Source organism: Coccinella septempunctata, chromosome 2 (genome assembly GCF_907165205.1).
Source record: "Coccinella septempunctata chromosome 2, icCocSept1.1, whole genome shotgun sequence".
NCBI lineage: Eukaryota > Metazoa > Arthropoda > Insecta > Coleoptera > Coccinellidae > Coccinella > Coccinella septempunctata.
Window position 1 is genome coordinate 23,038,426 of NC_058190.1, and position 288,358 is coordinate 23,326,783.

At 34.7% G+C, this 288,358-nt stretch overlaps 4 protein-coding genes and 1 long non-coding RNA gene across 12 annotated transcripts; 3 read left to right on the top strand and 2 right to left on the bottom strand.

The window, feature by feature from the left end:
* Positions 1 to 18,742: 18,742 nt before the first annotated feature.
* Positions 18,743 to 21,098, bottom strand: LOC123308221. Its single transcript, XR_006537068.1, has 2 exons — positions 19,635 to 21,098; positions 18,743 to 19,171 (listed from the first exon to the last, which is right to left on the bottom strand). It is a non-coding gene; the product is annotated as an uncharacterized LOC123308221 (long non-coding RNA).
* Positions 21,099 to 44,777: 23,679 nt separating this feature from the next.
* LOC123307918 (coiled-coil domain-containing protein 66) lies at positions 44,778 to 95,886 on the top strand. 7 transcript variants are annotated; one of them, XM_044890406.1, is made up of 11 exons: positions 44,778 to 44,982; positions 50,725 to 50,910; positions 60,422 to 60,538; positions 64,319 to 64,489; positions 67,681 to 67,791; positions 76,450 to 76,666; positions 79,506 to 79,594; positions 79,762 to 79,950; positions 81,824 to 82,026; positions 86,208 to 86,661; positions 95,594 to 95,886. In XM_044890406.1, exons 1-11 carry the CDS (start codon positions 44,881 to 44,883, stop codon positions 95,771 to 95,773), a joined length of 2,019 nt encoding a protein of 672 aa, XP_044746341.1. In that variant the 5' UTR covers positions 44,778 to 44,880; the 3' UTR covers positions 95,774 to 95,886. The 7 variants fall into 7 exon arrangements, with proteins under 7 accessions (XP_044746341.1, XP_044746342.1, XP_044746343.1 ...); XM_044890407.1 differs by having other exon boundaries at positions 67,684 to 67,791; XM_044890412.1 differs by lacking the exon at positions 44,778 to 44,982 and adding an exon at positions 45,089 to 45,251.
* A 4,783-nt stretch (positions 95,887 to 100,669) lies between these two features.
* LOC123308217 (insulin gene enhancer protein ISL-1) lies at positions 100,670 to 186,140 on the bottom strand. Of its 2 annotated transcripts, none has more exons than XM_044890791.1 (6): positions 185,792 to 186,140; positions 136,397 to 136,589; positions 128,625 to 128,938; positions 114,902 to 115,227; positions 106,760 to 106,960; positions 100,670 to 101,572 (listed from the first exon to the last, which is right to left on the bottom strand). In XM_044890791.1, the coding sequence occupies exons 1-6, from the start codon at positions 185,922 to 185,924 to the stop codon at positions 101,399 to 101,401; spliced, it is 1,341 nt and encodes a 446-aa protein (XP_044746726.1). In that variant the 5' UTR covers positions 185,925 to 186,140; the 3' UTR covers positions 100,670 to 101,398. The 2 variants fall into 2 exon arrangements, with proteins under 2 accessions (XP_044746726.1, XP_044746725.1); XM_044890790.1 differs by having other exon boundaries at positions 106,760 to 106,972; positions 185,792 to 186,138.
* A 1,401-nt stretch (positions 186,141 to 187,541) lies between these two features.
* LOC123307059 lies at positions 187,542 to 189,449 on the top strand. Its single transcript, XM_044889262.1, has one exon. It carries the CDS (start codon positions 187,542 to 187,544, stop codon positions 189,447 to 189,449), a length of 1,908 nt encoding a protein of 635 aa, XP_044745197.1.
* A 64,286-nt stretch (positions 189,450 to 253,735) lies between these two features.
* Positions 253,736 to 256,261, top strand: LOC123307060. The gene has a single exon (XM_044889263.1). The coding sequence runs from the start codon at positions 253,736 to 253,738 to the stop codon at positions 256,259 to 256,261; it is 2,526 nt and encodes an 841-aa protein (XP_044745198.1).
* The last annotated feature ends 32,097 nt before the right edge of the window (positions 256,262 to 288,358 follow it).

Genomic DNA, 288,358 nt, shown 5'->3' on the forward strand with positions numbered 1-288,358 from the left:
TTGTTAGGTAAAAATCTTTTTGCTGTAGCCATCCCAAAAATGCAACTTTCGGTATTATTTTTTCAGTAACTTGAAAGTAACAATTCACACAAACAGTACCGAATGTTTCTATTTTTGGGACGATTTCCACTTTCAGTTCTATTTTGCATATGCATATCGATAGATTTGACAATACCATATTGTTTTGTATTTTATTATGATAGCGCTTGCATTGTAACTTAGGTGTGTATTTCTTCACTCTTCAATTCAAGAAAGTGGAAATCAGGTAACAAGATCCGATAGTGATTTTATGGGACTGTCAGGATTTTGCGCGGCGTGTCCCACAAAATATAACTTTCGGAAATTGTTAGGTAAAAATCTTTTTGCTGTAGCCATCCCAAAAATGCAACTTTCGGTATTATTTTTTCAGTAACTTGAAAGTAACAATTCACACAAACAGTACCGAATGTTTCTATTTTTGGGACGATTTCCACATTCAGTTCGATTTTGCATATGCATATCGATGGATTTGACAATACCATATTGTTTTGTATTTTATTATGATAGCGCTTGCATTGTAACTTAGGTGTGTATTTCTTCACTCTTCAATTCAAGAAAGTGGAAATCAGGTAACAAGATCCGATAGTGATTTTATGGGACTCGCAGGATTTTGCGCGGCTTGTCCCACAAAATATCACTTTCGGAACTTGTTACGTAAAAATCTTTTTATTGTAGCCATCCCAAAAATGAAACTTTCGGTATTATTGATTCATTAACTTGAAAGTAACAATTCACACAAACAGTACCGAATGTTTCTATTTTTGGGACGATTTCCACTTTCAGTTCTATTTTGCATATGCATATCGATAGATTTGACAATACCATATTGTTTTGTATTTTATTATGATAGCGCTTGCATTGTAACTTAGGTGTGTATTTCTTCACTCTTCAATTCAAGAAAGTGGAAATCAGGTAACAAGATCCGATAGTGATTTTATGGGACTGTCAGGATTTTGCGCGGCGTGTCCCACAAAATATAACTTTCGGAAATTGTTAGGTAAAAATCTTTTTGCTGTAGCCATCCCAAAAATGCAACTTTCGGTATTATTTTTTCAGTAACTTGAAAGTAACAATTCACACAAACAGTACCGAATGTTTCTATTTTTGGGACGATTTCCACATTCAGTTCGATTTTGCATATGCATATCGATGGATTTGACAATACCATATTGTTTTGTATTTTATTATGATAGCGCTTGCATTGTAACTTAGGTGTGTATTTCTTCACTCTTCAATTCAAGAAAGTGGAAATCAGGTAACAATATCCGATAGTGATTTTATGGGACTCGCAGGATTTTGCGTGGCGTGTCCCACAAAATATCACTTTCGGAACTTGTTACGTAAGAATCTTTTTGCTGTAGCCATCCCAAAAATGCAACTTTCGGTATTTTTTTTTCAGTTACTTGAAAGTACCAATTCACACAAACAGTACCGAATGTTTCTATTTTCGGGACGATTTCCACTGTCAGTTCGATTTTGCATATGCATATCGATGGATTTGACAATACCATATTGTTTTGTATTTTATTATGATAGCGCTTGCATTGTTACTTAAGTGTGTATTTCTTCACTCTTCAATTCAAGAAAGTGGAAATCAGGTAACAAGATCCGATAGTGATTTTATGGGACTCGCAGGATTTTGCGCGGCTTGTGCCACAAAATATCACTTTCGGAACTTGTTACGTAAAAATCTTTTTATTGTAGCCATCCTAAAAATGAAACTTTCGGTATTATTGATTCATTAACTTGAAAGTAACAATTCACACAAACAGTACCGAATGTTTCTATTTTTGGGACGATTTCCACTTTCAGTTCTATTTTGCATATGCATATCGATAGATTTGACAATACCATATTGTTTTGTATTTTATTATGATAGCGCTTGCATTGTAACTTAGGTGTGTATTTCTTCACTCTTCAATTCAAGAAAGTGGAAATCAGGTAACAAGATCCGATAGTGATTCTATGGGACTGTCAGGATTTTGCGCGGCGTGTCCCACAAAATATAACTTTCGGAAATTGTTAGGTAAAAATCTTTTTGCTGTAGCCATCCCAAAAATGAAACTTTCGGTATAATTGATTCATTAACTTCAAAGTAACAATTCACACAAACAGTACCGAATGTTTCTATTTTGTGGACGATTTCCACTTTCAGTTCGATTTTGCATATGCATGTCGATGGATTTGACAATACCATATTGTTTTGTATTTTATTATGATAGCGCTTGCATTGTAACTTAGGTGTGTATTTCTTCACTCTTCAATTCAAGAAAGTGGAAATCAGGTAACAAGATCCGATAGAGATTTTATGGGACTGTCAGGATTTTGCGCGGCGTGTCCCACAAAATATAACTTTCGGAAATTGTTAGGTAAAAATCTTTTTGCTGTAGCCATCCCAAAAATGAAACTTTCGGTATAATTGATTCATTAACTTCAAAGTAACAATTCACACAAACAGTACCGAATGTTTCTATTTTGTGGACGATTTCCACTTTCAGTTCGATTTTGCATATGCATGTCGATGGATTTGACAATACCATATTGTTTTGTATTTTATTATGATAGCGCTTGCATTGTAACTTAGGTGTGTATTTCTTCACTCTTAAATTCAAGAAAGTGGAAATCAGGTAACAAGATCCGATAGTGATTTTATGGGACTGTCAGGATTTTGCCCGGGTGTCCCACAAAATATAACTTTCGGAAATTGTTAGGTAAAAATCTTTTTGCTGTAGCCATCCCAAAAATGCAACTTTCGGTATTATTTTTTCAGTAACTTGAAAGTAACAATTCACACAAACAGTACCGAATGTTTCTATTTTGTGGACGATTTCCACTTTCAGTTCGATTTTGCATATGCATATCGATGGATTTGACAATACCATATTGTTTTGTATTTTATTATGATAGCGCTTGCATTGTAACTTAGGTGTGTATTTCTTCACTCTTCAATTCAAGAAAGTGGAAATCAGGTAACAATATTCGATAGTGATTTTATGGGACTCGCAGGATTTTGCGTGGCGTGTCCCACAAAATATCACTTTCGGAACTTGTTACGTAAAAATCTTTTTATTGTAGCCATCCCAAAAATGAAACTTTCGGTATTATTGATTCATTAACTTGAAAGTAACAATTCACACAAACAGTACCGAATGTTTCTATTTTTGGGACGATTTCCACTTTCAGTTCTATTTTGCATATGCATATCGATAGATTTGACAATATCATATTGTTTTGTATTTTATTATGATAGCGCTTGCATTGTAACTTAGGTGTGTATTTCTTCACTCTTCAATTCAAGAAAGTGGAAATCAGGTAACAAGATCCGATAGTGATTTTATGGGAATGTCAGGATTTTGCGCGGCGTGTCCCACAAAATATAACTTTCGGAAATTGTTAGGTAAAAATCTTTTTGCTGTAGCCATCCCAAAAATGAAACTTTCGGTATAATTGATTCATTAACTTCAAAGTAACAATTCACACAAACAGTACCGAATGTTTCTATTTTGTGGACGATTTCCACTTTCAGTTCGATTTTGCATATGCATGTCGATGGATTTGACAATACCATATTGTTTTGTATTTTATTATAATAGCGCTTGCATTGTAACTTAGGTGTGTATTTCTTAACTCTTCAATTCAAGAAAGTGGAAATCAGGTAACAAGATCCGATAGTGATTTTATGGGACTCGCAGGATTTTGCGCGGCGTGTCCCACGAAATATCACTTTCGGAACTTGTTACGTAAGAATCTTTTTGCTGTAGCCATCCCAAAAATGCAACTTTCGGTATTATTTTTTCAGTTACTTGAAAGTAACAATTCACACAAACAGTACCGAATGTTTCTATTTTGTGGACGATTTCCACTTTCAGTTCGATTTTGCATATGCATGTCGATGGATTTGACAATACCATATTGTTTTGTATTTTATTATAATAGCGCTTGCATTGTAACTTAGGTGTGTAATTCTTCACACTTCAATTCAAGAAAGTGGAAATCAGGTAACAAGATCCGATAGTGATTTTATAGGACTCGCAGGATTTGTCGTGGCGTGTACCACAAAATATCACTTTCGGAACTTGTTACGTAAAAATCTTTTTGCTGTAGCCATCCCAAAAATGAAACTTTCGGCATTATTTTTTCAGTAACTTGAAAGTAACAATTCACACAAACAGTACCGAATGTTTCTATTTTTGGGACGATTTCCACTTTCAGTTCGATTTTGCATATGCATATCGATGGATTTGACAATACCATATTGTTTTGTATTTTATTATGATAGCGCTTGCATTGTAACTTAGGTGTGTATTTCTTCACTCTTCAATTCAAGAAAGTGGAAATCAGGTACCAATATCCGATAGTGATTTTATGGGACTCGCAGGATTTTGCGTGGCGTGTCCCTCAAAATATCACTTTCGGAACTTGTTACGTAAGAATCTTTTTGCTGTAGCCATCCCAAAAATGCAACTTTCGGTATTATTTTTTCAGTTACTTGAAAGTAACAATTCACACAAACAGTACCGAATGTTTCTATTTTCGGGACGATTTCCACTGTCAGTTCGATTTTGCATATGCATATCGATGGATTTGACAATACCATATTGTTTTGTATTTTATTATGATAGCGCTTGCATTGTTACTTAAGTGTGTATTTCTTCACTCTTCAATTCAAGAAAGTGGAAATCAGGTAACAAGATCCGATAGTGATTTTATGGGACTCGCAGGATTTTGCGCGGCTTGTCCCACAAAATATCACTTTCGGAACTTGTTACGTAAAAATCTTTTAATTGTAGCCATCCCAAAAATGAAACTTTCGGTATTATTGATTCATTAACTTGAAAGTAACAATTCACACAAACAGTACCGAATGTTTCTATTTTTGGGACGATTTCCACTTTCAGTTCTATTTTGCATATGCATATCGATAGATTTGACAATACCATATTGTTTTGTATTTTATTATGATAGCGCTTGCATTGTAACTTAGGTGTGTATTTCTTCACTCTTCAATTCAAGAAAGTGGAAATCAGGTAACAAGATCCGATAGTGATTTTATGGGACTCGCAGGATTTTGCGTGGCGTGTCCCACAAAATATCACTTTCGGAACTTGTTACGTAAGAATCTTTCTGCTGTAGCCATCCCAAAAATGCAACTTTCGGTATTATTTTTTCAGTTACTTGAAAGTAACAATTCACACAAACAGTACCGAATTTTTCTATTTTCGGGACGATTTCCAATGTCAGTTCGATTTTGCATATGCATATCGATGGATTTGACAATACCATATTGTTTTGTATTTTATTATGATAGCGCTTGCTTTGTTACTTAAGTGTGTATTTCTTCACTCTTCAATTCAAGAAAGTGGAAATAAGGTAACAAGATCCGATAGTGATTTTATGGGACTCGCAGGATTTTGCGCGGCTTGTCCCACAAAATATCACTTTCGGAACTTGTTACGTAAAAATCTTTTTATTGTAGCCATCCCAAAAATGAAACTTTCGGTATTATTGATTCATTAACTTGAAAGTAACAATTCACACAAACAGTACCGAATGTTTCTATTTTTGGGACGATTTCCACTTTCAGTTCTATTTTACATATGCATATCGATAGATTTGACAATACCATATTGTTTTGTATTTTATTATGATAGCGCTTGCATTGTAACTTAGGTATGTATTTCTTCACTCTTCAATTCAAGAAAGTGGAAATCAGGTAACAAGATCCGATAGTGATTTTATGGGACTGTCAGGATTTTGCGCGGCGTGTCCCACAAAATATAACTTTCGGAAATTGTTAGGTAAAAATCTTTTTGCTGTAGCCATCCCAAAAATGAAACTTTCGGTATAATTGATTGATTAACTTCAAAGTAACAATTCACACAAACAGTACCGAATGTTTCTATTTTGTGGACGATTTCCACTTTCAGTTCGATTTTGCATATGCATGTCGATGGATTTGACAATACCATATTGTTTGGTATTTTATTATGATAGCGCTTGCATTGTAACTTAGGTGTGTATTTCTTCACTCTTCAATTCAAGAAAGTGGAAATCAGGTAACAAGATCCGATAGTGATTTTATGGGACTGTCAGGATTTTGCGCGGCGTGTCCCACAAAATATAACTTTCGGAAATTGTTAGGTAAAAATCTTTTTGCTGTAGCCATCCCAAAAATGCAACTTTCGGTATTTTTTTTTCAGTTACTTGAAAGTACCAATTCACACAAACAGTACCGAATGTTTCTATTTTCGGGACGATTTCCACTGTCAGTTCGATTTTGCATATGCATATCGATGGATTTGACAATACCATATTGTTTTGTATTTTATTATGATAGCGCTTGCATTGTTACTTAAGTGTGTATTTCTTCACTCTTCAATTCAAGAAAGTGGAAATCAGGTAACAAGATCCGATAGTGATTTTATGTGACTCGCAGGATTTTGCGCGGCTTGTCCCACAAAATATCACTTTCGGAACTTGTTACGTAAAAATCTTTTTATTGTAGCCATCCTAAAAATGAAACTTTCGGTATTATTGGTTCATTAACTTGAAAGTAACAATTCACACAAACAGTACCGAATGTTTCTATTTTGTGGACGATTTCCACTTTCAGTTCGATTTTGCATATGCATGTCGATGGATTTGACAATACCATATTGTTTTGTATTTTATTATGATAGCGCTTGCATTGTAACTTAGGTGTGTATTTCTTCACTCTTCAATTCAAGAAAGTGGAAATCAGGTAACAATATTCGATAGTGATTTTATGGGACTCGCAGGATTTTGCGTGGCGTGTCCCACAAAATATCACTTTCGGAACTTGTTACGTAAAAATCTTTTTATTGTAGCCATCCCAAAAATGAAACTTTCGGTATTATTGATTCATTAACTTGAAAGTAACAATTCACACAAACAGTACCGAATGTTTCTATTTTTGGGACGATTTCCACTTTCAGTTCTATTTTGCATATGCATATCGATAGATTTGACAATATCATATTGTTTTGTATTTTATTATGATAGCGCTTGCATTGTAACTTAGGTGTGTATTTCTTCACTCTTCAATTCAAGAAAGTGGAAATCAGGTAACAAGATCCGATAGTGATTTTATGGGACTGTCAGGATTTTGCGCGGCGTGTCCCACAAAATATAACTTTCGGAAATTGTTAGGTACAAATCTTTTTGCTGTAGCCATCCCAAAAATGCAACTTTCGGTATTATTTTTTCAGTAACTTGAAAGTAACAATTCACACAAACAGTACCGAATGTTTCTATTTTGTGGACGATTTCCACTTTCAGTTCGATTTTGCATATGCATATCGATGGATTTGACAATACCATATTGTTTTGTATTTTATTATGATAGCGCTTGCATTGTAACTTAGGTGTGTATTTCTTCACTCTTCAATTCAAGAAAGTGGAAATCAGGTAACAATATTCGATAGTGATTTTATGGGACTCGCAGGATTTTGCGTGGCGTGTCCCACAAAATATCACTTTCGGAACTTGTTACGTAAAAATCTTTTTATTGTAGCCATCCCAAAAATGAAACTTTCGGTATTATTGATTCATTAACTTGAAAGTAACAATTCACACAAACAGTACCGAATGTTTCTATTTTTGGGACGATTTCCACTTTCAGTTCTATTTTGCATATGCATATCGATAGATTTGACAATACCATATTGTTTTGTATTTTATTATGATAGCGCTTGCATTGTAACTTAGGTGTGTATTTCTTCACTCTTCAATTCAAGAAAGTGGAAATCAGGTAACAAGATCCGATAGTGATTTTATGGGACTGTCAGGATTTTGCGCGGCGTGTCCCACAAAATATAACTTTCGGAAATTGTTAGGTAAAAATCTTTTTGCTGTAGCCATCCCAAAAATGCAACTTTCGGTATTATTTTTTCAGTAACTTGAAAGTAACAATTCACACAAACAGTACCGGATGTTTCTATTTTTGGGACGATTTCCACATTCAGTTCGATTTTGCATATGCATATCGATGGATTTGACAATACCATATTGTTTTGTATTTTATTATGATAGCGCTTGCATTGTTACTTAAGTGTGTATTTCTTCACTCTTCAATTCAAGAAAGTGGAAATCAGGTAACAAGATCCGATAGTGATTTTATGGGACTCGCAGGATTTTGCGCGGCTTGTCCCACAAAATATCACTTTCGGAACTTGTTACGTAAAAATCTTTTTATTGTAGCCATCCCAAAAATGAAACTTTCGGTATTATTGATTCATTAACTTGAAAGTAACAATTCACACAAACAGTACCGAATGTTTCTATTTTTGGGACGATTTCCACATTCAGTTCGATTTTGCATATGCATATCGATGGATTTGACAATACCATATTGTTTTGTATTTTATTATGATAGCGCTTGCATTGTTACTTAAGTGTGTATTTCTTCACTCTTCAATTCAAGAAAGTGGAAATCAGGTAACAAGATCCGATAGTGATTTTATGGGACTCACAGGATTTTGCGCGGCTTGTCCCACAAAATATCACTTTCGGAACTTGTTACGTAAAAATCTTTTTATTGTAGCCATCCCAAAAATGAAACTTTCGGTATTATTGATTCATTAACTTGAAAGTAACAATTCACACAAACAGTACCGAATGTTTATATTTTTGGGACGATTTCCACTTTCAGTTCTATTTTGCATATGCATATCGATGGATTTGACAATACCATATTGTTTTGTGTATTTTATTGTGATAGCGCTTGCATTGTAACTTAGGTGTGTAATTCTTCACAATTCAATTCAAGAAAGTGGAAATCAGGTAACAATATCCGATAGTGATTTTATGGGACTCACAGGATTTTGCGTGGCGTGTCCCACAAAATATCACTTTCGGAACTTGTTACGTAAGAATCTTTTTATTGTAGCCATCCCAAAAATGAAACTTTCGGTATTATTGATTCATTAACTTGAAAGTAACAATTCACACAAACAGTACCGAATGTTTCTATTTTTGGGACGATTTCCACATTCAGTTCGATTTTGCATATGCATATCGATGGATTTGACAATACCATATTGTTTTGTATTTTATTATGATAGCGCTTGCATTGTTACTTAAGTGTGTATTTCTTCACTCTTCAATTCAAGAAAGTGGAAATCAGGTAACAAGATCCGATAGTGATTTTATGGGACTCGCATGATTTTGCGCGGCGTGTCCCACAAAATATCACTTTCGGAACTTGTTACGTAAGAATCTTTTTGCTGTAGCCATCCCAAAAATGCAACTTTCGGTATTATTTTTTCAGTTACTTGAAAGTAACAATTCACACAAACAGTACCGAATTTTTCTATTTTCGGGACGATTTCCAATGTCAGTTCGATTTTGCATATGCATATCGATGGATTTGACAATACCATATTGTTTTGTATTTTATTATGATAGCGCTTGCTTTGTTACTTAAGTGTGTATTTCTTCACTCTTCAATTCAAGAAAGTGGAAATAAGGTAACAAGATCCGATAGTGATTTTATGGGACTCGCAGGATTTTGCGCGGCTTGTCCCACAAAATATCACTTTCGGAACTTGTTACGTAAAAATCTTTTTATTGTAGCCATCCCAAAAATGAAACTTTCGGTATTATTGATTCATTAACTTGAAAGTAACAATTCACACAAACAGTACCGAATGTTTCTATTTTTGGGACGATTTCCACTTTCAGTTCGATTTTGCATATGCATATCGATGGATTTGACAATACCATATTGTTTTGTATTTTATTATGATAGCGCTTGCATTGTAACTTAGGTGTGTATTTCTTCACTCTTCAATTCAAGAAAGTGGAAATCAGGTAACAAGATCCGATAGTGATTTTATGGGACTGTCAGGATTTTGCGCGGCGTGTCCCACAAAATATAACTTTCGGAAATTGTTAGGTAAAAATCTTTTTGCTGTAGCCATCCCAAAAATGAAACTTTCGGTATAATTGATTGATTAACTTCAAAGTAACAATTCACACAAACAGTACCGAATGTTTCTATTTTGTGGACGATTTCCACTTTCAGTTCGATTTTGCATATGCATGTCGATGGATTTGACAATACCATATTGTTTGGTATTTTATTATGATAGCGCTTGCATTGTAACTTAGGTGTGTATTTCTTCACTCTTCAATTCAAGAAAGTGGAAATCAGGTAACAAGATCCGATAGTGATTTTATGGGACTGTCAGGATTTTGCGCGGCGTGTCCCACAAAATATAACCTTCGGAAATTGTTAGGTATAAATCTTTTTCTGTAGCCATCCCAAAAATGCAACTTTCGGTATTATTTTTTCAGTAACTTGAAAGTAACAATTCACACAAACAGTACCGAATGTTTCTATTTTGTGGACGATTTCCACTTTCAGTTCGATTTTGCATATGCATATCGATGGATTTGACAATACCATATTGTTTTGTATTTTATTATGATAGCGCTTGCATTGTAACTTAGGTGTGTATTTCTTCACTCTTCAATTCAAGAAAGTGGAAATCAGGTAACAAGATCCGATAGTGATTTTATGGGACTGTCAGGATTTTGCGCGGCGTGTCCCACAAAATATAACTTTCGGAAATTGTTAGGTAAAAATCTTTTTGCTGTAGCCATCCCAAAAATGAAACTTTCGGTATAATTGATTCATTAACTTCAAAGTAACAATTCACACAAACAGTACCGAATGTTTCTATTTTGTGGACGATTTCCACTTTCAGTTCGATTTTGCATATGCATGTCGATGGATTTGACAATACCATATTGTTTTGTGTATTTTATTGTGATAGCGCTTGCATTGTAACTTAGGTGTGTAATTCTTCACACTTCAATTCAAGAAAGTCTAAATCAGGTAACAAGATCCGATAGTGATTTTATAGGACTCGCAGGATTTGTCGCGGCGTGTACCACAAAATATCACTTTCGGAACTTGTTACATAAAAATCTTTTTGCTGTAGCCATCCCAAAAATGAAACTTTCGGCATTATTTTTTCAGTAACTTGAAAGTAACAATTCACACAAACAGTACCGAATGTTTCTATTTTTGGGACGATTTCCACTTTCAGTTCGATTTTGCATATGCATATCGATGGATTTGACAATACCATATTGTTTTGTATTTTATTATGATAGCGCTTGCATTGTTACTTAAGTGTGTATTTCTTCACTCTTCAATTCAAGACAGTGGAAATTAGGTAACAAGATCCGATAGTGATTTTATGGGACTCGCAGGATTTTGCGCGGCTTGTCCCACAAAATATCACATTCGGAACTTGTTACGTAAAAATCTTTTTATTGTAGCCATCCCGAAAATGAAACTTTCGGTATTATTGATTCATTAACTTGAAAGTAACAATTCACACAAACAGTACCGAATGTTTCTATTTTTGGGACGATTTCCACTTTCAGTTCTATTTTGCATATGCATATCGATAGATTTGACAATACCATATTGTTTTGTATTTTATTATGATAGCGCTTGCATTGTAACTTAGGTGTGTATTTCTTCACTCTTCAATTCAAGAAAGTGGAAATCAGGTAACAAGATCCGATAGTGATTTTATGGGACTGTCAGGATTTTTGCGCGGCGTGTCCCACAAAATATAACTTTCGGAAATTGTTAGGTAAAAATCTTTTTGCTGTAGCCATCCCGAAAATGAAACTTTCGGTATTATTGATTCATTAACTTGAAAGTAACAATTCACACAAACAGTACCGAATGTTTCTATTTTGTGGACGATTTCCACTTTCAGTTCGATTTTGCATATGCATGTCGATGGATTTGACAATACCATATTGTTTGGTATTTTATTATGATAGCGCTTGCATTGTAACTTAGGTGTGTATTTCTTCACTCTTCAATTCAAGAAAGTGGAAATCAGGTAACAAGATCCGATAGTGATTTTATGGGACTGTCAGGATTTTGCGCGGCGTGTCCCACAAAATATAACTTTCGGAAATTGTTAGGTAAAAATCTTTTTCTGTAGCCATCCCAAAAATGCAACTTTCGGTATTATTTTTTCAGTAACTTGAAAGTAACAATTCACACAAACAGTACCGAATGTTTCTATTTTGTGGACGATTTCCACTTTCAGTTCGATTTTGCATATGCATATCGATGGATTTGACAATACCATATTGTTTTGTATTTTATTATGATAGCGCTTGCATTGTAACTTAGGTGTGTATTTCTTCACTCTTCAATTCAAGAAAGTGGAAATCAGGTAACAATATTCGATAGTGATTTTATGGGACTCGCAGGATTTTGCGTGGCGTGTCCCACAAAATATCACTTTCGGAACTTGTTACGTAAGAATCTTTTTGCTGTAGCCATCCCAAAAATGCAACTTTCGGTATTATTTTTTCAGTAACTTCAAAGTAACAATTCACACAAACAGTACCGAATGTTTCTATTTTCGGGACGATTTCCACTGTCAGTTCGATTTTGCATATGCATATCGATGGATTTGACAATACCATATTGTTTTGTATTTTATTATGATAGCGCTTGCATTGTTACTTAAGTGTGTATTTCTTCACTCTTCAATTCAAGAAAGTGGAAATCAGAAAACAAGATCCGATAGTGATTTTATGGGACTCGCAGGATTTTGCGCGGCTTGTCCCACAAAATATCACTTTCGGAACTTGTTACGTAAAAATCTTTTTATTGTAGCCATCCCAAAAATGAAACTTTCGGTATTATTGATTCATTAACTTGAAAGTAACAATTCACACAAACAGTACCGAATGTTTCTATTTTTGGGACGATTTCCACTTTCAGTTCTATTTTGCATATGCATATCGATAGATTTGACAATACCATATTGTTTTGTATTTTATTATGATAGCGCTTGCATTGTAACTTAGGTGTGTATTTCTTCACTCTTCAATTCAAGAAAGTGGAAATCAGGTAACAAGATCCGATAGTGATTTTATGGGACTGTCAGGATTTTGCGCGGCGTGTCCCACAAAATATAACTTTCGGAAATTGTTAGGTAAAAATCTTTTTGCTGTAGCCATCCCAAAAATGAAACTTTCGGTATAATTGATTCATTAACTTCAAAGTAACAATTCACACAAACAGTACCGAATGTTTCTATTTTGTGGACGATTTCCACTTTCAGTTCGATTTTGCATATGCATGTCGATGGATTTGACAATACCATATTGTTTTGTGTATTTTATTGTGATAGCGCTTGCATTGTAACTTAGGTTTGTAATTCTTCACACTTCAATTCAAGAAAGTCTAAATCAGGTAACAAGATCCGATAGTGATTTTATAGGACTCGCAGGATTTGTCGCGGCGTGTACCACAAAATATCACTTTCGGAACTTGTTACGTAAGAATCTTTTTGCTGAAGCCATCCCAAAAATGCAACTTTCGGTATTATTTTTTCAGTAACTTGAAAGTAACAATTCACACAAACAGTACCGAATGTTTCTATTTTTGGGACGATTTCCACTTTCAGTTCGATTTTGCATATGCATATCGATGGATTTGACAATACCATATTGTTTTGTATTTTATTATGATAGCGCTTGCATTGTAACTTAGGTGTGTATTTCTTCACTCTTCAATTCAAGAAAGTGGAAATCCGGTAACAATATCCGATAGTGATTTTATGGGACTCGCAGGATTTTGCGTGGCGTGTCCCACAAAATATCACTTTCGGAACTTGTTACGTAAGAATCTTTCTGCTGTAGCCATCCCAAAAATGCAACTTTCGGTATTATTTTTTCAGTAACTTCAAAGTAACAATTCACACAAACAGTACCGAATGTTTCTATTTTCGGGACGATTTCCACTGTCAGTTCGATTTTGCATATGCATATCGATGGATTTGACAATACCATATTGTTTTGTATTTTATTATGATAGCGCTTGCATTGTTACTTAAGTGTGTATTTCTTCACTCTTCAATTCAAGAAAGTGGAAATCAGGTAACAAGATCCGATAGTGATTTTATGGGACTCGCAGGATTTTGCGCGGCTTGTCCCACAAAATATCACTTTCGGAACTTGTTACGTAAAAATCTTTTTATTGTAGCCATCCCAAAAATGAAACTTTCGGTATTATTGATTCATTAACTTGAAAGTAACAATTCACACAAACAGTACCGAATGTTTCTATTTTTGGGACGATTTCCACTTTCAGTTCTATTTTGCATATGCATATCGATAGATTTGACAATACCATATTGTTTTGTATTTTATTATGATAGCGCTTGCATTGTAACTTAGGTGTGTATTTCTTCACTCTTCAATTCAAGAAAGTGGAAATCAGGTAACAAGATCCGATAGTGATTTTATGGGACTGTCAGGATTTTGCGCGGCGTGTCCCACAAAATATAACTTCCGGAAATTGTTAGGTAAAAATCTTTTTCTGTAGCCATCCCAAAAATGCAACTTTCGGTATTATTTTTTCAGTAACTTGAAAGTAACAATTCACACAAACAGTACCGAATGTTTCTATTTTGTGGACGATTTCCACTTTCAGTTCGATTTTGCATATGCATATCGATGGATTTGACAATACCATATTGTTTTGTATTTTATTATGATAGCGCTTGCATTGTAACTTAGGTGTGTATTTCTTCACTCTTCAATTCAAGAAAGTGGAAATCAGGTAACAATATCCGATAGTGATTTTATAGGACTCACAGGATTTTGCGTGGCGTGTCCCACAAAATATCACTTTCGGAACTTGTTACGTAAGAATCTTTTTGCTGTAGCCATCCCAAAAATGCAACTTTCGGTATTATTTTTTCAGTAACTTCAAAGTAACAATTCACACAAACAGTACCGAATGTTTCTATTTCCGGGACGATTTCCACTGTCAGTTCGATTTTGCATATGCATATCGATGGATTTGACAATACCATATTGTTTTGTATTTTATTATGATAGCGCTTGCATTGTTACTTAAGTGTGTATTTCTTCACTCTTCAATTCAAGAAAGTGGAAATCAGAAAACAAGATCCGATAGTGATTTTATGGGACTCGCAGGATTTTGCGCGGCTTGTCCCACAAAATATCACTTTCGGAACTTGTTACGTAAAAATCTTTTTATTGTAGCCATCCCAAAAATGAAACTTTCGGTATTATTGATTCATTAACTTTAAAGTAACAATTCACACAAACAGTACCGAATGTTTCTATTTTTGGGACGATTTCCACTTTCAGTTCTATTTTGCATATGCATATCGATAGATTTGACAATACCATATTGTTTTGTATTTTATTATGATAGCGCTTGCATTGTAACTTAGGTGTGTATTTCTTCACTCTTCAATTCAAGAAAGTGGAAATCAGGTAACAAGATCCGATAGTGATTTTATGGGACTGTCAGGATTTTGCGCGGCGTGTCCCACAAAATATAATGTAACCAGTCCGGCCCTTGCGGTCGGACCTTTCGAGAACCAGAGCGGTCGAGAAATTCCAGAAAGGTTCGCGAAGGTACCTGAATGTTTCCGGCGCCTATATAAGCCCAGCGGAGGAGCAGGTAGGCAAGTACAAGTACAGTTATAGTTCAAAGTGCAAGCGACTAGTGGAAATAAATACGAGTGGAAATAAATAGTTGTGTCATAGTTAGTTTGTGAGTTATAAATGTATTAAGTGTAAATAAATAATTCTAATAAGTTGGACGTTTTAATTTAGCGAAGAAAACGTTACATTGGTGTCAAGTGTGCGGTTCAACATCGCTCGAATTAAATAAATAATTTTGGATATTTGGAGTTCATGCCAGTGACCACAAGACTGCAGAACGCGATGGAGACTCAAGCGGTAATGGACTTTTTGAGAAAATTAAATGAGAAAATGGACGAGAATTCTTGTAAGTTGGAAGAAAATTCTCGAAAATTGAATGAGAAAATGGACGAGAACTCTTATAAGTTAAATGAGAAAATGGACGAGAACTCTTGTAAGTTGAACGAACAAATGGTCCAAATGGAAGAAAATTCTCGAAAATTGAATGAGAAAATGGACCAGATTAAGGAAAATTGTAATGATGTGGTGAGTCAACTTACAGATAAATTGGATAAGAAACTGGAAACCATAAATGAAAAATTTGAAAAAGTAGACGAGAAGTTTGATATAGTGAACGAAAAATTTGACGAAGTTTATGAAAGAGTTGATGAAAAGTTTGACGAAGTTTATGAAAGAGTTGATGAAAAGTTTGACAAAGTTCATGAAAGAGTTGACGAAAAGTTTGACAAAGTTTATGACGACTTTAATGGAAAATTGGAAGAAATGGCAGGATTAATTGAACATCATGCCAAATTGATAGATTCCTTGAAAAGAATGCCAAACAGAACAGATATTCTGGCTTCAACACCCTACAGCTCCGCAAAAGCGGAAAATGACGGCGAAGGTAGTAGAATGAAGATCAAGCCCCCAACTTTTGATGGAAAAATACCCTGGTCGACATATCAAAAACAGTTTGAAGCTGCTGCCCTGGTGAACAATTGGAACGACAACGAAAAAGCCACGGCATTAATTATCGCTCTACGAGGAGAGGCACTCAACATTCTGCAGACGATCCCGGAGAGTCAACAAGCCTGTTACGAAGTTCTTACATCGAAACTTCAGATGAGATATGGTGATGCTCATTTACAACAAGTATACCATGCACAAATAAAGAACCGAGTGCAGAAAACAGGGGAAAATCTCCAGGAGTTTGAAGCTGATGTGGCAAGATTAGTCAGGCTGGCTTATCCATCTGCTCCAGATAGCTTCCTGGAACAGCTATCAATCCAGACATTCGTGGATGGGATAAAGGATAGCGAAATACAACAAGCCCTGAGACTAGCACGCCCTAGAACCATTGATGATGCCTTAGCCCAGGCTTTAGAAATTGAGGCAGCAAAGCAAGCGTCACATAGAGGACACCTTCGTGTAAGACAAGTCCAAGACACAGACCGATCTATTCAGGACATTGTCAGAGAAGAAATCCGCAGAATATCACAAGTTAGGAAAAAGGATGCTGTGTGCTGGAACTGCAACAAAAGTGGGCATTTTAAGCGAAACTGTCCAGAATTGGAAAAAGAGTCTCAGCAGGGAAACTAAAAGGGGTCGGTGATAAGGGGCATAAATCGACCCAAGCCCAAAATGCCCCCGAAGTGATAATCCGAGGAATAATGTCTAAGGATTTATCAAGCATAGTTATCCCAGGAAAGATAAATGATAGAAGTGTAAAAATACTGGTAGACACTGGCTCGACTAAAACCATTGTGCGTCCAGAAATTGCTGAAGGATTCAAGATTCGCCCAGTTAGGATCAAACTTCGAACTGCATCTGGACAGGAAATACCGACTTATGGATCGATCGTCTCCACTATTGAATTGGGAAACACAACAGTTAGTCACGAAGTTCTGGTAGCTGGAACCACGGAAGAAGTTATTCTGGGATTGGACCTTGTTAAGAAGCTTGGATGCCAATTGGATATGAAGAGTGATGTACTTCGGCTAGGAAGTGAAGAGATTCCATTCAATGATGTGGACGACAAGATATATCGGATTCGACTGACCGAGGACATCACGTTGCCGGGCCGAACTGAAGGCATAGTGACTGGTAGATGTGAGGATGTAACAAGGAGTGGCTGCGTGAGAGTAATTGAGCCCTCTGACGATACAACCTTAGCTAAAGGACTATTACTTGGGAAGACCTTGGTAAGGGTAAGAGACAGCATTCCCATCCGATTGCTCAATGTGAACATGTTTCCAGTCACCCTGAAGAAGGGTACCTTGATTGGACGTGGTGTACCTGTGTACCATATTTCGGGTGGAATAAGTACTGCAGATGTCTCAAAATCGCAAAGGAATTCTGAAGAACTGGTGTCCCTCCTCACTTCAAAATGTCAAGGGCTCGACCGATATCAACTACTCGAAGTGAGGAAATTGGTTCAAACGTTCTCCGACGTTTTTGCTACGGATGGAAAAGCAGGGAAAACCGATGTTGTGCAGCATAAGATCAATACTGGTGATGCACAACCTATCCGACAGCATCCTAGACGTCTTCCTCTGGCAAAAAGAGAAGAAGCTGAAAGGATTATTGAAGACATGGCGAGAGAAGGTGTAATCGAACCGTCCGATAGCCCCTGGACATCGCCCGTTGTATTAGTGAAAAAGAAGGATGGAACCACTAGATTCTGCGTAGACTACAGGCAGCTCAATCAGGCCACGAAAAAGGACAGCTACCCCTTACCGAGAATTGACGATACCCTGGACACACTCTCGGGATCACGTTGGTTTTCCACCTTGGATCTGAAGAGTGGATATTGGCAGGTTGGCTTGGATCCAAAGGATAAAGAAAAAACTGCCTTCAGTATTGGAACAGGTCTGTGGCAGTTTAAAGTCATGCCTTTCGGTCTATGTAATGCTCCTGCCACATTTGAACGTCTGATGGAGACAATATTGAGAGGGCTCTCCTGGAAAACTTGTCTGGTGTATCTTGATGATGTGATAGTAGTGGGAAAATCGTTCCAAGATCACCTACACAACCTATCCGAGGTTTTCCAGCGACTTCGTGATGCCAACCTTGTAACCAATTAAGTGTTTTTCCTCTCTTCAGAGATCTGTTAGTTACTAGCTTCAGTCGGAGAGGTGGTCGGGGTTAATAGGTTGTAGCTAGCCCGGAACCTATTTTCAAAATAGAAAGCAATTTCGAAGGCTTTGGTTCCCACACAAAAACAAATTTATCCACTTTCAGAGATTTATTAATAAGATAGACTAAATTGCTCAAATTAGAATAAAAAGTTAAGAGTGAAATATTGAAAAATAGCTGCTTACAATTGGATTTAAACAATGAAAATTATTATGAATAGCTTCGAAGCGCAATGTCTCAAAAGCAAAATGAAATAGAGCATACGAAATTATATAAATTGGATATCGAATGAAATAACAAAATATATAACAGAATACTTCCATTAGCAATTAAAATCCAGGTGAAGTGCTCCTATGCAGGAAGAACCATCTGATTTGGTACGATACTGTACACAGCACCATATAAGGATTTCCAGGTTCTGATCACCACAGTTTTCAGGTGTGATTGATTCTTCGAAGTTGGATGTTGGTCAACGAAGTTCAACTTGGAAATATAAATCGAAAATCTGGGCTTCACCCAAAAACTGTAAAATTAATTTCTTTCAGAGACCGTTCAGTAGAACATATTATTGTCCTTGCCGTCCATGTTTCGCATAAAAAGTTGTGTACTCAAGTATAAAAAATTACATATGTGAATCGACAGCCATTTTTCAAAAATAAAATAATAATAATCTAGCAAATAAAATTGGAACTGATTTTAACCGTTACATTGAATTATGAATATGGAATGAAAAATTTTTAATGAGTGAATTGAATTGAAGGGAACACTTTAGTGAAGATTTATTTTATATGGCGTGAGATTTTGAATATGAAAATGATCTGAATAATGAAATCTATAAAAAAAATTAATTTTGAAGCGAATGAAAATGAACCTGAACGGCAAGGATGAATCGAATTTCGTTTGAAAAAAAAAATCTTTGTTGGGCAGAGGAGATTGTAAAAACAAAAAAAAATATACATATATTTTAAAATATAAAGGCATCTTACCTCAATTTTTAATTGAGTTTCACTAAACCAATAGAAACTATGAAATACTAACTAAATCTCAAAATTTAATACCAAAAAATATCTATATCAAGAACTCAACTCTGATGACTTATTTCATTCACCAGACAAAGCAGAAAAGAAAGAATAAAATCTTCGAATAACCGATTAATATCTTATCAGATTGAAAACATGCGCCCATCTGCAAATCTGAATTCTTCGATACACGTACAAATGCAGTGGCGGTACAACAAATATGTAATGAATAAATTTGAATTTCAAAAAGAAAAAATTGTAACGATCGTATCGTTACACATCTCCTCTACCCACCAAAAAAAAAAAAAAAAAAATCAGTGCATAAAACCCTGAAAGTGGAAAAAATTTTAATTTTTAAATATTGAAATAGAAATTAATGGAATGCTAGATGGTCAGCAAACCTATTGGACAGTGCGCTACAGGAAGTTTGTGTCTGTATCCTCTTCAGTCCAAATAAAAAAAAAAAAAAATATTACTAATGGGCATTACAATATATAAAAGATATTTGTCCCCACACCAGATTTCTGAACAAAATATACAATTACAACAACGAATCACAAATAATTCAAGGATATTTCATGATGGATACCTCTCAATGATATGAGTAGCTAAAAAGAGAACAGTTCTACGGTTCTTCTTTAATTTGGTTTGAAAAAGTTCTAAAATTAACCACTCAGTGAACAGTTCAAGGTTGGCAGTATATAGCTTCAAGAAACTATACACAACCAACCTGACTCTCCTCCCTACCTCCCTTTTCATTATAATTTATAACCCACGACAAAATAGGACATCAGATCAGAACGACATTAAAAGGTAGAAAGAACAACAAAAAAAAAAAACTAAAGTTGGGCGCCAGTGAGATACTATCTCACACTCAAAATACTACATAAGGTAAAATTATTGGAGCTAATCTATTCGAATCAATTACAAAACGAGAAAATCTGAAAATATTGTGAATTTAAACAAAAGCAGCTGAAAAATCTATCCAAAAATACACTGAATAGTAATCAATCGCTTCTGACAAATTTCGGACAGACAGAATATTTATGCAAGTTATAAACTCACTTACATACTCAATGCATAATCTCTACGCCAAAATAACCGAAAATCTGGGAATTCAATATTTAACTGAGAGCCCCAGCTAAATCTGTCCGTCCAAGTTTATCAATTGAGAAAATTCAAAAATAAAAAAAATAAAACACTAAGCTGAAAATCCAATAAATGACCTCAACACACAAAAAATATGAACTAATTAAAAAAAATGAAAATTATATTAGGTACTAATAATTGTCGTTCTGATCATCAGTGCCACTATCACTAATATCTAACTTCAAATGGCTAACATGAAAATTACCCAAGTCATTTCCATTGAGATCCCTCAAATTGTATACCAAGGGTGAAAGAACTCTATGAACAACACAAGGAATATACTTAGGTGTTAATTTAGAGGAAAAATCATTAGCTGCATTGGATAACATAAAATTCTTCTTCCAAACCCTGTCTCCCACTCGGAATCTGACATCCCTACGTCTTAAATTATATCGACCCTTATTTAATTCATGCGAATGCAACAACCGCTTTCTGACATCCTCGAGTAGTTCAGGGACTTTAAGCTGAACTTCGGGGTCTAATACATTCCTAGAAATTTCTATGAAATTATTATCTCTTTCCGAAATCTTTCCATAGAATGAACCATCAGTTGGGACGTTCCTCATAAAACATAAATATGAAGGGGATAACTTAGTGACCTCATGTTTAGCCAGGCGAATAGCTTGTGCTATTTGATGGATATTTTCGTCCCAGAGTTTGTGATCATCCCGTATATAAGATCTTATAGCAGTTACAATAGTCTTATTAACTCTTTCAGTTGGGTTCGCCTGTGGAAAATATCGAGCATTGAACCAAATTTTCTGTACTTTATATTTATTCATCAAATTTTTGAATTCACTAGAAATAAACTGAGGTCCGTTATCGGCAACGAAAATTTGAGGTACTCCGAATATCAAAAATACATTATATTCTAGGAATTTCACGATAGACTTACTAGTTGCTTTCGCTAAGGGATGTATGAAGACAAATTTAGTGAACCAGTCAGTTACTACTAAAAGATATCTATTGCCGCTTTTCGATCTAGGATAAGGTCCTAATAAATCAGCCGATATTAATTGAAATGGAAAACGTATGTCCCTATTTTTGCCCATAAGTCCTGCCTGAGGAAGATTACTACTTTTACAAGAAGCACAGACTTTACAGTTCAAAATATAGTTTCTCACGTGTTTCCTCATTCTTGGCCAATAATATAGTTGTGATATACGTGACAATGTTTTATAAATACCCAAATGAGCAGCAAGAGGATCATCATGATACATATTCATGACTTCTTTCCTATGAGGACTTGGAATGACAATTTTCCACTCTGGAGAATCGTCACAAAGTCTAGATTGAGGAAGTATATGTTTGTATAAAACTTCACCTTCTACTTTGAAATCAGGATACTTTTGAGGATTTTTCTGGACTTCACACAGCATCCGTCGATACCAAGTGTCAGTTTTCATATCCTTCAGATCCAGCACAGCAATCTCGTCTTTATGGCTTTCCGGAATTCTGGATAGAGAATCTGCCACCTTATTGAGAGAGCCGCTTCTATGGACGATATCAAACTTATGTTGTGACAACTTTGTTATCCATCTGGCTAAACGTGGAGATGGATCCTTCATCGAATTCAACCACTTTAAGGATGAATGATCAGTGATAACAGTAAATTCAGTACCTTCAATGTAAGGTCTGAATTTGTCGATAGAGAAAACTATACCCAATAGTTCCTTCTCTGTAGTGGTATAATTTCTTTGGCATTTGTTAAGGGACTTACTACAGTAAGCTATAGGATGCTCAAAGCCATTTTCTTCCTGGAATAAAACTCCTCCTACTCCATAATTACTAGCATCAGCAGCAACGAAGAAACGTTTTGAGAAGTCAGGACTGGCAAGTATTGGAGCAGTAGTCAACATTTTCTTAATGTTTGTGAATGCTTCATCGGCCTCCGTTGTCCAAACAATAGGTTGCCCCTTCTTTCTTCCTTTGAGAATATCGGTGATAGGAGCGCAGATTGTTGAGCTATTCTCCAAAAATCTCCTGTAATACCCAATTAAACCAATTAATCGTCTGACTTGAGTAGTATTTGTAGGAGTGGGATATTCTAATACTGCTTGAACTTTATCGGGGTCTGTTCTCAGCCCATCCTTATCCACAACAAAACCAAGGAAATTCAATGAAGACCGACAAAATTTACATTTATCGAAATTAACAGTCAAGTTAGCGTTACTAAGCTTTGAGTACAGTTCTTTCAACACACGAATATGAGTTTCGAAATCTGGGGTTACTACAATAATATCATCAATATAATAAAATACATAAGGTTCCAATGAAGGACCTATAACTCTATCCATTAACCTACACATAGCTTGGGCGCTATTATTCAAACCGAAACATACAACTTTAAAGCAGAAGAGACCTCTACCAGGAATAGCAAAAGTTGTTTTCAATTGAGATTCTTCGTCTAAAGGAATTTGGAAGAAGGCTTGTTTCAAATCTAATGAGGAAAGATATTGTGCATCTCGAACTTTGCTGATAATAGAATCTATTAAGGGCATAGGATAACTATCCGGCAACGTGATAGAATTTAACTTACGACCGTCGAAGCACACCCTATATGAACCGTCCTTCTTTTTGACTAACCACAAAGGACTTAACCACGGAGAACATTCAGTTACCGGTCTGATTATGTCCAATTTCAACATCTCGTCTACCTCATTATTCAAAATCTTCAACATAGCTGGAGACAAAGGATATTGCCTCTGCTTTATTGGTTTCGAACCCTGGGTGTCTATGTGATGGGTGTATAAATGAGTTTTACCAATTTTATCTTTAGGGCTGATATTCTCGAACAAATTGACAACACTATCGAGTTGAGCTTTTTGCTCTTTAGTCAGAGATTCAGTGCCATGTATAGCACGAATCGCAGAAATATTCAACATTTCTGAATTGAATGAATTATCCCTAAAATCTATGGACAGTTCAAAACATCGGATAAAGTCCATCCCCAAAATTAATTTGTGCGTAATAGAAGGAACAACCAAAAGTTTTATCGTTTTCGATGTACCCTCTAAACAAATAGGAACATGAATAAAACCTAGTGTGTTCTGCTCTTGTCCATCTGCTGTCGAGACCTGAACAGATATATCATAATTCAAGGACAAATTATATTTCTTCAACAGAAAGAGAGCCGAATTACCCAGGATTGAAACGTTGCTCCCACTGTCCAACAAAGCTGTTACCGAATCATTGAATACTTTAACCGATATGTAAGGACGATTATCACCAAATTTATTAGCCAAAACTGGACTCATCTCAACAGGATGACATTTTGAAGACTTCAAGTCCGAAAGAGGTGGTTTTGTGGGTATAACTTTGTTACCATAAAAATTTTCAACTGTGATGAGCCATTCACGCCACCCTCTCCTTTCAGACTCGAAATCTATATGAATTACTTGGTCCCGTTCTGAACTTTGTTGGCAGGCTTTGCTTTTTCTCCCGAAGGTCCTGCAACGTCTGCCTGATTGCAGTACCTGCTCGCGTTTTTTGAACAGTTAGGGCAGTTACGTTTGGTAAAATCAACTTTTCCGCATAAATAGCAAAACTTCCTCATTTCTTTTTGACAATCCGAAAAAACATGCCCTGACATATTACAATTCCAGCATTTTACATTAGAAGAAATTGCGGAGACAATAGTCCTTCTAGGACCTGAAGGAAGATTGAGTGACAGAACATCTTCAACCTTTTTACAAAGGGAAGTTAAATCCGTAATAGTCTCAACATCCTGAAAAACTAAAGCTTTCACATAATCGGGTAATAAATTATTTTTTATGATTCCAACAATCTCCTTTTCAGAAGGTGGAGAATTTAATCTATTGAATTGACATTCCATATCTGTGATGAACATAGTTACTGATTCTCTAATTGATTGCTTTCTTGACTTGATCTCGGCTAACTTAATTTCATCATGACTACTATGAAGAAAAGTCGACTTTAGTTTAGAAACTAGATCAGACCAATCACTAAATCTATTCTTCAGAAAGTTATTATGCCACCACGTCCAAGCATCACCTTCAAAAAGATCGGCAGCTGAATCAAAAAGATCGGCATTATCACAACCCCTTGAGGATTTTAACGAGTCAATCAATTCTAAAAAAGATAATAAATCTTCTTTTCCAGAAAATTTCTTTATACCCCATTTATAAACTGGGACCTTTTTAGTAGGCACCGAGAAACCTGCTGCACTATGATGAGTTGGAGTTGATGATTGTAATGGATTGTTATTTTGTGATGAATGAGATGGCGATTGAACAATTGGATCTCTATTAACATGCCTATCAGAAAGATCCGCTTCCAAAATTAATACTCTTTTCAAAAGTTCTTGTTTAACATTGTTTTCAGATTCTGATTGTGCGAACAACCTCGAAATTCGCCCTGTCGCGTGAGTTATTCTAGACTCCAACTTTTTATCATCATCAGAAGATTTATCACTAAGATGTTGCAGCAAAGCTTCAATGTCATTTAAAGTGTCACCAATTTCTTTAACATTCTCATCAAACTTATATGTGTCTGATATCTCAACAAAACTCCTGTCGGAATTTTCCTGAGATAAAAGACCTCTTAAAACTTTCCGTTTTTCCTGAACAGTAGTGGGGGGAACAATACCTCTTATTGATATTTCATAGGTTAGTTCGAAACTTCTCAAATGATTTGGATTTAATTTAACCATAATGAAGACTAAAGTGAAGAATGTTGTGGAGACAAATACCAGCTGAGATAATCGCTTGTCGTGCTATCTTTTGCAATGTGAAAAAGATACCTATGGATATGTGATTGTGTGAGGAGCCTTCAAAATTGCAGAAATTTTAACAAAGGATGCAAAATACGAAAAATTTGCCCCACGTTGGGCGCCAAAAATTGTGTAACCAATTAAGTGTTTTTCCTCTCTTCAGAGATCTGTTAGTTACTAGCTTCAGTCGGAGAGGTGGTCGGGGTTAATAGGTTGTAGCTAGCCCGGAACCTATTTTCAAAATAGAAAGCAATTTCGAAGGCTTTGGTTCCCACACAAAAACAAATTTATCCACTTTCAGAGATTTATTAATAAGATAGACTAAATTGCTCAAATTAGAATAAAAAGTTAAGAGTGAAATATTGAAAAATAGCTGCTTACAATTGGATTTAAACAATGAAAATTATTATGAATAGCTTCGAAGCGCAATGTCTCAAATGCAAAATGAAATAGAGCATACGAAATTATATAAATTGGATATCGAATGAAATAACAAAATATATAACAGAATACTTCCATTAGCAATTAAAATCCAGGTGAAGTGCTCCTATGCAGGAAGAACCATCTGATTTGGTACGATACTGTACACAGCACCATATAAGGATTTCCAGGTTCTGATCACCACAGTTTTCAGGTGTGATTGATTCTTCGAAGTTGGATGTTGGTCAACGAAGTTCAACTTGGAAATATAAATCGAAAATCTGGGCTTCACCCAAAAACTGTAAAATTAATTTCTTTCAGAGACCGTTCAGTAGAACATATTATTGTCCTTGCCGTCCATGTTTCGCATAAAAAGTTGTGTACTCAAGTATAAAAAATTACATATGTGAATCGACAGCCATTTTTCAAAAATAAAATAATAATAATCTAGCAAATAAAATTGGAACTGATTTTAACCGTTACATTGAATTATGAATATGGAATGAAAAATTTTTAATGAGTGAATTGAATTGAAGGGAACACTTTAGTGAAGATTTATTTTATATGGCGTGAGATTTTGAATATGAAAATGATCTGAATAATGAAATCTATAAAAAAATTAATTTTGAAGCGAATGAAAATGAACCTGAACGGCAAGGATGAATCGAATTTCGTTTGAAAAAAAAAATCTTTGTTGGGCAGAGGAGATTGTAAAAACAAAAAAAAATATACATATATTTTAAAATATAAAGGCATCTTACCTCAATTTTTAATTGAGTTTCACTAAACCAATAGAAACTATGAAATACTAACTAAATCTCAAAATTTAATACCAAAAAATATCTATATCAAGAACTCAACTCTGATGACTTATTTCATTCACCAGACAAAGCAGAAAAGAAAGAATAAAATCTTCGAATAACCGATTAATATCTTATCAGATTGAAAACATGCGCCCATCTGCAAATCTGAATTCTTCGATACACGTACAAATGCAGTGGCGGTACAACAAATATGTAATGAATAAATTTGAATTTCAAAAAGAAAAAATTGTAACGATCGTATCGTTACAACCTAAAGCTAAGTCCTAAAAAGTGTAATCTGTTTCGAACAGAAGTGAAATATTTAGGACACGTAGTTTCACGAGGAGGTGTGAAAGTTGATCCGGATAAGATTAAGGCAGTGCAGGAATGGCCTATACCGAAAGACAAGAGTGAGTTGCGGAGTTTCTTAGGCCTTTGCACTTATTATAGAAGATTTGTATCTGGTTTTGCCAACGTTGCCAAGCCGCTGACGAAATTGACGGAAGATGGACAGGAGTACATATGGTCCGATGATTGCGCTGAAGCTTTCGAACGATTGAAAAAGGCTCTGGTCACGGCTCCAGTTCTGAGTTACGCAAGGGCTGAAGGTAAATTTGTGCTCGACACCGACGCCAGTAATACAGCCATTGGCGGCGTTCTATCGCAAGTCCAGGATGGACAGGAAAGAGTCATCGGGTACTTCAGCAAGGTGTTGTCCAAACCAGAACGGAATTATTGCGTGACCAGGAGAGAACTTTTAGCAGTCGTCAAGTCCGTAGAACATTTCTACAAATATTTGTACGGAAGGAAATTCTTACTAAGATCGGACCATGCTGCTTTGAAATGGCTCCTGAGTTTCAAGAACCCGGAAGGACAAGTGGCTAGATGGATTGAGAGGCTGCAAGAGTATGACTTTGACACTGAACACAGAGCGGGAACTAGCCATCGCAATGCAGACGCGTTATCAAGAAGACCTTGTCCCGAGAATTGCAGCCATTGTTCGCGTCTGGAAGAAAAGATCGATTTAAGGCGGACCACCGTAATCGAAGACGACTGGCTACCTGAAGAAATTCAAAGAGCACAAGAAGAAGATAACGACTTGAAAGTAATCCTGAGTTGGAAGAAGAGCGGTAGACGACCTACTTGGGAAGAAGTATCCAGACTGAGCCAGAATGTAAAGTCGTATTGGGCACAATGGGAAACGTTGAAGATTGATGGAGGTCTTCTGAAACGTTGTTGGGAAAATGAAGATGGAACTGAGCAGAGACTTCAGTTGATTGTGCCGAAGAGCCGTGTGACAGACATTCTGACCAGACTACATAACGGAACTTCAGGTGGACATTTCGGGATAACCAAGACATTGGAAAAAGTCAGGCAGCGATTTTATTGGCCAAATTGTAAGAGGGACGTTAAAGATTGGTGTAGAAGATGCAAGGTTTGCGCTGCTGCTAACGGACCTTATGGTAGAGGAAAAGCACCAATGAAGCAATATAACGTCGGATCTCCCATGGAACGAGTAGCTATCGACATCGCTGGCCCCTTTCCCGAAACAGACCATGGAAATAAGTACATTTTGGTAGCGATGGACTATTTCACGAAATGGGTGGAGGCCTACGGTATTCCTAATCAAGAAGCAAGTACGGTAGCTGATAAATTGGTCAGAGAATTCTTCTGCAGATTTGGAATACCTCTGGAGCTGCATTGTGATCAAGGCCGAAATTTTGAATCGAAGTTATTCCAAGAAGTATGCAGCAAATTGGGAATTCACAAAACAAGGACTACACCTCTTCATCCACAATCAGACGGCATGGTCGAACGAATGAATCGGACCATGGGAAAACATCTAGCCAAAGTAGTTTCTGATCACCAGCGGGATTGGGATGAATATTTACATCTATTCACCATGGCATATAGATCTTCGGTTCAAGAATCTACCAAGGAAACTCCATCCAGTATAATGTTCGGCCGAGAAATAAGGCTGCCTTGCGACTTAGAGTTTGGATGTAAGCCTGGAGAAGACGTAGCTGGGGAGGACTACGTTAGTAAATTAAGGACCAAGCTGGATTACATTCATAACAAGGTACGCAATCAAATGCAGCAAGCAAGTGACCGAATGAAAATGCGCTACGACATCAAGGCTATTGAAGGTGGATTCACCACTGGAGATCTGGTGTGGCTACATAATCCACAAAGGAGGAAAGGTTTTTCACCAAAGCTGCAGAGACAGTGGGAGGGACCGTATGAAATAATCAAGAGGATAAATGATGTAGTTTACCGGATACGGAAGCTCCCCAGAGGAAAACCAAAGGTTGTCCATTTCAACCGATTAGCCCCGTACGCGCAGGACAAAGAAGAAGTACGTCTTGTGGAAGCCCCGATGCAAGGTAGCAGCGATTACCAGAAGTTTATGGATTGTTATGGTGAGACACGCGTTGCACGGTTTGGCGTTACACAGGAAGTACATCAAGATCTCTTTACCGTGTCTGATGAATACTCTCTCGCTCATTGCGTAGCGGAGGACCTTCGTATGAGCAAAGGAATAGCCAGAGTATTCAGAAATAAATTTGGACGTCAGGAGCAACTATTGCGACAGCAGCCAAGAATCGGAAAAGTTTTGAAATTGAAGGCTGAAGGTCGGTTCATTTATTACCTAATCAACAAGCGACATTCCTATCAGAAGCCAACCTATCAGAATCTATGGACGGCACTGCATAGCTTGAAAGAAGACCTTCAACGCTTTGGGGTTAGGAAATTAGCTGTTCCCAAGCTCGGTTGTGGATTGGACCAGCTAAATTGGCGAGTTGTGCGAAGCATGCTGGAGGTGGTATTTCAGGGGACTGGTATACGGATCCTGGTGTGCAGTTTCAACCCAAAGCAAGCCAGGGAGCCTGGAAAAACTGTGGAGTGCTACTTCCATCAGAATGGCTACTGTAGCAATGGTGATGAGTGCAGGTTTCGCCACGGTCCTCGGAGGAATTCACTAAATCTGTTCTGGGACAGAACAGGCTTAAGGAGGGGACAGTGTAACCAGTCCGGCCCTTGCGGTCGGACCTTTCGAGAACCAGAGCGGTCGAGAAATTCCAGAAAGGTTCGCGAAGGTACCTGAATGTTTCCGGCGCCTATATAAGCCCAGCGGAGGAGCAGGTAGGCAAGTACAAGTACAGTTATAGTTCAAAGTGCAAGCGACTAGTGGAAATAAATACGAGTGGAAATAAATAGTTGTGTCATAGTTAGTTTGTGAGTTATAAATGTATTAAGTGTAAATAAATAATTCTAATAAGTTGGACGTTTTAATTTAGCGAAGAAAACGTTACAATAACTTTCGGAAATTGTTAGGTAAAAATCTTTTTGCTGTAGCCATCCCAAAAATGAAACTTTCGGTATAATTGATTCATTAACTTCAAAGTAACAATTCACACAAACAGTACCGAATGTTTCTATTTTGTGGACGATTTCCACTTTCAGTTCGATTTTGCATATGCATGTCGATGGATTTGACAATACCATATTGTTTTGTGTATTTTATTGTGATAGCGCTTGCATTGTAACTTAGGTGTGTAATTCTTCACACTTCAATTCAAGAAAGTCTAAATCAGGTAACAAGATCCGATAGTGATTTTATAGGACTCGCAGGATTTGTCGCGGCGTGTACCACAAAATATCACTTTCGGAACTTGTTACGTAAGAATCTTTTTGCTGTAGCCATCCCAAAAATGCAACTTTCGGTATTATTTTTTCAGTACCTTTAAAGTAACAATTCACACAAACAGTACCGAATGTTTCTATTTTCGGGACGATTTCCACTGTCAGTTCGATTTTGCATATGCATATCGATGGATTTGACAATACCATATTGTTTTGTATTTTATTATGATAGCGCTTGCATTGTTACTTAAGTGTGTATTTCTTCACTCTTCAATTCAAGAAAGTGGAAATCAGGTAACAAGATCCGATAGTGATTTTATGGGACTCGCAGGATTTTGCGCGGATTGTCCCACAAAATATCACTTTCGGAACTTGTTACGTAAAAATCTTTTTATTGTAGCCATCCCAAAAATGAAACTTTCGGTATTATTGATTCATTAACTTTAAAGTAACAATTCACACAAACAGTACCGAATGTTTCTATTTTTGGGACGATTTCCACTGTCAGTTCGATTTTGCATATGCATATCGATGGATTTGACAATACCATATTGTTTTGTATTTTATTATGATAGCGCTTGCATTGTTACTTAAGTATGTATTTCTTCACTCTTCAATTCAAGAAAGTGGAAATCAGGTAACAAGATCCGATAGTGATTTTATGGGACTCGCAGGATTTTGCGCGGATTGTCCCACAAAATATCACTTTCGGAACTTGTTACGTAAAAATCTTTTTATTGTAGCCATCCCAAAAATGAAACTTTCGGTATTATTGATTCATTAACTTTAAAGTAACAATTCACACAAACAGTACCGAATGTTTCTATTTTTGGGACGATTTCCACTGTCAGTTCGATTTTGCATATGCATATCGATGGATTTGACAATACCATATTGTTTTGTATTTTATTATGATAGCGCTTGCATTGTTACTTAAGTGTGTATTTCTTCACTCTTCAATTCAAGAAAGTGGAAATCAGAAAACAAGATCCGATAGTGATTTTATGGGACTCGCAGGATTTTGCGTGGCGTGTCCCACAAAATATCACTTTCGGAACTTGTTACGTAAGAATCTTTTTGCTGTAGCCATCCCAAAAATGCAACTTTCGGTATTATTTTTTCAGTTACTTGAAAGTAACAATTCACACAAACAGTACCGAATGTTTCTATTTTTGGGACGATTTCCACTTTCAGTTCTATTTTGCATATGCATATCGATGGATTTGACAATACCATATTGTTTTGTATTTTATTATGTTAGCGCTTGCATTGTTACTTAAGTATGTATTTCTTCACTCTTCAATTCAAGAAAGTGGAAATCAGGTAACAAGATCCGATAGTGATTTTATGGGACTCGCAGGATTTTGCGCGGATTGTCCCACAAAATATCACTTTCGGAACTTGTTACGTAAAAATCTTTTTATTGTAGCCATCCCAAAAATGAAACTTTCGGTATTATTGATTCATTAACTTTAAAGTAACAATTCACACAAACAGTACCGAATGTTTCTATTTTTGGGACGATTTCCACTGTCAGTTCGAATTTGCATATGCATATCGATGGATTTGACAATACCATATTGTTTTGTATTTTATTATGATAGCGCTTGCATTGTTACTGAAGTGTGTATTTCTTCACTCTTCAATTCAAGAAAGTGGAAATCAGGTAACAAGATCCGATAGTGATTTTATGGGACTCGCAGGATTTTGCGCGGATTGTCCCACAAAATATCACTTTCGGAACTTGTTACGTAAAAATCTTTTTATTGTAGCCATCCCAAAAATGAAACTTTCGGTATTATTGATTCATTAACTTTAAAGTAACAATTCACACAAACAGTACCGAATGTTTCTATTTTTGGGACGATTTAAACTTTCAGTTCTATTTTGCATATGCATATCGATAGATTTGACAATACCATATTGTTTTGTATTTTATTATGATAGCGCTTGCATTGTAACTTAGGTGTGTATTTCTTCACTCTTCAATTCAAGAAAGTGGAAATCAGGTAACAAGATCCGATAGTGATTTTATGGGACTGTCAGGATTTTGCGCGGCGTGTCCCACAAAATATAACTTTCGGAAATTGTTAGGTAAAAATCTTTTTGCTGTAGCCATCCCAAAAATGAAACTTTCGGTATAATTGATTCATTAACTTCAAAGTAACAATTCACACAAACAGTACCGAATGTTTCTATTTTGTGGACGATTTCCACTTTCAGTTCGATTTTGCATATGCATGTCGATGGATTTGACAATACCATATTGTTTTGTGTATTTTATTGTGATAGCGCTTGCATTGTAACTTAGGTGTGTAATTCTTCACACTTCAATTCAAGAAAGTCTAAATCAGGTAACAAGATCCGATAGTGATTTTATAGGACTCGCAGGATTTGTCGCGGCGTGTACCACAAAATATCACTTTCGGAACTTGTTACATAAAAATCTTTTTGCTGTAGCCATCCCAAAAATGAAACTTTCGGCATTATTTTTTCAGTAACTTGAAAGTAACAATTCACACAAACAGTACCGAATGTTTCTATTTTTGGGACGATTTCCACTTTCAGTTCGATTTTGCATATGCATATCGATGGATTTGACAATACCATATTGTTTTGTATTTTATTATGATAGCGCTTGCATTGTAACTTAGGTGTGTATTTCTTCACTCTTCAATTCAAGAAAGTGGAAATCCGGTAACAATATCCGATAGTGATTTTATGGGACTCGCAGGATTTTGCGTGGCGTGTCCCACAAAATATCACTTTCGGAACTTGTTACGTAAGAATCTTTTTGCTGTAGCCATCCCAAAAATGCAACTTTCGGTATTATTTTTTCAGTTACTTGAAAGTAACAATTCACACAAACAGTACCGAATGTTTCTATTTTTGGGACGATTTCCACTTTCAGTTCTATTTTGCATATGCATATCGATAGATTTGACAATACCATATTGTTTTGTATTTTATTATGATAGCGCTTGCATTGTAACTTAGGTGTGTATTTCTTCACTCTTCAATTCAAGAAAGTGGAAATCAGGTAACAATATCCGATAGTGATTTTATAGGACTCACAGGATTTTGCGTGGCGTGTCCCACAAAATATCACTTTCGGAACTTGTTACGTAAGAATCTTTTTGCTGTAGCCATCCCAAAAATGCAACTTTCGGTATTATTTTTTCAGTAACTTCAAAGTAACAATTCACACAAACAGTACCGAATGTTTCTATTTTCGGGACGATTTCCACTGTCAGTTCGATTTTGCATATGCATATCGATGGATTTGACAATACCATATTGTTTTGTATTTTATTATGATAGCGCTTGCATTGTTACTTAAGTGTGTATTTCTTCACTCTTCAATTCAAGAAAGTGGAAATCAGGTAACAAGATCCGATAGTGATTTTATGGGACTCGCAGGATTTTGCGCGGCTTGTCCCACAAAATATCACTTTCGGAACTTGTTACGTAAAAATCTTTTTATTGTAGCCATCCCAAAAATGAAACTTTCGGTATTATTGATTCATTAACTTGAAAGTAACAATTCACACAAACAGTACCGAATGTTTCTATTTTTGGGACGATTTCCACTTTCAGTTCTATTTTGCATATGCATATCGATAGATTTGACAATACTATATTGTTTTGTATTTTATTATGATAGCGCTTGCATTGTAACTTAGGTGTGTATTTCTTCACTCTTCAATTCAAGAAAGTGGAAATCAGGTAACAAGATCCGATAGTGATTTTATGGGACTGTCAGGATTTTGCGCGGCGTGTCCCACAAAATATAACTGTCGGAAATTGTTAGGTAAAAATCTTTTTGCTGTAGCCATCCCAAAAATGCAACTTTCGGTATTATTTTTTCAGTAACTTGAAAGTAACAATTCACACAAACAGTACCGAATGTTTCTATTTTTGGGATGATTTCCACATTCAGTTCGATTTTGCATATGCATATCGATGGATTTGACAATACCATATTGTTTGGTATTTTATTATGATAGCGCTTGCATTTTTTGTGGTTAATCACATCGATATAAAGATCTTACATTCCAAATTTGGTTATGCTCCGGAGAATAGTTTCCGTGTTATCGAATTTCGAAATATAAGGGATGACGAATCACCCCCTGGATCCTTATGCGATTCGCTGATTTTTTTTGTGGGTAATCACATCGATATAAAGATTGTAAATGCCAAATATGGTTATGTTCCGGCAAATAGTTTCCGTGTTATCGAATTTCGAAATATATGGGATGACGAATCACCCCCTGGATCCCTATGCGAGTCGCTGATTTTTTTTGTGGTTAATCACATCGATATAACGATCCTACATACCAAATATGGTTATGCTCCGGCGAATAGTTTCCGTGTTATAAAATTTTGAAATTTAGGGGATGACGAATCACCCCCTGGATCCCTATGCGAGTCGCTGATTTTTTGTGTGGTTAATCACATCGATATAAGGATCATACATTCCAAATATGATTATGCTCCGGCGAATAGTTTCCGTGTTATAAAATTTTGGCTGTACGCCACTGGTCGCCGCGTTCGGGTGTTTCCGTCGAACGTCTGCTGGAAACGGTCTGCTAGGTTCACACCGGTTTATGTTTCTACATTGATTCCGGATGTTCGATAAGGGAAGAACAAAATTACACATTTCTGGATTTTAAGAACGCCAATTACAATGATTTATTAGATTACTTTTCGACAATAAACTGGAACGAAATTATTTTTGAAAGGGATGTTCAAAAGTCCATTTCAAACTTTCACTATGTTGTTGATTCAGCAGTTGAATTATATGTTCCTAAAAAAATATCAAAAAAATATAAATTCCCAAATTGGTTTTCACCTCGTCTAAAAGGTCTAATTTATTCGAAAAAAGCGGCACATAGATCATATAAGATATCTAATAGCTTAGAAGCATATACACAGTTTGCTGTAGTGTAGAATTGAGTCGGAGAATTGCTATCGTGAATATATAAATTCTGTCGAAAACTCTATATAAATTAACCCAAAGTATTTTTGGAAATTTGTGAATGATTCCAAGTTGAAAAAGAGTCTTCCCTCAACTATGTATTTCCAAGATGAAATTTCAGAAAATCCACAAGAAATAGCCGAATTTTTTGGTTCCTATTTTTCCAAAGTTTATAAAGCGAGCAAGCCAAAACACGTGAATACACCGCAGGATAATCTAGTCGATATAGGAAATGTATATTTTACGCCAGATGAAGTACTTAAAGAGTTGTTGACTTTGAATGACTCTAATGACTCGGGTGCTGATAATATTGGGACGATATTTTTGAAGCGCTGCGGTGATATATTAGCTGAACCTTTATGCCTTATATTCAATAGCTCGATTAATTGCGGAAGTTATCCAAAGATCTGGAAAGATAACCTTGTTATTCCTGTACACAAGTCTGGAGATGAAAAAGATGTAAAAAATTATAGACCAGTATTGAAATATTCTCACATCCCTAAAATTTTCGATAAGCTTGTCAACATCAAGATTTCACCCTGTCTTTCACGTGTTTTTCTATCAGAACAACACGGATTCATTAGCAAGAGATCGGTAACAACTAATCTCGTTTCGTACATAGACATCATTTCAAATGCAATGAAAGAAAAATTTCAGGTTGATAGCATTTACACCGACATTCAAAAAGCTTTTGACACGGTTCCACATTCGTTACTTGTTGAAAAACTTGAAGGGATCGGTGTCGGCCCTCCGTTATTGGACTGGTTGTCTGATCGTCTGCGTGATGGTACCTTAAGGGTTAAGCTTAGAGATAGTATTATCTCCGAGCAGTTTCTCGTCCTTTCTGGGGTTGGTCAGGGTTCACCCCTTTCTACGCTACTCTTCCTATGTTTCATAAATGATATAGGAAAATATATTAGAGGAAGTCTATTTCTACTCTTCGCTGACGATCTTAAATTGTTTAGGGTCATACGGAGTATTCAAGATTGTCTTTCACTACAAGAAGATCTTATTAATGTTGAAAGGTGGTGTGTTGACAATGAAATGCAATTCAATATCGGTAAATGTAGTGTAATGAGATTTTACAGAATTAACTCACCTATCCAGTACGATTATAGGCTAAACAATGTCAAACTGAGCTGAAGCCTAATTGTTAAAGATCTAGGAATACACCTCGACCACCAACTGAATTTGATTCAGCATATTTTCATCATAACTCAGAAAGCTATGAGGATGCTTGGATTTATTAAAAGAAAACTCAAAGATTTTAATAATATCTCTGCTTTAAAAAGTGTTTATTTTGCGAATGTCCGAAGTATATTGGAATATTCAACTGTAGTTTGGTCTCCTTATTATGAAGTACACAAAAATAATATTGAGCGCGTGCAACGAAAATTTTTAAGATGGGTTGCTTACAAAATGAGTATTGAGTATTCCCGAGGCCTCATCAATAAACTATGACCACCTACACAAGTCTTTATCAATGAAACCACCATCTATAAGAAGGAATAATTTTGATGTGATGTTTGTTTATAAACTAATCAATAATTACATTGATTGTGAATACTTAGTATCTAAGATAAAACTTAATGCGAAAAATGTATTCCTTAGACATAGAGATCTCTTATACATCGAATATAACCCCACTAATTATGCCATGAATAATCCGATTGCACGAGCGATAAAAGGGGCAAATGCATCTGAGATTGATCTATTTCAGTTATCTATTTTAGTCTCAAAAGATATTTTGAAGCTATTTGAACTTGTCAACTGTTCTTGTTGTTTTTCCTGTGATATTTTTTTTTGTAGATTTCAACATTTTTGTTTGTTTTCTTGTTAGTTTTTGGAATATTGTATATCTTAATGAAAAATTGGCTTTGCTGTTTGTAATTAATAATAATAATGATAATAATTCGTAAATTGGCATGTCCGTTAAAATAAATAAATAAATAAATAAATTCAACTTTAGAAGAGATTTTTTTCTTCATTTTATTAAATTGCAAGATATGTTTCAATTTTAGATATTTCATTTTATAATTGCAGCACATGCTGCTATCCATACCTGGTTTAGTTTATCGGAGGATAGATTATAGACTAGAGTAAGCCTAGCGATCTACCTTGTCGGCAGATCCATCTTTTACCACCAAATCGATTTAAAAAAATCATAATCGAAAAAACATTTATCAATCAAATCAACCTTATTTATACACCGTAATGATGTTACCTGGGCGTACAGTTTCAAGAACGACTATTCCACCACGGTCAATACCGTATGTCTGATATCAATGCTGCAATTTCCCTTATTTAGAATGAATGCCGAAGCGAATAATAAGCTAGGTAAATGCAAGGAGGGATGGAGTGACTTCTCACCAAGGGTTATAGATTAGGGTATATAATACATAATTTCATAAAACTTCTTTTTTTTTATTCAGAATAGTTAACGGATTTCTACTCCCGGGGAGTTCAAAATAGACGGTCCGAGAAATTGATGGATAGAGTAAATAGAGGGATGAATAAATAAAATAATTTTTTTTCATACTGAAATCTCTAGAGTCCCAGCTCCAACGATTAAAATGAACCACCACTATTCTATGAACGATTTTCGAATATGTAAAACGGCTGGCCAAAAAAATTGATAGGGAAATGTATCGGATGTACTCAGAAAAATTTATTTTTCTTTCTGGCAGCCCCAGAGCTCTAACTTTCAAGGATCAAAACGAAGTGGTATTCTGTCTACAATCATTTTTCTTTTGAAAATTTAAAATGACCAAGAAAATTTATTTTTCCATGTACTCATTCAATAAATTTTTTTGGATGGCAGTTTTAAATTTTAGAAAAAAAATAGGAACATGCGTTCCATCGGGAACAGAATATCGGTTCATTTTGATCGTTGGAGGTGGGGTTAGAGGGCTGTCAGAATGAAAAAAAATGAATGAAAAAATTTCTGAGTACGTTCTGATACATTCCTTTATCCAACAATTTTTTTGGCCGGCCATTTTGAACTTGAAAAATGAGGAATATGCGCTTCATACTAAACTGAATAGTTCATTTTGATCCTCGGAGCTCTAGTATAGAGAGAAAATAAATTTTATTAGGATATTTTAGTCATTCCTCTATGTACCTATTTTAGCCATCAATTTCCTTGGCCGGCTATTTTGAACTGACTTATCTTCTGGAGAAGGAATACTTAAACATTCTGAATAAAAAAAACACAATATAGGTTCATTTTTATCGTTGGAGATGGGGTTCTAGGGCTGTCATAATGTAACAAAATCCAACAAAAATGGAAAATTTCACGAATCAAAAATTCATCGTGAAAGGAAGTAAAAAGTAGGTGAGTGGCTCCGTCTAATATTAATGTATCCATCTATGTGGCCCCCGAGAACAATATAAATCATGAATATGGCACAATCTTACTAATAGGTTGAAGACCCTTGGTTTAGAAGAATACAAACCTCTGTGTAGAGCCTTTTCATTTACCGTTGTAAAAGAAGTTTCAAACGCGTCTGCACAATGGAAACAAATTTGCATCAATTCCGGTCGAGCATTCAACAAAACTCAAAAATGGTGAAATCAGTTTTTGAAAAAATTTATTACTCGGAGCATCAATGGCCGATGTGGATGTGAAAATGGTTAAATTATTACTTGGTCAACAAAGTGGATAAACGAAATACCCACAGAGAAAGGGTCTCTGCCTTTCTTGCATCTTTGTTTTATGCAAATCACACTATCTTCACAATCATCTGGATAAATTTCCGGATAATTTAGGAAATTATAGTGAGTAACAGGGAAAGCGGTTTCACCAGGATCTAAAAGAGATTGAAGAAAAGTATCAGCGTCGATGGTATTGTCACATGATGGCAGATTACTGCTGGTCTTTCTAAAGAGATTGTCCACAGAAAAATTATAAAAGAAAATCTCATAAAAGGTGTTTTATTTTATGGAAATGTAACATATGTTTTTAACATTTTTCTCTCTATTCACTTTGATGTATCCTAATTTTTCAAAATACAACTGACATTATTGATATCAATTATTTTGTTTCTTGTTTTTCAATTTTTGTGATGTAAAATAAATATAAAGATTTAAAAAACGAGAGCAAATCTCACAAAATCATTGAAAGTTTCTTGGGTTGTAAGCATAAATACAGGGTGATTCCGAAGGAGATCGTCGGATTTTAGGAGAAGTTTACACTACTCAAGGAAGTTTATAACAAGGTGTGGTTTGCGGCTAGGGGGCTTGATTGGGAGTCTACAGGGTGATTTGTCCGACGATTTGTTCAACGTCAACATTTTGAACCGCAGGCATCATAGACCTAATAATACATACATATGGAGGATATGCAATAATGCAATATTATAACCAATCCGCTTAACAGGGTTGAAGGTCAGGTTGTTGGAATAAAAACCACTTCTCAGACCATTGCCGACATGTTTCGATTTTATTCTAAAATCTTCTTCAGGGCTCTAAAATGATTACAAGATTTTTCAATTAATAACACTTATAAATAAAATGTGTTGGAACATACAATGGGACAATACATCAGTACAATAAATGAATAAAAATCACATTAATGTCTGCATATTACAATGCATAGACAAATTCCAAACTGAAAATGCGAAAATTGAGAGAAACATTGAATATAATTTAGCTCAGTATACAGGTACCCGATTTAACATTAAAAAAGGGGGGAACAGTTACTTACAGTCTTTTTGTGGTTTTATAGTCAAAATCATGAAAGATATGAAACACATAACACTCTTAGACAACATCAAACGAGAATTTAACCAAAAATTGGACAAATCGGAAACAGACTGCTGTGATCACACATATGTTATAAGTAAAATTGAATTGTGTTTTGATCTACCGAGATGACATTGACGTTCAATATTAATAATTCGTTCAAGTTATTTTTCTTTTCATTTTGTTGATGAGATAGTAATAGGCTGTATTCAAACTATCAATATCTGTTCTCCTGTTAATGGATTTTTCATCCTGCTTTATAGAGATCATTTCATGTAGTAACCTTTTTTTTAAAATTTTTTGGTGTCCTAATATTTTTATTGAGTCGATGTTAAAATCAAAAGAATGGAGTGTATCTGATACATGTTCTGCTAAGGCGGTGTTGTTGTCTTTTTTCTTTTTTAGAGGGTTGAGTATGTTGAGGGAATCTCTTTCATGCTCGGAGATTCTGTCTTTAAGATACCGACCTGTTTGTCCTACATATGTAGACTGACAATCCTTGCAACAAATCTTGTAGATCACATTACTCAATAATTCTTTTGGAGTTGTACTTTTTATTTTTGTGAAAAGCTTTCTGTTGGTGTTTTCAGATCGAAAAGCTACGTCGACACCAAGCGATAAAATATTTCTTCTTATCTGCTCAGATAAACCTTCTACGTAAGTCAGGGCGTAAAATTTTTTGTTTTCAATCATATTGTCTTCTTGAATTTGTTCTCGACTTTCTCTGTAAATAATTTTTTCTATGATTTTGGTGGGATAATCATTTTTCTGTAAAATAGCTTTTATTTGGTTTAAGTTGTCTCGGTGAAATTCAGGAGAGGACAGTTTCAGAGCTCTATTTTTCAAATTATTGATAATATTAATTTTTTGTGTGATGGTGTGCTTTGAATTAAAATTTAAAACTCTGCCTGAAAAAGTCGGTTTTCGATACAAATTATATTTTATTTCATTGCCATGTCTTATCAGCAAAACGTCGAGAAAAGGTAAGGTGTTTTCCTGTGATTCGACTTCAATGGTGAATTTCAATCGTGGATGTACGCTGTTAAACACTGTGATGGTCTCTTCCACTTTATCGTCCGGTATCGACGTGCAGATATCATCTACGTATCTCTTAAAAATAGGTATGCAGAAAGAAAGTCGGCCTAGAGCAATCTTCTGAACCTCTACCATCACGATGTCAGAAAAATTTAACCTACCATATACAAACAGTAATTTTCCTTTGAAGGAATTAATTATAGATGTTGAATATATCTTGTCTAAATCTGAAGATGAAGAAAACACAAATTTAGTTCGAAATTCCCTTATAAATCTAATAACAAATTTTATTAACTCAAGATCTTATAATATGGGAAGCTACGACAGGTCAATTATTAAGTGGTACAACGAAACAAAACATTTTCTTAGAACTAATGAAAGCATAATCATCACAAAAGCTGACAAAAGCAAAACAACGGTAGCTATGTTGAAGGATGATTTTATTTCTAAAGCTTTGAATATTTTAGATGATACCACAACATATTGTGAATTAGCCGAAGATCCTACCAAAAAGGTTCAAACAAAACTTAATAAGATATTATACTCGTTACACAAATCGGGAAAGATAGATAAGAACACTTATGATTTCTTGAGATGTAATAATGGTTTATGTCCCAAAGCTTACTTTCTTCCAAAAATACACAAGGAAGGTCATCCTTTGAGACCAATTGTTGCCTATATTGGAAGTCCCCTCTACAATTCAACTAAATACTTATCAAATCTGTTGTCCTATGCCTTCGACAAAGATGAAAGATATGTGAGAAACTCTTTCGAATTCATAGATAGTATAAAGGATATAGTCCTCCCAGATAACTATGTCCTTGTTTCTCTGGATGTAACATCTCTTTACACAAATATACCTATTGATCTTGCCATTGAGTTGATAGAGAGTAAATGGAGTCAAATCGAGCCACATACAACCCTAACAATTCAAGACTTCTTACAGCTTTTCAATTTCTGCGTTGAGAACAGTTTTTTCGTCTTTAACGGCAAATACTATAAACAGATTTTTGGACTAGGGATGGGAAATTGTCTTGCTCCTGTAGTGGCTGACATCGTGATGGTAGAGGTTCAGAAGATTGCTCTAGGCCGACTTTCTTTCTGCATACCTATTTTTAAGAGATACGTAGATGATATCTGCACGTCGATACCGGACGATAAAGTGGAAGAGACCATCACAGTGTTTAACAGCGTACATCCACGATTGAAATTCACCATTGAAGTCGAATCACAGGAAAACACCTTACCTTTTCTCGACGTTTTGCTGATAAGACATGGCAATGAAATAAAATATAATTGGTATCGAAAACCGACTTTTTCAGGCAGAGTTTTAAATTTTAATTCAAAGCACACCATCACACAAAAAATTAATATTATCAATAATTTGAAAAATAGAGCTCTGAAACTGTCCTCTCCTGAATTTCACCGAGACAACTTAAACCAAATAAAAGCTATTTTACAGAAAAATGATTATCCCACCAAAATCATAGAAAAAATTATTTACAGAGAAAGTCGAGAACAAATTCAAGAAGACAATATGATTGAAAACAAAAAATTTTACGCCCTGACTTACGTTGAAGGTTTATCTGAGCAGATAAGAAGAAATATTTTATCGCTTGGTGTCGACGTAGCTTTTCGATCTGAAAACACCAACAGAAAGCTTTTCACAAAAATAAAAAGTACAACTCCAAAAGAATTATTGAGTAATGTGATCTACAAGATTTGTTGCAAGGATTGTCAGTCTACATATGTAGGACAAACAGGTCGGTATCTTAAAGACAGAATCTCCGAGCATGAAAGAGATTCCCTCAACATACTCAACCCTCTAAAAAAGAAAAAAGACAACAACACCGCCTTAGCAGAACATGTATCAGATACACTCCATTCTTTTGATTTTAACATCGACTCAATAAAAATATTAGGACACCAAAAAATTTTAAAAAAAAGGTTACTACATGAAATGATCTCTATAAAGCAGGATGAAAAATCCATTAACAGGAGAACAGATATTGATAGTTTGAATACAGCCTATTACTATCTCATCAACAAAATGAAAAGAAAAATAACTTGAACGAATTATTAATATTGAACGTCAATGTCATCTCGGTAGATCAAAACACAATTCAATTTTACTTATAACATATGTGTGATCACAGCAGTCTGTTTCCGATTTGTCCAATTTTTGGTTAAATTCTCGTTTGATGTTGTCTAAGAGTGTTATGTGTTTCATATCTTTCATGATTTTGACTATAAAACCACAAAAAGACTGTAAGTAACTGTTCCCCCCTTTTTTAATGTTAAATCGGGTACCTGTATACTGAGCTAAATTATATTCAATGTTTCTCTCAATTTTCGTATTTTCAGTTTGGAATTTGTCTATGCATTGTAATATGCAGACATTAATGTGATTTTTATTCATTTATTGTATACTGATGTATTGTCCCATTGTATGTTCCAACACATTTTATTTATAAGTGTTATTAATTGAAAAATCTTGTAATCATTTTAGAGCCCTGAAGAAGATTTTAGAATAAAATCGAAACATGTCGGCAATGGTCTGAGAAGTGGTTTTTATTCCAACAACCTGACCTTCAACCCTGTTAAGCGGTAAGGTCTCTCAAATCAAACCCATGCAATATTATATCGGAAGTACTCCGGTCATTTCGGTATCGCCACACGCCACTTCATCCCCTTTTAATAGGTTTTGAACTCCTTTGCTATAGGTATCTGCTTACTGCACTATAGAGCCTTCTAGTAGGCTAGGTCTGAGGTCATACTGCAATTCAGAGAACATAAAGCATTATTCAAAATTGATATCATTATTTTCTGAATTCGTTCGAAAACCCAAATCTTGAATAACACCGCACAAAATTCAAAATATCATCAGTCTGTTCAAACACTTGAAATCGGTCAATGTCCATGGGTCTGTGTTTATTCCCCATACCAATCTTAATGCTGCAACAAAGTATCAGTGAATAGTGAATAACATAATTTTCGATTGTCCACAACCGCCTGAGATGTTAATTCTTGAATGAACCGAATGAAGAGTATTATCAAAGAGGTTCCTCTTTGGTTTTATATTCAGAATCAGAAAAACAAACGGAAAGGTACATTCCTTCTGGCTCAACTACGTATTACATACATAAAACGAGCACAATGGACCATTTTAGACATTTCAGGGTAATTAATTATGAATAGTAAAACTCCAATATGTATATTCAAAGCAGAAACACAATTTCCAAAGACTCAGTTCTCACAAATAACGAAATAACTCTTGATGAATGTACGAACCCAAAGCAAAACAGCGTACCTAACCTACTTGTCGGTTTTATAAATGTCGCCACCAGGTGTCTTGAAGTTGAACTTGAATCGCCAGATTCATTTTTGCCTCGAGGATCTATATTGTAAATATCAAAAACTACGCTCAACCTATCATATTCTATCCAAGTCATTTTGTTTCTATCATTGAAAAACGCTCACTCATTGTGGGCTCATTGCATTTTGATTCTTTTCTATGAATATTTCATTTCAGTGGATTACTTGAATAAACGTCAGTTAACGGCGTGTGAAGATTCAAAAATTGTTTATACTATACAATACCAGAGTTTGTCTCTGTTTATACTTAATTATTATGCGTCCACTACTCTCCTGAAAGATCTGGACGTTCATTTTATATTTGTATTGTAAATAGTGTTGGAATTGATATAGATGTCAAACAAGGATTTGATTGAATTACTACATAAACAAAAGGCCTTACTTTATGAAGATAAGAAGAAATTAGGACTGGAGTTAATTGACATGAAGGAAAAAGTAAGTATTGTCTCATTTAAGCTTTTGGTTTCTATACCTCATTGTACAAGGGACTCATCTTTTGCGGACCATAATCAAGTGACACTTCAAGTACTCCTTAATCAGCACAAAATTGGCCTATTGTCTTTCAGCTTGGATGCTCACTTTGAATCTTTGAAGAGGCTAATTGGTTCCTACTTCATCTTGTCAAAAGCGTATTTCATTATCTTCTCAGTTTATCGTGAGTTTTCCGGTTGGGCAGTTGTGCATCTGTTCTGAACAAACTCTTGGTGAGAAATTTTCATTTCCTTTGAGATGATTTTTGATTGATCATCAAAAAGTGTTCCCTTCGTGATGATAAAGAATTAGTTGGCAGAATTGAAGATTTCTAGTAACACTTTGTTAAACTGTGTTAAATTCTACATCTAGAGGATATAAAATCTTGTCTACTTAGTACTAATGGCATCTTTCTTTAAAGTACCCCCATACACTATTGACTATGTCCAATTCAATTGAGAAAATTTGCTCTACAGGAATTTTTCTCATCATTCTCTTCTTAGGTTCTTCGAGTATCATTCCTGTAACAATATTATTGTTTCGAATTACGGCTTCCCCATATATCCGGATAAAAATATTTTGTTCATAGTGTTGATATTATTGAAGATGTTCTAACTACACAATATGTTCCTAGGTCATTCAAAAGTTCTTGTCCTTAAAATAGTGCATTTCATAGTGTTATATTTTTAGTATTGTGCAAAAGAGTGAATGTATATCATCAAATATTCAGTAAAACTGCTGTTCAGGGATATTACCAAAAAAAGGATGCATTCGCAATAAGCCAGTTGTTCAAAACAGTTTATTAATGATAAGACTTCTCCCTGAACAGTACAGAAACAATCTGAGAAGAGTTTATCAATATATATAAATACACCTCTACATGATTCTCTGAAACCTGGATGTAACATGATTCTTAGAGCTTTTTTTTTAATAATGAAGATATCGCTCATAAATGAAGAACTCCCCCAGAAAACTATTCCATAAGAGAGTATAGAATGAAAATTTGCAGAATACAGAGAAAATGAAAATCAAAATTACATCTAAGCATGAACAAGGTATAGCATGCAATATTAAGTCTTCCTTTAAGCTTTTCTGTGTGAGGGCACCATTCTAGATGTTTGTCGAGGATTATTCCGAGGAATTTAACGCTGTCCTCCACCTTAATATGATCATCGGAGACAACAATGGTTCTTAGAAAAGTCAACTTGGATCTCTCACTATGAAAGTACATGCACTGTGTTTTATTCACATTTAGAACCAGATTGTGATCAGATAACCAATTCCCAACAATGCTCAGTATATTTTCTGCCTCATCAGTAGATATTGCAATATTTGCTGACCTGATCAAATAATTTATATCATCCGCAAACGCCTGTAAGGATATCATTGAGGTACCAAACATAGAAATGTTGTACCTGCATGAACTCGTAGAACCATCTGTGATGCCTTATTGAGTTTTATGTGCTAGAGGTATGAAGTTCACATAAATCAGAAATAGAATCATCTATTATTAGTGATAAGACGTCTCCCAGAACAGTAGAGAAATAATATGAGAAGATCATATCAATATTTTATGTTCCGTTGAGTAAAAAAATAATATGTTGGAATTATATTGAATCCGAGATTGAATCACTGCTTCTGGAGTATTCTCCAAATTACACCTATATGCATAATACTTTTACTACTTCATATTTTCATGACTATGGAATTCAATCCATCAAGTTTTACTTTTTACTATGAGCACAATGGCTTGTGAATGTGAGAAAAATATATCTACATTTTTTGAAACAAGGATTGAATTCCATTTCCATTAGGTCTTTTATGTAATTGTAATCATAATTGTGTCACATTCAATATAAGTATTGAAGTATGTATGTTGGTATATCATGAAATTAATTCTCTCTATAACTTACCTTTCATGATCCTAATACTGCTTTCAAAATTGTTTTTGTACTGTTAAATGTTGTAAAGAGTATTCTTGTAGAAAAGGAAAGATAGCCAACACACCCAAGTACCTACTCAGAAAAAGATTTCAGAGTTGTCTAAGGTGTTAGCACCAACAAGTTATTAAAACCGAGTTTATTATTCATTTAATTACTTACAGTAAACCATTCAAGTATGATGGAGTCCAGAAATACACTATTATACAACTATTAGCCAAGCTCAAAACAAGAAAATAGAGTTCACAGTTCGTTGTAGCCGATGTATCAAAAATAATACAGTGAATGAGTAAATGAAAAAAGGCTAAAAATTTCAAAGAAATACAATCAGTATAATTAGGTATGTTGATTTAAGAGAAGAGAACAAGCGAATGCAAAAAGATAATTAAAATCCGTTGGCTTGATTCTATATGAGACAGTAGTTAATCACAAAATGTACTGTAACCAGTTCGGTTCAAAAAAGCAGAATAGTTTAATCCAAAAATACGTTCGATCTGGAGCACTTTCGGAGGTTTCCAATGATCTTTATTGTCAAAAATCAAGTATCATTACACTACAATCGGAACCCAATTAACGTGTTTCAGCCTCGGTTTCAGCGTCTTAATTCTGAGTTATTGGTTGGGAAACTATTCTAATTTTTTTTTTAAGAGACTTTCTTTTTATTCCCACTAAATTAAAAAATACAAAGATTGTTATGGGTTTCCATTTACCGTGTGCTTCCCAACGAGTCCACACATGATAGACAAGGTGTTCCAGAAGTCGACGTCAAGCAGGTAACAGGTTAAGTCACCAGAAAAATATTTGAAAAAATCTAAGCCATGTACTTTTCAAATTATATTGAATTTTTTCTTGTTTGAGAAAATGCACAACTTGTGATGATTTCAACTCCTGTTGATACAAATCTTCACTTTTTTCAATTTATTTTCCTTATGTTATCCTGAGAAGTGCTTCTGTAACCTGTAACTTTCAATTCTAAGGCATCTGCTCTAGCTCGGAAGATGTCACTTTTTTAATTTTTTTTGGGACACCCTATACGTTTCCATTTGAAAAACAATAGGGTTGAAGAAAAACAATCAATTTTATTGCCAGAAAAAGGAGGCTAATTAAAAAATCACTTGACGGTTTCTAGAGTTTTCATTTCACGTTATTGTTTAAAGAAATATTAATTTTATGCCAAACTTATGCCTAACGCTGTGTTTTGGTCTAACAAGCTCCTTCCCTTTAATGAATATTTTCACCAGATAAAGAGATAAAGGAAGAGAAAATTCAGATCAAGACAATTAAAAGGTGAACAAAAGCTGAACAAACGATATCACCGATTTGGGTAAAGACAACGTTAGATTTATGTAATTTAGTTTAAAGTTTTGTTTTACTCGTTTATTTTGATACTTCGGGCATACAGCTTTATATAAACTTCTTAGGTAAGAGTGTAAAACAGTGGTATCGAGATCTTTAGGTATCGTTGAAGATTCAATTTGAATAAAAATCCCAATTCACCAATCAACAGTTCAATAAACCTAATACCCCAATTACTCACAGACATCATAACAAACCTAAGCAAAATTTGATTTCTTACAAATTAATTTGATTTTTGTATTTTTCTGACAAAGCTTTGTGAAAGAATCTAGACTTGCATAGCTTGAATAATAGGATTCAGAAGTTCAATTTTTTGATGACCTAATATCTCAGTTCAATCTACGTTGAAGTCGAATACACTGTCCATATCACCTGTAAAAGATTCAAGCCATAACACTTGGAGACTTCCCAGCAAGATTGGAATTCTGTTATTGGTTAACAGAGCAGTTGACTGCTGACTTCTCGAACAATATGGTGTGATGAATTTTCATAATATCCACGTTTAGGCAGACGAAAACCCGCATGCAAATGCAGAGTTGAACCATCAAGACAAATTCTCCATAAATGTCTGTGTTCGATCCGTCCTTAAGTGCTATTTATTATAAGACATGGAGTGGCCGAGAATGGACCTGTACACTGGCCAGCTCGGTCTCCGGATTTGAATCCCCTAGATTTTTTATGGGTACATTCGAAGGAATACGTGAATTGGAGCAGCAATGGGAACAATTCAAAAATATCTTTTTGCTAGGGTACCAACCTTGATGCGAAAAAGTATTGAGGTTAATGGTGGGCATTTTGAACATTTACTGCGCATTTATTCTATATTGTTCTGAACAATATAAATAAAATCAAACAATTTGTTCATGTTTTAATGGTTGCATTGTATTTTTTATTTTGCCCTTTCCTCAGTTGAACTCGTCGATAAGAATTATGTTCGAATACAATGGTTTCTTTTTTTTTTGGATTATTTATTTTAGATTAAATATTTTTTTTAAATACTATGGTACTATATTATGGCTTTCTTGTGGAGAATGGACGACATCAAAATTTCCTGTGCTAATTATTCTAAATCCATTAGCATAATCAAGTACTGTGTCAATACTGAAGTGTTCATTTTTCAAATTAATATTCCAAATTTGCTGTTGCAGGTCTTTTCTAAAAATAAAGTCCTCATATGCCACCACCTTTTTGGGTCTACCCATAGGAAGAACCTCTTCGTCATCCTCTTTATTCACAATCTTTCTGATTATCATTATTATTATATCAGATGCCTTCTGATATATTATATTATAGATTTTAGAATATCAGGATTACTAATTGAATGAGCGGCCCCCAATTCTAAATAACACTTCCTGATACTATGTCTTCTCTCTTTTTCAATCAATTTTGGCATTTTTGAATTATTAACATTATTTGTGTTCTGTGGTATTAATTTATATTAGTTTTGGCAACGTAGTTTTGACATCAACGATATTTCATGAGTGCCAACCTTACTCCGTTCTAGTTACAAAAACTCAAGAAAATTATTTTATATCCAATCGAGTGCTTTTATAAAAGTGAATGGAATGTACAAATAGCATCTATCGTACGTTTTGATATTCGTTTTGACAGAAGTTAGACCGGACAGGCCGATGCGCTTCTATCTGCAAATTTTTCGCATAATAAGAAAATATGGTTCAATTAACGGAAGAAGTTGGAGTTGAGTTGACCAACTCATTATTTATTTGTTTCTTGGATTCATAAAATCTACCATTGAGAAATGGACATTCAACTAATACTTGCTATTTATTAATTGATAATTGTTATTTGCTATTTTGAGGCAAGTTTTTTATCTCCGGACGATTCAGTTCTCAGCCCAATTTCGACAAAACTATCGCTTTACTGGATTTTGGGGATTTGTACGAGGCTCTAGCCGTGGGGTGCATTTTGAGACCGAAGTTGATATCGATAGTTCTGCATATTTTGACCTCTAGAAGCACCTCCTGAAATGCATTAACGTCAAATCTGGACACCCACTATATGGATAATAAAACTTGTAAAATTCAACAAATATGGTTCATCCGTAACCGCTGCAATGTATGTCGTTGAAATTCATCCTCCCCTTTGACAATACACTATGTATCTATGTATCTCTCTGAATACTCTTGAAACGATCGCTTTGCACTACAGCGTATTTTCGCGACATCGTGAACCTCTGAGTCCTCCCCTGTTTTCTAACTGTCTCATATTGATTTTTCCACTAAGGAGACCGAATGACAGGGTGAACAGTTTTCTGTCATCCATAAGCGATCCTTTCTTGTTCAGATTTTACATAATACAAACGTGCTTCCGCCTTGTGAATCGTAAGTTCACATAGAAATGAGAAAAACGTTGATTATTTTAACGTTTTTTATCACTCGCTTTGTTTCAGTATGATCATGCTGAAGATGATGAGGTCGAGGGGCCAGTTCCAGGGATCGAAATCATCTCAAACGATAAATATTTGAATGATTCCAGCGGAACAGATCAAGTAGAAGGACGGGGCAAGGAAAATTACGATAGTGAAAACTTTCAGGAGGAAAATCATCGGCAGATTGAGGAAAAGGAGAAAAAATCGGTGAGTGTAATTTACTTTTTGCAAGAAAATTGCTAGGGTTTTGGTTTGGTCGAAATCGTTGTTGCTGCACGTATATAGCTGCGTAAAGTGAACTGATAATTGAGATGATGATCTTTATTATACTAATAAATAGTTGATGTTATCATAACTATCGTTCGATGACCCATAAAAAGTATGTTAAATAAATATCAAAACTTGGGTTTGTGGAGCATATGTTTTCAAACTGTGACGTAAATCTGAATTATATTTTGGATGTAACAGTACTATTCTATGCTGAAAAAGTCTGACTTGATGATAGTGGCCAAAAAGTTCTGCAGTTGTGTACTATTATCTAATTTTTTCTATTGAAAAAGTGTGACGAAAATGTTATTCGATGTTACGGTATTATAATCACCTAAATTTGTGTTTTAGTTTTGTTGCATTTTATTGAGATGAAAATATGAACACAGGATATTTCTTTAGATTACCGCAGAGTTTGCTAAATAAAACGACAGCATTTTCAATCTACTTCAACTTGATGGAAGATAGTCAGATAGTGATAAATTATTCAATAAGAAACGGTAGTTAGATCAATCTTCCAAAAAGAAACCCATACACAGAGTGATTCACCGTGATTACAATTTGTTTTTGAAAATTTACATGTTGGGGTTTTCGGCAATAAACTTTCTCCTCATATATTTTCATACTTCTGCATCTTCGGGTTAAACCGGAAATAGCCTACCATTTTCCTATTTCAAATGGCACACCCAGTATATCCTTTTTATCTTTGCGTCTTTAGATAACTAATTTGATGGTAATTTCAACAGTGTACCATACCTTGGGTTTTATACCAATGGGTACTGGGATTCTTATGAAAAAAAAAAATATGAAAACGGGAGGTCACACAAATCTTTACCATTTTCAAATTTCCATTATGTAGTATTACGAAACTGTTTGCTGTTTGGACTTAAAATGTACAAGGTGTGTATGACGAGACAATCAAATTGGACAAACCGAATTCGCATCAAAACTCAAAATTTTCGAATTACACCCTCTACATTTTAGCTCCAGACAGCAGAGTTGTAATATTAGATAATAGAAAAATTGAAAATGGTAAAGATATTCTTGAAAAAACCACCCCAGCAAAAATATTAAAAGAAGTGCATTTTCACTATTTTTTTCATAAGAATCCCAATAACTCATAACCTGCCTTTTCTAATTATAAAGTATTAGGATATTTTCAGTATAACTGAAAGCGCACCGAGGTGGATCGCACTGTATAATTTTTCAATCCATTTTTCTCAGTCGATTCCCTGATTTAATCAATATAATTTTTTAAACAAATCTGCTTGACTATGTTCTGACATTAAGTGCAATGCAGTTTCGTTTCGAATTTTTTGTGATTATTTTACAAGGCTGAAAATAGACCCAATAAAGTGTTTCAAATTACTTCTAGGATTTTCAGAAGCAGTTAACCCCTCTGACCTTTGTATTTCATTGGACTAAATCGTATTCGCGACCGAGCAGGAATCGTTCGTAAATGAAATTTTCAAAAGCTGTATTCATTTCTACAATCGAATAAGTACCACAAATCTTTGCAGTGACTTGTGATGAAATTACTTTTCAAAACTGATTCATTTCTCATCGAACATCGTGTAAGCATATATGTATCAAAAGCACTTAAATTGTTGATGTAGGTACCTATTGGGAATTCGAAACATGCGATACGCCCCCTAGTGTCAATTTTTGTAAATAAAAAGTTCATACACTTTTGTTTGTTTACATCGAGGAACGGAGAATGAATAAACTGACCTGGATATAATATAACCTCAAAATGAAAGGATTTACATAAATAACTAATGTGTTTTTCCCCCAGAGAGGACTTTGCACCTAGTAAATTGATATTCACACAAACTTCAATTAGAAAGTAATTTCTAATGAAAATATATGTACAAGTCAAAGACTCGCCCTGTCGTAAATACAATCATTCCTCATTTTTTATCATATTTCTGTCTCAATTTTTTGTAATGAGTTGCAACAATGAAGCAACCATAAATATAATGAAAAAAAATAAGGAAAAATTTCTCAATAGAGTCAAAACTTAGTATAAATTTCTCATCATATCAATCGGATTTGAAACCGTGGACATTCGAAGGATTGGTGAAAGATTAAGGCAACACAGATAGAATCAAAGAAAAATGGTTTTCAGTGAGTTCGAGCGTTTGCAAGCAAAAGGTGCTGAACTTTTCTATGGAATGGATTTATTCCCCGTCGACAAAACTATTTCTTCTATACTTATCTTTACGAAGATATCTTACGTAATTGCCCAATCATGCAGTGATATCATCTATCATATAGCGATTAATTTAAATTGTCAAGAAGTTACACACCCACATTCAATAGTTCTGATGTAATAATGATCCATTTCTGTCTGTTCTCAATGTCTTATGTATCTAATGGTACTTTCTGGCCACTCATTTTGTGTGTATATGGTTGGCCAGCTTCGCTTTGTGAATGAGGGAGTTGTATTCGAATAATAGAATTTTTCTTTATCATATTAATTTGAAGAAGAATGCTTCTAATTCCAATCATTCGACTTTTCTTATATTATTATAGATTATCCCTTTGGATGTAGAACAACAAAAGGGAACAAAAGAACTTTATTTTAGGGCCGGTACAGTGCTTGAATATAATCGACTCTTTTTTTCGTAGTATAATATATAAATGAGCATGTAACATCTAAATCGATTTATTTAAAACTTCTATGCCGCTGCTGGCTTTCAACAAAAGGTCCTCTGCTTCATTCAGTCGGCATCATTTGGTTGACTTATGTGATACTGACGAGCTCAAACAAGAGCGAAACGGGTCTATCGCTACTGACCAACGATGTCCGCACGATCTCCATGGTATACTGAAATGGGAAATTCTCCTCAGTTTGGGTTATCACTGCATATGCAGTGATGCGGTGCACTGCACCGCGGAAACTATTCAAAATCATCCTTCAAATATGGGGTTTTAAAATTTAAATCGTTTTGTCCGGAGTTTACGATTTGGCAACAGCGTCTACAAGACGATGAAAAGAACAATGTCCGATCAGCTTGTTTATAAAATAACAGGCGTAAATTGAACTTTACTTTGAATAACTTTCGACTGAGTTCAATGGGGAATTTTCCTAAATTTCAAAATATATGTCATAAAAATCCTTATAACTCAAATATCTCGAAATATATTTTTTTCGAATTTTAACATATTGCATTTTGTCTGTATTCGATAACGAAAATTCTGATTTCAGAAGTGCTCTTGTGAACATTCTACGTCATTTTTACAATCCGGCAACGCCCATTTGTGTCAGTAATGGTCATGAAAGTTTTCTGATCACCATAGATGTAATAAATATCAAGTTTGATGATCACATTATTCACATTTGACAAGAAAAACACACAATGACGCAAAATGTCATCGGTTTTAAGAAGGTAAAGACACAGATTACAGAAACAATTTTTTGTAATCTGTGGATATCTTCTTGATCGGTTCCAGTGTTGTCGAATTAACAAAAATTACTAAACTTTAATAAAGGCATTCTACGTCACAAGCTTTCCATAGTCGAAGTTTCGAAGGGTGTATTTCTGAAATGTCTGAATTTTGAAACGAATCTTTTACGTGTTGAATAACTAGTAGAAAAGGCTTTCCATAAATAATCTCAAATTCGGTTTTGGAGTTTTAGGAAACTTGCCCATTATCGAAAAACGACATCAGACTTTTTTTGTAAAGCCTTGAATTCTCTACGAAATATAGAAAGGATATTGCAATGCAACTTATCGTTCATTAGTTATAAAAATCAGAAGAAAATGCGGACAATCTAAACATTAATATTAAGGGCCCATATTTTCAGGGGGTCTACCTTTTGAGCGTGGTTCCGAGAAAAAATAACACTGATCGACAAAATTATAGCTTTGTTCTCCCACCTAAGGAAAATATATATATTTTGAATCTGCGTAGCCAAGGTATAAACGCACGATAAATAAAAAGTGGAAGTTAGCTCTTGTTGTTTTTTAATAATTATATTCATGATTTTTAACAAAAACAATGCATTATAATATTTGCAATGGTGTAAAAGATTCCGATCGCTTAGATCTTTTGTCTTTTCTGCTGTAGGACAACTCCAGTATTTCTCTAACGATGGACCAACAATAATCAGCAAGCATAGAGGGTTCCCCTTTGCCTTGGTAGCGTTTTTCGAATGACGCGATGTCTTGATGGAATCGCTCTCCATGCTCGTCACTTACGGCTCCCATATTTTGTGGAAAGAAATTAATATATGATTGCAAAATGTGTATTTTTAAGCCCGTTCGCAACAGCCGAGAATTCTCTAGAGAATTTGCTCGAAAATTCATGCGCCGTGAATTATATACCGTTGCATACGCACTTTCGGTAGAATTCTCTGTTCAGTTGCATTCAAAATAATCTCTGCCGTTTTCCTGCGAGAATTTTGTATAGAATTCTCCAGAGAATTCTCGGCTGTTGCAAACGGGCTTTAAGGACATGTTGCATCCCATTTTTTGATGAGCCTGTAACATCGTTTTGACGATATTTACATATTGCGGAGATTTGTGATTGCCAAGAAAATTTTTGGTCACTTCTACAAAGGACAACCAGGCTTCTTTTTCAAAGTCATTCAATGCTGCCAGAAACCGAACTTGTTTCAATAGTTTGTTTATTTTATAAAGTATCGTAGGGTACAGAAGTGCGAACATGGACAATTCACGCATGTCTTTTATTTTGATAACGGGAGCTAAACAAACGTAAGTACTATTATTTTTGTAATAAGGTGAGGAATACCTAACAAAAAATATATAAATCTCTTAGGTGGGACATGTTGTATCCCATTTTTGATGAGCTTGTAACATCGTTTTGACGATATTTACATATTGCGGAAATTTGTGATTGCCAAGAAAATTTTTGGTCACTTCTACAAAGGACAACCAGGCTTCTTTTTTAAAGTCATTCAATGCTGCCAGAAACTGAACTTGTTACAATAGTTTGTTTATTTTATGAAGTATCGTAGGGTACAGAAGTGCGAACATGGACAATTCACGCATGTCTTTTATTTTGATAACGGGAGCTAAACAAACTTAAGTACTATTATTTTTGTAATAAGGTGAGGAATACCTAACAAAAAAAATATAAATCTCTTAGGTGGGAGAACCCTTGTTGAATAGTGTAATTACTCTGTTTTTTGGTTGTACGAGTTTAGAAACCAGGTGTTTCTAGCATTAACGATTTATCATAAAGAGCTATATGGGAAACAATTCATTCGCTATCACTCTACAGTGATTATCATTCAGCTTGTTTCTAGTTTTGTAGATACGTAAGGAACTGCATTGATAACCTGAGAAAACTCGAATTAGATTTTCATATACAGTGAGTGAATGACAGAATTTAAGGGAAAATTCCTTGTCAAAAAATAGTGTGGGGGATATAAATTTTTAGCAGCCTCTGCTTGGATACAGCGCCCTAAAGGTAGCACCTGAAAAGCAATTTTTAATTTTTTTACAAGAATCCAAAAAACTGATAGAAATGAAACAGAACAGAAATTCTATTGGTGAGTTTATGCAGAGTTGCTGGGAACTTATACCTAAGAAAGGGACCAATCGCATGGGCTGATGCCAAACACGTGAACGCTATCTGACAATTAGATTGGGCGCCTTCTTAGGTATTAGTTCTCAGTACTCTGCATAAACTCACCATAAGGGGTGAAAAGCAGCAAAAAAAATTGGAGGAGCTATATTTACAAGGGGTAGGACAAGCTACCACTAAAATTTCGCAAGAAACTTTTTTCTCTATTCTCATTAACCATTGAAAAACAAATTTTTGATTCCTTGATTCATTTTGAACAAATAAGGTCTCTTGTAATTTATAGCTATAGTAACGGTTTTTAAGAAAAAAATTATCAACAGGCATATTTCGTCAGCGTTCTCACTCGATGTTTCAAAATATTGACGAGTCTGCAGGAAATTTCTTTCAGAAAATGTTTGTGCTTTATTTGTCTGCCATAGAATGTCCATTCTATGGCAGGAAAATAAAGCTTACGTGACATTGATGAGAAGTACAGAACAAATTCCTGCGTTTTCATCAGTCGGCAAAAATATTTTGAAAATTTAAATTGCATTCCCAAAATTTAAGGCGAGAGCAATCCCATATCCTGATAACATGATATTTGGAAATCAAGAAAAACAACTTTCAAGCATTCAATTCTCACAAAATAACCTAAGTGTCGATTTTCAAAATTTCGCCACCGGCTGCCTTGGAATAAGTTTTTATTTATTTATGAGGTTTTTCAGAATTCCTTATTTATTTTATCTAACAAACGGAATTTCTTGTATGAATGAGAAACTCCTAACAGGGCAGAAATGTTTCGATAGCAACTGAAGTCGTACGCTGAAAACCCCCACATTAATAGAAATTTGACTTTATTTCCGAAATCATGAGGTTTTCATTTGTGTATTTTCTCTGAAAATATCAGATGAAAAGTAGTGTCCTATTTGAAATAACGAAGTTTGTTGTAATTTTTCGTATAGGCGGCAATATACCAACATTGGAAATATTTTAGTCCGATAGATCAGAAATGTAAACCGTATAGTACCCAAATTTTCAGAACAATCCTATTATCCGTTCTCCAGAAACGTTTGATGGGCCACCCACCCAGGAAGACCCTGCATAGTATTTATAGTTTGGTAAGAGCGAGGGTAAGAGGGTTACATTTCACTGCAACCCTAAGGTGGCAGGTGATCTTGAAAAAATTGAAATAGGAAAGAGGCTATGAATAATCATGTTAGCATAAAAAACATGAAAATAAAGAATTCTTTGTCGAAATATTACCATGCCTTGGCCGAGAAAAGCATGCTACCGTTACAGCTCTAACGGGCACTGTATCATAGGGGTCCCCATATAAAACAGACTTTTGAATCATATCTACTCCGTAAATATAAACTAGAATGTAATCGTAGAGTGAAACACTTCATTTCGACAGTATTTATTACCTATTCAATATTCACGAAATAACAGGTGATTCTCAATTGGTCATTTGCATTTTTTCGGGAGTGGGTATATTCCACCGTTTGTTAATCACAGCTATAAAAAGTGAGTGAGCAAGAACCAGCCAGAAGCCAGGTTGTATTCTTCATTGCACTCTTTATCGCTTAAATCATGCTTAAATCATGATCTTCTTTTGCAGAAGTTGGATGCATATGGTGTTCGTGGGCCAGCATTAGAGTGGTTTAGATCGTACATGAATAATAGAAAACGTATCGTGGAAGTATGCAAGGATGGGAGTAAGGGTCATTCAAAAGTTTCTATTATAGATATGGGTATACCTCAGGGGAGCGTGGCAGGACCGTTTCTTTTTTTGATATACATAAACGATTTAAATGAAATAGTAGATGATGAATTATTCGTTATTATTTTTGTTGATGATACCAAATTATTGATAAAAGCCAGAGATCTCGAAGGTTTGCTATCGAGGTTGGATAGAGCACTTTGTAAAGTTAAAGACTGGTTCTCAAAGAATAACTTCAAACTAAATGAACACAAAACGAAATCTATTTTCTTCAAAACAACGAAATCTAATTTTGATGTACCTAATGAAGTTGTAGTTGGTGACCAAGTCTTATCCTGTTGCACGGAGGCCAAGATTTTAGGCTGCATTCTGGAAGGTTCATTATCATTTGAAGAACATATAATAAAATTGATTAATAGGCTGAGCTCGGTGCTCTACTCTTTTAGGGTATTAAAAGACAAATTCGATAAAAGCACCATGAAAATAGTTTATCATGCCAATTTTGAGTCCCTGGTAAGATATGGTATTTTATTCTATGGGGGAAGTGAACAATTACAAAGAGTTTTCATTTGTCAAAAGCGCGCCTTGAGAATTATTTTAGGAATGGATTATAGACAAAGTTGCAAAGGTAAATTTAAAAGTTTTGGAATTCTCACTGTTTTTGCAATATACATACAGGAAATATTATTGTTCTTTTTCAAAAATAGGGATATTTTCGATAATTTCAAACAAAAGAATATTTATCCAACAAGATCATTGGATTATACGTATCCCATACATAGGCTCACAATATCCGAAAAAGGTCCTTTATACAGATGTATAAAATTTTACAATAAACTCCCCAGTTCTATGAAGACAATTGAAGATCTGAGACATTTCAAAAAAGCAATTCACAGAATGTTACTCGATTTGGAACCTTATGATATTAATAGTTATATTAATTTCTAACTTTGGATGAGTTTGTTTTTTTCTGCTGACACTATTTTGTTTAAACACTCAATTGTGAGTTTTTCCTCAAAATAAAGATTGTTTATTATTATTATTATTATTATTATTATTATCGCTATAAGTATCAATAGGTTAGGCGAACAGCGAGGTTACATTTTCTTGAACACTCTTTATCGTTATAATCTTAGAGTATCAACAGGTTTTTTTTTCTAATTCTAATATGTGCCAGGAAACAGAACCTTTCACGAAATGTGACAAAATACGGAAAATCATTAACCCATATGGTCCCACACATTTTTTTCTCTTTATTTCGATAAATTTCACTATATACTGATGGAATGAGATGAGTAAGACACATTAGACTCATTTTCGAAGGAAAAATCAAGTAGTGATTTCGGAAAAAAATATGAACTCAAACGAGTACACTGGGCACTCGTGAGGTCTCAGGCAATACAAATGATATTATGTGAAATTTCATTTTATTCCACATGTATGGTATATTATATAATATGGTTTATTAGTTAAACATTGTGAAACTTTATGAAACAGTCGCGCTCAATACAAAGGATAACATTGCATTGATCGAAGAAAGCATTGCCGACATCGTAATTGTTTTTCGTTTTTTGCTGAAAACAAGAGAAGTTTTACTGAACTTGAATGTGATATATAATACAAAAAAGTGGACACGAACTATCACTGACAATTGAAAAAAATTTTGGCTGTACAAAATATGTTTCATGAGTTCGAGATTCAGCTACCCCTGTTTGAAAACCTTCTAGACTCGCTCATTATACATCATAGAACACTACGGTATTGATGCAGTTTTGATGCAAACTGGTAGATGCCATCAGAGGGACATTTTACCTGTAGGTGATCAACTGTACCCAAATGAGTACAATGGGACCATATGGGTTAAACACAAAACGTAATCAATAAAAAAACTTTTTTCGGAGAAAGGATCAATTTTTGCAGTGCGAGATGCCCTAATATAAAATATTTCAGCTTATTTCGTAAACAATTTCATTCCTTTCAATCCACTATAATCATGGGGAGAAAGGGTTTTTTACTGGGGTTTTTCCCTAAGCTCTTGTATCATACACCAAATTGTATTGTACTCCGTTCACGCTAGCCTCTGCTAAAACTGTATCTCATACGCATGCTATAATTATTGTTTGCTGTTGAAAATTATAATGCTCTGTATCAAAAGAATATATATGTATACTCTTATTTCAACCCTACTTTTTTCAGGACCCCTATCCAGTGGAAAAACTTAATCTGAGTCATTTCAGTGACAATAATGAAAAAAAGAAGAGAGATTTCGCAGATCAAGTAGCCAGTCTGGAGAGTCCATTGATGAGTAGATCGGTAAGCAAGTAAGTTTACTTACACTGAAAATCGTCGTTACATCAACAATATTCCGGCAATCATCGTAGAGCTAGTCAGTAAGCATTCCGCTTAGTGAAGAGGAGGCCACTTCCCCTTTTTTTTTCTCATATAGATAGTTGAACCTTCGGTCTTGAATTCCCTGGCTTATAAAATTCAATAAACATTGCAAATCCTGAATAATTTGAAATCTATAAACCAATGACTTAACATACGTCCAGTTGCAGGAAAGTCCATTAATGATTGAGATCATTAATCGCTCAATTAATAAACGATTTTTCTGTCGACCACATTTTAAATTGAATGGGAATTCTTGATTGCAAAAATTTTCTATCGATACCTAGTCAAATTTGACACCTTATAAATTTTCTATGTTCATATCGGAATGTTGATATTTATGCGGCCGATCGAACAATTAGAGAAGTCTATAGAGGGCATATTCGAGTTGTGACATTTTGAGTAAATCACATTGATATCGTTCTCATATCATAATTTCTCTGCAACCTCCACAATTCATCTATTCCCAATTCACCCGCTAGGTACTACGAAAATCAATGCGACATACAAATAAAATAATTATTTGGGAAGCTGCTTAATACTTCTATGTTCGATTACCCATGACAATAATGCATTAATAGGAAATTAACCAATAAAAGGGTTCATTAACAGCTAATTTCGTACACGAAATTAGCGTACACGTAAAATTAATTTCGTACACGTAAAACAGTGCTATTATTATGAGGTTGGCGGAAAAATGTATTAATCCGCCATCAAAATGTTAAACCTCATCCATTCAAAAATTACAGTTTTAAATTTTGATGGGGCATCAAATCTTTGGACAAACCTGCAACTGGACAATGGCTCCATAAAAAGTAATTGATGTTGTTAAGTCGCACGAAGGAGCAAATTAACTGGACCACTTATGGTGATGAAGCTGTCACCAAATTGATTTTGTAATAAAGAAGGTGTTTAAGCGCACGATATGGCAAGTTGCGCCACCTTGTTGAAACCAAATGTCGTTGATGTATAGCTGATTAATTTTCGGAAACAAAAGTTGGAGATTAGTTGGAAACGGAAATGAATCGACATTTCTGCGTTTTCTTCAACATTCGCGATACAGCAGCAATATTCTTTTGAAATGCACGTTACTTTGTTAATGATTTTGAATCGAGAAGCCGCTGCAGGAACCAAAACAATGGCCTTCCCCTAGATAGCGTGCTAGCAGACGTGGAAGAGCACCTAACAGAATCCCTATCAAGGCTGAGCGACTACTATAAGTTCAATCAGCTCCGCCCGAACCAAGCGAAGACAGAGTCTAATTCCACCTCAATAACCGATAACCGCGAAGGGAACTGCAAACAGAGTGGTACTCAGTCAGGCTGCAACACTGCCCTAATCCAGCCCATGTAGGGGTTACATTAGACCTCAGTCTGATCTACAAAAAAAAATAAAGATAAAATCAAGGCCAAAGTCAACACCAGAAATGGCATCCTCCGGAAACTGACTAATGTCACGCTCCTCGTCCATTGCGCTCTGCTACTCTGCAGCCTAATATGAGTCCCCCGTAAATGAAAAGATCAACAAACGCCAAAAAACCGGACCCTATCCTTGACCCGTGCAGTATAATATTCTCTTAATAAACGGGATATCTAAAACTAAGATGTCTAAAATACTGGTGTGTGCACTTGTCACTTTTTGCAAACATCAACATTTCAGAAAATCGGGGATATGGGATCAGTTTCGTGGCGGCGCCACCATGTCATTTGCTTCGTTCTATCCTTGTTCTACCAAAGGAAGTCCAATGATCTCCCGTTTTATTTTGTTTTGCGTTGATATATCGAATATCGATCAACGAGTGCAAAATATGAACTGGCCCATTTTGTCAGCTGTTAAGGATTATGTATTTGTGATTTATAGTTTAATTTTCTTTGTAAAAACAAATCTGTCAATATTTCTACACTATCGAATAAGGGTTCGAAGGAGAATTTACTATTTTCCTTCAAGATAATTTCCGTTTGACAAATTGAATTCGTGAGGGGGGTTATTCAATATAATTTTAATAAAACACAGTTGACGGAAAGGGAATATTCACTGTAGCAACTCCTGCAGAATATTTGAAGAACAGACTCGAATACATGGATGTATTTCTGATTCTCAATACATTTTCACAATTCACATTACGTATTTCCAATACAGTTTCTTTGAAATATTGCTGAAGTTGCCATAAAACTAAACAATATCCGTCCCGAATGTTCGTTCATCTGATTCGGTTCTGCCTCAAATTCCAACAACACCGAATTCTTAGCTGTAGTTCTTGATTGTCCATACAGAAAACTGAACGACATGTTGAATAAATGAATGTTCTACACCCCTTTCTCGAAACTAATACATTTTCACAAACCAATAATAGCTTATGAATACAACATATTCGTAAGTCGTAGTAAAGTATTCAAATTATTTTCAAATATCAATTGACAATGCTCTGTCAAATTCTGAACAGCGCTACCTGCAGTGGGTAAAACGAAACTGATCCCATATCCCCACGAAATTAAAAACAAAATCGAATCAGTGAATACACCAGAGTTTTAGAGATCTTATCTAAAACCCACCATCCTTGACATGCACACCCTCCTACATGCTAGCCGGAATTGCACCATCACAAACACGGAATGAAACCCTAGCCATGGCCGAATGAAGCAGGCAATGCAACGACACCAACCATCCAATGCATCAACAATGATCACCAGTGGCCAGAATCAAATCAAGGCGAAATATTATACAGTCTACACAGCCCCTCATAGTCTTTAAAACTGCGACCAAGGAGGAAATAGCACTTAGCAGATAATAATATCCGAACCTGAAACCCAAAAGAAAAATTTCCTACAAGATCGGACCTGGACTGGGGCATCCGAAAAACCCTCAAGAGACTCCGGTGTCAAATGGGGAGATGCAAGAACAACCTCTTGAAGTGGGGATATGCGGAATAGGAAGCATGTGAATGCGGAGAATCCCAGGCAATGAAGCACCTCCTGGTGTGCCAATACCTGCAACTTCCATGCACCTTGCAGGACTCGTGGATATGCAATGAAAATGCTGTGATATGCGCCAGACGCTGAAGTGATATATGAACAGTTATAAGTATTGTTAATAATTTAATAACGTTTAAAAATATTGTAGCTCAAATACGATTACATAGATCGAGAAGAGTGAAAGTAGTGCAAGAACTGCTTGCTCAGTATGAGCAAGAACAGATTTTTTTTTTTTTTCAAAGTAGATTTCCACAATTTGGAAGCGACGTTTTGGCGTTAAACGATTCATGATAAATTGCCAAACCGTACAGAACATAAATGTCAACACAGTTTAGAATTCGAAACTGTTAAACCATAGACAACAACCATCGTAACTTCTCATGCAGTTGAAAAAAACACCCTCTATTACCAACCCGACCGAAAACCATTTTTTAATTTTTTTAAAATTTGCCGATATTTCGAGTAATAATAAGCATAAAAGTTTTAAAAGTACTTGTGATTCAAACTTCCTATCTGTCTTCATTTGGATGTTCGCTAACATAAATAATAAAATTGAAGCGTACTATTAAGCCTGTAGATCAACTATAATCGCCGATTCACCATATCGAACTGAGACAAACAATTGTGATACCGGATCAAAAATTAGCAGTCGGAAGAGATAATACATGAAATTATTATTTTAGAGAAAATAAATATATGTACCAAATATGCTGCTCAATTAAAGATGTTTTAGGATGACAAACACATCGCAATGCTCCGGTACGGAGAGTACAGCCCCAACAATTTGAGAGTGCAGTCCCAGCCATTTCTTGGTATTGGAGAGTATGAGCAACAGCAGAAATTGCTCAGGGAAAGACGGAAAAGTGATTACCTAAACGATACATCATCAAAATTTAAATCGAAGGTAAGGTTCGATTATTGGTGGATTATTGGATTTATTGAAAGTATTTTGAAGCTCTGGAGTTTTGCAAGTGGAGCATTTTTAGGCTCACTGCCACCTGAATGCGATGAGCTCAGCAAAGTGGGGCAAACCTTTATTTCGGTTTTCGAGATCGACTTAGCTAAAACTTAGCTAAGTTCAACTTCGCATTCGGTGGTTGGTCAGCCTTTATATCTGTCTCGTACGCTAGCCTTCGCTAACTATTTTCATGATCAGATCAGTTCATTATAATGATAAAAATTGTTCATGAAGCCTGAACATATCATTGAAAGTTACATTCTATTGAAGTTTCTGTTGCGTTGTTTTTGCTTTCTTAATAATCCTGAAGAAAAATCACGGTTGCTTCAAAATTCAAAATATAGGTTTAATTGATGGTTGATTCAATTGTTTTCGCGCAATTTTCACCGAGCGGATCGAAAATTATGCCAATACTCCTTGTAATGCAAAAAAGTGTTGTATATTTTTTAATATTTATCTTAAGTAAACACAAAATTTGTATGTGAGTTGTTTTTGGTTGATAAGATGTAAACCTCTTCATAGAGGAGAAAGATAGGAAACGCCCTAATATCTCTAGTACTAAAAATCGACTACATTTTGGTAATGTTTGCCACATTTGACAATGAGATGGCACTGTAAACGTACTGTCGATACACTGTCAATACTTTATAATTGAAGGACGCATTATTCGAGTTCTATTCCTTATATTGAATTACAATATCGACATTGTTGTGACCAAAAGCAAACATCAAGAAATGTATGGTTTTATTTTTTGATCAGGATGTAAGTTTTCATCTGAACATTGTTTGGAATCAATTGATATCAATGAAATACGCTGTCGGACGTGATATATTTTTATTTGCAATTCATAAAAAATTTACAAAAATGTAAAATTATGGACAACAAATAGAGCTTTGAAGAGGACATATGGTGATCTGCTATACGTTAGAGGTGTTGTTTTGAATTGATAAACTCAGTAGAATTTGTACAATTTATATCAGAAATTAATATATACCAATATTCAATACACCATCATAGCATTTCAGTTGCATATTATTATTCACAAAATTTTCAGAACCACAATTAAAAAAAAACTTACTGGAGTATACTAGACCAGTATGTTAGCCCATCAGTATAATTTCTTTATGATTCCTTCATGATATGGTTCCTTTATGAAACAACATACAAATTGATTAAAATGAACGAAACACCCACATCAGGTTTCATAAAACTTTGACACTGCCCAATCAACAACTTGACAGTCACTCGATTCGCAAAACGAAAACAATAAAACCTTTGCATTTCTGAATATATTGAAGGAGTAGCAATTGAAAATCATTGAATGGACGCATAAAGGTCATAATTTCCTTTGAATGGGACCTTCATGCCTCCCGCATACAACAATTCATGTGGATGAACAGTTCCCAATTGACTTGCAGTAAACTTTGCCTGAGTTATTGTATTTACGTTCTGAAAATTTTATCCCCTTCGGAGGAATGAATGACTGAGTCACATGTTGCGAGTTTTAATAGTTATATTTCCATTTTCCTTAGTAAAGTAAAAAACTCAATTTCGGAAATTCGAACGAGATTTTGAAGTTCTCACCAAGAAATTGGACAAAAAAATTTCAATAATCAGCAACTAGAAGGAGCTAGATCAACAAAAAACTGTAAGAAAATCCAAGCATTCAAAACCTCTTTGATCAAAATGGCCATATGAAATCTTACAACATTTCTGCAATTGGGCCTCAAATTAATATTTCAACCAGTCTTAGGGTCTAAGTAACACAGTTGAAACACAGGTGGCGCTCACATCACTATATTCGCTCGTTTCCCATCTTTCTACTCTATTATCTTTGATGTGAACTATTGAAAATCATGGCCACACTTGTCCAGCCTTACTTCATTGAAAGAAGAATAGAAAAATTTCCAATTTTTTTTTTCATCATTTGGCTGTGGACTAAGTAGTCCTCATTCTTTGACACCCACAATGGGTAACTTCATTTTATCTCATTCAGGACTCATATCTAAACACTCTATGTAGGCCATACACAGCAAGGTGCACTGAAGAGGTGTACCTGCGCAGGTAGACCAGGGTGTTGAAAGGAATGGGCAGTTATTTGAACCTGCTCAAGATCGAAAATCGATCATCAGCGCGTAAATAGTTTCATCAAAGGTGATAAATTATCGAATGTTCATATGGATCGTTCCCTGAATCAGTTGCTACTACGATTTGTCACAGAGTGGGACCAGCGTTACTTATAAGAAATGCGGAGCTCACTTTAAAATAAGTGGGACAAATCAAATATGGAGCGGTTCTCGTAAAATACAGAAATTATTGCAATGATAGTGATAGTCTAAAGGAGATGAATCAGTTGCTACTACGATTTGTCACAGAGTGGGTGACCTGCGTTACTTATAAGAAATGCGGAGCTCACTTTAAAATAATTGGGACAAATCAAATTTGGAGCGGTCCAGTTGAATGTTAAATGTTTTCTCACTTTCTCATGACATTCCCTATGTTCGGCGTTAAAGTTTTGTAATCTGTATGTATTCCGGTATTCTGTGCAGGTCGCTTGTTGTTTACTTGTATATGTACTGGAAGGTTGTCATCGTAAATCAAGACGTTAAAATGACATCACTATATACAAGTAGAAAAGTGTTAACGATTTTATCGAATATGTATATAGAACTCATCTACATCACTTCATCTAGATACACCCTACCGACTTGCGCAGGTAACATCTCCTTACACCGTAGAGTGTATGGCCAGCTAGGTGCTAGTTCAGATATATGAAGATGCACAGGTTTTAAGGGCGCTGTTGTCGTTTTATGAACTAGAAACAAAGCCATTTTGAATTTAAAACATCATATTGAGCATAGTCGAAATATAAATTTCCAATCGTTGGGTTCAAACTAAACGAAAAGCAGAACATTCTACCATTACACAAATCCTCAAGTTTGTGACGGAAAACCACCAAGATAACATTAGTTTTTTTTAGGATTGATACTGTTATTTTAAGGGTATGAACTTTGTGTGTAGCAAAATGTCATTTAAGAATTACTAAGTTCACCGGTCTCGGTATCAAACATAAATGGAAGTGTAGTATTTTATACATTCGGCTCCAGAAACTTTTACATTATATATCTGTGTTTTAGCAGAAAGGCGAGCTTCTCAAAGATATTCACAGGAATATCTTGCCCGAAAAATTCAGCCCGAAATACTCAAAGAGTGTACAGACAGATATACAGAACATTCAATGCCCCCTAGTAAGTTACGCTTAGTAGCGAAGATACAGGCTTGCATAATTAGGTGTTGACTAAAAATGTTGTGCACGTAAAGGGAACTTTCTGGAACATTAATCCAAGGGAACATGGAATTGGGTATTTAGAGCACATCTTACTGTATAATTTATTTTTTCATTTCACCTGATCGAAAAGCTCATCAGGTTTTATAGAATAACATTAGAACGGTAAAAGCAGTAAAGCATCTAATCCACGAAATGGATTTTGAATGCACCCTAAATGTTTTATTATACCTTGCATGAATTGAATATCTTATTCGCAGTGTCATTAGAGTAACCACCCTAATTCATATAATCGATGTATACCCTTCTTTGTAAATTTGTTGTTTGTGTTTCTAATGAATTGAATTTTGTTCACTTTACAACTTGTGGATGCGAATTAATTTGGTTTGTGGGGATGAATGATCGGCTAGTACATTATCTAGGATGCTGTATTGTCTCATTATGTACATATTGTATCACATGCAACTTTTCGTAAATCGAAAGAGTTCATTCCTTTCATTATATTTCAGATTGTATTAATAATTTGCATTATTTCTGCACAATTAGATTTTCCTTAGGACGAATATTTGCAATACAAATATACCTACTCTTATAAAGAGTATTACATTCAAGAATGGGCAGTATGTAGGCAGTCCATATACAGATCACTGATCCTATGTCGTACGTTTTCCACTCTGGTTTTGAATTCTACAGGATATGTATTCACAGCAAATGCCAATTTTTCATTTGAGTGAAATATTTTTTCATCGGAATATGATACTCCAAAACCAAGTAACAAAATGTCTCATCAAAAATAATTCTTGTCTCAATTTTACAATTCTCGAGATGTTCAAGCGATAATACTTTGGAAACGCGTTTAAGCATCACAATGACGATAATTTTGGTGCACCTTGTCAAGGTTAATTTTTCGCCTCGAGTTCTGAATCACCCTGTATAGGGACTTAGAATAAAGTGGTTTTGACGAGATTAGAAGTAGAACGATAAGTAATCACAGGACAGTATAGGAAACTCGGTAGACACTAGATATTTGGGAGAAAATAGGTCCTTTCGTTTGCATAAAAAGTGTAGCACTTTTCTACAGTTTAGTTTATCTACATCTCCTTTTGACTATGTGTAGATAAACTACACTTCCTCTACACTGGTGTAAATCAAATCGAGTATAGAAAAGTGCTACACTTTTTATGCAAACGAAAGGACCTGTAGAGAGTAGTAAAGTCTAGCCCTTTTTTGAGTAGAAACGGTATACAGGGTGAGTCTTTGACTCGTACAAATATTTTAACAGTATGTAGATTCTTGAGCTCGAAAGAAACACTTTTTTCCTTCACGTTTTTTTCCGAATCGTTCCGGTTTAAAAGATACAGGCTGTTCAAAAACTATTGAAAAATATTATTTTTAGTTCTCACTAACGGTTTCATAGAATGAGATGAATTTCGGAATATAGTATTTCATTTAATTTATGAATCTTTTTCGAACACAAGATATCACTCACATCTTCCCGTTTTCTCATTTTGACCATTACGTACCATAAAAATAACAAAAATTCAAAGAACCTAACTTTTGAAACTAAGTTGAACGTTAAATAATCAATATTTAAACCTTTTGCAAAATAAAATTATTCTCTATATCTTCCGGTATAATGCGCCGTTTTCGAGTAATTTGATGTTGAAAAAATTAAAATAAAAAGTATGTACCTGTGAAATTTGAAAAATTTGTTACTTCGGCTGAATACAACTCTGTTTAAAAGATCCACAGATGTGTAGTGTCTCAAATTTAGATAGGTATTCTGAAGGTAATTTTGTTTTTCCAGGAGTGGCACAGCTCATTATGAAAACTTAAAATGGCTTTATTTTTTATCAGGGCCGAATCGGAAAAAATGGCAGAGGAAGAAAGTGTTTCTTTTGACCTCAAGTATCTACTGTAAAAATATTTGTACGAGGCAAAGACTCACCTTGTATAGGGTTAAACAGCTAGCTTGGCAAAGATGTTGAAAAGTAAATAACAGATGAAGTCAGTTCTTAGGCGTTAGTTCGTTTTCTTTCGATTTGATCGAATCTAGTAGTTTTATGAATTTATGTTTTGTAGTAACAAACGGTTTTGGGTAGGTTAGGAATATGCGCTAATAGATTGCGACGGAAAAAGTGCTAGAAATTCGGTTGAGTAGTGTAGTGAAAAGAAAGTATTCGCCGATTGGTGCGTGTAGAGTCTGGTGTTCGAAAAAGTTCTACACCAAGCATCATCAGATTAAAACGACGGTTACAGAAAAGGTGCAAAATTCCAATTTTGAATTGATTTCTTTCTCTCGTAAAAACCCAAAAGGGTTCAGAGAAAAATGTAAATATAGTCCAGATTCCTGAAATCTCCTTCAAATTAATTGATTATTATAAATTTTTGTGCGCTAAGCTTGGGAATTAGAGTTTAACCGAAGATTTTTGTTGATGGGACATTCTGTTTTTTATACAGGGTGTTCTACAAGCTATATGACAAACTTTGACAGAAGGTTGATGTGCTTCTTTTGACCATTTTTTTTCTATGAACATAGGTCCTATTCGTTTTCTTTGAGCAGTTATAAGCATTTGAAAATTTTTTTTTTCATGTTTTGATTAAATAGGCCGACAGGAAATATCGGTTGATATGGTAATTGACGTTATTTTAATTATTCATTTCACACTTGTTTCACTGAGGATGGTATCAGCAATAACCATAATAAACATGTATGGGCACTGCAGAATCCATATGCCATTAGACAAAGACGATGTCAGCAACGTTTCAGTGGTTTCATGTTATATTCGTTTAAATGCAGATTTTTATGAAAACTTTTTGGAGCACAACCTTTTGGGCTTCATTGATAACTGAGAGCTCAACGTTGTTGGAAATATATGGTATCAGCACGATGGTGCACCACCACATAGAGGGAGACAAGTAGTCATTTGGCTGAATGAAAATTTCCCGAATAAATGTATAGGTCAAGGAGGACCAATGCAATGGCCATCTCGTTCACCTAAACTAAATCCCTTAGATTGGAGTCATATGAAGCAGCTTGTTCGTCATGTTGAAATCTAATCTCATTAACAATTACTTGATAGAATTTAAGATGCAGCAAATCAAATACGAAACGACCCAAATCTAATCCGCCGGGTATCGGCATCTTTAGTTCGTCGATGTGAAGCTTGCATTCAACCGGAAGGTGGACACTTCGAACAATTTTTATAGTCCCAAAATTTCCATTGATTATAATGATTTGAACATAAACACATTATTATTCAAATGCTTGTTTCTCCTAAACAAAAACGAATCGGATATATGTTCATAGGAAAAAAAATATTCAGAATAAGCACAGCTACCATCTGTCAAAGTTTGTCATAGAGCTTGTAGAACACCCCGTATATATAAATCACGGATTTTTTTCAGCTGTCGCCATTTCTTTCCACCTGCCTCTGTCGTAACATGTTTCCTCTTGCAGATCTCTGGCTGACATCGCCTCTATTTTTTTAAATAGATTTAATTGTTAATTTTATTCAGGGGTTTCATTCAAAGTTTTACCCCAGAAAAATATAGAATATTTAAATTCAAGGCCTGTTCTTCGCGCGACCGTCCGAATCCACATTTTCCCCTTTCAGGGGGCTTTCAATTTTTTGTGCTTTATCAAAAAATAACCATCTCTTGTCCAGTAGAAAGCCGCTCTTCCATTGATAGAGATACGGGGTGCATTATTACAAGTTGAAATACCTATTTTACTATTTGAAATATGAATGAGAGACTGAACAGCTCCCTCCCAATAGATTATTATACAAAACGTGAACTTCAAGAGCTCCTTGTTGAATGAAAATGTCAATATATTAAGAACATACGCATTTTGCAAATATTATCTAAGTGTACTCATTTGCGTGCAGAGAGAAGTAGATAAAGATGCACCAAAGCTTGTGTTGAATTGAAAAAATTCTTCATGTAGGTACCAGAATATCAGGGACCAGAAATACGTGGAAACGCAAATTCATTTATTGCGACGCTTCTTGATGATTGCTTAAAAAGTTGCGATTATTCGGATTCAGTCACCGAATGGTATTCACCAAAGCTAATTGTATCTGCATTATCTAACCGTTCATCTTTTTCATTCAATTCACGCTTGTCGATAATTTTCGTTGGGTTATTGTGGTGATGGCCTTAGTTCTCTCATTGTAAATAATATGTGGGATTGTATTGTTGTAGTCGACCTTCTAAAATCTAAATCTACCAGTGTTTGTAGCAACTGATCTAGTTAAATATGTAAGTTATCACATCGTATATCTTTATAATAGGTAAATAGATGTGTATGAGAAATTTGTGCTATGATATTGGTTAATTCGTGATTTTTTTACCCCTTAAATCCCAACACTTTGCAAGGCATCTTTGAAGGCATTGTATATAACCGACATATTACTTCTTCTGAAGATGTCTAGCCGATAACAATTGTACAGGGTCTTTATAAATAATATAAACAACGCATGGCTTTGAATTATTATGTGCTGCTCCTTACATGAAGGGCTGTGACTGTGAATCATAGAATTTCAAAACTGACCTTCACTACGATGGTATAATAATTCATTTATGAATATCCTGTAGTCAAAACGTAAGGGGTAATAAGTAAAAAAATTTATATAGACTATCGAGTAAAAAAAATGAGGGACATTTAGAGTCTAAAAATAGGACGAAAACCTAAAAGTTTGTACGTTCCTGAGAGTTTAAATTTGTTATTTCGTGATGATATTATTTTTTTTGATTCGGAAAATTTCATTTTGACCTTTTCGTTTATGTGACTTGAGTTCATCCTGATTCATTGCCACATTCACCTCAACAGCCTGATATTGGTTCATATATGATGTTTTCGTCCTATTTCTCGACTAGAACGTACCATTAATTTTCTAAGTTAAATAATCTGATAACTTGTATTTCATGAGTATGAAGCCCGAAAAGATTCAATACTCAACACATACTGATCAGTAGAATGACCAGATATAAATTCAAACTGTTTATTAGGCAACGCCCATTCACATTTTCTGAATTTGGTCTATAGAATTATTGATTACAAATTTGCTTACTCCTTCATAGAAACCTTCATGTAGTTCCTCGGTTTTCAGAATAATTGTTCAATTATATTATTTTTTTAGTTTTAAATGAATCATTTAAGCTTTTACGCTGTAATTTTCATAAATAATCAGGAAAGTATGGGTCGCACAACGTCTTTGTTGAATTGTGCTACCGAAGACAATAACAATAAGTTCAGGGCGTATTTTGGGGGAAAGCCAACCATGATGAGATATTTCGAATTGAAACAGTGACTAACCATCAATAGAATTTGAAGCAAGGGAAATATCGTAACGAATTCATCAGGCAAAGGTTCGCATTTTTAATGAATGTCCCTAGACTGCGCCTCGGCTGTTCGAACCAGGTAATCGGTTTCAACATAGTTACATAATATGGAAATCTTGTGTGAATGGCCTAAGCCCTAAATGTTCTTACAGTTCGTGATTTCGAATTAATAGTGACATATTTGTCAGATTCAAACTGGGCTTCATTTTTGGTTATGTCTTCTGAAGCTTTTCGGTGTTATCTCTTACATTACTTTTGTCCATATAATTTAAAATAAATAAATAATAATAAAAATAAGGAAAATGTTAGGAGGTCCAACACAAATTTCAACCAATCCGAGATGGTCTTCACAGCGAGCATAAACATGATGAATTTGTTATGAAATTTCCGTTCACCAGTTGTAGAAAATTCTTGAAATGTTCGGACCGAAGTCCTCTATTGTCTACTGTCTACTAAAAAATATGTATACTGGGTGATTCTCTAAGATGGCCCACCCTTATAACTTTTTTATTATTGGAGATGAGAAATGAAATTTGGTGGTTGTGTATAGTTCAATTTAATATTTACTTGCTTTGCCGTACTTCCGGTTTGACCGGAAATGACCCCAACTTTCTATTCTTAAATGAGATACCTCACTTGACAATATTTGACAAATAAAATCATTTATATTTCAATTTTTATTTTTCGATCTAGAATGCCATGGATCGTGTGAATCGCTTCATTATTGATAAAGTATCATGGGAAAACTATGACTTGACAGTGGTTTCAAGAATTTTTTGAAAATCGAAAATATAAATTTTTCCCGTTAACTTGTTTTTTCTTCAAAGGGAAAGGAGTGGCTGTCGGCTTTTTGTGAAAGAATTTTATTACGAATAATTTGATACCATCCACACACGTTCACTTTATTTTCACTATTCTCATAAATAAAAATGATTTTATTTGTCAAATATTGCGAAGCGAAATTTTAGAGTCAGATAATCGATACGATCTTCAGAATTAGTTATCGCAACATCCCCCATCCTTATTCAATATCAAGGGGCTGTGCTCACCCCCGTTAACGGGTTGAGGTCACGGGGATAAAAAAAGCGGAAAGGTTCCCTTTCGAATCAGAAATTGACGGGTCCGAGCGATTTTCCACATTTTCATTTTAAAGTCGGAAAAACGAGGTGTTAAGTTTTCGTTGGATCATCCTCTATATGTATACATCAAAAAAAGGAAACATGTTAAATAACATCTACAATTTCTAATCTATCTAATCAATCTATACTAGGGGAGTGACATGCCCTCTCAAATTCGTCATTAGAGTAGGGCTCAATTTTCATTATAGTTTTATAGGGGGTGTTCCAAAGAAAATTTGGCCCCCTCAGAAACAAACATTTTAAAAAACAGGGCAACTTCTCTTTGGACGAATTTCCATCATTCGAAAAAACTACCCCTATGGAGGTGACATCAACCCCCAACATTTTTTTAAATAGGGAAGAGGTGTCGAGAGTTCGTTAGTTTGAAATTATACCCAGTTAAAATTTTTAAAATAGGTTTTTTATTCACGAAATAATGTAATAATTGAACTTACCGCCAAAAGGTGATGTTGAACAGACCATTGAACCGCCCAAACTCAAGAACCTAAGAGGATATTGAATTCTTCAAAACTCTTAGATTGACTTTGTCTGTAACATCACCCCTTGACGGAAGTTCAATCATTACATTATTTCATATATTCAGCCCAAAATTGTGATTAATATTCCATAAACGTCTAGTCTCATCGTCTCATCGCGGTGAATCACCCAGTATATAATTGAAGTGTGACGTCATAGAAGAAATTATACCGGTGATGCAATTCAATCTTTCCCATCATTTGTGAAAGAACATGTCGAAAATTGTGTAGAGTTGTGATAAAATGAAATCCGAATATATAATTCGTCTTAAGAACTTGAATTATACGTGAAATCTCAGTGAGGACTGATTAGTTCAATTATTCAAGCGGTTATTTCATTATGGCAAGTGAAGATTGATGAAAATAAACCAGAAACCGAATCGAAATTTTTTTATAATTGATCGTTTAGTAGTTTTCAAGCGATTAATAAAGGGTTTGTGGTAATATGCAAGTTTAAGCATTAAATTAATTCTAGAAATAAGGTGGTAAAGATTTTTAATTGTAACACAAAAACGATGCCTTTCCTCCTCATTGAATATATACAGTTGAGGGTTCTCATTTTGTGGAAAAAGTTCGAAAATGGATTCATAGATGTTTTCGGAATTTAAGAATTCATTTTTCTGTTGAAGTGTTCTATACATTTTCAAGTTCAAATTGGCGCTAATCAGAATCAAAATGGCATTAGTCAAAATCAAATTGGCAACATCAATTTGAAACTGGCATTAATCAGAAGCAAATTGGTTATAATCAATTTCAATTTGGCATTAATCAATTGTAAATTGACAATAAACAAAATCAAGTTGGGAATTCTTGATTTGAATTCTCCATTGGAATAAAATATGTAAATGAAAAAATTTTATTGAATGATATCCACAGTAAATAACGTAATGAATTTAAACCATTCGGGAAAAACAAATTTTCTCAAGAATTCATATCTTGCATATCCAATTCAGAAAGGAATGATATGAGCGATAGATTTTGCTCAATTAACAATCATTACCTTGCCAATATTGTTATAAACGATTTTTTCTAATCTCTGCAAATTCTGAACAGAAACGAAAGATAACCACAATCTCATAATTTTTGAACGAAAAGGACAGAGAAAAAGAGCTGGAGAAGTATATTGATCTGTGTGATCAACTGATTTTCACAGTTGCAATTTTATTTTGTTTATTGTCAATTTAAAATTGATTATTGCCAGTTTGAACTCGATTATTGCTAATTTGCTTCTAATTAATGCCAGTTTGAAATTAATGTTGACAATTCGATTTTGACTAATGCCATTTTGATTCTGATTAGCGCCAATTTGAACTTGAAAAGGTAAAGTGGTTATTATAGCAAGCGATGATTAATGATGATGATGCTGTAAATCCGCAATCGAAGTGACATCCTTGTATAGTTTTCACGCGACTAAAAAAGGTTTTATATTGTAAAATATCTTTTAATTTTATAGTTTTAATGTCCTTACGTAGAATATGTCTGCCTACGCAAATAAATAGCTTTTTCTTCCTCTGCAACAGTTGCTACAAACGCCTAAAGCACTAATCCTTCTAGCATTGAGCAAAGAAATCGTAACCGATTTTGATCACATAAACATTTTCGATTATTTTTTTTCCAAAGATTCAGTACGATCGTCAAAATCGGAATGAGGCGCAAAAAGAACTAAGTCCACAAAGGGTTGTAAACGAGAATTGCTCGCCCAATAATCGAGAATTAACGTCTTACAGAAGAACGGTGGATCAGGACCTGACGACTGACCCTGGTAATGGATCTCTGAATCCAGTTATGGACAAACCCAAGGGGATCTTGACCAACCGGAAAACTGGGAGCCCGAGAGGTATCTATTTTTTTTTCTATTATTATGAGAGTACTAGATATTGACAAATCGCTATGTATACTCTTTGCGTTATGAAAGCTTATCTTTGTCCTTCCGAAGTACTCAAGTTGCCACACTCTACGTCACAATAGCGCGCGTTGAGCTAACTATCATAAGATAAGGTGGAATTAATTTAAATCATTTAATTCTCATCCACTCCGTAAAAGTATCTACAGCACTTCCAGTGACTCATTCATTAGTTGAAGTTATTTCAAATTATCTTCATTATAACTTTACCTTTTGTCAATACTGAGATACTGCTATCGATCCCAGTTATGTCAATTGCTACCTAACACGTTATCCCCTTTCCAACAGGCGCTTAACTGAATTGCTCTTCTTTCTATATCTTGATGCTAGTACTATTGTCAAAAGTTAAAGAACATGAAAATTTATTGACAATAGAAATAGTGATCCAGAAAGAGACAATAGAATAGTCATAAAGTTTCTGGCACAAAACCCTTTAAAGGTCTGAAGCTACTGCACCATCAATCCGTACTTCGCTACTGTCAGGATGCTTATTAGAGCTAACTTCTGAACTTTTCAACCATTTGTATCATCTGCACAGGGATAGGGGAAGGGGAGAATATTTAATGTATCTGCAAAAACACAGAATCTGCAATAAAAAAACTGTGATTCCTCAAATGAAGTCATTATTCTTGATATACAACTCTTTCACTCCAATTTTCAGCTATCTCATCCTGAATATCGATTGAACGAGTTCAGAAATTCTTTTCAACCGTGTAATAGGGGAGCCGAAGAAGGAAATCTGGTATTTACTTGTGTATGTCAGATAAATATAAGGCCACCTAACATACAGGCAGATCTGTGTAGAACTGCGTGCAAAAAGTCACATGGACATTTGATATTTTTTTCTTATTCGAAGATAATAAAAAAAAATATAATGTGACTGTTCACAAGCTGAATCAACAAAAAAAGTCAATAAAACAAAAACCAGGTTTTCCGGGAAATACCCCTTCATGAGCCTCGAATCTATTTTGCATTCATTATGAAATTTGTATAGAATAAAATTCTTCGCAATTTTTTCAAATTGAGTTGGAGCCGCTCAAGTATAAGAGGGTATAAATCGCGAATTTTATCTTTAGTTTGGTCAGTTTTCAGCTGTCATGGCCGTTTGCACCGATTGATTTGAGCCAGACTTACCGTTAAGGCTGAATTATTTCTGTAATATCTACATGAAGCAGCTATCATAGCAATACCATTGCCTCAAATAAGTGGGTGGTGTCAAAAATATGGTGTCAAAATTTACACGCTCGTGTAAAATCTCATTTAACTCCCTTACTATTGCAAATAGTCGAAAACTCTTTCACTTGATTTTTTTTAATAGAACACCTTAATTTATGACTTAGAACACCTTGAGTACTTAAGTGTATTGTACATTGTTTTGTGATAGTGTTGAAGATATTACTGACAAATAGAGAAAAAAAGAGAGAGTTATACCTTATTTCGTTGGTAAAATTTGTGTTCCACTAGATTAGGTTATATAGAAATTATTGCACTCGATGCGCACAAGTTTACCTTTAAAGCCCGTTTGCAACAGCCGAGAATTCTCTGGAGAATTCTCTACAAAATTCTCGCCAGAAAACGGCAGAGATTATTTAGTACGCAACTGAACAGAGAATTCTACCGAAAGTGCGTATGTAACGGTACATAATTCACGGCGCATGAAATCTCGAGTAAATTTTCTAGAGAATTCTCGGCTGTTGCAAACGGGCTTAAGAATTCAAAATATGTCCTCAGTGGGTACTAATTCTGCCAATGGAATTCGCTACTCCTCAATATAATAATGCAGAGCACCTCAACTACTAATATAAGGCGTTTTGTGACGTAACTATAAAGGCGATGCGAAAAACATAAAAACTCTAATTACTGTCAGAATTTACCTTAAAAATAGTTAATATGAATCTCATCAGTTGGGTTTGATAATATGAGAAATTCTAAGGTTTCTTGAATACAACCAAAGAGAACACAATATATATAATTCAACTAAAATGTTTCGTCAGTCAGAAAGTTTTTTCTACTATTCCCAAAGGTTGCAATAGTTTCTGAGTACTTTCATTGGAGATGTTGAAATTAATTTGTTCTGAAAATGGAGTATACTATAATTTTTAAAATTAGAACACAAAAACTGTGATTTTTCTCCTCATTGAACATCAAGTTGAGGGTGGATATTTTTATAATCTGAGAAATGATTCGGAAATGGACATATATATTATATTTGGTAAATCCAGAATTCTAAATATTTTTTTTTGTACATATCACAGGAATATATCAAAGAAAATACTTTTTTACTGTCGATTTGGTGGAGGTCGGAGATATAAAAAAACTTGAAACAGAAATAATGGATAATTTATAAAAATATTTTTTAATCAGTTAAACATTGATTTTCATTCAGATATACAGATTGTGAAAATTCTACTCCGATCGCCACCAGAAAAATAGGGGACTATAATACAATTGCCATGTGCGAGAATGATTTTTTTAAATGTGGCAAATTGTACAATGTTCATACGGACTGCTCTCTGATTCAGTTCTTACTTTGTCATTAGACTGGGTACACTTAAAAATAAGTGGAGCAAATCGAATATGAAGCGGTCCAGTTGAATATTGAATAATTCATCACCTGTCATACAATGATTCTCGCACGATTGCATTTTACAGTTCTCTTCTTTCTCATAGCATTCTCTATGTTCGTCGTCAAATTTGCGTAATCTGTATGTATAAACGTAAGACTTCTCATCCTTATAACCAACTTTTATTGGACTATATATATTTTTTTCAGATCGCTATATGAGCAATTTGAAACACACATACACGCCTAGTTTCATGGATGGATTCAGTTATACCGATCGAACAGAGGATTTGGAAAGGGTACGAACTTTTTTTATCCATTGGTAATTTAACTATGTATTCACTTGTACTCACTTCAAAACCTATAACCATCGTAGCAAGCTTTGAAATTCTAGACGCTGCTAAACTAAAAGAGTATTCGAAGTGAGGAAATAAATCAAAAATGAAACATTATTATATTTCCATAGGAAAGGAAGAAACGAGAAACCTACAATCATGAGCTGAGGTTACAAATTGAGGAAAAACGAAGGTTGCAAGCAATGAAAGATGAACAGGAACGAAGAGAACAAGAATTGGAGAACAGAAGGTTAGAACAGCAGTTACTAAGAATGCAAGAAGAAGCTTTGAATGATGATCATAGGTCCAGAGACGAACCGGTAATTCTCTATTTCAATCTATGGACATTTATATTCTCTCCGAAAATATACCTTTTTATGGATCATAATGAAAAACCTTCTATTTACATAAAATATGTGCTTATATCACTTCCGACTTTTTTTAAATTTTGTCACGGACAATCTTTCTATAATCTTATAAAAATATTCGTAACGTAAAGTTCATCAAAATTAAAATAGGCATCGTTGTATAAATTGTTCACCATAGAACCAGCCTGATGCCTTTGTATTGTGACGTATTACCTCAGATTCTGAATCCACTATTGCTATTTCTTCTCTTCAATTCTATAATCTAGCCGTTAGCGTATAATATTCGTAATTTGTCACTCGACAGGTGTTAACAGTCACCGTATTTCATCAAAATGAAGGCTGGTTCGAAATCATTTTTGTTTTAAATAAGGAAAACGTAGCTAAAATGAATTATTTTGAAATAATCGATCAATTGACCAAAATTCAGCCATGCAACCTCAACTTAACCCAAAATTGAAGGAAGAATTACAAAAATTATGAGAACTGAAATATTTTAAAGTATCTGTCTATCTATTGGCTTTTTTTTACTTTCGCCGGCATGTTTTTGACAGCGTTGCTACCAGAATTACAGATGCCTGCACCTCAAAATTGGAATTTCGATCGCGTATCATAACAAATTTATGCCAAAATAGATGATTTTTGGCATAAATTTGTTATGCAATGACAATATTTAGTGTTAAGTGATGAAAAATGGTACTAAATGTTAAGGAGGGCCTTACCGATTTTGTGTTTGGCTTCAAATGAAGATTTGACTGGTATATCGCTATACGTCTCAATTACTCCCGAGCAATCCGAACATTCATTAATATTTTTCATCGTTTTTCTGGCTAAATATCCTGCCACATACGGTTTCCCCAAATCTTTTTTTACGTCAAAAGTTTTGACTTCCATCACATTATTATTAAATAAATATTCGTGAAAAAATCTATTCTAAGATATCTATTGGTCGTTCGCTAAAAGGAAGAAAGCCGATAGATGGCACTACTTCTAAGGGAGTTGAGCCCCCTAGATTTTTCTGAGAAGACGGTATTCCTCAGAAATCGATCTCAAAATGGACACGCAGTCGCAAATGAAGCTACTTTCAAACTACCGAAAAGATGTAATTTGGTAAATTTGATAGTGGATCCAAAACAAACATATCATCGAAGATACTAAAACCGACACGATCTCAATTGCAAAGGAAAATTATATCCGGATGTCGAATTAGGCTGATTCATTTTTCATTGGCCTCTTCAACATGTCCAAAATCCAAGTCTTGCCGGATGAGGATAGGTTCATACAGTACATTTTTCTCTATCTCTTATAGTTTTCTCAGCGTCGTCGTTAAAAGCCAGAGAGGAACGTCATATCCCAACCAAAATCATTAACAAATTATACATACAAAACTTCATCTCCAATCACTCTATTTGTTAAAAAAAACCACCTCAAAATGATGAGATAGTAGTTCATAAAATCTAAGCATATATAGAGAAGCGAGTTTGTTTTATAAGACTTGTTCATAGAGTGATTCACAACGGTTGTGAATTTTACAGAGCAAGCGCAGATGGATTTTCCGTAGCCTAAAATGGAATTGCGTTTGCTGTGTACAGTTCACAACCGTTGTGAACCTCTCTACGAACAAACCTATTATATGTAGTGATTTTGCCAACTCAACTGACGCCAAATTTTGAAGGTCAAACGAATCTCGTCTATTTGTCTGCCACCTTATCAGCAATGCCGCCTCCGAACAAACATACCCAATCTATTTTATAATATTGTGAAATACATGTTAAACTGGTGGTACAATATTTCACTCGTAACGAAGTTGATTTATTTATTTTTTCAGGTGAGAAGGCACAGCGACGATTACGCTCGAAGAAGAATGGACCTCGGAATGCGTTCCGGTTTCCGAAAGCACACTGATTCCGAAAGCAGTGTCCTTGGAACACGGAACGCTCTGTCGCACTATTCACCCCCCGTTTCACGACGCACCCCCTTTTCCCTAAACGTGCCCCAGAGCTCCAGCTATTCGGATCCTCTCTCCACCAGGTTCGTTTCAACATGTTGGAATCATCCCTTGATTAATTTTAAATTCATGCCATGACCCCAATAGGGAATGTCTCCAAATCTTCGAATATTGGACCTCTGTTTTCATTAGTTTTATGCCATGATTCAGAAGTATTTGAAATTGGACTACTTTCAATATCACAATATGCACTTTTTCACATTACAGTTAGAGTACTTCAAAACTTAGTTCCAACTAATCATTTATTTAATCGAAATCTTGAAAACCTAATTATTAATAGATTTAAAAAAACTGATATCGGTATATCTCTAGATATTCGCACAATCGTTACAATGACTTCAGTGTCTGCCATGCAAGTAAAGAGGACCAGGTGCCAGGTCTAGCATTCTGTTTTCTATGCACATTTGATATTACATAATAATTATTAAGTTTAGTCGATCCATCAAATGAACTGATTGAAAAAAAATCTTAGCGTTGAGGCTCACTTATTTCTCTAATTTCTATAAGAGTTACCATACTACATCAGAAGAGAACACACCCCTAATGCTAGACATAATACATCTTTTCATGAACTTCCCCCCCTTTATCATAAAGCTCATCAAGACAAAACGAAAAATGTACAGAGAATACCAGCAACAGCCTAATTTCAAAAGAAACGTAAGTGAAATTGACAAGAGCATTCACATCATGACCAAACAATACAGACAACATACATGGATGATCGCGTGCAATGAAATAAATAAGACCAAGGTGCGAACATTCTATCAGCAAGTCAACAGACTTTCCAAAGACAAAACATACCATAGTATTCCAACCTTACATGAGGCAAGGAAAATATATGACAACATAAGGAAAAAACAGAAAAATTTGCCAGGCATTTCAACAGCTCATTTCAATATGATAAAAACCTCAAGTTTGACAAACATCTTGAAAAAAGTACTAGCGACTGGTACAACAGATATTTCACTAATCCACAAACATCATCAAGAAATGCAAACATTAAAATTGATGAAGAGGCCTATGACATTTTACCTAAGAGCGAGAAGAGTGCTCCAGGAGCCTTCTGAAAATTCTAGAAAACGAAGTGCATAACGAAATAATCAAAATATATGAACACTGCTTAAACACTGGATTATTCCCTAATATTGAGAAAGTAGGCACTATAATAACCATACCGAAACATAACACGGATCATCAAAAGGTAAAAAACTATAGGCCAATAACACTGCTCCCTGTACTGGGTAAACTGCTGGAGAAGATCATAAAAAGTAGGCTTGAGAAACAACTAGAAAGTATATAATGAACAATCATATTAAAAGCAGAATTAATTGAATTATAATTACATATTACATTTCACGTGAAATACAAAAATAAATGTTATCTTCATATACAATTTGCGTCAGATTAAAATATTCATATTCTTGGGTTTATATTATACATGCTTCTTCACCGCGATGGTTGATAAAATGTTTTCGGAGAAGTAGTTAAAATTTTATGCTGAATTTTTTATGTTGGTGTTCTCGACAATGAACTTTCGCCCTTAAACACCCAGTATATCTTTGCATTGTTAAATAGCCAATTTGTTGGCAATTCCAACAGTGTTGAAAACGCGGAAGGTCACAATTTTTGAATATTTTAGCTGGGGAGGATCCTTTAGACCAAATCGTCTAAGATCAAGAAGACCAACGAATTCATCAAAACACAATATTTCCAAATAAAAACCCATATTTTTTATTCAGAATCTGAGTCTATTTTAAGTAAATCATCAAGGAAGAATTTCGAAATCGGAGAAAAGAGCAATTTCGTACTGCTTGATTAAGGTTTTGCAGAATTTGATGATCACAAAATTCTACACAAGTCGATACTTTACGACTAGTTGTTTTGTTTCAATTCATTTGTATCGGTATTTGTAAAATATCAGGAAAAATTCAGATGCCTTCAAGCAGAATGCAAAATGGTCCCTTAACCTACGTCTATCCTATCTCTTTTCCTTTTTAACGGACGTTATTGATTTTGATCACTTATTATTCATCACATAGTTACAGACAACGCGTGGATCGCTTATTCGTGTTTCGACAAGGCAGAAGTAACCGCGAGGACTTTAGTGCTCGGGAGCTCTTTAGGGATTACTAAGCACTAGGCCTTTCGATTAAGTGCTCGAATTACAAAGCACTAAGCACTGGTTTTGAAAGTACTCGGGAGCACAAAAAGGCCTTAAGTGCTTTCACAAGCACTAAGCACAATGCTTTGATACAGTTCTGACTGCAGCGACATTTATAATGCACCCAGCCCAGCCAATCACAGTACCTCTTATAGTATACTAACAACACAATAGTTATTTCATACTAAAAAACAGAACAAAAAACCTGAAAGGTCTAAAACTCTACACAAACAGTCTAGTTTCCTGATTTCACAAATGGCGACTTCAACCTAACCCAAGCAAATCAAAACTAATAATATTCAATCATAAGATATGACCTGACTCACCAGCAATCCAGATTGAAAACAAAATCATTTCACCATCTCCCTCAATAAAATACTTAGGCATACAAGTATACAACAAGGCCAATATGAAATTGAATTCTAAAATCGCCAAAAAAAAATAACAATAGCAAGAGCTAATCATTTCAGATGCCTTACATGTAATTATATTTTTTACGATGAAAAATCCGTTTTTAAAAACACAAACTTTATTTTGGAAATTTACAACGATGACTAGAGACTACTCTATGTAATTAGACAAGCTAAGTAACTGATTGACTTCTGAATTAATTCTCCTCTTGCATCCTGAATGAATTGATATTTATAACATTGGGTTATCTTAAAAGAGCTAAGGATGAAGGTGCACTATTGAGTAATATTATTATTGTATGGCTATATGTAGATTCAAATAGTTAACAAACAAAAATAAGGGTTAGGATTATGTAATTATATAAGGAGCAAGGAATATGTTTGGAAAATTCCATCAAGATTTACAAAACTCTCTGTAGAACAATTTAAGAATGTGGACATCCCATATATACAAACGTTGCTGACTCAGTTCTGAGAAATGTAGAAGTAATAGAAAGAGCAACACCAAGAATCATAACACAAACAAGACAACCACTTACTTAATAAACTGCACAACTCATCAAATGACCTCTTATATGAAAAAGCTAGCATACAGCCAATCAAGGACGGACTAGTGAATCTGAATAAAAGATTTGCACAAATATTGAAAGAAATAGAGGTTGTGGAAAACTTGTTCCACAAGGACTCCCTGGTAACTACCCGACCCAGAAAATTTTCCAACTCGTGGTGTGATGGGCAGGCTATCTGAGCTGCAGCGAAATAACCACGTAGAAATAGGATGTTATTTTTTTCTTCGGTTTCTTTATTTTTGTATTCATATAATTTACTGAAGGACCTCGGTCGATGGACATGAAAGAAGAAGATCAGTTACCATAGCAATCTTTGAAAGAAGTACTACTCAACGTTAATCCTGCCTTGGTGCCCTACTATTGGTTATTTTAATGGGAAAATTCAATATATCTGATGTATGAAAAAAAAGTTGAACGACGTATCTTGAAATCTAGACCATTTTCAATAATAATGTTTAAATTTTATTGAATGAGGATAACATTCAAGGACTAAACTGAGAAACCTCTTTATACCAGAATTTGTTGAACAGTTTCTAATATTACTGAAATTGATTTTGTTGAAACTCGAACCATAACAATACGGCATTGCGCAGCTACGGAGGAGAATTTTCTGTCTCCAACACGTTTTTGTTTAAGTTCGAAATTGTAATCAATATATTTATAATACAAAAAGAAAAAAGAGTACTGTACAAGTACACAAATTACACAATTTCCAGAATTGTCCTCAAATCATGAAACGAACAAAGCACTGTTACACCAAACACAAATACTATAATGAATAATCAAATATTGGGGCAAACGTAAACAGAAATAGAGTAGATGTACGAACAGTAGATGTAAACATAAACATAGATATGTTGCACACACTTTATCTTCTCCTTCCTCCATCTACGATTGTTACAAAAACTTCAGAAAATTATTTCATGACCAATGGACTGCTTTTATAAACGTAAATGAACTCATTTACGTACTTGATTTCGCGAAATGATGTAAAGATAACAGTAGCCTAAAATTTAAATTTCTGCAGGTGCGAAATCATTGAAATTATGTTTTTTTTTTTTCAGGTACAGTCCCCATTCCCCGCGTTACGAATTCGATTCGCGCTACCGTCGAGACACCCTAAATCGGATGGACTCGCTGAACGTCTATAATAGTTTATACGATAGTTACGACACCGCTAGACATAAGAAAAACGCTTTCGCTCGTTTCGACTCGTTAAGTAGGATAGATTCGTTAGGCTCGCGCGGCGATCCCTTGAACAAGTTCGAATCGCTAAATTTGCAGGACGACCTCGGACGCACGCAACGACGGCACAGCGCCACCCAACAGGACCTTAGCCTTATGAGGACGAGTCCAAAGCTGCAGAGACGGAGCAATTCGAGCAGGTTCGACGATCAGCTGCCTATACCCGTGTTGAAAGCGCACTCGCCAGTCGCGAGGGAACTGAAAAATTCCATCCCGTTCAATTCGGGGAGGAATTCTTCAGAGGCATGTCGGAAACTAGAGGATAAATGGCAGGTAGGTTGGATAGGAAAGCGAGGGAATTTTTATAGTTGATCTCTCCAGATGAACCAGTAGTTATCTGAAAAATACGAGGTCTATTGAATAACGGGGCAAATGCTATAAAACATTCTATTTTTAATTTATGCATTTCTACTCTTTCTCACCCCCATAATATACCCCCTCCTCTACTCCTACATCGCTAAAAGCGAATCTTTCATTGCTTGAAACAGTGCTGGAAGCATTTTATTGTCAGCTCCTTCAGGACGTTTGACGCCTTTTCCTAGACAGCTTCGACCGACTCAAATTATGTTCCTTTTAATGCAGATTTTACCCCAGGAAAGAGTCGTTCGGTGCAAGATCCGGCGAATGAGGAGGATGTTTTAACACTGTGAAATCTCTCGACAGACAATGCGGAATAAGGCGTGTTGTCTTGGTCGCGAACCCATGACTGTTCCTTTTACAATTCAATTCGTTTTTCCTTATTTTTTCACTGATTTTATTGAGAACTTGAAGGTTGATTGATCGTTTCACCTTCAGGAACCGAGTAAAGGTACACAATTCCATTAAAGGAACAGTCGTCAGTGATTTGAATTTTAACTTGCTCATTCGAGCTTTTTTGTTGGCTCTTGGTGAATTTGCGCTGTTCCAGGTCAACCGCAACGGTTGGTTGTGATCAGATGGCGTCAAATTATCCTGTCTGAAACAGTTCTTGAGGGATAATCTCTGTTTATAACTCGAGCGTAAAATCCTATGTGGAATGCTAGTAGCTCGGCGATGGATATCCTCCAATAATAGCAGATTCTCGGTTAGCACCGGGCACCAAAGAGTACGGGCAAACTCCATGATAGGGCGGGCATAAGTCTTATACAGGCCCGTTCACGCTAATTGCTGGCATCTGTTGAAAGTCTTGTATGTCATGAATAGAAATTTCTTCGCCTTGTTCACGATGTGAAGAATGTGGTCAGACCATCTTAGATTCTCAGTTACAATCAAACGGTATTATCGAGATAGAACTAATAACGACGGGGATTACAGGAACCCAAGTGCAAAACAGCACAGTTTTCTTGATTGAGGGGTATTTTGCTACCAACGGCTCAACGCCTCTAGGTCATTGGGTTCACTAGCGGTTGGTTGGGGTTTGTGTACAATTTAGTGTCATGAAGTGTCGACAAATTGAGAACAGTAAGGGCCTTGTCCGACCAAAGCAACGCAACAGCGACGCGACACCGATCCGATATCCCCAGCAGTGGCGGCTCGTGATCTAGTTCACTAGGGGGCTACTTTTAGAATAATAATAAAAATATGAAATTTTAAAACCAATTTTCCGCAAAATTTGATGCAATTTATAAAATTCTTTTTAAAACATACCTGTTCTTATCTACTTGCTCGTTGTGCTTAATAATATTATTCCGGCAAGCTGAATCTAATTGAGCAGCGATAGTAGTCGTAACCAGAAAAGCTAATTCTGTCGAACAATTTACATGCTTGGCAGATAGCTCATGCTTCTTAATTTTTTCATTGAGGTGCTTCAAATCTCTAAATCCTGCCCTTGCCTATACGTTATCACTTGTTATACACTTGTCTTGAGAATCGTCTTGCGTGAGAAGTTTTTGGAGTTTTATCTGCCTGGGTTAAATTTCGGGTATCGGTCTACCCAGCAGTTTAATACGGCTTTTTTCCGTCAGCGAAAGCCTCGTGAAATCAGTTTTTAAATTATTTTGAACACTATTGTCCGCCATGATTTCAAAACGTAAACAAATACGAACACACGCTAGGTTGTCTATACGCTAGCGGGCAGCGGCTGGACTGAAGCGGATAGGGGCGACTTTTATCGTAGCCCTTTTACATTAATAAATTATATAAATAACCGTGGAATGTAATATTTTCATTAAAAATCGTAGCATGAAAGGATTGATTTCTTGTAATTTCTTGTATGGGGGCTGTAGCCCTATAGCCCTCACAGACCAGCCGCCACTGATCCCCAGCGTGTATCTCTCGTGTTCATGCCATGTTTTCTCACCAAAGCTACGCAACAGCGACACCAATTTGAACGCGTTTAAATCCTGTCGCTGTGGCGTCGCTATTGCGTAGCTTTGGTGGGACAACGACCGAGGATGAGCGTGAAGGGAAATCAACCAGCAGAAACAAGTTGTTGTTTTGTATAGAGTCCGTGTAAGCACCAGATGATAACTTGCATGTTCTAAAGGAAATAGGCAATTGAACATCAGGCATATTGGAGTCATCAGCTACAACTAACGCCCGTTTTCAATAATCCTATCTATTGTTTCAGTTACTGAAGATAGAAAATGCATGTGATTTCGTTTCTATGATCTTTCTGTAGATATATTTTAGAATCGTTACCAATGGTTACTAATCGTCAGTTAGTGGAACGATGGATAGATAGGTTTATTGAAAACGACCGTTAGGTCGGTGGTTAGGTCTGGTGGTTGAAAGATACTTATAATCGACTGTCAGTATGAGATTACATATTTTTTAGATTAGAACAGCGACCACGCAGCGAATCATCAAGAGAATGTCTGAACGTCCATCTTGAAAACTCTTGAACTACTCTTAACACACCGGAGAAAACATTAATACATTACTTTCAATTAATTTATCAGTTTGACTTGCTGTTTTCCAAGTTTCATATGAAATTTCACCACAAACTAATCGTTGATCGACTGTAAAGCCAGGCCCAAATAAAAACGCAGGTTAGTGGGGTGACGCAGTGTGAGTTTTTGTAAAACATAGAAAAGAACAAGACCGCTCAAATAAAGCGTGACAGTGACTTGTCAGATAGTACGTGCTGCTCAGGAAAAACCTGCGTCACCTCACCAACCTGCGTTTCTATTTGCGCCTGACCTAAAGTCAAATTTTCCCGTCCAAACGAAAAAACAACTTTCATGCAAGCGATTGCTAAGGATATATCGGTCTGTTTACATGAGTGAGTGAGAAGCACTGCATTTGAAAGAAAATACTTTACGGTAATGGGCAAGTTTCCTTAACTCCAAAATCGAATTTAAGACTATTTATGGAAACTCGGTATCACCACGTAAAAGATTCGCTTCAACTTCCGACTTCCGCTCTAATACATCTCTCTATTTAGTTTAGAGAGATGGTTGGGTTATCGTTTAGCCCCACTGAGGAGCACCATTGCTCAGATACATAACAACCATTGAAATAAAAACCATCAAATTTTAAGATCTGAAATGAGAATCAACAGAAAGACCATTTCATTGAGGAAGAACAGCATGGTTTCTTTCTTATTTGGCCTCATCAAAGCAACACAATTCTCAACTCGTCGAAAACGGATCCAATCGATTAGATTGCAGTAGATTCTACTCCTTTCATATTGATACGGAAATAATGGTCGAAATTAATACAAAACATTATGCAATCAAGAGAGCTGGAAGAGCGTTCGAGTTCAATTAAATAAACTTCAAGTTTATGCACAACGGAGCTAGCGTTAAAAAAAATGCGATAGCTCACAGTGAACTACAACAAATAACCATAGAATCATGCAACTGAAAATATATCGATACATTTTCGCCAAAATATCGTAAGCCTCAAGACTTGCCTTGTGGCAAAACTGTGTCGATATTGCCAGAATAATACTTTTCACTTAAGCCTCAGGTTGACTGTAAAAATTATTTTTTATTTGGCTTCATATGTGAAACAAAATATTATAGAATAGAAAAATAGGAAACGCCCTCATATCGCAAGTACTAAAAACCGACTACATTTTGGCCAGTGAAAACACGTTTGACAATGAGATGGCGCTGAAAACGTTTTGTCAATACAGAAAAACTGCCTAATAACAGTTTTCTGTTTTATAATTGAGGGAATAGAATTCGAATTCTATTCCTTGTATTGAATTTCAATATTGACCTTGTTGAAACCAAAAAACAAACATCCTGAGCGACAAAACAAAAGGATGGTTTTGTTTTGTGCCCAGGATGTTAGTTTCCATCTAAACATTGTTTGGAATCAATTGGTATCAATGAAATACGCTGTTGGATGTGATAAGTTTTTATTTGCAATCTATAAAAATTTTACAAAAATTTGAAATTATGAACAACGAATAGAGCTTTGAATAGGACACAAGAGTATATGGTTATCTGCTTTAGGTGTTTCTTCTGTGCAAAACGTTTCGAATTAATGAGCTTAGTTGAATTTGTACAATTTATATCAGAAATTAACATGAACCAATATTCAATTTACCGTCATACGATACACATTTCCGTTACTTACATATTATTTACAAAATTTTCAGAACCACAATTGAAGAAACCTTACAGAGGTATCATACAAGACCTGTATTCAAGCCCGGCAGTATAATTTCTTCATGCTTTTTTGTAATTTCTTCATGGTATGGTCTCTTTACACAATATACAAATTGATTAATGAATGAACAAAACACTGACAGAAGGTTTCACAAAACTTTGACTTTCCAAACGACGATTTGACAGTCACCCGATTCCCAAATCGAAATCAATAAAACTTTTGCATTTATGAATATATTGAAGACAATTGAGAATCTTTGTATGGATGTATAGAAGTCACAATTTCCCCTAAATGAGCCCTTCTTGCAAGGGATGCTTCCTGCATACAACAATTTACGTGGAAGAACAGTTCTCAATTGAATTGAAGTAAAATATTCATTGCACATGATGTAGTCAGTAGTGTTTGCAGGCCTTTACGTGCTGAAAATTTTATCAACTTCGTATCACTGAAAATAAAAATCAATGAATGACCGAGTCACATGTTACCAGTTTTAATACTTGCACTCCCATTTTCCTTAGTGAAATTCATTCTATTTGATCCACAGTTCTCCACCATACAAAAATTTTCGAACGATATTCTGAGGTTTTCACCAAAAAATTAGACAAAAATTTCAATCATCAGGAACTAGAATGAGCTTGATAAACAAAAGGGGGTACGAGAATCGAAACATTCACAACCTCTTTGATCAAAATGGCCACCCGAAATCCCAGAAAATTTCATATTTTTCTGTAAATGTCCTTCGAATTGATATTTTAACCAGTATTAGGGCCTTAACACGTTGAGCGCCACAGCGGTCCGTAGGGACCGCTGATAGTCTTACTTGTAGGACCACGGCGGTCCGTAGGGACCGCTGTTTTGGAATTTACGACTACTCTTCAGTAGTATTTTTTTTCGAATTTTTATTCGAAAAAAATTGAACAGGTGTTGTTATGGTTATAATAAGGAGATTGGACTCGACAAATTTCACCTGTACCGCATTTGCTGTGCGTTTCTATTTTTCTGGGGACCAGAGCGGTCCCGTGGGCCCGCTCATCAATATTCTTGATATCAGGCGATATTGCACTTTTAGCGAGAATCTGAGCAAAGGGATTATCTATATGATATAAGAGCAAATCAAAATATCGACACAGAAAATTTGGCCCCACAAGAAAATATATCGATATTTGGATGGCGCTCAACGTGTTAAAAACATTTTTGAAACACAGATGACGCTCACATCACTTCAGTCGCTTCGTTTCCTATCTTCCTACTCTATAATCTTTGTGTAAAACCACTACCTTGGCTTATCGGTTGAAGTACCCATTGTTCAGGGTTCAACTATACAGGTGAATGAAATCATTTCAATAGCGAATTGGAATGGTACTTTACGGTGTGTCCACCCATGCTACCGCCAGCCATTGAAGAATTGTGGATCATTTGGATTTTTTTACTTTATTCGGATAATTTGGAAAAATATCGCCTATGGTTCAAAATTAATTCAGACAGATACTACTGGCTGACACAAATATCAACCAGTGCTGCCATCAGAATTGAACTTGCCATGTTCCGTAGCCTCATTCATTTCATCAACTTTATTGTGCAAAATATTCACGAGACTACGGCAACCCGACGAGACCGAGAAAAGTCTCGTCTCGTCGATGAAATATCAAGTCTCCTTTCGAATATCGTCATGAAAAAGAGTAAATTTCGTTCTTGGAATTAGAAAATGAAAAATCACTATGCTCCATCGGCTCCAGGTATAATTAAAAAAAAAACTCTTCAGTTCATATGCAGGGCCAATTTCATCAAACGGTGATTAACTCTGCTTAACTTAAACTCAGATCAAAACTGTTTCGACCATTGACAACTGCTTTATCTATAAAGTGAAATAAAGAGGGTAAAGAAACCACAAAACATAGAGACAATTAATTTTAACTGAAGTTAAGATACATAATCGACATAAATCGGCGAGTGTTTTTCCTCCAAGCCAGTTACGACTAATCTCGGTTTATATCCTCGTTGAAATTGGCCCTTAGTTTTCGAATAATAAACCATGATATTTTTTAGACTAGTTTTCAGATACTTACCCTGGAATATTCTAAAAATGTTCACGCTGTACTATGTATATAGGAGGGAAAAATGAGGGATAAACATCTTTCGATGGGGTTTCCTATCTTCTTCAGGATGCTAAAAAAACAATATGAAATAATATAAGACAAAATACACAAACAACGTTAACTCACCAATACACGTGAAAGTAATCGGTAGATAATGACAATAACAATAAAGTTTGATTAGCAAAGAAATTTCTCAACAGTGGAAAATCTTAAATACACAAAATGTGTGAAAAGAATATTCTAATAGTTTATTTCTCATCCACTAATTCGTGGAAGTTTCTTTCAGACTTTCAATGAACAAGTCATTAGGTAAACAACGTTATCGCACAAAAGTTGAATGTATTTGAATTAGATTCTTTATAACTTTACTATTTGTCTGTGCTACGCTACTGTTAACGAACAGAGTTCTGTTAGTGAGCTTGACACTTTCTGTTGGCTTTGAGCTGAATTGCATCTTGTTTGCTATATCTTCTTGGAATATTCTAGAATCTTTTAATCCTTTACCCACTCAACGCTCAACGTCATCCTTCAGCAGTCCCATCTTCTTCACTAGTACAGGTGTGTGGAGGACGCTGTGGTGTTTTTCAAGTAGGAAAACCAAGGTAGAAGAGATCGGACTGATGACAGATGGCGTTTAGTGGGTCAAGGGCAAAAAGTTTCTACAATATTCTTTTGCGACATTTTGTTTATGAAAGATTATAACGATTTTACTCTGTTCGTAATCAAACTTTAGTGGGGTCTACAACGTTTCAGTGGTCAGTTCAAAAAGAAAAAATGAATATCTTACGTCAGAAACCACCAATTTATATAGGGTTTTCATTATAATTCAATTCAATCAGTTCGTCTTGTCGGAAAGTCAGACATTTTTTATTCGTCAATCGAACATTTTTTTCATTCATGTTATTAATTTTCCGAGGTGCAGTTATCTCTTCTGAATTTCCACATCAAAAAATTTCTCGAAAATTCTAAAATTTTGGCTACAATTCGTATCCTGGTGAAATTGAAAAAAGACGTGCTGCCATCTTTTCGACGAAAGTAAAAACTATTGTAATATTCGTAACTTCTACTTATCGTAGAAATGTTCCGGCAACACCCCACATTCTGGAAGTCTTTCCCCCTTTACTCCTTATACAGATGGCGAGAAAGTCCTGTGGTATAAACTCTTCTTAACTGTTGTTCTCATTTTGAACCTGTTAGTTCCTCGTGTTCCATTCCATTACATTGCTGAATCCAGTTACCGGGAATAAATCTACAAAAAGAAGGGCTGGTTGCGACTGTGTGCCCTCCTGTGACTAAAGAGGCCCAACCGTGACCTGCAGATCCTTCCACACTCAGGGCATGGATAGTCACCAACCAGATCTGGCCGCCGCTGTATCCTTCTCGATTCTCCATTGTAACTGTGTACCAAAGACCTCCACTGTGACCTGTCTAACCCTAGTTGTTCCCAGTTATGATTGGCATTAACTAATTTTAGGGATTGATGTAGTGTATCCTTAAACCGCTTATACTGGCCTCCTGGTTTCCGGGCTCCCTCAGTGAATTCGCCATATAGAGCTATTTTGGGGAGTCTTGTGTCTTGCATCCTCAGAATGTGGCCGCTCCATCTGAGTCGGGCCCTCGTTACTTGAGTCTCAATTGTTGTACAACTCGCCCGTTGCAAGACTTCTGCATTCGAAACTTTGTGGAACCATCTGATGTGCATTATCTGTCTTAGATGGCGTTGTTGCGTTTGTTCAAGCTGTTTAATATGTCGCCTGTAGGGCGTCCAGCTTTCGCTTCCGTAAAGAAGCGTTGGGAGGACCACTGCTTTGTAAACAGCTGTCTTGGTCTTCAGATTGAGGTCGTGATTTTGAAACACTCTGTATTGGTGAGCTAACGTTTTTTTTTGTGTTTTGTGTCTTATATTGTTTGACATTGTTTTTTAGCATCCTGAGGAAGATGGGAAATTCCATCGAAACGTCGATGTAACTCAAAGAGAATTATATGTAATTAGAGGAGCTGTTTATCCCTTATTTTTGAATAAATTTTTGGCAAAATTTTCACAGCTGTCCCACCCGTCAGTTTATTGAACGGAAGGACATTCCTGATTTTTTTGTCGGCTGAATCTTGATAAGATTTATTATATTATTTATAGATTTTATTTGATTTGGATTAAGTTTGTTGAGAGCAAAAAAATGGTTTTGATTCCTTAATAATACAGAGTGCACCGAATCACACAGTGCAGATTGGTGCTACCTGTGTAGTAGGGATAGTGTGCATAGTTTTTCTTGATAGGCTTCCAAAACTTCACTGCCTGTTTCGCCGCACCCTGTATTAATGTTTCTAATGAAATTCGACAGATGCATGCATCAGCGAGTTAGCTAAGTCCTACTTGAAGTAAACTGATGGCACACATGCGCATTAACAAACCGCATGACTGATCCACAGTATCACCGATCAAAATTTGAGCGACAAAATATACATATAGTCAAAGAGAAAATCCATATTATTACAATTTTCACAGCTGATGTTAGTAATTATTTCAATTCTCTACTGCATAATTGAATGTAATATTTTTTATTTTCCAGATCCCCGCAGTACAAAAAAATATAGTTAATCATAGTGGTTCCGTACGCGATGGCCACAACCGAAGTATTTTAACCCAGCTAGGTGCCATAAGGATGCAGTTGCAACAGGAACAGTTGAGGATGGACGAATCCTTACGAAAACGCGGCATTACACAATCAAAGGCTGTTGATTTTAATTAAGAAGTCACATTTTACATCGAGTTAAATAATAGTTATTTTATATATTGTTAGAGTTCATCTTTATATTTATATATATTTAACTATTGAGAATAGATAGAAATGTTGACTATGAATTAATTGCCTTATTTATTCCCTCTGTATGTGATAAATTTGTGAAACAATAATTATGAAATATAATAAACTCATTCCAATTATCATGTAATTCTTTGAAGCAATCGAATGCAAAATAATAATTCGATTTAAGACGATAATCGACAAATTATTTAGAAATTTATGAATTCATGGTCTTTACAATGTACCTACCTATCTGCACTTTAAGTACAATAATCAAATTCAATTAAGATACATAACTTCCCCTGATAAAATAATCAACCAATGTTACGAACTTAAACGAAATAGCTAACCACCATCTCTAACAGCATCAACACGATTCCAGTACACGCGCTACTCCAGCGCCACCTTGCAGGAAACAATATCCAACTGAATTCACTTAATGAACTATCATAATGAAGATGGCAGCATGTATCCAGTTGCTTCAAGCTCTCAGTTTGCCGGAACCGCAAGTCGACATGGAGCTTTGGCAAACGTTGGCGTTGAGTACCATGTGAAATGTGTTTCGAATCAGTTTGATAGTTTTACTAGTTAGATCTATTGTTCCAGTTTAATCACATTTGGTCCTTTCGTTTGCATAGGAAGTTTAGCACTTTTCTACACTCGGTGTAATTGACACTCGATTTTAATATTCGTTTGCTGATTGGATTTACACCAGTGAAGAGAAGTTGTAGTTTATCTACACCTAGTTGAAAGGAGGTGTGAAATGCAAAATTTGATGTTAATATCACGGACGTCACAGTTATCTACTTCAAAATGGATACGATTATTAAATTTAAAATTTGCGATAAGTTCATCACTTTACGAGAGGATGAAAAAGTATCAAATCTTCTGAGAAACGTAACCATAGATTTAAGCTGCATTCACAATCAATTCGCGGGCCGAAGTAAACTTCGGCACTGACGCTTAGCAGATGGCGTTCTCTCATTTATAATAAAATTCAAGACTAGCACGGAACTGGAAATTGGCAAAATTTCTTACAAGCTGCAAACTATCACTAGCACAATTTCGTGCCGGCTGTGGATGATGCTAATGCTTATGTTTTGATCAGTTACATGTTTAATTCATTTGAATATTTTGCCCGAAGTTTACTGTGAATGGTATATTTCGTGCCGAAGTGCACTTCGGCCCGCAAATTGATTATGAATGCAACTTTAATCAAAATTATTAGTCTATTACCTTAACAACCTAACTTCAGTTATTTTTTTGATAGCTTCTCGCAACTACACTGAACATGCATGTTTTGATTCAAAGTGCAATGTAGATTACACTACACCAAGAAACAGACGAAAGGACCTACTGTTGAAAAAACTGTTCGAAGCTTGAAACATACATACACGGAATGGAAAATAAACATTTGTTGTTGTCCAAAGACTGGAGTGAGATAGTGCTTAGTAGCTTAGTGTCACCAATCACCATTGGTACAATTGACTCGTACATTGCTGTCATATCAACTTTCAATGCGAAAAGATAGAAAAGCATATAATTTTATCCATGTAACGCCACTGTCCACTGACTTTAGTGACGTGCTGGATAGAGAAGTATCGAATATGTGGACAACACTCCGTTCTTTGCACTGCAATTCTATGCCATTCTATGTTCCAAGGTTCGAAGCGATTCAAAATGGTGAAGCAAAATAGTACTACTTGTGTCTCACTTGTTCCGAATGAACTGAGCAGCAAATGAAGTTTTACAGTTCAAAAATCGCTAGTTTGACTAGTTATAACTGCGACATCACTTTGGTGATTTGGGATCTTCACCCCGAGTTGAGAAGCTTTATCCGTCGTATATATGACATTCGAGCATGGTTTTTTCAATACCTTCTTGTTGTACAGGTTGTGAACGTAAGGCAGCTTAATATTCCCGTTTTTCTCGAAAAATCTAGTGATACAGGGTATACACGGCAGTGGAAGTCCGCAGGGATGTGAGATCTTATCCTGAAACCTGAACGGGCTCCTTGTCGAGTGTAAAGGCCAGGTATGTCGTTGTGACCTATGCGGATGACCTTGCATGTTCTTCTGATAATATAGAGGTTAGATAATCTGCCTCATTTTAAGATGCCACAGCGACCTATCCGAGTTTGTTCGGAGTTGGGCTCATTCTACCAAAACAATTCGAAACCTTGGTTAAAAATACTAATAATAATCTAATATAAATTAGAACGCAATCTACTGTGGAACTAACACATTTAAGGCTCATCAAAGGAATACGACCAATGTGTTCTATGTTTCTACTCTATGAAAAGTTCTTGATAGCAATGGATGGGTCAACCTCCATTGAGACATGAAGACGGCCTTCGAAGGCCCGCAACCGCGGTCAAATAAATACCTTAGATGCTCTGATCTCTACTTCTACAGCAGCATTGTAGCTAGGTTTATAACAAACCAAGGTCTTGCCAACGATTCGAACTAAGTATAGTTTCTAAGGGGGAGCGTCCACCAAAGTAGCGTAGCACTGACATGGCACATACATGACAAAGGCGATGCATAATTTTCAGATGTGCGATACATCTGAGTGAAATGTCAGTTGCGTGAAATATGTCGTTCTCATTTCAAATCTGAGAATTATGCATTGTCTTTGTCATGTATGTGCCATGCCAGTGCTACGCTACTTTGGTGGGCGCTCCCACTAAAAGTACATAATTGTTCCGGATAGAGGATCAATGTGGTCTACAGTCTATACTAGGGGGCATTTAAAGCCTGTAAACCTGGTTCACCGATGTGAAGTCCATAGGGTCTGGTTCTTGGATTGCACCTCATACCAGTATATGTTAGTCCTCTAGACCATTGGTTTTAATAAGACATCATCAATACACCATATATATAATCACATTCAGAAAACCAATGCGCCATTGCAAAAAGTATCATGTGTAATTTCCATTTTATTCTATACCTTTTCAACTTCGAATTGAGACTAATCACATTCAAATTGGGATTAAACAAATTCAAAATGAGAATAAGCAACTTCCAAATGGTAAACACAATCGAATAGAGGACTTCCCTACATGTTTGCCAACCTAAAAAGAGGTCTAAAAGGTCTACCATCAGGGAATGATTGCTTTCTAACGAAACCTACTTCATTCTTTCCGCAATGATCAAATATATTTATGAAATTCTATCGAGCTTTCTAGAGTTTACTGTTAAAAAGAAAAAAAGATTTTCATAACCTCGATTGCTGATTGGTTGAAATTTATGTTGGTATTACTACTTCTTGTGACAATTGACATGTTTCGTTGGCAAATGTCAAGAAGAAAAAAGTAATCTGTTAGGTTATGGGCAAAGTTTTGGTTATGTGCACAATCTTTGCTTGAACGCATTCTTGTTTTCTTGTATTTTGTAAGCTATACAGCAGACAATATTAATATTATATATATATCAGTAAAAATGACATTTGCCAATGAAATATGTCGATTGTCACAAGAAGTAGTGATACCAACATAAATTTCAACCAATCAGCAATCGAGGTTATGAAAATTTTTTTTTCTTTTTAACAGTAAACTCTAGAAAGCTCGATAGAATTTCATAAATATATTTGATCATTGCGGAAAGAATGAAGTAGGTTTCGTTAGAAAGCAATCATTCCCTGATGGTAGACCTTTTAGACCCTTTTCTAGGTTGACAAACATGTAGGGAAGTCCTCCATTGGGAATGAAAACATTCAAAATGGGACTAAGCAATCTCATATTGGGAAATGTCGAATAATAAAGGTATCGATTAGATAATGGGGAATTCTTCTCAATTTGGATTATCGCAGCATATGCAAGTTTGAACTGAATAATTTCATTTTAATCCTTTTCATTCATGAATTTTTCAAATGCACAGCAGAAACTATCAAAATAATTCTTCAAATATGAGGTTTTAAAATTTAAATCGCTTCGTTTCTAGTTTACGATTTGGCAACATCGCCTACTAGAAAATAAAAAGAACAATGGCTTGTTTATGAAATAACAGCTATTGATGTACAGCCATCATCAGGCGCGTACTCACTAGCGAGCCTCAACAGCCTCGGACATAAAAATCCCATAAAATTTTACGACCTTCCTCGTTCGTCGCAGACCTCATAGACAGCCATCTTTGTCTATCTCATCAAGATAGTGCATTTGTTGTCTTTTATTATCAACGCATATTTCAGTCGATGTTGCCAACTTGAGCAATAGAACGAGACGCTTCAAATTATAAATACCTTACCCATTTTTATTTTTCATTTTTGAGTAGGTACTTAAAATGATTTTTTTTTGGGTAACGGTTGAAATGATCATTTCAAAATGTGACGTTTCAAAATATTTCATAAAAAATACATCATTTTCGTCAGAAGAAGTATTTCCTATTTTGAGTGTTTTGTATCGATTCTCAAATTTATTAATTGAATTGTTCATTAAATAGCGTTAGATCAAGTTTATATACAACTCTGAGTTGTGAAATAATTTTTTTCCTCATTTGGAGTCCAAGTTACTTCTGAACAATTCTCTTGAAATATGAAATAAAACTGAAAATGACTTTTCTCAATATGAAATAGTTTAGTTCCTTTTGAATGTGTGTATTTCCAATTTGATTATGTTTACCATTTTGAAGTTGCTTTTTCTCATTTTAAATTTGTTTAATCTCAATTCGAATGTGATTAGTCTCAATTTAAGGTTGGAAAGGTATATACATATGTATATATTTAGTTAGGGTTGAATAGGGTAGAAAATTGGAGCGATATTTTGAGTTCAATGGCAAGCAAACATTGAGATGTATGGGGGCATTCCTTTTTTGGTAGGTTCGTAGATATTGAGTAACCAAATCATTAATTGTATTGGGTTTATTTACAAATAAGTCATATAGTTATATGCTCATAACATTATATACACGAATAAACTTATTTTATATCAAATACATACATATTTATAGTATAAATACATTAAACATTGCAGCTCCGTAAATTGTAAAAATATCCTATTCGAATGCACGGAACAGATTCTTCAAATTAAATTTGAAACAATATGTATTACATCTAGAACATAACAGGTGATGTCAAAATGTTTCAACAACTTCTGTAATTATATGTTACACTGAGGTCGTACATACAAGTCATTTTTACAAAGGGTACTGTTTCAAAAATTTACTATTCTCTTCTAGTGTCCATCCTTCTCGGAGGTTTCTCTGTATCCAGAACGAATGCACATTATTCTCTCAATGTTAGCGAACTTAATAATTTGGTATGAACTGAAGCAAGATGTTCTTCAGTGGAATCATAATGTATATATCTAACCTTATGATTATTATGGCATCATCATTGCTTTTGTACTGAAACCGGAAGGTCAAAAATAAATTTAAATGATAACTTGTCTAATTGTCAGACGCATTCGACCTGAATCATATAAACTTTTCATTGATCAAATTTCGGAACTGATCTAGATTTTTTGTAGCTTCAATTTTCGAGCTGTGCTTGTAAAAATCTCCTTTGGTGGTACATAATGAAGGACGACAGAGCGAAGAGAGCGTCTGGTCGAAGCTAGCCGGGTAAAGGAGGGCGTTAGGGGCTGGCTGGCAGGCTGTCGTCGCTTTCTAGATAAGTAACGTAGCTGTCTGTGCTGTCTGGATGGGTCATAGCATCTGGTGGAGGAGCGGAGTTTCCTAGTAATCCAGGTGGTGGGCCAGGGGGAGCTCCAGGACCCATGGATGGTGGAGGTAAATCATAGCCGTGCATCTAGAAGAGACGAAAATAATTAAGAATACAATTGATATTTGACAATGATTTTGGTGTAGCACAAAGTCGCTAGAATAACGTATGTGCGCTGATGCATTTTCCATAATGGAAGCGGCTAAACAATAAACATCAAAGGAACAATAGGAACATATAAGCAGTATTCTTCATCACGTCATTGTTAGTATAAGCAAAGATGATAACACCGCCATGACCTTGAATAATAATACAAAAAGAGTTGGATATGCACAGATCTAGATTCAGAATTAACCGAATACACAGCGCAAAAAAATTAACGCACATTTTGGAAATCTCAAATTTATTCTACAACTGAAGGTGTTCTCAATGATAATTATTTCTATCGGAATTATGCATGCATATGTTATCCACTTTCAACGGTTTTCTTCAATACAGATGTTTTTCCCCAGCAAGAATAAAAAAAGATGATATTATCAGATTTTGAATGTATTGGCTCCATTCTAAAATAGGTCGTTCTCGATCAATTCTAGTGATCAATAGTTTTTCTTTCGTTTGACTTCCTACACTCGATCGCTATGCAACGCGAAACACGTAATTTGACCCAAGAGGAATGTGCCCAAGCGGTAGTTTTGCGAGAAGAGGGATGGACATACACAAGAATTGCAGAAAGGTTTGGAGTTTCCCACACTGAGAAAAATCTTGAGGTTACAATGTGAAATTACCCATATATTAGCTGGACAGGTTACAGTTACAGAGTTGGATTATTTTTTTCACAACTAATATCTGGATGTTTCTACAAGGGTGTTGCGAAATTTCATGAAAAATGTAAAACTATCATGTATATTTCCAGTGAATATGAAATTTACAGAAAATATGTGTTAATTCTCTGTGATATCACAAGGGTTGTAATATTCACCTGAAAAATTACAACTGCAATGCAATATTACAATAAATTTGTGAATTTCAACATGAAACGGTAATTTCACAACATTATTGTGATCTAAATTTTTTTCGAATCACAATAATTTTGTGAATTATCACATAAAATGTGATTTCACGACGTTATTTTACAAAGTTATTGTGATTTGAGAATTTGTCTTGTAAATTCGCGAAGAAAAAAATGTTGTGTTGTAGAATTACAATGCAGAACCCTTTTAATTTTAAAATTCCCTCACAAATGTGCTTATACAATGTATTATCAAGGCGGTTGTGAAATTCCCACGAAAAAATATAATTGTACAACACGATATCGCGGCACAATTTCCTTCAAGGATCGAACACTTGTTACTTACATGTCTACAGCAAGAGAAAAATCTTACGCGAAATTGTTGAAATTTATTATGGTCAAAATATTTCTCTCGAATATGGAAACAGAATAAAAAAATAGATCAATCGGTTTCCATTAGAGCGTTCCAAAGATGCCGCTTGAAATTTAATGAACAACTGATGATCTTACGAAGGCCAAAATTGTGCTGTTCTTTTTCCGATCCACAGAGTCTCATCTGAAGCTGACTTTTCAGAAGCTCATCTCGTGGTAGCTCCAGGAGTTTTCGGGTGTAGATCGGTGAAGGAAAGACGAATTTTGTTGTTGTTATAACTATTCTGTGCATATCTAGGAGTGTGTGTACAGGGTTTTTTATTGCTTCCTCCCCTCCTCATTTTGGACTGCTGCCTTATATTGATCTGTGTCCACACACCCCAATGCCTGTACCTCTTTCTAATTTTGATCCATTAGTACAACATAGAGTCCATACAGATGGCTTTTTGTCCAATTTATTCATCGCATTGAGACAGTCCACAATGACGTTTTTTGTAGAAATTTTTTTCTCGACTTGTTATTTATTCATATAAAGAAATGTATTCATATACATTTCTGAAGATATAAGATTCCTCCATTCCTCCTCAACCATAATCGAAAAACAAATTCTGTTTGTGAATTGGTCAGAAAATATTTTGAGTAGATACCTACGGCAGAAAAACTCGCAAGTCTGGGTATTTCTGTAAATTATCTATTTTGAAAATGTTTTAAACACGAGAACTTCGAGAATAAGATGCGAATTCATAGCTTGAACGTAATATTACAATATGATTGCAAATATCAAGTCATTTTCAACCTATGCGGTACGTGACGTCGCTCGGCTGGATCCGAATTCACAGCTTCAATGGAATTTCATAATGCAATTGTAAAATCACAACTTTTATCTGCTTCCAGATTCATTCTGTGGCCAATCAAAACCTTTTCTGCAACTGGCACCTGCTCGTTGCCCAATCCCATATCCTATCGTAGATACTCACTAACTTACCCCATAACCCAATTCATTCTGGAATGATCCACTGTGTCTTCAAGAACTCTGAAGTGCGAAGAGTTATACATGGTTCAGTTTTTTGTTTCCTATGATTTAGTTCTTTCAAGTTCCAAGTATTTCTGCCTTCCAAGTTCCTTGAAGGTTTCAAGTGTGTGACAAAAGAAATATATACCTACTGGTAAGTAGATAGTTCACATTTTTTGAAAGCGATGTTTATTTTTTCGATTTGTGGTTTTCCTTTGGCAGATACTAATGAAAAAAATTGAACACCGCATGCATACAACTCATTATTCTGTATCGAATTATTGCTTATTGGATTCCTACTTATTTAATTTTTTTTTCAGGAATAAACCACCGATACGAATTCTTTATGGAAAAACGATATGTGTTTACAACCTATGTATTCAGGGAGGCCCTCAATTTAATCTAAGGAGATATTCCGAAAGATCCATTTCAACATTCATCCGGATTCTGGAATTAAGTCAAGCACGACAAAAGCAAGTTTTATATAAAACAAATTCATAAATTTATCTATTCCAGAAGATTGTGTCTTTTTTGTTGGAAAAAAACTAGGTATACTTTGTTTTTGAATTTTAATTTTATACTCTTATTATATAAACCGCTAAATAAGCGCATACTTGTATCAATATTTTCAGAATCTGATATTTCATAGTTGAATGCTTCACAATTATGTTGATTTTTTTTATATTTTGAAAATGTTTATCATTTTAGATGATATTTGTGGTTGTCGTTTTTGTTTGATGTAATGTTTCATATTGTTTTTTATATCGAAGATAATATTAATTTCATGTTGTGGTTGTTTTTTAACTGATATAATGTTTCAAATTTTTTGTTTTCCATATTGATGACTATATTTTATGTTGTGGTTGTTGTTTTTTATTTAATTTAATGTATTTTTCCATATTGAAGTGTATATTTTAGACAGTGATTGTGCCAAATTCAGTTGAATTTTTGAAATTCACAATTTAGTTCTGTACAACTACTTTGATCAATAACAAAATAAAGACAATTATCCAGTAATTTTCATGGTTATTTCACGAAGTAATTTTAAAAGGGTGTGGGGTATTTCTACAATGAATTCTGGAATTTTAACAAATACTTGAAATTCACAATTAAATTCTGTGAATCTGCTCTGTTTATTCACAACATTATAGTATTTAACGGTCTATTTGATGCTAAATTTCACGACGTATTTTCGCGAGAACGAGAGGTGATTCCACAATGAATCCTGCAATTTTCCAAAATTTTTTAATTTTACAATATATTTCTGTAATAATTCTTTGCGAATTCACAGAATAAATGTAATTTTACAGTTGATACCATAAAATTCTTTTGTGATTTCACAATGAGTATTCACAGGTTTAGTTTCTAGAAAAATCATTAGAAAAAATTTCATGTGAAATCACAACCAACTTGTGATTTATATTTTCTGTGATTTTACAAGGTTTTCATTTCAGAATATTCCTTGTGAAATTCCAGTGATTATCGTTGGTCACAAATAACCCAAGATTTTCACTGTAATTTCACTATTTCGTTCTCCCAGTGCATACAAGTGTGTCCAGAATGTTGCAGCGATTCAGGGAGACAAGTATGAATGTCCGAAGACCAGGACAGGGTAGACCACCGGTAACAACTGCCATTCAAGAACGTTACTTGAGAGTTTCTTAGTTGAGACAACGGTTTGCAACCGCTCGCCTCCTTCAAATTCAGCTTGAGCAAACTCATGAGGTGCAAATTAGCACTCAGACAATAAGAAATCGCCTCAGAGAATATGATTTAAGGCCTCGTGTCGCGGCAACAGGTCCAGCTCTTACCACAGCCCATCGAAGGGCGCGTTTGGATTTTGCGAGAGAGCATATCCATTGGGAAGAGGCCGATTGAGAAAGAGTTCTCTTCACAGATGAGTCTAGATTCTGCCTCTACCATTGTGATCGACGTTCCATTGTATACAGACGTCCACATGAAAGATATGCTCAGTGCAATTTCCTGAATACTACTGGTTTCGGGGGAGGATCGATTATGGTATGGGGTGGAATATCTTTGACTGCTCGCACAGACCTAGTGGTCGTTGATAATGGGGCTATGAATGCTGATAAGTATATAAGGAACATTCTTGAAGAGCATGTAGTGCCATTTGGTCCATACATTGGTGAAAATTTCATTTTTATGGACGATAATGCCAGACCCCATCGTGCGCGCATCGTTCAGGAGTACCTTGAAGAGGTTGAAGTCTCTCGAATGGAATGGCCAGCAAAAAGTCCAGATCTCAATCCGATTGAGCAGGTTTGGGACAACCTCAATAGAAGGCTGAGAAGTTCAGAAAATCATCCAGCTACTCGTAATGACTTAGGAATCCAACTCGGAGAAATCTGTGAAGGATTAGATTAGAACATTTTAAGATCACTAATTTTGAGTATGAACCGTCGTTGCCGAGCTGTAATTAACGCAAGGGGTGGAAATACCAAGTATTAAATCACTTATCAGCATTTCAGTATTTTGAAAATTGTTCATTTCTCTTCTTTCACATAAGATTCGGTGAAATCCTGAATTTTTCTTCCATTTAATGTGTCTTGTTTCGTTCAAAACCTTCCCGAGAGAACATAAAAAATAAGTTATAAAGTCAATGTAGAGTTAACTTTCATTAAAATTGAGATTTTCAGAATGTACGTTAATTTTTTTGCGCAGTGTAGAACGTGCCGCCATCGAAGAAAAGTAGTTCAAGTAAGTACTTCTGTAGTTGAAGTAAGTAGCATCTGTTGTCAGTTCGATCATTTCTAGAACCAAGCGAAAGTATTACTTCCCCATAAGGGGGGTAGCTTCCGAGGAATCAAGTCATAAAGGTATAGTTCGTTGAATCGAATATCAAGCAATAATTTCGACTTACCTGATTTACGAGCTGCTGAAAGGCTGGTTGGTGGGGTTGGTCTAGGTCGGCATGCATGGCAAAGTCAGAGAGCGCCTTCCATGGAGGTTGATAAGCTTGCACTTCCAAAGGGTGGACACCAAGAGGCGAATCATGACGAACAGGTGACGATGCTACCATTGGAATACCTTGCATCGCCCCATATCCCAATTTGCGGCCATCCTGTGCATAAAACTATTTTATGTTAGACAATGGTATTCAACACTTTGATAGATAATTAAATGTCTTTAAAGATATAGAGTCAAAGGAGATTCGGATCAATAGAAGATCAAGTAGTTGCCTTGGTGACATACATATCAATGAATATATGCGGTATTCAAGAACAGACAGTATGGTTCGTTAAGTTTTTGTGTAATAGATTGGCTTAATAGGATTTAGGTTTGAGCAACGAAACCAAATTTAGTTGCCAACGTTTCGATCATGTTTGTGATCATCTTCAGGGCTCTGGAAGAGCAATATACGATTACGAGATTAATAATAATAATCAATATGAGAAAATGAGAAACAATCACGCACGTATTTGAAACATATAAAAGAAGGAAAACTGCAACCAAACATCACTCGATTTGCAGGACCGTATCACATAAATTCAGTTCAAGATCACGAAATTACCCTGTACAATGAATTTGATGTTTTCTCAGATATATCTGAGTGAACTTAAAGATTCGATTCGTTTAATTAATTCGCCAAATAATATTCCATGGCACTATCCAGGTTGCCGAGAAATGATTTTTTTTTCTTGATAGTGACAATAACTTTTTCTCCCGTGTTGATATTTGACATCCTATTCATCTCATAGTTAATTTTGAATCTTTATGGATTTAATCAATTGAATATGTATACATTATTGAATGTTAATTTCAGTTCTCATTTGTTTTATTAGGGTTTTCTTAAGCGTAACTCAAGGATGGGACTTAAACAGTTATTTATTTTTGAGTCATTACATCAGCAAGAATAAACTAAGTGATGGATAAGAAACATGTAAAATAAAACAAACTCACATTGTCTGTTCGAAATGAAGGAAAACTAGATCAAGTTGTGTTTTTTCTTATGCAACAGTAGTTTAGAATGTCATTCTGCTGAGGGCGATGTATAATTTATTTATGAAATGGTTAAAAAATGGGTATTCTTTGTAAGTCATTTAAAACTACTGTTTTCATAAGAAAAAACACAACTTCATGTTATAGCTCAGCAATTGAACCTGTAAAAAGTACGCCACTGGATTGCTATAGGAAAAGTGTCTGTATAACCCACTTCTTCCAAATTTCTCATTATAACTATTTTGTACCATAAAAATACCAAAAATTCAAAGAACCCAACTCTTGAAACTGAGTTAGACATCTGATGAATATTTGAACGTTTTGTAAAATAAAAATATTCTTCATATTTCGTCGTTTTCGAGTAATTTAATGATATAAAATATTTGTGAAATTGGGTAGGTACTTTGGCTGAATGCAACTCTGTTTAAAAGATCCACAAATCCATCCACTACAAATAGTGTCATAGGTTTAGCTTCTTATTTGGAAGGGAATTTTGTTTCTCCAGGGTTGGCATAGCTCATTATGAAAACATAAAATGGCTAAACTCTTCATCATGGCCGAATCGGAAAAAATGGTAAGTACCTATACTAAAAATTGTTTTTTTTTTTACCTCAAGAATCTACTGTTTGAACCAGTGGCGTAACTATACCATTTGCGGCCCGTGGCAAATTCTCTTGATGGGGCCCTTTGAGTAAAATCGTCACGTTTTACTTAGATTAATTTAAATAAACCACTCAAGCAATCATCCAACACTAATAGCAATTGTATTTTCCATAGTTTATACATTTACATTCATTCACAATCACCAGCCTATATACGTCCCACAGTTGGGCATAGGCCTCCTCTCTTATGGTGAGTTTATGCAGAGGTACTAAGAACTATTACGTAAGAAAGGGACCAATCTAATGGGCAGATGGCAAAAACGTCCACGTCATCTGCCAATTAGGTTGGTAACTTTATTATTAATTAATGATGTCCAATACTCGATAAAATATGTTCACTTTGAACAAACATTCCTCATATTCGCAAAGCTCGTCAAAATTGCGTTTTTCCTTCCTCTGACGAGTTTTAGAGAATTCAGGGGTGATGGACCATGTTTCTGCAACACTAGCTCGTCCAATGATATTGAATTTAAATAATTTCACTAACTTTTGGGAATGTATCTGAAGCACTTCCTGACAAACAACGTTTTCATTTTAGCATAAAATTTGAAGCTATTTTAACTCTTCTTTCTAACTTTACACCTTGTCTATGTTACACCACTGCTAACACTAGCAGAACTGCTATCAGTTCTTTCAATTTAGAATTCACCCCATATCCCAGGTACTAAAATCTGTTCCAGCAAGCAATCATGACACTACATTGACCTTCTCCCCCCCCCCCCCCCAGAAGAAATCCTGGCTACGCCCATGACCATTCCTTTCCAAAGAATTGCTGAATTGCACCTCCTTTGCGTTATCTTCTTGCTTGTTTTGAAGCAAATACACTTACGATTTACATTTTCCAAGATGGTTTACATCATTTGTATCTAAATTCAATATGTAATTTCAAAAGAATTCACAGCTCCACTTTGCATACACTTTTTACGAACACTCAGTAGGTATGTGCTGAGGGCTTAAAATGAAGAAGAATTGAACAGAATTTTAAAAAAATTCAGAGTCTCGGCAAAGGACCATAAATATTATCACCGAAGGAATAAAAACAGGACCGCATTTCGAAAAAATGACCTAAAATATGAATTCGTCCGGTTCCTATTCCATTGTGACAAGTGTGCTATGCAAAGTGAAAATTGAATTCCTTAGAACAAATTATGTAGTTTTTCATGGCAATAACGGAATTTCTGTAGGGGATGTAAGAAATATAGATTTTGGGGCTTGAATGAACAATCACGATATTATGAGTACTGCCCTGAAAATATTGATATTTCATGAAGCGTTTGGAAGAGCTTTCTGAAGTGAACAAACCCATAAAATTTCATCGAAATCAGACATGCATTACAGAGCATTTGCTATTTGCTTTCGCAAATTTAGGTCAATATTCACGAATCACCCGGTATCTCCGAAACTAATAGCCTTAGGATACAAAACAAGTTTTCTGAAAGGCCTGGATGACCTGCATTCAGCATTAGGCTATGGCCAACGACTCATGAAACACCCTGTATATCTAGTATAGGAATACCTAGGTATTCTATAGAGAGCATTCAAATATGTATACCTAAAATTTTGAGATTAATTTTTTTCGTGATATCTCAAACTGAATTTTGAGATTATGAATGTTTGCCCACCTACAAATTGTGAACATAATAATAAATCGACAAGACAAGTATGCGCTTGATTGCGGACTGAAATTGTCGAAGACTTATGCACTTCACGTAGATTGCGCCCGTTCCGCATTCAACAAGCAGTCTGCTCCTAAAAAATTTAGTTACCAAGAATCTCTGACACCAATCACATCTCGTCCAACAAGGTAGTCATTATTTCAGGCTCCAACAATCTCGGTAAATTACCGTTCGCGCCTCCTCCACCGTCCACCATTTTTATCCGCCTCGGTCGGTAAAAAGCGGTGACTACCAGTCACTTCAAGGTCAAAGAACCAGTCCTTGCCGACTAGATCCAGAACCCGCGCGCGGCTCCGCTCCAAGATGATCCGCAGATTAACCGATTGCCAATGGGGGCGCCATATGCGTTATTGTTCGGCACGGCATCACAAGAGGAATCGATTTAGAGGTGGAGGCAACGGCGTCCACGTCCAAGTCATTGGGCTGGCGGCGCGAGGCGGTCGCGATCAGCTGAGCTACGCCTCCTGAGACACGGAGAAACTGTTGGCAAAGGGGGGGACGAAAGAAGGGAGCGCTACAAGGTTCTCGCAGCTCGCTTCGCTTCGCGGATCTCCCTTTTGTGGTTGCGTGGAGGGCAATCGATAATCTCTACCCTCGGATCCCTTAACAATTAAATAATGAATAAGCGACGGTATTCTGCTTGGGATGTTGAAATGTATCAATGGAATGGAACTGTAAAGTGTATTACATGATTTTCGTTAGCTTCCTAACCGCTACACGTGTTTCGCTATCGCCAAAGCCTCTTCAGGTGGCTGAACACATTACCTACTGTTGCTTTTAATGACATAATACAGGAGGAAAAAAAGATTTGCAAGGAACATTTCTTTTCAATAACAGAATTTTGTTTAATATTTAAGTAGTAAAAAATGGATAGAAAACAAAAGAATTGAAAAAATATTTATAGGCAGTGAGCAGAACATGCTCACAAAATAACCTGCCTACTTGGCGACGAATTTTTTTGAACTCACGTTACCATTATGTACTTCAACTGTCTAGCATTCGAAATAAGAAAAATAATCATTTTTTTGGAGCGTAACTTTAAGAAAGGTCCAAGAGCTCCAGTTTTCAACATGAAAGGGCCCGTTCAATTTTAGACTAGCAGGAATATAAAGCCCCTAAAAACTTCTGTATCTACTGTATATAGACAAGAATTCTTGACCACATTCATTATTAGAAGTCTATCCAATCCCACTGACCGCTGATATTTATACTGTTGTTTGTATTTCCAATGTAATCGGACGAAGATGATATATATCGATTGTGAATGCTGATTAATTTGCCTTGAATTTGTGAATTTCAAAATAATTTTCTAGGTTACATTCTTATACCTATACTCCATTCATATTTATTTTAGCAGTCGGTTGGCCATGAAATAATTTTCTCAAGTTTTTGTAACTGGAACTCATGAAATGTCGTTAATGTTTTATAACGCCGTTGCCACAACTAATATCAATTTTTATTACGAAAATGCCGAAAGTGATTGAAAAAAGAGACAGGGTTTCAGGAAGTGCTATTTAGAATTCAGGTCCTCTCATTCAAATAGTCGATATTATAAAATCCGCAATACGTCAGCGAACATATTCAATGTAAGAGAATTTAAATAATGCTTCATCTGAATCTAAACGACTTATATTTCAGCTATTTCCACAATCAGAAAGATTGTGAATGAAGAGGATGACAAAGAATTTCCTTCTATTGGGAGATCCAAAAAAGTGGTGGCATTTGAGAATTTTATGTTTGAGTGAATTAATGCGGAAAGTTTACTACAGGATTTTCGATGAATGTCATCGTAGAATAAGTTCCCGAAAATTGATTTTTCTATTTTTCATTTGACTTGCCCTATTCATTGTAAATGTCTTAAGGTACCAATAAATACCTAGGTAATTATTATTATTATATCAATGTATTCAGATGAACAGACACAAGTACGAGCCAGTTGTCCTGTTAATTGTTAATTCATGTGAAATTTTTGTGAAGTTCATCTTGACTTGAAACTTTCCTTAATTCCTTTAACTTATATTGATGCAAGATGATTTTTGTTGAAGAATTTAACATTCTTGTAATTATCTGTTAATTTCTTCGGGAGATACCTATTCCCAACCACTGCATCATATCCATTTCATCTTCGGGTCAATATTTTTGAAATCTAGAACTGATGTAACGTATTCAAACTCTCCACAGAAGATAACAAACATTAACTCTCCTCAAGCTAGTGCATATTATGATATTACACTGATCTCTTGTATTTTCCATGCACATAACTGGATTTGGTATGCCTTCAATCAGTTTGTATAAACTTCAATTATGTTCGTCACATATTTTCCGAAGAGATTCGACATTGTGATAAAATACGTAATAACAGAAACTTTTACGTAGAACGGGCAACATAGGGTTGATATAACAACCAAAAATGTTTTGACAAGCGTCATAACCTCACATTTTCTTACTATACAGAGTGAAATGTGTCAAATTTCCATGGCCAACCGAGTGCTAAAATAAAAGTGAATGTAGTATACCTACATTTTAGTTCTGCGATTGAAACTACAGCAATTATTAGAGATATTTTGTGACCTGCTGTTTCTGGACTCTCAAGGCTTACTGTCGATAATTCTCGAATGGGCTATACCAAATATGTATTTTCTACTATATTGGTGTAAAATACCTATAATTCAAACAGGAGAAATATCACAGGCATTGGAAGTGAAAAAATTTTAGCATAAGAAGAAGATAAAGGAGACCTTTAGATGTCAAATAGAATTTTTACAGAAGAAATAATTTTGAAATTTCCATGTAGTTAATGTGAATTTGCGTTCCTGTGATTTTTAAAACAGTTAAATTCTGAATGAAAAGACTGACAATTTCAGAGAATATTTCCGAATAAGTATCTTCAATTAATTATTTGATGCGACAAATTGTATAGGATTCGAGACTGGGATAATACACAGCAATTTATTTGAAAAGCAGGGAAACTTTTCGAAAAATTTAAGTTAGCCCACTTCTATACTTGACGAAATCTATCTACGCTGAATACTCGCAACATATGAGAATAAGTATACCTACCTAAAGATAGGCAAACTACATATGTACTCATAAGTAGGTTGAAATCAAAGGCGTTCCTAGACTGATTTTCTGGGAGGGGTAGTAATTGAAAGAACAATTGAAATTTCAAATTAAGACTTCAAAAATAACACCCTGTAGGTATCTCTAGGTAGCATTTGCAGTCCCATATTCTTTTTCTTAAAATTGTACAAGGAATCTCTCCTTTTCATTTCATTATATTATTGTTTTTTCTTAATTTTTTCATATGAAAAATTTTAAAAATCGAATTCGTTATGGGCTCTGGGTGGGTAATTACCCCCTCTACCCCCCCACCCGTAGGACCGCCGTTGGTTGAAATGAATTGGAATTCGCTACATATCTGAAACATTTCCACATTTGGAATAGATGGATACCTGCATGTCAAGATCGCATATTCATGCGATAAAACAGGTGGAATCTTGTTAATTGGACTTCTTAGAAAATAAAGTCGTTCTGATGGGTGCTTCGGAATGTAGTTTCATTTAGATGAATATGCGAATAAAGTACTGCAACGGCATCGAAGATGCTATCTCACGATCTTCTGTTTAATGGTGAAGAAAGATTCACCTTCTCAACAGTTATAAATTTATAACGGATTTAGTGTTTCCCTTTTTTTTCCCTTCAAAAAGTTTTCACTGAGGTATGTACAGACATTTTTGCTTGACAATATATAATAGCATAAGAAGAAATGGTTTCGGGCGATAAAAATCCTCCATGGCTTTTTGTAAGCACTGTTTTAATTCCCTTAGAGAGAGAGAGAGAGAGAGAGAGAGAGGGAGAGAGAGAGAGAGAGAGAGAGAGAGAGAGAGAGAGAGAGAGAGAGATAATAATGTAACTTTCCAATTCACAGATTTTCGAATCTTTTTTCTTCTGCATCTATTTCTGTTTCATCATTATTGAAAATTTCAATTTCCCAATCAAAATCTAGAAAAAATAGGCCGATTCTGTTGTCAGATTTGGAAAAAAAAAACAATGTGTCATCTGTTCTGTTCTAACTGTCGCTATACGGGGTGAGTCTTTGACTTCTACAAATATTCCAACGCAGTAGATTCTTGGGTTCAATAGGAACAACTATATCTACCATTTTTCCCGATTCGGACCTATAATAAAAAGATACAGCCATTTTGAGTTTTCATAATGAACTGAGCCACCCCTGAAAAAATACAATTAGCTTCAGATTATTTAGCTAAATCTGTGACATTACACACCTGTGGATCTTTTAAAAATACGGTCAAAATACCAAATTTTTCGAATTTCAGATATTTTGAATTTTTTTAAATTTTACTCGAAAACGGCGCATTTCACGATCGAAATTCATTTCATTCGATGAAACCGTTTGTGTGAGAAAGTGCCTGTAGAATGTAACATTTGTTTCTTGTTTCTCGATATCACTGATACTTTACGAAATGTAGGCACCAGTACAAAGAGCCGAAAAATGAGTTTTCACTTATAACTTGAAAATAAAAGAAGATAGAGGGATGCGGTTTTGGCCATTAACAATCTTTTGAAAATCGAGGTCGGAAACGTGCCATCCAATTTTCCCTAGCTCTTACGGTTACAGAGCTGCCATTCAATCCCATCGAATTTCGTCCACCCTGTACTCACGAACAACCTGGAAAGAAGAATGCAAACTAAAGAAGCACCAACCTTCTCCTGCTGCATCTGTTGTTTCATCAGCATCGTTTTCTTCTTGTCCTTGCACCTCTTGTTCTGGAACCAGACCCTTATGACCCTCGGGCTCAGTCCCGTCATCTCGACGAGCTGCTCTTTCATGAGCGCGTCTGGACGCGGATTCGCCGAGTAACAGGTACGCAACGTGTGCAACTGTTTCTCGTTGAGCACGGTGCGCACTCGCGTGGGCTTGCCGTCGCTGCCGCCCCCGCTACCCGCTCCGCCGCCGCCGGACTTGCGGGGTGCCCCCCCACCGCCGTTACCGCTGCCTCCTTTGTGGGAACCGCTCTCCGATCCGGAATCTGAAAAAGAGACGGGGTGAGTTAGTCGCTAGGGGTGCTATGTTGTACTCCGTTGCGCATGCTGAAGTGTCAGGGCGTATATTGCTCTGGGATATCGTTGGAAATCCTTTCGTTTTCTCTTTTGCTTCGAATGAAATCGAGATGTCGGGATTGTTTGAATTTCGAAAATAAGGTGATCTTGACGTCCTATATGAACATCAATTTGAAGTCCCAACAGTTAGTTCAGAACTTCATCACTGAATAGTTGAAAAGTTGAATAAATTGAAAAAAAATTGCGAAATATTTTATAATAGTTGGAGAGCCCAAGAGGGAAATTTGGGATTCACTAGAGCGTGTCAGATAAATATAAAGGGAGATACTTTGGACCCTGTAAAGTACCTCTACCAAAAATTTGATCTGTATACAGGAGGAATTGTATAGGACAGCCTGTCAGAATAGTAAAAAAAGTTCATTAGCCGTTTTCTCCTACAGACAGGAGATAACACATTCTTATGCTCATTTTTCCAGACTTATCCAAATCTGAAAACATAACCGACCTATCATTTCTAGATTTTCAGCTATAATTGAGATTTTGACGATTACGAAAAGATCTCATAACTTTTTTTTCTTTGAAGTTAAAGATTTGAAATTTGAACTTTCAGACGTAGAAGCTAGTGACAAGAGATTTTTCACAATTTAAAAATTACAAATTCACTAAAAGTTCGCATTTCAAAAAACGAAAGTTAGCCAAATGATTCGAAGTGAAAAAATATTTTCATATCATCAATGGATTCTACGTGAGAAAGTGCCTGTAAGGTTCAAGTTTCAGATCTGTAACTTCAAAGACAAAAATGTTATGAGAACTTTTCGAAATCGTCAAAATCTAATTTTCTCTAAAAAGAGCTCGAAAATGTGTCATCAGTTTTCTTCTAGCTGCTATAGTTCTCGAGATCCCCTCAGTAAAAAACGAATTTTGTCCACCCTGTACAGAGTGGGCAAATTTCGATGTTTTAGCCCTACACAGCTTTGAAACCAGTGGAGATAGATAAAATCTGATACCCCATTCTCGTTCTCTTTTTCTGAGAAACAAACAAGAGTAGTAGTCATTTTTGGCCACCTTCTTTAGTTTTCGAGTTGTAAGCAAAAATTGGAAAAATGGCGATATCTAAATAAATTTATATTTCCGCTGATACTGAGGATAGAGCTCTGAAATTAAAACATTATATGCAGGCACTTTTTTGAGTAGAATCCAGTGGCGTTCTTGCCTTTTTAGCAAGATTTTTAATTACGAAGCTATGACCCAAAGTTATGTTTCTTTAAATGGGAACACTAGATATCTGTGCAATTTTTTTTAGAGCTCAATTTGTACTGATTTCAAAAATATATAACAGCATATGATTTGTATCAATATAAATAACAGAAAATGGTCAAAAACCTTTTTTCTCAATATTTCTATGGTTTCAACTTTTGATGAGCATAGAAAAATGTATAGCATTGTATGATTACCACAATTTCCTTCTATTAGTCCTTTCATTTCTATGCTTTTTACTCAATTCCTCCAAGATTCAAATTTTGTGAAAATTGGTAGAATGCATAGAAAGAATGACATTGCCAGAAGGAGACTGGTCTTGTTATAAGAAGCTCTATTTTTCTGGGCTTGTCAAAAGTTGAAATCATAAAAATATTGAGAAAAAAAGTTTTTGACCATTTTCTATTATTTATATTGATACAAACCATATGATGTTATATATCCTTTGAAATCATTAATAATCAAGCTGTCAAAAAATAACACAGAAATCTAGTGTTCCCATTTGAAACAACATAACTTTGGGTCATAGCTTCGGAATTAAAAATCCTGCTAAAAGGGCGAGCATGCCACTGGATTCTTCGTAAAAAAGTGCCTTTATAATGTTTTTATTTTGGGATCTCTATCATCAGTATTAGCGGAGATATAAATTTATTTCAATATCGCCAATTTTCGCTTATAACTCGAAAACCAAAGAAGGTGACGAAAAATGACTACTACTCTTGTTAGTTTCTCAGAAAAAGAGAACGAGAGGGTTATCAGGTTTTGTCTATCTCCTGTGGTTCAAGAGCTGTAGTGCTAGAACATCGAAATTTGCCCACCCTGTACACCTGACGATTTTTTCACATCTTTGAGACCCTGCAGACGCTTTCCCCACCGCTGAAAGTGTATACATCATAGAACCTTTTTTTCTTTCTACCATTTAATCTTCAAAATCCACTAGGTCTCAACGACGCGCTCGAGTAAATCCCGATTTAGCTTCGTCGTCTCCCCAAACATAAGATTGATTGTTAGATAATTCACGAGAAATCTAGAGAGCCTCAGAACCCAGAACCGAACTCCTAGTCTCTGCCACATTTTACGGGATACACAAGAATCGATTTTGAACTTTGGTTTTGGCGTTCAATGAAGTCAATTAATCAATTCAAAATGGAAATCTATTTTTTCAAATCATCAATGAATATATTCATTGTACCTACTGCCCAATGAATAAAGTCCGAATATAGCCACTTACGATAACATTCTGATAACAAAGAGAATTCAAAGGCGAAAAAACATCAACGTACGCATCCGCCTTCATAATTCCCTCCCGATATCCGGTTAATCCATCTGAAAGAGACATTGTCTCCATTAGCGCAATGCTTCCTAATCCATGCGTCCCTTGTCCACTGGGGGAGGCGCTAAACATTGGCCAGCGGAAGCTTAGGCTCGCCGCCTTTGTGCATACTGAAGTATGCCTCGACCGGACTTCTGACCCCCTATTTTCACCCTTTCTCCGATACAAATCCGGAGATTTGTCATAAAACACACCCTTTCCAGTTTGCGTTAGATTTAGATAATTACGCGTGTGTTGTTTCAAGGGTCATTCGCTGCCCCGTCCGCCACGACCATTAGGGTAATTAGAATTTTATTTTTTCACTGTCGCGGAATGTTTTCCTAGACTACAGGTTTGTTTCGTTAGTCGGATTAGACGAATGCTTTGTGTATTTTTCATTCATTTTGTACTTTGCAGTCGGAGCGATCCATTTTAATCCACAGGGAGGGATTCATTCATCAGATATGGTTGGAAACTTCTCAAACCTTTTTTTTATTCATATTTTGCCATTCTTCCATGAATAAGTTTAGATGTTAAACTGAGAACTTTTTTGTTTTCAGTTTCCATGCTACATACTCAAATTCAAACGTTAACAGATAGAAATGAGGGATAATTTTCAAAATACTATAGCCACGAAAGAAGAAAACCCAATAAATGAGTACAAGTAGTCAAGTGGAAGTCGATATGACAATTTTCCTATACTTATACTACTTTTCCTCAATAGGTATTTTAACTTGCCAGCGTTCATATCAATATCAATTCTCACTTGTTGTTTACGTGAAATTCCAGATATTCAACAGAGAATTTTTCGTTTCAATAAATTATCGGGTGAAATGTTTTTTTTTCGGCTTGGGGAACGTAAAAAAGAGAAACTACTTTATGTGGTGGCCAACGTTTCGCAAATTTATTTTTGTATCATCAAGGCTCTACTGAGAAAACATGATGAATCAGAAGACTAAAGACGATCACAATCAAAACGTAAAAAATAGATATAAATTATGAATAATTAAAATCATAAAAGGTACAATTAGAAACATAGTCATAAATAAACACATAAAGGGATTTTTTTTTCAATACACAATCACAGTTGCGCTTTCTTTGTTCTAGGATATCACAGATGAAACAGTAGAATAATTAAATTAGGATATCACGGAAACAACATAAAACAATGATCTGACATACGCATCTCTCAATTACAAACGAGAGGAAAGCTAACATGTTTCAAAATAATTCAGGTGACTGTCTTTATTCTTTTTATTCATCATGTTTTCTAGAGCCCTGATGATGTAAAAATAAATTTGCGAAACGTTGGCCCTCGCATAAAGTGGTCTCTTTTCACCTGATTTCGGATATTATCGTCTGCTTCTGCAAAACCCTGCGATGCCAGATGTAGTTGACTTTACGAGTATTACAAGTATTATGTAAATTTCATAATGACCGAGATAAAACATTGTCACCTCCCGCTCTGCGAGTCAAAAATGTTACATTTCAAATAATCATTATTGAACTTCGAATAGAATCCAGTTAAATTTCATAGAGAATCTCTTCAAGAGACGTAAAAATAGTATCGTGATAAACTCCACAAATTTGTGAACTTCAGGCTGCATTTTGTAGATTGGTTTTTCAAGAATAAATTGGACAGATGGTTGATGGTCATTATTTTGTGTTGTAGTGTTCTTTATTTAGGGAGCAAATAAGACTAAAAAATGATGGACAACATTCTGAAAATCTTTCATAGTACAAAATTTTTCATTATTTTCATGTTACATTGCAACATTTGCTGTTGTAACTAACTATTCTACTGTTTTTTGGAAGAAAACTTCAACTTGAATTCATCGGAAAACTGTGCGTATTCTTGTTTTCAATTGTTCTACATGTGTTTTATACACAAACGAATTTAAATGTCTCCAGAGGAAAAAATCTAAAGGTGTCAAGTCTGGGAAGCGTGGTGGCTCTGAAATCGGCCTTCTTCTACCAAGTCATTTCTCTTGGAAATTATCGCCCCCCTAAATTTAAAATTATGTTTCCATCGTTATCTCGTTGATTTTCTATACTTATTGTTATTACTTCTTTAAGAAAAGATAAGATTTAAGTATATATCATTAGTTAAATATTCTTCAATGAATATATTCATAGTCAAATGGTGAATGAGGGTCCTAGGTCTTTCAGAAAATGTGCTCCATTTGTACCCAACGGTTTCGGACATACAGGGAGATTTATAACTTAAGAATGAGTATTCCGAGAGATTTATTCTCCAAATATCCAAATCTATATTTACTGGATCAGTTGAAGAATTTTGTTTTCAGAATAAAAAAAAACGAACGAAATTATATTTCAGGTTCATTTTCGAGAATACAGTCCTGTTTCAATCACACGCCAAGTGTTCAAGTATCCTAAAATATATAAGTATTTGAAAAATGTATTATTGAACTATGAATTCTTTCAGAACTATCGAATCTTGGGCAGAATGACGGGTGATATCTTTCTTCGAAAACAATTCACATAGTGAATATTCAATGTACAAAATGTCCATATTTTCTGAGATCAATACGAACTTCTTTATATAGCAGAGAAAACAAACTCACGAAATAAAACATTTTTTTGATCATACTTACCTGTCATTCTAATATTATTTGATAATTTCTCAAGAACTCATAGTTCAATAATACATTTTTCAAAAATATTCTCTAGACAACGTGAAAACAATACTCCAGGAAAAACTATACTCCAAAAAATATGGATTTTGATATTTGAATGATAAATCTCAATATTCTGAGGACCTGATTATCCTAAAATTGTATCTGCCATCTTGAAGGGTTATTGGAAGTCAACAAGCCCACAAAATTTCATTAAAATCGGACCACTCATTCTCAAGTTATAGATATCGAAAATTAAGGTCAAAATCTATAAATCACCCTGTATCTCGGAAAATAATGGCCTAAAGTACAAAGGAAGCAACTTTCTTGAAAGGCCTAGATGAGCTGCATTCACCACTAGCGTATGGCTGACCCCACGTGAAACAACCTGTATGTCACACCCTAAATGGGCAAGATTCCTAAAACTCCAAAATCGAAGGATTATTTATGGAAACTGTTTTCCATTAGTTATTAAATACACGTACAAGATTCGCTTCAAAATTCAGAAATTTCACCCTTCGAAACTTAGTGAACATTCCAATATGTAAAGGCTTGTGCCGCAGAATGCCTTTACTAAAGTCTAGTAATTTTTTTAATTCGACAACAGTGGAACCGATCAAGAAGCTATAGAATTCTATATCCACAGAGTACAAATAATTGTTTCTGTAATCTGTGTCTATACCTTCAACCGATGACATTCTAAGTCATTGTTTGTTTTTCTTGTCAAATGTGATCAACAAACTTGATGTTTATTAAGTCGATAGTGATCAGAAAACTTTCATGACCATTTTTGACTCGATGGCCGTTGCCGGATTGTGAAAATAACGTAGAATGTTCATAAGAGAGCAATTCTGAAATCAGAATTTTCGTAAGTGAATACAGACAAAATGGAATATGTTAAAATTCGAAAAAAAATATATTTCGATATATTTGAGTTGTATATGAGGAATTTAATGACATATATTTTGAAATCTAGGAAAATCGCCTTTTGCATTATTTGAGTTTTGTAATTTTCTTTCGCAAATGAGAAGGCCCGCTGAATAAGATACTCCTAAAGTGAGCGAAAACGAGAGATATTGTGTTAAAGAGTGTGAAGTAGGAAGTTCAGTAGTAGCTTGCGATCTTGAGATTGAAGCAACATAACGTTATCTCCTAATTACAAGCTGACAACCATCTGAATCCACACAGATCTACCAATAATGGCGGTCCGTTTGAGAAATACTCCTAACTAAATATATTACATATGCCGTTTATAACTGGTAGCATCTTGATGGACTCATGTATATGTGTGGGCTATTATTAATTAACAACTATCTTCTAACTTCCAGCTGAATTGTTAGAACACACGCAGTTCTATATTCCGAGGGGTGGAGGAGGACGGGGGTCCTGCTCCAGCCATCCTCAGGCCCGGATTGCCACCGACAGCCTTTGAAGTCCACATAAGCCTCCTGCAAATATTTACACAGTAAAAATGCCCAGTCTTCGCGGTTGAAGCCAAACAAACCTCGGCAAACATGTACTAAAATGCTGTTTGAATCATTGCCGTTGCTGACCGTTCACGTGGTGATCTTTTTTCGTGAAGAAAGAAGGGAGAGGCAAGGAGAATTGCCTGCGACTAATTTCGATAACACAGAAATTTCTCGATTCTCTAATTCCCGCATTAATGAGGAAGTACGCAAGTATATTCAAAAGTTATTTTTTCAACCATATTCAATCTTGATTGCTCTTCGTTACTCTTGATTATACTAATGGCAGTTTGCACCATAGACATATTAAACACATGGACACGGCATAGAGAGAGAGGGGGTGCGGCCGAAATAAGATAGAGCTAGTATGGGCAAAACATTCGTTTGCACTTTGTATTTATCGAAATTTTCAGAATTTTCTCATCAATTTTAGATCAGCTTTTAATGTCGTATCCTTTTTCTATTATGAAAGTAATAATGGTGTCCTCATAGAGTGCAATTAATAGTACGAAATGAGTTGCGAAAAGACAGATAAAGTGAAATTTCACAGTTATAGTAACTTCGAATGTATTAATCCATTTATTATATCATAGTTGAATTATTCATTTCAAATCAATAAATGTATGTAAATTTTTTTCTCATCTAGATAAAATAATACTCAAGAAGCACTTGAGAGTAGAAGAGAAAATTAGTATGCTGATTGTTATGTCTATTTTTCAACCTTTTGATCAATATTGATCAATGAAATATTTTTTCAGATATTGAACCAACAAGAAATCAGAATATTGTGTTGGCTAAAAATGTGCTCAATTGTTTTTATTCAAATCAATTTATTCACAAACTTTTCATGAACTTATCTGTTGTATTTTCGGAGGAATAGTTGCCGAAAGCAAAAATTGTGCTCTTTAGTTCTAATTGGATCATTAAACGCAATCTAAATGATACTAATATTCGTTCAATTTTTATATTCGATTATAGGTATCTACTTGTTTTTTATCTCTAAAGGGCGCCAATATACAAATAAAGTTCAGAAATTAATACCTAAATTAAAAGAATTATGTTTATAATCAATCATCGAAATATTTCTAAGCAAATTCCATTTCTAATTTTCCCTATATTATATAATAAAAAAAATCGAAATAAATCGTATGCGCTTAGCGCTAAGGCGTTCTAAGGAACGTTTTCTTGCCCATACTAGCTCCATCTCATGTTGGCCGCACTCGTGGCTATTGAAATTCACTGGAAGGGCGCGTCCATGTGTTTTATAGGTCTATGGTTTGCACCGTTTGATTAAACAATAATTAAACCGTACAAACAGCCATTATTGAAGCAGTAGGTATAAAATAAAAGACCTTATTGATTATTCAAAAATAATCACCAAGTTGACTGAATTTTATGGTTGGAATTAACTACACTACTAGTGCACTTAACTCTCCAATCTGTAGAATGCTTGAACACTGCAATGAATTTAAGTGGTAGCGCCCACAAAAGTAGCGTAGTATTAATACTCAGTAGCATTGAGTATTAATACTCATGGTATTAATACTCAATGGTAGCACTGACATGGCACATACATGACAAAGGCGATTCTTAATATTCAGATATCGCACATCTGAGTGAAGTTTCAGTTATTATTTTGCACCACATTTGTCATGCATGTGCCATGTCAGTGTTACGCTACTTTGGTGGGCGCTCTCCCTAAGAATAAGATGGATTTATTCTTTCATAGTTCCAGTTCCTTGAAGAAAATATTGAAAAACCACTTCCTTACAACCCATTAACTTTTTAACTCCTTGTACCTAATTTGAATTGTTTGTTTACCATGCTAATTAAATTCACTGCTGATAGTTTATCATTGAAATTGTTTAGTTTTACTTAGACATAAGAAATATGATTTTAATTTATACTTCTGTTGACCATTTTTCTTTTCTTGTGATCTGTAAACACAATTTTTGTGAGTATTTAATTACCTCTATGTGCTCCATAAATGAAATAAATAGATAAACTACTGCTTATTATTTCTGGTTATTATTAATATCATCTTACTCTTAGTGAATGTTATAAATTCTCCTAAATATCTAACGTATGAACAGTCAACGAGCGCGTCAACCATTGTGAAAAGATCCTTTCTGAAATATCTTATTATTATTAGCTTATTTTCAGTATTCCTTTCAATATGTCAATATTCGCAAGGCATCCCCTGGCATTTTAATATTGCTCTGCAGTGTGTCAATTTGAAAAGGTACCACCTTCAATATCTTGGCCCCATTAAAAATCAGAAAAAATGCAAGAATGGGTTAACTTTGGTTCTTACAGAGACATTTTATACTGTTGGTTCTAATCAATTTGTATCAATCCTGTGAGTCCGATGACAGCAACCCCTAAAATCTCAAATGGGAAGGGGTTTCAGTGACACCCTATTTCACAGATAGTAATTCCGAAAAATATAATAAAGAGTAGAATAGTTGCAACAAAAAAAGCTATGAAGCATTAAAAAAAATTTTTTTCTATAAAATATTTTCAAAATGCCCATTATTTTGTATATAAAAGAATAACTTATTGTCAAATTGGGTCCCTACTTTTCAACTTTCAATTGTTAAACATCTCGAGGCTGCGTTTCGTACACAGCAATCTTTCGTCGTCTCCAGAGGAAAAAAATCTGAAGGTGTAAAGTTTGGGGACCTTGGTGGCCATGATGGAGATGTAGAACAATTGGAAGTAAGAATACGCACAGCAAGCCGAGAAATTGTTGGAGTTTTCCAAAACGTAAGAGGCGAATTTAAAAAATAGATAATATGTTTTTGTCTTCAAAGTGATGGACAACATTTTGAAAATCTTTTATGGTAACAAATATTTTATTATTTTCATGTTTCATTGCATCTCTTACCATCGTAACCTATTTTTTCTTTCAAAAAAGTGTAAGGCATTTTTGAAAAGGCAAATGAATTATCTTTAAAACAAGGTGTTGCACAACCCCCCTTCTCATTTAATATTTTAAGGGTTGCTGTCATCACGCTCAAAGGGTTGATACAAAGTAATTGGAAAGAATCGTATAGAATGTATCCTACGGATGGATGGGGGCCGAAATTTAAAAGTGTTACCTTCTCAAATTGATACTGTATACAGGGTGTTTCTAAACTGATATGCGAAAAACTTTGAAGGATGATTTTTCAGCTAAAACAAAGGCGGGTCTTTCATATAACTTTTTGTTCAAAATCCCTTCCGCTCTAAGTTAATACTCTTTAAAATTGAGGCAAAATAATCGACTATTTTCAATATCAGGTGATTTGTTCATTATTATTTATAGGCTGTGACTAGAGTCCCGACTCGGGATCTGTGTCCAGTCCCGACTGACGAAATCAAATGACTCAATTACCAAACAAGTCTCTTGTCCTTACTCGGGATCCTTGTCCAGTCCCGACATTGTAAAAGGGTTTTGAGGTTAGGTATGTTCGCAAAACTTATATGAATAGTTTCGACAAAATTCGAGGAGAGATTGCTTATAAAAAAATAGTTTGGGCTTTTTTTAAATCAAGATTGAAAATACAAGAGAAAATGCTATCTTGTTGTATTCTCAAATGAGAATGGAAGGAGCAGCAAAGTATTCAATTCTAACTGGTGAGAAAGTTGAGAATTGCTTAGTATAAATTGATCCAGAAGATTTGGAAGCTGCCAAATATATTTGTGAAATGTATGATATTTTATACGAAATAACGAAACAATGCTGCGGCACCTCAATAAAATGTATTTTTATTTGAAGTGTACGAAAATTTAGCCAAAAAGGTAAAGGTAGTGGTTCTATTTAACATGTTCACCTTAGATGTTTCATTTCAAGATTGCTCTTTTTTCTCTTTATAAATGTTGATTAGAATATAAAATATACTTCAACAACATATTTATCTTTAACAACTCATATCTACAATCCCGATTGAAATATGAATCATTGTTTCTATTTGACTGGGTATAAGCTTATGATTTGTACTGAAAATTGAGTTTTTCGCTACTTCTTTCACTGCTTAATAATTTCAAATCACCAGTTCAGTGCATCGTTGAATTCGGGACAGAATATCAGTCCCGAATTTATTGACGTCACTCGGGACTGGACACGAGTCCCGAGTCGGGACTCTAGTCACACCCTTATTTATAACATGTTTTTTTTTTTTATTTATATATCGTAATATTCAGAAAAATTTAAAAATTAAACTTAATGTCATTATGAAATAGCCTGCTTGACTTTTCAACGTTTTGTAGATTGTAATGTTATGTGGAGAGACTAAATATTTTTTTGTGATCAAAGGAACAATTCTATGAAAGACAGTCAAGACACAAACAAGTTTCATATTGAATTCCTCTTCTAAAATGAATTTGTTATATGAAAATGCAGACATATCAAGAAGTTCTGAGACAAGATAATTAAGACTTAAGGCTTGCTTTTTTCACTATCTTGTAATGACATTTCTGGTTGAAAAAGAAAAAAACATAGAAAACGGTCACTCTGCTAGCATTATTCATTTGTTGAACTCCATTTTACTGAATATTCTGTTAGATGTTGAATAAAATTGATTATCCCGATGTAACTTCAAAGGGCTGTAACTTGGAGGGGAAGAGGTTTCGAACAAAAAGTTGTATGAAAGACTTCCTTAATTCTGGGTTAAAAATTACCCATTAAAATTTTTTGCATCAATTTAGGAACAAGCATATAGCAATATCTCATATTCGGTGTATCTGTTGTTGTGACCATGAAGAGAATGACCAGTGAATAATGGCTCATAAATAACGAGTGATTAATGAATATTTGATATACAATCTGTGAATAATGACTTATCAACCACAAGTGATTCATGAATGTCCATGTCTCAAGGAAAGAGATAGATTATGCATCCATTGTGGATAAACGTACATATATTATTTCGTACAGGTACGGGTACGAGCGCATTCGCCATTTAGTACTCGGTGTGACAAATGTCCAACGCTTTTTTAGAGCCCGCCATTGTGAAATAAGTTGTATTCTCTAGATCTACTTATTTTTGAAGGTGAATCTTTCCATTTTAAGTGATAATTTGTATTATTATCTGCAACATCGAAGAGCCAAAATCTCGTGCTTACTGTATCAACTCGTGTATCAACCATATGGGTTTCGTTTATAGTTAGTCTTTGATTGGGAATGATGATTAATAGAATGTCATGAAAAGGTTCATTTCGATAAATTCCACACAGAAAAACATTCGAGACACCAGTGTAAAAAATTAATTGAAATTCAGATCAAAGCCTCTCCAATAAAATTGATTTTGTTTCAGAGATTGGAAGTGAAAACCCTGAAAAGTTTCAGAAGATGATTTTCATTACATAGAAATATTGCCACTACTAGTTAGACGTCCGCACCCAGCGTAAAATGGGATAAAGAAACGGTAAAAATAATGCTCTATCCAGTTTTATGTCAGCTATCTACTCGATTAATTGTAAATGTGGCTTGATCGGTAAACGAAACAGATGGATATTTTCTTCGATTTTACCAGATTATACGATGCCTCGACCAAAAATATTTTCAGGGTTATAATCTTGTAGTTGTGATGCTTATACCCTTTGTTCTTCCTTTCGAAGTCTCACTACTCCCAGCTATGGACCTTGAAATTGAGGTTAGTTATACTATTTTTAAAATTTATTAGTGGATTTCTGCAGTTTGAGATTGCTACAGGCATCTTTCGAAAATTTCAGAAATTCCAAAAAAAAGGACTCCGCCGACAGATCGTATTTAGAGCTCAATACATGAAAAACGCATTTGACTTAAGAGGATGATAAATCTGCCGTCTTGTATAGTTTGCACAAACGATTTCTGAAAGTATGATAATAATTTATTCTGGTGAGTTCTTCCGTAACACAAAATTATATTCGAAAACACCCTTTGTGGGAGATTAATTACATTTCTTTTCCGAAGTGGGTACATATGAATGGCTAATCGTAAAGTACCTACCTATTTATCGTTCGTATACTGCTGTTATTTGTCAAAGTTCAAAGTTGTTAAGTACGCGTCCATTTTTTTCCAGACTTTAACCTTCAAATACTAATAATTATACACGTGAAAATTGATTGCCGCTGACGTGAGCAGGAAATTTTTTAATTTTGACATATTAGGTGACACTTTTAAAACTCATTGAAGTTTTGAAACGTTTTTTTTTTCGCAATCAGTTACGCAAAGTAAAATATTTCGCAACTGATGATGAAACAATAGTTGCGTTTATAGTAACGGAATGCAAAATTGAATGATTTCCGTCACGAAGATTTTGAAGGAATCTCTGAGAGAAGCTTTCATAGAATTTTTTGGTACTTTTAATTTGAATTCATAGCAACATCCTATTCAGAATTAGGAAAAATATTGTATGAAACACGTTGGGAAACACTATTTTTCGTACTTCGCGTTCACTTGCGCAACGAACAATAATGCTTTTCCCAACTGGTTGCACATAAATAACTATTCTGACATCGTCGACAATGCTGCCATTTTACTGAAATGTAAAAATGTTGCTATGGCAACATTTGTTGTATCTGAGGATCATTTTACCATCCCTTTTCGATCTGAAGTTACACAATAGGACCGATTTTATCATTTGTCTTGCGTTCCATTTCCGATTCCTTGACCTCAACATAGTTGCGGTCTCTTTACCCTGACCACTTCAATTTGAAAAAATTCAACTCACCCGACATACATCCCAACTCCGCGGATGCATTACTGTGATTATTGTTGCTCAGACTAGTGTTGTTGTTACTCTCCGTCGGGACGCCGTGCGGTGTTGCCGGCGCTGATCCGCTTTTGCTCTCCAAGACGTCGTGGTCTTCTTTGCAATAGAGGTCGCCACTGTTGCGAAGCGCGAACTCGTCCCCAGGAACCAGAGGTCGGGCGCACGCGCAACATCGAAAACACTCGATGTGGTAAATTTTGTTTTTGGCACGCATCACATAATCGTTTTTGCTGAAAATGTTGCCGCACTTATCGCACTTCGCGCCAAACAATCTGCAACAAAGGAAATTCAATTGGTCATAAAGTTAACAAGATCAAATGTGGAGGATTTGAGTTATTTTTTAGAATGACCCCTTTTAGATTCTTTTTAGGAGATTCAGAAAAACTTTAGTAGAACAGTTTTCTAACTGATCATCGTTCAAAAAAATATAAGTACTTCATTTAACAACCATGTACCATGTCACTTGAGTGAATCAACATTATGATTTTCAACCCACTGAAAAACAAGTACCTACTTTGAATTATTCTGATCATTTTCCGATCGGTTGACTACTGAGGTAACTTTCGAAACGTGAATATACAAATTGCATTATTACGACAATTATGATTCTCTCAAAAGTGACCTGATGCATCTAATCCGATGAACTTGGTACTGAACCATTCTTTATCCAGCCATATATTTATGTTTTGTATATATTGTTTTTGCGATGCCGCAGTCACCTTTCACAATCCCGTATTTGAAATTCAATTAAATTTTGTCGAATTTCTAGGGGTTGTATCTCAGCCATCTTGGATATTTTATATAGAAAATTTTTGGTGAAACGACTTATTTTGATGAGTTCTACCTAAGATGTCTAAAACACTGTTGTGTGCACTTGTCACTTTTTGCAAACATCAACATTTCAGAAAATCGGGGATATGGGATCAGTTTCGTGGCGGCGCCAACATGTCATTTGCTTCGGTCTATCCTTGTTCTACCAAAGGAAGTCCAATGATACTCTCTCCTTATACTTTGTTTTGCGTTGATATCGAACATCTATCAACGAATTCAAAATATGAACTGGCCCATTTTGTCAGCTGTTAAGGAATATTTGTCACTTACAGTTTAATTTTCGTTGCAAAAACAAATCTGTCAATATTTCAAAATCGAATAAGGGTTCGAAGGAGTATTTACTATTCTTCTTCAAGATAATTTCCGTTTCACAAATCGAATTCATGAGGGGGGTAATTCAATATGATTTTAATAAAACAAACTTGATTGGTAAAATGTCCAATATATTCAGTTGACGGAAAGGAAATTTTCACTATATCTACCGATATCTACTCATGAAGAATATTTGAAGAACAGACTGGAATAGATTTATGTATTTCTGTTTCTCAATACATGCCCACAATTCACATTACGTATTTCCAATACAGTTTTTTTGAAATATTGCTGAAGTTGCCATAAAACTTAGCTATATCCGTCCCGAATGTTCGTTCATCTGATTTGGTTTTGCCTCAAATTCCAACAACACCGAATTTTTAGCTGTAGTTCTTGATTGTCCATACAGAAAACTGAACTTACTGAACGACAAGTTGAATAAATGAATGTTCTACACCCCTTTCTCGAAACTAATTCATTTTCACACACACAATAATCGCTTATAAATACAACATATTCGTAAGTCGTAGTGAAGTATTCAAATTATTTTCAAATATCAATTGACAATGCTCTGTCAAATTTTAAACAGCGCTACCTACAGTGAGAAAAACGAAACTGATCCCATATCCCCACGAAATTAAAAACAAAATCGAATCAGTGAATACACCAGAGTTTAAGACATCTTAGTTCTACCTTCTGTCAAAAAAACCTCAACTTTGAAAACACCCGGTATAAACGTTTCTTGAATTTTTGTTTTATCGTGTAACGAATTTTTTTTCAGCTTTGACCTATGGCTTTCGATATTGTCCGCCTAATTTAGACGTAACAAGATACGCACCGAGTGTTAAAAATCCGATGACATGCAGGACCGTGACATTTTTCGTATTCGGTCTGTTTGACGACGGCTCCAAATGTGCCGATATTGGCCACCTGGCCCACCAACGGAGACAGCGACGCGGTCAAACACAACAAGATGCACCTCGGGGAAGACCTGAATAAACAACTAGATGTCACCCTTGCTCCCCGACAAGATGTTAACGTCAATACCGAAACCGAAAAAATTCGATAAGTCAAAGCAAATGTCAAACGACGTATGGCATATCGCATATACCAGGTGATATAGGAAGAAAGGTAATGAAATAGGCTTTCATTGCACTTTTTATACTTTATCGAATACAAGTATAATACTTGTTAGTTGAAGTTGATTATCTATTCATATTATCGTTAATCAATGAACTCTTGATCATAGACCCTAACTTTGTAGGTTGTATGGAGTTATCTCCTAATTTTAGATCACACTAGATTTTCAAATCTATTCTCTACTTTTTACAAATACTGAAACTCTACATGTGTTGAGGTTAAGTAGCTTAGTTGATGTTACAAACACATATCATATGTATGCAACTTATATTACAGAAAAAATGAAGGAGAGAAAGGTGGAAGTCACAGAGTACTAGCATTTGTGTGCTTCTTGACCCTGTGGCCTCGGCAAAATTACAAAAATATAAATCCAAACACTTAAAGATATATAAGATATATCATGGATGAGATAATAAAAAAAGTTCGGCGTCTCAGGGGGTATAAAATGGGCAATAAAAATATTTCGATTCTTTGCTACGCTGATGACGCAGTGCTGATTGCAGAGAACGAGGACGACCTGCAGAGGCTTCTATATCTCTTCAATTCCATAGCAAAATCCCTGAATATGGTTATATCTGTCACAAAAACAAAATGTTTGACTACATCCAAATATCCTCTCAGATGTAAACTCGTCGTCGATGACCAAATCATACAGCAAGAGATGACGTTCAGATACTTGGGAATAGAGCTCTGTAGTTTCGGGGATGTAGAGTCCGAGGTGAGACAACAGGTAAATAAGGCAATGAGAACAGCTGGATGCATGAACGACACCATATGGAGTAACAAACACTTGCAAACCGAGACAAAGGCAAGAATCTACAAAGCTACCATAAGACCAATAATGACGTACACAGCAGAAACACGACCAGACACAACAAAAACTAAGAGGTTGTTGGAAACATGTGAAATGAAAATCCTAAGGAAAATAGCTGGAAAAACGCTATTAGATAGAGAGCGCAGTGACAACATAAGGAAAATGTGCGGGGTGGAAGAGGTGAATGAGTGGATCCTGGGGAGAAAGCACGAGTGGAATGCACACATAGACCGAATGGATCATGAGAGAATGGTCAGAATTGCACGTGATAAATCACCAACTGGAAGGAGAAGTATAGGAAGACCGCGAAAAAGGTGGAGCGATAACCTAACTGCCAACTGAACACCGGGCAAGTTACGAAGAAGGAACAGGCAAAAATGCCTATAATAAAGAAGGAAGAAGAAGAAGAAGACTTAAAGATAGTTTTTGTACTTTTTTCGAAATCGATCATGCGAGATACCTAGGCATAGTTTATTCTTTTTAATGAGGAAATGACGTCATAGTAGGAAGGCCAACTTGGAAAACTGTAAAACCAGCTTACCTACTTCTATAAGAATATTTGACAAGACCATTTCACTCTGTCCATATCATATATGATTCATCAATTTTAATGTTCATCCCTCATATCCATCATAACTTCGACGGAAATTAAAGCAAAATGAATTATGAACAATAGCATAGCACTCTTTCAATCAAATAAATAAAGCCATAGAGGTCGGGAGCCGCTAAAAATGATAGTTGGATAGCCGACGATGCTAAATCGGGATTTAGGTCGTGGAGACCTAGTGGATTTCGAAGTTTAGATGGTAGAAAGAAAAAAAGGTTCTATGATACCTATAAGCACTTTCAGCGGTGGGGAAAGCGCCTGCAGGTTTCCAAAGATGTGGAAAAAAACGTCAAGTGTGCATATTCGAGCGTGTCAGACACTGTATATGCCCTACGTGTCTCTGATGATAAATTCATGTTAATCTGACAGTTTGCGTGGTGGGGCTGGCCGTACGAAAGGGTTGAAAATAGAGAAAAAAAATTTTTTTCGAGCGTGGCAGATTTTTAGAGGATATGTTAATTGGACCCAAAAGAAGCTACTTTTCAAAATCCTTACTTGTACTCGAGCGTGTCAGATTTTCATACAGATAATTGACCTCGGTGTTGCAGACGTGTTGATACATTAATCTGACACTAATCTGGAGTGGGAGTTTCTAAATCTGACAGTTTTAAGATGACGATAACAAGGCATTTTTTGAATATCTCCCTTCCTGTACCTCTGATCATTACTGTATTCATTATGAAAGTTGAATATAATACAATAATTCTATACAAATTTTGTCTAAAGCAATTTTACATACTCTTAACCGTTTTCGATTTAGAAGGCGATAAGGGCGAGGAGTTTAGCCACACATGCGATAGACCAAGGTCAATGTACATTGATCGCCATATATTTCAAAAAACGTTCAAACGTAGAAAAAACTGCTTCGGACAAAATTCTTAGGAAATTTTGTGCTCTACAATTTTTATGATGTATGCGAAAAAAATTTGAGGACCAGGAGAGGAGATAATTCAAAAAAACTGATTTTTGTGACATTTATGACCCATTCATATTGTTTCGGCTTGCTGAAACTGTCAAATTATATTTTTTTCCGTTATTCTTGAATCATAAGACTCAAAATAAGGAAAAAAGGCACCGGGCTCGAGAATGTACACGTGACGTGTTTTTGCAAGTTTGGCGCCCTCCTACACATTTTCGTCACGCTTGAATTGTCAGATTAAGAGAATTAGTATACCTACTTTTCAACATATAAGTAATCACATATATCTTAATCTGACACGCTCGAGTATGTACAATAATCGTTTTTTTACTATTCTGACAGGCTGTCCTGGACAATTCCCTCTATACAGGGTGATTCATAACTATTGGGACATAGGCTAAGGGCAGATTGTTTGGACCAAAATATGGCGATAGGACCAAATATACCTCAATGAAATATTGCTGTGGAAAAAGATAGAGGGCGTTAAAGTTGAATTTTTTTTTCGTTTTTTGCTAATAATTTCAGTGTATATTTTTTCATCCGTTTTTAAGAAAAACACAATTGAACAGTTCAGATCATCGGAAGGGGATTGAAGTAACGATTTATTTATTTAATTCATTTATTTCGACGATAAAGCATAATTAAAAACAATGTAACATAAAAAGAATAAACTTGAATTAAATGTTCTACGTGGCCTTCTCCGACTTCTAGGCCTTTTCTAATTCTTTTAATAAAGGAACTTCGAAGAAAATATTATTTTGTCCCCTTATAAAAAATTCAACTTTAACACCATCTTTTTCCACAGCAATATTTTATTGAGGTATATTTGGTACTATCGCCATATTTTGGTCCAAACAATCTGCTCTTAGCCTATGTCCCAATAGTTATGAATCACCCTGTATATATAGCTTTATTTTTTGGTAGGGGTACTCTACAGGGACCAAGGTATCTCCCATTATATTAATCTGACACGCTCGAGAATATCCCGAATGTCCCTCTTTGGCTCCCCAACTATGATTATCGAAAAGAGCAATTTCAATATGTCAACAATTAAATTTAAAAACAGAGAAATTTGGCAGGTGATTCTATTTTTGACAGACAAACGATCTCATCAAATCACGTACATAAAATAATCAAGATGTCTAAACTATATTTCCTCAAATTCGAATGCGATATCGCCAAATACCGAATCTCATTTCCCACTTGTGATTTTTTTTGAGTTTCCGTGAATTGGTTAAAGAAGCATTTGTTCAAATATTGAACTTGACATGATTCTGGCTTTTGGCGAGTGACAAAACAAGTGACAAAGAAGGCACATTGAGGCACAGCACCTTTCCTGTTCACATATAGTCAAATTCACAAGAATTCATTTCATGGTAGATGAAGCTCCTCATCATTATCAACACAATGTTGATAACGATAGTGATCTCAATTATTTGGTTATACTCATTTGAAAAATTTGGTTTATCAAGAATGGAAGGAAAATAATGAAGAACTGATTTACGGTATTGAAATCGCTTGTGAAATTGTTCCACTTTTACATCAGACATCAAACTAATGGTCACAATTTCGGAAAATTTGTGTGAAAAATTTGGAGCGATATTATCACCTCATTTTCGAAGGTAAGTCTTCTTCTGAGGGGTAAAACTCATTGAAGAGGAAGATTGCAAGATAATGAGAAACGGACATCCTAAGTTGAAATTGAATCTCGTTCTCAGTCAAAAACTGAACAGGTCAACATTTTAATCTATATTTTATATACTGCATAATCTTGAAAGTTGAATTAATAATCAAGCCGTGCATTTTATGCAGTGCTATCCTTCAATGGGAAAAAGAAGAAAATATATTCCGTTACATTCATAATGCGAAAAAATAAAAATGGGTACATAAACTAGTCCCATTCTAAATAACTCTTCTGAAATTTTTCAGTAAAGATATTAACATTATAGAATTTAAGGTGAATAACCTCCCAATCAGAGTTAATGAATTATTTATATTTAACACCGAATAGTTCCTCTACGATTTTTAAATCTATCAGTTTTTAAAACATATAAAAGCCATATCGAACAAATGAAAGTGTCAAATCAAAAAGATCTAAAAAAGTTATTGGAGGGCGGCTTAGGAAAGTACTCATCAATCCAGATTTATCGGCTCATTTGTCAGGAGGAAAGAGCATAATAAATTTTCTAATTGAACAATAAAAAGAACTACATCCTGCTTTCGAAACAGACACATAATGAAATCGTTAAAAAATGAGTCAATCGCACAATAATGTTGTGATAGCTAATTTAGTTCTCATAGTAACGTTGCCAAAAGTAATTCGGAAAATAAATTTAATTGGGTTTTTTCTGTTTGTTTTAGAAGTATAATAAAATAAGTATTTTATGTCTATAATTTTCTTTAATCTTGAAAGATTTATTATATTCTATGAAGTCCTTTTAACACTAATTACTGCGCATTGAGGTATTCTAACAAATTCTTCATTTACCAAATTAAAAACTAGGTGAAATGAATATTTCGGAATACAGGACACTGACAAAAGACCTAATGAAAAATGAGAATAGTTGATAGGACAATTTCGGAAACAAATAAAGGTACCTACAAGGATAATTTTTACCCTTCAGCCGTCAGTTTAAAAAGAAAATTCGTTGCTAATTTTTTTTATCTTGGTTATGATATGTTTACACTTTTACTTTACAATTTGAATGAAGTAATGTGAAAGTTTTATCATTATTTACCTTGTAAATAACGTCAGGGTAAAAATGTCTACATATTAAAAAAACTTTTGTGCTTTCCACAGTGTCTTTTTCAAGTTGGGTTACTAGTTTGAATGTATGAAATTTCGTTAATTGCGTACAAAATTTGAAGCTGGTCAATTCCGAGATGGTAGGCTATGACATATAGGCAGAGGCATGAAATATAAAGGATGCGTTTTTCAAAAGACAAACCTAATTCTGAAAAGGGTGAGAGACATTTGGCAAATATGTATCTCCACTAGAACATTTTCCTACTCCTGTTATAAATGTTTGGTTCAAGTAGCTCTTGGTAGAATAAATGTGCGAAATAACCTATGGCTACTTGGATGGACGTATAAGATTTTTTCTCACCTCACATAGTCCCTTTTACAATATGTTTTTCCATCCCTAACAAAACACGTGCATTTCTCATCTAGAAACTGTTGACATTCCTGACACCTCAGACAGGCTGCGTGCCACTCCAAGTCCGGTGCCACCCTGAGTATATACTGATCGTGAATTTGACCTCCACATCCCATGCAATGGCTGAGTCTTTGTGATTTTTCTGAAAATGAAAAGAATGTGTTAGATTTTCATTGGACAACAAAGATTATGATGGTGTCTACTTGATTGTGACGGTAAAAAAGATTCAGCAATTTTATGTTTCCATTTTAAAATTTTTCGAATTTTTTTTTGCGATAGAGTAGAATACTGTACTTTATCCTCCATTGTGGAGCGATAATTTTAAAATACGTCACCTTATTTTCAGTATTAAGTATCTGTATTCATTTCAACTGATATTTCAATCTTGCTAGACATATAGCAATCTGAACATAGAGATATTGTTATATACAGGGTGAGTCTTCGACTCGAACAAATATATTAACAGAAGTCAAAAGAAACAATTTTTTTTCTTACTATTTTTTCCGAATCGGCTCGGTTTGAAAGATACAGGCTGTTGGAAAACAATGAAGAAAAGTTATTTTTAGTTCTATTTTACAAACGTTTTCATCGAATAAAATGAAGTTTGTAATATAGTTTTTCATTTATTCGATGAATCTTTTTCGAAAGCAAGTTATCACCCACGTATTCCAGTTTTCTCATTATGACCATTAGGTAGCATAAAAATACCAAAAATTCAAAGAACCCAACAGTTCAAATTAAGTTGGACACTATCTAATGAATTTTTGAACTTTTTGTAAAATAAAAGTATTCTTTGATGTTCAAAAATTGAAAAGTATTCACACTGTGAATATAAAATTTTCCTCGTGTGTAATGTAAAATCCTGTATATTATCGATTCATTAGAACCGCCTTCAGAAAATCTACAAAATTTATTCAGAATTTTTTATGTTCCTGTATGTTTACTAGGTTTCCGAAAAACGGATTTTTATTGAGAAACAGCATTTCAAATACTAAATTTAGTAGATCTTCCGCGCTTATTATGAATCGATAATATACAAGGAATAAGGAATATTCTTCAATGTTTTATTCACAATTTTTGGCAAGCTGTTTCTTTCACCCCGTTTATCTCAGGTGTTTTTTGATGTCACTAGAGGGAGTACCTAACTAACAAAAAATATATGAACAACTTCATATTCCCAGATAATATCAGTGACGAATATTGGATGAAAATTGCTGTTACGCTGAGGATTCAGAAAACTGTCGATGATTCCGAAAAAAGTTGACAGACAATCAGTGAATAATGTGTCATTAATCACAATAATTTTATGAATACCATAATGCACAAGGAAACTCATGGATTATGATAACTTTCTGCATCAATGGTCGATGAAAATATAAAAGGGCATAGATACTCCAAAAGAATTTTATATCATGACAATCTTATTTTTGTTGTAAATGACAATGCGAAAGTGATTGAAAAAGAGAGAAGACAGGGTTTCAGGAAGTGATATTTAGAATTCAAGTACGCTTATTCAAATAGTAGGTAACCCTGATTTCCTAATACATATGTACAATTTATCAGACGGTAGCTAACATATTCAATGTAAGTGAATTTATATAATGCTGCATCTGAATCTAAACGACTTATAATTTAGCTGAATGTTTCCACAATCAGAAAGATTGTGAATGAAGAGGATGACGAAGAATTTTCTTCTATTGGGAGACCCAAAACAATGGTGGCATTTGAGAATTTTATTTCAGGGTGAAGGAATGCGAAAAGTTAGTATAGGATTTTCGATTAATGTCATCGTAGAAAAAGTTACTTCTTCTATTTTTCATTTGACTTATCCTATTATACATTGTAAATGTCCTAAGGCATCAATAAATATACAATTATATCATTATTATATCAAAGTATAAAAAATAAACAGCCATAAAAATACGAGCCAGTTGTTCTGTTAATTGTTAATTCATGTGAAATTTTTGTTTGAAGGTGGAAGTTCCCCTTCCTTCGAGAGATACCCATTCCCAACCACTGCATCATATGCATTTCGAAGATGTATCTTCGGTTTGATTGTTTTGAAATCTATAGATTTTAGCCAGGGTAGAAAACCAACATAAATCCTCCTCATGCTACTTCAAAAATTCAATTTTCTTCCATAGCAAGTATAAATAAATTTAAAAACTGATCTCTTGTATTTTCCATGAAAATAACTAGATCCATTATGCCTTCTATCAGTTTGTATAAAAGTCAACTATGTTCGTCACATATTTTCGACTTCATATTTTCCGAAGTGATTCGAACATTGTGATTAAATATACGTAATTACTGAGATTTTTACATATCGCTGATTTGAAACCCAAAAATGTTTTTGCAAGGGTCATAACCCTACATTTTCGTACTATACAGAGTGGATTGTGTCAAATTTCCATGGCCGAGAGCTTAAATAAAAGTGAAGTGAATCATTTACTGATTAATTGATTTTGTTCCAGAAACTGGGAGTGAAAACCCTAAAGAGTATCAGAAGTTGAAGAGTCTTGCCAGATTGAATTTCAATCGATAGCTACGCATTACCTAGTTTGAATTCCGCCTTAATAATCAATAATTATTAATTACGTTCATGAGTTGTGTTTGGTTAATTATACTTACTTGATGGAACTCATTATCAATACAAAGAAAAATGAACACCAAATTCAAATAATAAAGTAATAAGCACCCATAGCATTCAAATTCCGCATGAAGACAAGATCATCTTAAAAGTGCTCTTTTCAGAATTACGGAACCGTGAAGAGCTGAATGGAAGGCGAGATACAATATAATCGGTGTAACTATGGATTTAGAGGGTCCCACTTCTAAAGTGAAAAGTACAGTCAAAACACGTATTAACCGTTTAAATAACAGTCTGGCGTCTGAAGTGTCGGCCAAGAGGCTACAATCAAAGGTATCAGAGAAGGTATCCCACAGTTCGCAGGAGGGTGCTAATAATGCCCTGTCTGGCCGACAGCTACCGGCTTGCGCTACCTGGGCGATTACTGCGGCTCAGTTTTATAAGCCGGGGTGACGATTTTCATGGCCACCCGTTATTGTTTGATTTCAGTTTGTCAGGAAAATTAGGTATAATATCGGAGCACGAAATCAAGGTCGAAGATGTTGAGTTGTTTTGGTAATTTGACATCGTAAACATCAATTACTTGTCATCGAAACTATGACTAGTTCATTACCTTCGCTTTAAGGAAGCGTTGAACAAAATATGTGTTGTTCGAAACGTGTCAATCCGACCAATACATTTAGAGTTATTCAAAAATGGTGAATGGAACTTCAACCTATTGAAATCATAAGATAACCTATATATACAGGGTGAATCTTTGACTCGTACAAATATTTCAACAGTATGTTCTTGAGGTCAAAAGAAACACGTTTTTGCTATACCATTTTTTCCGATTCAGCCCTCATAAGAAGATATACCGGGTAGCCCACCCCAGACGCGGCGCTGATTTTCAGGGAGTAAATGAAGATATTTTGAAAATCTTTTCTTGTGGTGTGTGTAGAATGTCCCAAAGCACAATCTAAAATTATTGTCATATATACAGGGTGTTCGAAAACAATGATATAGACCAAAGTTACACTTTTTTAAATGTAACACCCTATATTTTACCTCAAAAATGGAATGACAAGCTCAAGTTATGATGAGTTTCTTCAGATTACTTCATAGCTCGGAAGCACCCTTTACGAGATAATGGCGAAAAATCTAAAATATGGAGTTTTTTTATATAGCAATTGATGGAGAAACTGGTTAAGCCAGCGATACAGACAGAGTTTTTTCGAGTAGATAAGTTGGCTACTCCTACATATACAAGAAAATTTCAACTGTGGAATATACAGAGTGATCATAATTAATTCTCAAACATCAACTACAAATAATCGTCGAAAACTTTTTAATTTCAAATGGAACACCCGGTATTTCTATATTTCGTTGAACGTAAAAATTAATTTCGAAACTATCTTCATAAATATTTCCTACATCTTAACCTGATAGTTTCAGAGCAATTTTCGATTTTTACTTTAAAACTGGTAAACCATTTTCGTCATTATTTCGTAAATAGTCCTTCTCAGGTATAAAGTGATCCGAAGAAAATCATCATAATTTGAGCTTGCCATTCCATTTTTGAGGTCAAATACACAGTGTTACATTTAAAAAAGTGTAACTTTGGTCTTCATTTTGACCCTGTATATATGACAATAATTTTAAATTGTGCTTTTGAACACCCTACACACACCACAAGAAAATATTTTCAAAATACCTTTATTTACTCCCTCAATTTGAGCGCCGCGTCTGGGTTGGGCCACCCGGTATATTGGCATTTTAAGTTTTCATCATGTGCTGCGCCACCCCTTAAAAAACAAAATTACCTTCACAATAACTAGCAAAATCTGAGACACCACACATCCGTGCATCTTTTAAACAAAGTTGTATTCAGCCAAAGTACCCAATTTTTCAAATTCAACAGATACTTTTTAATTTTTAAATATCAAATTACTCTAAAACGGCGCATTATACGAGGATGTATTGATATCTAGTTAGCCTAGACCAGTTCCATGCATAAAAAAAATATTGCGTTACCATAGCAACGAACAATAACTCATTAAAAGTGTCAGTGTGAAGTTTGAGGTCTAAAAGGAGACCGGAATTACGCAACAAATTAAAATAAAGAAGATGACCACCAATATTGTGAAAATCGAAAAATTGGAGTATCGAGCCATTATCAAGTTCCTGTATTTAAAAGGGTTAAGAGGTAAGCAGATTTACGAAGATATGCTTAATACCCTTGGTGATCAATGTCTTTCGTATGCGACCGTGAAAAATTGGACTGCAAGCTTCAGAAGAGGTGAAAATATCGATGCAGTTCATGACATGATCTTATCAGACCGTCGAATTGGGCTAAAACGGATATCTGAAGCACTGAATATTTCATACGAACGCGTTCATCATATAGTTCACGTCAATTTGGTCATGAGAAAAATTGCTGCAAAATGGATCCCAAATGTTTGAATGTTGACCAAAAGCGTGCAAGGGTAGAAACATCGCGTTCGATCTGTGCTCAATTTGAAAACGATGTAGACTTCTTTAACCGAATTGTTACTATGGATGAGACTTGGGTACATTTCTACGATCCAGAAACAAAGCTTCAATGGATGGAATGACGACACTCTGGTTCTCTAAAACCAAAGAAATTTCGTGTCAAAAAATCTGCTGGAAAAGTTCTTACTTCAGTTTTTTGGTATTGCCATGGAGTAATCATGACTGATTTGTTGGATAAGGGTAGAACAATAACCTGAGATTACTATTCGACATTACTGACCACTCTACGGGAAAAAATTAATGAGAAAAGACGAGGAAAGCTATCCAAAGGTGTTTTGTTTTTGCAGGACAACGCCCCTGCACACAAATCTCATGTTGCCATGCAAAAAATTCGTGATTTAAGGTTTGAATTACTAGAACATCCCCCTTTATTCACCAGATTTGGCTCCATCCGACTATCATCTCTTTTCTCAACTGAAAAGAGTTCAAAAGGTCGTAAATTTTCTTCCAACGAGGAGGTGATAAAAGCTGTGGAGGTGCGGTTTGCAGAGCAAGAAGAAACATTTTTTTTGAAAGGTCTAGAGACGTTGCAGGTTTGCTATAATAAATGTATCCAATTAAAAAGAGGATATGTTGAGTAATACAATATTTTGACATTGAAATTTTGTTTGGTTCTATAGTAGGCTAAGAATTTTTCAATATATCCTCGTATGAGAAAATATCAAGAATACTTTTATTTCACAAAACGTTCAAATATTCATTATATAGCATCCAACTTAATGGCCATAATGAGGAAACTGGAAAACGCAGTTGATATCTTGTCTTCGAAAGAGATTCATCAAATGAATGAAAAACCATATTCCGAAATTCATTTCATTCGAAAATTTTTTAATGGTTTTTCAACAGCCCGTATCTTTTGAACCGAGCCGATTTCGAAAAGATGATAAAGGAAAAAAGTGATTCTTTCAACCTCAAGAATCTGCTGTTAAAATATTTGTACGCGTCAACGACTCAACCTGTATAACAAACCTGTATTTTCTACTCTTTTAGGTCGTTCTTCCTGGAATCAGTCGAAAAGGGGTTGTTGGTAATAATAATAATAAAATGATTTTACATTTCGAATTGTTCCGACCATGAGTTTATTTATTGGCTTACCTCGTATGGAAGAGGTTGAAAATGGTTTTTCTTTGATCGTTTTTCGAGTCCATTGGTGGTCGATACCCCGAGTAAAAATAAGCGGATGACTTGACAGTTATATCGGAAGTCAATTAAGGCTCAGTCCTAATGGAAATTTGTCGGTGGAGTAAAAGCGATTTATTTATAATAGTAAGGTTAGCAACACGTGTTTCTATCACATTCAACACCGCGGCACATCATCATCGTCTCTCGCTAAATGTTTATTTCTATAACGAGCCCGCTGTCAACGCTCTAAATGCATTGCATTACTTCAATGTAAACACAGGGCACAGCGAGCCTGTGAAATTCCATTTAATACACTCCCGCATCCATCAAATGTCCGAGACTTGGCCATAAACAATCTTTATACTGGGCCTGTTGATCGAGATTGATTGTGGATTGAATTATGTTTGGACGGTGATCGAGAGTAAAAATAAGCAGATCGATTCGCGGTTATCATTTATAACCATTATACGGCGGCGCTTCATAAGTTATGATGTGTGTAGACTGTGGACTATATGGTTCAGTTGATGGGTTTCATGACATCATCGGAGTTCATTTTAAGAAAATTACTTTTACCCTTTGTGTTGGTGCCTCTGTGAAGGTGAGATGAGTCGAATTTAAAGCAGTAAGAGGAAGATTGATCGGGAAACTGAAGTACAGGTTGGGCAAAATTCGTTGTCTACTGAAAGGACTAGTCTCGAGGACTATATATAAGAGCTAGAAGAGAACGGATGACACATTTCCGACCTCTTTTTCAGAGAAACAAAGAATGGTGGAAACCGTAGAGATTTTGACGATTTCGAAAAGTTCTCATAACTTTTTTGTCTTTGAAGTTACAGATCTGAAGCTTGAACCTTCTACAGGTACTTTTTTACGTAGAATCCACTGACGAGCTCAAAATATTTTTTCATTTCAAATCATTAGGCGAACTTTCGTTTTTTTAAATGCAAACTTTTATTGAATTTGTCATTTTTGAATAGGAAAAAAATCTTTTGTCAGTAGATTAAGTGCCTAAGAAGGTTTGAGTTTCAGATCTGTAACTTCAAACAGAAAAAAGTTATGAGAACTTTTCGGAATCGTCAAAATCTCAATTTTTGTTTATAACTCGAAATCTAAAAATGATAGGCCGATTCTGTTTTCAGATTCAGAAATTTTGTAAGATTTCAGATTGTCATTTTGATCACAGAGGTTTAGAATGTTTTGATTCTTGTACCACCTTTTCCTTATATAGCTATACTTCTAGTTGCTGATTATTGAATTTTTTGTCTAATTCCTTGGTGAAATCCGCTAAATATCGTTGGAAAATTATTGCATGGTGGATCAAATAAAATGGATTTTCCGGAATTAGGTAAGTTTTAATTTTACCTTCTAAGGAAAATGGAAATGTAAGTATAAAAACTGGTAACATTTGACTCATTGATTTTTATGTGCTCCGAAGTAGATACAATTTTGACTACACCATGTTCAGTGAACATTTTACTGCAAGTTAATTGAGAACTGTTCATACACGTAGATATATTGTTGTATGCAGGGAGCATTTCTTGCATGAAAGACCCATTTATGGGAATTCAAGACTTTTTAAGTCTATGCAAAGATTCTCAATTGCTACTCCTGGAATATATTCAGAAATGCAAAGGTTTTATTGATTTCGACTTGGGAATCGATTGACAGTCAAATTGTTGTTTGGAAAGTCATAGTTCTATGAAACCTGCCTTGAGTGTTTTGTTTATGGAGAGTAGAGATAAGGAGAACGATCGACGTACTAAAAATGTGTCCACGAAAACAGGAAACGTAGGATAGGTGTCGCTGCGATTACAGCGGGTGTCGATAAGGGGTGGGGATTCAAGCGTCAATTTGAAACATTGAACTAGTTCAATGATTTGAAATGAACAGCCTTCATTTTATTTTAGGTTATGTGTCATCGTGGTTTTTCTGATGATTTTTCAAATACCTTTCTTCAAATCTATATTAAATATGAGTTCTCTGAATTATATGCAATAAAATGCAAGTCGAAATCAATGAAATTCAAAAGAAATCACTGAACAAAAAAATTGTACCTACTTTTGTTTATCATTGTTTATTGAAAGCAGCTATGTTAGTTGGTTTACCGTAATCGTCAAAATTATATGAATCCGAAGTAAGGCGTAGTACACATCAAGACAACAAAAGGTAACAGTCTCAGATTTATCACTTAGGTATTGGAGTAGATTCTGTTGCCATACTCAGCTGAGAACCGATATAAACCATATGTTATGTTATGCCAACAAAATTCTTCAAGAATATTCTCTTCTGAACCATGTAGTTTTATTGGTTAGATATTCTTATTCAGAAGAGTCAACTTCTCACGAGGGATGACAATTTCGATTTCGTTTATAATGAATCCATCATCTTTTTGATATCTTCATCGCAAAAGTGCTCTTGACACACAAATTGATTCAGAGTCGATTCTTGAGATAAGGTTTTTTACAATTTTCTCTCAAAAATGCTCTCGGAAATTTTATCTCTTCTCCTTTTCTTTCCGATGCCAAAACACTCTTATACTAGCGCACGCTTCAACATTTCACTATGGTCATATGTTGTTCTCTTATCAAAAATCGAAAATAATAATATTCCTATCATCTGTCACCAGGGAAACAGTTCACTCAGCCAACGAGCCAACTACAATTTGATTCGTGTAAATCAAAATTTCGCACTCTCGTGATGGCCAGCGCGCCTGTTGGCAAAAGCATGAACTACCATATTGGTACATATTTTAGGGGACAAAAAATCTGTGGTCTCAAAGCAGCGATCGTTCTCCTTCTCTCTACTCTCCATAGTTTTGTTCATTCATTAATAAATTTGTATATTGTGTCAGAAACCATGCCGTGAAGAAATCAAGTGAAATGAATGCTCGCAAAATAAGGAAATTATGAGAGTTTCCATGATTACTTCATATTTACCAATTTACCTATACTAGTACTGGCACAGTCTTATTTGTGTAGGTGTTTGAATAGGCTGTGTGTACTAGTATTTAGTACTAGTTGAAAAGGTTTCGGAACATATTCAGTTGAATCCAGGTTTATAAATTTTCCTGAAAGTGATTCATTCCGTAGTAGGAAATTTTTCATCCTTTTAAATCTCCGTAAGGAAAGTGATCTCCAAAATCTCTCATATTAGTAATAATAATGAGGTTTATTCTTTGGAATCTACAAGGATTTCACAATTTCAAAATCTGAATTATAAACCTGTGTCATTTAATAACCTGACAATATTTAGGAGTATAAGGTTCATTATCATATTATCAATGAAAGGACCTGCCAACTAGAACGTTCTAATTTTTGAGTTTTTCATTGGAAGAACAATCAGGGACACGACGTATGTTATATATTTTATATATTCTGAATCAGAAAAAATATGGGACTGGAATATGTAAGAATAACACAGGGTTTATAATTAAAAAATAAAAGTTATCCCTATATCACTTAAGTGCATGGCGGACTGAAAAAAATCTTTGACTACGCCACTGCATTCTACATGAAAAAGTGTCTGTAGAATGTAACATTCGTTTCTCGATATCACTAATACTTTACGAAATATAGGCACCAGTACGAAAAGCCGAAAAATGATTTTTCACTTATAACTTGAAAACAAAAAAATATAGAGGGATGCGGTTTTGGCCATTAACAATCTTTTGAACATCGAAGTCGGAAACGTGCCATCCATTTTTCCGTAGCTCCTACGGTTACAGAGCTGCCATTCAATCCTATCGAATTTTCCCACCCTGTACATTTTTCAATAGGTAGCAGGAGAATAGTTTCGATGTCTGACAACCATGTTGCAAATATATTCAACATGAGTACACAATGAATATTATGGTTGGAATCTTAATTTTATTCTATGGTCCAGTAAGAAGCAAATAAAAAATTAAAACTAAGTTTCATGTTTCACCAAAGAAATGCCGTGAAAAACAACCATTCCCCATACGGCCACGCCGAAAATAAAATCGGTAGATATCATTCTCTTCGTGAGGTTTACCAGAACGCTCACCATTAAAAGTTAGATAGAGTTCAGTGGAGGAAACTAAATAACGGCCATTGATATATCGGATAAAGTCGTTATTTTGGAGTGGACAGCGAGGGAGAGCGGAAAGCGAATGTGGTTAGATCTATTCTCGCGAGCTGGCGCCGCTGTCAGATAACGGAACGCTGTTCAGTGGTGTGCCATTAAATTATTGCGTCTTGAATCGGATCATCAATTATATTTGCGCCAGAGAGCCAGCCAACAAACGTCCGATATTGAAACGAACAGCTCTGACGCTTCCAACTATTCCAACGATTAGATATGCATGTCCGCGTTCTAATTATGTAAGTGTCTGATAAATTGCACACTGCGAAACGTTTCAATTGTCGATGTCGGCGTTTTGAAATAATAGGTATGATGCGGACGGTATAACAATCGAGATAATCGGCAACTAGGATAGAGAACTACGAGTATTGAACAGATACCACGGTGCCCAAAAAAATTAGTTTTTTTTACTGATGAAACCCATCAAAATGAATGAATTCTCCAGATATCGCACGCACAAAACATTCAAAACGGGTGAGGTATCATCCCTCAAAGCCTAATAAGATTCCTTGGATAGTATACCTCTGATTCTTCCCAAGATTTCAGAGAACAACTGATAGACTGCCCCAATTATGAACTCCAACGAGAACAAGCTGGTATGATGAACTCCCTACAACAGGCACTAGGACCAGAAGCTGACAAACTGGAAGCTACAATCAAATTTCTTCAATATACAAATTTGATCGACTCAATCTAGATCTTTTATTCTATATAATAGTTCTCTTTTGTTGAATACTCTATTATATATATATATATATATATTTCACATATATGTAAATGAAATGTAACTGTTCCGTAGTGCTAATGATCTGAGAAATCGAAGCACAATAAACTTTAATTAAAAAAAAAAACCAGCCGGAAACAAATTCTGAAAATAGTCGAGAATCAATCAATATCAAGCGTATTGAGAGTCAAGAACAATTCGTCTCCTATTATTATCAAAGGGTACAAGCATTGTCTTGTTTTAGAAAATGATCATCATGAAATTGAGGCGAATTTTGCATTTTTTCAAATGCAAACTTTTATTGAATTTGTTATTTTTGAATAGGAAAAAAATCTTTTGTCAGTAGATTCTACGTATGAAAGTGCCTAAGAAGGTTGGAGTTTCAGATTTGTAACTTCAAAGACAAAAAAGTTATGAGAACTTTCCGGAATCGTCAAAATCTCAATTTTTGTTTATAACTCTAAATCTAAAAATGATAGGCCGATTCTGATTTCAGATTTGGATTACTTAAGAAAAAGGAGCGAGAGAATGTGTCATCCCATTTCTTCTAGTTGCTATAGTTCTCGAGATTCCCTTAGTAGACAACGAATTTTGCCCAACCTGTACTTCTTCCCCTTGAGTATGGGGAAAATTATTTTCGGAGAAAAGACTTGTGTCTATCACGCCCTCTTATCTCTAGTACCAAAAACCGACTACATTTTGGTCTGTGTTTGCCACATTTGACAATGAGATGGCGCTGAGAACGTACTGTCAATACAGAAACCTGTTTAATTTAAATTGGAATTCTATTACTTGTATTGGATTTGAGACTTTTTTGAGGCCAGAAAACGAACATCCTGAGCGACAAAACAAAGTATGATAGTTTTGATAACAAAGGCAATTTAAATTAAACAGTCATTAAAATTTTTCAACAGGGAATACCGTTCAAACGAAGGAGAGTAAAATAAAATAATGAACACTGCTATCAGGTATTCTCTATATACTTAGAGTTCTCCACTTAGTCCACACTATAGGTACTACAACTTACTTGCTCTATTTTTCGACTGACTACTATCATAGTTAATATTATGTATTTATATATTCTCTTATCTTGTTAATCTGAATGTACTAAATGAGTAAATATTTATTTGTAAATCGGTACCTATTACAACTTCATACATAATATGTACTTATGAATCCTCAGGCTCACAAAAATGGAGGGGAAAGTAATTTAGGGTTGAAAAGAGGGGTTTGAGAAGAAGCGGAGTTTATATTGATAGCCCCAGACTTTTTATTACTGGACTCCTTCATTTTGTCAAATAAACGTTCCGAGGGAAAAATTAACAATGATCAGTATATGCCTCGGTATATGCCTATAAAATTATCCCAATTTAAAATTAGAACGGTTAAATACAACTTTTATTCATAGATCTTCGGGCTGAGACGGTTCTTCTACAAGGCAGCAAACTTTAGATTTCGATTCAGCATCCCAACAAACCTATTTTCCGTTGAAAATTTTCTGCCGAACTCATGTTGCCAAAAAATTAGCATTTGATTAGTCTACAAGTAAAAACTCCTCTCTTCGCAGCATATAAGTTCATTTTTTTTTATCACCCTGAATGTCAAATGAAGGTTTCCTGCATGTTCTTAAACAAATCCTACATCACTCGAAAATATTCCTTTCAATATAAAATAGTTGTTACTGGGTGGAGTTCTACCCACAAGAATCTACTAAATGTTCGAGATTTTCCGAATAATGTATTTCCTTTGGGTGTGCAAGCCCCTCGGATCAGAATCACAGATTTTTGCTTTGGGGAATTGAAAAACTTGGTAAATCGTGAAGAGCCAATGAACAGTGTCGAAGAATTGGGTCAAGGTGTCCTCATTCCACCTTTTAGTCGGGTGGGACTGTGCAGACTTTAAACAAATGATGACAAAACGATTTCATTGCCGAGTTCTTAAAACAACTTCAAATTTTTTTGTAATGGTAGTACCTAGTTGTGTGCATTTCTGTCAAAGGGCAATTCTCAATTCAATCGGCAAGCAAAATGTCAGAAAAAATCACTATACATATTATGACAAAATACAAACATCAGAAACCAAACCGTCATTATTACAAATTGAACCAAAATAAAGGATGAAATAAAAAGCAAAAACGCTCAAAAAGGTATTAATTTCTACTATACCTACTGCGTATTCTATATTTTCAAATTTTCCTTCATATTTGCCAACACACGCTAATTAATTTCATCAACTCGAACTTCGTATCACAACCAACATCGGTTGACGTTTGCTCAACGTGTATTTGATAAACTATTACAAGGATTTTACAAGCTGAACATTCAGCTGCACGAAACGAAAAACACTGACGATTGAGTCAATATTTGCGAGGACATTTCCATTAGGTATAGGAAACAAAGATGAAAGAAACACGTCCTTCAATGTTTCCAAAGAAAATTCTTCCAATATACAGGGGTCAGCATAAGTCAGGCAACCAATTTGCATTAAGATAAATAAATGCAACGTCAAAATATATTTATTAAAAAAGAATACAGAAGGTATTCGAAAAAGGGTTACTGTAAGTGCTCAGATTTTTTTCGACAGCGTTGCCAGACTTATGAGCGTTGCCGGACATATGTCGAAATTTCGAGAGCGTTGCCTGACTTATGCCGACCCCTGTATTATAATATAATATATAAGGCGAGTTTCAAGAAACTTTGATATACAATGCGACACTCATTCGATTTCCAGATTGAAATCCCTGAAACTGTTTCAGTCCAGAGTAGATTGAGAATTATTTAATGAGCGTTTGTACAGGGTGATTATAAATTCCCACTTAACTTTTTTGTGCTACTGTGTAGAAAAAAAAGTTTCTTACAGAATTTTTATGATTTGAATTTCTTTCCTAAATGCAGGGTATTTCAGGAATACTTGGGTAAGTTTCTACCTACTTTTTATTGAGTTTTCGCATTCTCCTGAAAATTCCACCCAGGTAAGACCGTGGATCAATGGAGTGTAGAGGGGAAGAGATTATTAACACCGCTTTTTGAATACAAAATACAAGGTTGTAGACTTTTAGACCTACATAGACATCTCAAAATCAATATTGTGCATGTAGCAAACTGTCTTCTTAACACATTTACAGACCTCTGCAACTTCCGGTTATACCGGAAACGCCCTTCTACATTGTTATATGAAATGACACACCCAGTATATCTTTGCATCGTTAGATATAGCAGATTCAATGAAAATTCAGCAGTATGCCATACCTGGGGTAAAAATTCGAGGGTTTATGAGTTATAGGAATTCTAACGGAAGAAAATTGAAAAATGGTAATTCTTTCTTTTCAATTATTCTGCTTGACCGTATTTTTCACAAAAATTTTTCTTCATTTTCAATTTTGCCATTATGTTCGAGATTACAACACTGTTTGTTATTTGTACCGGAAATATACAGGTTGTTTATGGGAAGATTATCAGATGGATAAATCAAATGGAACAAAACTTAAGATTCGGAAATTATAATCTATGTTTTTATTATTTCAGTCGATTGTAGGACCTGCTGATTAGTCTGTATGTGCCGAAAACCATAGAAGGAATCTAAAATATGACGTTCCGTAATTTTGACAGTTTATGAATTGTTCATGGATTTGCAACAATTCCAACAAACAATTTATTAGGTAGCTACAATTGGGAATTCTCCTCAATTTGGGTTATCACTGCATATGCAAGTTTAAACTGAATAATTATGAGTTTCATTCATGATTTTTTTCGAATGCACCGCGAAAACTATTCAAAATCATTCTTCAAATATGGGGTTCTAAAATTTAAATCGCTTGGTTTCAAGTTTACCATTTGGTAACAGCGCCTACTAGACAATAACAAGAACAATGTCCCATCAGCTCGTTTATAAAATAACAGCTGTTGATTTACAGGAGCGTACTTACTGGCGAGCCTCAACTGAAAGCGGCCATAAAAATCTTACGAAAAATTTTACGACCTTCCTCGTTCGTCGCAGACTTCACAGACAGCCATCTTTGTCTATCTCATCAAGATAATGTATTTGTTGTCCTTTATTATCAAGGTATATTTCAGTCGATGTTGCCAACATTTTTGTTGCTTTGAATTTTAAATACATATTTTCATTTTTATGTGCTTAAAATATTTTTTTTGGGAAACGGTTGAAATGATTATTTCAAAATGTGACGTTTCAGAGATATTTCATAAAAAATACATCATTTTCGTTAGAAGGAGTATTCCCTATTCGCGAAGGAGGTGCAATAAGAGATCGGAAACCCTCGGGTCACTTCGGTATCGCCACACACCACATCACACTAGCGCGGCGGCATTTGGCATAGCTCTCAAATTGGACGCTACTGAGCAATAAATTTAATTAATTTACTTTTCTTCAACTAATTCTACTCGTGAAAGTATTTTCCGCCTACCAATGAAATAGTCATCAGATAAACTTTTTTGCACCAAAGTCGAAGTTATACTTTGAATAATCTTCTTTATGAGATCACCCTTTATCTATGCTACCCAACTGCTACCAACCGAGACCTGTCAGTGGGCTTGAACTTGTCACCTCTTAAATCATCACCCTTCCACTTGGAATCTGAATTGCGTTCGAAAAAGATTCATGAAATAAATGAAAAACTATATTCTGAAATTCAATTCATTTTATAAAACCATTTGTGAGATAGAACTGAAAAAAAATTTTTTTCATGGTTTTTCAACAGCCTGTATATTTCAAACCGAGCCGATTCGGAAAAAATGGTAAAGGAAAAAAGTGTTTCTTTTGACCTCAAGAATCTGCTGCTAAAATATGTGTTCGAGTACCTCTCCGAAACATCAGAAGATCGAATAGATGTTGATAAATTTCTCGAGTTCCTCAGAGATAATTACTGAAAAGTGAACAATTTGAATAGTACACAAAATGTACGGTAGAAATATATAATTTTCTTAGAGGGGCCATTCAGACATGCATACAGTCCTAGGACAAGCCCGCCACTGTGGATAACGCGAAAGCATTTTGAAACTCCGGTTTAACTTTGTTCGGGATCGACAACACAGAACTACGTCCAACCAACACGTTCTGTTCCATCGTTCTGTCTCTTCTGCTATCAGCTTGTCCATCGACATGATTACGAGCAGGGTATGCCCTGCCTTATCTGACATGGCACGCCACCGCAGGACAGTCTCTCCTTCTCTTTCTCCCTCGGCGCATTAGCATATACAATTGCGAATTACGGACATTATACGACAGGTTATCTCCTCCCGGGACCTCACCTCCTGGCTCTCCCTCATGTGCCATGTCGGCTTCTTTATGGCCGATGCACGACGTGTGCAGCTATGTTCCTTCTACGCGCTGCATTTCATATCGAGATTATCGCAGATAAGAGATTGTCAATGTTAGGTACCGATTCTGATTGCGCGAATCCCATTTAGGCATTCAAGGGGAATTATGGAATGTTTCCCCTGGTAGGAAGAGTCCATAAACATGATCACGAAGGAAGTTAATGATATAAAGTTGATTCATTCCGCCGATATGGGGAAATTCATCTGGGTTTGGGAGGTTGAAAAATACTCATCACTTCTGTGTTCTCTCAGACTCTGTACTAGTAGGAATTTCGATTTCCACAAATGCAAAAATAACAGCATCACCTGCAAGCATATACTCCATTCACTTTTACTTTAGCACTCGGTTGAAATATGAAATAATTTTCTCAAGTTTTTGTAACTACAACGGAGTAAGGTTGGCACTCAGAAATTTCGTTAATGTCATAACGCCGTTACCACAACTACTATTACAAAAATGCCGAATGTGATTGAAAAAGAGACAAGACAGGGTTTCGGGAAGTGCTATTCAGAATTTAGGTCCTCTCATTCAAATAGTAGGTAACCCTGATATTCTAATATCTACAATATATCAGACGGTAGGTTTCATCTGAATTTATACGACTTATATTTTAGATGTATGTTCCACAATCAGAAAGATTGTGAATGATGAGGATGACAAAGAATTTCCTTCTTCCTTCTTATTGAGAGAGCCAAGAAAGTGGTGGTATTTGACAATTTTATTTTAGGGTGAACGAATGCAAAAAGTTACTACAGGATTTTCGATTAATGTCATCGTAGAATGAGCTCAAGAATTTTTTCTTCATTTGACTTGTCCTATACATTATAAATGTCCTAAGGCATCAATAAATATATAATTATCATAATTATATCAAAGTATTAAAAATAAACAGCCATAAATACGAGCCAGTTATCCACTTAATTGTTAATTTCTGTTTAAATGTAAAGTTCATCTTTCTCTGAAACTTGCTTTAATTATTTCGACTTCCATTGATGCAAGATGATTTTTTGTTGTAGAATTCAACATTCTTGTAATAATCCGTTAATTCTTTTGAGAGATGTCCATTCCCCACTACTGCATCGGCTGCATTCCATCTTCGGGTTAATTTTTTTGAAATGTACAAAAAATGTAACGTGTTCAACCTTTAGCCAAAGAAGAAAACCAACATTAAATAGCTGCTGCATAATATGTGTCAATAATTCAATTTTCTTCTATAGCAAAAATAAATAAATTTAAAATTAAAAACTGATCTCTCGTATTTTCCATTCAAATAACTAGATTTGGTATGCCTCGGGGTATGCCTTCAATCAGTTCGTATAAACGTCAATTATGTTCGTCACATATTTTCGACTCCGAAGTGATTCGACATTGTGATAAAATACGTATAATTACTGAAACTTTAACGTAGAACGGACAACATAGCACTGATTTAATACCCAAAAATGTTTTGACAAGCGTCATAACCTTACATTTTCGTACTATACAAAGTGGAATGTGTCGAATTCTCATGGCCAACCGAGTGCTAAAATAAAAGTGAATGGAGTATAGGATACTTAATTCTATGTGCATTGGTGGAAATCTGAAATCCCAGAATGTGAACCACGATTCAGAAAATGCGCAAGAGGTTTCGGAACAGGGTGATTCTTTGACTCGTACAAATATTTTAACAGTAGATTCTTGAGGTAAAAAGAAACAATTCTTTTTACCATTTTTTTCTGAATCGTTGATAATTCAAACCTTGATATGAAATAAATATGAATTCGGGACAAAAAGCTACATATTATACAATTTATATCAATAATTCAGGTTTTTGTATTCGATGTTGGATTACTATGAAATAAAAAAAACTCTTTGCGACTCACTAATGCAAAATGGCCATAAAAAAACATTCCGAAAAAAAAATATTTAAAATGCAAAATCAGAATAGATATTTTGCATTTTAAATATAGGTTATTCGAATAATTCACGCCATGTGAATATATAAATAATGGAATAATTATTCGTATATTCTAACTATTGGAATATTTTTATGTGTATAACGATAAATTCGAATATTCGAAAACTGCCCCTGCCCTAGAACAAAGCTAGGTAGGTATGTATACCTACAGATGTGAAGTTGAGTCAGATCGACCAGCTACTATTAGAACAATAACATTGATTAGAAACTTCCTCGCCAGTGCTAAACAAAATGGATCTAAACGTCTTTTTGAATATGCACAAAACAGTCAGAAAATACGACAATTTCTCATCAAATTTTCTCATAAAAAGCTGCATAAATCGAGGTAGACCTAAAGAAGAAGCATCTCTATGGCCGGCTTCACAACACCAAATGTTTACCTAAGCACAGGCATTGGAAAAGTGTTTCACAGTGGTTAGACATTTACAAAATAGTTAACCAGTAATTTATTTGACCATCTGTTGATTTTGTGGTTAAGAACTACAGCTTTCAACCAGAGTTGGTCATATTTATTTATATACAGGGTGTATTTGAAGGTGAGGCCTTTTTTTTCAACAGAAGGTAGAACTGGTCAAAATGAAGCGTTCCACCAAAAATCACCTATACAAATGTTTCAAAGTGACAAAATTGAAAATTATTACTGAAATAGATCCTTATACGACCCTAGAACGTTTGTTGGCTGAATTATCACAAAGCAGTTGAAAAAACTTATCTCCTGATTCGACCATGTGGTTTCGTTTAGGATATTGGCTCGTTCGATATTTGCGTTGTAATGAAAATGGAAACTTAGAATTGCCTAATTTTTCTCATTATTTTTTAGTAAGTTACACGATTTTATGAAATGGCTCATTTCGATACCAAATGACAGAAGGGACTTGAGACACAAGTGAAAAAAATAGAATAATACTTCAAAATCTCACCGATTGAATTCGTCGAAATTATTCACAATAGTCATCACACTCTTCTTCCTCTAACATTCCAACAATCGTTGTGAAAATGGGATGAAATAAGGAAACATCATAGAACTTTTCCAACATAATTAACATAAGCACTTTATTCAAGAAACTGCCTCGATGTTCTATATTTTTTTTCACCCTAATTTGCACAATACAAAAATTATGATTCTCTCAAAAGTGACCTGATGCATCTAATCCGATGAACTTGGTACTGAACCATTCATTGTCCAGCCATTTGTTTTGTTTCGTTTTTGCGATGCCGGAGTCACCTTCCACAGTCCCGTACTTGAAATTCAATGAAATTTTGTCGAACTTCTACGGGTTGTATCTCAGCCATCGTGGATATTTTAGAGAGACAATTTTTGTTAAACCACTTATTTTGATGAGTTTTACCTTCAGTTAAAAAAAGCCTAACCTTTGAAAACACCCTGTATAGTAGATTCTATGACTTAAAAATTTCAACCATTGGTAATTTGAATAAACACCGTTAGGTAACTACATTAGTATTTGGTCACGCACTTGGATTGTCGGAGATCAGCCGATTTTTGAAGCAGAATTCATCTTTCATAGGAAAAGATACAAGTAGAGGTACTTGCCTAAGAACAAGAGCGGCAGTAAGTTCTGCTCTATTTTAAATATTCCCCGTTCTGGGAATAATAAACCGAAAACTAAACTCAAAAATTTCAAAAAACAAGGTGGGAACGTTTTTTTTTTCAGTCAGTTTCATCGAACCGCATCAAAGAGTCAAATAAGAATGTATTACAAGTGGTCCGGAAAAATGTGTCAGTCCGAGGTTTATAGTCGCCTGGTGTCTTGCGGGGTCCAGACTGTGGGCGATAAGTAAGGCGCCAAGCTCGGTGGAATGTTGGATTATGCTTCCCAAGATAATCCAACCAGCCGCTAATATTGGGTTCGGTTTGGACTGTTTAACACATCCACCATACTCAGTGTGAAGAATTTCGGTTTTCGAATGTTGGTTTTCATGGTTTATTTCGATTTTTCTCTGAGTTTCTGAGAAACCCGATCATCGCTGCTTGGCAATCGAAAGAAGAAGAAAATTATTTTTCCGATACATATTCCCGAATATACAGAATGAGCAAAAATGTGTTCGATCGGTAGATGATTCTTATAGAAATTTTGGACTAGGAGAATGATTAATACTTTGGCAGAGTCGATTCTACTCTGCTTGCTAAATTATTTTTGACTTCATAGGGTGTTCCGAAAGTGGCGAAAAACGCCACTGCTTTTTCAAATGAGAAAACCCAATTTTCATATCATATTCAGAATCAACAAGAAAATCCCATTTCGAAATACATAATATATCAGTGTGTTTTTTTTGACATAAACCACTTTATCCTGGTTATAATGGTTTTACTAAGAGATCATATCATAAAAACCGTTCTAGATATATGTATGATTTTTTTCAATGAAATCCCGAAGATTGTCAAAGAGTTTTCAAGTCTTCTGCCGTTCTTCGAATCACTCAATAACTCCATTTTCCCAAATCGCATTCCCAGAACTTTTTTTGTTTGTTGGATACCCATTGTGGGCCTAAAATTAATATTGCTGGATATACTGTTTCATAGAAAAACACACAGATCAATTTTTATTTTTAATTCCGCATCTTTCCATCTATGATGGACGAGGCAACCATAACTTTTTGTGTTAAAAATGGATAGAATTCTTGTTTCTGAGAATTATTTAGTATATATAATAATTCTCATTATGGTTAAATTTATTGTATTCGAATTGTATTTTGTAGTCAATGACATACAATTTAGGAGTAAAAAATATTTAAGGAGTGTTATCGAAAGGGTGGTAAATAATGAAAGATGAATTAGGAAAGAAAAACGTATCTATCAATTAAATGTTTAATTTTTTAATTAATTAATTTTTTGATTAATCTTCATTTCAGATAATCCACCAATTACTACCTTTTTCGATAAAATTTCAAAAGTATCAATTAATCCTACAATCCTACAGTGTGTGTCTTTGACCTTAAATGAATGGAAGGTAATGGAAGTAAAAATTCGTATTCGATAAGTTCATTTCCTCAATAAAAAAACTTCCAGGAACAATTTATCCTCCAGTGACAAAAAGTCTGGCACAAAATGTTATAATGAATTACACTAACTATAGATTGAGGAATAATTGAGAAAAGCATACACTAATCTTGAAATTTGGGATTTGTATAACAAAAAAAAATGGCTTTTGTTTTTAAAATTACTACTGCGTTTTTCACTATTGGGGATTACAAATCAACAGAAAAATTTCACGTCATTGTCTGATCAAAGAAAGGATCGAGGCTCCGAAACGTTATATTTTATGTATCTACCTACCATTTGCTGTTTTCCAATATTTCACAATATATCATTAAAATCCTCATAACTCAAATACATATATCGAAAAATATTTTTGTTTTATTTTAACATATTGCATTTTATTTGTATTCACTCACGAAAATTCTGATTTCAGAAGTGCTGTCTTGAAAACATTCCGCGTTATTTTAAATAACCAGCAACGCCCATGCATCGACTCATTGATGGTCATAAAAGTTACCATAGACTAAATATAAATATTTAGTGGGGTGATCACATTATTTGACAAGAAAAACAAACAATGACGGAAAATGTAATCCGTTTTAAAAATGTATAGCCACAGATTACCAATTTTTTGTAATCTATAAATATAGAATTCTAAATCTTCTTTGATGGCTTCCACTGTTGTCGAATTAACAAAAATTACTAGACTCTAGTAAAGGCATTCTACGTCACAAGCTTTTACCTTTTCGAAAGTTTCGAAGGGTGTATTTTTTTAACTGAATTTTGAGAAGAATCTTTTACGTGAATAAATAATTTTGAATTCGCTTTTGGTGTTTTAGGCAATTGAAAATTATTTAAGTCATAATATTTCGATATTATTTGACACACAATACTTATCATTCAAAATTTTTTCAATAATTTATATCTTTTTCTTTGTTGGCAATTACTGTAGTTGAATTAATTGATTCGCCATAAATGAATCAATTAAATTCGAATAATATGCATAAAGATATTCAACGGAGCTTCTTTTTTATGAGTTGCCAGCGTCCTCTGGCCTATTTCAAGTTAATGATTTGATCTGTTCGGCCAGTTATCATTTATCTATGCATAGTAGTGCATACCCAGATATGAATTAGTGAGTTGTTTCAACCGCAGAAACCGAAAATTCCAGAAAAGGTTACCTATATGCAATTATTTTTTTGTATGATTTTTGAACTCTGGATGCTGGAAATAACAATCAACCTAAAATGACAAACTCTCTACTCTACTCGCAATTCAAATTTCACAACATTATTCACTACTGGGTAAATAAAATAAAAGCAAAGACCGTGTAGAATAGCCGCGCTCGTAAGTACCTACGCAAATCAAAACATCTCTGTCAAGGAGATTACTGAAGCCACAAGCTCCCTCTAATCGCCCCCGATTTTTGTGGCGGCCCCTTTGATACGTCCCGTCTTTCGGTATCTACCATCGAGAACATTTTTATGGCATTTTTCTACCCGTTTAGTTTTATTTAATTAGTGGCCGTAGCAATATATTTTTCGGCCCGAATGATTCAGAGGCGGATTATTCAGGAAATCGGAAAATCTACTTTTGTTCAAACTAGCGACCATATTCTATGAAAGTGACTCATAAGTAATAGAAAAGTTTCATTCTTTTGATGGTTTTTACTTACAATTCCCCAGATAAATTTTCAATGCATTATGATTACGAGGATATATTGAAAAATTCTCAGCCTACTATAGAACCAAACAAAATTTCCATGTCAAAATATTTTATTACTCAACATATACTCCTCTTAATTGGATATATTTATTAGAGCGAACCTGCAACGTCTCTAGACCTTTAAAAAAAAAAGTTTTCTTCTTGCTCTGCAAACCAGACCTCCACAACTCTTATTGCCTCCTCGTTGGAAGAAAATTTACGACGTTTAAATTTTTTTTCAGTTGAGGAAAGAGATGATAGTAGGATGGAGCCAAATCTGGTGAATAAGGGGGGTGTTCTGTAATTCAAGCCCTAAATCAAGAATTTTTTGCATGGCAACATGAAATTTGGCGTTGTCCTGCAAAAACAAAACACTTTTGGATAGCGTTCCGCGTCTTCTCTCTTAAATTTTTTTCCCGTAGAGTGGTCAGTAATGTCGAATAGTAATCTCCGGTTATTGTTCTACCCTTATCCAAAAAATCAATCATGATTACTCCATGGCAATCCCAAAAAACTGAAGCAAGAACTTTTCCAGCAGATTTTTTGACACGAAACTTCTTAGGTCTTGGAGAAGTGTCGTTATTCCATCGATTGTTGCTTTGTTTTTGGATCGTAGAAATGTACCCAAGTCTCATCCATAGTAACAATTCGGTGTAAGAAGTCTACATCGTTTTCAAATCGAGCACAGATCGAACGTGATGCTTCTACCCTTGCACGCTTTTGGTCAACACTCAAACATTTGGGGATCCTTTTTGCAGCAATTTTTCTCATGTCTAAATTGACGTGAACTATATGATGAAAGCGTTCGTATGAAATATTCAGTGCTTCAGATATGAACTGCATCGATATTTTCGGGTACTGATACAGAAACTGACTTTCCGATCGGTCATCATCTTCACTGACCTATTTTGAAGCTTGCAGTCCAATTTATCGCGGTCGTATACAAAGGACATTGATCACCAAGGGTATTAAGCATATCTTCGTAAATCTGCTTACCTCTTAACCCTTTTCAATACAGGTACTTGATGATGGCTCGATAGTCAAATTTTTCGATCTTCACAATTTCGGTGGACCTCTTCTTTCTTTTAAATTATTGCGTAACTCTGGTTTACTTTTTTGACCTCAAACTTCACATTGACACTTCCAATGAGTCATTGTTCGTTGCTATGGTAACGCACTATTTTTTTATGCATGGAACTGGTCTAGGCTAACTAGATATCAATACATCCTCGTATGTTGATCAAAGTCGCAGTTTGGCGTTGTTGTTCTAGAATTTACGAATTTCGCAAATGTTACCAAACAATTGAGTTGGATTCACTGATGAATAATGCGTGCTCTTATTCCATTATTTCACCCCTATTCAAATTTCTTTATGGACAAAATCCGCTAAATGGTTAATGAGTGAGAAGCTAGGTAAAAGAATTTGATATTTGTTCAATATTCAGAGAACACCTATTCAATTCAATAGAAACCCTTGTAACGGATTGTAAAATACTACTTAAGCAGACATCTCCTATGAATCCCTGTAGGACTCAGAAGCAAAATAAGTATGTTTTATGTCTATTTTTTCAAATAAGTCGCATTATAGAAAGGTTGTTCCAATACCCATACATATTTTCGTCGACCTTGTTTGTTTTCAAGATTTTTTTATGCCTGGAGTGACTTGATTCTACTACTTGGTGTTGATCTATGTTAATTAACGCTCATGTCCTTCCTTACATACTTGTTGTTTAACGAAATGTTCATTTAAAAACCATTCGACTCAAAATTTCAATTTGCAGATAATTGGCAAAGTTCAACATCAATTTTCGAACAATCTGAATATTTTCATTTTAATCAATACATAAGTTAACGGCATGCAGACAATTAATGATCGTAATTCACAGACATTAATTCCACTTCTCAATTTTCATTATACCTGAATCATCTTAAATACATTGCTTTTGTATGGTTAAGTAATGAAGGAAATCACTGAAAAAATCTTTGCCTAGAAAAGTTGCTGAGGGGTTTATACCTATCTCATAGGACTCAATGATTCCTATAGTCGTATTTTATCGAAGGTTAAAGTAAGATAAAATTACACATTTTAAAGTGATCTTGACTTTTCAAGAGCTGACCTTTCCGAAAATTATCGATAGTGGTGGTTACATAAATTTACGCTCCCTCACCCATAAAAGTTGAAGTTTCATAAATTATCATGATCAAACTAAATAAAAAACAAACTATTAGGTATTTCAAGGCGGATAAAGAAACTTCTTCTAATTCCAATAGCATTGGACGTATGGTACCTTCAAGAAAAGAGCAAGTTCGTCTCTGGCACGAAAAAGACCAGTCACACCTTTAATGTGTTCTGGGTCACAAACTGACTACATCCCCCAATCATTTCCGATCGAGATTGATGGCAAAGATCCATATCGGAATTGTTATTCTGACACCGCGCGTCCAAAAATAAAACCATACGTGGTGTCCATTCATTAACATATCTACCTGTTTGCGAAGATTTTCGGCTTCGAAAAGGTTGGTAAGCACCATTCCCTGCATCTTTATTTCCTTTCCTTTCGTTCATTCACAATGAACACCTCATTTGGAAAGAATACAGATGACGTCAACAGTTTTACTTTTTTTTTTTCAAGTATTGGGCAAGCTGAGAATTATTCCTCATTTTTATTCCCGCACATACTCGGTAAAGACAACTGCTGCAAGGTGCTTTTTGGTGAAAATCTGTTCATTATGCAATTTTCCTACTGAAAAGGAACTTGAAACAACAAAATTAAATATACTATAGTCTATGTCCGGTCATATAAATTGCAATCAATACTTCTTTCTTATAACTTCTCGTATCTTAAGTAGAGGTTTTTCTTTTTGGAAATTTTCTTAGTAGTGCTATTTTTCCGGAAAATTTTCAAACAGCCGACCACTCAGATTTTGTTTAATGCATCTTCTATTTTTTTGTGAAATACCAGTGGCATACGAAAATATTGAAGAAACATGAGGAAATATTGATGATGAGCCTCAATGTTGTCTACCAACATGAATATGTATGAACAGAGTATCCCAAATAACTTGATTTTGGCCGTTTCTTATACTTCTAGACTAGATTTCATGAAAAGTCCAGTAGTGAAAACCATTTCACGCTATTTTCATTTGTATTGTATATATAACCAAATTTAAATATTTTTTCGAGTTCGAATATGTGCCATAACTTCTGTAAATTTTCTAAAATATCTAAAAATGATGAAAACTTTCCACAGGCACTTTTTCATAGGAATACGACACAATATTCAACGTTTTTATGTCTTGTACTATAAGGGTGTAAAAAATAACTCCTTTATACGGATGGTATCTTTTTTGATCTCATGTTATACAAAAAATATATGTATGTATTTTTAATTTTGAAGTCGAAGAATGTGGGAATATTGTACATTTTCTGAATTTAGAAAAACTTGCTACAGAATGTGTCAAATGCTGTATCAAAAATGGGGATCAAGATTTGCCCATAACTTTCGTTTTTCAAATTAGAACCCTAATTTTTTATGATTGCGTTGGATTCTGCGAATAAAAATAATGAAAGTGTTCTAATATGGCAATGCTGTTAAAATGAATAATTCCTGAGTTATTTAGTAGGTATTTTCTGAATTTATGTCGTACGTAGAGTAAAATTAAGAAAATCTACTCTTCATTTTGTGGAATCGAAAAGTAATTGTAAAAACTGATTATTAGATGTCTCTTGTGAATTATTGGGAGAATTTATCTTGTACGACCATGGATTATTGATATGAAACAGATTTTATTAATTTTAATACACGTAAATACGACATAAATTCAAAAAATCCTAAATATCTCAGGAATTATTCATTTTAGGAGCATTTACATGTTAGACCACTATCATTATTTTTCTTCGCAGAACCCAAAGCAATCATAAAAAATTATGGTTCTAATTTAAAAACCGAAAGTTATGGGCGAATCTTTATCCCCATTTTTGACACAACATTTGGAACACTCTGTAGCAAGTTCTTCGAAATTCAGGAAATGTACAATATTCCCACATTCCTCGACTTCAAAAATGGGAAAACGATTTGTGCCTAAGATATTTAGAATATAAATATCGAACATAATACTGAATAAGCATATCCCCCTTTTTTCAGTTTTTCCTCAATATTTTGAAAACGGAATTTTACTAAATTCCGACTTTGAACTCGGAATTTTGTTAAATTCCGACTTTGAACTCGGAATTTAACTAAATTCCGACTTTGAACTCGGAATTTTGTTAAATTCCGACTTCGAACTCGGAATTTAACTAAATTCCGACTTCAAAGTCGGAATTTAAGGAAAAATATTTTTAAAATAATATGTGGCCCTTCTACGCCTTCGTACAAGACTACATCTAGAAGTTAGAAAAGTATATCATCAACAATTTTTCCGGTGGGTACCCAGTGTATACTATCAACTAATGCTAAACGTAAATGATTGTTGTTGATAGTTTCGTTTAGAAGTTGCATCCGCTAGAAATAAGGCATGCAAGCTGGATAAGCGGCTCTATAGCTGCCTCCTGACCGGAACCCGTAGTGTTAAATAAGGCTAAAAGTTCATTGCATTCAGAAACAAGTTTTTGTATCAATGGATTGATTATACGCCAGAGGCTCATTTCACACGTAGGGGATTTGCATAATGATACAATCATTTTTTCTGGCGTATTCACAGTTTGTCACCTGGATGAGTCAATCGGGCACATCCTTTTTACGTTTGACATCGAAAATTCGAGATCTGGATATTCATCCACTGATGAACACTCATATAGGATGAATAGGAAAAATATTATTCTGATTTCACTAAGATCCTGGGTATCCATGAAATATTTCTGCGAAGCCGATATTGACACTCAAAAATACAGAAAATGTGATAACGAAAAACAAATAAATAAGCACTTATTCGAACACCTCATCTAATCAATCGACAATTGATTCGAAAGTCGAAAGGAGAATGAATATGTACATATAACCAATAAACTCGATTTCAAGAACGGTCCGAGTGAACTTGAGTACAAAGCCACATAGAAGTATGAAGATTTATTGGATTCGCAAGAATTCCTAACATTAACATAAGGATGTTTCGTAAGGTCAGTCGGTTGCATCTAATAATGATAGTTACAACACTGAAACCTCTATTTTACGAATGATAATGATTCTATTATGTTGGAACACGATTCAAACGGATCGCTTAATGACACTAAAATAATAAAATTTAAATGCGAAGCAAATGTTTCTATAAATCAACATGATATTTATGTATTTGCAAATTAGATGGCTTTCTCAATGAACTCTGCTACAGAAACTCAGAAACACGCTGCATCTCTTTCGTCATGAATTTGTCGATAGTTAATTTTGTGGGTTTTAGCTTCTAATGACATTTAAAATTCAATAAACGTGAACGATCCTCATAGAAAATTGATTGTTAATTGAATAAATTATTAGTCATTTTCATTTACAACTTCTGGAGCAAAGGTTTTCATATCCTCGTTTGAAGGGTTCTGAGAAATCATGTCTTGTAGGGTGGCAATCCCTTTGCAATTCTTGAATGCCCAGTCGGGAGAGTGGCTTATTATTTCGAAGGAATCTTCATTTTTTTCCGAGACATACTTGATTTTTTTCCCGTAGGTATAAATGTTGGAGAATTATTATGAAATAGCTCAAGCACTCATGAGAAGTCTACATCTTCTGGCGAACCTTGAACGGACCCTAAAAGTTTTAACTCCCTGGCTCTTTTTTTTCAAATATTCAAGCTAGCTTTACCTTCACCCACCTGAAAATGCTATTGTGATGGCGAAACACGTGTCGTGGTTTAAAAACTCATTTTGTGAAAATCGTCAAATTTGTAGATTTTCAACAGCCTGTATCTTTTCAATCCAGCTTTTATAATTCATCCATGGTCTACCGTAAAAGCCTGAAATCAACAGCCTCATGCACGACTTATATAAAAAATCGATATTTTTCTACATCTCATCATTATAATACAGGGTGATTCATTGGGAAATGCGCATACAGTAAGGGTAGATAGAAGACACCAAGTTGCCTCCGAATAAACTATATTTCTTTATTCCTATAAGGCTACAGAATGATTCAGTAATTTTTCCCTATTTTTTCAATTGTTCGTAACATATGAACTACACATTCTTATAATATTTAGCTTATACCTACATACATTAATTGTCCTTAGTTGAGTCGATGAAAATAATAAAAGAGGGGTTTTTTTTATCAGGTCCGGCCGCAAAAAATCAATTAGTATAGTTCTTGAGTCGAAACAATACCTTATTTCTACCTATATCAATATTTTGAGATTTAATTTATAAATTTGGAAAGAGAGGAAAAAAATCAACAATAGCAAAGTTTATCAATTTTTAACTCGAGTCAAATCTAGCAGTTACGGCAATGAGGTGGCAGATAATTGTAAAAATAATTCATTGCCTTTCCCAAATAGTATTTTTCCAGATTCTTTCCATGAAATCATCAATCCATCTTATTTTCTTAATTACTGGATCCAATTTCATTGAAATACGAGAGGACATGTCAGTTATTGGGACAAATCAAGTCCCAAACACCCCGTATGGGTGTCATAGCATGTGTTCATAGCACAACATAAAAAAATGGACACAATGTCATGATCAATTCACGCATACAAGGTGTTTGAAAGTTATAGTCATGGATTACAAAAATTGTCCGAAATATAGACATACCCTCTCGTTTTTCAATAAGGTTGGGATCTAGAAATTAGGAAAATAAAAATAGTTGATTATTCATCTGTAAAAGTAGAATTTTGGAAAAACAATTTATTTTTTCAAATTTTGCCCCACCTAATTTTCGAAAGATCTACATTTGACTCAAGCATACCTACAAGTGAAAAAATTGTATGCGGAAACACCAAATACATTCAGTCTTATCTTTCTTTCTGATCTCTCCAAATTTGTGAATGAAATTTCAAAATGTGTTGTTTCGACTTGAAACCAACCCATTAAATATTTTAGAGTCGGACCTGGAATGGGACATTTTTTTATTATGTTATAATCGATAGCACTCCTGACAAAGAACATATCAATCAAATATCACAAAAATGTAGAGGATGGTTCAAAAGTTATGAACAAATGAAAAAATGGAAAAAATTATTGAATCAGCCTGTATCTTGGCTACAAACAATGGTAGACCCATAATAGGATAATTAGAAGCACCTCGGAGGATCCACCCTGAATAGATGCGCATTTCCCAATGAACCCTGTATAGAAATGAATTTTACATGAAAACTTAATCTGATGAATTTTCTACACTATCAAAATTGGACATCTCGTTCCCTAGTTATGGAAAGACAAAAAAACAAACAGACTTTCACATTCATAATATGAGCTCTGAGTAAAGTCAATAAAAAGTAAAAACAAGAAAAATAATAATACTCAATTATATTAGTGAATATATATTTAAAGGTGAGGCTTTTATTTCAACATAAGGTAGAACTGATGGTCAAAATGAAGCGTTTCACCAAAAATCACCCATACAAAACTCAAAAAATGACAAAGATGGGATGAAATGGGGAAACATCTAAGCACTTTTTCAACATAACTAACATAAGCAATTTCAAGAAACTGCCTGGATTATCTACATTTTTCTCACCCTTAATTGCACGATACAACAATTATTATTATCTCAAAAGTGGCCTGATGCATCTAATCCGATGGACTTGGTACCGAACCATTCATTGTCCAGCCATATGTTTATATTTTGTTTCGTTTTTGCGATGCCGGAGTCACCTTCCTCAGTCCCGTACTTGAAATTCAATTAAATTTTGTCGAACTTCTAAGGGTTGTATCTCAGACATCTTGGATATTTTATTTAAAAAATTTTTGGTTGAACGACTTATTTTGATTAGTTTTACCTTCTGTTAAAAAATCCTTACCTTTTTAAACACTCTGTATGTAGTATAAATGTCTCGATGGATGTATATTTATTCGAATAAGTTATGAATTGGAAGTAGCTTATATCTTTGAAACATTTTTCGAATTGAAATAGAAAATATTTTTCGTATCTACCAGGGTATAAAATCGATGCTCTCCCAATCTGCCGATCAAAATGAAATAAAGATGCAGAACAGTCAAACCTCTACCTTTCGATTTGCATAGTCTACACTCCGACAGGCATGACCAGCTACCTGCATTTGCTTAATTTACTCCCGACCATCGCTAATTGTGCCTCTTATCTAAACGTCGATCTCGGCATTCCCGCGGCAATAGGCCGGCGCCTTTTACTTCGACCATTCCCATATTTATAACGTGGTTACGAGGCGCAAAGGGTTTAACGATTGAGAAAAAAATAAATTATGTTCCAGAAAAAACAAACATACGGATTTTACGGAGATCTCACATCTCCGGTTCATCATTTTCATTGATAAGACTACTTGATTACGGGAAAAATTGTTTTCGAGATCCATTCTACGATTATTTTTTTCGCAGTGGATCTCCACATTGCAATAAATATGTATTTGAAGGTGAAATGATGATATTTTCAAAATTAAGAAGGAATTATCTGACAGATTTTTCAAATTTTAATTTAGGTCATTCACTTTTATAAAAGCAGTCTGTTGGTCATGTAAATTGAAGACATTCTACAAGGTATAGTAAGAAAGGTTATGACGCTTGTCAAAACATATTTGGGGTTTTAAATAACTTGAAAGAAACTAGCACATTTATGTCGATAACGCATTCATATACCTTATACAGGGCGAGTCTTTGACTCATACAAATATTTTAACAGTAGATTGTACAGGTCGAAAGAAACACTTTTTTCCTACATCATTTTTTCCGATTAGGCCCTGATAAAAAGATATGGGCGTTTTCATAATGAGCTGTGCCACCTCTGAAAAAACAAAATTACCTTGAGAATAACTAGCTAAATCTTTGACACTGCACATCTGTGGAACTTTTAAATAGAGTTGTATTCAGACAAAGTACCAAATTTTTAAATTTCACAGAAGCTGTTTAATTTTTGAACATCGAATTACCCAAAAACGGCGCATTATAAGAGAAAATAGTAAGAATACTTTTATTCAACAAAACGTTCAAATATTCATTAGATAGCGTCCAACTTAGTTCCAAGAGTTGGGTTCTTTGAAGTTTTGGTATTTTTATGGTACGTAATGGTCATATTGAGAAAGATTCATCAAATAAATGAAAAACTACATTCCGAAATTCATTTCATCCGATGAAGCCGTTTGTGATATAGAACTCAAAATAATATTTTTTATGGGTTTTCAAGAGTCTGTATCTTTTAAACCGAGCCAATTCGGAAAAAATGGTAAAGAAAAGAAGTGATTCTTTTACATCAAAAATCTGTTTAAATATTTGTACGAGTCAAAGACTCAACCTGTATACTTCACTTCATGGAGAAACAAGATGTCAACGTTAAAAAAAATTGTTTGAATTTTAGTCTGAGTATAAGGTCGAGTGGCTTCAACACGTTTGGTGAAATTGGCCCTCGTTTTTATCGCCATGTGTTTATACAGTGGGTCAATTTGAAAAAGTAGGTACCACCTTTCATATCTAGACCCCATACAATATCAGAAAAAATACAAAAAGAGGTAAACTTTGTTTCGTTGGATGGCATTTTTTACGGTTGGTCCCAATCAATCTTGTGAGCGTGGTGGCAACAACGCTTAAAAAATTTAATGGGGAGGGGGGTTGATTGATTTCAAAGATAATTCGATTGCATCTTCAAAAATCCTAACCTAACCTAACCTAACCTATTCTGATATTCGACTCTTTATGTTCTGGAAAACTTCAACTTGAATTCTTACTTTTTTTTAACACTCGGGGCTGTGTTTTATACACAATCGACTCTTAATGTTCCCAGAGGAAAAAAACTAAGGGTGTCAAGTCTGGAGAGCGTGGTGGCCATTCAATCGCCTCTCTTGTACCAATCTATTTCTCTTGGAAATGATCTGTGAGGCATTGCCAACTGAATTTAAAATCATATTTTATCAAGTTAATTTTCTAAAGTTAGTGTTATCAACATGCAGGCCGAGATATTAAGGGTGGTACCTTTCCAGATTGCCACACTGTATAAACTGAGAGAAGGGATTCGTAACTCTTCTATTTATTTGCATGAAAAGAATAAAAGATCAGTGTTTAAGTATAGGTATATATTTATAAGCTATTCCAAGATCATTATCACAAGATAGATAAAGATATTTTCAACACATTGAGATATATTTTTTATTAAAACTCTCATTAACACATCAAAATATTCTCCGGTCTCCGATGTACACAAACAACAGTCAACTAAATCACTGGCACAGCTAGATACCAAAGATACCAACAATTCAAATTTATTCCTAGTATAAACAATGAAGTTATCGCCAAATACCATTTATTTTGGTTATTTTTTCGGAAAATTAGCACCATCCAGAAAATGATTAAATTCGAGGTTCGAGTCCTGCTCGGGATGTACTTTTTTCAGAATTTAATAATTGGGTATTTTCCTAAATATCAAAATATATGTCATAAAAATCCTTATAACTCAAATATCTCAAAATATATTTTTTTCGAATTTTAACATATCGCATTTTGTCTGTATTCGCTTACGAAAATTCTGATTTCTGAAGTGCTATCTTATGAACATTCTACGTCATTTTTACAATCCGGCAACGCCCATTTGTGTCAGTAATGGTCGTGAAACTTTTCTGATCACCATAGACGTAATAAATATCAAGTTTGGTGATCACATTTGACAAGAAAAACAAACAATGACACAAAATGTCATCGTTTTTAAGAAGGTATAGACACAGATTACAGAAACAGTTTTTTGTAATCTGTGGATATCTTCTTGATCGGTTCCAGTGTTGTCGAATCAAGAAAAATTACTATACTTTAATAAAGGCATTCTACGTCACAAGCTTTCACATAGTCGAAGTTTCGAGGGGTGTATTTCTGAAATGTCTGAATTTTGAAGCGAATCTTTTACGTGTTGAATAACTAGTGGTAAAGGCTTTCCATAAATAATCTGAAATTCGGTTTTGGAGTTTTAGGAAACTTGCCCATTGTCTGCATGCCGCTTATTTTTCAATTAATTTCTTCTTCTTGGATTTTCAATCCGATGGGGTCAGGGAAGTACGAGGGGAAGTATAACCATTAAGTGGTTCGATACTCGGAGAAGAAGACAAAAACATGAATTAGAAAACTTACTATAGTGACTCCTATTAGTAGTATTTTGAACACATGACAGACCAACACTAACCAATGTTGACAAGAGGTAATATAAGTAATAAATGGTTCAATAAAATTCTTCTGCCGATGTCAAAACACTAAATTGGCAGAGGAAGTCATTAAGCAAAAACCTGCGTTTTGCCAATTTATAGTATATTGTACGTCTACATTTGTTAAGAACCCATCCTTGAGCCATTCAGTTCGTGAGACAGATAAGTTCGGACGTTATGGTCAATGGCGTATCGGTGAGCTTGACTTTCAAGGGTCGAAACTAATTTATTGGTAAAAGTGGTTGCTGTGCCATAAAAAGAGTACCTAACTATACTAAGTGAAATAGAAAACTGATCACCCAGTATCAAGGAATTTATTGTAATTTTTGATATACAGGGTGTTTTCAAAGTTTAGGTTTTTTTGACAGAAATAAGTCGTTTAACCGAAAATTGTTTACATAAAATATCCAAGATGGCTGAGATACAACCCCTAGAAATTCGACAAAATTTCATTGACTTTCAAGTACGGGACTGTGGAAGGTGACTCCGGCATAGCAAAAACGAAACAAAACATAAACATATGGCTGGACAATGAATGGTTCAGTACCAAGTTCGTCAGATTAGATGCATCAGGTCACTTTTGAGAGAGAAATAATTGTTGTATCGTGCAATTACAGAAAATTTAGAAGATCGAGGCAGTTTCTTGAAAGTGCTTATGTTAGTTATGTTGAAAAAGTGCTATGATGTTTCCTCATTTAATCCCATTTTTACGACGATTGTTGGAATGTTCGAACAAGAAGATTGTGATGCCCATTGTGAAAAAATTCGTGAATAATTTAGACGAATTTTATTGGTGAGATTTCCAAGTATTATTCTATTTTTTATACTCGTGTCTCTTCTGTCAGTTGATATCGAAATGAGCCATTTCATAAAATCGTCTAAGTTACTAAAAAATAATGAGAAAAATTTGGCAATCGTGAGTTTCCATCATTACAACGTAAATATCGAATAGAGAAGTTATTTCCATTGCTTTGCGATAATTCGGCTAACAAACAGTTTAGGGTCGTATTAGGATATATTTCAGTAATTATCTTCAATGTTTTTTTTAACTTTGTCATCTTGACCAGTTCTACCTTCTGTTAAAAAAAGGCTCACCTTTAAATACAGCCTGTATATAATTTCTTATAACGTCAGTAATGTCTTTATCAAGATGAAAACTCTCCGTGAAAGTGTTTCATTTACGCTAGTAGGAGCTCGACAGCTCGACTTTCAAATAAATTCCCTTATTCTTCGTATTCTGTTTTCTTATGTTGATTTTCATTAATTTTGATTTCTATATGTCTTTTTTTATTCTTGAAATCGAAATGGCCTTTACGTTGAGTATTCGCCTATAAGGCTACCTACTTCTTATGGAAAATATCAATGATTTAAAAATTAAAGTTTTTCAACGTGGGGAGAACTCTCATCAGCAAGGAAATGGTCTACGCCCATGAGAAAAAAAAGGAATCGATGAACAAGACAACAGTGGACCTCATTGAAGAGAAAAATCGTCCGGGAACACTATCTGGGGGTTAGATTTATGAGTACCTCGTCTGGGTAGTATCTGAGAGGCGCCGGCGTTTACGGCTCCCAGACACCGGCCACTACTAACCTGTCACCGACATTTACATTTTTGGGATTAACTCGGACACTTCGACAACCGAAATACTAGGGACATGACCAGACGCACTTGAACGCAGCGGTCTGACAACCGATATCAATTCTGAAGTTCTTGGGGGACAAACAAATAAACAAAAGAGGTAAATCGTTGATCCGGTCTACGACCGTCCCAGGACACCTGCCACAAAAAAGGCATTTTGAGCGATTTTGGCTTATTATCGATCCGGATCCCTTTATAGCGAACCTTGGGATTGGAGCACACAAAAAAATTTAAAAGTGCGAAGTTTGCGTTTCGCGACATGAAATATGAATATTCGGTTAAAATCGCGTACGTGCAAGCCTTCGCTCATATACAGGCTGTCCCGAAACTAGTGAATCAAACGTCACACCACGATAGAGTAGACCAAATATTATCGAATGACACCAACATTAGTTCAACGAAAATGTACCGTTTCCAAAATAATCAGAATTGTATTAAAATACCTAAAGTTGACGATTTTCGAACTATTTTTCTTCATCACAGGGCCAGTTTGTGAAAAACGATATCGATTTTAAATTATATTGAACAAAGATTATCGTTTTATCTCCTACTTGAAATTATTTTAAGTAGTTAATCGATAACCTAAGTAAATTTAAATTAAAACAAATGTTTTTTCTACATGATTTTCATTACTCAGAACAAACCCCCTCTATAGGGGTGATAATATGGGAAAAAAAAGCTATCCTTAATCACATATTGGCCTTGTGATTGAAAAAATAGTTCGAAAATTGGCAACTTTAGGTTGGGTTTCTTCAGAAACGGTACATTTTCGCTCAACTAATGTTGGTGTCATTCGATAGTATTTGATCTGCTCTATCGTGGTGTGACGTTTGATTCACTAGTTTTGGGACAGCCTGTAGATGAAAAATACATAAAAATAACGTTCTAGATATATGGTACCTTCATCCGTTGAGGTTGAACCCAAATGTTGGGAGTCATTGTTTTAATACTTACATTATTGTTTCATTCTCTAATTATTCGACATAAATTCTATTGAATGTTTCAATCTGATATTGTTTTCAGAAATTTTCAAAACACTAAAAGTATAATTTGGTAAAATTTGTATGTATGAAATTCACTGTTTTCAAATCATCAAGTCAAAAAAAAATCATAGCATCTAGTCATTGAGAATTTGATCTTGAAAAAAATCATCTTTAGATTTTTCCGGTTTTACACAATATTTTTTCTTAAAAAAAAAAGTTTCGTTTCAAAGCGGACAATGAGCACTGGTGAAGTTGAAAACTCGGTTGAGAATTCGAAATTTCACACACCTTCAGTGAGCAAAAAAGCAATCTTCAATATGTATTCGTCACGGACTATATACAGGGTGATTCATAACTATTGGGACATAGGCTAAGGGCAGATTGTTTGGACCAAAATATGGCGATAGGACCAAATATACCTCAATAAAATACTGCTGTGGAAAAGGATAGAGGGCGTTTAAGTTGAATTTCTTATAAGGGGACAGAATAATATTTTCTTCGAAGTTCGAAAGTCCTTTATTAAAAGAATTAGAAAAGGCATAGAAGTCGGAGGAGGCCACGTAGAACATTTAATTTAAATCACAGACATTAATTCCACTACTCAATTTCATTTAAGTTTATTCTTTTTATGCTATAGGTATTGTTTTTAATTATGCTTTATCGTCGAAATAAATAAATAAAATAAATGAATCGTTACTTCAAATCACACTTATACGGGCAAACAGAGAGTTTTTTCTGAGGTTTTTATCTCTGTTTTTTCATGTATCATACGAAGATATGTGTGGTACCCCGTTGACATTTTTCCTCTGCTTACACTGAGATCTGGAACGAGGAACAGGTTTTTAGGATCTGTCTCTTGTTGCCATTTCTTTACACCCGCTTCATTGTTTTTCAGATTGTAAAAGTTTGTAACACTATTTTTCAAAAGAATATATATATATATATATATATACCTTCCGATGCTCTGAAATGTTCAATTGTGTTTTTTCTTAAAAACGGATGAAGAAATATACAGTGAAATTATTAGAAAAAACGAAAAAAAATACAACTTTAACGCCCTCTATCTTTTTCCACAGCAATATTTGATTGAGGTATATTTGGTCCTATCGCCATATTTTGGTCCAAACAATCTGCCCTTAGCCTATGTCCCAATAGTTATGAATCACCCTGTAGAATATAGAAGTATCGAACATAAGAATAAAATTTTTTTACGAAAAAAGCGTTTTTCAAAAAAAAAGGTCTTCATTTAAATTCGATATCATATATATTAATATATCATTATGATATTCATAATAAAATGAAAACAGAGAAAATTTATGACAATATAATAGTATTTCATTCGATGAAATTTTGAATCACTATTCGGAAAATATTCCACGTGTTTTAGTTTTATCCATCTTGACATAAAGTATTTACTCATTTATCAAACCGTAGAAGGCATATTATGAATATACATATTTTCCCATTTTCAATTATTAATTTCCTAAGGTAATTTTGAGAGAAAATCGTTGAAATAAATATAAATCTACCATTACCTATATTTAAGTACATATATAGATACTAATTTGAATTTCAAATTAAGAATTGATTGAGCATTTATTATTGAACATGTCATATATACAGGGTGTTTCCAAAGGTGAGGCTTTTTTTTGACACATATAGAACTCATCAAAAGAGGTCGTTTAACCAAAAATTGTCTATATAAAAAATATCCAAGATGGCTGAGATACAACCCCCAGAAGTTCGAAAAAATTTCATCGAATTTCAAGTACGGGACTGTGGAAGGTGACTCCGGCATCGCAAAAACGAAACAAAACATAACCATATGGCTGGACAATGAATGGTTCAGTACCAAGTTCATCGGATTAAAGAAATCAGGTCACTTTTAAGAGAATTGTTGTATCGTGCAATTACTTGAAAGTGCTTATGTTAGTTATGTTGAAAAAGTGCTATAATGTTTCCCCATTTCATCCCATTTTTACGACGATTATTGGAACGTGTGATGCCCATTGTGAAAAAATTCGTGAATAATTTAGACGAATTTTATTGGTGAGATTTTGAAGTAATATATAATAGTCTTTTCTGTCAGTTAATATCGAAATGAGCCATTTCATAAAATCGTGTATGTTACTAAAAGTAATGAGAACAATTCGGCAATCGTAAGTATCCATTTTCATTACCACGTAAATATCGAACGAGCCAATATCCTAAACGAAACTACATGGTCGAATCAGGAGATAAGTTTTTTTCCACTGCTTTGCGATAATTCAGTTAACAAACGATCTAGGGTCGTATTTGGATCTATTTCATTAATCATTTTAATTTTTTTTTTCAACTTTCTCATTTCGAAAGCTTTGTGATTTTTTGTGAAACGCTTATTTTGAACAGTTCTGCCTTTTGTTGAAAAAAATCCTCACCTTCAAATACACCCTGTATATTCTGCAAGAAAATTCTTGAAATTTTCGGGAAAGTCAGATATTGAAATGAAAAAAAAAACTTTTTCAACAATGTTATTCCATAATAACTTTTCATGCCTATGGCATGTTTTTCCAATATCAGGATACCCCGTGAAAAATAATATACATAATATTTATGTATACATAAAGTACAGATAGTAGATATATCTACTATCTGTTTATTATCTTTGATTTATGCTTGAATTAAAAAAAAAAAGTTTTAGCGATACATGTTTCCAAAAACAAGTTTCAAAGGTTTTCACAAAATTAGATTTTTCATTCTTTACTCTGGCTATTCCCGCAAAATTTATCGTACTCTATACATTTATACAACTACAAGCTAAGGTTTAGATTCAATTTCTTATATATCAGGGAAATATTGAAGATACCTATAACTCCGAAAACATCTAAAGGATTCTGCCTAGCGACAAACTTAATAGGCGCATTCGGATAGGTACTAGCTCTTTTCTTTCGGTTACTGAGTTTTAACGACCGACGGGCCAGAGAGAGTTGAATTTGACCACGAATTATTTTTCAATGAGTAAATCTGGTTTGAGACCTCAAAATTTGGAAATGATGAATATATTTTTGCAAAATCATAACCTAGCAACTGAAGTTCAAAATAGTTTCAGAAGCGTCAAATGATGAGAAATAATCATTTCGATATTTTCGAAAAGATGGGTAAAATGGGTATACTGAATTTTCACTTCAATCTACACAATTGGGTAGTAAGTAAGTATTACAAGAATTCCCTACGGAATTATCAGCATCGGTGTAGGTATCGAAAGAATTATGGCGTTATTTGAGTTATTACTTCGTTTTTTATCATAATTACAGCGCAACATTACGCGGAATAGATAAAAACTGCTATCCAACCATGTTATCCATATAGTCCAATTAACTCAGCGACTAATAGATTTATGAGCATGAAAAACAAGCCGAATCAAAATGTTTTTTGACATCCATTTTCATGTACCATTCGAGTTCATAAATTCATTTTGATATCCGGAAACATTCATTTCAATATCCTTGTTTGAAAGCTCAGAAAATGATTGATCATTCGGCCAAACATAAAAATTGCAAGGATAATTCCATGACATTAAGGTTTATCAATACAAACGAATATATTTCATAGCTATAGGTATAGCAGACCACTTTTGACGAACGCTTTTCATACACGCAATTCACAACCAAAACTCTGAACTGGTTAAAATGAAGCGTTTCACCAAAAATCGAAAAATCGCCTATAGATACAAAACTTTCAAAATGACAAAGTTAAAAAAAATTGAAAATGATTACTGAAATAGATCCTAATACGACCGTTTGTTAGCTGAATTATCGCAAAGCAGTGGTAAGAAATTTATCTCCTGATTCGACCATGTGGTTTCCTTTAGGATATTGGCTCGTTCGATATTTACGTGGTAATGAAAATGAAAACTTAGGATTGACGAATTCTTGTCATTATTTTTCAGTAACTTACAGGATTTTATGAAATGGCTCATTTCGATACTAACTGACAGAAGTGACTTAACGCACAAGTGTAAAAATAGAATAATACTTCAAAATCTCACCAATAAAATTCGTCTGAATTATTCACGAATTTTTTCACAATGTTCATCACAATCCTCTTGTTCGAAAATTGAAACAATCGTCGTAAAAATGGGATGAAATGGGGTAACATCATAGCAAAAAAATTTTCTTACCCTAAATTGCACGATACAACAATTATGATTGTCTCAAAAGTGACCTGAAGCATCTAATCTGATGAACTTGGTACTGAACCATTCATTGTTATATCTTGGATATGTTATATAGAAAATTTTTGGTTAAACGACTTCGTTTGATGAGTTCTACCTCGACTCTCATCAACGTTATATTTCGTGTTTATCCACCACCAACGTCCCTATTAAATTCTCAATAGACAAAGTAAGATCATACAGAACACTCAAATCATTTTTCTTAGGTTTATTTCATCTAATGATTCTGCACGGAAAAAGAAGAAACATTGAGTAGCTGGCTTTGTGACCGGACCGTTTCGCCAGTGGCGTCGGGTGAAACATATTTTACCATAACTTTTGACTGGAACATAGTTCGCACATGAAATTTGTAGAGACTCTCTTTGAGGACTTTTCTAGGCTCATGTCTTGATATCTCATTAATTTATTCCCCAAACTGTGAAAATAACCCTTCAACAAAAACAAACTAACTGGTTTCTTCAAAAAACCATCCAATTAAAAAATCTCTACAGATTAAAATAAGAGACAATATCAATAATAAAAAATAACAGATACCTACAAATTCTTACAAATTCATTGCATTCGTAAGGGTCTGGGGGTGAATATGGATGTTGCCGTTCTTTATGATCAGAAGAACAATTTTCATAGCTTTAGAACGGGGCTAGATTGCTAGAGGGTTAAAATTGCCGCCACCCCCACAATATAATTGTCTCTGAAAACATCGAAAAAAGTCACCTCTACCAATGAAACTTACAGGATGCGTTTATTATGATCATGAAAACAATTCTTACGAATTTCATTGTTTTCGGAAGGGGTTGAAGGGTGAGAATCATTGCCATCCCCATAAATCATATTTTTTGGGGTCCACAGATGAAAAGCACAGAATGAGTTCAATGTACTCCAAGGAAAAATTTGTCATAAATTTCATTGAATTCGGAAGGGATTCGAACCTGGCATTTTTCCAAATGACTTTTCCAAACCGTTCAAGAAGTTGAAAAAATTGCACCCATCCCAGAACCCCGCGGTCGAATAAAAAAAAATGCAAAATAATCGTTCCGTCATCAAATACGTTGACCATTAAAAGAAATGGCAGATTTGCATAAGTTGCCGGTTTTCTGCAAATATTCGAACCTGATTAATATGCTTGAATGCGGTCTTGCCAGAATTTCATTGCTACGTTGACATTTATATGATTATAATTGAGACTAAACGGAGACTGTCGCATAAATTATCGAGTTTATTAGTGAATCCTGGAAAGTTGGCCTCTCGATGCCGATGCTAGGATATTTAGAGATTCATAAATAGATTAACAATGGGATGGGTTGGAGCTGTGAATATAGTTTGGGTCCGCCATTTCAGAAAAAAATTCAGTTTATTGTCACACATTTTTCGTTGATTTATTTATGAGTACCTATAAATTTTTGTTGGCGTCATTATCTGAGTCAGAGTTGTTAGAATATCAGATAACTGATCAAATATAAATTTCCACCTTCCTTTGTCGATAAGCCGAAGGAAATATATCGGAATTTGTGTTTCTGGGAAATTTGCATCTAACACGACTCCAAGAAGTTAACTCGTGATTAATGAACCATTATTCACTTCTATATCAAACTTCATGTTCAGAATCATAGATAGGAGACTCAGGTTGCCTGACGCACCCTTATTACTTGGTTATTTCAAATAATATACCCCATAAAGTACCTATACAGAGTGAGTCTTTGACTCGTACAAATATTTTGACAGTAGATTCTTGAGGTCAAAAGAAACACTTTTTTCTTTACCATTTTTTCCGAATTCGCTCGGTTGAAAAGATAATGCGCCGTTTTCGAGTAATTTGATGTTCAAAAATTGAAAAGTATCTGTGAAGTTTGAAACATCACCGTTTTCGAGAAATCGGACTCAAACATTCCAAAACGATGAAGAATATTTTACGATTTGACTTTTCATTGGTAAATAAAAGGATATTGGAAAATAAACGAAATTTTCATCGAACAAGTGAGTAACTTGAAATTGAAAGCGAAAATACAGCTCAAATGAAAATAGTTGATCAATATAACCAGCATTCTTTTTGATACAAGCTGTCATCCTTTGCTTCATTTTTTGTGAAATTTTCAAAGCTTTCTTCCAACTTCAACAGTCAAAACCCAGTGTCTAGGAAGTGAAAAGAAAAAAAGTCAAGACCTATATGCTTACAGTAAATTTGTTCTTATTTTACAATCTACGCAGAGTTCTACGTTATCAGTTTGTTACACCTACTCTGTGTCTTTTCAGTAAAAAAGTAAGGCTTCGAACTATCGTTAGAACAAGAGTATTAAATAATTCCTATTTTCATACATCAAGGATATAAGTATCAATGATGAGGACTTAATCGTTCATTTGAAAAAAAAATATAAAAATCCATAATCATACCTACTCATTTAGGTATACTTGAATGATTTCTGTATGTTCTTATAATGCCGAAAATAATATCTTAGCGCATATCAAATAAAATATTAATGATGCAAATATCCCTCGCTGGCTGCAAAGGCCATAAATCATGTGAGGAACGTAATCAAAGATCTGTTATTTGTATCCAGAAGAATTATTCATAAGCTCATTTCTATTTATTGTTAGCAGTCGAATAAATGGTGAAAAATATTTCTCATGTAGTTTGTTACCGTCCAATTAGTCTATGCATTCAGGTAACTTGAGTTTAATTGATACTGAATTGTATGTTGAATACTTCTGATGTATGGGATAAGAAGGAAGAAGGTTATTAGTTCGTATTAATATTTTATACATTCACAAAAGGTACTTATATGACTATGTTAATAATAATAATTGTGGAATTAAATATGGTGATATAATGCATACATTTTCATGAAATTTCACACGTAGGTATAGTGTTTTTGCTAAGAGTAAGAAGTAAAAACTCGATTTAAGAATGTTCATAAATTATTCGAATCACTACTTATAACAATTCCAACGCATGCACAAGCTGACAACAGTAATTTTTCTGTTTCATATCTTGTATAGGTACCTACTGAAGTATAATTTGGTGATCGACTAAAACTGAACAGAAAATTGCTATATTTTATAGAAAAAGCGAACATTGTAGAACAAAGGTCTTGTAATTTCTTGATATTCTGTTTCTTATTGGTAAATTATTAATTTCCAACGTTTTTCTCAGATTTCCCTTCATTCAAAAAGGCTCCGCATGGTGCATTAACTCCTGTGATAGTGCATTATTATAAAGGAGTTAATCTTTTATTGGAGATGAATCTTTGACGAGTCGATTTTGTCTTCTATAGTTTTCCTCTTTTGGAAAAAACTGATTTTTCTCCATATCATTTTACAGTTTACCTACTGACAAAAAGTAGGTAGGTACCTATTTATTTATATTTTTATTTTATTTATCATGATGCCATACACTCGGCCGTACATCACATGATAGGTCGTGTGTGTTAATGGAATACATAAAAAAATTTTAAGTATAAAGAACACAAAAATATAATATGTACCTATAGCATGAAGGTAGCTGGGTAGGTAGGTTAATACTTAATTGAAGGAAACCAGTGTGATTGAAATTCACTTCATTATTTATTTTGCAATGAAACTGTTGAAAAAAAATTGGGTGAACGAATGTAAGCAATTCACCAGAAATGCTCGAACCGTGTTACTTGAATTGTAATATGATAGCTGACTATGTAAAAACTCAAGGTTTTCTTCAATCGAAACAATTTGAATAAAAATAACGAACAGAACTTTTCAGAAATGTACCTACTATTCCGAAACTCAAACTGACCTAAGTGAAATGTAACTTTTATGGATTCTTCTATATTAAGATTCTCCATTTAAAGCATTTCCAACAATATAAAATATAAAAGGATGTCTATACATATATGATACTAGTTCAACTATCTGAATTCATAATTCTCTGTATCGCTAAATCTTTCATAATGGTGAATATTGTTAGAATATGCAATAATAATAGAGTCCTATAATTATCAAAAAGAATCCCTTCAACGCATAAACATGCTTCTGTCAAATTTCCAAATGTACCGAAGGTTATTGCTTTCCTTTTGACTAGTCAGTTCTTTTTAGTGTACATGTTAAAACTAAACTAACCCCTTAATACTTAATACAGTTTTCTTTCGAACTAGCCTACAATCTATATATAATTTTAAATTCTCCGAAATTGTAATCTCCGAAGTAGGTGTTTAGTACCTATCATTAGGTAATACAATCTTCTGTCTCGATATGTCTAAAAATTCAATAGTGTTAATAAATATTTAAAATATACATATATAGAGAGATATGTATATAAATATTAACACTAAAAGTATAAGTTGATGTTTGTGAATAAACTGAAATTATTTGTAAATCCTGAAACCACTGGAAACTACTTCATTATATGTTTTTAGATTAACGGTAAGATTTTATGTTCAATAGATAAAATAACTAAGGCTCGATACTTTTATATAACATAAACAATATTATCAGTAGAAACGTATGATTATTAGGTCGATTCGAAAGAATTTATTTTAAAGATTAAGCCGTTTGAACTGTTATTTATTGATGAAATCTCCGAATTCAGATACAAAGTGAACGATTTCATCAAATAAAACATAATATAAGGTAATAAGTACCTTTATTAATAAGTGTTGAAATCGAGTTTGAAATGAAAGGTATGCTGAGTGAGGTATCTATACTGACATCCAAGATCAACCCGAACTGCATCCGTTTTAGAGGACTAAGCTCGTCTTACAAGTGCGTTATCACTGAATTTAGTTTTCAGAGTCAAGAACATTCGAGGAAAAATGAAGGACGATAAGATGGATAAATAAACCGGTGTTAGTCAATATCAGTATGGAATAGAGGATAATCCTAATGTTTATTTTTATATATAGTTTTTGTAAATGTGTAGAAATTTTGGTATATAACGCTTTTTGTTTTCAAATGTATCTGCCTATCATAGTTTTTAATATGTGAATCTACAGATGACCGGGCCAGTTGAAGTATCTTTTAAACCCTTAATTAAAAGTATAACAATGATTGGTCTTTCTATTTTTCTATTGATACTTCGAGTGATAGAGGTTTACTAGCCCAAAGATCGTAATATTAGTTGATTTTTTTACCAATAGATATTATGTGGCTGAATTAATTTCGTTTATTTTTTCGAATGTCATCAGCAGCAGGCAGGCATCAGCATTTTACAGAATATGTAATTGTCTCTTAATTTTTCATAACTCAAAACCAAGAGTATTTTTCTGTGATATAATTTAAGTAAACCTTATAAACGATAAGGTAGGTATAATAACACTGATCGACAAAATTATAGCTTTGTTCTCCCACCTAAGGAAAATATATATATTCTTAATCTACGTAGCCAAGGTATAAACGCACGATAAATAAAAAGTGGAAGTTAGCTCTTGTTGTTTTTTAATAATTATATTCATGATTTTTAACAAAAACAATGCATTATAATATTTGCATTGGTGTAAAAGATTCCGATCGCTTAGATCTTTTGTCTTTTCTGCTATAGGACGACTCCAGTATTTCTCTAACGATGGATCAATAATAATCAGCAAGCATAGAGGGTTCCCCTTTGCCTTGGTAGCGTTTTTCGAATGACGCGATGTCTTGATGGAATCGCTCTCCATGCTCGTCACTTACGGCTCCCATATTTTGTGGAAAGAAATTAATATGTGATTGCAAAAAGTGTATTTTTAAGCCCGTTTGCAACAGCCGACAATTCTCTAGAGAATTTGCTCGAAAATTCATGCGCCGTGAATTCTATACCGTTGCATACGCACTTTCGGTAGAATTCTCTGTTCAGTTGCATACAAAATTATCTCTGCCGTTTTGTTGCGAGAATTTTGTAGAGAATTCTAAAGAGAATTTTGTAGAGAATTCTCCAGAGAATTCTCGGCTGTTGCAAACGGGCTTTAAGGACATGTTGCATCCCATTTTTTGATGAGCCTGTAACATCGTTTTGACGATATTTACATATTGCGGAGATTTGTGATTGCCAAGAAAATTTTTGGTCACTTCTACAAAGGACAACCAGGCTTCTTTTTCAAAGTCTTTCAATGCTGCCAGAAACTGAACTTGTTTCAATAGTTTGTTTCTTTTATAAAGTATCGTAGGATACAGAAGTGCGACATGGACAATTCACGCATGTCTTTTATTTTGATAACGGGAGCTAAACAAACGTAAGTACTATTATTTTTGTAATAAGGTGAGGAATACCTAACAAAAAAATATAAATCTCTTAGGTGGGACATGTTGCATCCCATTTTTTGATGAGCCTGTAACATCGTTTTGACGATATTTACATATTGCGGAGATTTGTAATTTCCAAGAAAATTTTTGGTCACTTCTACAAAGGACAACCAGGCTTCTTTTTCAAAGTCATTCAATGCTGCCAGAAACTGAACTTGTTTCAATAGTTTGTTTATTTTATAAAGTATCGTAGGGGACATGGACAATCCACGCATGTCTTTTATTTTGATAACGGGAGCTAAACAAACGTAACTACTATTATTTTTGTAATAAGGTGAGGGATACCTAACAAAAAAAATATAAATCTCTTAGGTGGGCGAACCCTTGTTGAATAGTGTAATTCATTTAGGTATTATCTCCTGCTCAAAAGTGAAAATAAGTATTATAAGTAATATATGAAGCGGAAATTTTTTAATTTTGTCTTCTATAATGTTCATGAAATAGGTAACCCATGCAAAATAGAGCCCATATGATATGAAAATTCATTGAGAGACAATTCTAAAGAAAAATACATGAGAGTGCGCCTCCGGAGGCATTAAAAAAATAAAAAATATTTCTTTGTTAAGTGATAGTAGATAGATATCGTCATATACAGGGTGACTCTTTGATTCGTACAAATATTTTGGCAGTACATTCTTGATGTCAAAAGAAAGACTTTTTTCCTTATATACCATTTCTTCCGAATCGGCTCGGTTCAGAAGATACAGGCTGTTGAAAAAGCATAAAAAATGATATTTTTAGTTCTATCTCACAAACGGTTTTATCGAATAAAATGAATTTCGGACTATAGTTTTTCATTTATTTGATTAATCTTTCTCGAACACAAGATATCACCCACATCTTCCAGTTTTCTCATTATGACCATTACGTACCATAAAAATACCAAAAATTCAAAGAACCCAATTCTTGAAACTATAAGTTGGACGCTATCCAATGCATACCTATTTCAACGTTTTGTAAAATAAAAGTATTCTTCATATTTTCTCGCATAATGCACAGTTTTCGAGTAATTGAAAAGTACCTAAATCCTATATGTGAAATTGGGTACTTTGGCCGAATGCAACTCTTTTCAAAAGATCCACAGATTTGTAGCTAGTTATTCTGAAGGTAATTTCGTTTTTCCAGCGGTTTAACGGCGTCTAAAGTGTCAAAGACTCACCCTGTTCATACCAAACCCACATAAAAAATTTTTCGATTTTCGACATTTCGATGAGTTTTTCAGTTTCTAATAAAAGAAATTAAAATTAATTTTCAGGTGCCATTTTCACACTCCTACTTAGCATTCTCAAGGAAAACAAAATTTGACACTATTTTTTCAACAAGGTATCATCGCTTAAATTTCCTCGCAACTAAATTCATTTACACGCTGTAGTTTCAATCACTGCAAAACAGTTGAGAACACGCAACGATCAGTTTTTCGAATTTGACTTACATATTGTGATTTCTATTAGGAATTGTTTGCGAAATGGATGATTTTCTGATGTCTTGTTTGGAAGGTAGTCTGCGAGCATTCGTTTAACTTTTTCGCGTCAAACGCCTCAATTTTCGACCACAAATGGTTTCGTTTCGAGAAAAAATTCATCGATATTCATCATCTTTCAACCCTGTACTTGCATCATGATTCGGCACCAAGCAACTCCAGGCTATTTTTGTTAAAATCAATTGGAGGGCTAAGTATTTAAGGCTTGCCCGAAAAAAACCTTTAAAGATTGTGAGCAGTGGTGTAACCTCGGGTATACCCTCAGGTAATCAAAATCGAAAGTATTCTCAGGAGGATTTTCCAAGTTTTAAGACAATTCATTTGATTCCTACAATGTAATGCGAGAGGAATTTGCACTATGCGAAACCGTGACTTTGGGATATTTCGCCAAGGAAAATTGTTACGTAAAAAGGTACATAGGTAGGTACTTACTGCTTTGTGATGCTTCAATAGAGCAAGACTCGTTGATGGGATGTGGGTTCATCACCAGGCTGGGCTGTACCAACCCCCTGTGGCGCATAGGTAACTGGTGCATGGCCAGTCCACCTTGCTCTGACATAACCATACGAACCACTAGTCTTAAACCACACGTTGAACCAAAAACCAGTACTAAAACACAATCCGGGTAACTTGGTACCTAGTGTACTACTGTCCACATAGCCAAACTCTAGTCCATAACGAATCCAGGTAATCCGTTCTCGCACTAGACTTGATGTACCTTACGTCGCTTCGACACTACCGTGACGTTACGTGGCTCCGGAGCGACTGACGTCAACTTGGACTCGGTCGGGTGGAATCGTGTAGCTATAGTTTTTGTTTAGGACGCGATCGGGGCCCCTCCCTAATGTTGAAATCGTTCCCTTGAACGATTGGTGAGAATTCTCGGGAGTGAGGCAGAGGGCCGCACAAAATGGAAGGTGGATAATCAATAATAACTTCGTGTTTCTCTCTCATCCCCACCCGTTCGGTAACTCAAGGCTTTTAGGTGCTAAGATTTGTATTCCTACACTTCAACGCCAAGGAAATTTGTAATTTTTATATTGGAAGATAAAAGTTATAGGAACGGTATTTATGTTATATCATATGTACAATAAGTATATATAATACAAATATGAAAAGAATGTTTGAATTGATAAGGTAACCAATAATCTGAAACGTCAACGTCAACTCTGGTTCAAGATCTTGTTTATTTACAAGGGAAGATTTACCTACTTAGGTATTCATTGAGTATTCGATATTGTAAAATTTCTATGAGTTTTCAATATTTTGTGTTGTGAATTTACATTTTTTATTATGAATCTGATTATGCCGTTTCCCGATCAATATTCGGATATAAAATCTAAAGTCGCCTTTTTTCAAATTCTGGTTTCTTCACTTTTTGTGGGTTCTAATCAACCATTGAAATAGCACTTTTTACGTTCAGAATCCAGAATGAAGTCGTCAAAATATTCACTGATATTTACCTAATATGTATCGATTTATAAGTAGGTATCTATAAAATTATAATGATTTTTATTCGTGAATTAACAGCAATCATTATATATAATATGCACTTTTTTTCATAGTCAAGCTTTAAAAATTCATTTATCTCTTCATCAGGGAACGAGTTCCTATTGTAGGGGAAGGTGGGGTAAGACGGGGTAGCGAGGTAAGATGGGGACCCTACCAAAATAGATAATGCAGTGCCACTAGAAAATTCATTTTAACGCCATCAGACGGTATTCATCAGTATTAGTTAGTGTTAGTAAAATTTAGGCGTAGAAGTGCAGGCACCCACTCGGTAAGTATGTTTTTCGAAATATACGTGGTTTTATCTAATTCTTGGCTTGTGTAAAGTGCGTGACTGTTCATAATATATGTTATACACGGTGCGTGATATATTTTTTTATTAATGTTTGTTTATTTTACCATTCTTAACTCATTAATTCGTCCCGGTTTGCTTTGGTTTATAACCTCAAAAAATACAATACACCTTATAAGTCCAGTTTGGGAAAGATGGGGTACCTACTTCGGGGCAAGACGGGGTTGGGACCCCATCTTACCCGCTCCTTTGCTATTCTTTTTGGATTTAGATTCCATTCAAAATTATAATAATTAGTTGGGATAATTTGATTATTTCTTATAGATTATGGTCCGAAATTATAAAAGAAAAACTAATAGAGGAGAGTGGAGTGAAGCACAAATGAAATTAGCCATTCAAGATGTTTTGGATGGAAAAAAGGGTTACAAATCGGCCAGCAAGGCTTACAATGTTCCTCAAACAACACTCGAGCGTAAAGTTAACCAAGCAAGAAAAAGAGAAAATTGTGTACAGAATGTCAAGGTTCCCTTAGGTCCAACTACAGTGTTTTCCGAAGAAGAAGAACAAATACTTGTTGACTGTTTGAAGGAAATGGAAGGAAGATTATTTGGTTTGTCAACTTCCGATTTCCAGAAGTTAGCCTATGAGTTAGTAGTTTGTAACAACAAACAACACAAATTTAATGAATTCAAGGAAAAAGCTGGTAAGGACTGGCTGCGTGGATTTCTAAACCGCCATCCTGATCTGAGTTTACGAAAGCCTGAAAATACTTCAGCGGCTCGTGCTGCTGGGTTTAATAGAGTGTCTGTTGGAAAATTTTTCGAACTACTAGGAAAAACACTTGACGATAACCGTTTTACTCCAGACAGGATATATAACTGTGACGAGACAGGTGTTTCGGTGGTGCCAAAATCACGGTCCAAAGTGATCGCAGCGACGGGTAAAAAGCAAGTGGGTGCCTTGACATCGGCCGAACGAGGCACAACTATAACGATTGAAATTTGTTTCAACGCTGCAGGGTCATACCTTCCTCCAATGTTCATATATCCCAGAAAACGTATGAAGCCAGAACTTCTCAATGGAGCTCCACCGAACTCATGGGCTGAATGTTCAGATTCTGGGTGGATTACTGCAGAAATTTTCTTGAAATGGTTTCAGAAGTTTGTGATACTCACCAACGCTTCTAAAACCAACCCAGTTATGATGATTTTAGATGGCCACGCTACTCATACCCAAAATTTGCAGTTAATCGATGAAGCACGTAAATGCGGTGTGACGATAATATGCTTTCCACCACACACCACTCACAAACTACAGCCCGCAGATGTTGGTTTTATGCGGCCTTTGAGTATCTTTTATGATCAGGCTCTAACAGCATGGTTAAGATCTAATCCTGGGAAAGTAGTTTCGCAATTTCAAGTGGCTGAACTCTTCGGGCAAGCGTTTATCCGGGAAGCAACAATGCTAACTGCAATTAATGCATTCAAAGCATGTGGGATCTCGCCTTACAATCCAAATATTTTTACCGAAGATGATTTCATTGCTGCAGAGGCTACCGAAATGGAATTGAACGCTGAAAAGGAACCCGAAGCTGACACAACTCCAACACTATCGATAGCAGCAATCTCACAGCGAACACTGACAGTTCTACCAACAATAACTTCGTCACCTCCTGATACTCAAACGCCCACCTACACCACCATAAATTCTTCAGCAAACACTCTACCTCATCCAACTGCTACGACCTCATATGTAGTACAACAAGTCTCGGTAAATGATTCTTTGGATAATGCAGCATTCCATCTGGTTAGCCCCAAACAGTTAATGCCTTATCCACGAATGGCCGAAAAAAAAACGAGGCAAGTTCGGAGAAGAGGAAAAGCAGCTATTATCACTGCTTCTCCATATAAAACAGAATTAGAGGAAAAACAAAACAGTAGGAAACCGAAACCTGATGTGTCAAGCGAAAAGAAAAAGAAAAAATCAAATAAGAGATCTCGAAAAACTAAGAAAGCTGAAGAAGAAGCTCAGACATCAGAAGAAGAAGATACAGCATGTCTATACTGCCACAGCTTGTATTCCGAGTCTACCGAAGGATGGATCACTTGCCAGGTTTGTTCTAATTGGGCGCATTGTGGCTGTGCAGGAGTGGAAGATAACGAAGATGAAGTTGTCCATATCTGCCCATTATGTGAAGATGAGGACTTTTCTGTACCCTATCTCACCCAAGGGGCTACCCCGTCTTGCCCTATAGTTGGGGTAAGACGGGAAGATTTTGTTATTTTTTAAATTAGATATTTAAATGAGAAGAATTATTTTTTTTTGTTTTGAATGATTGTTATTGAAAAAAGAAAGACTGATTATTTTCTTAATAAAAATTCCTACATTGTGCAATTATAAAGAAGGGTTTAATTCAAGAAATGCCTTAAGGTCCCCGTCATACCCCACTTTCCCCTAGATTCGGGTGACTTGAGACGATTGTTGAATTTAACTTGTAATATGTTCAAAACGGTGACCTATTTTATCTGAAAAAGAGATTCGACTATGCTTAATGACTCAGACTATTGATTAGGATATATATCTAGCATGCTTCAGAATTCGGATATAAATTTTGAAAAAAATAAAATATAGATACATACTTATATAAATATACAAGTTAAAATCAATTGATTTCTCAACTCTCAAATGAAATAGGCAACTTGGGACGGTGTATAGTTTTGAAAAATTAGAATTCGTGATTATACAGGGTGATTCATAACTATTGCGACATAGGCTAATGGCAGATTGTTTGGACCAAAATATGTCGATAGGACCAAATATACCTCAAGAAAATATTGTTGTGGAAAAAGATAGAGGACGTTAAACTTGAATTTTTCATAAGGGGGCAGAATAATATTTTCTTCGAAGTTCGAAAGTCCTTTATTGATAGAATTAGAAAAGGCATAGAAGTCGGAGGAGGCCAACATTTAATTTAAGTTTTTTGCCTTTTATGTTTCATTGTTTTCAATTATGCTTCGTCGTCGAAATAAATAAAGAAAATAAAATAAATCGTTACTTCAAATCCCTTTCCGAGGCTCTGAACTGTTCAATTGTGTTTTTCTTAAAAACGGATGATGAAATATACAGTGAAATGATTTCCACAGCAACATTTAATTGAGGTATATTTGGACCTTTCGCCATATTTTGATTCAAGCAATCTGCCCTTAGCCTATGTCCCAATAGTTATGAATCACCCTGTATAGTTGAAATTCGGTAAGGAAATTAAATGATAAACCCCTGTTACAGGGAAAGTAAATATATTGCAACTCAAATGTAAAAAAACCAATGTAGGGTGATAGCTGATAGCGGTAGATACGAATATAAGTAACACTACTTCAGAGCTGAGGGAATTTTGCAAATACGGCGATCAAACAGGTAACTACTTACTTTAATATTATATAAGTATGTGAGGTCGTTAGGAAATTCGGAGTAAGTATCTAAGTAAAATATCGTTTATTGTTCAGGTCGATGAAAAAAAAATTATTCCACATTTCACAAAATCTTCGAGTAAGTAATACTCAAGGATAAAACTTTGATTTCCCGATCAACAATTTGTCAGTCAGTCACTCGTTTTCCAAAATGAAGTCACTGAAACCTTTTCATTTCTGCATTCCTATTGAAGAAGTAATAAGGAGGTATATCAATTGATAATCGTCGAATGGGTTCATGACTTTTAATTATTGCAAACTAATTAACGTCCATCCTTCAATCAATTGAATCAAGCGATGATTCCCCGATCAAGCTTCCTGAAACCGTGGACCAAAAACCAAAGCATTAATTTCGATGAAAGTGGTATCGTAGGGTGTTGGACAAATCAAAAGCTTTTTATAACTCCGTCGACGTTTCGGAACCAATGGTTCCTTTCTCAAGACTGGAAAAAATTATTCTTTATTGAAGAAATGTACCTATAAATACACACAAACGCACAAAACAATCCTACAATCATTACCTCGTTATAATGCGGCAAAAGATCTTAAAAGATGAAAGTAATAACATGGATTAGGACTGAATTATCAGTTTTTCGTAGTCAGGAATAAAAGTCATAATCTTAATCTATACAGCACACGTAAACAAATTCATTAATTGTCAGGTCTCACATACGTTATCTGGTTTTCTCAATCCCTTCATAAAAAATCGAAATATTTCACCAGCGGCAACTCTTTGGTTTAGGCTTAGAAACATTTCACGAACTTTGGATCATTTTCATTTTCCATTGAATCTAAGAGTAAGTTGATAGATACCAACCGTCGCGTCAACACGGTAACATTCTGTATCTACTACTGATCTACCTATTACCTATACCTACAGGGTGTCTCTAAACAAATGCGAAGGACTTAGGGGATTATTCTTCGATGAAAATGAGTAGGGGTTGATTTGTTCGAAATCGACCTCCCTTTCAAGATACAGTCTTTGGAAGGCGATGACGAGTTGACAGTTTTTAATTTTTTGTAAAAAAACACTGAGTCATAAAACTAGGTATACATAATAGAAGCACTATAAGTAGATGCTACTCACACAATTTTTTTAGATTTCACAACATTATTATTAAGAGTTGAAAATAACAACCCCTTATGATTTTCCTTGAAAAATTGTTTTCGTGGGATATATTTTCGAAAAATAAAATTCTCTTGTGGTTTCCCATTCAATTCTGAAGGAAAAAAGTCTCCTGCCAAATTTCTATACAGTCGATTCTTTTCTCGGAATAAATAAAAACTTACAAGCAGTTATGATCACTGTTCATTCCATTTCGTGCTCCTTGGAATGACTACCTACCGCTAAAATACATGAATCAACCCTCTGCCTGACTTTTGTATTCTGCTGGTAAGTTTTTATTTATTCCGAGAAAAGTATCGACTTTATCGAAATTTTGCAGAAGACTTTTTTTCTCCAGAATTGAATGGAAAACCATAAGAAAATTTTTTTCGATAATTTATCGCACGAAAACAAATTTTGAAGGAAAATCATAAGGGGTTGTTATTTTCAACTCTTAATACCTAATAATGTTGTGAAATCTAAAAAAATTGTGTGAGTAGCATCTATGTACTTAGTGCTTCATATAATATATATCTATCTATTTTTATGACGCAGTTTTTTTACAACCCGTAAAAAATTTAAAACTGTCAACTCGTCATCGCCTTCCAAAGGCTGTATCTTGAAATGGAGGTCGATTTCGAAAAAAAATTATAGGAACTATACCCCTGCTTATTTTCATCGAGGAATCATCTCCCTAAGTCCTTCGCATTTGTTTATAGACACCCTGTATAAAGAGTGTCCCGGGATGAATTCGCCAAACGGATACCATGAATTAATGTCATCACGCTGGACTCATATCAAAAGGTTTTAATCGCCTGAATGCCTTCGTATGGGATAAACACGGTGATGTTCATATTATGAGTGAAATTTCCAGTTCAATAACTTTTGAAGTAATGCACCAAATTAAAATAAAAATTTTGTTTTTTCACTTTTTATATACCTACTATCGCTTTTCTTCAATATTTCTGAAATCGAATAAATCAGATCCGTACTGGGAAGATTTTAGACTTTTCCTATTTTCGTGAATATTGGATCACCCTATTCATGGGCATTATAATTTTTTTCGTTTTCGTAACCACAAAGAATTAATTCAAAATAAAAATTCTGAATCTCTGCTTGGCACCGTCATGCAGGGTGATCATTAAACATTCCCTTCAATAAATCTTGAACTTAGGTAAAATTATTTAAAATTTTACAGCTTCGTCACCTTTCACGACTGCCTTCCCTGACATTTTATCAAATTTGAAAAACAGAACCGGACTAGCAAAATTTTAGACTTGTGCGTGAACAATATGATTTTCATGACTTTTCAGTCATAACATACTAGTTTTTGAGAAGAGAGTTCAGATTAGGATATCAAATCATAAAAGAAGTTTTCATAAATGAAACGAATTTATGAGAAAACGTCCTTTCAACATACTGTATACAGGATAATGTATATAATAAAAAACAGCAAATAAATTGGATTGAAAAATTTTCAGTTTAGGAATTGTTCAAAATGGTATCCCTCCATTTCAATACACTTTGAACACGTTGATATAGTTGTTTCACAGCTTTTCCTTTTGTATTCAGTTGTGATTTGATCGAGTAACAATAATTGTTTGTTGTTTACTTTTTATCTGTACTGCATGCATACACCTCATGTTTAAGCATTCCCCATAAAAAATAATCAAACGGTGTCAGATCAGGAGATCCAAGGGACCAAGCCAAATTTCTCACAAAAACCATCATATCCGTATATTCTTCTCGAGAAAATTAAAATCGAAAAAAAATTAACAGAAAAAATCACCAAATGAAGGAGGTTTGATGACAAATTTGATTGTTTAATTGGGTTTTTTCAGTGGATCACAGATCATAGAAATACGATGAATCGCGATTCACTAGCGACGGAATCAACAATTCCTGTAATTTTTGATCTAAAGGCTGTAAAAAATTTTAAAACAATTATTTGTTTTCTAAATTCGAAGAAAATGAAATCAAAAACATTTCGAAAGTTTTGAATACATGAAACATTTAATTTCAATCCTGTTAAAGAAATATTCACATTTCGAAATACGTTTTATTGAAAGCTAATGATTAATATGCAACACAGTCACGATTATAGTACCTAAGAATGGAAACAACTCACATTTGCTGTGAACAACGGACATTCCTTCTTCACAAACGCGAAGGGGAAGGTTTGGGAATAGAAGTGAAGTTAACTCCTCATCATAATACACACCTGAACGATTAAAAGCGTTGCACCAAGTCATCTTCTGTTTGAAGGATACCTGACCTACCTACTTCATGGAATAGGTACCTACCGACAAGTTGTAAAACTATTACTTAAATATGTTTTTGATGGTATTCTGATGGTCTATTGATGTGTTTGGGAGGCGAAAAGAGACCGTATCATTGTTCATGATATCGAGAGAAGATTAGGTAATGATCTGTCAGTCATAGTAATTTAGACGTAATGTTGTATACAAGGGACTTAGACCCTTGGAGGGCCGTCAGAGATTTGCGTGTTCAGCGAAATTCTCTTGTCTGAAATGCTTTAAATATGTATTCTACCTCATTATATTATGAGTAAGATAATGTATACAGATATTGCAACTATTGTGATCTTGTTAGAGTACCGTGAATTTAGATTATGGTCTCGAAGGCAGGAGTTTTTTTAGGGCCCCTCCTAAGTTTTTTGAGCTGAACACATAGTATGTGAGTGTCCAGAACTTGCTGGTCTCGAACCATACATATAGGTAGGTTAGCTCTGAATTCTCACGAAGTATACCAGGCATTGCTCCTATGAGGACGTCATCTGATTTGTCGATACCAATGACACTTGTCTTCTAGAAAGCTGAAACAATCCGCAATGAATCCGATTCCATTGTATCTGATAACTTTAATTCTATTCAGAATAAAAATACTCAAGATGGACCTCATTACTAAAAAAAATTATTTTGCGATAAATGTAAATATCAAAATTAACATAACTGCCCCTAAATCTGAAACGTTGAATACATGAAACTCAACTTTAATTGTGGTACTCAAGCATATATTCATGGCACTTATGGGTTCCAAGGAAGTTGAAATTCAACTTAGGTTAATTGGGTTATGTGAATGTGAATTGTACTTACTTCAAATTCTGTGATTTTCGTGCACAAGCTAAGGAATAACCACGGGTATTTTTTCAATATTTCTGTTACATTATATGGGAGTGAAATTAGCATTCTTTACTGTATTTCACATCAAAACTTATTTTCGATATGAAGTTTCATGAAATGAAATTATAAATCCTTGTTTTGTTTACAAATTGTTTTTTATTTCTGAATTTTTTCCCAAATAAGAAATGGATCACGCCTTCAAAGTAAGGCAGGTAAATAATAAACGAATTAATTCAGATGCATAACATCCGCAGATAATGAAATCAACGAATGTTACGATCTAAATCGAACTAACAAACTACCATCGCTCGAAATGCTATGAATTGCCGGCCTTTCGTTGACGAATGAGTTTTGTTCCTCTGACGAGATCAAATAAGGCCGAAACCATGGTCAGCATCTCTCTTTATCAACGAAATGAAATTTCTGGTAATTCTTCGAGCGAGTTAGTTTGTTAGTTCGATTTAGATCGTATCATTTGTTGATTTAATTATCTGCGGATGTTATGCATCTGAATTAATTTGTTTATTTTTTCCCAAAACCAATAGCTGAAAAAAAAATCATATTTTATAATTATTTCAATAAATTGAGTGAACAACAGTAAAGATGTAAAATGTAGAAGGATGCTGGAAATGATCACCTCCAGTCAAAATACACGAATGAAGTCTACGTGTCATGGATTGCTGTACACGTTCAAAGAAATAAAAACTGAATTTTAGACACCACCTTTTAAGGGTGATAATATTATTTCACTTACCTACTTATAAAGAACCTACAGAATTGTCTAACTGTTATCAGGGGTCTATTAACCTGTTTTCAGGTGCGGGAGCGTATGCCCCTTTAAAAGGGTTGTTAAGAATATTTTCAGGTGATATTCCAATTATTATTTGCTATTAATAGAGAGTATGTTTAATTTGTAAAACTGTCTATTTAGCAAGTGGACGCTGCTTTTGAGTGTTCTGACCTGTTAGCGTTCTTATTCTTAAATAAATAAATAGATAAATGAGGGATGGGTTGAAGAAATTTTGTTATAGGAAAGACCCATCTTAATTTCATACGAGCATTCACATCCTGAATTTTGTCGCATGAATTTAGGAACACATGTACATGGTAATTCATAACTATTAGGACAAACACTAAACTAAGGCTCGCTATAAAGGACTTAATCTTAATATGCCTTGAAAGAAAAGCTTATGCTGTGAGAATATACAGGGCTTTGAAGTTTGAAACTTTCCGTGAATTGAATCAAATTAAAATTTCCCACTGAAACAAAGTAGTCTTTAATTGCGTTTTTCTCATAAACAGTATATAACCTTACTGCTGTTTCCGATGAAAACTTTTCATATAATGTCACCGATATTTTGTATGCAAAAATGATTTTTACATGCTACTTTACTTAATAATGAAAAGACTGGGAAGTTTCGTCAAAAATCACTACCACTTTTTTCATCAACATGTATCATTTATGATTTTATATGGTTGAGTCTTATACAACTAATTTGGATTATATTGAAATGTTACACCACTTATACGAAAACATTTTTTCATGCATACTTTGAAGGTCCTGCTGTTTTATGGTTTGAGCCAGACCTCTGAATTTTGAACTTCAGAGGATTGGCTCACTTCGTTGGTGAAATAGGTATCCCCAAGACTTTTCAATTAACTAGATTTTTCCTTGAAATATATTCGCCAATAGCCTACGAGAGACATCCATATATCATATTGGCTCCTAAACATGCCGGTGGTTATGCATTAATTCAATTCAATCCATAATAATTATAATTATAGTGAATATCATTGCAATATATAGATTTAAATATAGCGCTACCTTTGCATGTCAATATTGGATTGTGTATCAGATATATTATTTTTAGCGGTTTCTGCGGTTTGGAGTGATATTACGCCATTATTAAATAGAATTCAATCTATCTATACATTCTCACATAATATGTATATATGTCGGAGCATATATTGGTTCAAACATGTCATAATACATTTTGTAAGTTATAATGAAATTATTGGAGTATGGATTATTCGGATCGCAGCTGGATATTATTTAATTAATAAGGGCGATGTTCTGTTTGAAAGACCCGAAATATATTTGTGCCTCGTGATTAGTTCATATTATGTAAATGTGGCTATAGGTATATTTATATAGGTACATATAATGATTGAAAGAGTAGCTCATGAGCCCTTTCTCAGAATATCTAGGGGAGGTACAGATAATCAGAGAATTTAGAGTCAGAGACTGGTCCTCTCTAAAGAAGTACAGGGTCGGCAATATTCGTTGTCTACTGAAGGGATCTCGAGAACTATAGTGGCTAGAAGAAAACTGATAATACATTCTCTAGCTCTTTTTTCTTGACTAATCCAAAACTGAAAACAGATCTGGTCTAACGTTAATAGATTTTGAGTTATGAACGACAATTGAGAAATTATCATTTTCAATGAAGCTGAATAACTCGTTTATTTGAACTCGTATTCGAAATCTATTTTTACATTCTATATGTACTATTTTATGAGGAATTCGAATATGATATTATTAAATTTTTTTGATCCAGTCATTTTTGAGATACGACAAGGATTATAGATAGTCGAAAGTTCTTCCATTTCGCTGCACATTTTTAGCTGATTTCATAAATGTATCATATACGTCACTATTCACATGAATATAACATAAGAAAAAAATTCAATACTTTTTCCTGCTTTTCGATTCACTGTTGAATTTTCAGTAGGCAGCCGAAACCATAGCGACCGTTGAAAATGCATTATGGTTCGTGTACTCCACATATTTCTATTTGAATTCAAAATGTGATAGGAATCACCGACAGTCGAATAATTATTTCTTTTACATACTGATATCGAGATTGATATCCTTAAGCAAATAAAAGACTTTGGTCTGAGTATTAAACAAAAAAATTTATTCAATTATCGGTTTTTCTATTTATGAAAGAAACTTAAAGAGTCAGTTATATAAAAAATACGATTAAATAATTATATAAATGATTATAATTTTTACAAAAATTAAGATAACGAAAAATAGGTACATCTATCAACGGAAGTGTTCGAATTGTGATAAGCATGCCAAAGAGAGAGAGAGAGAGATTTATTTGTGATTTTCATAAACATTACATTGTTTTCACACGTCAAACTAACATTACGTTGCCGATGTGAATACTGGTGACTTCTCTCAGGGTGTTTTCCGTTCTGATTTTAATTGTTCATAATTTTGTTTTCTTGTTGCGTGAATTTCATTTTTCAATCCGTGATTCCAATCATAGAAGCTCAGGTTCACAAAAGATAAGGACGATATTTTTCGCTGCTGTGGTGTGCCTGTGGATCTCCGTTGGTGGGGCTGTGTCATGTGATGCCCTCGGTTGTCATATAAATTTTAGACTGTTTGCTTACCCTGTTTAATTAATTGATGTATCCATATAGTTTTTTTTTTCTTTTTTCTACACTTTGTTAATAACTCGAAACAAGTGTCCTTACACTTATCGAGTCATATTGTTTATTCTTTGGTTGTGATATTGCTGTTGTGTATATTTATGCGAATAAACTTATTATTATAAGCAGGAAAAAGTATTAAATTTTTTCTCGTGAAATATTCATGTGAATAGCGACATATGATACATTTTTGAAATCAGCAAAGATGATAAGTTAACTTTCCACTATAGTTTACATTTGAAAAATCAAAATTCCCTGTCGAATCTCGAAAATGACTGGATCAAAAAATTCAATAATATAATTCGAATTCCTCATAAAAAAGTGCCTGTAGAATGTAACAACGGATTTCGAATACGAGTTCGAATAAGCGAGTTATTCTGCTTCATTGAAAATGACAATTTCTCAATTTTCGTTCATAACTCAAAATCTATGAACGTTAAGCTAGATCTGTTTTCAGTTTTTGATTAGTCAAGAAAAAAGAGCTCGAGAATGTGTTATCAGTTTTCTTTTAGCTGCTATAGTTCTCGAGATCTCTTTAGACAACGAATTTTGCCCACCTTCTACATATCATCAGCACATCAGAGAACCTACCTAGTGATGTTATGAAAAGTGAGCATTGAGATCAATTTTAACACGATGCTATATAAAAAGGAAGAATGGGAAAAGGAATGCACTACCCAGAATTTCTGCCTAAAAAACATTCGAGCAGGAGCCTAGTTATAGTTTTGGGTAGGGGTTGCATTTCACTGCGATCTTAAGGTCTATTGTGCTCCCATCAGAGCTGTTCTCGACCTCCAGTATCTGAGAGGGCTTCAAACAGGCTAAGTCCTCATTCCCCCTAGAGCAGGAACCATCCATGATAATCATGATATGGGCAGAAATACATACCTACTTCGAAATCGAAAGATTCTTAGGCATAAATCTGGAAAGAACCAAGGATGTGACATAGTGATCCAATCTGATAGTCCAGCTACTATCAAAGCACTCAACTCCTATTTCATCTATTCAAAGCTTTTATGGGAGAGTGGAAGGAAACTTAATGAAATAGACAAAAACACCACGGTCTTTTTAGTTTGGGTTCCTGATGGTCACTCTGGAATATCAATTTTTGCATTCTGGTGTGAATGATTCAGACGCTCCTAGATATTTGAATAAAGAACGCTACATAGGGGCCAAAAATTTTTTGGCTTCAACCAACTCGGATGTAAAATTTTCGAAGATTACGAATCAATAAAAAATATGGGTATGCATTTGACATTTCAAAGTTGGGCTTCATATCTCGTATAAGGCTCCATCGGACCAAAAATTGATTCTTGGGGCGAAATTACTAAAGACTCCAGTATAAGAATTCCGATTTTCCATCCGTGCTAGACTTTTGAACCAGCCTGTGTCCTGTATATATTTGAGACTATTATGACATTAGCCTTGCGGCTTTCAAACTCCTCTCCAGAGGAACATTCACTTACATATCCCAGATATCTCAGATATTAAAAGGATTAAGCTATGTTGGAGCCCCTTCAATGGTGTTGATAAAACCAACAACATCCTTAGGGGCCTTGGCCGTCACCTCGTGAGTATCCAGGACCGGTTTCCCCATATGAATGGTTCTTTGGCCAACCGGCTTTGGACACTTGCATGTCATGTGTTCAGCTTTTTCTTCTTCTGATCCACAGAGCCTACAGATCTCATCTGCTGAATTTCCCATACAGTACAAATGATATTTCTACCGAAAGTGCCCATTCAGCAGTCCCACCATCACCCGAAGCTCAGCTCGTGACAGCTTCAGCAGCTTTCTGGTGTAGGTCGGTGAAATCATTACGAATTTATTTGGCTGAGTAAGTCCAGGAGTGTTTCTCCAGAAAGTTATTCGGTTGTTCAACTGATGCCATTGTTGGATCTTGGTGTTTTCCAAGCCCACAGAAAGGCTCAGTACCAGCAGGTGACAACCTTGATACTCTTTTTGCAAGTTCATCGGCTTTTTTGTTTCCTTCAACACCACAATGCCCTGGTGCCCATAATAGAGTCACTCTCTTGCCTCTGGCCAGTTGATTTAAAGTATTACGGCACTTCCATGCCAGCAGAGAACCCTGGCAGTGTGATTCCAGGGACCGGACCTTAGCGTGGCCTGGCTGTGAGTGGTGATATATAGATATGCGCCGCTTTGAGGTTCATTATAAGACACTTCTGAGCACATACCAGCCAGTGTCTCGGTCTGTAAAATAGAGGGTTCACTTCCCAGGGCTTTAGAGATCCTCAGTTTAGGTCCATATACGCCAATGCCGGTGCCCCATTTTGATTTTGATCCATCAGTAAACCACGTGGATGACTTTTTGTCCAGACGACTTAAGAAACTTATTGCACTAGGACGGTCAGCTATGACCGTTTCAAAGGGCGTTTCGAAATCGAAGATGATTGATATAACATCCGATGGTTTTGCCAAGAGGTTTGAGTCCAGCTGATTCAATATCCTCATATGTCCAACCCAGTTTTCAGGTAGGTATTTGAGAACAAACACTTCAGAGCATGGATATAATACTCGTAGAGAAGATCTTCTATTCCCTTAACATCACTTGACACTCTTCGAAAAAAGTCGATATTACGGGTATACGAGCTGTATTTTATAATAAGTTATTAAAACTACGTATTTTGGCGATGCAACGGTGACGTCACATATAAAAATGTTCATCAGATCTGAAAAAAAATTGAAGCTGAAATTGAAGCAATTTCTGATAAATCTCGAACTCTTTAGTATCGAAGAATGTATGATAGGTAGGTAATTTTAATTAGATAAGAATGTATATTGCAGTTTTCAGTGAGAAGTTAAGTTTTACATGTGATGTAATTTCTTTTTAGGTTACTTTTGCTGTTGTGAAAGAAATTTTATGTTAAAACGTTTTCTGTACCCCGCCCACTAAACTTTTCCTGTACCAACTGAGGTATATACACCTTGGAAAACGCTGCTGTTAGGTGTAAAGCACATGGCTCTTTTCACACTCAAAAAAGCATTCCCCGCTCCATACTTATGCCCAACTGTTCATTTTTTTTTTCCATTATATATTTATTAGCAATCAAAACACACACTCTATGAGCTAATTGCTGGCAAAAGGCTGTAGTGCCCTATATATCAAGGAGAGGATTCTTTCAGTGTTCTCTTAAGTCTTCTATTGTTTAGTTGTTCCAGAAGTGGTCGAATGAAGGGGTTCATGTGGGATTCCGGTTTGGCATGGTGCTTTTCGATTTGTTCCTTCACCACATCTTTCACTTTCACAAAGGGCATTTTTAAGTCCTCATGTAGAGCAATGACATAGGAAGAAACCGGTGTAGAGTTACGTTGGTAACATACCATGGCGTGAATTTTGGATTCAGCTCGCTGGATTATGTTCGTGCTCGACTTGCCTGGAGGATCCCCATAATTCGATACCATACGTCCATATGGGTTTAATCACTGTCTTATATATGAGAATCAAGTGACAGCTTCGATTATCTTCCTATAAGCCAGTTTATTTCTTGAAATTTGAGCTCAAATTGATTCTTTTTTTGGTTAAATGTTTTTTCCAGTTGAGTCTCTCGTCCAGATGTAGACTCAAGTAGCGAGCAGACGGCATTTGTTGTATCACTTTGTCGTTAATTTTTACTGCAGGATATTTGCCTTTCCTCAATGTGAATGTTACCTGCGCTGATTCTGATTCATTAACCTTTATTTTTCATTTATTTAACCACTTCTGCAGAACGTTTTGGTGATTTTAAAGGACAGGATCTTTGTTGATGGCCATAATAGGTAGCTGTATCGTCGGCAAAAGTGCCTGTACAGTTTCTGCAGTCGTTGTTTTTTATGCAGTATATAGGAGGTAGAGTAGGGGACCTAATACACTTCCTTGGGGGACGCCTGCTCTGATTGTTTAAAGGTTAGAGTATTCATCGTTAACCTTGATTTTGAAAGTGCGGTTGCTAAGGTAAGATTTGAAAAATCTGTGGCACACTGAGAGCTTGTCTTTGATTTTATATAGTAGGCCTTCCTGCCAAACCCTGTCAAATGTCCGGCTTATGTCCAGAAATACATATGAATTTTTTTTATGCAGAACGATGTGATATTTTTCCTTTTAATTTCAATATTCGTGATTTGTTCGTAAACACCTGTTTTTGACATTTCCTTCCTTATGCAGGCAATATCTTTCTCCTTCTTCTTCTTCTTCTACGTGGCATGCCTCTTCCTGGCTGAAGCCATACTCATTGACTCAATAGAGTCTTTAGGCTTGATATCGTTCCATAACAATTTCTAATTTCAAAATTGGATACATCGAGACAACCCACAGTTTATTCGCCGTTATTCAAAATTCACTTGTTTGAAATCAGCGACAAGCTCTATCTGATAATCTGAAATTAGTCAATGGAAGTACCCAACAATAAGGCCCTGACGTATGTATGCATAATATGACCATAGGAGTAACTATCGTTATCTAGACCGACAAGTTGATACGTGGCAACTCTGTAAATCCTACTCGGTAACGTATACATACATGCTTATCTTCAGAGATAAGATATAACATTGTGCGAGTGTGTTGCGTAAACGTTATGATAATGGTCGTAAATTCTGATTCGAAACTGATTAATCCACCTGTGAATATCGGAAGGACTATTTGAACACGGATTAAGTGCGAACGGTGGCAAGAATATTTCACCCTACCTCGCATGTGAAAAATAAATGATATGACAACATGAACAAGCCTATCTCCAAAGAAGAACTTCCAGTGAATGTTAATTACTGAATTCTCACAATAGTGAGAAAGCATTTTTGAAGCTGAACAAGCTTTCATGCGATTTATAAGCACAGACAGGTCAATTAAGGTAAAAGTCAAGAACTCGCTTTCCAACAAATTCACCCCCAGACAAGGACTTCCACAAGGCTCTCCTCTATCACCATTTCTGTACAACCTGTATTGCTCGGATATCTTACCAGAACATCCTACAAACAAAAGCAGTTATATTTTACAGTTTGCAGATGACACCACACTTATTGCTCATGGTAAAAGTACACAAGAAACAATGAATAGATTGGAACAATTGAAGAACACCTTGGTTATATGGTTAAGAAAATGGAGAATAAAACTCAACCCAAAAAAGTCAAAATTTTTGCTCTTTCACCATAAAAGCAACCAAAACTCACCGACTCTAACCTTGGACAACACCACTTTAAAACCAAGCACAAATTGCAGATATCTTGGAATGATAATTGATCACAAATTGAATTTTAAAATGCATATTAAATCAACTAAACAAGCAACTATCAACAGAGCTGACCATTTCAGAAAACTGACATACAAAAATGAAGGTATCAGCACAGGGACAGCCAGCAAAATTTATAAGATGATCTGCAGACCTCTGGTAGAATATGGTCACCAAATCCTGGGACAATGCAATAAAAGTGCGATCAAAATGATTGAAGTGGCTGAACGCACTAGTCTGAGAAAGATCACCAAAATAAGACATCCGAACAATCCACTATATAACCCAGCCAACGAATATCTCTATGAGAAAACGAAAATAGAACCAATAAGCAGCAGAATACATAAACTAAACAAGAAATTCATCAGTCAACAACATAACATTGATACATTAGAACCACTATCACATAGCATATCTCACCTCGAAAGACCCAAAAGAAAATTAGCAGAACAATCTATATTTCAATACCTACTTAGCCTACTTTAATATCCTAGACATTTTATATTGCACAGACTCACATACAATTCACATATCATTATATTGTAAAATATAAATTGTACATGGGCAGGAAGACCTCGGTCGTTTGAATAGCATTCAATAAAGTTATTTTCTCTCTCTCTCTCTCTCTCTCTCTGCGATTTATAAGTAAATCAAAACAATCAACAACAATCAAACATTTTGTGAAATTGGAAAGTTACTGCATCAAACTACTTCTATTGGGTGGACTTAAAAAAATCATATGTTTCAAAAACACTGTATAATTTTTTTAACGGTAGAGTTTTCGAGTACCTACAGCTATTTCTCAACAATTTCTCAACAGTTTTCTGTAGAAACATCTGATACTTTCATTTTATATGATTTTTAGACAGGACAACCCCTACTTTTTTATAGATTAGTTACCCATTGAATTTTCTGTGGAGATATGTGTCATTGAAATTGAAACAATCAATATTTTGAAGGTGATGCTTTTTTCAACAGAAGGTAGAACTGGTCAGAATGAAGCGTTTCACCAAAAATCACCTATACAAAACTTCCAAAATGACAAAGTTGAAGAAAAAATTAAATAGATCTTAATACGACCTAGGCCGTTTGTTAGCTGAATTACCTCAAAGCAGTGGGAAAAAATTTATCTCTGATTCGACCATGTGGTTTCGTTTAGGATATTGGCTCGTTCGGTATTATAAGTGGCAATGAAATTGAAAATTTAGGATTGCTGAATTGTTCTAATTATTTTTTAGTAACTTGCACGATTTTATGTAATGGCTCATTTCGATACCAACTGACAGAAGAGACTTGGGACACAAGTGTAACAAATACTAATACTTCAAAATTTCAATGGTAAAATTCGTCTGAATTATTCACACATTTTTTTCACAATGGGCATCACAATATTCTTGTTCGAACGTTCCAACAATCGTCGTAAAAATGGGATGAAATGGGGAAACATCATTATACTTTTTCAACATAACGCACATAAGAACTTTCAAGAAATTTGTCATAAACCGACTTGTTTTTTGGAATGTGCTAGTGAAATTTGTGAAAATTGTAGGCACAAAATTTGGCAAATTCACTGCTTGCAATATTCGTTTTTTAGAGGCTAATATAAAAGATTTTTCGTTATTGTTATCCTTGATTATAATTTTTGAACTTACTAATAATATTCTGTTATTTTATTGATGCGTTTTCTGTTGTTTCAAGGATATTTGAAGGTCCTTCGAAAATGGACAGAAATTCAACATCGAACAAATTTCCTCCTTATTGTACAATTTTTAAATGAAATATAAAAAAAACATGATTCATTCAAAAGAATGAATCATGTTTTTTTTCTGACAAGTTTGTTTTCTGACAAAAGTCAGAAAACAAACTTCGAATGGATACAGTTATTGACATGAGAATATAAATTTTTTATTTTAATAACTGTATTTGTACATACGGTCTCACAGACCGCACAACGTTGACAGTGCTAAATTTTTTGGATTACGCTGGTTAAGTGAAAAATATATCTTTAAAAATATTGAAAAAAAATATGGAAAATCATCTTGAATACAAAACTAAAGTAAAACCGGTTTTGAAAGTCAGAAACCCAATAAGAATAAGATTAAAATCATCAGAAACTCATTCAAATTGGAAAATTAATAATAACAAATCTTAAAAATAGAACCATGGTAACGTTACTAAAAATTAATTATTATGAAATGAAAGTAGATATTTGATTATTTTTAGCTTTGTTAACAAAAACAGAGTGGGAGTTACATATCAGATTCATATTCTTAGATGAAACTTGAATTTACCGAAACTGTTTCAACCTTTAGAGAACCTCAATTCACAAGCATCTGGACTGGATATTATGCTTCAATAATTAAATTTTCTCTCATAACAAAAATTAAAATATATTGAAAAACTGATATTCACCGCATCTTTTCGAATTCAGTTTGTTTTCAAAGTAAATTCACATAGTGAGAAATCCTTTATTTGAAGGACTATTAGTCCGACACTGCCAAAAATATCGATATGCGGTTTTCACCATTGAGTTAGTTAAAAAATTAAATTTTCCTGCAATGACATCTGTTTCAACCTTTTTGTAGATGCAATCGGAGTCTCCCTTCGAAAGTTGCCTATATCCAGTACGAGTATAGGTATTCACTACTTCGAAAAGGAGACTACTTCACTTTTTCTAACACGGAATACCTCACAACAAATAGTCACATTGCATATTTAATTTTCTTCTTGAAAAATATTATTCTAATCAGTGCGATATGAAAAGTACATATTTGAGTCAAGATTGTTCGTGTAGGCAAACAACAATCGGAAAAAATGCAACTGGTTATATCTCCGATATCGGCTAGAATAAATATTGGCAAAAAACTTGTGTGAAATTAGCGACAAGTTTGCTCGGCCGAAAAATGCAAATAACTCTACACTGGAGGATGTCAAGGTGGAATGCTGGTTTGGGTATCCCAGTGATGTTCGCTCAACAATAATCGGAATTATCCGATTATTGAATTATTATTTTGGCTGCTTCTGGTACTTCCAGACTATATAGGTGAAAACGTTGATAGGAGTCCTGGACTCCTGAATTCGATTTTCGTGAAAAAATCCATTGGTGAAAACGTTTCACGATATCTTCATTTGTGTTGGAGATATAACCAAATTTTGATATTTTGTCGATTTCGAAAATATGCCATAACTTTTAACGAAAATATCTAAAAATGATTAAAACTTTCTACGAGGACTTTTTCACTGGGAATACAGTATATTCATTTTTTCAATCTTTTGTACTAAGAGTGAAAAAAAACAACTTCGTTTTTTTAAATACGCATGCATTCATTTTTGATGTCATATCATAAAAACAAATTTTCCATTCAAAAATATAAAGGATGTCCCGGAAACCGACATCAATCCGGCACATGATGATAGATGATAGCTCAATTCATTTCTGACAAGAATATCAAAATTTGGTTTTAGTAAAAGTGTCTTGGTTTTCGAGATATTGACAGTTTTGTGGAATTCGTCGATATTATCACCTCATTGATTATTTTCAGTACCACGGCTACAAAAGTTAATGTTTTGTTGTTTTTTTTTTAATCGAATATTAAAGATGAATCAGATTATTCAACATGATCAAAGATTATCCCAAGGTTACTATTGTGTGCTCAGAAAAAAAAATTACTCGCACTATTTTTCTCAAAGTTTTTCACCCAAAAATCGTTGATCGTTGATTGATATTTAATAATCATAAAAAGTATAACGTCTGCATAGATAATAGACAAAATTGATTCAGATACATAACATCCATCGACATAAAAATGAACAAATGTTACGATCTAAATCGAACAAGCCAGGCACTATCACTCAAAGTATCAACAGAAAGACTATTCCGTCAAGGAAGAGTAGATGCTGATCATGATTTCTGTATTATTCAGTGACGGCTCGTGCCCACAATATATGGGTCGGCCAGACCCAGGATAAACAGGGGAATATCCTGGAATAAAATTAATATCTATTTTTTCAACCAATAACTGGAAATGAAGACGCGGAATCCCACCATAATCTTTCTAAAATCAAATATTGATATATTTTTTGTCAATTGAGTTTCTAAAGATAAGTTGGATGGGGTTGCGCCTAAGGGGTGGAAGAAGAATATTCAATTTTATTTCCCAAAAATAAGTGCAATCAGCACTCAATTGACATGTTTTTCAGCATCTTGATGTTAAGTTATTGGTTAAGAAAATATTAATTTTCAGCGCCTTCATTTTGAGTGGTTGATTAATATTGAAGAAACAAACATTAATTTTATTCCAGACTTATGCCTCACCCTGTAGATATAGTCTGATTTTCTTTATACAACCGCAGTGTATGAAAGTTTCGTTGTCAATGCGATATATAGGATTGTTTTTGGAGAAAGAATGTACTACACTTTTTTGTTTTTGCCAAGCTTTTGAATTATAGTTTTATTCTTCTTCGGGGTCTTTCTGTAAATACCAATAACAAAATACACGAAACATCACCGTCAATACGAATCAAAATTTTAAGTTCACTGAAACACATCTACAATTTTAATTTTGAGTGATAATGTACTAATTTTTCCTTTCTTTAATTCACCATTCCTCCTTCTACTGTCACATGATCTTGTGAAAGGGTGCAAAGTTTGTTTCGATTTGCTACAACTCCAAATAAAGAAATTTAGAATCCAATCAGATCATCAAAATTTACGAAATGAATCGAAGAAAACTGATAAACACTTGCACCCCTTTCTTTTATTCTACGACACTGACCTAATTCAATTCATATGGGAACAGCGATGCGGATGCGATTCTTATATCCCCACTCCGAGGGTCGGCCGGCCGATCTTACGCGTATTCAAGAAACTTCGAAATCACGGTGCCCTTATAAATTCACTAGGAATTACGAATTTTATGATCAAAAAATCACTAAACTACTCTTATACGGTACGAATACCCTTTTTCAAAAATTAACTATTCATTTAATAATAAAAAAAATCTAACTATAATTAGGGATATATTATATTTTCATTGACTAAACTACTTTTAAACGGTACGAATACGCACTTTTCTAAAATAGCTATTCATTTGATAATATAATATCTTGGAATAGACAATGAGGAAATCTAGAAATATGAAAACTAAACGCCTAAACAGTAGCAAGTAGCAAGGTAGGCCCAACTCGTGTTGGCCGACCGTGTATGTATCTAGCAGCGACGTAATACGATGTATTGTACAGTTCAACTTGGTGATAAGTGCTTGCGATGTAGGTGCTGTATAGTACCATAACTTGAAGCATTTCGCTAGGCTAGAGCGGCTGGCCGACCTAGCGTGTTTAGCGTAAGGAAAGAGAACTTCGAAATAAACTAATTCTGGGCGACTGGGGCGTCATGTTGATCGAAATAAGTTGTAGTACGTATTACTAGGGAATTAATCGAGATTTGAATATCGAAATTGATCATTTGGAATAAGTTTTGAAGAATAAAATAATTATAATTATTTTCCATTTCTCGATTATTTTTGGGTCGGCCCGGCCGACCTTGCATACCCTGAGGAGCCGTCATTGGTATTATTCGTCCTCGTTAAAGCAATACAACTCCAAGCTCGACGAAACTGGAATGGCCACTTTATTCGATGACAGTAGTCGCTAGGGTGCATGAATATAAAATAGCGCCATCTGACAGAAAACGAGTTTCAACCCTGTTCACTTTCCTGAATATAGATACCGCATATTTCGGTCCTCAAGCACTGATAGGGTAGTGTGGAAAGGTTCGAATTCATGGCCCCAGTAAACACAGGACATCCATTGGATATCCATAAGAGGTCCATAATTAGTACACATGGACATGGACATACTTTGAATATCCATTGTCCAAAACGTCCATTCATGGACGTACTAGGGATATAATGAACTTTTCCTAATTATTGAGGTATTTTGTTAGCTAAAATATCTTGCCGAAAATCAATTATACCTCCAATATCGAAGCTTATCTACTTATTAGGTTATTGAACTCAAGAAACTTTCCAAGTTCAATGGCTTCGGTGTATTATTATAAAATATACGTATATCTGCTGATTCTTATGAAAATCATGTTGAATGAACAGAAAATACTCAATTTCGAGAATATTTCGTATTCTTACGTATATTATGCAGTATGTATTGTTGTCTTTATCCATCACCTGGACTTGATATTTCCATATAGTCGAAATATCAGTCTCTTTTTATTGGGTATCAAACCCTTACACTCAATGATCATAAATATCTACCCTGAATAGTTATTAGAAGCTAGTAGATCTGTGGATGGCATTAGTTACGGCCGGCGGATGCAGGAATTTGACAGAATTTCAATTGTCATTCAGTATTGTTGGGAACTGACAAAGTGTAACGTCAAAGATTATAGAGTCTATAATCTTTGAGTAACGTATTAAGTTTTCATTCATTCATCAAGGCGCTTAAGAATTTCTTGTTGAGTGTGTGAACTCTAAAAGAACTGGAAGGGCCTTTTTGGTACCGAAATACGACGAAAAGTGTGTCCCATTGAGAGGGAAGATGTAGGGCAACCCATCTCTTTCTAATGGTTCGGCAACCAATCCAACGATCGCATCAGAAGTATCACTTAAACGCCCCGGGTGTTTTTGTTTACGATGTTATAACCCCATTGACAAAGCGCAGAGAGAGATAGATTGCTCTGCATCTTCCCTTTCAGTCTTCCTCAGTTTGCCTGCATCTAGGATGCCGTTCCAGTTCTTTCACAGTTCAATGGTGGTGCTGCAATCACAAGGTAAAAAGTGGCTTGGAAGAATCAAGGAAAGGAGTAAACACGAGAAGAAAGAAATGAATTCTTAGAATATACTTTTCGTAACGAAGAGTATGATAATTTAGTTTAAGTTTTCAATTTTATATACATGGTTTGCATTATATTTTTTTATATAAATCGATTTTTATTTCATAAATAGGTTCATTCAATGTATTACACCTATCTATATGGAAATTGGACATTCTGTTAAGACCTGAACGAACATTTGATATTTGGTGGACGTTGCCTGGACAGCTGATGGAGATTAACTGAACCTTAGAATTGATGGATTTAAACTGAGCTAGTTATGGACGCAATATCAACTTCAAATGAATCAAAATATAAATCCATTAAACTGATTCATCGTCGATATGAGGTTAATAACTAGCCCAAATTTCATCTGAAAAAGTCCAGTGAATATCCATCAGCTGTCCAGGCAACGTCCATCGAATGTCCATTGTTTGTCCATTTTGGTACAATTTATGTCCAAAATGCGTTCATATTGGACCAAATATGGACATCCATGGGACATCCAAATTGGTGACAACGGATATCTATCATGGGATATCTGATGGACGCACTTTGTCCTAATGAACGTACTTTGTCCTAATGGACGTCCTTTGTCCGTCAAAGGACGTCTAATAGATATCCGTATTGCATGATTTGGATATCCATCGGACGTCCTTGTGTTTATTGGGGCGATGTTGCCCCAGGCATAGGACAACTCCTTGATAAATTTAAGAATCAATATTTATGAACGAAATTAATTCAGACACATAAACTTCCATCGATATAAAAATCAACCAAAATTACGATCTAAATCAAACTACCCAACCACAATCAGTTGTGAAGTATCACCCGAAAGATCGTATTCAATACTGTAAGCTTCACTTAGTGTCCTCCAAGATTCGTAAAGATAAGGGAAATTTGTAGGAATAGGACTATCGAACAACGAATTAAGTTCTACTACATATACTCAGCGACATTTCGCAGATTCTCATCTGCCTCCTCAGGCCTCTATATGCTAGAAGATCTTGAATTATTAATGACAGAAACCAGAAAGAGAAATGCATATCCGAAAAACAATGCATAAAATTACAGGACAACAAGAAAAGTCTCAACTAAATTAAGTTGTTTGATAGTCGTATTTCCACAACTTTCCCTTATCTTTATATTCAATAATATTGACGCCCAGGGTATTCGAAAAATAGGGAATCCAAAATAGATATGATTTTTTTTTCAAAGAGTTCAAATTGAATTCGCAGTGAGTGGAAGGAATCGTATCAAGACGATTTTAAATATTCGTACATTGTGATAGTCGGTTTTACTACGTGAAATAAACTGTATATGCTCCGCTACCAAACAATGAATATTTAATGCTGGACTAGCCGGTCCGTAATATCCTAGTTGTTATTTTCAATTTACGCAAATTGAACACTGGTTCATTCGTGTATATGCTCATTTGCCTTTATAAAATAACGTAAATGTAAACCTCATTAGATATGTATTGGAATAATTATCGTTCATCCAAATCGAGAAACTGTTTGTCCGACAGAATATAGAGATAAATATAGAAATTAATGTCCTTCTAGTTATTTGAAATTGACAGCGTAATCGTAATACGACTCATTAATTTATAATGGTAAGTTATTAACCAAGAACACGATCAAATATATGGATTATTCATTGTAGGGGGTTGGGCATAACATGAGAGAGTAATGGTGAGTTTATGCAGCGTTGCTAAAAAGTTAGACTTCATTCTAATAAGAAGTCCATCTGCCAATTAGATTGATCCTTAGTTCCTGGTAACACTGCATAAACTCACCATTAGTGCTGCCCACCAGAGTCTCGTCTCGTTTTTGGAAGCAATAGTTCTGTATTCTTTCGAAGAATAATAAAGATTGCTGTAATGAAATTTAATGTTTTTCGTACATTGTACGTTTTGATTTTTAATTCGCATGCTTTTAATTTCAATTCAGGATTCCGAGATCGTTCGAAACCGTAAACACTGCGAACCGATTCTATTAATTTTTCAATTCTGAAAAACGATGAATTGGGAGATAACCAAGCTTTTGTTCGCCAGTACAGATAAGCCAGAGTCAAGACGTTTTCATCGACGCGAATTCTACCGATTTTCGGCATCTGAGAGACATTCCGTTTCCACCCCCCACCAGTAGGTATAAAAGGGGATGTCGCACCGCATGTCAATTAATTCAGAATTCAGTCTATGCAGAGTAGTTAAAAATTAGTGATTACGAATCTAGTGGCGATTTATGTTTATTATTATTTCCTTCTATTTTATTGATCCGGTGCTATTAATCGATTTCAATTTCGTGCCGAGCCCGTTTCTAAAAGTCCGCAGATTGCTATCAAGGTATCATAGCCGGGATTCCTTATGCAACGCCTAACTTTTTCCGTAATTCTGCTATCATTATTTTTTTTGTTACCGTCATAGTAGATTGCGAGGGAGTCTACCGCTGCAAGGGCATTTGTTGAGACTGACCCTCTAGACGAGCCGTACGGAGTACAGAGGCAAGACAACACTCCGTATTATAGTCTGGGAACCTCCCTAATATAAGTAAGATTTTCTGCTGGTGTGAAAACACGGGGGGAGAAGAACGCACTCAGGGGTGAACTGCCTCTACTTTTTATCCTAACTAAAAGTGTCCACCTGTACTATTAGTACGAATCTCTGCTAGTTTGGAAATCTTGGGATGTGAACCGCCGTTTGAGTCGTTTTGCTCAAACCCTAACCCTGCTGAGTTTTAAATTCATTGCCTGTTGTGTGTGAACCTTGGTTCTGTCTGGCGAACGAATCCGTAACATCCGTGGCGCGTTTGAGATCGGATTCCCCTTCCTTTCCGTTCAAGTCACTCCGTGGATTCACCAACTGTGCATTGCTATTTGTATGTAATTTAGAGAAAAACCCTCTAAGTATTTTAAAGTAGACTGTTTCTATTCCACCTATTGCACTGTTATTTTCATTTGACTGATTTAGTTTATCTCCCTGTAAATCGGTGGATTTTTTAGAGTTGTGTAATAGTACGTATTGTGTTCCTTATTGCGAAACCACGAATAAGCATTGTTAACTCGGATTTTGACTTTCATCAAGACCCTAGATAACAAGGAACGTTGTCCCCGACTCCAAGCCACCAGGATAGGTTTGCTATTTTCCCTTTAGAGAATAGCTGGCGCTTGAGCGACCGAGTTTCCAAAATGCAATGTTTTTGCATTTGGAAACTCTGGAAACCTTCCGTGTGCAGAAGATTCATCAACAAGCTAACCAAGAATGATATTTGGCCAAAATAAAAACCGGTAATCGACTGTTGTGGTCTCTATTGAAACATTTCACATATGATGTCACGAATGCATTCCAATTTCAAATAATAGGAATATATAAACCTTTCCCTTTCATTAAAGCAGTCAGCTGGCCATGAAATATTTTTGGAGTAAGGTTGGCATGAAATGTCGTTATAGTCATGAAAAATTATTATTAATCAGATGGTATCGAGTATATTATGTAAGTAAGTTTATATTATGTTTCATCTGGATCTCAACAAGTTCTATTTCAGCTACATGTTTTCACAATCAGGAAGATTGTGTCTGAAGAGTATGACAAAGAATTTCCTATTGGAAACTAACAAAGATGGTGGCAGCTGAGGATTTTATTTTCAGAAAAGATTTGCAACAACAAATTTGGAATTTAAAAAAAGAAAACTTCATTATAAACACCTTACTTAGTCAGGCGAAAAATAATTTCGAATATAACGGGGTATAAACATCACTCATGAATACAAAGAGGCGAACGAGTGCAAAATTATATGTGAACAAACGTCAATACAGCCGAAATTGCTTTCTTGTAAAAATTTTTACAGTATAAATCTTTGGATGAGAATATCAGATTTGTATTTCTAGATTAATCTGGAACTTACCAAAACTGTTTCAAATTTAGACCAAGAGGATAACCTTTTCCCAAGCATCCTCCTACAGCAGCGCTTGAGGCCAAACTTGATCTGCCTCGCCTACACCTACATTCGAGGAAATGTAGCCTGTTGGAAGCAATAACGGGAATCTCCTACCCGGGAACTGGGTTGGACATATGAGGATATTGAATCAACTGAATTTAAACCTCTTGGCAAAACCATCGGATGTTATGCCAATCAACTTCGATTTCGAAATTCCCTTTGAAACGGTCATAGCTGACCGTCCTATAGTGCAATGAGTTTCGTAAATCGTTTGGACAAAAAGTCATCCACGTGGTTTATTGATGGATCAAAATCATAAAGAGGCACCTGCATTGGCGTATATGGACCTAAACTGAGTATTTATAAAGTGCGAAGTGAACCCTCTATTTTACAGATCGAGACACAGGCTGTTTATGTATGCGCTCAGGAGTGTCGTAAAATGAACCTCAAAGGGGCGCATAGCTATATCACCACGGACAGCCAGGTCACGCTGAGGTCCCTGGAATCACACTGCCCTATCTTTGCTTGCTGACATGGGAGTGCCGTAATTCCATAAAGCAACTGGCCAGGGACAACAAAGTGACTCTACTATGGGTACCAGGACATTGTGGTGTTGAAGGAAATGAGAAAGTCGATGAACTTGCAAAAAAGGGCATCAAGGTTAACACCTGCTGGACCTGAGCCTTTCTGTGGGCTTGGAAAATGCCAATATCCAACAATGGCATCAGTTTAACAACCGAATAACTCTCTGGAGAAACACTCCTGGACTTACTCAGCCAAAGAAATTCGTAATGATTTCACCGACCTACACCAGAAAGCTGCTAAAGCTGTCAGGAGATGAGCTTCGGGTGATGTTGGGGATTCATCTCCCATAGATATAAAAGTGGTTATTCATTAGAAAATAGGAAAAAAACGAGAAAGATTATTCTGACACTCAATAATAATCAAGAATGGATAATGATAGCGTTATAGATATCGTTAACACTAAGAGCTAGTTTCGATATTCCCGAACAGTTCTGCCAGCATCCCAGAGATGATGACTATTAGCCAGGTCTTTTCGGTTCTATTGTTATTCGAATGCGGCCAGTAACCAGTAATATCGGAACTACCTCTAACACACCTCCAGTGCTGAGAGAATTGGCAATTATGGAGACGTAGCCAAGGTCAGCAAACAGATATTAATAATGATAATGTCTTTATTTCTCAGCTTATGAAACCTCAATCAAGGGGAAGTTCACCAAAATGTGCTCTAGCACTCAACCCTCGTTACCCAAAATTACACTTTCGAATGAGCATATATAAAAAAACATAAAATATAATAATACAGCTGTAAGAGACAAACAACCAAAGAAAATGAACAGTAAACTAGCATCAAGAAAAATAGAATATCAATTCTGACTACAATAAGTTATATCACACACTACTTACTTCTATGATGTTATTTAGAGGTCGCCAAAAATATGTAATATGCACCTTGGACAATGAGAAATCGCCTCAGAGAATATTATTTAAGGCCTCGTGTCGCAGCAAGAGGCCCAGCTCTTACCCCAGCCCATCGAAGGGCGCGTTTGGATTTTGCGAGAGAGCATATCCATTGGGAAGAGGCCGATTGGGAAAGAGTTCTCTTCACAGATGAGTCTAGATTCTGCCTCTACCATTGTGATCGACTTCCCCTTATATACAGACGTCCACATGAAAGATATGCTCAGTGCAATTTCCTGAATACTACTGGTTTCGGGGGAGGATCGATTATGGTATGGGGTGGAATATCTTTGACTGCTCGCACAGACCTAGTGGTCGTTGATAATGGAGCTATGAATGCTGATAAGTATATAAGGAACATTCTTGAAGAGCATGTGGTGCCATTTGCCCCATACATTGGTGGAAATTTCATTTTTATGGACGATTATGCCAGACACCATCGTGCGCGCATCGTTCAGGAGTACCTTGAAGAGGTTGAAGTCTCTCGAATGGAATGGCCAGCAAGAAAACCAGATCTCAATCCGATTGAGCAGGTTTGGGACAACATCAATAGAAGGCTGAGAAGTTCAGAAAATCATCCAGCTACTCTTAATGACTTAGGAATCCAACTCTGAGAAATCTGGGAAGGATTAGATCAGAACATTTTAAGATCACTCATTTTGAGTATGAACCGTCGTTGCCGAGCTGTAATTAAGGCAAGGGGTGGAAATACCAAGTATTAAATGACTTATTAGCATTTCAGTATTTTGAAAATTGTTCATTTCTCTTCTTTCACATAAGATTCGGTGAAATCCTGAATTTTTCTTCCATTTAATGTGTCTTGCTCCGTTCAAAACCTTCCCGAGAGAACATAAAAAATAAGTTATAAAGTCAATGTAGAGTTAACTTTCATTAAAATTGAGATTTTCAGAATGTGCGTTAATTTTTTTGCGCAGTGTATAATATAATTATTATTCTATTCTATTGAACGTTTATTGTCCTTGGTATATCAATAACTATTTCCTTTCCAAAAATACATATCTTTACCATGTTCAATCGATTTTCTGCTGTAGAAATAGTGTATCATGCTTCAGAAATTGGATCGAAGTACGAATTCTTAGTGTGTTATGTGTAATTATTCTGTAGTTACCTTGTGTTATATACTCCGCAATACTGGCACCCGATGCACCCTGTAAATCCGCATAGGGCATAGGCAGTACCTACACATAATATCACAAATCTTGTTTGATGGACCGTTAAACTGTTTATAGTGGCATCTGTAGGGTAGAAGAGGATTATCACCGAACGGCTCAGACCGAACAGTAGAATCTTCCATGGTCTGTCGCATAGAATCAGTGACGCTTAATTATTGTCGGCGGAGCGACCGTGTGATTACGGCATTACGTAAATCCGTAAAGCTACATTCACAATCAATTCACGGGCCGAAGTGCACTTCGGCACGGAAGCTTAGCAGATGGCGTTCTCCGTTACCATTCACAATGAAATTCAAGACAAAATTTCTTGCAAGTTGCAAACTATCACTTCGGCAAGGAATTTCGTGCCGGCTATAGATGATGCTGATGCTTATGCTTTGATCAGTTACATTTTTGATTCATTTGAGTATTTGGTTCCAAGATTATTGCGAATGGTAAATTTCGTGCCGAAGTGCACTTCGGCCCGCGAATTGATTGTGAATGCAGCTTTATAGGCCGCCCGATGCTCTCTTTTTTCTAGGCGACCATCATGTGTACAATGAGTGTCAGGATGCGTGAAGATTCTTGCACACATTCCGTGTTCCGATGGATATTTCAACACCCCGAGACCCGAAAACCGATTTTCACGGTGCATTAACCTTAAGCTGATGGATGATAGGCTACCGTTTCGTGTTCCCTTCACATGTATGCGAACTTCATCGCCGCGAATAAGAGTTTCTTACTGGCAGAGGATATTAAGGGAATACACAGATGATCTTCATCTGCTTGAAAATCGACAGTTGCTCTCAAGAAAGAATTCAGATCTGCAGAAACCCAATAAACTATGAAGGACCGAAGGCCCCTACAAAAGATTGACTGAAAAAAAAACGACCTCAATACATTCACACAAAGAAAATCTTCCGTTCTAAGAAATTGAGAGTGAAGTTTTATTTTTTTGAATGAATATGAAATAATGAGAAATATCAAAGTTCTAGTCCTAAACATGGAAAATTTTCAACGAAATAAAAATTCAGTAATATTCAATGTTTCCTCAGTACATATTGCGTATAAAAAGTAAAGCATTAAATTCATATCTCTGGTAATATTTTGTAGAAAAATGCTCTAACTGGTATATTTCATCCTTCGATGCATAAAATGATCATAATCCACCCGTTTCCTTGATCATCAGGACATTCAAGAATCACTTGTGATTAATGAACCATTATTCACTGATTGTCTATCAAACATTCACCAATAACTTCAAGCCACTGGCATAAGTTTTTCAATCTCTTTTGCTGCAGTGTGTGGTGAGCCAAAATTTTCTACTTTTTGGCGAGGAATTTGGGAATGGTAGATCACCTTACGGGCTTTATTTTCGAAGGTCAGTGGACTGTTAGGTCAACACGTTAGTACATCTTTTCCACTTTTCGCATACAATGCGTTGCTATGGAAATAAAGCCATTTTATGAAATCACCTATTTTCTGTAAATTAATAGCTAAAACTTCGAAATTTCTTCACTGATGTATTTTTCTCCAGTGGTATGAAAAAAGTTTTTTTTTTCAAGCTCTCCTTGATGCACAGGGTGTGAGTATAGGAAAGCCAAAAATTTCGGTTTTTTTGAATTCAAAAACAATTTGGGCCTCATAAAGCTTTTCTTTACACTGGTTGAATTGTTAGAACATTACTAAGAGGACGTTTTCTTCATTTTCTCGATACAATGCGTTGCTATATATGGATATACATTGGCTGTGTCATGAAATTTCGCGAAATTCGAAAAACGATAGCAGAGATCAAGTGTGAACTGTATCAAGAAATTCTCTGTAATAAAAATGATCCAAAGCAGTGACGTTCATACGTGGTACATATATAAAAAAAACCAATTTTATTTAAAAATTTCTACAGTTATGTTCCAGAGGCATTCAAATTGAAATCGTATAGCATCTTTTTTTATTGTAAGATTTCGCCTGAGAGTTTCCGGTTGAAGTTCCTTTAGGAAAAACTCAAACTAAAGGTGGATGTCATTTGATCTAAGAGGAAATCCACTCTATAATAAAGAATGCTATAATCGTATTCTGCTCTTGACTGTACTTGTGCAATAATTATGCTCGATAACGGTGGCTATCTTTAAAGATGTAGCACTAAAAGAAAATTTTACTTAAAATAAATTAAATTTTTTTTTATCATAGGTATGTCCCCTGATTAACGTCAATGCAGACGGGGTATTCGCCGATGTTATCGGTACCTATATAAAAATAACGAATTTTACTATAAAAACGGAATTTCATATAAGAGCGGTATTTCTATAGCAACGAAATGTATCAGAAAAATGACAAAAATGTCATGAGGTAATAACCTAGTCACTCACCCAACATAGACAACAACTTAATTAAGCCACTCAATATTTCTAAATTCTCAGTCAAAAAACTGAAATTGTTCACTTTTGCGTGTTCACACCCCGTACAGAAAGAGAAGCTTGAAAAAAATACACTACGCCAGATGCATTGTAATTTATTTTTTAATGGAATAATTTTTCAAGGAATATGGACAGATTCATTAAATATTTGGTTCTTCTCTTTTTGAACAATACTTCTTCCTGAAAAAAATTCATTTTTTTTGGTTATTTGAGGTTATGTTCAAAATTGATGAATACGCACACTTTTCTCTCGCAATTTTTTTATGAAACGCAAAATTTTGAGGAAAACCAAAAAATATGATCTAAAGCATTTCGAAATTTGTATAAAATTCTACTTGATAATAGCATTTTTAGATTTTTCTCAAAAATCTGGCGTTTCCTGAATAAATTCAGAAAGAAAGCTCTTGAATCGAATGGGTCAAACAATTTTCAAGGAATTCGAATTTGCGGTTAATTTGAAGTGGTTCCCAAACATTGTGACCCTGTGAAAAGTGCGTCTGTCGCCAAAATAGGTAGCACTATGAGATTTCGCACATCATGAAACCCTGTCGAATTCAGTGATTTCCATAGACCGGCTTCTGCGATAAAAAAAATACTATTTTTAGTGGCGAAATTAGGGAGGCAGTAAATATTGTCTCAAGAATCTGTGACCGAATTAATTTCGGGACAACCTATATAGTGTTTAGCAGCAAAGCTAGAACTTTTGCAACTCTTGTCGTTAAAGAAACTATTGTATGGGGCGGGGAAATATTCTTTACTTCAGCGACATAACCATTTAGGTAATAACTTCTCGTCTGCTATGAGGAGATCATTCTCCTTGTTGTCAACGTGCTCTATTAATCTATTCGTTTTGCCATATCCTTGAAAGAATATATCCGAAAAACCATTAATGGGCCATCTTTACTACCAATCATGGGGAAAAGATTCATATTTTATGATTCTTTTATGATATGAAAAATAACATAAAGTTATTTTGAGTCGATATTAAAAGGCATCAGTATCAAATTTTTAGTATTGGGAGTTATTGGTACTTGAACTGTGTCTAACTATACGCACATATACAGGGTGTTTCACCGGTGACGCGGATCTCGAATACGCTTATGCAGTACAATTTTCAGTTTTTTTTTAAGTTAAGGACGATTGTTGCTTAATTTTGAAATACAGGGTGTCTGAGGAAAGTACATAGTTGGAACCAGATATATGCTTTTCTCATGAAAGAAAGACTAGGTTTATTCCACTTCTCATGTGCTTGAAATTCGCCGTTTCTGAGATTTTTCGCTTTTTCGTGAATTTGAGGATCTCGCAAAAAACTCGATAACGTCGAATGGAATTAATTTGGTGGAATGAGATTTTGGCTGTAAATACTTGAAGAAGGACAAAAGACATTGCATCTATCATAATTGAAAATCTACTGGGTGTTCGACATGAGACAAAGCATTGACGACATATTCAAACTATGATTTTGGGCTTATTTCAAATGGCCAACCTCGTATTTTATTTATGTATTCGATAGCAAAATTTTCAAAGGTGATAAATTTTGCTATCGCATGCAAAAACAAAATACGAGGTGAGCCATTTGAACTGAGCCGGAAATTATGCATTTATTTCCGAAACCATGAGGTTTTCGTTTAGGAACCCAATATATCATTATATGAATGTTTTAATTTTCTCTGAAAATGACGGATAAAGAGTGGGGTGTTCCATTTGAAAAACGATCAACTTTTTGCCGTTTTTGCATCGAGTGACAAGAGGAAGGATTTTGGAATAATACCTACTAGAATAAATTTCAATCGGTATTGATATCTAGTTAGCATAGACCAGTTCCATGGAAAAAATATTGCGTTACCATAGCAATGAACAATAACTCATTAAAAGTGTCAGTGTGACGTTTGAGGTCAAAAAAGTGAACCAGAGTTACGCAATAAATTAAAAGAAAGAAGATGCCCACCGAAAGTGTGAAAATCGAAAAATTAGAGTATCGAGCCATCATCAAGTACCTATGTATTAAAAAGAGTTAAGAGGTAAGCAGATTTACGAAGAAATGCTTAATATCCTTGGTAATCAATGTCCTTTGTATGCGACCGTGATAAATTGTACTGCAAGCCTCAAAAGAGGTTAGTTTTCCATTGAAGATGATGACCGATCGGGAAGGCCAGTTTCTGTGTCAGTCCCTGAAAATATCGATGCAGTTCATGACATGATTTTATCAGTCGAATTGGGCTAAAACGGATATCTGAAGCACTGAATACTTCATACGAACGCGTTAATCATATAGTTCACGTCAATTTGGACATGAGAAAAATTGCTGCAAAATGGATCCCCAAATGTTTGAAATTTGACCAAAAATGTGCAAGGGTAGAAGGATCGCGTTCTATCTGTGCTAGATTTGAAAACGATGTAGACTTCTAAAACCGAATTGTTACCATGGATGAGACTTGGGTACATTTCTACGATCCAGAAACAAAGCAACAATCGATGGAATGGCGACACTCTGGTTCTCCAAGATCTAATAAGTTTCGGGTCCAAAAATCTGCTAGAAAAGTTCTTGCTCCAGTTTTTTGGGATTGCCATGGAGTAATCATGATTGATTTTTTGGATAAGGATAGAACAATAACCTGAGATTACTATTCGACATTACTGACCACTCTACGGGGAAAAATAAATGAGAAAAGACGCGGAAAGCTATCCAAAGGTGTTTTGTTTTTGCAGGACAACGCCCCTGCACACAAATCTCATGTTGCAATGCAAAAAATTCGTGATTTAGGGTTTGAATTACTAGAACACCCCCTTTATTCACCAGATTTGGCTCCATCCGACTATAATCTATTTCCCCATCTGAAAAAAGTTCGAAAGGTCGTGAATTTTCTTCCAACGAGGAGGTAATAAAAGCTGTGGAGATGTGGTTTGTAGAGTAAGAAGAAACAATTTTTTTTGAAAGGTCTAGAGACACTGTAACAAATGTATCCAATCAAAAGGAGAAATGTCGAATAATAAAATATTTTGACATAGAAATTTTGTTTGGTTCTATAGTAGGCTAAAAATTTTTCAATATATCCTCGTATGTATATCACAAGCCAGGTTTTTTTCTACACGGAACTCATCCACAGGACCTCAGGACCTATTCTAAATATTCCAGCTTTCAAAAATATGAAATGTCTATTTCATTGGATCCATGTTTTTGGAAAAATTTAGTGGAGAATCGCGTTTAATATCTCCAACTGTGTTGCAACCACGCAAGAATCATTTTCTTTCAATTATTAGTTTCTTGTTTTTTTCTTTTCTCTATATATCTTTTTTATTTTCAAATATTTTCTATTTTCAAATTCAATTCTCTTATAATAGTTTTCAAAAGCTTTTCAATTCTTTAAAGTCAAAATCACCTAATTTTAAGTATCTTTCAATCCTCCCCCGTATATGCCTTCAAATTTCTCCTTCATCGGTGTGAGAGGAATTCATATGTGATCTAAATGATGTTTAAAAACTAATTTCAATACAAATTGTCAACTGCGAGGTACCTGTGTTCCAGTGCAATATATTTTCGATATTCTTCATTTTTCATAATTTTCACATTTCGACAACTTCAAACTGGAAGATTTTCCGGCATTCAAACCAGATATAGTGAAACTCTGGCCCGAGCGTGAGTGGAACGAGTTTTCATCTAATTACGAACATTCATCCAATTCATCCAACACTCAAGGTTAAGTCCGGCAATAAGGTAGGATTTGAAGGTATTTTAACAACAAAATTAAATACAGTCCACTTGATCTCAATCCTCCATTATCAGGAAGAGGGATAGAGAAGTACCAGACAAAAATACTCAGATGGGGATAGAGAAGCGAAAAAAGTTATAATAAATAGGGTGTCCCAAGTTTGTAGTATAGATCAGAAGTGTAAAACCTAGTACCCAAAGTTTCAGAACAGTACTATGATCCGTTCTCCGTAAACGTCTAATAAAATAAGCCACCTACCGTATTTCCGTATACGTATGAGCTTTTTGAATAGAGTGTTGTTTCAAGTTTCAAGGTAACTTCAGAAACCCACGCAAGCGCAAGCTAATGAAATACGGTATGTGAATGAAGTGTTCATAAAAATCCGTAATAATCGGCTTCAAACACTTAGCATTCAAGACTTCAGTTTTTTCAGTGGCAGAATTCAATCTTGAAATCACTTAAACCCCGAATTCTAAGACCCTCACTTTCACTACCAAGGGGCGCGGAAATTCTCCTCTGCCTTATGAAGATTATAGGGGAATGTCCTCAGGTTTCGCCCCTCATTCTTCGCTCACGTTCTGATTTCAACTTATTGATTTTCATGCGATGATAATCTTTTTTTCTTTGGGCGTATAAAGACTTTTTTTTAACTGTTTTCAATAAGATATTGAAGTACCTTCATTCAATGTTGATGATTCTATTATTGTTCAAAGTAATATTAAAGTTATTACCCTACTATTGATCATAAAATAGCATAAGATGGCGCCGATGCTGTAAAGATTCATCTTACATGGGTAATCATGTCGGAATAGAAGAAATTAATTTTCAATGGAAAGTAATCTAGTGAATTGATTTTTCTTCCTCATTCAAAGATACGTAGTGGAAGAAATTGAAAGATAATAACCGAAGTTCCTGACTGTGGAAAGAGGAAAAATGATATTTCAGAAAGTGGATGAGCCAATTTCATCAATACGTATTGGAACAAAATTAAAATCTATGAGATACCGACTAGTCATTCCATAAAATGAAGTCTTATTTTGGAAAAAAAAGAGAAAAGAAAGAAAAGATCTTTCCTAGGATTTTCAAAATTTTTTCAGAAAATCTCTTTATAATGAAGATTTTTGGCACTCTTTCCATTATACCTACATATTTTTCTAGAAATGGACATGCATTGTTTTTGCAACTCATAGTTAGGATAATCATATCCTAATAAAAAAAATCACTACGCCTTAATTGTGAGAGATATTGACTGACAATTGAAATAAACCTGTCTCTCGGATTCAGATAGAACATAAAAAATGAAGATGACAAGTTCCCATAATTTTTTTTTCCTAGCGGCCCTCCCTACGACCTCCTAAATGACGCCACTGGAAATTCATTTTTTTTTGTTATTGTTGTATAACACAAAATAAAACTTTTTTGTTCCTTCAATAACTTTCGTATCACACTTTTTTGAAGACAAAAAACTAGACTTCATGTTATTTTTATTAGAAATCAAAGAATTACTTACTTCTTTCATTATTTTTTTTTTCGAAAACGGTTCATTTTATCGACACTGAACAAGAGTACCCTTTCTTTAGCTTAATGTTCAAGGTATCCAAATTTGTGTTTTTTAGCATCTAATCATACAGGGTGTTAAAAATGTAAGCATTAAAATGTACAACCCAGTCCGCCCCTGGTAAACTGAACAAGCTAATTGAAATTTGAGTGCGGTGATATAAGAGGTCCTTACTACTATTGATCATATCAAATTTTCATCAAATTATATCGAGTAGTTTGAAACTTATTCCACTAAGATGGATTTCCAGTGGCGTCATTTAGGAGGTCGTATCTTCGCTAGGAAAAAAATATGAACATTTTATATGTTCTATCTGAATCCGAGAGATTTCCCACATTTTCCGGGACACCCTGTATAATTTCAAAGTTTGCCTGAATTCCAAGGCATTACTTCTCAGTAATGTGAAAAATTATATAAATATGTGGTAAATTCTCCACCACTCTAAGAATACAAATTTCTTTTCATAATTTGTGGATGACATAGGGGTGGAAATAATGTCATGTTTTGTATATGTCTTTCTTGACACCGTTGACAAGTAATCGATAAATATAAAAATTGCTCTATATAAACTCAAAGATAATCTTAGAACACAGAATATCAGGAAGGAGCTTTTTCGAATAAATGTGACGGGAATTGTGCGACGGAAACGGCCATATTGGTCTTCCAAGTTTTAATTTTAAAAGTGGCAGACTTGGAAGTCAAATGATCCTGTTATCTGTGGCCAAATGAATAAAGTGATGTTCAAACTTAATTTTGGTAATTTGGATTCTTGAAATTTGCTGGAAATAAGGATTTTGGATATTGTAGTGTGAATAATTCATAGGTAGGTGATTTTTTTAAGCTGAATATCAGGTAATTATTATGAGTTCCTGAATTTCATGACATAACAAGGTTATCCCATGACAATAACAATCCATGGGCGTAGGTGATGTTAAGTCATAGACCTTAATACCATTAAGTATCTAGCCAAGCAGTGTTAGGCATTGATTATCAATTTGAACGAGCTTGAAAAAGCTTCTGGCTTTACGTCAGTGCTTTTCTAATTTTTTTGATTAATCAGAATCAACGGATTATTGAAGTTAGTTTTTTGGAAACTTCATTGTCCTACGTCACTGTTGAAACGGAAATATATGTCGGCCATATTTCTCCTCCATTCCGGTCAAATTGAAATGAGCAATATGCTCCTTCCTGTTATTCTATATTCTAAGAAGATAATAATATATTACTCGCATTCTCTGTTCTCTGCAAGAAAAAGAATTTAATATACAAGGTGTACCAAGTTCGAGGGCCTTTTAGACGTTTCTGGAGAACTTGACTTCTTGAAATCTGAAAATTTGGATCATGATATTGTTCGACATTATCAACTGAGCTGAAATCGAGGCTAAAATATTTTTGAAGCCTAAGCACTTTCAGTTATACAGGGAATGAACGTAAATTTTTCCGACAACATGTTTTTTCACTTGTTCTTTCCTGATATGATTTGAACAGAAATATATTCGAAATTGAATACTCTATCATATCAGAAACGACAAAATTGAAAGAAAAATTTCTTGAAAAATTTATTTCCAATCCCTGTATAACTGAAAGTGCTCACGCCTCAAGAATATTTTAGCTCAGTAGATAATGTCGAACAATATCATAATCCCAATTTTCAGATTTCAAATAGGTCCATTTCTCCAGAAACGTCTAATAGGCCCTCGAACTTGGTACACCCTGTATATTCATTTCGAAACTCAACAAATTAGCCATCTATCTAAATATTAACGTTGATTTCAAGAACTTATTCAAGAAGAGGTTCAAGATATGGATGTTATTCCACGAGTCTGTAAAATTCTGGATGGCAGATATACATATGTCTGCATGGTCCAACGAAAACTCTACACTCCTATTTTTTAAAATGAAAATGTGGAAAATCGCTCGGACCCGTCAGTTTCTGATTCGAGGGTAACAACTTTTCCGGCTTTTTCATCCCCGTATAACTTCAACCCCCTAAAGAGGGTGAGCACAACCCTTGATTATAAATAGGTGTAAGAGGTGTTGCTCTAACTTATTTCGAAGATCATATCGAGTACTATCTGACCCTAAAATTTCGCTTCAAAATATCCATCGAAAATGAAATAACATTCAAAATAGTGGAATTTATCTCGAGAACATTATTCGTATCTGACACATTTTAAAGGTTTTTAGAAAATATGTTGTTAATTTTTTGTCCAAAAAAGTATTAATTTTTTCTCCAAAAAAGTATCAAATTTTTGCCCGAAAAGGTATTAGTTTTTTGTCCAAAAAAATAGAAGAACCATTTTTTTGATTTACCTCAGTTTATCGTAGATTTTTAAGAACGCTACAAGTTTGTTGAATTTATAGTAGAATTAAAATGGTCTGAGCGAATAACAACTCAGAACGACAAATATGTGTCCGAGGCTTACGCTATGCCAAATTTGACGATACTGGTTCAGCTTAATCAGATCAGGATCTGTAGGGATGAAATAAATGTTAAACACATCTCTATGACTTGAAACTACATTTTGAGCATTCAATTTAATTTGAGACAGTAAATATTCACAATCAATAAAATTATTGAGAAGCTTGTAAATAAACATGACACAAAATTTTTTTCTTTTTCTCTTCTCGACTTGTTTAATGTTTTCATTGATTTTCCAAATGTCACAGATACTTTTTAACTTTTGAACATCAATTAACTCAAAAAGGTCGCATTATACGAGAAAATAAGAAGAATACTTTTATTGTACAAAACGGTCAAATATCCTTAAGATAGCGTCCAACTTAGTTTCAAGAGTTGGGTTCTTAAAATTTTTGGTATTTTTATGGTACGTAATGGTCATAATGAGAAAACTTGAAGATGTGGGTGATGTCTTGTGTTCGAGAAAGATAAAACCGTTTGTGAGATGGAACTAAAAATAGCATTTTTTTATGGTTTTTCAACAGCCTGTATCTTTTGAACCGAGCCGATTCAGAAAAAATGTTAAAGGAAAAAAGTCTTTCTTTTGACCTCAAGAAACTATTGCTAAAATATTTGTACGAGTCAAAGACTTCATAATTCAATGAATCTTTATATATGCCCATTTTGTAGGCAATCCATTTTAAAAAATCATGCATTACACATTCAATGCAGAATATTCCATATTGCTACTGATAACTGAACTAAAGATGATTCAAATCAAAATTTTCACTTTCCTTATTTACAGCAAGCATGTTTGGCCACGATAATAGTCTTTACGACGTCTGCTACCCTTAATGGCCATATACCTCGCAAATATAAGTATACCTAACCCTTCGTTCTTCCATGAACACATAATCTACGTTAAATCCTACTTAGCGTTGAAAAGAGACTGAATGCTTTCATTATCTAATATACTCTATATATCCCTGCAGTCTCTGTTTTTACAAAAGACATGCAGGAACGTGTTGATTCGGGGTTCTCCCAAGGTTGTCGTTTTATCTTTTTATGTCGGTTAATTACAAAATTGTAATTGAAATATATAGCTGTCCCTCTATCTTGTGGGTAAAGAATGATCAGACTCTGATTTCATCCACAAATTAGATGCACGAGATAATGCTCTTTGGAATAATGCGTCAGGGCTTTAACGACTTTCTCGTATATGGCATTTTTTTTCATGAGGGTCTGATGGAAATGTGTAATTTAAGTGGAAATTCAAGTTCGGATTCATATATGAGTAAAAATGGACGAAGTCGCAAAGGGAAATCATGAGTATTCCAGTACATAATATGCTCGAAAGAGTAAGAAGGAAGGTAGGTAGGTGTATTGTATATTTCTATAGTTTGTATTGTTTTTTGCTGAAAAACCTTAGCTCATTGCATCTCTCTGGTATTGTAGCCTAACAAGATAAGTATGGTCATCAGCTTTTATTTCCTAGCTCTGCAACAAGTTATGTATATGCAGGGCCGCCGCCAGACATTTTGCCGCCCCGGCAAAATAAAATTTCGCCGTCCCCACAAAACTATATTCAGTTTAAGTAGGTACATCATTCTTTATGGAATAACGAACACCATGTTCAAAATATAGATATTCAGAGATAAGTCTTTTTTAGAAATTGATATGCCTCAGTAAATGTTGAGTCTGAAAAAAGATAAGGAAAAAAAAAGAATACAAATGAGTGGGTTATATATCTACTAACTACGCCGGCGCCGATATCATACAGTAAAATTTATACAGTGAAACGTTTGAAAAATACAGATATAGAACTAACCTTCAATATGATTCAATTTGAAATTCTAAACTCCACAGATAATGAGATATATGAAAATCTTCCAAAAGTCTCAATTCGTAAAAACACGATATAGATACTGTTGTAAAGTGTTGATAGGTACTCCTGCTTCTCAAGTATTTCAAATTCCTCCCAGAAATTAACATTTTGAATTCAGATTGGCAAACAGAATATGAAAATTATTTCTGAATTATCTTGGAAGCCATCCCAAAAACTATACGGTCTATGACGTTTATCAAAGAGACCGACTGTGAGTGGCCGCTGCGGTGGAGATATTCACAGGCTGACTTTGATAGTTATTTATGAGTATAATGCGGCATCTTTGATCGTTTTCCATCTGGCTGTATTCCCCTTGTTTCTGGTTAAAATGCATTTTTAGTCGGTAATTTGAGAACATATGTCAATTTGTTTGGCGACCAAGTGCAGCCGTCTTTTCGCTTTTGAAGAAGAAAAAATTTGGTTTGAAAAAATTGTTATCGTTTTATCAAGTGATTTGCCGCCCCCAGAATGTGCCGCCCCGGCAGGATGCCCGGTTTGCCGGTCCTGACGGCGGCCCTGTGTATATGATATGTTTATTTATTATCGATATTCTACAGCCTTGCATTGTTGGAAATTCATACTTACCATGATTTAGAATAGATTCTGATGATCTATACAAAGGGGCAGGGATCGACAGTGCAGTTTTCAGATTCATGCACACACACGTGCAATGACAGATATATCTACCGAAAACTCAACCAATCTAATCTGGGAATTCAAATTTCCCCAATGTAGAAGAATAATCCTGTGCTATTTGTAGCTGAAATAGTGTTTTTATCATAGATAAAAATGTCAGGATTTGAAATGAATATTCATTCATAATATACAGGTTGTTTTATGAACATTGAAAACAAATTCAGGACATAATTCTCGTTATTTGGAGTCTGAAAGGTCCTGTAGGCCTTTGTCCGGACAAAAACTTTTTCCAGGGCGTTACATGTGTTCCAAATAACAAACAAATTTCTCGATATTCGGCAATCCATGAGGGGAAGACTGGGCTCTTAGCTGGAAAGCCATTTTCAACAATTCGTGTAATTTGAGAAAATTCTTATTGTGAAAACATAGTAATATGATTTTCACTAACATAAGTTGAACCACGACACTTGTTTTGTAGGTGAACTAACCAACTAGTGCCAAACAGAATCTGGATTGATCACTAATAACAATTTGGAAATAAAATATCGGGAAATTGGACTATTTTGTAACTTTTATTTCTTAACTATGCCGACGTTTCGAGGAAGTTTACCTCTTTCTCAAGGCTAGTCAATTCGTTAAAAGTTGAAGTCATATAAATCATTCAAAAGTGGAGTAATAAGGAAGCATTAATCGTGCTATACATTTGGAGTGAAACCAGTGAATTCACTGGTAAACGAGGTAAACTTCCTCGAAACGTCGGCACAGTTAAGAAATAAAAGTTACAAAATAGTCCAATTTCCCGATATTTTATTTCCAAATCTAAAGAAATGGACGTTAACCCACCAAAACTAATAACAATGTTATTCCATTTTATTACCGTTTGCTGCACCAATCACGTCGTGTGGACGTGAAGCGGTCCCGTAGAGCCAATAGCCTAAGGCGAGGATCTTGAAGTGGAGTCGTTCTTTGATACGTCCTGTATCTCAAGCTCTCCGTATAGCCTCCTTAATTCCATACACGACAAAAATCCATTACCGTGCATCCTAGTCGCTCTTTCTGTGAGGGGCACACGAGCCTCGCTTAAGAGCCTGTCCACATGCAGCGAGTTTCCAGTGCAGTATTCCCTATTATCAAATCTTCGGTTTCCAGTGTGGTTAGTTTTGCTCTTCTGAATCTGATTAAAAATTTAGCAAAGCCTCACCTCCGACCTTGCTTTTGTCTACGCTCCTGACTAGTTCCGGATGGCCACTTATAGTACCCCGGTAAGCTAATTGACCGACGCAGCAGCCCCACTCTCAGAGATTTCCGAAGCAGAAAACTACACATTCCCTTATCATTCTCTTTGTTACTTTGGTAAAGTAACTTCTCATTATTGTAACCTAGATTATTGTAAAACCTCTTTAATTGTTAACCTCATCAAAGTAATTCTCTTTCAAGTATTCTCATTCAATTATGGTGCTAAATTGTACTCCTCAAAAGGTAATGTATATGCTCTCAGTCTTCTCAAAATTATTAATTCAAACATTTTCATGTTCTTTTCATTCTTATGAAATGAGTCCACGTGCAAGATTATTTCAGAATCTTCAAACTGTAGGTACTGCTCGATTGATATGTTCATACGAGACCACTCGGTGAAAGCCTTCTCTGGAATATGCATTTCATGATATTTTATAATTTACATAGTTTTTCAGGCCTATCTAAATTTACTCACATGGAAATGGGTATGTAGCACCGGAATGGAACCTATTCATGTCTTTTTTATTGATAATAATGAATACTGATTTATTGTTCTCTCATGATCATCTAATTTATTTGAATTAGTTCATTTCATTTTCAAGTGAACTCGGATATTCACCTCTTACCTACATATGACCAATTACTATTGTCGAGTTTCAGATGAATGAATCCTCATGTTCTCCAGAGTAGACCATAGAATTTGTACTTTTCCTTCATAACAAGATGTGAACTCAAATATGGTCAGTGGTAAGCCATGACACTGGTCTATCGTCCTAGTTCCTCCCTGGAAGGTCTGCTCTGGTAATCGTGTACTCTCTCAATTAGTATGATCATTATGATCATTGTACTTTGTTCACTCATTGATATGTTCTCATATTTATTAATCTTGTTCGATATATAGATTAGTTCTCAAGCCTTCTGCTCTTCTCGAAACCAACGATTAGTGGTTACTCTCATTAGTACTCTCATTTTATTATGTATTAATTGATTAATTCATTCACTCCTCAAGACCAACGTTTTATATATTAATTATAATATTCTTTCTCTTCTCACTCATCTAATAATATTCATACTCATATTAAATTATAACATTATAGCTCGACATACATTAAATGTATTGATCTCATTGATGACCAGACTAAGACAATTTAGTTTTCACCTCTTGGCCTATCTCATCATTACAACTTAGTCTTCTTCTTAAAATTCATTATTCTAACCTTCTGTTTTTCTGATGGAAAAAAGGGGCTTATCATTGATTGCTCTGTCACTGAAGACATTCTGTTAATTTCGAATATATCGAACTTTCTCAAAGTCTTATCTGACCTCAACTGACTTCCCATTTGAACTACTCACTGCCTTCAGAAAATATTTCCACAATTTCTTTTCAAGTCGTAAGCTCACTATTCGACCCTTATCAATTTTGCTAAGCTGTGGAAAATTTTCTCCCCATTCTAGGCATGATAAACAGTTCAAAGCAGCTTCTCTCTCTAGGCATGATGAATAATTCAAAGCAGATTCTCACAACGTATTGTACGGTGATCAATTAGGAATTGAAGATAGGTAACACAATCATTATTGCTTACATATACTCCATTCACTTTTATAAAAGCACTCGGTTGACCATGAAATAATTTTCTTAAGGTTTTGTAACTAAAACTGAGTCGTTAATGTAATATCGACGTTGACACCACTAGAATAAATAATACAAAAATTCCGAACATGATTTGAAAAGAGGGAAGTGATTTAGAATTGAGGGCCGCTCATTCGAATAGTAGCCCAGATATTCTAAAAGAACAGACGGTATCGAAGATCTACAATGTGGGTGATTTCATATTATGTTACATCTGAATACAACTTATATTTCAGCTGAATGTTTCCACAATCAGAAAGATTGTGAATGAAGAGAATGACAAAGAATTTCCTTCTATTGGAAGAATTATTTCTGTTGAAGAGTTCAATATTCTTGTAATTATCTATTAATTCCTTTGTGAGATACCCATTGCCTACCACTACATCAGATGCATTTCATCTTTGTGTTGATTTCCTTATTCAACAAACTTCAATTTTTAGCCGAAGAAGATAACCAATATTAGGTAACTCTTCTCAAGTAATTGCATATTATGTCTCCATAATTCAATTTTCTTTCATAGCGAAAATAAATATATTAAAAACTTATCTCTTGTCCTTTTTATGCCAATAACTATATAGATTTGGAGTCCCGTTAATCTATTTGGATAAACGTCTATTATGTTCATCACATGTTTTCGAATTAATATTTTCCGAAGTAATTTCATTCACATTTTGTTAAAATACGTAATTACTGAGAGCTTTACGTAGAATGTACAACATATACTCAAATTTTCGTACTTTACAATGTGGAATGTGTCAAATTTCCATGGCTAACCGAGTGCTTTCATAAAAGTGAATGTAGTATACTTAATTTTGACAAGACAAACACAAAAATCTCAAACCAATGTACATATTCCCAGAAATTCTTCCTAATAAAATCATGTTGCTGGGTAATGGGTGTTCTGTTTTCTGTGGCACTAAGAATATTAATTTTTTTTTTTGAGTCACGTCTCTCGATTGGATGAAAAAAAAACAATTTTTTCAGATTTTGACATAGAAGGTGGCACTGTCTTCAACAGCAAGGCAGAAAATCATATAAAATACCCATTTCCGAATTCACTAGACAAGTCGATTCAAACACAGTCTGCCAGGGACGTTTTTGGTACTTTTAATTTGAATTCAAATAGACATGTCCCATTCAAAATTATAAAAATTTTTGTGTAAAACACATGAGGAAACACAATTTTTCGTAATTCAGCTTCTTTTGCGCAAATAAGCTTTCTCAACAAAGTGTTACGAATTTTTTGAATTAGTAGTTTCAGACAAAGATTCGAAAAAGTTTCAATTCGCAGTATTGCGGGTGTAATCGAAAGTCATGGCAGCTGCCTATCGCGCTCCATCCCCCACACTCTACGTTCCGACAACCCTTCCACTGATTGGATTGCTTCAAGTACGCTTCTCTCGCTGATAATTTGATTAGAATGCATGATAGCTACCTACTTTCATTTACTTATTCAATTACCGAGGTAAGTACCAGTATATACCAAATTACGAGTCCTCCGATATTACAGAGCCGATCAAACGGAGTTAACTACGTTAGAATCATTCAATTATGAAGTGTGTGTCTGATGAGTTAGCAATATCTACCTCTATACAAAGAGTAGATGCAGATCGTGTTCTGCGATAGGTCAAATACGAAATTATAGATTGCAGCTCATGAGTCGAAGCGCACTCTTTGATGAGAGCCAATTGGATTTAGTCGCTAGCTGCACAATCTCCGGCTTCCAATTTCGTTGGGAAATTGAAGAAGAAAGATAAACTTTTAAATATCGTGCTGTGATTAGATGGGGATGGAAATAACTTTGACATTCTCCTTTTGTAGATTTTCCATCCATAGAAAACTCCTTGCTAGAAAGCAATCTCGACTTCTTCTGTGACACTCAGCGACATCAAAAGTGTATCAACATTATAAGTAATTGTATACCTAAAATAAACTTACTGTAGAAACACAATAACTATCTAAATTTCTAGTATTTGGACTATGATACCGTAATTATATTATTCGAAGGAAATTTTGCTTGGTACATAGTACATCCAGTTTTCCTGAAAATTCTTAAAGGTTTTCATTCCTAACATCTGAAACTGAACAATTGAAATAGCTCCCGAGTTAAAAATTTTTCACTAATTGTCAGATACATCAGTTTCAAGCGTTTTCATTTTTTCCAGACGTCTGTTATGTTTTGATTTCGAGCTGAACATGGTCCCAAACGTTTGGGTTTGGCCCTTTAATGAAGAATTCGAGGTAATATTCAATTGTCCGTGCGTAAACACTGTAACTTCCGAAGGAAGGAGCTAGGAACTTGAAATTTTCGAATGCGCCGATTTTTGTGTGGTTAATTTTCGGTCAATGGTTTTGGAGTTGCGGAATCTCACAATGAAAAAAAAAACCCAAAATTATGCAATTACACATCTGTGCTCATTCATGATCGTGAGAGTAAACCGCAGGGACAGGACGAAGGATTGATTACATGTAGGTACATAATAATCATAATATACAGGGTGTGGCGTAATGAATTGATAATTGATAATATGTTACCTGCGGGTAGAGGACGTTATGACGGTTCAGAAAAAAAAATTTTTTTCAGTAAAATTTCCTTGGTTTTTGAGTAATTCGAGATTTTCAAGAATTCAAAAAAATTACATCCTTCGCTATTTTTTTAAATTGCCCGACTCCAAATGATGGAAATTTTTCGATCAGTTTTTTTGATAGTATTTCTGGATAGAGGCGCTACCGAATGTTATTCATGTGGCATGCATATTTTTTTTAAAGATCTAACTCAAATATATTATTTTAAATATTCTTTTCCTGAGTTTAACTTAACGTGGAGTGAAAAAAGAATGATAACCTGAGTAAGAAAAAGCATGCCTGTTTCATTGAGATTCCGAAATGGTATAACTTACTGTATTTCCATCAATTAATACAAAATAAATTCCTATTATAATGAGGCTTCAAGGCCTAGTTTAATGTCAACCTTGTTTTTAATTTTTTTTGCAACTGAAATGAGCACTGAACTAAACTCAAACTGGAAAGGGCACTGCTATAGATACGAGCAAGCCGAGAGAGTGTCGAGCCTTTTTGTCTGCCAACGCCGTAGTGAGAGTGTCGTACCCTTGAACTTCTATTCCGATTTTTCCATATGGTAAATATTTTTCAATGATGACGATTTTATTACGTTTTTATTGTATTGTTAACTCCAAATTGAGTACCAGAATAATCTTTATTCCTTTTAAGCATTCTTCACAATAACACCATTGTTTCCTTCACAAATATTTTTTCAGAAAAATATATACACAAAAAGAACTTACGAAAAGTGACATATTTTTTTTTTAATTTCGTATGTGCATCCATTTTTCATGTCTCTCTTAGATCATCACCATCAAATCGGTATAAATAGCAAAGGTCGTGAACACACATATATATTCGTGGATGTTTTCTCGTTAACATTTTTCTCATGGCTGTGGATGGAAGGAACCAGACTATCAAAATGTTATAAAATTATTATGCCCCGCAATTATTGACATCCAATTCCACCATATCAACAAAAAAACATGTCAAAATTACGAGAGCTCATCACACCAGCATATACAATTATTACATAAGATAACGAATAGAAAAATAATACCTCGAATTTCAATAAAATATTATATTTTAGGAACAGAAAAACGAGGAAAGCGGTATTAGTTCCTTTTCTCTGTTGAGTGCTGTGGCGAAAACTGAATAGCTGCATCGAAAAACTGGACCCTTTTTTCATCGATTGAGGGAATTGTAATCTGAAAATGAAAATTGACAGTTATAGGTAACTGAAAATTCGATCTATGTTATTTTTTTATCTAAGCTTATCAAAGTCCTAACAGTGAAATGAAAACTATTTAGGTGAAAATATGGAAAAGTCACTTAAATCTACTGATTGGAATGTTCCTAAAATAATTTAGTTTTGTTCATACCTCAAGCTTAGAATAGAAAATATCTTATGATTGCTTTCATTCCACTAATTTTCAATTCTGGGAAAAAAATGATTTTTATTTTCTTGTTCAAAAGATACTGGGAATGTGTATTTCCATATTCCCATCCGATTGTATGTCATCATTATACTTCGCCATGCCTAGGATAAAAGCATCAGGAAAGATCAAGAGAATGATTTATGGAACCAATAAGAACTCAGGTATTTGTCTCAACATCAGTAAAAAATGTTTGGTACAGAACCGTGGTCTTCGTTCCGATGTAAAATTGGTCAATGACTCACTTGAGAATTGGTACCTACAATGGAATGATCCTCAGGAATTGCCATCATACACTTTTCCTGGAGCTCTGATTTTTTCAGTGGGAAACTGAAATTTACAGAAGTTACACTTATATTCTAGAAGTATACTGTATTCACATTTATTTTAGCAGTCGGTTGGCCATGATATATTTTTCTCAAGTTTTTGTAACTAGAACGCAGTAAGGTTGGCACTCATGAAATATCGTTAATGTCATAACGCCGTTGCCACAACTAATATCAATTTTTATTGAGAAAATGTTGAGAGTGTTTGAAAGAGAGAGAAGACAGGGTTTCAGGAAGTGCTATTTAGAATTCAGGTCCGCTCATTCAAATTGTTATACCCTGATATTCTAAAATCCACAATACGTTAGACGATAGCGAACATATTCAATGTAAGAGAATTCATATAATGTTTCATCTAGATCTAAACGACTTATATTTCAGCTGAATATTTCCACAATAAGAAATATTGTGGATGAAGAGGATGACAAAGAATTTCCTTCTATTGGCAGACCCAAAAAGTGGTGGCATTTGAGAATTTTATGTTTGGGTGAATTGATGCGAAACGTTACTACAGGATTTTCGATGAATGTGATCATAGAATAAATTTCCGAAAATTGATTTTTCAATTTTTCATTTGACTTGTCCTATCCCACACATTGTAAATGTCTTAAGGTACCAATAAATACCTAATTATTAATATTATATCAATGTATTAAGATGAACAGCCACAAATACGAGCCAGTTGTTCTGTTAATTGTTTATTCATGTGAAATTTTTGTTCAGAGGTGAACTTCATCTTGACTTGAAACTTTCCTTCAATTCCTTCACTGCATCATATGCATTTCATCTTCGGGTTAATATTTTTGAAATCTACAACTGCTGTAACGTATTCAAATTTCAGCCAAAGAAGATAACGAACATTACCTCTCCTCAAGCCTGTGGCTAGTGCATATTTTGATATTATACTGATCTCTTGTATTTTCCATGCAAATAACTAGATTTGGTATGTCTTCAATCAGTTTGTGTAAACTTCAATTACGTTCGTCACATATTTTCCGAAGAGATTCGACATTGTAATAAAATACGTAATAACAGAAACTTTTACGTAGAACGGGCAACATAGCGTTGATTTGAAACCCAAAAATGTTTTGACAAGCGTCATAACCCCACATTTTCGTACTATACAGAGTGAAATGTGTCAAATTTCCATGGCCAACCGACTGCTAAAATAAAAGTGAATGGAGTATATAAACCTTGCAACCTACGGAAAGTAACACTCCATTCAGGACTCGATTCACACTTGCATGATTTAATACATCACCATTTTTATAAACATAATGGTAAAAACCTCTAGAACATTTGTGATAGGAATTTATGTTACGCTCTTCTTTTTGATAACAGATGTGCTAAAATTGATTTTTTAATTCAAATTCACTTAAAATCATTGATTTCATAACTGTGGGGCTTAATGATGAAAGAAAACGAGATTGAATGACAATTTTAAAATAACGTTTCATTCAATTGAGTTTTACAGAAGTTGTTCAAAGTGGCCACTATAAGTTCTAATAAATGTTCTACACCTTCTGAAAAACTATTGCTTTATTCTACTTGTATGTCTCATTTGAGTTGCTAAAAAGTTTACATTGAACTGAACTAGGCCTTAACTCATTGCAATAGGAATTTATTTTGTATAAATGCTGGAAATACAGTGACTTATAACATTTTGGATTCTCAATGAAACAGGCATGTTTTATTTTACTTTGGTACTCAGGTAACCATATTTTTTTGAACCACGTAAGGTTGACCTTTAAAAGAAACAAGCAGGAAATTTGAGTGCGCCCAAAAAATCATGAAAAACATTGGATAGCGCATCTATCCACGAATACTATCAACAAAAAAAAGATTGAGAAAATTCTCTCATTTGGTTTATTGCCATCAAAACATGTGGCAAAGGGTATAATTTTTTTGGAATTTCCTAGCATCTCGAAAACCAAGGGACTTCTACTGAACATGAAACTTATTATTCTGAACCTCCTGAAAGCCCTCTACCCTCAGGAATCTTATTATCTATTCATTACGCCACACCCGGTATACAGGAAATGTGGAAATATATTTTGCATATAGAGAACAGATATGCCAATAGAAGTTACATGCATGCAAACTCACACACTGAGAAACAAACCAAAGATTTGAAAAGACCAAATAACATTACAGAGTAGGTAACTGTGACCAGAAAAAATTACTTCAATCATATCATGAGTAATTGAAAACCTCCAGTTCTTTACCAACACAACTGGCTTCCCCTCATGAAGTTCCAATGATTGCAAAAACAAGACATTTGTCGTTGATATTATTTATTATGTGATCAATTTTTGAAAATCCAAGTTCTGTTGAAGAGAATAAGTATAGGCACAATTCTTGAATTATGTACCGAATGTAGAAGATTTTGAAGGCATTTCGATTCAACTCCGTCCTGAATCATTTTTTAATGAAAACATAAATATAATCCCCAAATACAAATTTATAAAAAAAAAAAAAAAAAAAAAAAAAACTATCGAAGGAGATTAAATAGTAGATACCTATCATTATCCGCTTGCATATAGCAGTTTGGTCAAAGTTATCGATATCACCAACTGGTTTTGTATGTTGTTTTGAGTGAGTACTTTGTCACCGTTTACCTTAGAATGCATCAATATTGGAAACAATCCATTAACTTATTCCCAAGGAAGCAGCAACTTTATGTAGGAAATAAGTAATGAAACTGTTATAGACATTTAAAAGTTAACATAGTAAGTTATGAAATAATTGATCTTCGCTACTAACAGCTGCAAGAGACAGCTCTTCCATTATTACGTTCATCCTAGAAATAATTCAATAACGAAGAACGAAGCTATCATTCATTTGGACCCTGATTTGATGAAATTTGGGCATGTTTTTTAGGAATCGAAACGAAACGTTTCAATATGAAACTTTGTAGTTCTGGAAAGAACTGATTGTGAAAACCATTGAAATATGAGTGTAACAGATTAAACGAAAACAGCCAAGCCAAAGTTTATGGAGTTAACCTAACTCTTCGACCAAGTCGCTCCGGAGCCACGTAACGTCACGGTAGTGTCGAAGCGACGTAAGGTACATCAAGTCCAGTGCGAGAACGGATTACCTGGATTCGTTATGGACTAGAGTTTGGCTATGTGGACAGCAGTACACTAGGTACCAAGTTACCCGGATTGTGTTTTAGTACTGGTTTTTGGTTTAACGTGTGGTTTAAGACTAGTGGTTCGTATGGTTATGTCAGAGCAAGGTGGACTGGCCATGCACCAGTTACCTATGCGCCACAGGGGGTTGGTACAGCCCAGCCTGGTGATGAATCCACATCCCATCAACGAGTCTTGCTCTATTGAAGCATCACAAAGCAGTAAGTACCTACCTATGTACCTTTTTACGTAACAATTTTTCTTGGCGAAATATCCCAAAGTCACGGTTTCGTATAGTGCAAATTCCTCTCGCATTACAGTGAAGGAATGAAATGAATTGTCTTGAAACATGGAAAATCCTCCTGAGAGTACTCCAGGAGTCGATTTTTATTACCTGCGGGTATACCCGAGGTGACACCACTGCTCACAATCTTTAAAGGTTTTTTTCGGGCAAGCCTTAAATATTTAGTCCTCCAATTGATTTGAACAAAAATAGCCTGGAGTTGCTTGGTGCCGAATCATGATGCAAGATGCAAGTACAGGGTTGAAAGATGATGAATATCGATGAATTTTTTCTCGAAACGAAACCATTTGTGGTCGAAAATTGAGACGAAAAAGTAAAACGAATGCTCGCAGATTGACTGCCAAACAAGATATCAGAGAATCATCCCATAGTTTACATGGCATTCATTTCGCAAACAATTCCTAATAGAAATCAAAATATGTAAGTCAAAATCGAAAAACTGATCTCAACAATTTTGCAGTGATTGAAACTACAGCGTGTGAATGAATTTAGGTGCGAGGAAATTTAAGCGATGAAACCTTGTTGAAAAAATAGTGTCAAAATTTTTTTTTTTAGAATGCTCTGCTTAGTAGGTGTCTGAAGATGGCACCTGAAAATTAATTTTAATTTCTTTTATTAGAAACTGAAAAACTCATCGAAATGAAATCGAGCTGACTTTCTACGCGACCGAGAAAGCAATCACAAAAAATTTTGATGTGGCTTTGGTATTAACAGTGTGAGTCTTTGACACTTTACACGTCGTTAAAACCCTGGAAAAACGAAATTACCTACCTTCAGAATAACTAGCTACAAATCTGTGGATCTTTTGAAAAGAGTTGCATTCGGCCAAAGTACCCAATTTTTCGAATTTCACTTATAGGTACTTTTCAATTTTTGAACATCAAATTACTCGAAAATTGTGCATTATTCGAGAAAATATAAAGAATACCTACTTTTATTTTACAAAACGTTCGAATATTCATTAGATAGCGTCCAAATTAGTTTCAAGGATTGGGTTCTTTGAATTTTTGGTATTTTTATGGTACGTAATAGTCGTAATGAAAAAACAGAGTGATATCTTCTGTTCGAAAAAGATTCATCAAGTAGGTAAATGAAAAACTATATTCCGAAATTCATTTCATTCTATAAAACCGTTTGTGGGATAGAAAAATAACTTTTTCTTATGGTTTTTCAAGATCCTGTATCTTTTAAACCGAGCCGATTCGGAAGAAATGGTATATAAGGAAAAAAGTGTTTCTTTTGACCTCAAGGATGTACTGTGAAAATATTTGTACGAATTAAAGACTCACCCTGTATATGACGATATCTATCTACTCTCACAACAAAAAAATAGTTTTTTAATGCCTTCGGAGACGCACTCTAAGTGTTTTTTTCTTCAGAATTGTCTCTCAATGAATTTTGCATGGGTTACTTATTTCATCAATACATATTATAGAAGCCAAAATTGAAAAATTTCCGCTTCAAATATTAATATTACTTATAATTACTTTTGAGCAGGAGAAAATACCCAAATGAATTATACCTACCTACCTTATCGTTTATAAGAATTACTTAAATCATATCACAGAAAAATACTCTTGGTTTTGAGTTATGAAAAATGAAGAGAAAATTAAGTGTTCTGTAAAATGCTGATGCCTGCTCCTAATCACATAAACATTCGAAAAAATAAACTGAACTATTTCAGCCACATTATATCTATTGATAAAAAAATCAACAGATGTTACGATCTTTGAGCTAGTGAACCACTATCACTCGAAGTATCAATAGAAAGACCAATCATTGTTATACTTTTAATTAAGCGTTCAAGATACTTAAACTGGCACGGTCATCTGTAGATTCACATATTAAAAAATGTGAATAGTAGATACATGTGAAAACAAAAAGCGTTATACCAAAATTTCTACACATTTATAAAAACTATATATAAAAATAAACATTAGGATTATCCTCTATTCCATACTGATATTGACTAACACCGGTTTATTTATCCATCTTATCGTCCTTCATTTTTCCTCAAATGTTCTTGACTCTGAAAAATAAATTCAATGATAACGCACTTGCAAGAGAAGTCCTCTAAAACGGATGCAGTTCGGGTTAATCTTGGATGTAAGTATAAATACCTCACTCAGTATACCTTTCATTTCAACACTAATTAATAAAGTTACTTATTACCTTATATTATGTTTTATTTGATGAAATCGTTCACTTTATATCTGAATTCGCAGATTTCATCAATAAATAACAGTTTAAACGGCTTAATCTTTAAAAAAAAAAAAAAAAAACTCTTCGACCAAAACAAACGGTGCTAGTGCACCGGCGGTTTTGTGGTGGTTACTTTTGGCATGACTGACATCATTTCATACTTTCCGAAAACAGACTCTACACTGAGAAAAATGATACGGTTTACATTTAATAAATATTTATTTGATCCGAATTTATTCACTATAAATTTAATAAGCCAATAATAAATAAACGTGATTTCCCTCAAAGAAATTCAGAATTTTCAGTTATTTATAGTTAATGAGAAATTTATTAAAGCCTAATTTATTTGGTCCAAATATTGTTTATTTGATAGAAATGAATATTGTTTTGTTATCTTAGTCTAAACCTTTATTTCCCAGAAATATATGGTTTATAAATAATCTATTTATTTTTGTTAACATCAAAAAAAAATTATTTGCCAGCAATGAAATCATTCTCGACTTGTCGAATCTTGTCGACCAATAGATGGCAAGCGTCTCTATTGGTCAAGCAAACCGTCGGTTCTAGTATTCAGTCTACTATTGAAACTTGATGCAATACAGGGAGATTTCCAGATTAATCTGAATATTATAGATCCCTGATTTTTTTTTCTTGTGGCTTGAGAGTTTGAACAAGCTTATTAGAGCGGTTTCTACAAATAATTTCTTGTCTATGGTGTTAAAAAGAGTGAGTGGAGACAGTGGAGTGAAGTGAAGTGGGTTCAGTGAGTGTTTTTAATTATGTGGAGAACATTCTAGAGGAGGAAGGATTACCCCATTCGAAAAAGGTCAATTTTTTGAGGATTGAATCAGACGCAGGAGAAGGTTGGTTATTTTTTATGGTGCTGATGATATGTCTATGACTTATATTGTATTTTTTTGTTATATTTTATGATAATGATAATGATACAAGTCAAGCTTTTTCGAATTTGTCATCTTTAATAATAAATTAAAAATAAATGTATTTTCATTGGAGAGTTTTGATTATCCTTTTATTAATGGACTGAATTCAATAGGTTCATCTCTCAACAAACCTGATAATAACTATTAAGAAAGTTCATTATTACTAATAACGAAGCTTATTATATATTAACGAAAACCTCAAATCATTAGTAATAAATATATTTCAGTATATTAATAAATAAGAAATATTTATCTAAGGATATCCAATAAAGCATTTATTTCTGAGAAATAAAGATTCATTACGCCATATTCGAATATAGCCCATATTACGTATTAATAAATATGCATTATAGTTAATAAATTGTTCTCAGTGTAGTAGTAATCCGATTCGATTTCCAGTGAACGAATTTCGTTGAAAGATGTTAAATTTTGAACAAGTATTGAACCGAGTCTAATCAGTAACACGTCTCCTTTCGAAATTCCAATCCTGACACTTTATTACGAAAGAGTCAGCTCTGATAAATTGGTCCAAGACAATCCTCATTTCTTAAGTTACATTCTCGTGATAAAAAGGCGCCTAGCAGGGTGAAATCAGGCGCCGGACCGCATGTAAAATCTCGTTGTTTCAGACATCCGGTTATTCGACTCGACCAGCACACTCTTCCAGCAATCAACATAAAAATGTCAAAAGTGGCAGTTTCGACCTTGTGCTGACCAGAAAACATGCCACTTGACAAAAAGACGGAGCCTTCCTTCCGTTTCAACCAACATCGTTATTCATCTAATGAGTATTTCGTTCGTTTGTGTCATCAAATAGGAATTTGTCGTTGAAATGATTTTTTCCATGCATAGGAATGAATAAATGCAATGATTTATGATAATAAATTATGGTGTGTGAATCTTTGATTTGAAAGTGACACTGTCGAATTGGAATGAATAACTGTCCATTTCATCAGCAGAGAAAAAAAAAAATTGGAATTATAGCAGATATCAAATTCATTCCAAAGATAAATTGTTTCACTTCGTGGAATTTCTAAAAAAAGTAGTCAAGAACGTACCGGAATTGATCATTTGAAAATGACACTTTTGAGCTTTTGTTTAATTTTATTCCCAGCACGGTCATCCATCCAGATAATAAACTCGCACCTCTCTGCTTCGCTCCACGAAGAATGTACTCCGTTCACTTTTATAAAATCACCCGGTTGACCACGGAAATTTTCCACATTGTATAATGTATAATACGAAAATGTGACGCTTGTCAAAACATTTTTGGGTTTTAAATGAGAACTATGTTGTCCGTTCTAGTTACCACAATTAAATGAATTAGGAAGGAATAACCTTCTTTTATTTAATTAATATTAGCTCTGGCAACGCAGTTTGGACATTAACGACATTTCATTAGTGGACACCTTACTCCGTTCTAGTTACTAATTACAAAAACTCGAGAAAATTATTTCATGGTCAACCGAGTGCTTTTATGAAAGTCAATGGAGTATACAAATTTGATGGACTTTAACACTGATACTTTGTTCCATAATAACGTTGTGAATGTTGGTTTTGAATTTGAATGTCATCTGGCAGATAGTTGCTGAGTTGCCGAAGCATTTTTTCGATACGATATTTTGCAAAATCCTTCGTATCGTTATTTCACATCTATCGAATGACTACTAATGAGCATCAATTCATTCGGATTGGTATTTTGAATTGAGAACAAAAATTAAAGGGTGAAAGGTTGTTACCTCTACGCATAACACGACTTTACATCAATGTTGCCTGCGGTTATGACAAAGCCATGATAGTTTTGTTGTCGCGGCACACGATTATAATGAGCTTTCTGTTTGATGATTGAATCATAGCACATCTATGAAGAATCATTTTCAAATTTATAGATACACAGGGGAGTCTTTGACTCGTACAAAAATTTTAACACTAGACTCTTGAAACTAAGTTGGACGCCATATCTAATGAATATTTGAACTTGTTGTAAAATAAAATATTGAAATTCAACTCTTTTTAAAAAATCCACAGATGTAGTGTCGCAGATTTAGCTAGTTATTCTGAAGGTAATCTTGTTTTTCCAGGGGTGGCACAAAGCTCATTATGAAATCTTAAAATGTCAATATACATATATCTTTTTATCAGAGCCGAATGCCGAGTGTTAATGCCTGACTGAAAAACTATGGTGGAAAATAAAAAAGGGTTTACGATTCACCCCTTTGTAGATATGAAGGATGAGTAAAAATTGAGTTCTAGCTGCATCTGTATCGGAAAAATACCACTGCATTGATTGATAAAAAACCACAGTCTGTAGGGTGGTGCAAAGTATTAAAAAGCGGTTATAATATGACGAAAGATTTAGCCCTCTGCAGTGTCGCCAGTAGAGGATCCTTCCTTCTCTTAACCCGCACAAAGCGCGCGTGCTTGGGTCACCGAACAACACGAAGGTCCCTCACTCTTTGCTCAATGAGAATTGCGCAACCCATTTGTGTTCACAAATCTATTAGAACATCTGGTAATTTTCAAGGTTCGTTCTCATCTCACTCATATCAGTGTGTCTCACTGATAATTATCGAAGATGGGGGAGTGATCTTCATTTGAAGGAATCATTGGCTTCTGCGGTATTCCTTTCCTTTCGTTATTCCGTTCGATTCGACTATAACAAAGTTATTGAAAGATTTCAACTGAATTCAATTTGAATATTGAGATATAAGTGGAGAGTGGTTCTAGTTATTCGTGTTTCATCACTGTAATATTCATATTGGTGTTAAGTTAGTTTAAGATTAAGAGGTTGGCAATCTTGAATGTTTGACAACTGACAGTTAGAATGAATAATGGTGAATTAATGAGGAGAATAAAGAGAAGTGTTCCAGAATCAGTTCAGTTTTATTAATTAGTTTTGCAACAAACACCCCTCAACATCATTACAATCACCATACTCAGTTCAAGTAGATATTTGTGATTTTTCTCGGAAATAATGTATGAACGACTCTAGCATATTTTTTACAAGGAGTTTTATTTACGATTATTCATGAAACAACCTTCTTTACTAATAACAAACACCTCATACATTTCTGAACATTATGAATTCTCTGTAGACATTATTCATTGAATAATAATAATAAGATTACGAGAGAATTTATGGAGGAGTTCACTTGAAGATTGGTAAGGATAATGAAAAATTGAAAAGTACACTGCGAAAAATGATATGGCTTACATTTAATAAATATTTATTTGATCCGAATTTATTTACTATAAATTTAATAAGCCAATAATAAATAAACGTGATTTCCCCCAAAGAAATTCAGAAATTTCAGTTATTTATAGTTAATGAGAAATTTATCAAAGCCTAATTTATTTGGTCCAAATATTCTTTATTTGATAGAAATTAATATCGTTTTGTTATCTTAGTCTAAACACTCTAAACCTTTATTTCCCAGAAATATATAGTTTATAAATAATCAATTTATTCTTGTTAACATAAAAAAAAAATTATTTGTCAGCTATGAAATCATTCTCGACTTGTCGAATCTTGTCGACCAATAGATGGCAAGCGTCCCTATTGGTCAAGCAAAGCGTTTGTTCTAGTATTCAGTCTACTATTGAAATTTGATGCAATACAGGGAGATTTCCAGATTATGAATTTTATAGATCGCTGATTATTTTTTCTTGTGGCTTGAGAGTTTGAATAAGCCTATTAGAGCGGTTTCTACAAATAATTTCTGGTCTATGGTGTTAAAAAAAGTGAGTGGAGTGAAAAGTAGTGGGTTCAGTGAGTGTTTTTAATTATATGGAGAACATTCTAGAGGAGAAAGGATTACCCCTTTCGAAAAAGGTTTATGTTTTTGAGGATTCAATCAGACACAGGAGAAGGTTGGTTATTTTTTATGGTGCTGATGATATATCTATGACTTATTTTGTATTTTTTTGTTATTTTTTTTTCAAATTGAGTGATAATGATACATGTCAACCTTTTTCGAATTTGTCATCTGTAATAATAAATTAAAAATAAATGTATTTTCATTGGAGAGTTTTGATTAACCTTTTATTAATGGACTGAATTCAATAGGTTCATCTCTCAACAAACCTGATAATAACTATTAAGAAAGTTCATTAATACTAGTAACGAAGCTTATTATATATAAACGAAAAAATCAATTCATTATTAATAAATATATTTCAAAATATTAATTATTAAGAAATATTTATTTAAGGATCTCCAATAAAGCATTTATTTTTGAGAAATAAAGATTCATTACGCCATATTCGAATAAAGCCCATATTACGTATTAATAAATATGCATCATAGTTAATAAATTGTTTTCTTAGTGTAGTCTGAACAGCTAGAATCTGATATCTGATCAAAACGATTGATATCTACGCTTGCTCAGTACTAAACAACTCATTCCATGTCATCTCTTTGACCACCACCAATTTAGCAATCCTACAGAAAATAATATGAACAATGCTTACGAAACATCTTGATTGTCGAGGAATTGTTGCTTTCTCCAACCGTATCTCAAGATAATGTAAAAGAATATTTCCTGAACAAGACTATTTGTTTCAGCAGAACTCCATCGAGAAGTTTGTCATGCTGAAAGTTCTACTTCTTGTTTCATCATTGCGAACCACGATCGAGTGATCACAACAAAAAACAAGGATACCTCAGTGGCGAACGATAGCTGTCGTCATGGCTGTGTGACACATGAAACCAAGCAGCACATCACCAGGGGATGAAAGGGGTACGCTGGCACTGTTGTTGTCGAGACTTCTAAGGTCGAAGAAGATTCCTTATTACAATTATTTTGTATTGGAAAAGGATCATCACAAACTATACTGGGATCACACGATTCTCACAGACTGGAAAATAACTCTCAAAAGACTTGAACTCATATCTGAATGAGGATGAGAACAAAACACTATTAATCGACGTGGCGATTCTTAATAACAACAATATAGAGGGAAGTCGCCAAATATGAAATACCATTTGGTTTTAGGCATATAGGGAGAAATTCAAAGAAATGAAAACAGTTCAATGTTATTACTGATCAGTCATATGTATTTATACGAATTAATTAACAGTCTTCTATCAAACATATCAATAAACAAAATAAATTTGAACACACAAAACAAAATCACAAATGAATAGCCAAATATGGAATATAGGTAAGCTTTAGTCATCATATTGATAACAAAAATCTATGAGATCATATAAACTCAAATTAAAAATGATAGTAAACGAAAGAAATTCACTTGCAAAATCACAGATTCAAGTATCAAACTCTGGATCAGCATAATCATAATGAGCCCAGAGCCCCCACATCATGCATTTAATCCAGCTTTGTCCATTATCATTAGTAGAAAAAAGTATTTGACAGAACATACATTCTGCGTCGGAAGAGTTTGGAGATATTTAAACCATCAACTCATCAGGTTCACTTTCTTCATCGAACTAGTTAACATCCTGTTCCTAAAAGTCTTCATCTCACAATCACCCTTAATTTTCTTTGTTCATTTGTTTGTCTTCGCACTTTTCTTCTTATCCTTTGTCTTGATAATTTTTTTTGTCTTGGAATTATGGAATATTCCTTAATTAGAAACCAAACACTATGCATAGGGGATTATTATTATTATGACTTTAGCCTTGCGGCTTTCACACTCCTCTCCAGAGGAAAATTCAGTTATCCCAGATATCTTAGATATCAAAAGGATAAAGATCTGTTGGAGCCCTTTCCAGGTTTTCGGGCTCCTCTGAATTTCCCATCTACTTGCGTACAGTTCTCGTCGTTCCCAGCAGTACCGCCTTCTGCATGGCTTTATAGATATTTTCGTCCAACTGAAGTTTCCACAAGTTCTCTAGTAGTTTCTTCGGTATCAGGCCTGTAGATGATATGATAATAGGGATGGTCTTGATATCTTTCAGCTTCCACTCTCTCCTGGTTTGTTCCTCGAGATCTCTGTACTTCGAAGTTGCCTATCTAGAAGATTGTTATTATTTGGAATCGATACATCGATGAATAGTGCTCTGTCCTCATCTTTATTGAGCAATATGAGGTCTGGCCTATTGTGGGTTATTTTCCGGTCTGTGAGAACCGTGCGATCCCAGTAGAGCTTGTGATGTTCATTTTCCAATACAGCATCCGGATGGTAATTGTAATAAGGAACCTTTTTCGAACTTAGAAGTTGGTGTTTTAGTGCCAATAATTGGTGAAGAATCTTGGCAACGGCATCATGTCTATTTTTGTACTCCGTGCCCGCGAACTTCTGACATCCCCCGGTCATGTGCTGGATAGTTTCATGTGTCGCACAGCCATAACGACAGCTATCATCTGCCACTGAGGATCCTTGGCCATATATTTCTTGTAGTTCCTCGTTGGAATCACCTTATCCTGGATGGTGAGCATGAAGCCCTCTGTCTCAGGAAACAACCTTCCGAAAGTAAACCAGTTGTTCGACGCAGATATGTCGACGTAATCATGGTTTACCTCGTTTTGATGCCTTCTATGCGAAGGTTTGCCAATCAGTTTCTGCATTTTACTTTCTGCAGAGTGTTCGACGGTTTCCAAGTGGTCCTGCTGTAGCTTTAACGGTGTAGAACTATCAGCAACACAAACTACTTGATGGAGTTTCGAAGTCCTTCAATTTCCTGGGACATACGGTTTGACAAATCAACTATTCCTCTACCCCCAAGATGTCGTGGCAGCTTGGTCCGTTCTATTAAGCTTTTGGGGTGATGTTTATTGTGTCGTCCTTATTTTTCTGTTAGGCTGTTAAATCGGTGGTGGTCCAATAGATGACACCGAATGAGTAGCTCAGCGCTCAGCTTTTCTACGGTGGAAAAATGCTATGTTGCTCTGATGAGGCCAAATGAGGCCGAAACCATGGACAGCATCTGCTTTTTCTTCGGTGGAGCGTACTCCATTTGGGGCCTTGACGATGGCAAATTGGCTAGTTCAATTCAGATCGTAACACTTGTTGATATACATATCAGCGGGTAGTATGCATCTGAATTTATCCTCATTATTATGTAGACCTATATTATTTCGGGGGGGGAGGGGTTTGAAACCCCAACCCCCTCCCCCTGGCTACGCCCGTGCATTCAGCGGTGGGGAAAGCGTCTGCAGGGTCTCAAAGATGTAAAAAAATCGTCAGGTGTACATACTCAAGCGTCTCTGATAATGAATTCATGCTTATCTGACAGTTTGCGCATTGGGACAGGCCGTACGGAAAAGTTGAAAATGGTGAAAGAAAACTTTTTCCAGCATGTCAGATTTTTGAAGGATATGTTAATTGGAGCCAAAGGAAGCTACTTCTCAAGGGACTGACAATTTGGACGTGACGCAAGTCAGCGGTACTTTGAAAATGTAAAAAAAAATAGTTACTTGTACATACTTGAGCGTGTCAGATTTTTATACAGATGGTTAATCTGGGTGTTGTTGACGTGTTGACCCATTAATCTGACACTAATCAGGGGTGTTGTCTTAAACTGACACTTTGATGATGATAAAAATGCTTTTTTTTCGAATATTTCCCTGCTTGTACCTCTAATCGTTTTTGTATTCATTATGAAAGTTGTAGATAATAAAATTCTACACAACTTTTGTCTGAAGCAATTTTACATACTCTTTACCGTTCTCGAGTTAGAGGGCGATAAGGACGAGGAGCTTAGCCACACATGCGAAAGGGCAAGGTCATTGTAGAATCCCAGTCTAATCTACATTCATCCAATTGTCAAAATGACATGGTGTTTCTATGATGACAATTTCGAAATTAGTCTCTGACTGAACCTTAGAATGTACTATTTTCCAACGAGTGGATTTTCGCTTCAGCCTGTTTCGCTAAACACCTCGTATTAATCGCCATATATCTCAAAAACGTTTGAACGTAGAAAAAATTGCTTAGGACAAAATTCGTACAAAATTTTATGCTCTACAACTTTTATGATGAATGCGAAAAAGATTTGAAGCCCAGGGGAGGAGATAATTCAAAAAAACTGATTTTTGTGACGTTTATGGCCAATTTTTATTGTTTCGGCTTGCTTAAACTGTCAGATTATATTTATTCCGTTATTCTTGAATCATTAGCTTCAAAATAAGAAAAAACCCAACGCGCTCGAAAATGTACACGTGGCGTTTTTTTTTGCAACTTTGGCGCCCTCCCACACATTTTCGACACGCTTAAATTGTCAGATCAAGAGAATATATACTTTTCAACATGTAATTAACCACATATATCTTAATCTGACACGCTCAAGTATATACAATGATCGTTTTTTTTTTACTATTCTGACAGGCTGTTCAAGAAAATTCCCCCTATATACGGGTCTGATTTTTGGTAGAGGTATTCTACAGGGTCCAAGGTATGTCCCCTTATATTAATCTGACACGCTCGAGTAAATCCCGAATTTCCCTCTTCGGCTCCCCAACTATAGAGATTCTTTGCATATTTTTAACTTTGATGAAGCGGAAGTTATTGGCAAGCAACCAAATTTGAAAAAGAGATTGTTACATAAAATTAAAATAATTTTCGCAGGAATTTGGACAAATTTTTATTCGTTATCCTTTTAGTACATCGCCAACGTTTCGAATCGGTTGTGATTCTTTCTCAAGGCTGGAATGTCAAAATAAAACTAGAAACAGATAAAAACGACCTAGAGACGATCTACCACTCACCTCGTATTTCATCGGATTGAATATCGTCAATTTTATTAAAATAATTGTATAAGTATCTCGAATTAAATTTCATTCAATCTTCAAGTGGTTCATGTGTTGTTAACACGACATGGGTAAACAGAATCGTCTCACGGTACGTTCCACAAATCGCAATGAGTGACATGGAGATGACATTCAACTCTCCCATAAAACATTATATATGTTCGTTAAAATATCACATCTCGGGTAAAAAACAATAAGGTAAAAACAACAATGGTAATATACAACTTAAAAACTAAATCAAAACATTTTGTTCTTGGTGGATGCACCTTAGACACATTCAAATGACTTTCACCATAAAATACCAAAATGAACAAACAACACAAACATCGAGGCTCCGAAAGCTCTCAGTTGTATCCATAATTAAGAATCACCATTTTGAGTCACTGAACCCTAGCATTGCCCAATATAAGACTATCATACACCAAACTGAGATGTTGGACGTCTTCCCTATAGTTTACTGTGTTGTTGGACCTTATGTGAACCATTTCACTAATTAGCCGTCTACCGTAGATAGGTTCGTAATCCAGAACTGTGACCTCCGAGAAGTTGAATTTATGTCCTTCAGCATGGACGTGTGCAGCGAGAGCCGTTCCCTGTGTTATGTGAGATTTTTCTGCATCATTTTTATGTTGTCTTATCCTCTCCTGTAGTAGTTGTTTTGTCTGGCCTATGTAGCATTTTGTGCAGTTATTGCATTCTATTTTATAAACAATTTCTGATTGCTGTAAAATTGGTGTTCTTTCTTTTAGTTTTGTGTAAAATTTCATCTTATTATTGAGAACATTATAGAATGCTGCAGCACCATTGTATTCGCGGAAAATTCTTTCAATCTTATATGACAATGTAGGATAAAATACTAGTTTGAAATATTTTTTAGTTGTTATATGTTGTGATGTTAATGTGCTCTGTGATGTGCTCACCGTCTCTACGTCCGTGTCGATGTTCGATCTGATAGTACGTTTCGCTCTATTGTAGATGTTTATACAGGTTTTTATGTAGTATGTTGGATAGTTGTTCTGTTTCAGGATTTCAGTCACTTTATTCAAGTTATTTATTCTATATTCCTCATCGCTCAGAGAAATCGCTCTATTTATCAAATTTCCTGCTATATTCCTCTTTTGTGAGAAGCTGTGATTGGAATGGAAATTTACGCACCTACCCGTGTTGATCGGCTTCGTGTACCAATTTGTTTTCAATCTATTTTTCTCTCTGATGATTAATATGTCCAAAAATGGAATACTCCGGTTCTTTTCTCTTTCTAGGGTAAACCTTATTTTTTGGTGGAATGTTTTTTACCCGAGATGTGATATTTTAACGAACATATATAATGTTTTATGGGAGAGTTGAATGTCATCTCCATGTCACTCATTGCGATTTGTGGAACGTACCGTGAGACGATTCTGTTTACCCATGTCGTGTTAACAACACATGAACCACTTGAAGATTGAATGAAATTTAATTCGAGATACTTATACAATTATTTTAATAAAATTGACGATATTCAATCCGATGAAATACGAGGTGAGTGGTAGATCGTCTCTAGGTCGTTTTTATCTGTTTCTAGTTTTATTTTGACATTCCAGCCTTGAGAAAGAATCACAACCGATTCGAAACGTTGGCGATGTACTAAAAGGATAACGAATAAAAATTTGTCCAAATTCCTGCGAAAATTATTTTAATGTTTATAATATGGACGTAACCAATAATCGAAATTTGATACCAGGGGGATTAATGAGTCACATCAGACATACTTACGGTGATGATGTGTTTTCTCGATGCAAAAATATTGTCAATTTGAACAGGAAACTGGCGTCACTGAGTAACAGAGTGATTTTCCTGTTGCAATGCAGATCAAAGGAGGTGTTCCCATCACATATAATAAATAATATCAGACAGGTTTATACACTGGAACTGGAGGAACATCCTTATTCATATTTGGTTGACAGGACCATGAAAAAGTTCCGTAGGTCAATTTTGAATATAGAAATCAAGTTATCCATTTGGAAAAGAGATAACACGGAACAAAAACTGAGAAAAGAGCAAGAATGGGTGGTAGACAAAGTGAACAGTACCACATATAGTGCGATTACAGGCGCAGGAATCAGAAATTTTCAGAAAGTATTCCAGAGAGTCAAAACCGAAAATATTAAAAAGCTCGATAGACTAATTGTAGACCAGAGACACCCTGTGGGTGCTATACAGTCAGACCGATTCGTGAACAATTACACCGACGTCGCGATTCCTGAAGAAGTAAAACTAATATTGGGACTCGGACCGAAACATGGGATTATACCTGATCACATTCCAAAACTTCAACTAATCAAAGATATAGAAAATTTCACACAAACAACGTTTCAAGATGAGGATGAGAGAAACCAGGTCAGAGGAAGATGCGTTGGAATAATCAACAACTTTGTGAGAATGAACCGACAACCCAAAGACCCATTCAATAAACAACACTTCATACGAACTGGAAGATTCATCAAGGAACACCCGGAAATAATCATAGGAAACTCAGATAAAGGTAACACCACGGTAATAATGTATAAAGACGAATATGTTACAGAGGCTAAAAAAATGCTGAATGATGGAGCAACATACAGGGCATTACCATCTGACCCAACCAAAAGGATCCAGAACAAAATTAATAATTACTTAAAACTACTTAAGAAAGACTCGAGCATAACAGAATCACAGTACAAGATGCTAATATCGTATAATAATGTAGCACCGAAAATATACTTCCTTAGGAAAACCCATAAAAGAGAAGTAAAATTAAGACCTGTAGTTAGTAGCATAAAATCTCCCAGCTACAAAATTGCAAAATTCCTACACGAAATACTCAGTGATGTTCTATCAACCTCTGTGTTCGATGTTAAAAACTCATTCATGTTGGTTGAAGAACTGAAATCAACAGTAGTACCGGATGGTTATGAATTAGTGTCACTAGATGTAATTTCTTTGTTTACAAACATTCCGAAAGAATTGGTCATCAAAACAATCAAAGATCAATGGCACTATATTAAAAACTTCACGAATTTGAGAAGGAAAGAATTTGTTCATCTTGTAGATTTATGTTTTGAAGGAGGGTACTTTGTTTTTGAGGGTGTTTTCTATGATCAAATAGAGGGTACAGCAATGGGTTCCCTGGCGAGCTCGACATTTGCGAAATTAGTTATGCTCGCTTTGTTTACGTATGTGATATCAAAGTTGAATTTCCATATCCCTCTAATAAAACTCTATGTGGATGATACATTACTATTGATACCTAAAGAAAAAATTGAAGAGACTCTGAACGTTTTTAACTCATTCCACCAAAAAATAAGGTTTACCCTAGAAAGAGAAAAGAACCGGAGTATTCCATTTTTGGACATATTAATCATCAGAGAGAAAAATAGATTGAAAACAAATTGGTACACGAAGCCGATCAACACGGGTAGGTGCGTAAATTTCCATTCCAATCACAGCTTCTCACAAAAGAGGAATATAGCAGGAAATTTGATAAATAGAGCGATTTCTCTGAGCGATGAGGAATATAGAATAAATAACTTGAATAAAGTGACTGAAATCCTGAAACAGAACAACTATCCAACATACTACATAAAAACCTGTATAAACATCTACAATAGAGCGAAACGTACTATCAGATCGAACATCGACACGGACGTAGAGACGGTGAGCACATCACAGAGCACATTAACATCACAACATATAACAACTAAAAAATATTTCAAACTAGTATTTTATCCTACATTGTCATATAAGATTGAAAGAATTTTCCGCGAATACAATGGTGCTGCAGCATTCTATAATGTTCTCAATAATAAGATGAAATTTTACACAAAACTAAAAGAAAGAACACCAATTTTACAGCAATCAGAAATTGTTTATAAAATAGAATGCAATAACTGCACAAAATGCTACATAGGCCAGACAAAACAACTACTACAGGAGAGGATAAGACAACATAAAAATGATGCAGAAAAATCTCACATAACACAGGGAACGGCTCTCGCTGCACACGTCCATGCTGAAGGACATAAATTCAACTTCTCGGAGGTCACAGTTCTGGATTACGAACCTATCTACGGTAGACGGCTAATTAGTGAAATGGTTCACATAAGGTCCAACAACACAGTAAACTATAGGGAAGACGTCCAACATCTCAGTTTGGTGTATGATAGTCTTATATTGGGCAATGCTAGGGTTCAGTGACTCAAAATGGTGATTCTTAATTATGGATACAACTGAGAGCTTTCGGAGCCTCGATGTTTGTGTTGTTTGTTCATTTTGGTATTTTATGGTGAAAGTCATTTGAATGTGTCTAAGGTGCATCCACCAAGAACAAAATGTTTTGATTTAGTTTTTAAGTTGTATATTACCATTGTTGTTTTTACCTTATTGTTTTTTACCCGAGATGTGATATTTTAACGAACATATATAATGTTTTATGGGAGAGTTGAATGTCATCTCCATGTCACTCATTGCGATTTGTGGAACGTACCGTGAGACGATTCTGTTTACCCATGTCGTGTTAACAACACATGAACCACTTGAAGATTGAATGAAATTTAATTCGAGATACTTATACAATTATTTTAATAAAATTGACGATATTCAATCCGATGAAATACGAGGTGAGTGGTAGATCGTCTCTAGGTCGTTTTTATCTGTTTCTAGTTTTATTTTGACATTCCAGCCTTGAGAAAGAATCACAACCGATTCGAAACGTTGGCGATGTACTAAAAGGATAACGAATAAAAATTTGTCCAAATTCCTGCGAAAATTATTTTAATGTTTATAATATGGACGTAACCAATAATCGAAAGTTACATAAAATTATTGAAATCAGGAATGACTCGAATGTTGTTAATAAAAGAACTCATCGAGAATTTGAAAACTGCATATTATTCTCTTATATCCATGATGAAAAACAATAAACATATTATAACCTTGCTGTATATTCAGTTCATGTCTGGTTTCTTCATTCACTTTCGCTGTCTACCCGAGTAATGAATGTGTTTATGCTAATTAGGTTGGTTCATTGTTGTATTGATGTAACGACTTTTTTACTTTTCTGACAAGGAAAATCATACAGTATTGTGAGTATTTTATAGTTTGTTATTTTACTTTTTATACATGTCATACTTTGTTGACCCTTCCTGTTTTAGTTGTTTTTGAACTTTAACGTTGGTTATTTATGGAATGAATTTTTTTAATTGTATTTCAATTGTAAATTGATTGTCTTCGTTATTATACCTACAGCTTTCATATTTTAATTGAGACATAACACAAAGTTCTCTGCTATCTCGTCTAGTGCCCTGAGGATCTTTATAAAAATAAACGAAACGTCGGCCTATACGTAATAGGTTTTTTTCATAATAAGACCTCAAAAACTGTCATTTCTTCGATTAGAACCTATAATGTTTGACAGGGGCCCCTTAAGGCTTAATCAATGGTGGAAACACAAGGGGGACCTGAAAACTGGTACAGAAATGAATAGGTCCCCATTACATATTTAGTACTCTGAAATTTAATTCGACTGATATCGACGAAACGATGTGAATACTATAAATTCTACAGGCATTTATAATTTTACCTATTAATGTCTACATTGACATTATGAACGTAAAAACTGTTTTGAATTTTTTTTTTACCAAGCCCATATGTCAATAAAATTCTAGGGGTAAATGATTCATTTTGTAATAAAAAGAGTTGAAAAATTTATTTAAGGAATAATTCATTCATTGAAATTGAATCAGCAAAAAAATATGATACCTATATCACAGCCAAAGTAGAGAATTTTTCAGGATTCCTTACATGCATTAAAAAGTTATTATAAACAATGGAGGGATTTATTTATTTATTTGCCTCACCATTCGTCGGCTATAATGAGGAACAATGAAGAAGGAAGTTGTAACTCCTCGTATCAGAACCTCCTTTCGAAATTTGCAATCTTGTAACTTCAGAAGACCATAAACTATAGACTAGAATAGACATGGACAAAACGGTCATAAATAACGTGACATGGACCATCGTCTGATGGCATGTGGCTGCTGACCGGTCAGGGCTGTTGAGTTTGCAAACACAAATTGACTTTATATGTTCCGGAAATTGTCGACATTCTGTCGTCAACTGTCTAACAGGCTCGTGACTAAACAGATAACGGGGATGTTAATCCTTATTGTCTAAGATATTTCGGGGGACTTGAGGTCCAATAATTCAGAAGCCATTGTAACAAATTAACAATAGAGCTGGGAGGAACTTCAATGCGAACTCAACACTTCTGGTTATTCCGCAAATTTTAAGCCGGAATACTAGATACATATAATTACATAATCCTAACCCTTATTAACTTAAATTAGACTTTTGTTTGTTACTCATTTGAATCTACATATAGCCATACAATATTAACATTACGCAATAGTGCACCTGCATCCTTATCTCTTTTAAGATAACCCTATGTTATAAATATCGATTCATTCAGGATGCAAGAGGAGAATTAATTCAGAAGTCAATCAGTCTCATTACATAGAGTAGTCTCTAGTCACTGTTGTAAATTTCCAAAAATAAAGTTTGTGTTTTTAAAAACGGAATTTTCATCGTAAAAAATATAATTGGCGACGAGGTCTGGGATTGTGCCGATTTGTGTGAAAAGCAGAAAACCTGGAATTGTGCCTGAGAAGCCGAGAATCCAGAGCGTCCACGAATTGTCAGTATCAACTGTCCAGCACAACCAAAGAACAAGGTGAAGCCCGTAGGAGTTCGATTGATCGAGTAGCGCCCTTCGACGACTTCAAAAGACAACTTTAAGGAATACAACGTGGTGAGCAAGTCCTGAATTTTTTCCCCCAGTCTAATAACCTGGCCCAAAGTTATCATTCTTTTTCCCAGTTTTGAGCGTAAAACCGGTACCAAAGTTTTTTCTAGGTTTCTTCTAAAAAACCGATTACCAAAGTTTTTTCTAGGTTTCTTCTAAAAACCGATTATCAAAGTTTTTCCTAGGTTTTTCTTCATTAAAACCGATTTCAAATAGTTTTTTCTAGGTTTCTTTCAAAAAACCGATAATAAAGTGAATTTTAATATTAATTATTTAAAATAACGAAATCTCAAGATTACTTCAATTAAGCATTTTTCCTTCAAAAAGAATAAAAAAGTAAATAAATTTAAAATGGCTACGGAAAGAATAGATTTGTCTATTGCAGAAAAATTTGGCATGCTATTACATACCTCAATTTTCAGGTATAGAAAATGAGTTGCATTCGTTCATTCAAAATGCTGAAGATTATTTAATGATGTTCGCTAATGAGAATCAAATTGTTAAAAATTATTGCTTTGCTGTTGTAAAATCGAAATTAATTGATAGAGCTCGTGCTGAAGTATTAACTTCCGATATTCCTAATAATTGGGAACTTCTCAAACAATTTCTCTATACTAAATTTGGAGATCTTATCAACCTAGACGTATTAATCCACCAGTTACAATTTTTAAATAAAAAGCCACATGAAGATTTATTGAATTTTATAGAACGCATAATTGCTCTAAAAATACGAATTAATTATCGAATTGATGCAGACCCAATGACTGATCCAGAAAAATTATTGTATAAAACGAATATTCTAAAAATTTGCAAAACAGTGCTAATTTCAAATTCACCCTCTGAATTAAGAACGCATTTGATTATGCATAATGACTATAGCTTTGATGATACTGTAAATGCTGTAAAAGATTATATTTCTAATTTAGAACAATATGAATTACTCGATAGAAGCAGACGGAATAAGCCTCAACCAATTAAGAATAACTATTCTAATAATTTTAACCAAAATAATCGAAAAATGAATTTTACACATTTCAATCGCCCAGCAAATAATTATAATCGTCCTGCTAATAATTTCAATCATTTTAATCATTCTAATCAAAATAATCAAAGAAATACGCAATTTCCTTCGCAACCGATACACTTTAATCAATGTCCAGTAAAATATAATTATCCAACAAATCAGCAAGTATTTGGAAATCGATATAATAATCAAAATGTTTTTAAACCAAATTCTAACTATCGAAATAATAGTCCTCCAGAAAGAATGTCTATTCAAAGTAGAAATTATCCTCAAAAACGTCCAAATTATTCTTCACAATATGATGTAAATCCTCAAAGAAGATTTGTAAATGAAAATCCAAAACCTAATTTTACGTTTGAAGAATTAACGCATGTACAATCTACTTCTAAAGATCCTGATCGTTATCCTAGTAATGAAAATTTTCACGAAACGCCTCAAGAAGAGCCATTGACTTAAATAATTCATTAGATCACTCTAATCAATTACCTTATATTGAATTTTCAAATCCAAAATGTAAATTATTAATTGATAGCGGATGTTCAGTTTGTTTAATAGATCCAAAATTTGCGTACAATAATTTCCCTAAAAATATTTTCAAAGAATCGACTACATTAACTGCTTGCTTCAGAAAGCAAACTTCTGATGAAAAAGTTTTACTACCATTATTTTCAGAATTTAGAACAGATGATTTTCATCCTTTTATTTTGTATAAATTTCATAAAAATTATGATGGTTTAATTGGTGCAGATTTCTTGAATAAATATGGACTTAACTTAGATTTCAAAAATCAAATTATTTTTAATGATAATTGTCAAATACCTTTTTACTACCAACAAGTTTGCCAAAATCAAACGGAGATTCCAATTGATTTAAGTCATTTAGAACCGAAATTGAATAGTCAATTAATGAAAATACTTCAAACAAATGAAAAAGTACTGCAACTCCCAGGTCAACCCCTTAATTTTTCAAACAGAGTAAAACATAAAATTCGTACGACTGACGATGTTCCTGTTCATTGTAAAATTTATAGATATCCTGAAATTCATCGCGAAGAAGTGAAAAGTTAAATTAAAGACATGTTAGATAAAAAAATTATTCGACCGAGTATTTCCCCATGGTCCTTTCCAGTTGTTATTGTTCCAAAAAAACAAGACTTATCAGGTAAAACAAAATGGCGTATGGCAATTGATTATAGAAAATTAAACGATAAAACAATTGATGATAAATATCCTCTACCTCAAATTGAAAGTATATTGGACAAATTAGGAAATAAAAAATATTTTACCGTGCTTGATTTAGCGTCCGGATTTCATCAAATAGAAGTTGATGAAGATTCAATTGAAAAAACAGCTTTTACTGTTGAAGATGGTCACTATGAATTTCTAAGAATGCCTTTCGGTTTAAAAAATGCCCCAGCATCTTTTCAAAGATTAATGAATGACGTTTTGAAAAAATATATTGGAAAAATATGCTATATTTACATGGATGATGTTATTATATTTTCTGATACACCCGAACAACACTTAGCTGACATTCATACTATTCTTGAAGCTTTAAAGAAAGATAATTTGAAAATACAATTAGACAAATGTCACTTTTTCAAAAATGAAATTGAGTTTTTAGGACATATTATTACCCCTGAAGGAATTAAACCTAATCCAAATAAATTAAAAGCGGTTAAGCATTTCCCTATTCCTAAAACACAAAAAGAAATTAAGTCATTTCTTGGTTTAGTTGGTTATTATAGAAAGTTCATTCCTAATTTCGCGAAAATTACGAAACCATTAACGGCATGTTTGAAAAAAGACGCAAAAATTAATGTTATAGATCCGAAATATATTGAAGCCTTTGAAGTATGCAAAAGAAATTTATTGAATCACCCTATATTGCGATATCCAAATTTCAATGAGCCCTTTGTACTTAGTACCGACGCATCAGGTTTTGCAATTGGAAGTATTTTATCTCAAGGTAATCCTCCGAATGACCTACCAATAGCTTATGCAAGTAGAACATTGAACCCTGCAGAAACGAGATATAGTACAATTGAAAAAGAACTCCTCGCAATAGTTTGGTCATGTAAGCACTTTAGACCCTATCTATACGGAAGAAAATTTACGATATACACGGATTATAAACCTTTGACATGGTTATTTTCTCTAAAGGAACCAAATTCACGCTTAATGCGATGGCGTATTAAATTAGAAGAATATGATTATGAAATTAAATATAAAAAAGGTTCAAATAATAATGCCGATGCCCTTAGTAGAATTGTTTTGAATTCAACCGATCATTTGAATTACGAAGAATTTTTGAAACTTTACGATAAAAAAGAAATTGAAGAAAATTTTAATGTTCAAGAAAAAGAAGGTAATTTATTTAAAGCCCCTAAGAAATACGCGTTAGCCCATTGTGTATCAAAAGATTTTCATATGAATAAAGGTATTGCTTTAACGTTTAAACAAAAATATGAAGGAATCGATTAATTAAAATCGCAAAATAAGTCAACAGGAGAAGTTGCTTTTATTAACCGAGATAATAGAAATATTTACTATTTAATTACGAAAGAATTTTATTATGAAAAACCGAAGTATGAAACAGTTTTTAAAGCGTTAATAGATTTACGGAAATTATGTGAAAATAATAATGAGAAATATTTAGCGTTACCACGAATTGCGTGTGGTCTAGACCAATTGGAATGGTCTATAATTCTCAAAATGATACAATTCATTTTTATGCATTCAAATATAAACATAATGATATATAATATTCGAAGTAAAAAGAAAAAGGAAGTAAATAATAAAAATATTGATTTTAATGGTATAGAATATGAAGAATTTATGAAATTGATTAAAGAAGCTACTTATGAAGAAGTAGATGAAGACGAATTAGCGTCAATGATTAATCAAGTTACTGAAGAGGAACTAGATGAATGTTTAGAGCTCTTGAATGCTCATGATAAAAATACTAATAATCCTAATCAGAATATTAATAATGATAATAATGAAGGAACTCACTTAAATGAAAATTATAATAATGATGATAATAATGAAGATAATATTGAAGATGATTTGAATCAAGATAATAATATTGAAAATGATGAAAATGATGATTTCACTGTCCATAGTAACGTAGAGAATCCAATTTTAGAGTTACCATATACGGAACGATGTTTAAATGCATATCCTTTGCAAATAATATTCAAAATAGCATCAAATTATAACGTTACCAAAACGAAGTTATTTGGAGATAAAATAAGATTTCGTGTTTTGATAAATTCCATTGATAATGATTTATTTAAATTCATTAAAGAATATGTTCGTCCTGAAAAACCTTACACGATATATTTTCAATCCGAAGAGTTAGAAGAATCCCTTATTAGAATCCTACAAGATAAATTTGATTATAAAACTATTAAATTTAAAATTTCTAAAATATTTGTTGAAGATGTTGAAGATAAAGAAGAACAAATTTTACGAATCCAACAATATCATGAAACCAAAACTAGACATCGTGGTGTAAGCGAAAATTTAATTAATTTACGACGAAAATATTATTGGCCTAATATGAATAAAGATGTACGAAATTATATTAACTCATGCGAAATATGTCAAAAGAGTAAATACGAAAGAACTCCTATACAACTTCAATTCAAACCTAACCCTATAGGATCGAAACCCTTTACACATGTTTATTGTGATACCATAAGATTTGGTCAAACCTATTGTTTAAGTATAGTAGATTCATTTTCAAGATTAGGACAATGTTATCCTTTAATTCAGAAAACAGGAACGGAAGTAATTGACAAATTAATAATGTATTTTAGTCATTATGGTGTACCCTCTAAAATCACGTGTGACAACGGATTAGAATTTAAAAATAGTGTCGTTCAAGATTTTTGTAAAGTACATAAAATCGAAATTCATTATATCACAAATTATAATCCAAATTCTAATGCAATTGTGGAAAGATTTCATTCAACACTAATTGAGCAATTACGTACTATTGATGATAAAAATTCTACTTTTCAAAATAAATTAGCTCTTGCTTTATTAAGTTATAATAATTCCAATCATTCGAGTCTAGAAATGACTCCAATGCAAATAATCAAGGCAGATTTAAATTATTCATTACCCATTGAAAAAACTCATAATGAACAAATACAAGATTATGTTGAAAATTATGTTGAAAATCTCAATGATATTTCGAAAGAATTAGAAAAAAGAAAGCATAAAAGTATTAATCGTTTGGAAAACATAAATCAAAAAAGGTCCGCTGAAGAAGACCATCAATTAAATGATAATCCCACTTATATTAAAAATCCTATTACAAGAAAGTTAGATCCGGTATTTAAAAAGATAGATGCTCGAGAAATTGATTCACATCGTATTCAAGATAAAAAGAATAAGCATATTTATCATAAAAGAATTCTTAAACAACGAAAGAAAAATTAGTTTATTTTGTTTCAGACATAATGCTCCTGAAAACGAGCTTCCTTCTTATATTATGCGAAATAATAATTTTGATCAATCCCTTTGAAATAGTTCCAATAGAAAATAATATTTTGCCTATTTTGCTAGGAAAGGCTTACGTAACAAGAAAGAATTTGCAATTAATCTATCATATTGATTTAAAAAAGATACAAGATATAATTTTTAAATATCAAGTAGAAATTGAAGCATTGAAGCATCAACAGTTGGGTTTTGCAGCTACAGCTAATTACGAATATTTAATACATACTAATGAAATTAATACTAATACGTTCGAGGAACTTTTAAATGAAAAAACTAGAATTAAGAGAGGATTAATTAACATTGGTGGCAAGATTTCTAAAATACTATTTGGAACATTAGATTCTGATGATGAAGAACTTTATAGAACTTATTTTAATAGCATAGAGAAAAATGAGAAGACACTCATGAGGAATCAAAAACAGATCGCGACTATTGTAAATGACCTTAAAGACAAATATAATGATAAATTTAAAAAATTAAATGATAATCTTAAATTACTGCAAATTGTACCAGCATTGAGGGATGTTCAACAAATGCATCTCATGACATTTGAAATCAAAGACATAAAGAATACATTAGATGAAATTCAAACAGCAGTTAGTTTTGCCAGATTACATCTCTTACATGAATCTATTCTACCGTACACAAAATTCGTAGAATTAGTCAAAAATGTCACTATTATTCCAATGCATCACATAAAAGATTATTATCAATTGTGTCATACAAAAGTTATTTTCAAAGACAAGATCTTACTATTTCTAATATCAATTCCAACAATTTATGAAGATAGTTTTGATTTACATAAATTTTACTATTTGCCTCAAAACAATCTTACCCTTCCCTTTACCTATCCTTATTTGCTCTCACAAGAAGAGACATTAAAATGGTCAACAAGTGAATGTCATCCAGTCGAAGATGATTTCCTCTGCGATCAAGACTCATTATCCAAGCCTCCAATATGTATGGAAAATATCTTGAAAACCCACTTCGAAAATTGTACAAGACGAAAAATGGTTCCTACGTCAAACCTCAAATTATTAGAAGATGGAAATATCCTCTCCGTGGAAAACACAAAAATTAAAGAAGATTGCCCTCATCAAACAACATGGCATTTTGTTCCTCCAATCGCTATCATACGCACAAGTTGTGTCGTCAGTAATGGTCAAAAAGAAATTTCCCCAACTGCAGTTATTAGTGAAGAAAAATTCATCGTTTTACCCAAGATGGTACCTAAACACAAATACTCCAAGACAGAAGATGATGCTACAGAGGATGAAGAAATCCCAGATATCCATTTGGAAGAGTTGGAAGGATGGAACTTCCAAAATAATAATCATACATTTTTAATAATTTTAATATTGATAATTTTAGCAATAATTGCATTTTCAGCTTTTAAATATTTTAATAATCATTTTAATTGTAAAGCTACTCCTTTGGGAGATACCTTTATCCAAGGTGGGGAGGAATTACATAATCCTAACCCTTATTAACTTAAATTAGACTTTTGTTTGTTACTCATTTGAATCTACATATAGCCATTGTATAAAGATAAAGTGGTCTTTATACAATGATATAGCCATACAATATTAACATTACGCAATAGTGCACCTGCATCCTTATCTCTTTTAAGATAACCCTATGTTATAAATATCGATTCATTCAGGATGCAAGAGGAGAATTAATTCAGAAGTCAATCAGTCTCATTACATAGAGTAGTCTCTAGTCACTGTTGTAAATTTCCAAAAATAAAGTTTGTGTTTTTAAAAACGGAATTTTCATCGTAAAAAATATAATTATATATTGTCAACAAAATTAGCGAAGTGATTTGTAAACCGGAGTTTATCAGAATTATTGTGGTGGATATGGTTTTTCATCTTTCTTTTCAAGATTATTCACAAAGTATCTTGAAATAATATCTGAAACCAAAAAGAATGAAAGAGCTGGAATGTTTTTCATTTGAAAGTGAAATTTTAATTTTTGCGGTGGCTGTCAGTTCATTTTTTCCCATTGCTCGCTAATTCGAGGAACATTCACAGACAATAATTTTTCAAATGATTTTATATCTACTTATTCATTCGTTCACGAATGCAATTTACAAGAAAATAATAAGTCAGTTTCGGAAATTATCGTATGTATTTGCACAGGTGCATCAAAATAAACGATAATTTTGCATGGCAGCGTGTTGTCAAAAAACTACACGAGTTCATTTTAATGCATTGTCATATGGAAATGACCGAATGCAGTTTTTTAAAGAGTACGCGAAATTATCAGGTCATTTTGATGCACGAGTGTAATTCGTGGGAATATTTCCCGAATAAACTGTTAACTTGTTAAACTGATGTTAGGTATAAATTTATAGGGAGTCCGGGAGAGTTGAATCCCTTTTCACTCTGAAGCCACTTAAGTTGTATCTGAAAATGATAGCAACTAATTTTTGTGTGTGAAGACATCATGCCCAAATAGGTTATACAAATAAATAGATAATAGTGAAGTGATGGTGAGTTGAATATTTTGAGTGGACCAATTTTTTTTAGGAACCGAAAATTGGCCCCTGCCTCCCTTACCCATGGGAGAGTTGAACAGGGGGGAGAGAGACTTCACCATAAGTTTGTTTATCAGGAAAAACATTGAAAGAAAACAATTTCCAATGGCCAACGATGGTCTATGTCAAGGTTTTCATCATCAGATGTATCAGCCTATGAAATACATATATTCTATTTCAGAGTCACTCTCACTTATTTCTGAGATTTTTTTTACTTTCTTGAACCTTTGTATATTTTTTATATTGTTTTCTATTATTCAATTTTCTGGGTTCAGCTATACTCATGCCATGCATAGTTCATTGTCAACAATGGACACCGCATTTTTGTTAATTTGAACGAATTTTTAAATAGTCTTTGGGTATTATTGGGTTTCACAAAACTTTGATTACACGTTCGACCATTTGATAGTTTCTAGGGGCTCAAGCTAAAGGACGCACAACAATTAAAAACTTCAAAAGTTTCAATAATATTCAATGCTAATGTTTTTCGATGTTCCTAAAATTCAAAGAAAAATTGAGAAACGTGCGAATGAATGAGCTAATGCGCAAAAAATGAGTGATGTCTTAATCATCGTTGTGAACATCGCCGAGTCATAGAGAGTTACCTATATTTTAGAGAAAAAAATATATTCAACATTACGTTTTCATTTTAGCTTTTCATTTGAATATTTATTGGCTGTATATCTTTTATGATCAAATGGGTTCTACTGTTGAAAAATGACAATAAACAACAAAATAAACACCCAACTTTCTCCTGCTAATTGCAGTTTCGAAAGTATCACTTTCTGGTACTAGTGCGGAAAGTGCCAGAAAAAAGCACTTTCCGGCACCAGTACGGGAAAAAGCAGTGTAATTTCTTCTAAATCGAAATTTGTGCAGGAAAACCACAAAAAACTAATGAAACACCGAATACACACAAGACATTAGATATGATTCTTGAATTTTGTAACTCGTGACCTTATATTAACGATGTGATGCATATGGGATGGTGGTCAGGTTTTCACTAATCGAACTTCCACTTTATCCACGTTTCGAATAATTATATTTCTATCATCAGGACACTGAAAGAAGTAATATAACAGGAACCAGTATAGAAAATATCGAACAACAATGAAATAAACATATTTAAAACTCCCCTTCTTCTTTAATGACAGTGTAACAGGTATAACAATAAATTTTAAAATGAAGGATCTAAGCACTACACAAGAAAAAAACAAAGGAGAAGAAGAAAAACAAGAAGCACAGTAAGGAGGATAAAAAATTTTCAATACACGAAATAAATAAATTAAATGCATTTATTTATTTATTTATTTATTTAGAAAATACAGGGATACAAACAGAAACAATTCCAAAACAGTATCCACTCTGTAAAAATGAAAAATCAATTTCAGTTAACAGATAAAGTAAGGACACCCCAAAACACAGTTCAATACATTCAGATAAAAAACAAAAACAAAAAAACAAAAGGGAGAAACAGTCAAGTAATGCATCATGATATTCATACAGTAACACTTTTGAGTTGTTTTTTGAAATTTTTCAAGGAGGATTCATAAAAATTTAAAGATGTGCCATGTAGATTACATATTTTTTGACATCTCACTAATGGTGAGTTCATGCCAATATTTGTTCTCCTGAAGGGAATGTTGAACATTTCATGCTGTCTAGTTGTACGATTAGGTACATTAAAATCTAATGATGTTAGTAATTCGGTTGAATCGATATGTGAACTCATTATTTTGAATAAAAATAATATGTCATTTTTGTTCCTACGACCAATCAGACTGACAATATTACACTCCTTTTGTATTCCAGAATAGTTACTGTTGGCAATAGTGATATTAGTTTTACGAGCTAAGTGTCTCAAAAATTTATTCTGTACTCTTTGCAGCCTATTTATGTATTTAGAGTAAATCGGATTCCACACGACGGAGGCGTAACAGAGCTTGCTATCTATAAAAGCATAATAAAGTGAAATCAGAGATCGCACGTTTTTGAAACCTTTGCAGTTTCTTATGATGAAACCCATCATCCTCGAACAGTCGACTGCCACAGAATTCACATGATCGCTGAAACTTAAATTCTGGTCAATAAACACTCCCAAATCTTTTACGGTTTGTACTTTTTTTATGTAGTTTCCATCAATGTTATATTGGTATGAAATCTTCGACCTATTCCTTGAGAAAGATATGTAATTACATTTTGAAAAATTTATGAATATGTTGTTCTGAGCACAATATATTGCGATACGATCAAGATCACTTTGAATTCTCCGGCAGTCCTCCAACGTCCGCAAGCGAAGAAAAAGCTTGAGGTCATCAGCATATAGTAGCACGAGTGAGTACCTCAAACATCCGATAATGTCATTTATATATATTATAAAGAGAAGGGGACCTAAGTGACTTCCCTGTGGTACTCCAGATGTACTTATGTATTCGGCCGATTTATGTCCCTCCACAACCACCACCTGTTTTCTTCCGAATATGTACGTCCCAATATAATCAGGGAGACCGGGAGTTTCACAAACCTCAGCTAATTTATTAATGAGTAGTTTATGATCGATTTTGTCGAACGCTTTGCTGAAGTCCGTGTAGATCGCATCGACCTGATGTCCGGCATCCATAGATCGGGAAATATACTCCACAAACAGGGTAAGGTTAGTGTCAACCGAGCGTCCAAATTGGGGGTATTCCGTCGGGACCAGGTGATTTGTTGATTTCAATATTTTGAAGGAGGTTACGTACTTCAGACTCATCAACGGCTATAGAAATTTTGGGATTTTTACGAAAGTGAAAGACAGTACCGTCTTTAGGTGTTTCAAAGGTACTTTTAAAGAAAGTGGCAAATAGTTCGCACACCTCTCTAGGTCCGTTAGCACTAGATGTCTCAAGCGTCATTTTTTTAGGAATGAACATTCTTGACTTCCGCCTGTTGGACATATACCTCCAGAAACCCTTTCCGTTATTGCTGCTGAGAATATCCGATTCCACACTTTGCAAATAAGTTGAATAGTCTCTACAAATTAAGTTTTTAGATGATTTTCTCAATATTGAGTAGTTGATGTAATCTGATTGGTTTCGAAATTTTTTGTATTTTTTGTGGTAATATAATTTTTGTTTTATGCATTTTATGGTATCCTTCCTGAAATAACTGGGGTTTGACGGCGAAATGCCTAAAATTGAAGAATCATTAATCTCAAGATGAATTTACTTTTCCCAAAGTCATTGTCTACCCAGTTTGTCTACCGGCACTACTATACAACAAAATAATAACAATAAATAAATCTTGGGCAGCACAGAACACAAATCGGCAGAGCGTGCAGAGACGTTGGTTATGTTGTTTTGTCATAAATTCAAGTTATTCATCTATTGTTGGACCTTATAACCTAAAAAATAACCAGAGTGTATTCAAGGGAAGATTGAATTGGTTATTCGGGATATGACCAAGGACATAACCTCTGCTGAAATCGATTATAATTTAAGTTATACCCCACATAAACAATTTTTGGTGAAATAACTTATTTTGATGACTTCTATACCGTGTATCAAAAAGAGCCTCACCTTTGAAAGCACCCTGAAATGCTCTGTATAGGGGAGACCGGGGATGGTTGTCTATAGGGGTCGGTTGACTAACTCCCAAAAACTCGTCCGACGCAATAGACTTGCGCCAACCAGTGAGGCACAAAAGTGCGTCACCTCCTCCTGCTCACTGGGAACGCGGCACGCAAAAAGTTTTAGAGAAAGAACTGAATATTGAAAAAACACACAAGTAGGTAATTATTTTGGTCCTAGTGATATTTGTAATTATGCCTCTTTATTCGTGGTTTTTGATCATCAAAGCACTTATATCGAATGTTTGATTCATGTTCTTTCTTTTATGTATAATTCTATTTGATTTCCTCAGTTTTGAGGTTTTGGCAAGTGGTTACAAATTTAAAGTTTGTTAGGGGCTGGTAGACTTATGTATGATATAATAGTTAAATTTTATGCAAATTTCCTTCGTTTTGTTCTGAATACTTAATAACTACTTTGTTTACCTTGTTTGTTCTTCAGGTACTCAAATTGCGTTATTTTCAAACGTCGTATTGTTCATTTCCATTTGAAGTTTATTGTGTTCAATGAAAGTGGCAGAAAATTGCCTATTGATTTCAATAAAAAGTACACCGGTCTTTTTGTGTCTTTCATCCTATTTCCTCATGGATTTGGCCCTTATAACTTCATAGTTCAACTTACACAAGGTGAATAGTCACCTACCCCAGGCATGGGATAGGTTGACTAGTTTTTCCAATTATACAAGAACTGGCCTGCACTCTATACCATAATGAATAACGCTCTTTCTGTCGCCTTTTCCGAAGCTTAATGTCAATCTATTAACTGAACCCGTTTTTAAATTAATATACTCTAAAGAAATTGAAATAGAAGCCTTTTAGCTAAAAGTTGGTCAACTATCCCCGGTCTCCCCTAAGCACGTCATATACAATGACTTTACGAATGAAAAATTTTTATCCAGCAGAAAAGTAAAATTTTCATCGAATGTAAATTTAACATGAAATATTTTTCCCACACTTTCAACCTGAATACCGGCGATGAAATTGCCCAACCTAAAGCCGATATCACCACCGTATAGAATTATTTTTAATCCAAGCGTACTGCAAAAACACAAACTCAGGTTACAATATATCATACCAATTTTTATCCCAGCCTGGCGGCGCACGGAAGAGGAAATGAATAATCAAAAAATCGCGCGTTCCATTTCATATATCGACACTCATTTGTCATCGATGTAGGAACCGCGGATAACCAATCGATTTCCCTAACATTGTGAAAATTGTAGAGCCTCATCTATCATTCGGCGGCGTCCATTCATCCGGGCTGCCGTCGCGACGTGAACGCCGCCGCCGCTCGCGTCACGCGCCCACCCCTTTTCCTCAAACCGATGATGATAGTTCGGGCCATTATTCAAAACGCCGACCCACCACGGTCGCTCTGTCAGAAATAATAGAACATGCGAATCGAATTTATGCCGCATTATCGGGAAAAGCTAGCGCGTCCGCGTGCATTTCGAATATCGAAAACATTTTAAATTGCCTCTTTCCGGATGAGGTCACGGTCGGAGATTGGGGAAAATTACCTACGCCGATGTTCATCGATATATCTTTGACGCCATGTTGAATCGTTACGTTTTTAGGACGATCATATTCTGACACTCAATAGGAACTCCAAGTCATCATTATCCTATACATTTACGGGTGTATTTGATGGTGAGGCTTTTTTTTTCAACAGAAGATAGAACTGGTCAAAATGAAGCGTTTCACCAAAAATCACCCATACCTAACTTTCCAAATGACAAAGTCGAAAAAAAATTGAAAATGATTACTGAAATAGATCCTAAAACGACCCTAGATCCTTTGTTAGCTGAATTATCGCAAAGCAAAGGGTAAAAACTAAAAACTTATCTCCTGATTCAAATATGTGGTTTCGTTTAGGATATTGGCTCGTTCGATATTTACGTGGTAATCAAAGATTATAGAATAGAAAGATGGGAAACGAGGCGACTAAAACGATTTGAGCGCCATCTGTGTGTCAACCGTGTTTTCAAGACGCTAGGACTGGTTAAAATATTGATTTCAGTGCCATTTGCAGAAATATATGAAATTTTGTAAGATTTCAGACGTCCATTTCGATCAAATTGGTTTTTGAATGTTTTGATTCTCGTACCGCTTTTCGTTTGTCTAGCTTGTACTAGTTGCTGATTATTGAATTTTTTTGTCTTATTTCTTGGTGAAAATACCAAAATATTGTTCGAAAATTATTGAATGGTGAAGAACTGTGGATCAACTAATAAAATGGATTTTGCGAGATTAAGTTTTTCACTCAACTACGGAAAATGGAAGCGTAAGTATTAAAACTCGTACCATGTAAATCAGTCAAACATTGATTCTAAGTTTCAGTGCTCCGAAGTGAATAAAATTCTCTACTAACTAAGTCAAAGTTTTATGAAACCTGCTGTGAGTGTTTTGTTCATTCATTAATCAATTTGTATATTGTGTCATAAAGAGACCATATCATAAGGAAATCATAAAAAAAGCACCAAGAAATTATACTGACATGCAGGTCTTGTATATGTCGGTAACGTCCAGTTTCATAATCAAATTTAAGGTAACTTACGCGCTTCCTTTACTGTTATTTTTAATAGGGTTAAAGGAAGCTCTAAAATTAAAAAGACTCTAGGTTTGAGGATGAAACTGGCCGTAAGGTTTTTTCTTTTAAGTGTGGTTCTGTAAATTCTATAAATAATACCTACTATGTAAGTAACTAGAATATGTATGCTATGATGGTATATTGAATCTTGGTTCATATTAATTTCTGATATATGTATATTTTACAAATTCAACTAAGTTCATTAATTCAGAACAACTGAACAACCTATTATTGTACAGAAGTAACACCTTCGACGTATAGCAGATCACCATATACTTTAATGTCCTATTCAAAGCTTCATTTATTGCCCATAATTTAAATTTTTGTTATTTTTTATAAATTGCAAATAAAAATATAGCAGATCCAACAGCGTTTTTCATTGATTTCAAACAATGTTTAGATGAAAACAAAAATCCTGATCACAAAACAAAACCATACTTTTGTTTTGTCGCTCAGGATGTCGAAGTCGATATTGAAATTTAATTCAAGGAATAGAATTAGAATTTCGCGCCCCTCGATTAAGAATACGTTTTTAGCGCCATCTCATTGTCAAGCGTGTTTTTACTGGCCAAAATGTAGTCGGTTTTTAGTACTAGAGATATAAGGGCGTTTCCTATCTTTCTACTCTATAATCTTTGGTGGTAATGAAAATGGAAGCTTACGATTGCCGAATTGTTCTCATTATTTTTTAGTAACTTACACGATTTTATGAAATGGCTCATTTCGATACCAACTGACAGAAGAGACTTGGAACACAAGTGTAAAAAATAGAATGATACTTCGAAATAACACCAATAAAATTCCTCTGAATTATTCACGAATTTTTTCACAATGGGCATCACAATCTTCTTGTTCGAACATTCCAACAATAGTTGTAAAAATGAGATGTAAGGGGGATATATCATAGCAATTTTCCAACATAACTAACACAAGCACTTTCAAGAAACTGCTTCGATTTTCTACATTTTTTTTCACCCAAAATTGCACGATACAACAATTATGATTCTCTCAAAAGTGACCTGATGCATCTAATCCGATTAACTTGGTACTGTCATTTATTGTCATATGTTTATGCTTTGTATCGTTTTTGCGATGCCGGAGTCACCTTACACAGTCTCGTACTTGTAATTCAATGAAATTTTGTCGAATTTCTAAGGGTTATATCTCAACCATCTTGGATATTTTATATAGACAATTTTTGGTTAAACGACTTTTTTTGATGAGTTCTACCTTCTCTCAAAAAAAAACCTCACCTGAAAACACCCTGCTTTCATCACTTCATTACATTTCAAAATAAGAACTGAAAGGGGAAAATTATCGACCCGAACGAGCTTCGAACTAAACGATTCATAACAATAAGGGCTATTTCATTTCTTTTCTAGAAATTACATATAGAAGAATGTTTAAGATAAATATAATTTGTATCGAGCTCCTTTCCCATTGTCCGGAATGATGAGCCAGAAAGGACCAAGGATAAAAAAAAACTCAGTAATATCTGTCATTTATATAAATGTATGATAAATACAAATATATCATTTGAAATTTAAACATAATATGTCAGATGTGAAATTTTTCAAGAGATGCCTCTACAGTCGATTCATGGTTTTGAATTTTAATAGAGAATGCAAGAAATTACTTAATAAAAGTTTTCAAATTCGGAAGCAATATTACTCTATGTCCTCTATTGTCCAAAATATTTTCGAGACTACGAGATGTGTGTGAAGTTGGCCCAGCACTTTTCGATTTTCGAAAAATAAAATTTTGTGCTGAATTGTGCTAGGTTTGTGCTGCTTTGTGCCGTTGAAATTTTTTAATCATTTCACGCGGTTCTCAAAATATTTCACAAAATGTATAGCCAGCCCAGCAATTATCGAAAAAATGAGTTTTTCTACTGAAACAGGTTGTGCTATGCATGTACAGGGTGGGCAAAATTGGTGAAACCTGAACTTTTTGACCCAACGAGATAGAGGAAAATGAATGTACCATTCATGTCGTCTTTTTTTGAGAATCTAATAATGCCATCAACTGCATTCCTCTATCTTCTTTCGTTTTTGAGTTAAAAGCCAAGATTTAAAGTTGGGCGATTTCAACTATGGTCAATATCTCTGTTTCTGTTTGTGCTAGGATTTTGAAATGAAGACTTTATATGAACCCTTTCTTGATAGCAATCCAGTGGCGTACTATGATTTTTGTCTACAGGTTTATTTGCTATATGCTATAACATAAAGTTCTGTTTCTTCTTAAGGCGCATTTATACCAAACGAGCATTTTTCGCGAACACTGCAAACAGTAGTACGGGCGGTGTAAACAGTCATCGGCGCCGAACAGAGTTCACAAACCCTGTTTTCGAACGTTTCAGAGAGTTCGAGCTCATTTCGCCACATGCCGGTTTCATTATAAGGCACTGTTTGCGAACAATGCACGCAATATGCACAGGCGGTGTAAACACTCATCGACGCCGAATAAAGTTTACGAAGCCTGTTTCAAAACGTTTTAAAATGCTCGATCCCGTTCCGTCTCATGTCGGTAAACCGACGAATCATCAAAGGGATTCAGATTTCCTTGCACATCTGGCGTCATATCATCGAAATCACCGGTGGACCGTGATAAGTTATTGGGTCTTGGTATTTAATTTATTTTGAATTTTGGTGAGATCTCTTGAATCGTGATTTCATAATTAATCAATCCATTTGAAATGGAGTCCATTTACGATGGCTTCACAGACAGACGATAATAATTTTCGATATTGATGGTTTTGAAATTCGCGAAAGGTACATGACACCATAAGAATCTCCCGTAGCCTAGGCTGATCAGATTATCCAATGTTCAATGACGGACGGACCTGATCAAAAGAAAAAATTTTTTTACCATTTTTTCCGATTCAGCCCTGATAAGAAGATATAGCCATTTTAGGTTTTCATAATGAGCTGTGCCACCCCTGGAAAAACAAATTACCTTCAAAATAACTAAATGAATCTGTGACGTCTGTGGATCTTTCAAAAAGAGTTGCATTCGGTCAAAATCACCCAATTTTTCGAATTTCACAGATATCTTTTATTTTTGAACTTCAAATTACTCGAAAACTATATTTCCAAATTCATTTCATTCGATAAAGCCTAGAAATAACATTTTTTTATATTTTTTAACAACCTGTATCTTTCAACCGAGCCGATTCGGAAAAAAACGGTATAGGAAAAAAGTGTTTCTTTTGACCTCAAGATTCTACTGTGAAATATTTGTACGAGTCTATAAGACTCACCCTGTATATGATTCCAGCTACTCAGTTTCCTACAAGGTATGGAGATAAAAAAAATCTATTTATTGAAAATAGAGAAATAATAAAAGTCTATTACAACACAAAAACGAAAATTCAATAATATTAATATAATGGTTGTGCATTACACTGTGGAATGAGAAGAGTGCTTCAGGCGTTTCTAGAGAAGCTTCTTCATCCCCAAAATTTGAATGCCTCAAATATTTGGTCAGGGAGGAAGACGCTGCTGCATTAAATTTTTTTTTATGTTCGTAACTTGAAACATGCCGTACATTATCTCTTCTTCCTCCAAATGCAATCCGAATTGGCCCAAACACTTCGTACATTGGACTTCAGAATCAAGTTTTGTGTTTTAAAAAATGGAAATTCTTTCGAAAGATCTTCCATAAATTTGCACTGCACTTTCTTTTTTTACTATCCATCTCAAATAATCTTGAGAAAAATACTGAATTATTATAAATTTTGACGGACGTTTTCCAGTGACGGACTTCTTGGACGATTGACGGACTGTCCGTCACAATGACGGACGTCTGGTCACCCTACCGTAGTCAAAAATCGTTAGTGCCAGTCTAACCGACGCTGGTATGCTCTCTAGATGATTGGTGTCTTTCTTGACACTTTTTCCTCAATTTTGTCCGATAATGACATGCGGCAGAAATTTCGTCCGCTCTCAAGTCATCTAGCAGCTGGGTATAATTTCTTCCTTTCAGAAAAGAATTCACCCAGGTTGTTCGTCTCCTCCTTTGGCGTAGAGTTCATTTGAGAGATTATTACTGTCAGAGACTCTGAGTACTATAGATTCAGTAGAAATTGCAATTTATTGCAATTTTTACTAATTGCATTATAGATAATGAGGGTTCCATGTCGGTGCACTTTAGAGAGACCTCGTTGAATTATCAAGAACAACTGCTCGTTCGGACAGGCGCGGGCTGTGTGAACACCTCCCATTCTGAGTTCTCGAACGTTTGAAAACATTTCAAAACGTTTCGAAATAATAATCGCCATGTTTTTCCCGTTTCAGAAATATATCATACATCGCCCTCAGTCTTTCTAAGTAATTTCAAACTACTGTTTTCATAAGAAAAAATATATCTTTATGTTATAGCTCAGCAAATATACCTGCTGGAAAAATCATAGTACGCCACTGGATTGCTATTAAAAAAGTGTCTGTATAATGTTTTCATTTCAACATCCTAGCTTGAACAGAAACGGAGATAATGACCAAAGTTGAAATTTTAATTTTGACCTATAACTCGAAAACAAAAGAAGATAGAGTATTTCAGTTGATGGCATCATTAGTTTCTCGAAAAAAGACGACCGTAATGTGCCATGCATTTTCCTCTATCTGTTTGGGTTGAAAAAGTTGTAATTCAGGTATCACCAATTTTGCCCACCCTGTACAGTGCTGTGCCGTTCGAATTTTTGCGAAAGTCCCTCTTATCTCCCAGAAAATCAAAAATTAGCAAAGCGCTTTTGTTTCTCCTTCTCAAAAATTTGTGAAAAAATTTGTGGTACATTTGTGCCGACTTGTGCCGTAAATATTTTGTCGAAAATTCGTCGGATTTTCCGGGAAATCTTAAAAATTGAATAAGAGTTGGCCCACTTTCGTTTTTTCTCAATGAAAACATGTGAACAATTGTGCTAGACGTGTGCTAACTTGTGCGATTGAAATTTTCACGAAAATCCTTCTAGTTTTTCGATTTTGCAAAAAAGTCAGCCCAGCACTTTCGTATTTTTGCAGTCGGAAAATCCGACGAATTTTCGTGAAAATATTTACGGCACAAGTCAGCACAAATGTAGCACAAATTTTTCACTAATTCATGAGAAGAAAAAACAAAAGTGCTGGGCTAACTTTCTCTTCATTTTCGATTTTCCGGGCGATAAGAGGGACTTTCGCAAAAATTCGAACGCCACAACACTGTACATGCATAGCAAAACCTGTTTCAGCCGCCAAAAATAATTTTTTCGAAAGTGCTGGCTGTGGAATAAAAAAAAATTTAATCGGCACAAAGCAGCACAAACTTAAAACAATTCAGCACAAATTTTTTTTTTTCGAAAATCGAAAAGTTCTGGGTCAACTTCACACACACGACTACGAGACTCGAAACGAGACCGAGGAAAGTCTCGTCTCGTCAATGAAATATTAAGTCTCGTGGGCATCACTAGATAAGGGGGATATTAAACATGTGACACATGATGTATATTCAATAGAAACCGCCATTCGATTCATTAACAAGTTAATAGAAGTTAATCAATCACCAAAGTACCTACCTATTTAAAATGTCCACTTCAAATATTTCGATAACTCTACACTGAAGTTTCTGACAGATCATATGTACACCTCATTTCCTAGGATATCATACACAACCACGCTCCCATTTTCCACCCTAAATCTTTAATAAAGTCAACCCTTCCAAAACCGACATACGCACAGCTTTACGAGCCCAACTTTCTTCCCCTCTCATTAGGTAATTGGCAAGTCGAGAGTGCTCATTCACCTAATCTGATATTTGGCGAAGTTACAGTAAAGGTTCACTCACTTGTAAACATATTTATTATCATTATTCCCCAAACATATCGCAAGAACGACACTAGTGGGGCGCATTAGGCCCGAGGACGTTTTCAGTAAAATACGCTCGTTCCGGCAAATGGTTCTTTTCGCTTCTGGTTTTATTCTTCCGGCCCTAATGCGCTGATTTATCGTATCCTTGTTTGATTATCTAAATTATATGACGTGTTAAATGCGCGTGCACACGATGAATGTTTATATTGGATGAAAAAGGAACGATAAAAAATTCATCGGCGAGAAAAATGATTTTTGTGCGAAAATAAAAAAGCTGTAAATCCAACACATAAGCTCCATTTATTGTTAGCCACTATTACAAATCGTTTATATTTTTCTGATCACTCAAGCGATCAACTTAACTGTCGACTGATATCCAATAGCCAGACTAAAGGTACTTTAAATTTACAAAAAAAGTGTCGTTTTTTGCCTGAAAATTACGGAAGTGAATTTCGTTATGGTGAAAAATTTCGAAATTCAATTTTTTTCGAGGATAATGATTGTCCTATTGTCCTTGGAATGACCTAGCAACAAGCGATGTCATAATGATATGCCAAAGTTTCTCGTAGTATGAGAAATATTTTAAGAATAGAAGAAGAAATAGAAAAACTTAAAACAGATTATACGATACTCGCAAAATGAGTTTTTAAACCACGACACTTGTTTCGCTATCACAATAGCAGCTTCAGGTGGGTGAAGTTAAACAGTTTGCCTTTAAGAATTGAAATTATTATTTGTTATCGTTGAAAGGGATCCCGAGATATAAGTTGAGATTATGACCTATAACTTACTCTATTCGAATTTAATTTGTGGTGTTGTGTTCAAGGTACAATAATATAGCCCTTATAGGAATATGTACTTGAATACAGGGTCTTTCACGAGGAACCTTACCCATATTTATACGGGAAACTACTGAACGTATTTTCATGAAATTCAGCACTTATAAGTATTTCACGATGTTGAAATCTAAAATATTTTCAAGGCATGAGCACCTCCGGTTTTTCCGGGAATGACGTCAACTTCCGTTTTTCATATTAGAACACCATTTTTTTATTGCAGAAATAGATTCCTTAGAAAATTTCAAGTTATTTTGATGTAACATTTTTCAGTTTTGGTTGGAAAATTCTCTCTGAGCGGGAAAATTCGAAAAAAAAATCGAAAATAGAGCTCCGCTGAAACAAGAATAACTTCGAGGTTTTTGGATGGAAAATTTTCATTTTTGGGTTTTTTCAAGATGTAAGATTGATGTATCCACTTTAAAAATCGAAATCGAAATCGCGATTCATGATACAGGGGGTGAGAAAATCGCTTTCAAAGTTAGGGATGACAAAATCGTGAAAAATCAATTTTTTCAAATTAGAACCCCATTTTTTTATGGCAGATATTGAATCTACGTTAACAAATGTGAGTGTATGCATCACACCCTTGCCCTAAAATGGATATTTTCTGAGTTATTCACAAAAAACTGTTTTTCGTCTTGAATTTTCAGCTATTTCTTTTCCCTTCACGCCAAAAAGATGAAATTTTCAGGAACTGTTACTTAAACCATGTTTTAGATTTTACTACCCTAATATGCAAGAGAAAAAAGTTACAGGTTGTTCCTAAATAGATTTTGATTCGAATTTGTATCGGAAACCTCTTTATTTCAACTAATCGGCCATCGGTTTTCTCTCCAGTGATAAATAAATAATTCCTTATGAACAATATGCAAAAACTTACCATGTTTTACATTCTTTTTTTTTAATGATAGATATCATTAGTTACATCTGCCAAATTCCTCTTTATTCAGTAGCATTTTGTGTTTACTATTAATTTGGTGATAATTCGTATTAAGTTATAAAATCGATCACTATGCCTAATTTTACCAATGAAGATTATTTAAATCTCATTCTACTTCATGGAGAATGTAATAAAGTTGTAGATAGAACGATTCGACTGTTCATTGAGAGGTTTCCTGACCGACCCAGACCAACGAGAGATACCATTAACAGAACCATGACAAACTTGAGAAATGTCGGATCTTTCGTTAAGAAAACTATACACAGAGAAAAAAGTGTAGTAGAAGATGAGAACAACGAAATTACAGTTCTTGCATATTTTCGTGTGAATCCTCAAAATTCTCTCAAAGATGCCGAGATTGATCTGGGATTATCTCAATCGAGTGTTTGGAGAATATTAAAAAAACATAAAATGCACCCATATAAATTCAATAGGGTACAGCATTTGAAGGAAACTGATTTCGTCAGGAGAACAGAGATTCGATTTCAAGAGAATGAAAACTTTTTGGACTGTATAATTTGGACAGATGAATCTAAATTCACAAAGAATGGTTCTTTCAATAGGCATAACAGTCATTATTGGGATGAAGAGAACAACCACCACTTCAGACAATGGAACTTTCAAGAGACCTGGAGTTTCAATGTTTTTTGCGCCATCAAAAATAATGCAATTCTCGATGTTCACATTTATGATGGGACTTTAACTGGTAAGATAGAACACTACACATGTTTGCATTATCTAAAGAATGTTCTCCCTTAGGAGATAGATATTCTGACATATTGACTCAAATAATTGAGCCGCTAGTACAGAACCATAATGACTTATGGTATCAACAAGATGGCGCGCCTCCACACAATTCACTCAATGTGTCAAATATCCTCTACAGGCTATTTGAAGATCGATGGTTGGCGAACAGTGGTCCACATCTTTGGCCACCACGTTCTCCCGATTCAACTCCTTTAGACTATTATGTTTGGGGTAGGATAAAAAATATTGTCTACTCAACTCCCCTGACTGATAAAGAGGACTGCATAGAACGAGTCAGAAATGCGTTCAGGTTTGTTTAGATTTTTAGATTCATAGTTTTGAAACTCAATTTGGTTTTTAAACACTTTTGCAGATCTCTTCCTCCCGATGAAATAAGAAGAGCAACGCACGAAGCATTCCTGAGACGTATAAATAAATGTCTAGAAATTAACGGTCAAAACTTTGAGCATCTTCTCTAGTTATAACTGCGAGAGTTTGCCATGGTTCTCCTAATAGTAACTTGAAGTCGGTTTCAAGAAGGGGTGAAAAATCTACAGCATGGTTCAAATAACAGTTCCTCAAAATTTCATCTTTTTGGCGTGAAGGGAAAAGAAATAGCTGAAAATTCAAGACGAAAAACAGTTTTTTGTGAATAACTCAGAAAATATCCATTTTAGGGCAAGGGTGTGATGCATACACTCCACACTGAGAAAACGAAATAGTGAAATTACAGTGAAAATCTTGGGTTATTTGTGACCAACGATAATCACTGTAATTTCACAAGGAATATTCTGAAACGAAAACCTTGTAAAATCACAGAAAATATAAATCACAAGTTGGTTGTGATTTCACATGGAATGATTTTTCTAGAAACTAAACCTGTGAATATTCATTGTGAAATCACAATAGAATTTTATGGTATCAACTGTAAAATTACATTTATTCTGTGAATTCGCAAAGGATTATTACAGAAATAAATTGTAAAATTAAAAAATTTTGTAAAATTACAGGATTCATTGTGGAATCACCTCTCGTTCTCGCGAAAATACGTCGTGAAATTTAGCATCAATTAGACCATAAAATACTATAATGTTGTGAATAAACAGAGCAGATTCACAGAATTTAATTGTGAATTTCAAGTATTTGTTAAAATTCCAGAATTCATTGTAGAAATACCCCACACCCTTTTAAAATTACTTCGTGAAATAACCATGAAAAGTACTGGATAATTGTCTTTATTTTGTTATTGATCAAAGTAGTTGTACAGAACTAAATTGTGAATTTCAAAAATTCAACTAAATTTGGCACAATCACTCCTAAAATATACACTTCAATATGGAAAAAAAAATTAAATTAATTAAAAATAACAACTACAACATAAAATATAGTCATCAATATGGAAAAAAAAAATTTGAAACATTATATCAGTTAAAAAACAATCACAACATGAAATTAATATAATCTTCAATATAAAAAACAATATGAAACATTACATCATACAAAAACAACAACCACAAATATCATCTAAAATGATAAACATTTTTTTCAAAATATTAAAAAAAATCAACATAATTGTGAAGCATTCAACTATGAAATATCAACTTCTGAAAATATTGATATAAGTATGTGCTTATTTAGCGGTTCATATCATAAAAGTATAAAATTAAAATTCAAAAACAAAGTAATACCTCGTCTTTTCCCAACAAAAAAGACACAATCTTCTGGAATAGATAAATTTATGAATTTGTTTTCTATAAAACTTTCTTTCGTCGTGCTTGACTTACTTCCATAATCCGGATGAATGTTGAAATGCATCCTTCATAACATCTCCATAGATTAAATTGAGGGCCTCCCTGAATACATAGGTTGTAAACACATATCGTTTTTCCATAAAGAATTCGTATCGGTGGCTCATTCCTGAAAAAAAAAATGAAATAGGTAGGAATCCAATAAGCAATATTTCGATACAGAATAATTGAATAATAAGTTGTATGCATGCGGTGTTCAATTTTTTTCATTAGTATCTGCCAAAGGAAAACCACAAATCGAAAAAATAAACATCGCTTTCAAAAAATGTGAACTATCTACTTACCAGTATATATTTCTTTTGTCACACACTTGAAACCTTCAAGGAACTTGGAAGGCAGAAATACTTGGAACTTGAAAGAACTAAATCATATTAAACAAAAAACTGAACCATGTATAACTCTTCGCACTTCTTGAAGACACAGTGGATCATTCCAGAATGAATTGGGTTATGGGGTAAGTTAGTGAGTATCTACGATAGGATATGGGATTGGGCAACGAGCAGGTGCCAGTTGCAAGAAAGGTTTTGATTGGCCACGGAATGAATCTAGAAGCAGATAAAAGTTGTGATTTTACAATTGCATTATGAAATTCCATTGAAGCTGTGAATTCGGATCCAGTCGAGAGACGTCACGTACCGCATAGGTGGAAAATGACTTGATATTTGCAATCATATTGTAATATTACGTTCAAGCTATGAATGTGTTTAACACATTTTTAAAATAGATATTTTACAGAAATACCCAGACTTACGAGTTTTTTCAGCAGTAGGTACCTACTCAAAATATTTTCTGACCAAGTGACAGAATTTGTTTTTCGATTATGGTTGAGGAGGAATGCAGGAACCTATATCTCCTACATATATGAATTATACAAAGAATAGAATGAAATATATTTTATTTATATCTTCAGAAATGTATTCATATAAAGAACAAGAAAAAAATTTCTACAAAAAACGTCATTGTGGACTGTCTCAATGCGATGAATAAATTGGACAAAAAGTCATCTGTAAGGACTATATGTTGTACTGATGGATCAAAATTAGAAGGAGGTACAGGCATTGGGGTGGACCCAGATCAATATAAGGCAGCAGTTCAAAATGAGGAGGGAAGGAAGCAATAAAAAAATCCTGTACACACTCCTAGACATGCACAGAATAGTTATAACAACAAAAAAATTCGTCTTTCCTTCACCGATCTACACCCGAAAGCTCCTGGAGCTGCCACTAGATGAGTTTCTGAAAAGTCAGCTTCAGATGAGACTCTGCGTGGATCGGAAAAAGAACAGCACAATTTTGGCCTTCGTAAGATCATCAGTTGTTTATTAAATTTCAAGCCACATCTTTGGAACGCTCTAATGGAAACCGATTGATCTATTTTTTTGTTCTGTTTTCATATTCGAGAGAAATATTTTGACTATAATAAATTTCAACAATTTCGCGTAAGAGTTTTCTCTTGCTGTAGACATGTAAATAAAAAGGAAATTGTGCCGCGATATCATGTTGTACAATTATATTTTTTCGTGGTAATTTCACAACGGCCTTAATAACACATTGTATAAGCACATTTGTGAAGTAATTTTAAAATTAAAAGGGTTCTGCATTGTAATTCTACAACACAACATTTTTTTCTTCGCAAATTCACAAGAAAAATTCTCAAATCACAATAACTTCGTGAAATAACGTTGTGAAATTACATTTTCATGTGATAATCCACAAAATTATTGTGATTAAAAAAAAATTTAGATCACAATAATGTTGTGAAATTACCGTTTCATGTTGAAATTCGCAAATTTATTGTAATATCGCATTGGAGTTGTAATTTTTCAGGTGAATATTACAACCCTTGTGATATCACAGAGAATTAACACATATTTTCTGTAAATTTCATATTCACTGTAAATATACATGATAGTTTTACATTTTTCATGAAATTTCGCAACACCCTTGTAGAAATATCCAGATAACAGTTGTGAAAAAAATAATCCAACTGTGTAACTGTAACCTGTCCAGCTAATATGTGGGTAATTTCACATTGTAACCTCAAGATTTTTCTCAGTGCATTATTTTTTAACGTAGATTCAATATCTGCCATAAAAAAATGGGGTTCTAATTTGAAAAAATTGATTTTTCACGATTTTGTCATCCCTAATTTTGAAAGCGATTTTTTCACCCCCTGTATCATGAATCGCGATTTCGATTTTCAAAGTGGATACATCAATCTTATATCTTGAAAAATCCCAAAAATGAAAATTTTCCATCCAAAAACCTCGAAGTTATTCTTGTTTCAGCGGAGCTCTATTTTCGATTTTTTTCTCGAATTTTCCCGCTCAGAGAGAATTTTCCAACCAAAACTGAAAAATGTAACATCAAAATAACTTGAAATTTTCTAAGGAATCTATTTCTGCAATAAAAAAATGGTGTTCTAATTTGAAAAACGAAAGTTGACGTCATTTCCGGAAAAACCGGAGGTGCTCATGCCTTGAAAATATTTTAGATTTCATCAGCATCGTGAAATACTTATAAGTGCTGAATTTCATGAAAATACGTTCAGTAGTTTCCCGTATAAATATGGGTGAGGTTCCTCGTGAAAGACCCTGTATGATATGTATATTTTGTGCAGTTTAGGAAGTTGTCTGTAGTCTCTTCTTCTGCGCCACACTCTCGGACTATCAACAGTATTTCATCTGAAGAGCGATCTATTTCACCGACAATGGCCAGTCCTAAGTCGATTTAGCAACTTTTTTAGGAATATTAAATCCAGGGACCGAATAACTTTTTCAATTAACAACAGAAAATTCGGCTAGCGAACGTTGGACGAAACTTTGTAGTGAATGCTCCAAACTAATGGAAATAACCAAATAAATCATACCATAAACATTTCATCATCAATTGTTTCACGTCGATTAAGGAACAGAAATCCTATACTGCTAAATTCCAAAGAATGTCACTAATTTTTCGATGAAATTTCAATAGTATATGTACAGGGTGTGCTAAATTCGGTGTCTACTGAGGAGATCAGCTAGAAGAAAACGAATGACACATTCTTCGAGTTATAAACAAAAATTGGGATTTTGACGATTCCGAAAAGTTCTCATAACTGTTTTGTCTTTGGAATTGCAGATCTGAAACTTGAACCGTCTTAGGCAATTTCATATGTAGAATCTACTGACAAAAGATTTTTTTCCAATTCAAAAATATCAAATTCAATAAAAGTTAGCATTTGAAATAATGAAAGTTCACCTGATGATTCGAAATGAAAAAAATATTTTGAGCTCATCAGTAGATTCAACGTAAAAAAGGTTCAAGTTTCCAATTTGTAACTTCAAAGACAAAAAAATTATGAGAACTTTACGAAATTGTCAAACTCAAAAACGAAGTACCGAAAAAGGCTGTGGTTTTCACCATTATTTGATTCTCCGAAAATGTGTCATCCGTTTTCTTCTAGCTGTTATAGTTCTCAGGATCCTCTCAGTAGACAACGAATTTTGCCCTCCCTGTACAGATTCTCACAACAGAACAGTACATATTGGCCAGAGACGATTCTAGTATCATATTGTAGCAAATTTGGTCTACCTACTTCAAAAACGTCAGAAAAACTAGACCTTATAAATTCCAAAATTTTAAAGAATAATGATTTTTTTCGCAGCTTTTCATTTTAGACAAAGTTGCTTTCGGCTATCGAGGTCAAAAACTTGGATAATTCATTGGGCCAACATCATAAATTAGCCTGCAAAAAATCTGGACTACCGGATACTACCCCATACCTTCAGGCGACAAAGTTACTGGATTACTATATGCGACTCTTATAAATTCTATCCTATCAACAGCGTCGTCTAAAAACATATCCTCGTAGACGCACCCGATTACTGCAACCATAATTTTCACCTTGGCCATTTATATCTACCGTGCCCCTATCTTTCTAATCACATTGACCATCTCAACGCTCACCCCTCACACCAAACCATGCTAATAAATCGCGTAGCAGATGTTTGACGGACCATCTGGATTTTCAATGATTCACGGAATATTACAGAGTAGGTGAATGTTCCGCTATAGTGTGTAGATGACGAAGCGCACGGGTTGAGCCCATTTTATCTTGTCAGAATTTGATTGAAACAAATGAACGTCGCGATCCGACGCCGTCACGTTCTGGCGTGGCGAACATCAATCTTCGCGGACGCGTTGAAAAGGGATATTTTGCTAGTAATGGGCCCAAAATATGTTTCAACTGAGCTGCTTGAGAGATCGAAATTCCAAATTTGGTATCTCACATTGCCATACAGAAAGTTCAGGGTGAACAAATTATATGTGAGAAGAGAGAAGCTGAACCAAACCCTTCCTCCGCACCGATCGTTGATTCAGAAACACACTCGGTAGATCAGCAACTATCAAGAATAAATAATAATTGGGGAGCCGACGATGCTAAACCAAGATATACTATATACTCAAGCGTCGTAGAGACTTAGTGGATTTCTGAGATTAGATGGTAAAAAAAAAAAGATTCTATCGTCAGTTGTACATACTCGAGCGTGTCAGATTAAGATACTGATGTATATACCCTACGTGTCCCTGACGATGAATTCATGCTTATCTGACAGTTTGCGCGGTGGGACTGGCCGTACGGAAGAGTTCAAAATGGTAAATTTTTTTTTTACAGCGGCTCAGATTTTTTGAGGATATGCTAATTGGACCCAAGGGACTGACAATTTGGACGTGACGTAAGGTCACAGCGATCCTTTGAAAATGCAAAAAAAAATCGAATCCATGGTATTGATACTTTTTAGAAATAGTACAGTAAATAAAAAAGCAAACACTATTAGTACCGCATATGCGTATATATTATCTATCAAAAAAATGATAATTTCAACTTAATAATGACTTGAAACAATGCAACGTAAGATGAAATCTAAAAAAAATAACAATTCGTTTAATTCTGTGCGATGATCATCGATACTGCATAGTTTTTTTAGAAATTTTCTTAATAAATTTGTTCCAACAACCGATTCTTGCACTGCGAATTAACAGCACAATCAGAAGGTCTCTCATGC

Excerpts from the sequence above, each read along its gene's own strand:
- LOC123308217 (XM_044890790.1), bottom strand. The coding sequence starts at position 185,924 with ATGGTTATGTCAGAGCAAGGTGGACTGGCCATGCACCAGTTACCTATG. Across the intron at positions 136,590-185,791 it reads TATTGAAGCATCACAAAGCA|AAAAATCACAAAGACTCAGC; the intron begins GTAAGTACCTAC and ends TTTCATTTTCAG. Across the intron at positions 128,939-136,396 it reads TGTAAAAGGGACTATGTGAG|ATTGTTTGGCGCGAAGTGCG; the intron begins GTGAGAAAAAAT and ends CCTTTGTTGCAG.
- LOC123307059 (XM_044889262.1), top strand. The coding sequence starts at position 187,542 with ATGAAATTAGCCATTCAAGATGTTTTGGATGGAAAAAAGGGTTACAAA.
- LOC123307060 (XM_044889263.1), top strand. The coding sequence starts at position 253,736 with ATGGACGTAACCAATAATCGAAATTTGATACCAGGGGGATTAATGAGT.
- LOC123307918 (XM_044890406.1), top strand. The coding sequence starts at position 44,881 with ATGTCAAACAAGGATTTGATTGAATTACTACATAAACAAAAGGCCTTA. Across the intron at positions 79,595-79,761 it reads GAACAGAGGATTTGGAAAGG|GAAAGGAAGAAACGAGAAAC; the intron begins GTACGAACTTTT and ends ATATTTCCATAG. Across the intron at positions 86,662-95,593 it reads AACTAGAGGATAAATGGCAG|ATCCCCGCAGTACAAAAAAA; the intron begins GTAGGTTGGATA and ends TTTATTTTCCAG.